The sequence below is a fragment of the Hypanus sabinus genome, chromosome 27 (assembly GCF_030144855.1).
Source record: "Hypanus sabinus isolate sHypSab1 chromosome 27, sHypSab1.hap1, whole genome shotgun sequence".
Classification (NCBI taxonomy): Eukaryota; Metazoa; Chordata; class Chondrichthyes; order Myliobatiformes; family Dasyatidae; genus Hypanus; species Hypanus sabinus.
In genome coordinates this window covers 4,618,744-4,907,101 of record NC_082732.1, presented here as the reverse complement: position 1 = coordinate 4,907,101, position 288,358 = coordinate 4,618,744, and the positions used below count along the sequence as shown (strand labels likewise).

Below are 288,358 nucleotides of genomic sequence, written 5' to 3'. Positions count from 1 at the left end.
AAGAGCATATCATAGACACAAGAAAGTCTGCAGATGCTGGAAATCTAATCAAAGCAGAGAAAATACTGGAGGAACTCAGCAGGTCAAGCAAAATCTATGGAAAGAAATGAACAGTCAATATTTCAAACCAAGACCCTTCCTCAGGACTGAAAAGGAAGGGGGAAGAAGCCAGAATAAAAAGGTGGTGGCAGAGTACAAGCAAGAAGGTAATAGGTGAGGCCTGTTGGGTGGGAAAGGACAAGGCCGAGAGAAGAAAAACCTAATAGAAGAGGAGAGTGTACCATAAGAGAAAGAGAAGGAGCGGACCCAGGGGAGGTGATAGACAGGAGGCCAGAGAGGGTAATAGAAGAGGGGAGAAGGTGGGAATTTTGTTTACTGGAAGGAGAAATCAATATTCATGCCATCAGGTTGGAGGCTAAGCTGAGAGAATATAAGGTATTGCTCCTCTGTCCTGAAGGTGGCACAAGAGAAGGCCAAGGACTGACATGTTGAAACAGGAATGAGAATGGGAACTAACATGTTTGGCTGTCAGGAATTTCCACTTCTGGCAGATGGAACAAAGGTGCTTGACGAAGCAGTGTCTCCCAATTAATGATGGGTCTCACCAATGTAGATGAGGTTGCATTGGGACTGCCAAACACAATAGATGACTCCCAGCAGATTCACAGGTGAGGTTTTGCCTCACCTAAAAGGACTGGTTGGGGCCCTGAATGGACCTCAGGGAGGAACCAAATGGGCAAGGGCAGCACTTGAGCCATTTGCAGGGGTAAGTGCCGGGAGAGAGATTCATGGGGAAGGATAAATGAATGAATGAGGGACATGGGGAAGGAGCAATCCCTGCAGGAAGCAGAGAGAGAGGGAGGAAGTAAAGATACACTTGGTGGTAAAATCCCTTTGGAGCTGGCAGAAGTTACAGAGGATGATGTGTTGGATGCGAAGGCTCATGGCATGGTAGGTAAGGGTAAGAGAAACCCTATTACTGGGATAGGGTGACAGGAAACTGAGGTGAGCATGGATGTTCAGGAAATGGAGGGGATGCGGGTGAGGGCAACATCAATAGTGGAGAAAGGTAAACAAACTCCATTCTTTGAAGAAGGAGGACATCTCTGATGACCCAGGAAGGAAAGCCACATCTGGGAACAGATGTGGTGAAGGCGAAGGAACTGAGAAAATGGAATAGCATTTTTACAGGAGATGGGTGGAAAGACGCACAGTCAAGATAACTTGGGAATCAGTAGGTTAACAAAAGTTGTCATACTGAATTCAACAGCTTCAGGTAACCAGCTCTTTTTATCCTCTTCACAGATGTTGCTTGGTATTTCCATTTCAATTCATTCACTTCTATCTCTGGCTGATAATGTTTAAAGTGATGACTACATATGACTACCTTAAATTTTTTGATCTGCACCAGATTACAAACGTCCCCTCTAATGTCTCCACCACTCATCAAGCAGCTTGGAACATGTTTGCCTATAGATTTGGGAAACAAATAAAATTGCCGATACTGGAATCTGAAAACAAGAATGGAAATGCTGAAATGCTGACAGGCAACATCTGGAGAATGAAAAACCAGTTAATGTTTCAGGTCAGTTTCCTGATGATGGATCAGCAACCTGAAATACTGACTGGTGTCACTTGCCACAGCTGCTGCCTGATCTTCTAGTATTTCTGTTCCTGTCTGTTTTCATTTTCTCTACCTCTGCCTTTGTGCTGGATATATTATACATGATGCCCTCATCTAAATCATTGATGCAGATTCTGACCAGATGTGGCCCCAGCACTGATACCTCCAATAGTTCACTAGTTAAACCAAAACTGACCCAATCCTTTCCACATTCTGTTTTCTGTCCATTATTAAACTCTGTCCATGTCAGTATAATAACCCCAATCGCATGCACTCAAATAATCTTGATGTTTCACCTTATCAAAAGTCCTCTGAATGCCTAATGCATGATATCCGCTGCCACATCCTGATCTATCCTGCTAATTACAACCTCAAAAACCTCTCGTAGTTTTGCCAGGCTTAGTTTTCCTTTTATAAATCCCAATTGACTCAGTCCAATCCTTTTACTCATTTCAAAGTGACCTGAAACTACCTCCGTAATGAAGGATATTTGCATTTACCTCAGTGTTAACACATCAGGGTATCTGTCCTAGCACCAATATGTAAGCGTCATCACAAAGAAGGCATGACAGAACCTCTGCTTTCTTAGAAGTTTGCGTAAATTCATCAAAAACCTCTGCAAGCCTTTATAGATAGATGAACTAAGGAGAATATCCTAACTGGTTGTGTCGTAGCATGGAAACCCCTTTCCCTAGGAACTGAGAAAACTACAGAAAGTGGTGGATACAGACCAGTCCATCACAGACAAAGCCCTGTCCTCTTCACACTACTATCATCAGGCCGGACATACAGGAGCTTTAGATCCCACACCATCAGTTTCATGAACAGTTATTACCCTAAAACATCAGGCTCCTGGATCAACATGGATAACTTCAATCACCACTACTCTGTGAGCTACAGATTCACTTTCAAGGACTCTTTACAACTCATGTTCTCAGTATTACTCTTTTTATTTGTATAGGTTATCTTTTGCTCATTGGTTGTCAGTCTTTGTCTGTTTATGCATAGTTTTTCATAATTTCTATTCATTTTTCCTGTAATTTAAGACAAGAAAGGGTAGTATTTGGTGATGCATACATACTTTAATAATAATACATTTTCTACTTTTTCTTACTATTTTTGTGTTTGCTTCACAGCCGTGGGACTGTTCATAAATTACTGAAAGTCACACTGGACAATTCCTGGGTCTTCTGTTCAAGCCCAGAACCACACAAAAAGGACAATATTGGCAAACAGGAGGAAATCTGCAGATGCTGGAAATTCAAGCAACACACACAAAATGCTGGTGGAACTGTCGAAGTTTCGGGCCGAGACCCTTCGTCAGGACTAACTGAAAGGGAAGATAGTAAGAGATTTGAAAGTAGGAGGGGGAGGGGGAAATGCAAAATAATAGGGAAAGACCAGAGTGGGTGGGGTGATGCTAAGAGCTGGAAAGGTGATTGGCAAAAGGGATACAGAGCTGGAGAAGGGAAAGGATCATGGGACGGGAGGCCTAGGGAGAAAGAAAGGAGGAGGGGAGCACCAGGGGGAGATGGAGAACAGGCAGAGTGATGGGCAGAGAGAGAGAAAAAGGGGAGGGGGAAAAACTAAATATATCAGGGATGGGGTAAGAAGGGGAGAGGGGCATTAATGGAAGTTAGAGAAGTCAACATTGGCATATGCCCTTACCGGGAAGGAGGTCAGATAAAGAACAAAGTCACAAACAAAAATGAAAACCCCCTTTCTGTAGATGGCTCCTCATCTATATAGGATAGTCAACAGAAAAGCAACTGTGGGATATATGTGAATGTATAAGAATGCAGTGCCATAAAGCTGCAAGCTTACTCTAAATCATCTGACGGGAGCATAGGAAGGCTGACAAGTTAGTAAAACAATGTGCTGCAAATGCACAGGGCAGCTGCAGATTAGGGAAATTGGAAGGTGCAACATGTTAAGGTTATGGGTTTAACAGAGGAGAAAAAGAAAAACAAAGAATTACAATAACTGATAGAAAGAGCAAGGTCAGAAATAAACAAAGAGTATGAGGTGATTCATATTAAAGACTAGTGTTATGTGAAATTTGTGGTTCCGGAGGGGAAATGAAACCAAATCATCCAGTGGTACCATGATCTATGTGGATACCAGGGAACTGTAAGTGCCCTGAAAAGGTTAAAGGAAACAGCAACAACATTTAAAACCCAATATTTTCTTCAATCCAAGGGAATAATGTATCTTGTTTTAATATAATTAATTGTGATTGAGGTTGTGGTCACACTTGCTTGAAAACCATTACAGCTGACCAATGCACTAGCAGTGGTGTTGACACTTGAATACTCTGTGATCAAAACAACTTTTCTCCACCGATCCAGGTGATGGGGGCTAATGAAGGCGAGATAGAGGACTCAAATTTGTATTAAGACCATAAGACATAGGAGCAGAAGTAGGCCATTCAGCCCATCAAGTCTGCTCTACCATTCCATCATGGCTGATCCCAGTTCCCACTTAACCCCATACACCTGCCTTCTTGCCATAACTTCTGATGCCCTGACCAATCAAGAAATAATCAACTTCTTCCTTGAACATACCCACAGACTTGGCTTCCACCGCAATCTGTGGCAGGGCGTTCCACAGATTCACTACTATTTGGCTAATAAATTGCCTCCTTACCTCTGTTCTGAAGGGTCACTCCTCAATTTTGAAGCTGTTCCCTTTAGTTCTGAATACCACGACCATAGGAAACATCCTCTTCACATCCACCCTGTCTAGTCCTTTTAAAATTTGGTAGGTTTCAATGAGATTCCTTTACATTCTTCTAAATAACTGTGAATACAGGCCCAAAGCTGCCAAGTGGGCCTCATTTTTTTTAACCCTTTCATTCCTGGAATCATCTCCAGTATTGTGTCAGAGTGGATGGTTTGACATGCATGGTCAAATCCTTGTATCCTTGGATACCCCAGAGGGTACAAGGTAGAGTTGTATGCAATGAAATTCTAAATGTAACATTATCAAGTATTCCAGAGGGAATGATCATTAGTCAACTTTTTTTAGCCCCATTATTGAGCAGCATCAGGTAGTAATTGCTACATTAACATTACCGCTTTGTGAGATCACACTTGTGAATATTGAGTGGAGCAGTGACTCCTACAAGATATATATATAATGGTGAGGTTACAACCAAGCATTTTTTTGAAGATTGCTTCATCATTATTACTTATGTATACAGGAGGACATAATACAGGGGCCAAGTAGAGTGAAAGGAGCATTGAAGGACATGAGCAAGAGTTTCTATCAGGGCCCAGGACTTTTCAAAATGTTCAAAACTATAGAAAACTTACTAATTTACTTACTTTCTGATTGAAACATATAAGATTATTAAGGGATTGGACAAGCTAGAGGCAGGAAACATGTTCCCGATGTTGGGGGAGTCCAGAATCAGAGACCACAGTTTAAGAATAAGGGGTAGGCCATTTAGAAGAGAGTTGAGGAAAAAGTTTTTCACCCAGACAGTTGTGGATCTATGGAATGCTCTGCCTCAGAAGGCAGTGGAGGCCAATTCTCTGGATGCTCTCAAGAAAGAGTTAGAGCTCTTAAAGATAGTGGAATCAAGGGTTATGGGGAGAAGGCAGGAACGGGTTGCTGATTGTGGATGATCAGCCATGATCACATTGAATGGCGGTGCTTGCTTGAAGGGCCAAATGGCCTACTCCTGCACCTATTGTCTATTGTCTAACCCACACCATCAGATACACCAGGGTCTAAGTGTAGTAGGACTCAGCACAATACAAGGGGGTTGGAATTAGTGTTAGAATTTATCACATTGATCCCAGGTTATCAGCATGTGCAGTTACTGTAGTTTTTAATCTAAATGAAATACTGGTGCTCACCTAGAGTGGAAGACTTATTCACTCATTTTCTTGGGAGACAACTAAGTAGGAGTGAGCTTACACCAGGTAAAAATAGAAGGAAAAGAAAACTATTGTAATTAATGGGAGCAGTTTATGCATCGGGGGTAGCAATGGCAATGGTATAGCTGAATTAGAACAAGAGGGAGTCACTGGGCTCGCCCAAAGAAAATAACAAGATAGAAATTTACAAATTGTGGTTTAAGTACATTGTTCATTGTTTAGTTTGCCTGTGAATAAGCAGCATTCTTGCAAATGCACTGTTGTGAAGACATGTTATTCAGCAGCAGTCATAGATTATACCAAGAGATGGAAACAGTGTCCTTTGGAAGGTCACAAAGTAGCCAAGAAGTCACAATTGAATCAAGAGGAATGTCTGGCCAGGGTAGATACCTTTTCCTGGGGATTAGTTTTTCCATTCTTTGACTGTTCATGGAGGTCAGGTGCACTCATGTTTTATAAACTCACATGGCTTGTTTACTAAAATATTTATCTCTGATCTCTCTGATCATTATTATTGAGGATTGATACCTGTAACAAAAAGAATTTAAAAGCCAGGAAAGGTCGCAAGAAGCTTTGGCAAGCAGGACTAAAGCGAATCCCAATGCATTCCATGCATATATTAAGAGGATAACTAGGGTGCAAGTAGGACCACTCAAGGAGAAAGGAGGGAATATTTGCTTGGAGATGGAGGATGTGGGCGGGTCCTAAATGAATACTTCGCATCAGCATTTACAAAGTAGAAGGAGGTGGTAGATAGGCAGATCAATGTGGATCGTGTTCATTCATTAGGCTATTTCAAGATAAAAAAGGCGGTAATCTCTTAAAGAACATTAAATTAGATAAGTCTCTAGAGCTTGTTTGGATATACTCCAGATTACTGAAAGAGGCAAGAGAAGAAATTGCTGGGGCTTTGCCCAATAACTTTGAGTCCTCTAGCCACAGGTGAAATCTCTGAGGACTGGCAAGTACCTAATGCTGTTCGATTATTGAAGAAACGAATGAGTGATGATCCTGGATACTATGGACCAGTGATTCTCACATCAGTGAGAAGTTACTAGAGAGGATGCTTAGTGACAGCATTTATGAACATTTGGAAAAGTATAGCCTAATTATGAACAGACAGCATGGCTTTGTATGGGACAGGTCATGTCTTACTAACTTGATATGGTGTTTTTCAAGCAGGGGTCATAACTGATTCATAAAGGTAGACCTGTGTTGTCTACATGGATTTTAGTAAGGTGCTGATGACATTCCTCATGGGAGGCTCATCCAGAAAATTAAGATGCATGGGATCCATGGTGAATTTTCGATTCAGAATTGGCTTATTCATAGAATACAGTGTTATGGTTGATGGGAAGTATCCTAATAGAAGGTATGTGATTAGTGGGGTTACACAGGTATCCATACTGGGGCACGTGCTCTGAGTGATATGTTTATATAGTAAATGCAGATCAGTGTGTTAAGGAGCTTGCAGTTGGCACAGATATTGGTGGTGATGTGGATAGCATAAAAGACTGCCAAAAGATACATCAGGATATAGATCAGTTGCAGATATGGGTGGAGAAATGGCAGATGCAGTTTAACCCAGCTTAAAGTGAAGTGTTGTACTTTGGAAGATCCAAGTGTAAAGATGCAATACACTGTTTAATGGCAAGACCATTGATGCACAGAAGTACTTTGTCGTCCAAGTCCATAGCTCCCTGAAAGTGGCTATGCAAGTGATAGGGTGATAAAGAAAGCATACGGCATGCTTGTCTTTATTAGTCAAAGAACTGAGATCAAGAGCTAGGAAGTTATGTTACAGCTTTATAAGACACTAGTTAGGCTGCATTTGGAGTGTTGCATTCAATTCTAGCTGCCCATCAGGAATGATGTGGAGGCTTTGGAAAGGGTGCAGAAGGGGTTTCCCTGGATGATTCAAGATTCAAGTTTATGTTTCATGTGTACGTTGAAATGCATCGCCACACATACAAAATGCTAGAGGAACTCAGCAGACTAGGCAGCATCTGATGAAGGGTCTCAGCCTGAAACGTCGACTGTTTACTCTTTTCCATTGATGCTGTCTGGCCTGCTGAGTTCCTTCAGCATTTCCAGTGTATTGCTACGGATTTCCAGCATCTGCAGATTTTCTCATTTTAGTGAAATGCGCTGTTTGCGTTAACAAACAACACACCTGAGGGTATGCTGGGGGCAACCCGCAGGTGTCAAACATTCCAATATCAACATTGCATGCCCACAATGTTTGGCAGAGAAACACAGAGTGCAAAAAGCAACAACAGCAAAAACAAGCCCCGTTCCACTCTCCCACCCACAAACCTACAGTAGAGTAGGGCTGCAGACACCAGGTTTTGACCTCCCTAGCAAACTCACTGAGATTCGCAGATTTGGCTTCAGCCAATGGGTCGTAAGTTCCAAACATCTATTCAACCCTTGAGCTTCGATCCTCAGCATCGATCCCAGGGACACCGATCACTGGACATCAGGCCTCCCGCTCCAGACTCACCGATGACAGGACTTAAACACTTGGTTTTGAAGTCCATTCTCACCAACTCGTGACCACAGGGGCCACCAGAGCCCATCTGTCCTGCCTGGAGAAAAGTCAGAATCCAGAATCAGCTAACAACTCGCTGACTGGGGGGAACCTCCTCCACTCCCTTGTTTAACAAAATTAAACAATTATAAATCCGAGCTGCGAATCAACAGAGGTTCACAGCTCAGCGCCATTTGCATTGCATTAGAGGGTATGTACTATAAAGAGAGGCTGGACAGACTTGGGTTGATTTCTTTGGAGCAGTGGAGGCTGAGGAGAGATCTGATAGAGCTGAGAGACTATGAGAGGCATGGACAGGGTAGACAGACGATATCTGGAAATAGTCCAGAAAATATGCAGCTTGGGAGGTCGATGGTTGGCTTGAGTTGATTCGTTCTCTCTTCGGGAACCGGATACTGCATAAATGACAAAGAACAAAGAGACCTTGCGGAGCATGTACATAAATCACTTAATTCCTGCACAGGATTACAAAAGGATATTACGTGACTGAGGATCCGCTGGAGACTGAGGGAATTTCCACTTAATTGTGGTGAGAAGTAAGCCACTCCCGCCCGGAAGTGACACAGATTGCAACATCCTTCCAGAATGGTGCTCTGGACACGATATAGAATTAAACCACATCTCTTGTGCCTGCACAGGATCTATATTCCGCCATCCCCTGTATACTCATGTGTCTATCTGATATCCTCCTAAACGTAACTATTGTATCTGCTTCCACCACTAGCCCATTCCAGCCACCCGACACTCACTGTGTAAAAATAAAATTGCCCCACACATCTCCTTTAAACTTTCCCTTTCTTATCTTAAATGCATGTCCTCTAATATTTGACATTTCTGTCCTGAGTAAACTATTTTCTATCTACCCTGTCTATGGCTTTCATGCTTATGCACCTCTCTCAGGTCTCTCCTCATCCTTCGCTATACCAGAAAGAACAACAGATGTGTGTCCAGCCCACACTCATAGCACATGCCCTCTAATCCTGACAGCATCTTGGTAAGCCTCTTCTGCACCAACTCTAAAGCCTCCGCACATTTCCTGTTATGGGGGTGACAAGAATTCCGCAAAATGGATGGAGGCAAATGGGTTAAGGTAAGTAGATTTTAAAATGCTTTGATGAATACTACTGTTTTAATTAACTAAATGAAGTTAATAATGTTAGATTCTTTTAAAAAAAAGTATTATTTTTTATAATTTAACTGTTTTAAGCAAGACTGATCATCTGAGACATTTAGAAACAGGTGAAAAGGGTTTTCAATGCAGTCTTATATTACGCCTTCTGAGGCTTCGTCCTGACTGTGGGAGGCAGGCGTTCTGCTATAACAAAGGCTGCAGAAGGTGAATGTACCTGTGGGAATCAAGGAAGGGTGAAGACTATAAGAACTTTTCTCCAATGTCCATCAATGACTCAGTTCACAAACTCAGCACCGTCTGCTTCAACCTGCCATGGTTTCAGCTTGCTCTCTGAGCCAAGAGAATGCTGGGATTGTTTTATAAGTCAGTCTGATGAAAGTCCAGGCCGGTGACACGGAATTGTTCTTCAGCCCAAATTACAGATACACATGGTGCATGGTGTCAGTTTCAGATTGATGTAATTTAGTCTCAGGTAAGAAACTACCAAACCAGTGAATGGAGGAGGTGATCAGTAGGATGTCAGGTGAGCATGCTTTGTGTGTAACTATAGAAACAGAAGGAAGGTTCGATCCTCTGTCTGCTGCCTGGCTGTAGTCCCCCTCCTTCAGTCTCCCTGCACCACCCCATCCCCAAAGCCCTTTCATCTCCCATCCTACCATCCTCCTCCCTACCCCTCACTCCACTCCTCACTCGACTTCTCCTCCACCTCTCCCCTTGACTCCCATTCTCTCCTACAATCATCTCCTCCCTGCTCTCAATATCATCCCCCCTTCTCCACTCCCAGTCTTCCCTTTCTAAGCAAAGCTCCATTCCCAATCTCTCACACTCTCCACACTTTCATTTCCTTTAAATCAGCTTTACACTCCTGTTCTTATCTTCCCTTCTCTTTCACTGTAACCTCTGACCATCAACCCCATCCCCAGCTCCCCCTTCCACCTGACCTCCTCCAACTTCCCAATATCCCCTTCAGTTATAGTCAAATAGCCCAGCTGCAGGCCTCTCTGCCCATCTGGTCCGTGCTGACCAAAATGTCCAGCTTAGCCAGTGCCATTTGTCACCCTATCCTACTAAACTTTCCTGTGCATGTACTGGTCGATTTTACTGAACTCCACTGCCAGTTCATTTCATGAAAAGGACAGGACAGATTGGGGAGGGGTTAGGGGTGCACGAGGGGATATGGTGGCATTGTGATTAATTTATTAGCTCAATATAGGACTCTGTGGTGATGATTCAGGAATGTGGTTTTAACTCCCAGCAAAGCCGCAGAGAAAAAATAAATTTGCTTGTTTAACCAATTTCAAAGGGGTATGAAACCTTTGGATTAATATATAAAAAAAAGAGCTGGAGAATGAAAACAACAGAAAACAATTCAAATCTTAGCTCCATGATCGACTTCAGATGCAGTCAAAGATCAGATTGGATCAGTGCCCATGAGAGAAACCTGGAAAGCCCTGTTACTACATATGCAGACAGAAAGAGACACACATCAAGAGAAACACAGACAATCTCACACACACACTCAGTAGTGTGGGAAGTGCAGACCATTCCACAAAGGGAACTGGGAGATTGCTTGTGAGGTACAATGCTCCATACAGAGCTTCTCTTTTCACCTGACACATGGATTCAAAGTTTTCAATACTGTCCTAATGCTTCCTCTCTTTTAATAGCACCCATGGACCAGAGCTCCGCAGGAGCCCGTGGAGCTGTGGTTCTTCTTCAAAGAAGCCCAGAGAACATCCTTCAATCTTTTATTCTGTCTGCCAGGTGATCTCTCACAAGAGATCCTGGGAGAGAGGAACTGCTTCCGGAGTTGGGTATCAGCTATGTGAAAGACATTGCCTGATCAAAGTAGCTAACAGAGTGGAACTAGGTGCTCGTGTCAACCTGGGACACAATGCTGACATTAGCTTGCTTATCCTCCCAATGCATCTGGAGGAATTTCATCTTTCCGGTATACACACACACACACACACACACACACACACACACACGTTTACACACACACACACACACACACACACACACACACACGTTTACAGGAGCACACATGTACATATGGACATAGGCACACTTACCCATGTACATATTTACACACTCCCTTACACATACACCTACACTAAGGCCATCCAAAGACAACAATTCAAATCAGTAAGAGATACTGAGATAGCAACAGAGAGTTGAGGTGGTTGAGTTATGATCCTAATTTTCATTTCAATAGTGAGTGGTTATGGCCCTTGGTTCGTGTCTGTTGAAATGCAGGAAAACAGTTCTAGCTGCCTTGCCATCTGATGAGGTAAGCTGACTTCTCTGTGAACAAATGCAGTTCAGAGCTTCCACTGGGAGCTGGTTCTATGAAGGGTTAAACCCTACTCTCCTGTAAAATAAACGGAAGTCAGCAGGTTAACCAGCATGAGGAAACCTTGTTAATTTATATCCATTCGTATTGCTCTGTTGACCCTTCACACTTGCACCGTAACCTATTTGCAGAATGACTGGAAGAATTACTGAAGCTGATGAAATAAGAGAGTAAATGAGGTTGCATGGTCAATTGAAAATATCAAAGCACTCTAGAATAATTTAGAGATTTTACACCCATTTTTCACTTTGTCAAGGTCAGAATTGTTCTGGAATATTTCCTCAGAGGGACTTGTGAAAATCTTATGCAACAATGATTCCAATTCTTGCTGCACCTGATCACTGTTTAGTAAAACATCGGTGATGTTATTTCTTCATTCACCCTCCATCCATCTGAATAGAATAAAAATAAAGAAGAAAACTAGTAAAATCATTCTGACCACACTGAGTATCTATCTTATAACTTCCTTATATTGCCAACAGTTCACAGTCATGAAATAAAACTAACAGTTACAATGTGGGAATCTAATCAAAAGTAACATCAGTGTTGAAAATCTGTCCACCAGTGTTTCTCTCCATAACTTCCTCAGATAAGATCAAGAGTGTGGTCAAGATGGAATGCTCCTCCTATCAGCCGTGGGATGTGACTACATCGGCTGGAAGTAGACCCAAATTCAGCATCTGACTGACCGGGTCAAGGAACTGGAACTGGGGTTGGATGTACTCAGGAGGCTGAAGATATTACAGATGAGACTTTTGAAGAGGTTGGTCACACCTAGAGTACTGGCTTCAGACTGTAGGTGGGTGACCATCAAGAGAGGTAAGGGGATTAAGAAGTCTATTCAGAGTTCCTCTGTGGTCATTCACTTCAACAACAAGTTGGATACTGCTGGGAGGGATGACCCATCAGCTCACGGCAGCAGCTGCCAGGCTGGTAGCACTGTGGTCAGCTCTGAGGGTCAACAGAGAAGGGTAAAGTTAGGGAGTGTGGTAGTTATATGGGACTGAATAGTTAAGGGGATAAAAAGGAGATCTTCCGGTCACAACAGAGTCACCAGGATTGTGTGTTGCTTCCCGGGTGCTAGGGTCCATGACATTTCAGAGCGGCTGCAGGATATTTTCAAGGGGGAGGGAGGACAGCCAGAGGTCGTGTTGCATATTGCCACCAATGACATAAGCAAAAAAAGAGAAGAGGTCCTATACTTTGAGTATATAGAGTTAGTTAAGAAGCTGAAGAGAAGGACCTTCAAGGTTGTAATCTCCGGATCACTCCTGTGCAGGTAGGAACAGGGGAACAGCATGGAAGAGTGAGTGGTTGCAGAGATGGTGCAGGGGACAGGGTTTCAAGTTCTTGGATCATTGAGACAGTTTCTGGGGACAGAGTGAGCTACACAAGAGGGATAGGTTGCACCTGAACTGGAGGGGAACCACCACAAAATTCTGGAGGAACTCAGCAGGCCAGGCAGCATTTATGGAAAATAAAGCAGTCAACATTTTGGGCTGAGACCAGAGGGCGTGCCTTGAAGGTGAGAGGAAGTGGGTTCAAGGAGGATGTGTGGGGTAAGTTTTATACCATGAGTTGTGAATTTCCTGGAATGTGCTGCCTGGTATGGTGGTAGAGACAAATACATTAGAGACTTTTAAGGGACATTTGTATAGGCACAAGGATGTAAGGATGGTGGAGGGATATGGACATGGTTTATGGAGGAGGGATTCGTGTTTGGGCGTTTTTGATTTACTTTTTAGCTGGTTTGACACAACATTGTGAGACAAATGTCCTGTTCCTGTCCTGTACTCTTCTATGTTCTATGCATGCTGAACTTCCAAGTGGGGTGTCCACAAGATCTCTTACATCTGTAACAACATATACCGGAATTTATTTTTGTGAACTTCACTATAATCTCTGAAATCTCCCCCTGCAATTTCTGAAAGTTCTCTCATGGAGAAATCCGTTGAATCTAAAGCATAGACCAATGTTACAAAATCAGATGTTACAATTGAACTTGCATTCACCACTTCCACAGGCAACTCATTCCACACTCACACCATCCTCTGAGTGAAGAAGTTTTACCCTTCGCCCTAAATCTATTATCTCTAGTTCTAGTATACCCAACCTGAGGTGAAAAAACACTGCATGCATTCATTCTATGTGTACCCCTCCAGATTTTATATATACCTGCTTTGTTATATGGTTCCAAATGCATTGCATTGCTGGAAATGCGTCTGAATTGCACCTCACTCTTCTCTCACCCTGCAAGATTTGGCTGAAGTAAGTTCAATTTATAAAAAGCAAGAAGTTTGTTGAGCACTTTATTTAGTAAATACCATAAGACATAGAAGCCGATATAGTTCATTTGCCCCATGGAATCCGCTGCACCATTCTATTGTGCTGATTTATTATCCCTCTCAAACCTATTCTCCTGCTTTCTCCCCAAAGCCTTTACACCCTTACTAATCAAGAACCTATAAATCTCTGCCTTAAATATGCCCTGTTACTTGGGCTCCACAGACACTTGTGGCAATGAATTCCTCAGAATCACCACTATCTGACTAAAGAAATTCCTCCTCATCCCTGTTTGAAAGGGATGCCCTCGCATTTTGAAGCTGTGCCTTCTTGTCCTAGACGAGGCCACTTATGGAAACATCCTGTCAGCTTCCACTCTGTCTAAGCCTTTCAAAATGTGATAAGTTTCAGTCAGATCCTATTACTCTTCGAAGCTACAGTAAGTACAGGCCCAGAGCCATCAAACACTCCTCAATCTTTTATTCCCAGGATTGTTCTTGTGAACCGCCTCAGAACCTCTCCAATGGCAGAACATCCCTTCTTAGAAAAGGGGCCCAGCAATGCTCGCTATACTCCAAATGTTAAACTTAAACATCCTTAAAATCTGTGTTTCAGTGCTTCTTCAACATCTCTCACTGATCTTTCAGCTGAAGAAGGGTCGTGGTCCGAAACATCGAATGTTTATCAATTTCCATAGATGCTGCCTGATCTGCTCAGTACCTCCAGGAGCTTGTGTGCATTGCTTTGGATTTCCAGCATCTGCAGAATTTCTCATGTTTATGACATGTAAATCTATTACCATGAGGTCAATGCCAAGACCCGTGCTATTCAGATTCCACATCAGTGATCTCAACCAGAGGACCACATGTCAGGCAGGGTGTCATGTGGAGTTTGAGAAGAAGACAGGGAAAATGTTCAGAATAATAGGTAGAAGCAAAGGAAAGTCTGACGAATAGTAATATGAAAAAGTGTGATGTCACCCATTTGGTAGGAGATTATAAAATCATTGGAGAGTGTCAGTGTTCAATGTCCTTGTACATGATTCACTGGAAGCTTTTGTACAGATATAGCAAGTAATTGTGGTGGCAAAGAGCACGCTGTCAACTGCAAGAGGATTGGACTGCACGAATAAAGATATCTGAATGGAGCTATGCAGGTCCTGATGAGACCATAATGGGATATTGTGTAATGGTCTGGTGTCTCTACCCGAGAATTGGTATTCTTCTGGTAGAGGGATGCAACATAGATTCAGCAGATTGATTACAGGAATGGTGAGCTTGCCGTGTAAAAAGAAATAAATTAGATTGAATTATATTCCTCTGTTTAGAGGAATGAGAGCAAATCTTATACAAAACTCAGATGAATTTTGAAGGGCTTGATCAACATGTGTAGGGAGAATGTTTCCCTGTCTGACTCTTGGTGGAACTGCACAACTGTGCCAGCTGGCAGTGGTGAACCTTTGGAATTCTCTGCTCCGGATGACAATAGAAGCTCAGTTATTGTATTCATGTAACACGATGACTGAGCCTGGGTGTTAAGGGAATCGTTAAAGCTCAAGAAAACAGCACCAATGTGGAAGGTTAATGAGGATTGTAACGAATAATGGGCACAGGCTTGAAGGGTTACAGAGCCTATATTGGTCCCACTCTTCTGTTCTTATAAACAGAATTAACAGTTTGGGTTGATGACCTGTGACCTGAGTGAATAACAGTGAGAGAGAACAGGGATGTTGCTGGGACTTGAGGACCTGAGTTATAGGAAAAAGTTGAATTAGTTAGAAGTTTGTTCCATGGAGTGTAGAAGAATGAGGGGAGGTTTGACAGGAGTATAGAAAACTAAGGGGTTATCTATAGGGTAAATGTAAACAGGTTTTTTTCCACTGAGGTTGAATGAAATCAGAACTAGAGGTCATATGTAGGTTAAGGGTGAAAGGTGAAATATTTAAGGGGAACTTGAATGGGTACTTTTTCATTCAAAGGATGGCGCAAGTGTGGAATGAGCTGCCAGCGAGTGTAGTGGATATGGGTTTGATTACACCATTGAAGACAAGTTTCAGATATGTGCATGGATGGGAGGAGATTGGAGGGCTACGGTCAAGGTGCAGGTTGATGGGATAGGCAGAATAACACTTCCACGTGGACTAGATGGGTTGAGGGTCCTGCTTTTCTGCTGTAGCGCTCTATGATTCTATGACTCTGTAACCTGAACAGGTTTGCTCTGCTTCTCTCTCCCAAGACACTGCCTGATCTGCGGAGTGTTTCTAGCTCCTGAGGTTCTTGCTTTTCAGTTAGAAGAACAGAGATCTTGTGTTCCTCATTAACCAGATGCTGATTAGTCACCGTGTTCCTTGCTGTCAAGATGTTCCCTTGTAATCAGCATATGACTGAGTGTTGACAGGCATTTTGTCCTATCCCCACTCTAACCACAACAGTTCCCACTGCAAGATTTTATACTCCAACGTTGCTATTTCTTCTGTGCAGATAATCACACCATTGTTTCGTTCAGCACTGTGGACTCAAACCAATCCTTGTGCAGGGTCAAAGCTAAAACTAATGGCCATGGGCTCCCCGAATCTTTAATTGACCTTTTCATTCATGCTCATCAATCAGTTTGAACCCTTTCTTTTGGTTTTATTGATCACTTGGGCGTTGCAGGCCTGTGTTGTATCTGATTAAGAGTATGTGAAGAAGCACATGGAGATGTGGAGAGTTGCAAGATTCCAGACCCAAACACACCTGGTATGTTTGCATACTTCTGGTACATAGCCTCCTCACACATGTGCACACACAGCACTCCTCAGTGGGATCCTTTGCCACTGTAAGATTGCACCAACTTTGTCTTTGCCGGTAAAGTGTGTCTCTCAGAAAGATGAAAAGTCCATGAATGGGGCTCTTGTGTTGACCAAAGGAACTCCTGAAAACTCAAACCCACTCCGGCCCTCTGCAGGGGGCGGAATGGGGTAACTCGATATTTCCCCACTCTCAATAGGGCAGTTACTGTTTTTGGATATTGTTATAGTGTATTAGTGCGCTGGTATGTAGTGCAATAACAATACTTTTATTGTTGCTCCTCATCCATAAAGGATGCTAACATTACATGGAGAGACAAAAATAAATAAACATGCACTAAAATTGTAATTATCCAGAATCCTTGAGACTTTGTTAGTGATGGAAGAGGAGATGTTTTTGGACTATTGGAGGCTATTCCTGTTAGCAGCAGCACATGTTTACGTAAAATATAGAATCAGGCCTTCATAATCAATTTAACTCTTCCTTCCTTCACAGGGCATAACCCACCATTTTTCTTACATCTACATGCCTATCCAAGAATTTTTTAATTGCCTCTATTGGACCAGCCTCTAACATTACACCCACTGCGTGTCCCAGGCCCTTACCACTCTCTGTGCAAAAAACCTACCTCTGTCATCTCACATAAACTTTCCTCTACTCACCTTAAATGGATGTCCTCTGGTACATTTAACCCACCTGTTCTTCAACATTAGACAGAATAATAAACTTTCCAGTGAACCCAGTGGGTTTAAAAGGAATGCAGGAGTGAGACTGGGACCCAAAAATCCAGACGCCAAACATCAGGATTCCCAAATAATGAGAAGTCAGATCATTGAGTCAGATTGTACTCTGTAAAAAGTAAATAGAGTTTTTTAAAAGAATTTCGGCTTCCCTTTTGCCTCCTAATCCACATGATGATGATCCCTGTGGACATTAAGAGGGTTGCAGATACTAATTTTTAATACAATTTTTTGAAATTTGAAGCCTGTATTTATTGCTTCAGGCAGAAAAATGTTAGTGTAAGCCCTGTGTCCGTGTCCATTTAACTGGATACCTCGGTTGCCTCCTGCTTCAGACCCCTAATAATCAACATCAACACAAAGCCTCCATCCCCTTCTGGAAGGCTGATCATTTCAAAACTGCCCTCAAGTCTTTCTGTGAAGATTGCGCTTCTGTGCCATTTGCACATCAGATTTAAATTTCCTTACAAAAATGCAGCTCATTCAAATTCAGAAGTGTGAAGACATATATTATTTTTTTATCATAGTTATATTGTGTTATAATTATTTCAATCATACCTTATAAATCCTGAAAATGAAGCACATCAAAGTGATGGAACATTACAACGTGACCTCACCTGAAGGGAAATTTTGCTCTAAATTTTCCAGCTGTTTTAAAAGTCATCTGTGTCACAATACTGCCACCTACTGATAAGAACAAATCCTTGAATCCACCTTGAATCCTCACATCCAACGGTCTGAATTATCTCAACAGAATTCTTCCCTTCTCAGGCAGGCATTGGGGATACAGGGTGATGTGCTTGACACCACAGTGTGGGGCAAAGGTGGACAATGAGGCCAATGTGAGAGCACTTATGCACCACACGGTTGCACCCATAGCTGCTGACTCTGCTCCCTGTACGTTCATGACTGTGTGGTCAGACTCTCAAACTCAAACTCCATCTACAAGTTTGCAAATGATACTGTCCAGGAGCCACATCTCAAATGATGTTCATTTGAAGTATATGAAGGAGAAAGAGAGCTTAGTAATGGGTGTCATGACAACAACCTTTCCCTCAATGTAAACAAAACAAGAGAACACAGGACCACAAGACCCCATAAGAGAATCAAGTCATTTGGCCCATCAATTCTGCTCCACCATTCCATCATGGCTGATTTATTATCTCTCTCAAGCCTATTCTCCTATCTTTTCTCCTCAACCTTTGATGTCCTTACTAATTAATAACAATAACCTCCGTATTGAATATCATCAGTGGTCTGTGGCAATGAGTTCCACAGATTTGCCACCCTTTGGCTAAAGTAATTCCTCCTCATCTCTGTTCCAAAGAGATATCTTTCTATTCTGAGTCTCCTAGACACTTCAATGTAGGAAATATCATCCCCATGTCCACTTTATCTAGGCCTTCCAATATTCCAAAGGATTCAAAGAGATACCCCCAATCCTTCTAAAGTCCAATGAACACAGCCCCAGGATTATTTTCGTAAGTTCACCTGGACCCTCTCCAATTCCAGCACATCTTTTCTGAGATAGCGTTCCTAAAAATTGCTCACAATACTCCAAGTGCAGTCTGTTGAATGTCTTATAAAGCCTCAGCATTACATGCTTGCTTTTATAGAGGTGTAGAAACATAGAAAACCTACAGCACACTACAGGCCCTTCGGCCCTCAAAGTTGTGCCGAATGCATCCCTACCTTTGAAATTACTAGACTCCCCCATAGCCCTCTATTTTTCTAAGCTCCATGTACCTATCTAAAAGTTTCTTAAAAGACCCTGGTCTTCTTGGTCCTCTTGAAATGAATTCTAACATTGCATTTGCATTCCTTATCCTGCAAGTTAACCTTTAGAGAATCCTGCAGGAAGACTCTCAAGCCCCTTTGCATCTCTGATTTCAGGATTTTCTCTCCATTTAGAATATAGACTACGCTTTTAGTTCTTCTACCAAAATGCATAACCATACACTTCCCAACACTGTATTCCACTGTACTCTGTATTCCAAGAATGGCCACTTCCTTGCCCATTCTCCAAACCTGTCTAAATCTTTCTGCAGACTCCCTGTTTCCTTAAAACTACCTGCCCTTCCACCTATCTTTGTACTGTCCACAAACCTGGCCACAAAACCATCAATTCCATCATCTAAATTATTGACATATAACGTGAAAAGAAGTGGTCCCAACAGGAACTCCTCCGAAACTCCACAAGTTACCAACAGCCAACCAGAAAAGGGCCCTTTTATCCCCAATCTTTGTCTCCTGCCAGTCAGCCAATCTTCTATTCATTCTCGTATCCATGGGTTCTAATGTTGCCTCGTATGCAGCACCTTGTCATCCAAGTAAACTTCATCCACTGACTAGATAAACAACCTACCATACACAATTAAAAACACCCACCTGCTCAGCCTTCTTGGTTAGATTGTCATTTTATGGGTATACCATCAGCTAAGCTCAATGTTGTGGTTGAAGAGCCACTCAGCATCTGGAGTCATGGGTGTGAAAGGACTTCATTCAATCAAGTACAAGTACAAGTTGTGATGGTATTGGGTGTGCTGACTGCGAAGTTCTAAATTCAAAACAAGAATTTAAGCCCTATTGGATATAAATAGCCATAAATACTAAAGGAAGATTATACTGTGACTACCCAATCTTCAAAAGCTAGTTCTGCCTGTTTATTCTCCATGGCAAGTTTAACTGGCATACCCACTATTTGAGAGGTGGGTCGCCTCTCCCCTCCAAGGAGAAGATACTTTCAGCTGATAAAATAGTTTAATACACAGTTAATTTATTTTTAGTTGAACATGCTTAACTCCAAAACAACACTCTTAAAACACATTTAAAACACACAGATGATTTCTATCTTAAACAGTTCCAAATTACAACTATTTCTAAAACAAACTATTTCCTAAACATAAATCACAAAGGTACAAAACACGGATACAATTCCTATAAACTAAAAAGACATACGAAAATGCAGAAGAGCAAGTTATCCATCGCAGAAACCAATGGATTCTGGTTATCTTCTTGTTTCTTCTTGATATTCTCCGGGCACAGAGGCAGTCCTTTCACTCTCTGGCAGTCCAAGAGGGCAAATCCAACCTGTGATTGGTGAATAGGAGTTGGCGTTGTGAGTACACTGGACACAGTAGCTTTTGAAGATCTGAGCTCTGGCTTGTGCACATTTGACAGTCTTAATTATGATGGGCCCTTTCATTTTTTTTGTTCCTTCTCTAATAACGGTTAAGTTAACATTTATAAATATATTTTCTTTATAAGTGTATGCTGTGTACAATCTGTTATTTCTTGCCAACGGGCAACTGTATGGGTGCAGTAGTTACACAGTATTCACACAGATCAGGGTTTGGATGGGAGAGACATCCCAACCTCCCAGTTTTGGTGGGACCCAAGTCATATTGATCTTAGACATTTGAAGTCTGATGAAAGGTAGTTTTCTCACCACTGTCCAGTGGCTGTTAGCAAGGGGCAAATGAGCTGCATCTAAAGAAGGGGTTTCATATAGAACAATTTAATAAGCCTGTAGTGCCCATAAAACATTTTATTCTAGAAATCTTTTGAAGCATCTTTAAGAGCCAACCATTCAGAAATCACTTATCTAAAAATCCAAATTGAATTTTCCCTCATTTCTGTGGCATAAAATAGCCACATCTTAACCTTAGCTTTCCCTCCACCTAGTAAACCTCTGTCACTGTCTGTCCATCTTTCATCTTTTCTATCATATCTTAATTTAAACGATCATAAAGCAACAGGTTTTGTGTCTCTTTCTTGACTTCTAAATGAACCCTGGATTAAAACATCAGAGTTCAACACGGAGTCTGCCTCTACCACATCCTCTGGCAGCTCATCCACTTTTTGAAAAACCTCCCTCTCTGATCTCCTTTAAATCATTCCCCTTTCCCCTCCAGTTCCAGTCTCCCGTTCCTTGGGAAAAGACACTGACTCACTGTGCTATCTATCCCCTCTTAATTTTGTAAACTTCTCTAAGATCACCTTACATTCCAGAGAATGAACCCACCCTCTCTAATCTCTCCTTATAACTACAGCTCTCCGTTCTAGGCCACTGCCTCCTGAATCTTTTTTTGCAGTCTCTCACCCTCCTGTAGCATGGCATTAGAACTGTGCGCAATACTCCAAGAAACATGATGCCTCAACTTTTATACCCGATACCCCTGGCCTATGAAGGCAAACATTCCAAATACCTTCTTCACTATGCCCTCCAACTGTGTTGCCACTCTCAGGGAGCTTGCATTCCAGGATCCCTGTGCATCAAAACTCCTAGGGTTTCTGAAATATACTCCATATGTCCTACTAGAGTGGACTTTCTAAGACACTTCTCTGGCTTAAATTCCAACTGCCACTGCTCTATTATGTTTCCAGCTGATCTATATCCTGATGTATCCTCAGCCCAGTTCCTTCACTGTCTACAACTCCATGAGGTTTTGTGTTGTCTGTTCTGAGATTCTATTAAAACACATTCTGGACTGACACTCCCATGTGGTGGCAAATGCTTTTTGAATTATAATAAATCCTAAACTGTCTTCTTGAGTAGATGTGAAAGATACCCTGGTGGTACTTACAGATAGAAATTCTCCATGAATGCTGGCCAGCAATAATCTCCTGATTAAAACCACTGAAACAGATGATACATTTATTATCTCATTAGTCCCCCACACCCCCCACCATTGCATCCTGCTTTGTTCAAATAAGCTGCTGAGCTATGCAGTGTTAGCTGAATGTCAAAAGATTTGTGGATGTGGATGTGAAAGGTGCTACATTAGCGCAAACTTTTTCAGGGACTGATCAAGGTACATCACTACGGATTATGTTGTTAACTGGAAGAGCACACTGTATATAACCTCAATAACACATTCCTGAGACAGTAAGACATAGATAAGCACTTCATAAAAAATGAAATTGATGAATTAGAGCAAACTTCATTAAAAATATCACTGTAAAACTAATTTTAAAATATCCATCTCTCTGTGTTGCCCTGAACATTATGTACGACTTCAATTATTCTAATGTGAATGGATAAGTTCATAAATATTAGGATCATGGGTGACAAAGGAACCACATAATTCAAAGGGAAGGAATTCACTCTGATCTGAATGGATTGAGGATTAGATGGGTTTGATGCTATTGTCACCTGTATGTTGATGAAAATAGCTCAAGCCATTGCAATACATTGTATACTGTAAGAGACTGTGCAGTTTACTAGTTTGAGGCATTAAAATAAAAGCAGTTTAATTCACTCTGACCATTATGTCCATTCAATCAATGTTAACATTTCCGATTGGTGCAGTTACTGCACTGTGAAGTGAATGAGGTGAGAATGAAGATGAGAAGAGGCAGCATATCAATGCAAGTCTTACTTTCCTTGTTTCAAACCTCTTTCATCAACCTGCATTTAGAATAGCTGGTTGGTTAAGACTAGTTAGCTTAACATTTGTCATAGGAAATCTACTGGAACCTTGTATTAATGAAGTCAGAACAGGGCACTTAACAGTAGAAAACTTAAAGTAATCAGGCAAGTCAACCTGGTTTAGAAAATCGTTTTTGGTAAAATCATTCTCTTGATAATAGGAGAGAGAGAGTAAGTGTGATGGTGATGTTTTTGTGATTGCAAGGCTATGACCAGCAGTGTTCCACCGGGATCCATGGTGGAATGCTCTCTGTGTGTCATACAGTACCTGTAAAAAGTATTCAACCCCCTTGGAAGTTTTCATGTTTTATAGTTTTACAACATTGAATCATAGTGGATTTAATTTAGGTCTTTTTGACACTGATCAACAGAAAAAGACTCTTCCCTGTCAAACTGAAAACATCTTTACTAAGTGATCTAAACCAATTACAAATATAAAACACAAAATAATTGATTGCATAAGTATTCACACTCTTTAATATGACACACCAAATCACCACTTGGGTAGTCAACTGGTTTTAGAAGTCCAATAATTAGTTAAAAGGGGATCTGTTTTTGGAGACCTGTGTGCAGTCAAAGTGTTTCAATTGGTAGTAGTAAAAATACAGGAATATCTGGAAGGTCCAACTGCAGGCAAGTCAGTACCAGAATCAGAATCAGGTTTATTATCACCGGCATGTGACATGAAATTTGTTAACTTAGCAGCAGCAGTTCAATGCAATACGTAACCTAGTAGAGAGAAAAAATAATAATCATAAAATAAAACATAATAATAAATAAACAAGTAAATCAATTACGTCTATGGAATAGATTTTTTTTTAAACGTATGAAAAACAGAAATACTGTATATTTAAAGAAAAATGGGGTAGTATCCAAAGCCTCAATATCCATTTAGGAACCAGATGGCGGAGGGGAAGAAGCTGTTCCTGAATCACTGAGTGTGTGCCTCCATCATGACCTTTAGCCTTGCGAGGGTTCACTCTCTTTAAAGACAGTCTAACATCGGCCTCTAAGATCACAAGGTCATCAGGTGCAGCAGGGATCTTCACAGCTGTAGTTGTGTTCTCCCTTTCAAAGTGGGCATAGAAGACGTTGAGTTCATCTGGTAGTGAAGCATCGCTCCATTCACACTATTGGGTTTCGCTTTGTAGGAAGTAGTGTTTTGCAGTCCCTGCCAGAGTTGCCGTGCACCTGATATCACCTCCAACCTTGTTCAAAGTTGTCTCTTCACCCTTGGAATAGCCCTCAGCAAATCATACCTGGTTTTCTAGTTCAGACTGGGTTGCCAGACTTAAATGCCACAGATCCAGCCTTCAGCAGACGATGTACCTCCTGGTTCATCAATGTTTTGGGAATGTACTGTAAGTACACTCTCATCCACACAGGTTTTAATGAAGTAGGTAACAACTGTAGCATACTCATCCAGGTTCGAAGATGAATCCCCGAATACAGTCCAGTCCACCGATTCAAAGCAGTCCTGTAGGTGCTCCTGTGCTTCCCTTGTCCGTACCTTCTTGGTCCTCACTGCTGGTGCTGCAGTCTTCAGTCTCTGCCTATACTCAAGGAGTAGAAGTACAGCCAGGTGATCAGACTTCCCAAAGTGAGGGTGTGGAATAGTATGGTAGGCATTCTTGATGGTGGTGTAGCAATGGTCCAGTGTGTTGTTTCCTCTGGTATTGCAAGTGATCTGTTGATGGTAAGTGCTTAGTGATTTTTTTCAGACTGGCTTTGTTAAAATCTCCCAAAACGATGGTGAAGGTGTTAGGATGCGCTGTTTTGTGCATGTTGCTCCCACTGCCCGGATCAACTAAAGCCTAATTGACATTGCCCTGAGGTGGACTGTAAACTGCTACCAGAATGATCCCAGATAACTCCCATGGTAAGTAAAATGGACGACACTTTACTGCTAGATATTCCAGGTCTGGTGAGCAGAATTGGGAGGCACTGATATATTTGTGCACCAAGAGGAGTCGATCATGAGGCATACTCCTCCACATCTGCTTCTGAGAAACTCTATTGATCTCTCCTGATGGTGTATAGTAAAACTGTCGATCTGAATTGATACATCAGATACAGAAGGGGTTGAGCAGGATTCCATGAAACAAAGGACACATGTGGTCCTAATGTCCCTCTGATTCAGCACATAGGCTCTGAGGTTTTATTCGCCAGAGACTGCATGTTCGCCAGCAAGATCGTCGGTATAGGGAGTTTAAAACCCTGTTTCCTTAAACACACTTGTAATCCTGATCTTCGCCCACACTTCCTCCGAAGTTCTCTCCATGGGCACTTCCGACCACAGACTGTGTTGTTTCCGTCGGGTTTAAGCAGTGATAGTTTATTTAAATGCATTGAGACATCTTTGTTGACTGTACTGACCTTGGAAACAGTTGTGCTTTCTCGCTGTAACAGGCTGAAACAGGAATATTTAATCGTATCCATTGAGAGTACTGCTGCTACTTGAGTCTATCAAAAACTACACCATGGAGACAAAAGAACACTCCAAGCAACTCCACAAAAAGGTTATTGAAAAGCATGAGTCTGGAGATGAATACAAGAAAATTTCCAAGTCACTGAATATCCATTGGAGAACAGTTAAGTCAATCACCAAGAAATAGAAAAAATATGGCACAGATGTAAATCTGCCTAGAGCAGGCTGTCTTCAAAATCTGAGTGACCGGGCAAGAAGAGGATTAGTGAGGAAGGGAAGCCACCAAGAGACTTATGACAACTCTGGAGGAGTTACAAGCTTCAGTGGCTGAGATGGGAGAGACTGTGTGTACTACAACTGTTTCCCAGGCGCTTCACCAGTCTCAGCTTTATGGAAGAGAGGCAAAGAAAAAGCAACTGTTGAAAATATCTCACATGAAATCATACTAGAGCTTGCCAGAAGGCATGTGGGAGACTCTGAAGTCATCTGGAAAAAGGCTCTATGGTCTGATGAAACCAAAATTGAGCTTTTTTGCCATCAGACTAAACACTATGTTTGGCATAAATCCAGCATAGCACATCACCAAAAACACACCATTCCTACAATGAAATACGGTGGTGGCTGTCGGGATGCTTCACTGCAGCAGGCCCTGGAAGGCTTGTGAAGGTAGAGGGTAAAATGAATGCAGCAAAATGCAGAGAAATCCTGGAGGAAAACCTGACACAGTCTGCAAGCGAACTGTGACTTGGCAGATTTGTTTTCCATCAAAACAATGACCGCAAGCATAAAGTCAAAGCTGTCCAGGAAAGGCTTAAAAACAACAAAGTTAATGTTCTGGAGTGACCAAATCAGAGTCCAGACCTCAATTCAATTGAGAATCTGTGGCTGGGCTTGAATAGGGCTGTTCACTCATGATCCCCATACTTGAGTTTGAGCAGTTTTGTAAAGAAGAATGGGGAAAAATTATAGTGTTCAGATGAGCAAAGCTGATAGAGACCTATCCACACAGACTCAAGGCTGTAATTGCTGCCGAACGTGTATCTACTAAATACTGACTTGAAGGGGGTGTGTAATTATGTAACCAATTATTTTGTGTTATAATATTTTGTGCTTGAAATAAATTTAGACCAGTTTGTAGAAATTTGTTTTCACTTTGACATGAAGGAGTCTTTTCTGTTGTTAATTGTCAAAAAAACCAAATTAAAACCATTGTGATTCAATGCTGTAAAATAATAAAACATGAAAACTTCCTGGGGTAGGGTGAATACTTTTTATAGCCACGGTATACATGAACAATACAGTAATTGGTAATTGGTCCATCATTGTCTCATGTACGAGGTACAGTGAAAAGCTTTGTCTGCATGCCATCCGGATAAGTCATTCCATGCATTAGTATTTTGAGGTAATACAAAAGAAAAAAAAAGCAACAGAATGCAGAAGATAGACCTACACCTATAGAGAAAGTGCAGTTCAGGTAGGCAAATAAAGTGTAAGGGCCATGATGGGATAGATTAAGAGCTCAACAGTTCATCTTGACCATATAAGGATCAGCAGGAAGTGTAGACAGAGCCAAAGGAGGGTAGACTGGTTTTTGCGACAGACTGTGCTACATTCACAACTCTGCAATTCCATGTGGTCTAGATGTGAATGTTGAAGGTATAAGCTATGAAAATTGGTGGGGTGTTTGATAACAGGGAAGATGGCTTTTGGCTCCAGAATGATATTGATCAGCTGGTAAGTAAGGCAGGGAAATTTTGGGAAGGCTAATAAGAGTAGGACATATACTATGAATGGTAGGGCCCTAGAAAATACAGAGGAACAACAAATCCAAAGATTCCCAAAAGTGGTAGAAGGTGGAGTACGGTTGCTGGCCTTCATTAGCCAGGGCACAGAGTACAAGAGCATGCAGATCTCGATACAGATTAATAAACATCAGTTAGATCACAGGTAAAGTACTGTATGCATTTCTAGTCACCATGCAACAGAAGTGGGGTGATTGCACTGGAGAGGCTGCAGAGGAGTTTCACCAGGGTGTTGCCTGAGATGGAACGTTTCATTGAGACTGGACAGACTGGGTTTGTTTTGCTTGGGACAAAGAAGGCTGAGGGAGGACTTCATTGAGGAATACAAAGTTATGACAGTGAGAGGTAGGGTAAGGTGGATGGTTAGAAACTTTCCCCATGCCCAAGATGCCCAAGACCAAATGCCACTGATGTTCAAAGTTCAAAGTACATATATGTTACCAAATACAGCCCTGAGATTAATTTTCTTGTGGGCATAATGATCAAGTTCTCTGCACTCTTTCAACTTTATTAATATCCTTTCTGTAATTCGGTGACCAAAACTGCACACAATACTCCAAATTCGGCCTCACAACCTTATACAACTTCACCATAACATTCCAACTCTTATACTCAATACTTTGATTAATAAAGGCCAATGTACCAAAAGCTCTCTCTATGAGCCTATCTACCTGTGACGCCACTTTTAGATAATTTTGTATCTGTATTCCTAGATCCCTCTGTTCTACTGCACTCTTCGGTGCCCTACCACTTACCTTGTATGTTCTACCTTGGTTTTTCCTTCCAAAGTGTAATACCTCACACTTGTCTCTATTAAACTCCATCTGCCATTTTTCAGCCCATTTTTCCAGCTGGTCCAGATCCCTCTGCAAGCATTGAAAACCTTCCTCACTGTCCACTACACCTCCAATCTTTGTATTATCAGCAAATTTGCTGATCCAATTTACCACATTATCATCCAGATATAGATGATATTGATATTGATATTGATGACAAGATATTGATATAGATGACAAATAACAATGGACCCAGCACTGATCCCTGTGGCACACCACTAGTCACAGGCCTCCACTCAGAGAAGCAATCCTCCACTACCACTCTTAGGCTTCTCCCATTGAGCCACTGCCTAATCCAATTTACTACCTCACCATGTATACCTAGCAACTGAATCTTCCTAACTAACCTCCCATGCAGGACCTTGTCAAAGGCCTTACTTATCCACTGCCTTCCCTTCATCCACTTTCCTTGGAACCTCCTCAAAGAACTCTAATAGATTTGTTAAACATGACCAACCACACACATGTAGTATTGATGTGACTCAGACACTGCTGTAGATTGAACAACCACGTTTATTCAACAGACTTCCATTTTTCCTACCTACGTCCTGACATCATACGCACTCTGACCTATGAATACTCAGACAATACATTACATCCCCCTTCTCAAGATTTTTTTACAACATTGTGAATTACCAAAGCAATGCCTCTAGTTATGCCTTTCTTACATTGCAACAGCCTTAACTTCTTATGCTGTATTCTACATTGTATCTTACAATACTAATAGCAGTGTATTTTCTTTTACTAACATAGAAAAATAAATCTTTTAATTCACATCTTGGAACTTATAACATGTGTGAATTTGCATCAAACTGTGTGAGACTGTAGGTAGATCTAGTCTCTATCTAGCTGGAAGTTTGACTTGTCTCCAGACCGTGTGTAACACAACTGTGACTGTACTTGTCCTTCATCAGTGTCAGTCTCTCGAGTGACCTCTGTGTCTTTGCAGTCTGCATCACACTTGTCGTTTGTTTCCATGTCTGTATCTGTGGAAATGTCCTGTGTATCTGTACGTGGAAACTCCCTCTCGCCTGTCTTCAGCAGATGCTTCCTGTTCCTCCTGTAGACTCTTCCATCCGGCGTGCGAACTATGAAGGATCTTGGTTGCTGATGTCTGTTCACAACCACAGCCGGCTGCCAAGAGTCTCCTCTCTGTATTCTGACATATTCACCTGTATGCAATCTGGTAACTGTCATGAATGTCTGTCATAGTAGCTCTTTTGCTTTATTTGCTTGTACTTTTGCTTGTCATGTACTTGAGCATTACCTTCAGGAGTCAGTAGAGTTGTGGATGTTGGCAGTTTGGACTTCAGACGACATCCCATCAACAGCTGTGCAGGAGAGAACCCCACACCCTCAATCGGTGTGTTGTGGTATTCAAGCAGAGCAATGTCAGGGTCACCATTGCTGCTGTGTGCTTTCTTGAGCATGTTCTGGACAGTTTGTACAGTTCTCTCTGCTTGTCCATTAGACTGAGCGTGCCCTGGACTGGAAGTAATATGTTGAAATTCCCAGCTTTCTGCAAACCCTCTGAACTCACCACCGGCATATTGTGGACCATTGTCACTGACGACAGTATCTGGAATACCATGTCTTGCGAATATTGACCTCATTGTGGTAATGACACCTTGACTGGGCGTGTCACTTTACTTGGTGATCTCCGGATATTTTGAATAGTAGTCCACACAAAGCAGATATTCTGCACCATTGTAGTGAAAGAGACCTGTGCCAATCTTCTCCCATGGTCTTCCTGGCAGTGAATGGGGAAGCAGAGACTCTCTTGGATTGTTGTTTTTGTTTTCATTACAGACAGCACACCAAGACACAATGTCCTCTATCTGAGTTGACATGCCTAGCCAATAGAGAATGTCCCTTGCTCATTCTTTACGTTTCACTATCCCCAGGTGTGACTCATGAATTCTGTTGAGCATTTCCTGTTTTATTTGGTTTGGTACGATGAGTTTCACCATTTTGAACATTAGTCCTGATGCATAGCTGATTTGCTCTTTAAATGTCCTGCATTTCCTTTGACATTTTCTTTCTGTTGGTCATCCATTCATTGTATTGTCTCTTAGCACTTGCATTTCAGGATCATCTGCAGTCGCTTTCCTGAACATGTTCAACTTCTCCTCAGAGATGGGTAGCTGAGGTGTAACCCAGTTGACCTCCAGCTCTCTTCCTAGCAACTCTTCCTTTTGCTCTTTGAGGTAAGCACGGCTCAAAGCATCAGTGATGTGCAGTTCTTTTCCTGGCTTATAGGTGACTGTGAGAGTGTACCTCTGTAGCCCGAGAAGCATCCTTTGCAGCCTCATAGGAGCTTGATGAAGTGGCTTTTTGAAGATGCTCTCAAGCGGTTTGTGATCATTCTCAACCTGGATTTCTTTGCCATATACATACTGGTGGAACTTCTCACACCCATAAACTATGGCAAGTAATTCCTTCTCGATTTGAGCATATCGGCATTGACAGTCTGTAAGTGCTCGTGATCCATACACCACAGGCCTCCCATCCTGCAGTATAACAGCTCCTATTCCCTCCGAACTGGCATCCACAGACATTGTCACCGGTTTATTGACATCATAGAACTTGAGTGCTGGTGCATTGGTAACTAACTGCTTCAATGTGTCAAAACTTTTCTTCTGCTCATCTTCCCAATGCCATTCAGTGTTGCTCTCTACTAGTTTTTGAAGTGGAGCACTGACGTCCGATAAGTTGGGAATGAACTTGGCAAGATACTGTGTCATGCCCATGAACCTCAAAAGTCCTTGCTTGTCTTCAGGTGGTGGTAGTTGTACCACAGCCCTGACCTTTTCATTATCTGGTTTTAGCCCATCAGTGCTGAGTACATGACCTATGTATTTGATCTCTGTAGTTCTGATCTTACATTTGCTTTTGTTCAGTTTTAGATTGTACTCACGTGCTCTCTCCAGGAGCTTCCTCGGTCTCTGATCATGTTCCTCAATTGTGTCACCCCATACCAGTAAATCATCAATGACGTTGACCACCCCATCCAGGCCTTCAATCATTTGTGCCACTGACCTCTGGAATAACTCTGATGCAAAAGAAATCCCAAAGGGTAGACGCAGGAAACGATATCTCCCTATGGGCGTGTTGAAAGTGCATAATTTGGAACTTTACTCATCCAGCTTGATCTGCCAGAAATCTTGATTTGCATCTAAAACTGAAAAGTGTTTCATATTAGGCATGCGGGAGATAATCTCTTCAACCGTGAGCAGCGGATAGTGCTCTCTTTTGATGGCTCGGTTGAGATCTTGTGGATCTATGCAAATCCTTATCTTTTTTCTGTGACCACTGTCACCATACTTTTCACCCAGTCGGTCAGTTCTATTTGTCTCATTATGACTCCCATCTGTTCCATTCTGTGTAGCTCCTCCACTACTCGATCCCTGAGAGCTACTGGAATCTTTCTCGGGGCATGCACGACTGGTGCAATAGTTGGATCAATCTGGATATGGTGTTTCCCTGGTAAACATCCTCATCCAGAAAACAAGTCAGCAAAGTCTTTGAGAATGTCATTTTCTTTCTCAACACCATAGATTCGCTTCAATAGGCCTAGCTTTGTGCATGCTGCTTTGCCCAGTATTGCTGGAACATATTGCTGTACTATCTCAAACTCTATCTTGTGCTTTTGTCCTTTGTGCACACGAGTGTTTTCTTTCCCAATGGCGTCATCTTGTGGCCGAAATATGCAACAAGCTTGCAGGTGGATTTTCTCAGTCTTCCTCTGATGTCCAGTGAGTTGAATGTTTCTGCTGACATTACATTGCACTTTGCCCCAGCGTCAAGCTTAAATGTCACATTCCTCTTGTTTATTATCAGATCTTGAGTCCAATCATCTTCATCCTCCATCTCTACATTGTCAATATTGTTGATGCATACTTCCTGTTCCAATTCAACTGTGCCAATGAACATGTCACTGTTGACCTCATTCTGTTCCACAGCATGCATTTTCCTTGCATGCTCCTGCGATTTGCACACCTTTGCAAAGTGATTCTTTTTTCTGCATAACTTGCATGTCTGACCAAAGGCTGGACATATTCTGTATCCCTGTTTATAACCACATCTGTTGCAGTTATCTTTCTTTTGATCATCCTGTGGAGCTGGCTTTGTCCTACTCTTGTCAGTTTTCACAGTTTTTATTTTGTGCACTTCAATCTCTTCATTGAGCACTTTAACCTGACTTGACGTGATCTCGCTGGCATGGCAAACATCAATCACCTTTTCTAATGTAAGATCCGCCTCTCTCAATAGCCTCCCTCTCACTTTATCATCTCGTATGCCGCATACAATCCTGTCACGTATTAAAGAATCATGCAGTTGTCCGAACTCACAGTCTTTTGCCTTGTTCTTCAAATCTGTTACATAGGCATCTATGGTCTTTGTTGGTCCTTGAGCCCTCATGAAAAATATGTGTCAGATGTACGGTAGGTTTTTCTTGGTTTGCAGTAATCTTGAAACTTTTTCTTCAACACTTCAATTTTATCTTGCTCATCATCTTGGAAGACAAACGTGTTACAAACCTTTATTGCCTCTTCCCCCGCCACATGCAGAAACATAGCACATTGCACTTGCTCTGTCTTTTCAGCTATGCCGCTAGCGGTGCAAAACAGCTCAAACTGCTGGATCCATATTTTCCAGTTCTCAGCAAGATTACCTCGTAGGCTTAAACTTGATGGTAGCTGTAACTGTGACATCTTTTACATGTCTTCTCTTCCTTTTTTTTGCGATTTCTTCTGACGCCATGTAGTATTGATGTGACTCGGGTAGATTGAACAGCCACGTTTATTTAACAGACTTCCATTTTTCCTACCTATGTCCTGACATCATACACACTCTGACCTAGGAATACTCACACAATACATTACAGCACAAAGCCGTGTTGACTCTCCCTAATAAGTCCCTGTTTATCTAAATACTTGTAGATCCTATCTCTTAGTACTCCTTCCAATAATTTACTTACTACCGACATCAAATTTACCAGCCTATAATTTCCTGGATTACTTTTAGAGCCTTTTTTAAACAACGGAACAACATGAGCTATCCTCCAATCCTCTGGCACCTCACCAGTAGGTACCAACATTTGAAATATATCTGGTTGAGATGGTATCTGCTGTAGACCTGCTGCTCCGGTAGGCAAAATGAAGTAGATCTAAGATACTTCTCAGCCAGGCATATATATGTTTTGTCCCCAATATCTCAAAACACTTTATCGCTGTGAAATTGTAGATGCAAATGCTACTGGGCGATAGTATTTGAAGCAGATTACACCACTCTTCCAGGACACCTGTATAACTGAAGCCTCCTTGAATCAGGTGAGGACCACACACTGCTGAAGCAAGTGTTAAAGATGTCAGTGAACACACTTGCCAGTTGATCAGCACAGGTCTTTAGTACTTGGCCAGATACCCCATCAAGGCCAGAAGCTTTTTGTTGGTTTACCTTCCTGAAGGCTGCTCATACATTGGCTTCAAAGACTGAAATCATCGAGGGATGTGAGAGTTCATGATGGTTCATCCATGCTTCGATGGTCAAAGCAAGCATACAAGGCATTGAGCTCATTTGGAAACAAAGCCCTGCTGTCTCCCGTATCAATTGATTAAACTTTTTAACTATTGAAGTCCTGCCACAACTGTCCAGCATCCTTTGTTGATTCAAGTTTGGTCCAGAACTGCCATTTCTCCCATGAAATGACTTTCTGGAGTTCGTACCTAGACCTCTTGAATCTTTCTTGGTCAGTAGACTTGAATGCCTCTGATCTGGCTCTGAGCAGATTTCAGATCTCATGATTTATCCAGGGCTTCTGGTTGGGGAAGACTCTGAATGATTTTGTAGGGACACACTTGTCTATAACTGTCTTAATAAAGTTTGTTACAACTATGGTGTATCCATTCAGATTCATAGATGAGTCCTTGAACACATCCTGGTTGACTGACTCAAAGCAATCCTCAAGTGGCTTTGTCCTCCCACAGCCATCTCACTATTGGTCTAATCTCCGGAGCTTTGCTCTTCAGCCTCTGTCTGTATGCAGGCAGGAGAAGGACAGCCAGGTGTTCAGAGTTCCCGAAATGTGGTCTGGGCAATGGGAGGCAATTCTCATCTTAGTATAACAGTGGCCGAATATGTTAACACCTCTGGTGCTACAGGTTATATGCTGATGGTAATTGGGCAGGGTTTTCTTCAAACAAGCCTGGCTGAAGTCTCAGACTATAATTTGTCTGTTTCTTGTTTGGAGACAGCTTTGTGGAGTATTGCAAGCACTTGATTGTAGTTGGCCACTGGTGGTACGTAAACTGCGGTCAGGATCATGGGTGAGAACTCCCTGGGTAATAGAATGGATGGCATTTGATCATTAGCTGTTTGAGGTCAAGGGAACACAAGTTCAATAAAACCATCACATTGGAGCACCACTGAGATTCTATCCTAAGATCATAAGGTATAGGAGCAGAAGTAGGCCATTCAGCCCATCGATTCTGCTCCACCATTCAATCAAGGGCTGATCTAATTCTTCCAGTAACTCCCACTCTCCCCATACTCTTTGATGCTCTAGGTAATCAAGAACCTATCTATCTCTGCCTTAAATGCACCCAGTGACTTGGCCTCCACAGCTGCTCATGGCAACAGATTCCACAGATTTACCACCCTCTGACTGAAGTAATTTCTCTGCATCTCTGTTCTAAATGGACGTCCTTCAATCCTGAAGTCATGCCTTCTTGTCCTAGACTCCCTTACCATGGGAAATAACTTTGCCATATCTAATCTGTTCAGGCCTTTTAACATTTGGAATGTTTCTATGAGATCCCCCATCATTCTCCTGAACTCCAGAGAATACCGCCCAAGAGCTGCCAGACATTTCTCATACGGTAACCTTTTCATTCATGAAACATGCACCTCCACCTTTTGCCTTCTGCGAATCAGCAGTCTGGTTCATTCGGTAAATCAAGAAGCTTTCGGGTCTGATCATTATGTCTGGCATACTGGGGGACAGCCATATTTAAGTTCAAGCTTTAAATAGAACAGGCTCTCATTTCTCTCCAAATCAGCAATCTTGCCCTCAGGTCCTCAATTTTGTTCTCCAGGGTCTGCACATTTGCCAACAAGTTCAGCACAGACCTGAAGGTCCAAGTTGGCCTATTTCTGTGTTGTAATTGTTATATGGTTATAAGATACTGGGTAGGGGAGGCCTCATCCCTCAGCATTTCAGCCTGGCTTGTAGTCCCCACTTTTCTGCCTCGTGTTAGGCCATGTCGATGAACCTCCATCCTCTTAAAGGTGCCACACCGGCTGGTCCGCCAAATCCTTCAGATGGTCGCGAGATCTGAAGAGCATTAGGCTCACTTAAAAATCCATTGCTAGAGGGAAGTTACATGCTGCAGATTACAGTGAGAGCAATTCGAGAAAGGTATACTTTAGAGTATTTGGAACTATTGAATGCTGCTGATGATCACTGGTGCCAGCTTGTATGTAATACAAGTGGAGGAGTAAAAGCTCGAAGGAAAATTTGCTTCACCCAGTTGAGGGTTGAAATCCAGAATACACTGTCTTAGAGAGTGGTGGAGGCAAAACTTTCACAATATGTAAGAACCATCCGAACCAGCAGTTGAATTGACAAGGCAGAGTAGGCTACAGTTCAAGTAGTAAATGGGATTAGTATTGGCAGGTTGGCATGGACATCGTGGTGTAAACTGTTTGCTTCGGTCTGATTTGACTCCATGAAGAAGTTATATTAGACAATAGACAATAGACAATAGGTGCAGAAGTAGACCATTCGGCCCCTCGAGTCTGCACCGCCATTCTGAGATCATGGCTGGGTAAAGGGGAACAGGTGGATGTTTAGATTCTCAGAAGGTATTTGGTAAGGTTGTTATGGAAAATAAAAGTTCATTTTGTAAGAGATAACATCTTGGTGTGGATCGAGGACTGAAGAGCAGAGTGTGGGCATAAATGGTTCTTTTCCTGGTGTGCCACCAGGGGTCAGTATTACCACCCAGCATCCAGGCCGTGCTCTCTTCCTGCTGCCACCACAAGGAAAGAGCTTGAGGAGCCTCAAGTCCCACACCACCAGGTTTAACACAGCACAGCTATTATCCCTCAACCATCAGGCTCCTGAACCAGAGGAGACAAATTCACTCACCCCAACACTGTGCTAATTGCACAACCTATGTCAGCCTCAGTGACTCCACAGCTTTAAACCACTACTATGAAGTTGGGGGAAGCTTAAAACAGAGCATCAAATGACAGGAAACTGCAAAGATGAAAAGGCAGCTGGACAGGAGAATTGAACTAGCACATATGCAAAACAGCAGTCCCAGCATCTCTGGATAATCCGGTGAAAAAACGCATCTTGAAGAATTGCTTGTTATCAGGTGACCTGTTTCTCAAGAAGCCAGAAAGCTAAGCAGTCTATCACCCACCTATAGAACCATAGAACATTACAGCACAAAAACAAACCTCTTAGCCCTTCTTGGCTGTGCCGAACCATTTTTCTGCCTAGTCCCACTGACCTGGCCCATATCCCTCCGTACACCTCTCATCCATGTACCTGTCCAAGTTTTTCTTAAATGTTAAAAGTGAGCCCACATTTACCACTTCATCTGGCAGCTCATTCCACACTCCCACCACTCTCTGTGTGAAGAAGCCCACCTCTTAATGTTCCTTTTAAACTTTTCCCCCTTCACCCTTAACCCATGTCCTCTGGTTTCTTTTTCCCCTAGCCTCAGTGGAAAAAGCCTGATTGCATTCACTCTACCTATACCCATCATAATTTTATATACCTCTAACAGGTCTCCCCTCATTCTTCTAAGCTCATGAACTTACATAACACACAGATCATCCAGGCTTTTCCTGGGAAGGGTGAGGCAGGCTCTCAGCCCCAGTGTGAATGCATTGACAGAACCAGATCTGCCAATCAAGCAGGTATGCACATTAACTAGAAACCAAGTAATGTATTTTACTGAAATAACACAGCTGCCTTTCACAAAAGAAACTCATCAAAATGTGTATTTTACAGAGAGCAATTACTCCATTCTGTACAACAGGTGCTTATTGGCTTCACTTAGGGCAGGTGATCTGACAACTTCCACAGCAGAAGCAGCAGGAACACCGAGATAATTCATCAGCACTTGAGACAAGCTCCCAATTATAGTATTACAGCATTAACATGATTAGCCACTGCAGTGCAACATCAGTTGTCATACACAAGGAAGAGGAGCAACTTGCCACTAAAGGTCCTATTGATCAACATAATAGAGAAAAATGTTATTAATCACTTGATGATAATTGCTGTAGTCACTTCACACCCAATGAGTATTGCTGAAAGAGATTGACTGGCAATCTCAGAGCACTTTGAAAGAGCCAGTGTTTTATCAATGCAATTAGGGGTTGGCTGTGACTTCAGACATTAATGTGGTGAAATATGTGACTAGCATGGTGTAATTTACACGAGACATAAGGTTCACTAGTGATGTTTCATAAATAGAATTATAAAATGAAACTGCAAACTGCAAAGGCTGCAATTACCCTAATGACCTACCCATTGGCTCCCTCTGGTTCCCGTCTTCCTTCCCTTTATTCCATGCCTACTGCTGTCTCCTGTTAGATTCCTTCTTCTTCAGCCCTTTACCTCTTCCACCCATCCCTCCTCAGCTTCCTAAATCATCAACCACCCCCACCCACTCACCTTCTCCCTCACCCATCACCTGTCAATTTAGTGTCAATTTGTACTCCTTCCCCTGCCCTTCCAAACATTTTCATTCTGATTTCTGCCTCATTAATTTCCCATCCTGATGAGTGGTCCTGGCACAAAATGTCCACTGTTTATTGCCCTCCACAGATGCTATCTGACTTACTGAGTTCCTTCAGAATTTTGTGCGTGTGACAATTGCACAGGCATTGGATTTGATCTGCCAACTCCCCCACAGCAAACACACATTCTGGTCCCTATGAAACATCTACCGACAGCCAAAAGCTGTTTGAGGTACAATGAAGGTGGTTCACACTTTTGCTGACTCCAATGTCCACAGCTTCCAGTGGTCTGCTTTAGACCAATCACAGTAAGGCACCATCATTTAAAGGGATATTCCCAGAAAGACAGCAACAACACACACAAAACAGCGGCCATACAGCACTGTGTATGGAAAGCTCCATACTTAATTCAGATAGTTACAGAGGTCTTATTATACATGCCAGGGAGGAGCTCCTGTGCCCAAGGCAAGGAGATGAACACTGCCAGGCTGCTGGTCTGACTCCTGGAAGAGTCTTCTATTAAATCTACAGTACAGGAAGCAACTGCAGTAGTTTCTACCAGGTGTCAGAAACTGCTTACAATGGAGCAATGTCCTCTTTTATACTAACACTTACACACTATTTCCACAGTCCCTTAAGTGACATGTTTCCACTTGGGTTCTGTGGATCCTGGGCTGACTGATGAGGCTAATGTAAGAAGCATAGACAGCCAAAGGTGAGGCAGGAAGTGCCGGATGGTGGGTCGATGATGAAGCGATCTGCTCCTTCTGCCATTGATGTGGGGCTTTTCGCACCTTTCAGCATATAGACTCGAGATTCCCAATTATGGATGCCACAGTGATTAGCTACAGAGCAGTAGGTACAATTCTGACCTCAGGTGCTATTCATGTAGAGTTTAAATGGTGTCTCTGTGACTGTGTGGGCTTTCTCCAAGTGTTCCCGTTTCCTCCTTCATTCCAACGATGCATAAATTGGTAGGTTAACTAGTTACAGTCAATTACCTCAGATTTTTAACAAGGGCAGAAAGGATAGGCGTGGAAATTATAGATCGATCAGCCTCATATCTGTGGTAAGTAGGTAGCTGGAAAGCATTCTGATACATTTACACCTGCAAAGACAGGGATTAATTAGGAGTCGCCTAGCTTGGGAGATCCTGTCTTATGAATTTTATTAAGTTTTTGGCAAAATGATGAAGAAGGGTGATGAGAGGTGGATGGTAGATAGAGTATATATGGATTTCAAGTAAGGCTTTTGATAAGGATCTGCATGGTAGGCTGCTCTGGAAGGCTTCATTGCATGGCATCAAGGGAGAGCTAACAAACCAGACACAACATTTTCTGGATGGTTGGAAATAGCGGTGATGATGAACGGATGTTTCCCAGACTCCAGGTCTGTGACGAATGATGCGCCCCAGACGTCAGTGCTGCACCCACTGATACTTGTTATCTATATTAACCATTTGAATAAGAATGTAAAAGGAATATCTTGTAAGTCTGCAGGTGATGTCACTGACAGTGGAGTACTGAGAATTGCAGTGGGTTGTTGATCAACTGCATAGGTGGGCTGAGGAAAGGAATAGAAGTTAATTCAGATAAGTGTGAACAGTATTTCAGAAGGACAAATCAAGGTAGGACGATGACTGGAAGGACCCTATGTACAGTTGTAGAACAGAGATCGTGGAGTGTATAATTCCCTTAAAATGAATCACAAGTAGAAAGGGCAGTGAAGAAGGGTTTTGGCCTCATCAGTCATGGCATTGGATATAAAGCTGGAAGGTTTTGTTGGAATTGTGCACAACATTGGTGAGGCCACACTTCGATCTGTTCAGTTTCAGGATGTGATTAAATTGGAAAGAGCACAAGTATGTTGCCAGGCCTCAAGGGCTTGAGTTCTAGGGAGAGATTTGACAGGCTGCCCTGGAGCTATGAATATCGAGGGGTGATTGCATACAAGTATACAAATCCCGAGGATGATTTCACCTAGGTTGGGGAATCTGGGATGTTTTAGGGTTAGAGAGAGATCACCTCCCAGCTTCTCACTTCACCCCCGCCCCTACCTACCTTCCCACTCGCGTGGCTTCACCTATCACCTTCTAGCTTGTCTCAGCCCGAAAAGTCGACTCTTTATTCCTTTCCATAGATGATGCCTGACCTACTGAGTTCCACCAGTATTTTGTGTGTGTTAGTCTGGATTTCAGCAACTGCTGAATCCCTTCTGTTTAACAAAAATACTGTACGTTTTGATAAATAGAAGAGGAATAATGTTCTTTGGCTATTCATAAATCTGATGGATGTGTAGAAGAAGCTAGTTGTAAACATTGGCTGGGTGTCTACAGGCCTCCCTGATGGCGGCAATGAGAAAAGGGCATACTGTACTCCAGATGGTTGGGGTCCTTAAATATGGAGCATCAGAGCATCTAAAACTCCATAAGGCTGCAAATTAGGAAAGGCACACTTAATCAAATTCAGACCAAAAGTGATTTTCTAATTCTCTATCATCTGAACACACTAGCACTGCTGCCTACAACAAATCATATCCCTGAGTAGAGAAGAGTAATGCCCGTACTGATAGAGTACTGGTGTCAGCAGTTACATTTTGGAGGAACACTACCTGCAAACTACAGCCTGTTTTGTAGACTTTGGAGGACTTCCAAACATTCTGCAGTGACTCTTCTATGGACTAGGAAACAGGAACTGTATTGGTAATAAAGAAATGACAGAAAAGCACAATATTTTCAATCTGTCTTCACAGAAAACACAAAAAAACCTCCTGGAAATTGTGGAGAACAGATCTGGAGAGAGCGAGAGGCTGAAAGCAAGTAGCAATAGCAAAAGATATGGAGACCTAATGTTCTGCATCCCAGTGTTCTGAGGAAACTTGCAATGGAAATCATGGGCACACTGATTGCCATCTTCCAAATTTCCAAACTCTAAAACAGCTTTCACAGATTCGAAAGCAGAAAGTATGATCCACTTATTGTAGGAAGGTGGGAAAGACGGAATGAAGAACTACAGGCCAGTTAGCCACATTAAAATTGACAAGATTTCTGTTTTGCACCTGTACCTTGCAAAATGGAGAAGGGGAACCAATGGAATGAGTGCACCTGGACTTTAAGAAGGCATGCAACAGGTGCCAGACAAGTTATTAGACCAAAACTGTGGAGTTAGGGAGCGGGTATAGTATTGGCATGGATTGAATATCAGTTAATAATCAGAAAACAAAGATCAAGAACCAATCAGGTCAGGTTAGATGGTTGTGATTAATGGTTGGTGCCAGAATTGATGTCGGGCTACAGCTATTCAATGATTTGAGTGAGGAGACCAAATGTAACATGTCTAAGTTTGTTAATGATACTGCATAATGAGAGGGACATTTCCTTGATGAAGTTCCACTTGTTGGAATGTCCAGAACCATGGGTTATAATCTCCCCTTAAGAGGCTATACATTAAGGACTGAAATAAGAAAATATTACTGCATCCAGATATCTTTGAGTCTTTGGAATTCTGTTCTAAAAGAGCTGTACAGGATTGGTCAATGGGTACATTCAAGGAAGAGATTGATAGATCTCTAGATATTAAGGGAATGTAGGGATAGAATCAGAATCAGGTTTATTATCACCAACATGTGACATGAAATTGGTTAACTTAGCAGCAGTAGTTAATACAATACATAATCTGGCACAGAGAGAAAAAAATAATCAATAAATAAAATAAAACATAATAATTAATAAACAAATAACTCAATTCTGTATATTGAATAGATTTTTTAAAATGTGCGAAAACAGAAATACTGTGGATTAAAAAAAAGTGAAGTAGTGTCCAAAACTTCAATGTCCATTTAAGAATTGGATGACAGAGGGGAAGAAGCTGTTCCTGAATCACTGAGTGTGTGCCTTCAGGATTCTGTACCTCCCATCTGATGGTAACAGTGAGAAAAGGACATGCCCTGGGTGCTGGAGGTCCTTAATAATGGACGCTGCTTTTCTGAGACAACACTCCCTAAAGATGTCCTGGGTACTTTGTAGACTAGTACCCAAGATGAAGCTGACTAGACTTACAACCTTCTGCAGCTTCTTTCGGTCCTGTGCAGTAGCCCCTCCATACCAGACAGTGATGCAACCTGTCAGAATGCCCTGCATGGAACAACTATAGAAGTTTTTGAGTGTATTTGTTGACATACCAAATCTCTTCAAACTCCTAATAAAGTATAGCTGCTGTCTTGCCTTCTTTATGACTATACCAATATGTGGGACCAGGTTAGATCCTCAGAGATCTTGACACCCAGGAACTTGAAGCTGCTCACTCTCTCCACTTCTAATCCCTCTAAAGGATTGGTATGTGTTCCTTCATCTTACCCTGCCTGAAGTGCACAATCAGCTCTTTCATCTTACTGACGTTGAGCGCCAGGTTGTTGCTGCAACACCACTCCACTAGTTGGCATATCTCACTCCTGTACGCCCTCTCGTCACCACCTGAGATTCTACCAACAATGATTGTATCATCAGCAAATTTATAAATGGTATTTGAGCCATGCCTAGCCACACAGTCATCTGTATACAGAGAGTAGAGCAGTGGGCTAAGCACACACCCCTGAGGTGCACCAGTGTTGATCACCAGCGAGGAGGATATGTTATCACCAATCCGCACAGATTGTGGTCTTCCAGATAGGAAGCTAAGGATCCAGTTGCAGAGGGAGGTACAGAGGCTCAGGTTCTGCAACTTCTCAATCAGGATTGTGGGAATGATGGTATTAAGTGCTGAGCTATAATCGACGAACATCATCCTGACGTAGGTGTTTGTGTTGTCTGAGTGGTCTAAAGCCATGTGGAGAGCCATTGAGATTGCGTCTACTGTTGACCTATTGTGGCAATAGGCAAATTGCAATGGGTCCAGGTCCTTGCCGAGGCAGGAATTCAGTCTAGTCATGACCAACCTCTCAAAGCATTTCATCACTGTCGATGTAAGTGCTACTGGGTGATAGTCATTAAGGCAGCTCACATTATTCTTCTTTGGCACTGGTATAACTGTTGCCTTTTTGAAGCAAGTGGGAACTTCTGCCTGTAGCAGTGAGAGGTTGAAAATATCCTTGAGTAGTCCCGCTAGTTGGTTGGCAAAGGTCTTAAGAGCTTAACCAGGAATTCCACCAGGACCTTCTGCCTTGCAAGGGTTCACTCTCTTCAAAGACAGTCTAACATTGGCCTCTGAGATGGAGATCACAGGGTCACCAGGTGCAGCAAGGATCTTCACAGCAGTAGTTGTGTTCTCCCTTTCAAAGTGTGCACAGAAGATGTTGAGTTCATCTGGTAGTGAAGCATCGCTCCATTCACACTATTGGGTTTCGCTTTATAGGAAGTAATGCCTCGCAGACCCTGCCAGAGTTGTCATGCATTTGATATTGTCTCCAATCTTGTTTGAAATTGTCTCTTATCCTTGAAATAGCCCTTAGCAAATCATACCTGGTTTTCTGGTACAGGCCTGGGTTGCCAGACTTGAATGCCACAGATCTAGCCTTCAGCAGATGACGTACCTCCTGATTTATCCAGGGCTTTTGGTTTGGGGATGTACAGTAAGTCTTTGTAGGCACACACTCATCCACACAGGTTTTAATGAAGTCAGTAACAACTGCAGCATACTCATCCAGATTCAAAGATGAATCCCTGAATACAGTCCAGTCCACCGAATCAAAGCAGTCCTGTAGGTGCTCCTGTGCTTCCCTTGTCCAAACCCTCTTGGTCCTCACTGCTGGTGCTGCAGTCTTTAGTCTCTGCCTGTACTCAGGGAGTAGAAGTACAGCCAGGTGATCAGACTTCCTGAAGTGAGGGTGTGGAATAGCACGGTAGGGCATACTTGATGGCGGTGTAGCAATGGTCCAGTATGTTGTTTCCTCTGGTATTGCAACTGATCTGTTGATGGTAATTGTTCAGTGATTTTTTTCAGTCTGGCCTGGTTAAAATCTCCCAAAACAATGGTGAAGGCTTTAGGGTGCGCTCTTTCATGCATTTTGATCCCATTGCTCAGATCATCTAAACCCTGCTTGACATTGACCTGAGGTGGAATGTAAACTCCTAACAGAATAACCCCAGAGAACTCCCGTGGTAGGTAAAATGGACGACACTTTACTGCTAGATATTCCAGGTCTGGTGAGCAGAATTGGGACTGGACTGATATATTGGTGCACCAAGAAAAATTGATCATGAGGCATACTCCTCCACCTCTGCTTTTGAAAGATTCTATAGATCTCTCCTGATGGTGTATAGTAAACCTGTCGATCCAAATCGCTGTACTGTCAAAGCAATTTGACATTGAGGTAGAAAGACAGCTGTAATCTCATTAAATGGCAGAGCAAGTGTGAAGGGATGAATGGTTCCTCCCACTTCCTCTGTCATTTAATGCTTCCTACTTGGGACCTTAGTGCAAAACTGAAAAGCATGCATCTTTATTGTTGACATTGGCTTCTGGATAAAATTTTATATTATGTTGCTAGCTCTGGCAGATGGACAAGATGGTGTCATTGTCAGGAAGCAGGACATTTCCTTCATTGAGATTGAGAGGGGATCTGATTGAAACGTTTAAGATAATTAAAGGATTTGATAGGATTGAGGCAGGAAATATGTTCCAGATGTTGGGAGAGTCCAGTACCAGAGGGCATGGATTGAGAATAAGAGGTCAGTTACTTAAAACAGAGTTGAGGAAAAACTTCTTCTCCCAGAGAGTTGTGGAGGTGTGGAATGCACTGCCTCGGAAGACGGTGGAGGCCAATTCTCTGGATGCTTTCAAGAAGGAGCTAGATAGATATCTGATGGATAGGGATATGGGGACAAGGCAGGGACTGGGATAGTGAATGATCAGCCATGATCTCAGAATGGCGGTGCAGACTCGAGGGGCCGAATGGTCTACTTCTGCACCTATTGTCTATTGTCTATTGTCTATAACACTAGAACATTTTTTTCCTCAAATAATTACACTGAAAGCAAATTCTCTGGTCTGCGTCAGAGAATTCACGTCACATGCATGGGAACTTGCTGTGCACACACTGGCTGTTTCAGTTCTCATTTAAAGGGAACTTGTTGGCTTCAGAGCACTTTGAGGTAAATGTAAATTATATTTTTCTTGAACAAAGAAGTGAAGATGTTGCAAAGTTATAGTGCTGGAAAACACCAGTGCCACCAAAACAAAGACAACATATACTGGATTACTCACAATCTTTACACATTTTTTTTACTAACCACTTACTCTCACTACCTCTCTCTGTCATGCAAGGATCTTTGTGTGTAGACCTCAGAAGATATTACAAGACAGGCTGGGGAATATGTTTCAAGACATAATGTGGTGGACAGGAAATTTACATATGCTTCTGCAGTGCCAAAAGAGGTGTCAATCAAGAAGATACACAGAATCCCAACAAAAGGTACTTGAATTTTAACAGCTTGATGCTACTGCCAGACACCTAGCCGAACTCCTCGTCAGTATTTTAGGGCAAATGCATAAGAAGCATGACATTTTCTGTGAGGAAATGTGTTCTCTAATCCTATATGTCAAGTAGCAGAAAAGAGAGAGACAATTCCACATTACATTGGGGGAACACTCTGAATGTGATGCCTGACAAGTTTTGCTATTGTGAAATTCATCTATTTATTTCACTGGAATTAATTCAGGTGGATTCTACAACAGTAAAGTGATTCACTCTGCTGGATGAAATCTGCTTGACTACAGCCACAACGTTTATTGAAGTTTTATTTATGCTTAAGATTGGGTAACAAAAATGCCCAAGGAGTAAAAAGGCTTTATAAATACCATTAGGAATTATCTAGATCAATATTGTGTAACTAATCACAAACAAGAGAAAAATTGTGAATACTGGAAAGCCAAGCAACACACTCAAAATGCTGGAGAGACTCAGGAGGCAAGGCAGCATCTATGGAGAAAAGTACAGTTGACATTTTGGCCCAACACCTTCTGGCAGGACTGGAGAAAAAAAATGAGGAATAGATTTAAAAGGTAGGGAAGGGGAGAGAGAAAAACAGGGTGATAGGTGAAACTGGGAGGGGAAGGAATGAAGTAAAGAACTGGGAAGTTGATTGGTGAAAGAGATACAGACCTGGAGAAGGGGAGTCCGATAGGAGAGAACAGAAGGCCATGGAAGAAAGAAAAGGGGGAAGGAGCACCAGAGGGAGGTGATGAGCAAGCAAAGAGATAAGGTGAGAGGGAAAAGGGGATGGGGAACAATGAAGGAGAGGGGAGGAGGAGCATTACCAGAAGTTCAAGAAATCGATGATCATGCTATCAGGTTGGAGGCTTGTGTAAGGAATAGTAGATTTTTCTGATCTTCACTCATTTTATGTCCTATGTTTTTTAGGTTGTAGGGGAGGCAAACAGTCAGAACTGTACACAGAGGGGCAGACACACTGGCCCACTCTGCCTATCTGTACTAATCAGTGACAAAGTCATAAAGCCAAATGACATCAATACAAAACAACATAAAAGGAACCAAATGCAAAATAGTTTAAAATGTTTTAGGCAGATAATTGTACCTCTGGATTGAGATAAATAACGTCAACATGACTTATTTTTCAATGATGTCACAACTGTAATTTTCATCAATTGATTTTTGCGCCTTTTAATTGAGCAAGGTCATTTTATTTGAAGGCCGCAGCTTCTAAAAACTCTGTTAATTCTGATTGAATTTAGACATTGTATATGGATCTGCAACATTCCCAGCAATTAATACATATTCCATTTGAACTGTTACACCGATAATATCTTTTTCTCAAATTTTCAATTACAACATTTTAAATCATTTAATTTTGAAAAAAGTAGTGAGTCAATTTCAAAGCTTTATTCTAGTGCGTTGGGGTTGGGTGAGAAGAGAGGTAGATGAAGGACAAGAGTGTTATCTCACTCAACTATTAATTAAATCACATCAAAAGGCACAAACAAAACTGCAGATGGCATAAATCTGTAACAGATACAGAAATTGACCAGGGCAGGCAGCATCTGTGGATCATGTTTTGCTAAAACTGGGAATAGTTAGGAAACTGCCATTTTTTGTGTTGTGGGAGAGAGACAAACATTCAGATCTGTACATGCAGAAGCAGACACTCTGGTCCACTATGCCTATCTGTGCTAATCAGAATAAGGTTTAATATCACTGGCATACAGTAGGTCATTAAATTTGTTGTTTTGCAGCTGTAGTATATTGCAATACATAATAATAAAAACTGTAAATTTTATTAAGTATATACGGAGCCCTCTGTTGGGTGGGTCAACCATGGATGCTGCATCCCAGCTGTCTACATGATATGTAAGCAACCAAGGGCAGTATGATATGGAGCGGAAGCTGTTGTTCATGTAGAAAGGTCCCCCTCTCTAGGAAGCTGATGAATCAGAATGAACTCAGAGACCGATACAGTTTGGCAGCAGCAATCATGAGAGTTGCCTATCTATATTGAACTCAGTGTAGGACTGCATAGGGACCTGAACTCCTAATGTTTCCTTTGGGTCTACACCCGAAGCCCTCCCAGTAAGTGGATATAGCCACAAGGCAGCGGAGGCTTGAGATTAGAGTTTTCCTTCTCCTAGAGAAGCTGCCAACCACAACTGCCTGAAGCCTATCTGCCTGAAGCTTTTAAAGTGCCAGTAACCTGCTTTTGCCCCTTCTCCTGTCAGTAGAAACAGTTCCACCAGGCTTAGCCACATGTGAAGGCTAGGAGCTGGACTTTGTTGTCAGAAAGCATCTGAGAGGCATGAAATTGGAAACATTTAATACGTAGTGGGAACTTACCCCACTTCCACCACCAGCTATAACAACCTCAAAACTAAAATAAATAAGTACGTATTGCAAAAAGGGTGGAAAATATACTGAAGTGGTGTTCACGGGTTCATTGTCCATTCAGAAATCTGATGGCAGAGGGGAAGATGCTGTTCCTGAAAAATAAAGAGTGCATCTTCAAGCTCCTGTGTCTCCTTCTTAATGGCAGCAATGAAAAGAGGGTATGACCTGAGTGATGGGAGTCCTTAATGATGGATGCCTCCTTTTGAGGCATCTTTTTTTGAAGGTGTTCTCGGTGCTGGGGAGGCTCATGCCCATGATGGAGCTGACTGAGTTTACAACTTTCTGCAGCTCTTGCCAGTCGTTTGCAGTGGCCCCTCCATATGCAGTCAATGAGAATGCTCCCCACTGTCCATCTAGAAATTTGTGAAACAGTACAGCACAGTGACAGGCCACAACGTTGTCCTGAACCAGCTACAAAGTAAATCAAAAGAATCTCAGAAACAAATCCCGCCTACCTATACAATGTCCATATCCCTCCTCAAATTCATGTGCCTATCTAAATGTCTCTACCACAATAGGCAGTGCATCCACCACTCTGAGTAAAGAACTTATCCCCCCCACCCCCACATACCCTTTGAACCTACCTCCTCTCACTTTCAATGCATGCCCACTGGTATTAGACATTCCTACTCAGAAAAAAATACACCCTGTCTATCTTTGCCTCTATCTTATAAACTTCCATGAGATATCCCATCAGCCTCTGCCACTCCAAAAAAAAGCATTTCAAATTTGCCCAGCCTCTTACATGCCCTCTAAACCAGACAGCATCCTGGTAAGCCTCTACTAATGATTTCTACAACATCCACAACTCCACCAACCTTTGTATCATCTGCAAGATTACAAACCCACCCATCTACATTTTCATCCAGGTCATTTATAAACATCACGGACAGCTGAGGCCTCAGCACAGATCACTAATTACAGACCTCCTACTCGGATAAGATCCCTGATTACAGACCTCCCTTTGACTACTACCCTCTGTCTTGTGCACAAGCCAGTCCTGAGTCCAAACAGCCGATTTGTCACATTATGCATCATAGTCATCTGGAGTGGCCTCCAATGAGGAACATTGTCAAATGCCTCACTAAAATACACATAGAATGCTCTGCCTTCACCAATCTTTCTCATTATCATCAAAAAACTCAGTCAAGTTAGTAAGGCATGACCTGCCATGCACAAAGCAATGCTGGCATTCCCTAATTAGGCCATCTGTTTTCAAATGCACATATGTAAATATTCCTAAGAATTTTCTCCAGTAGTTTCTATGAGACTCGTCAGTCTATAGTTTCCATGATTTTCCCTTGTTTTCTTCTTACAATATTAGGCACTTACCTGTCTTCCAGGGCCTCAGCTTTGCCTAGAGAGGACACAGAGATACTGATCAAGGCTCCCAGCTTGTCTCTTGCCTCTCTCAGTAACCCGAGGTAAACCCTTGGGACTTATCCTCCTTATTACTCATGAAGAGACACAGCACTTCCTTCATTAAATGCCCTAACATATTTATGCACTCAGCACAGTTCTCATGTCCGTTTCCTTAGTAAATACTGAAGCAAAGTACTTATTAAAGACTTCACGCACATTCTCTGCATCCAAGCAAATGCTCCCCTCTTTATCTTGAGTGATCCTACCCCTCCCTAGTTATCCTCTTTCTCTTGATGTATATATAGAGTGCCTTGGGATTCACCTTAACCCTACCTGCCAAGGACTTTTCATGGCGCCTCCTGGTTTTTCTAATTCTCTTCTTTAGTTCTTTCCTGGCTTCTTTATAATTCTCATGTGGTCCATTTGATCGTAACTTCTGAAGCTTTACATACTTCTCCTTTTTCTTCTTGACTAAACTCATTACCACTCTGGACATCCAAGGTCCATCTGCTAAGTGTATCTGGGAGGGTTTATTAAATTAATATGTAGACAGATCAATGAGAAGAGAGATTCTTCTGGACCTAGTGTTGGGTAATGTGCCTGGACATCTTACTGACCTTTCAGTGGGTGAGTGGTTAGGGAGGAGTGACCACAACGCCTTAAGTTATAGATAAGGATAATAACCAGTCAAGGGTAAAAATACCCTGATGGGAGTAATATTTCAATGGGAAATAGAAAGGGCATGCAATCAGGGCAATGCTCTAATCATCATGGGGAATTTCAATATGCAGGTAGATCGGAAAAATCAGGTTGGTGCTAATTTTGGATTCCAAGAGAAAGAATTTGCGGAGTGCCCACCAGATGGCATTTTAGAACAGCTTGTGGTTGACCCCACAACAGGAAATGCTATCCTGGATTAGGGGTTGTGAAACAAACCAGGTTTGATTAGTGAGCTTGTGGTAAAAGAATCCTTGGGAGACAGTGATCACAATATGATAGAATTCACCTTGCAGCAGGGGGAAGATAAAGTCAGATATATCAGTATTACAGTGGATTAAAGGGAATTACAAAAGCATGAGAAAGGAGCTGGCCAAAGTTGATTGGAAGGTGACACTAGCAGGGATGATGGCAAAACAGCAGGACAGGAACGGCTGAAGTTCCTGGGAGCAATTTGGAAGCAACAGGATAGATACATCCCAAAGATGAAGAAGGGAGTAAGAGGCAACTGTGGCTGACAAGGGGAGTCAAAGATAGAATAAAAGCAAGAGAGAACATATAAAATAGGAAAAATTAGTGGGAAGTTAGATTGGGAAGCTTTTAAAAACCAATGAAATGCAATTAAATAAAACATAAGGAGAGAAAAGGTAAAATATGCAGATAAGCTAGCCAATAGTATCAAGGAAATAAGTTTTTCCAGATATACAAAGAGTAAAGAAGAGAGAGTGAATATTGGACTGCTGGAAAATGACACTGGAGAGGTAGGGCAAAGAAATGGTGGACAAACCATTTTGTGTTTGTATTTTGTATTTTGTGTTTGTTTTCACTGTGGGAAAACACTCGCAGTATACCAGAAATTAAGGAGTGTTTAGGGCAGAAGGGAGCTTAGTTGCTGTTACTAATGAAAAGATGCTTGGGAAGCTGAAAGGTCTGAAGGTAGATGCATAGAAATACAGAGACGTAGAAAACCTACAGCATAACACAGGTCCTTCGGCCCATAAAGTTGTGCCAAACATATCCCTACCTTAGAAATTACTAGGCTTACCTATAGCCCTCTATTTAACTAAGCTCCATGTACCTATCTAAAAGTCTCTTAAAAGACCCTATCGTATCCGCCTCCACCACCATTGCCTGTAGCCCATTCCACACACTCACCACTCTCTGAGTAAAAAACTTACTCCTGACATCTCCTCTGTACCTACTCCCCAGCACCTTAAACCTGCATCCTCTTATGGCAACCATTTCAGCCCTGGGAAAAAGCCTCTGACTATCCACACGATCAATGCCTCTCATTATCTTATACACCTCTATCAGGTCACCTCTCATCCTACGTTGCTCAAAGGAGAAAAGGCCGAGTTTACTCAACCTATTCTCATAAGGCATGCTCCCCAATCCAGGCAACATCACCTTCTCTTTAAGGGGAAACCTTCTCTGACAAATCTGTTGGAATTCTTTGAAGAAATAACAGGCAGGATAGACAAAGGAGAGTCAGTGGATATTGTTTACTTGGATTTTCAGAAGGCCTTTGACAAGGTGCTGCACATGAGGCTGCTGAACAGGAAAGATGGCTGGAAGATTAGCTGAATAGCAGGAGGCAAAGAATGGAAATAAGAGTGGCCTATTCTTGTTGGTTGCAGATGACTAGTGGTGTTGCCCAGGAGTCGGTATTGGGACACTTCTTTTCACATTGTGTGTCAGATTCAGATTACAGAATTGATGGCTTTATGGCCCAGTTTGCAGACAATACAAAGATAGGTGGAGGGGCAGGTAGTGTTGAGGAAGCAGAGAGTCTGCACAAGTACTTTGATTGTAAGAATTATAAAATAGAATATAGTGCAGGGAATTATGTTGTCATACACTTTGTTAGAAGGAATAAAAGTTCAGACTATCTTCTAAACATCACATCTGCAAAGGGACTTGGGAATTCTTGTGCAGGTTTCCCTAAAGGTTAATTTGTAGGTTGAGACGATGGTGAGAGGACTAGAATATAAGTGCAAGGGTGTGATGCTGACTCTTTATAAGGCATTGGTCAGAATGCACTTGGAGTATTGTGAGCAATTTTGGGCCCCTTATCTAAGGAAAGATGTGCTGGCATTGGACAGGGTCCAGAGGAATTCACAAGAATGATTCCAGGAAGGTAAATTTTAACATCTGAGGAGCATTTGATGTCTGTGGGCTGGAGTTTAGAAGAATGAAGAGGTATCTCATTGAAACCCATCAAATATTGAATGGCCTAGAGAGAATAGGTAAGGATAGGATGGGCGAGTCTACGACTAGGGCTCCGTACATCTCTCTCTGGATGCCACCTCATCTGTTGACGGCTTCCCAAAATTTTAGTTATAGTTTAGATTTCTAATAACTGCAGTTTCTTTTACTGCTCATATTCTGGTTAGTTCTGGTGTATCCTAGTTGTTCTCTCTCCACAGATACTGCATGGCCTCCTCACCTATCTCAACTCTTCCCTTTATCTCATTTCCAATGCATGCAGTGCTCTGCACCTCAGAGACCTAGCAGATGATTTTCGCTGTTTCTTGCCTGTCTTCTCCAGGCAGATTACACGTACCCATCTCCTCTTAGTTTTCACCAACATGTGCCATTCGGTTTCACTTGCATCTCCAGACTTCCACACTCGCTCCCTTTGTTCCCCCCCCCCCCCCCATCCAACCACCCTATGAAACTTAAAAGCATGGCTGCTTTGCAAATGTTCTCAGTATTTACAAAAAGACACCAACCTGCACGAGGCATCAGAGTGGAACAGCTGACAGAGCTGCTCCCGCAAACTCCAGCGACCAGGGTCCAATCCTGGCCGTAGATGCCCTCTGTGTCGAGTTTGTGTGTAAGCACATCAGTTTTCCCTTGATGAATATAAAAGCTCAAGACGAGGCTTAAGAGGGAAGTCCAGGAGGGCAAAAAGAGGGCATGACATGGATTTGGCAAGCAGGATTAAAAATAATCCCAAGCGTTTCTTCTACTATATTAATGACAAAAGTGTGACTCAGGAATCTTTTAAAGATTAGCAGAGCAAGCTATGTATGGACCTGCAAGAGATGGTCGAGATTTTTGATGTCTATTTCTCTTCATGTTTATTAAGGAGAATATCACGGATGCCAAAGAAATGAGAGTAATAAGTAATGAGATCATGGATCATGCACAAATTATGAGGAAGGGGGTATTTGCGGTGTTAAATTGGGCAGATCCTGAGGGCCAACTGCACCCCTGGACCTTATGGAAGGCCAGAGAGGAAACCACAGAGACCCTTGTACAGATATTTGCTTAGTGTTAGCCACTGGCTACGTCCCAGAAGACTGGAGGGTGGCTTGTGTTGTTCCATTTTCCAGAAGGTTGCTAAGTAGACCAGGGAACTACAGGTACCGAAGGGAAGGCTGAGGGACAAGATCTATCATCACTTGGATAGTCAAGGCTGGATCAGCAATAGTCAGCATGGTTATCTGCATGGGAGGTCATGGTTGGCAAATCATTTGGAGTATTTTGAAGAGGTAACTAAGGGAATAGATAAAGGTAGTGCAGTGGATGTTGACAATGTGGATTTCTGAAAGACTTTTTCACAAGGTTTCGCAAGGCAGGCTGATCTGGAAGGTTAAGTCAGATGGAATTTGGAGAGCTAATGATGTGGATTCAGAGTTGGCTCAATATTAAACAGCAGATGGTGATGTTTGAAAGTTGATTCACCAACTAAAAACCTGTGACCTTCAGGGTGCCATGGGGTCAGAGTTTGGACCTCTGGAAATCGGATGCATACTTAAGTATAGATCGTTGGAAGAATGAAATTTCCAGCTGTATTCCACTTGAAAAAATTACTTATAATTTAAGAGATAAATATGAAACATTTTTGAAAATTTGGTGCCCTTATTTACAAAAGACAGGATTAAATATATAGGTGCTCCAAAGATAAACTAATTGGTTATTTGGGGAAAGAAATAAATATATATACTAAAGTTATTACGAACTCCATGGAGCATGTGGGGATCTTACAATATCCAGGCACTCTTTCTTTTTTTCTTTCTTTCTTTCTTTCTTTAGGGATATTAGGGGGGAGGGGCTAAGGGGAGGGGGAAGGGGGAAGGGTATATTTTTTTTACATATTTTCTTTTTCTTTCTGTAATCATTTGAAAACTCAATAAAAAAAGTTTAAAAAAGTGTTGGGACCTCTGTTATTCAATATTTATGTAAATAACTTGAACATGAATGTGCAGGGTATGATTATCAAGTTTGCTGATTACACTAAATGAAAGGGTCTTGTTGATAGTGAACCAGTTTACAATAAACTGCAGAGATCTTGATCAGATAGGGAGACAAGCTGAGGAATGGCAAAGGGATTTCAACTTAGGTAAGTGTGAAGTGATACATTTTTGAAAGTCAGCTCAGGATAGGATCTATATGCTGGCAGGGCACTGATGAGAGTTGGGGAACAAAGGGACCTGAGAGTACAAGTGACAGTTTGCTGAAAGCAGCCACCCAAGTGGGGATTTTAGCAGGCTGACTTTTATCAGTCAGGGCATCGAGCTTAGCAGTTAAATGTTCCAGTTTAAATCGCAGGTGAGGCCTCACTTGAAGTATTGTGCACGCAATTTTGGTCAACCTTCTTGCATCATCAGGAAGGAGGTACAGAAGCCTGAAGGCACACACACAACGATTTAGGGACAGCTTCTTACCCTCTGAATGGACATTGAACCCATGAACACCTTTCATAAATCATATATGTTTAGGATTGGTATGATTTAGAGTTCAGTCAAACAAGAACATCATGATATTCCAATTAAAGAAACCAGGATTTGAGTGAATGCTGTATAAATACTGCCAATACACAACTGTCGGTCAGCAAGAAATAACAGATCTTGTTCTGCATAACATTATAAAAAAGTATATTTACAAATTTCAGCTTTATCTAACAGTTAGTAGGAAAGGAAAAAGAAAAAAATAAACAAAAGGGCCCATTACAGTTAAACCAGTCCAAATGGGCCCATAAACATTGGAGCTTATCCTTAAGTTGTCATTTTTCTCATGCAGTGGAGCCACGTGAAAGCACACACCACACTCCGAACTCTGCTCGAAATCCATCTCAAACAAACAGGCTCTCTCTTAGTGGTATTGGCCCTTCCTCCTTGCAGCCATTTATCTGCACAAAGCACTTTGTGCAAGGCAGATGCTCTTTCCAATGCCATTCTCAGCCATCTTCCCTTCCATTCTCTCCACAGCTGTCACCCACAAACAACATTGTCTGCCACCAACACTCTTTCTGCCCTGCTCTTTCGGGAAGATTCCCTCAATTCCACCATCCTGATTGGCTGACACAGCATTCCTAAGCGGAACAGCAGGGCTCTTTTCGTTGGCTGAAACCAAACCATTCTACCAGCATGACGCACTGCTTTTGCAGAAAAATGCAGAAATTAAATACCTGCAGCATAGCAATATAAGTCTTAATCAGGGCATTACAACTCTGCCCCCTCCTCTCCCCACCAAAAATAGTCATATCATATCCTCATGACTTTGTAACTTATTACTAACACAGTATTCGAATTAATTTCATGACTTCAGGAGTCCCAATCCATCTGTAAATGGAAGTAGGTCATCTCACCATGAGAATGAACAGGTGCATTCTCCGCCTGCCCAGCTAGCGGTTTCCTGACACTCTGAGACCATATCTCATCTTCAGCTTCTCCAGCTTCAAGCACCTTCCCCCTGTACGTTCTGGTGGCTCAGGCTGAACTTGGCTTTCTTCAGTTTTAGCAGGTGCTGTCGAACATCTTTAACCTGTGCTGCTGCTAATTGGCAAGACCTCTCTCCAAAAGGGTGGCCTCAGTTACTCTAATAATGTGGCAGCTACACTTGGAACAACCAATGTCAGACTCATCAGTAGAAAAGAAATCTTTGGGTTCAAACATCTCCATTTCCATTTCTCGGGTATCAGTGAGTCACTAAAGTTGTCTGATTTCAATGTCGACATCCTCAATCCAGGAGACTGTTTTCCTTCCATTTCCTCTGGAAAACCAGACACTACCTCACAGGAAAAAGAGAGGCAATTGGCAATCCATGTCATCTCTTCCTGAGATGTTCCAGCTAACCACAGTCATCCTGTTTGTGTAGACAGCCAAAGATTACGGCAGTTCAGGTCTCACCAGTGCTCCTACAGGTAAGTGTTATTTTTCTTCCTGATCATCAGGAGCATCCACCTGGCTGGCTGGGATGTTGGGCATTCCAGCAAATTTGAGGGTTCCCATCACTCTGGCTTCTCCTCCAGGATGTAACATGACAGGTTTAGACTGGGTGCACCACATAGTTCCTTGTTTCTGCCCATCATCCTGGTTAGGAGAAACTTGCATCTTCTCAAAAGCAACTCTGAACACAGGGTGAATGGACAAGGTTTTCAAAAAGTTCTCTCCATTCCTCTCCTTGCATGCTCCCGCAAACCTTCTCACAATGGCAGTATTCATTCCCACTGTAATGGAAGCTCCACCCTTTGTGACTGGATCTGGGCAGAGCAAACCTGGTGTGTCAGTAGTCTCAGGTACTCCAACATCAGCTTCCAAAAACTCCAGTTTTGATGACAAGTAACCATTGTTATGGGTATACATCAGTACTAAGGCCCTAAATCTCAAGGGAACTAAGTTGGTCAACTATCAGTGGCAAAAGGATCTGCAGAGTAAAGTAACTTGAGAGTCTGTGTCAATTAGGGCTCTAGCAAATATACCTTCAATCCATATGGATACATCAGAGCTTAGTTCCACTAAACCTTCAGGAATAGTGTTCTGCACTTTAGCATTTGCCTTGATACTTATTGGAATGTGTCGTCTCCAAGACACCAGCTAGTCCCTTTAATGGGTCCCTCTGTAGTTTTGCCTCTTGGATAAACTACTGATATACTCTTCGAACATTTTCCTGACCCTCAGTCTCTCTTGAAACGTCCATCTTCTCCACAGTTGTAATAAAAAATACCGGTCACTTCTCCAGAAAAGAGACCCTGTTCAGCAGCAATCTGCTGTGTTGCAAGTCCTCCAGGTGGGTTAGATTTCCCAATGGACATATCACGTCCATTGAATCAGATCAGCTTGGAGGTTTTCCACTCATTCTTTAAAAACTCAGTCTGTAGCAACCGGGGTCTCTTTAGCAACAGAGGCTACCACTGAAGACACTATACGGCTTTTGGAAATGTCCCACTTCTCAGTCATGTTTTCCTCCTTTCTAACTTCTCTGAATAACTCGGTAAAAGATGGAGGAGGGTGCATTTTGTGGGTCATATGAATACGCAGAGCAATCACATCGTGTGACAGCACGCCCTTCGCAATTTGACCCTATAAGTTCTGTACCAGCCTTTTTTATCCATATTATCTGAGCACTGCCATTCATCCAAGTAACTGAAATGTCTGCTCAGCCCAGGCTTCATATTTTTCTTCCCTGTTGGGTGTGGGCTAGAATCCATGAGAAGACTCCCAGCCTATGATAACATTGGCTTTCTGTAGGTACACTTTATCATTTATCAGCCAATGCTGTAATAGCCAAAACCGGCTCAGAATTTTAAAGAATTTTAAGAATTTTCAAGGTCTCCCAACCTATTGGGCAGCGTAACTTCAGACACGTCACTGCTAATCTGGATTAACACGACATCCTTACCAGCTGATTGGTCAAAATGTCATTCAATCACCATCACTCTCCCCAAAGCTTTACAGAACTCGGCACTCTGAGTAACCCTTCATGGGGAATTCAGACATCCACCCCGCTCAAAACACAAGCATTATTAATCTCTTTGACTTGTATCAGACCTTAATCCCTGCAGCGTCCATAATAAAATACCTTAATCACATCCCCCTCGTCACTAGTTTAAACACAGACTGCTTAATCAACTCTAAAACAGCAGTTACACAGCATCCAAGAATCCCTGGATGATATAAACCCCATAGTGGGCTGATATGCAAGCTTGGCTTGTTAGCCAGCTCACTAACATTCACGGAGCTCAGAGGTGAGAAGGCCACCTTTCATAAACAATCTGTTTCTAGAGTTGGCATGATTTGGGATTCAACCAAATAGAAACAGCATGCTATTCCGATAATAGAAACCTCGATTTGAGTGAATCCTGTGTAAATACTGCCCATACACAATTGTCAGTCGGAAAGAAATAACAAATCTTACACCACACAAAATTATATTAAAAAAGTATATTTACAGATTTCAACTGTACCTAACAGTTAGTGGGAAAGAGAAAAGAAGAGAAAATTAAAAGGGCCCATTACAGTTAAAATTATGACATAAAGTTGGAGCTCATCCTGGAGTTGTCTTTACTCACATGCTGAACCCACAGTCTGCGTGGAAGTACACACCACATTCTAAACTTCAAACGCAATCCATCTCGAACAAACGGGCTCTCTCTGAGTGATACTGGCCCTTCCTCCTTGGAGCCAGTCATCTGCACAAAACACTTTGTGCAAAGGGGACGTTCCTTCCCAGGGCACTCTTCCCTCCTGCCCTCTCTGCAGCTCCCACCAAAAAAACGACCCATGAACTACACTGTCCATCACCAAAACTACCTCCGCCCTGCTCTCTCAAGCACTTTCTCCTGGTACCTCCTGATCGGCTGACACAAAATTCCTAAGCGGAACAGCAGGGCTCTTATCTCTAGCCGAAAGCAAAACATTCCACCAACAGGACGCACTGCCTGTGCAGAAAACTGCTGAGTTGAAATATCTGCAATATAAACTTTAGCCAGGGCATTACATAATTTAGAAATACTTACTGTAATTCAGTTTTATACTATGTATTGTATTGTACTGCTGCTGCAAAAACAACAGTTTACATGACATTCCAGAATGAGTTGCAACTTAAAAGGCGGACAAAATCGAAAAGGGTGAGTACGGGACTGAAGGTGTTATATTCAAATGCACGCGGCTTAGGGAAAAAGGTAGATGATCTTGTAGCACATTTACAGATAAGCATGTATGATGTTGTAGGCATCTTTGAATGATGGCTGAAAGAAGATGATAGCTGCGAGCTTAATGTCCAAGGATACACATTGCATCGAAAGGGCAGGCAGGAAGGCAGAAAGGGTGACGTTCTTTTGGTAGAAAATGAAATCAAATCATTGGAAAGCAGTGACATAGGGTCATAAGGTGTTGAATCATTGTGAATAGAGCTAAGGAACTGCAAGGGCAAAAAATACCCATGTGGGAGTTATTTACAGACCCCCAAACCATGACAAAGGAAGTGGTCTGCAAATTACAAAGAAAATGCATGCCAAGGGGGGCAATGTTACATTAGTAATAGGGGATTTCAATATGCAGGTAGATTGGGAAAATCAGGTTGGTGCTTAATTCCAAGAGGGGGAATTTCTAGGATGTCCACAGGATAGGCTTTTAGAGCTGCTCGTGGTGGAACCCACCAAAGGATCAACTTTTCTGCAGTGGGTGCTGTACAATGATGAAGAATTGATTAGAGCTTGAGGTAAAAGAACCCTTAGAGGCAAGTGATCATAATATGACTGAATTCAACCTGAATTTTGAGAAGAGAGGAGTTTGCCAGAATTGATTGGAAAAGAACACTAGCAAGGACTACAACAGAACAATAATAGCTGGAATTTCTGGGAGCAATTCAGTAGGCAGAGGATATATTCATCCCAAAGAGGAAGAAGTATTCTAAAGGCAAGATGACACAACCGTGGCTAACAAGAGAAGTCAAAGCCAACATAAAACCCAAAGAGAGGGCATATATTAGAAAAAAAAATAGTGGGATTGGGAAGATTTCAAATACCATTAGAAGGCAACTAAAAAGTCATGCAGAAGGTAAAGAAGGAAAGTAAGCTTGCCAATAATGTTTAAATAGGATGCCAAAGGTTTCTTCAGATACATACAGTGTGAAGGAGAGACAAGAACTGATATTAGACTGCTGGAAAACAATGTTTTTCAGATTGTTTTTCAGGAAGAGATTGTAATGGGGGAAAAAGGAAATAATGGGCAAACTGAATACATATTTTGCATCAGTCTTCACTGTTGAAGACTGATGTAAATGGACTTGAAGTGTGTGAAGTTGCCATCACTAGAGAGAAGGCTCTTGGGAAACTGAAAGGTGTGATGGTAGATAAATCACGTGGACCAGATGGTGTACCCACCACGGTTCGGAATGAGGTGGCTGAAGAGATTGTGGAGTAATCTTTCAAGGATCAATTGATTCTGGAATGGTTCTGGAAGACTGGAAAATTGAAAATGACACTCCACTCTTCAATCAAATTGACTTTATTACTTATATCCTTCATATACATGAGGAGTAAGAAATCTTTACGTTACGTTACCATCTAAATGCGCAATTTATAGTAATTTTTAATACATAGTGTGTACAACAGGACAGTCAATATAGCTTAGAAATACAATTGTATCAGCATGAATTTATCAGTCTGATGGTCTGGTGGAAAATCTTGTCCCAGAACCTGTTCGTCCTGGCTTTTTTGCTGTGGTACCGTTTCCCAGATGGTGGTAGCTGGAACAGTTTGTGGTTGGGGTGACTTGGGTCCCCAATGATCCTTTGTGCCATTTTACACACCTGTCTGTAAATGCCCCGAATAGTGCGAAGTTCACATCTACAGATGCGCTGGGCTATCCACACCATTCTCTGCAGAGTCCTGTGATTAAGGGAGGTACAGCTCCCATACCAGGCAGTGATGCAGCTAGTTAGGCTGCTCTGCTCTCAATTGTGCCTCTGTAGAAAGTCCTTCAGATTTGGTGGCCCATTCTTCAACCGTCTGAGGAGAAAAAGGCGCTGTTGTGCTTTTCTCAACTCACAGCCGGTATGCACAAACCACGTGAGATCCTTGGTGATGCGCATGCTGAGGAACTTACAGCTGTTCACCCTCGCAACCCCAGATCCATTGATGTCAATAGGGGTTAGCCAGTCTCCATTCTTCCTGTAATCCACAACCAGCTCCTTTATTTTTGCAACATTGAGGGACAGTTTGTTTTCTTGACTCCACTGTGTCAGAGAGACGACTTCTTCTCTGTAGGCTGCCTTGTTATTTGAGGTTAGGCCAATCAATGTAGTATAGTCATTGAATTTAATTAGCAGATTGGAGCTGTGGGCGGCAACACAGTGATGGGAACACAGAGAGTAAAGAAGTGGGCTTAGGACACAGTCCTGAGGGAAAGAGGCAGTAGAAAGGAAATTATAGACCAGTTAGTCTCACCTTAGTGGTTGGGAAGAAGTTAGAGTCAATTGTTATAGTTGTGGTTTCAGGATAGTTGGAGGCACATAGTAAAATAGGCCATGATCAGCATAGTTTCCTCAAGTGCCTGCCAAATCTGTTGGAATTCTTTGAAGGACTAACAAGCCGGACAGACAAAGGAGAATTGGTTGATGTTGTGTATTTGGATTTTTAGAAGGTCTTTGACAAGGTGCCACACATGAGGCTGCTTAACAAGTTAGGAGCCCATAACATTACAGGGGAGTCTCTAGCTTGCATAAAACACTGGCTGACTTGCCAGGAGATAAAGAGTGGAAGTAAAGGAAGCCTTGTCTGGTTGGCTGCCAGTGGCTAGCGGTGTTCCATAGTGGTCTGTGTTGGAACCAATTCTTTTTATGTTTTGGATGATAAAATTGATGGTTTTGTTAAAAAGTTTGCAGACAATACAAAGATAGGTGGAGGGGCAAAAATAGAAAGGTTACATGCAGATAGATTAGGAGAATGAGCAAAGAGGTGGCAGATGGAATACAGTGTTGGGTAGTGTATGGTCATGCACTTAGGTAGAAGAAAATAAAGGGTTGACTCTAGAAGGAGAGAAAATACAAAAAACTGAGGTGCACGGGGACTAGGGAGTCCTTGTGCAGGAATCGCTAAAGGGAAGTTTGCAGGTTGAGTTTGCGATGAGTAAAACAAATGTGATCACTGAAAAGCAAGGATGTATTGTGAGCAGTTTATGACCCTTATTTTAGAAAGGATGTGCTGAAACTGGAGAGAGCTCAAAGGAGGTGCATGACAGTGGTTCCAGTTTGAATGGCTTGTCATATGAAGAGTGTTTGATGGCTCTGTGCCTGTATTCACTAGAATTGAGAAGAATGGGGCTGGTGACCTAATTAAAACCTAGCAAATCATGAAAGGCCTCGATAAGTGGATTTGGAGAGGATTCCTATGGTGGGAGGACACAGCCTCAGAGTAGAGGGCATCCTTTTAGAATGGAGATGAGGAGGAATTGCTTTAGCTAGAGGGTGGTGAATCTGTTGAACTCGTTGCCACAGGCAGCTGTGGAGGCGAAGTCTGTATGTATATTTAAGGCAGAGGTTGATAGATTTTTGGTTGGTCAGGGCATGAAGGGATATGGGAAGAAGGAAAGAGATTGGGGCTGAGAGGAAAATTGGATCAGCCATGATGGAATAGCAACGGAGACTCATTGGGCCAAACAGCCTAATTCTTCTACTCCTACATCTTAGTGCTTATTTCTTCAGTGTTCATGTTCATGTTTCTTCATGTTCCGGGGCATGGCTGTGCAGGCGAGTGGACATCAGCCTGTGAGAACAGCGAAAAGAGCTTAAAAGGAGACAATCTTATAGAGTGGGCGTAGGAGGAGCAGGCGACGGTGTAGAGGCAGACAAAGTACGAAAGGCTTTGGCTCAATGGGGCCTAAACGTTAACAGGTTGAGGCAAGGTAGGTTGCCTAAGTAGAATAGACAGAAAGTATATATGTGAGGCTGGTTTTCTGTGCTTGGTGTCTGATGTGTGAGGTCTTGGAGACACCCAGCTTCCCGGACAGCCACATCTGCAGCAGATCCATCGAACTGCAGCTCCTTAAGCAGCGGTTTCGAGAACTGGAGATGCAGCTCAATGATCATTGTTTGGTCAGGGGAAGTAAGGAGGTGATAGAAAGGAGCTAAAGGCAAATAGTCACACTGGAGCCCAGGGAGACAGATAAGTGGGTAACAGTCAGGAGAGGGAAGGGCAGGAGTCAGAGGCTAGAGAACACCCCTCTGGTTGTACCCCTTGACAATAAGTATTCTTGCTTGAGTACTGTTGGGAGGGAAGGGCCTATCTGGGGGAAACAATAGTGGCTGAACCTCTGGCACAGAGACTGGCCCTGTGGATCAGAAGGGTAGGGAAAGGAAGAGGATGGCAGCAGTGATAGGGAAGTCTATAGTAGGGAGGTCAGACAGGCGATTCTGTGGACACAGGAAAGAAGTGTGGATGGTAGTTTGCCTCCCTGGTGCCAGGGTCTGGGATGTTTCTGATTGTGTCCAAGATATCGTCAAGTGGGAAGGAGAACAGCCAGAGGTTGTGGTACATATTGGTACCAACAATGTAGGCAGGAAAAGGGATGTCCTGAAAGCAGCCTACAAAGAGTTAGGAAGTAAGTTGAGAAGCAGGAGCACAGAAGTAGTCATCTTGGGATTACTGTCTGTGCCACACGACAGTGAGAATAGGAATAGAGTGAGGTGGAGGATAAATGCGTGTGTAACGCGGTTTCTTCTTTTACTTTGTTACTGCCTATGTTGATCAAAATGGCTTCTTTGTTTTGTTAAAAGTAGGAATGCTTCTTTGTTGCGAGAGAGTGCTGGAAGCTTGTTTGGGTTGAAATTTACTGATAACGAGAATTGTATTCCTTTGTAAACCAATTGGGATTAATGTTCTTTCTTCTGAGTCTGTAAGCTATTGTTGGGGGGCTTTTGGGGAGATCGGCGTGAGGGGGTGAGAGAGAGAGGACGGGATGTTGTAAACTGGGTGAGGAACGGACCCCAAGTGGGGGTCCGAGGCCAGGAGGTACCCTGAGGAGAGGTGACAAAGAGGAGACAAGTGCTTGGTTGACCACTTCGGCGGGTCCTGAGCTGCAAGTCGAGGAGTTCGGAGGGGATCGAATGGTGGCCAGAAGACGTCAGTAATGGCGCTCCAACGGTTGTGCACGAAGTGGTTTGGACTTTGATAAGTTTGGCGCCTTTTCTTTATTTTTTTCCCCTTCATATATACTGTACCATTATTAATCACTTAGTTATAGTAACCTTTGTAAATTGTACTCATTTAATCGCATATGGTGTACTGTCTGTTTTTGGGCGAGGCGGGGACATCCCACAGCATTCACACCAGCTGATTACCCAGTTTGGCGGGGCCGAAGGCTGCTCCCCCTAGACGAGAACGAGCTGAGCGAGCCTGAGGCAACCCGGGGGTTACATTGTGAGGTGCTCGTCCGGATTGATTTCTGGCAAAGCTGTGCGATCGCCCTCTTTAAATTATGTCTGCGGCGAAGAGCTGATGTGCCTTTGTGGGTGTGCGGTTGCTGGTTATCTCTGAATGTATGTTGGGTGGGGTGGCTGTTGGTGCCCCGGAGGGCGTTGTTCGAGTTCCGACTGGTGCTGATGAAATGGTGGTGGGGCCATGGGCTGTCCATGCTGTTATGAGAGAGATGAAGGACTAGTCTTCCAGCTATGGTGGGCTCCGCCCAGTTGTTGGGATAATGTCCAGCCCAAAAGGGGCGGAGGCATGGACCTCTCATTTGTTGGGTGAGTGGCAGTGCTTGGCTGAGGGAAAGCGACAGGGATGGGTTAAAAGTTTGAGTAGGCGGGCTGGTGGTGTTGTTCGAACTGTCGGGTACAATTACCTTGAAGTGACAGCTGCCAGTTCTGTGAAAGTGTGGGAAAATGCGTGTGGTTCAACTGGAAGTCAAATGCCGCAGCTGGGGGTGGGGGGGGCTTATCATATCCGTGGCAGGAGATTGGTGGAAAGTTTTTAGGGTATCCCTTTTGGCTAGGGGGGCAGATAAATTGCTTGCGATGCCAAGAGGATCTGTCAAGGGGATCAGCTCCTCCCTCAGTTGTTCAGTTGATCCGAGAGGTGTCGGGAAACTTAGAGGAGGCCCAGTGGGGGAACGGCTTGGGGTCTCTGGGGGAGCATGTTCCCAGCAATGTACCAAGGAACTCCCAAAAGGAACAGACCCTATTCCTGAAGGCTTAGAGGAACCACACACTCAGGTGTTGTTACGGATGGATGGAAGTCAAGTTAAAGCCATCCTCGGCACCGGGGCACCAGTTAAGTTGCTGTACAGTTTGTTTTATAACCGTTATTGGAAGCATTTACCCTTGACAACATTGAGGACACTGGAGATTTGGGGTAGCAGTGCTGGTGATTATCCAGGCGACAGTTGTTGGTCAGTGAAGATGGAGTTCTTAGAGACAAATGTGGGGGTGACTGAGGATCGTGAATCGTTAATGCTTATGTGTCCTGTTGAAATGGGCAGCATTTCTGTTCTGGAGAGAACCAATATCCTGCTGGTGGGCTTGGGGGCCTGCACGGAGGAGGTGGGTGAGAGCTGTTTGGAGGCATTATCGATGCACCCAGAGTTTCGAGCTGCTTGTGCAGACGTGTGTAACAGCATTGGGCCGATACCGAATTCAAACAAGAGCCGGTGGTGGTACGGCCTGGGGGAAGTATCTGAGGGTGAGACCCTCTTCGTGGATGCTGCAAAATACCACGAGGGAGGGGAGTTGACCGCTGAAGACACCTCGGAGAGAGAGGTTGCGGCAACTGGCCTGTGAAGCCGTGGAAGACATAGGCAGCGTGTGTGTGGATTATAGTGCGCTGAAGAGGCGCACTGTCAGTGACCAGAATATGGCCCTGAGGGCTGAAGAGGCGATGGCCTGTCTGAGTGGTGCGAAGTGGTTTAAGGTGCTGGATCTGAGGGCCGACAAGGAGAAGACGGCCGTTATAAGTTCCCTAGGATTCTTCCGGTCCAAAAAGATGCCACAGGGCATATCCGGAGCCCTTGCAACCTTCTCACGGGGCATGTGGAAGACCATGGGGGATGTGGAGGAGTTTGGAGTTTTGGCGTATGTGGATGATCCCTTGGTATTTGGATTTGCCTCAGGAAAATATGAAGTGAGGTTGTTGCAAGAACGGCTGAGAACTACAGAGTTAAAGTGTTTTCTAGACATGTGCCAGGGCTGGCGAAGGTCGCAGCTCATGAGTGACTGTCTCTACCGCATCAAGTTTGAAGTGGAGGACAGAGAGGCCAAATTCTCAGCAGAGACCGGAGAAAGTGATCCAGAGCCAGTTGGAAGACTTACAAGTTGGGGAAGACAAAGAAAGTTCTCTGACTAAGGGCAACAGAAATCTGAAAGCCCAGAAAGGGGAGTTTCAGGAGGTGAAGCAATTGCGGACAAATCTCGACAGAGGGAAGCAGAAGCTGGAAGGAAACCTGAAGATGACCGTCGACAGTCTAAATGAAGTGGAAAACCTGGAAGTTGACCTGGAGGCTGACCAATCTTTAACTGCTGCTTTTCAGGTCGGGGTGCAAGAAGCTGTTGGAGTAACTGTGTCCCAGATGGAGATGAACATAAAACGTGAGTCAGAACTGCTGAGCCTGTGGCAAGAGTTGGAGGGGTCAGAGCAGAAGCCGATCTCTCGATTGCAGGAGGTTGAAGAGACCGCAGGAGCAGTGCAGGCCACGTGTTTCCATTTGGAGAAGATCAAACAACAGCTACCGCTTGCAGAAATGAGAAAGAATACAGATTCGATGGATGATGTGCTGGATGTGTGGTACATGCTGCCTTTTGCTGACTTTCCCTCGATTGAGGAAGAGACCTTTGGCCCTTCTCCCACTGAGTCAGGTGTAGTGGGGAGGGTTAGCTGTGTGCAGTGGGGGGCATGAGTGAGAGGTTGAGAGAGGAGTTGGTAGCGGGCCCAAGGTATCCCCAGTTGTGTCCGAGCCTGAAAGGTTTAGGTGAGGGGGTATGGAGGTCTCAGAAGAGTTAGGGAACTCCCAGATAAGTTGGCCTATGTAGCGCTTGAGGAACAGGGCGTGAGGTTTACTGTGTGGGGAGGAGATGTCACTGCTTGTGCTTGGGTTAGGGTGTGTTGGCAGGAAAGGTGGCGAGTTATTTAATAGTCATGAGGACCTGGTCAGGTGTCAGATCTCTCAGTGGGAGAGCACTTTGGAGATAGTGATCACAATTCTAACTCCTTTACCATAGCACTGGAGAGTGATAGGAACAGACAAGTTAGGAAAGTGTGCACTTGGAGTAAGGGGGAAATATAAGGCTATCAGACAGGAACATGGAAGCATAAATTGGGAACAAATGTTCTCAGGGAAATGTACAGAACGGTGGCAAATGTTCAGGGGATATTTGCGTGAAGCTCTGCATAGGTATGTTCTAATGAGATGGAAAGAATGGTAGGGTACAGGAATCATGGTGTAGAAAGGCTGTTGTAAATCTAGTCAAGAAGAAGAGCTTACAAAAGGTTCTAAGAGCTAAGTAATGATAGAGAACTAGAAGATTATAAGGCTAGCAAGAAGGATCTCACGAAAGAAATTAGGAGCCAGAAGGTGCTATGAGAAGGCCTTGGCGGACAGGATTAAGGAAAACGCGAAGGGATTCTACAAGTATGTGAACAACAAGTGGATAAAATGTGAGAGAATAGGACCAATCAAGTGTGACAATGGAGAAGTGTGTATGGAACCGGGAGAGACAGCAGAGGTACTTAATGAATACCTTATTTTAGTATTCACTACGGAAAAGGATCTTGGCGATTGTAGGGATGATGTACAGTGGACTGAAAAGCTTGAGCATGTAGATATCAAGAAAGAGGATGTGCTTGAACTTTTAGAAAGCATCAAGTTGGGTAAGTCACCAGGACCTCACAAGATACACACCAGGCTACTGTGGGAGGTGAGGAAGGGAATTGCTGAGCCTCAGACAATGATCTTTGCATCATCAACAGGGATGGGAGAGGGTTCAGAGGACTAGAGGGTTATGGATGTTGTTCTATTTTTCAAGAAAGGGAGTAGAGCTAGCCCAGGAAATTATAGACCAGGGAGTCTTACTTTAGTGGTTGGTGAGTTGATGGAGAAGATCCTGAGAGGCAGGATTTATTAATATTTGGAGAGGCATAATAGGATTAGAAATAGTCAACAAGCCTTTGTGAAAGGCAGGTCATGCCTTATGAGCCTGACTGAACTTTTTGAGAATGCGATTGATGAAGGTAGAGCAGTAGATGTAGTGCATATGCATTTCAGCAAGGCATTTGACAAGGCACCCCATGCAAGGCTTACTGAGGAACTAAGGAGGTATGGGATCCAAGAGATCCAAGGGAAAATTGCTTTGTGGATCCAGAACTGGCTTGCTCACAGAAGGCAAAGAGTGGTTGTAAGCAAGTCATATTCTGCATGGAGGTTGGTCACCAGTGAGGGATCTGTTCTGGGACCTCTACTCTTGGTGATTTTTATAAATGACCTGGATGAGGAAGTAGAGGGATGGGCTAGCAAGTTTGCTGATGACACAAAGGTTGGAGGTGTTGTGGATAGTGTGGAGGGATGTCAGAGGTTAAAGCAAGGCATTGATAGGATTCAAAAATGGGCTGAGAAGCGGCAGATGGAGTTCAACCCAGATAAGTGTTAAGTGGTTCATTTTGCTTGGTCAAATATGATGACAGAATATATTATTAATGGTAAGACTCTTGGCAGTGTGGAAAACCAGAGGGATCCGAGTCAATAGACAATAGGTGCAGAAGTAGACCATTCGGCCCCTCGAGTCTGCACTGCCATTCTGAGATCATGGCTGATCATTCACTATCAATACCCAGTCCCTGCCTTGTCCCCATATCCCTTGATTCCCCTATCCATCAGATATCTATCCAGCTCCTTCTTGAAAGCATCCAGAGAATTGGCCTCCACCGTCTTCCGAGGCAGTGCATTCCACACCTCCACAACTCTCTGGGAGAAGAAGCTCTTCCTCAACTCTGTTTTAAATAACTGACCTCTTATTCTCAATCCATGCCCTCTGGTACTGGACTCTCCCAACATCTGGAACATATTTCCTGCCTCAATCCTATCAAATCCTTTAATTATCTTAAATGTTTCAATCAGATCCCCTCTCAATCTCCTCAATTCCAGCGTGTACAAGCCCAATCTCTCCAATCTCTCTGCATAAGACAGCCCTGCCATCCCAGGAATCAACCTAGTGAATCTACGCTGCACTTCCTCAATTGCCAGAATGTCCTTCCTTAAACCTGGAGACCAAAACTGTACACAATATTCCAGGTGTGGTCTCACCAGGGCCCTGTACAAATGCAAAAGAACATCCTTGCTCTTGTATTCAATTCCCCTTGTAACAAAGGCCGACATTCCATTTGCCCTCTTCACTGCCTGTTGCACTTGCTCATTCACCTTCATTGACTGGTGAACTAGGACTCCTAGGTCTCTTTGCATTTCTCCCTTACCTAACTCGACACCATTCAGACAATACTCTGTCCTTTTGTTCCTGCTTCCAAAGTGGATAACTTCACATTTATTCACATTGAATGACATCTGCCAAGTATCTGCCCACTCACTCAGCCTATCCAAGTCTCCCTGTATTCTCCTAACGTCCTCTTCGCATGTCACACTGCCACCCAGTTTAGTATCGTCAGCAAACTTGCTGATATAGTTTTCAATGCCCTCATCTAAATCGTTGACATAAATCATAAAGAGCTGTGGTCCCAATACAGAGCCCTGTGGTACCCCACTAGTCACCTCCAGCCAGTCTGAGAAACACCCATTCACTGCTACCCTTTGCTTTCTATCTGCCAACCAGTTTTCTATCCATGTTGAAACCCTGCCCCCAATGCCATGAGCTCTGATTTTACTCACCAATCTCCTATGTGGCACCTTATAGAATGCCTTCTGAAAATCTAGGTACACAACATCTACTGGCTTACCCTCATCTAACATCCTTGTTACACCCTCAAAAAACTCCAACAGATTAGTCAAGCATGATTTGCCCTTGGTAAATCCATGCTGGCTCGGCCTAATCCTATTTCTGCCATCTAGATGTGCCACTATTTCGTCCTTAATAATGGACTCAAGCATCTTCCCCACGACTGACGTTAGGCTAACAGGGCGATAGTTCTCCGTTTTCTCCTTCCCTCCCTTCTTGAAAAGTGGGACAACATTAGCCACTCTCCAATCTTCAGGAACTGATCCTGAATCTAAGGAACATTGGAAAATGATTACCAATGCATCCGCAATTTCCTGAGCCACCTCTTTTAGAATCCTCGGATGCAGACCATCTGGACCTGGGGATTTATTAGCCTTCAGTCCTACCAGTCTACTCATCACAGTTTCTTTCCTAATGTCAATCTGTCTCAATTCCTCTGATATCTTATGACCCTGGCCCATCCATACATAGGACACTCAAGACTGCTGTGCAGGTTGACTCTGTGGTCAAGAAAGCATATGGTGCATTGGCCTTCATCAATCGTGGGATTGAGTTTAGGAGCTGAGAGGCAATGTTGCAGCTATATAGAATCCTGGTCAGACTCCACTTGGAGTACTGTGCTCAGTTCTGGTTACCTCACTATAGGAAGGATGTGGAAACTATAGAAGGGGTGCAGAGGGGATTAACAAGGATGTTGTCTGGATTGGGGAGTATGCTTTTTGAGAATAGGTTGAGTGAACTTGGCCTTTTCTCCTTGGAGCGATGGAGGATGAGAGGTGACCTGATAGAGGTGTATAAGATGAGAGGCATTGATCGTGTGGATAGTCAGAGACTTTTTTCCCAGGGCTGAAATGGCTAGCACGAGGTGGCACAGTTTTAAGGTGCTTGGAAGTAAGTACAGAGCTCAAAAAAAATAGAGGGCTATGGGTAACCCTAGGTAATTTTTCAAGTATGGTCATATTCGGCACAGCTTTGTAGGCCGAAGGGTCTGTATTGTGCTGTAGGTTTTCGATGTTTCTTGTGGTCTTATATGCCAGTGATATTATATAACCATATAACAATTACAGCATGGAAACAGGCCATCTCAGCCCTTCTAGTCCATGCCAAATGCTTACTCTCACCTAGTCCCACTGACCCGCAATCAGCCCATAACCCTCCATTCCTTTCCTGCCCATATACCTATCGAATTTTACTTTAAATGACAATACCAAACCTGCCTCTACCACTTCTACTGGAAGCTCGTTCCACACAGCTACCACTCTCTGAGTAAAGAAATTCCCCCTAGTGTTACCCTTAAACTTTTGCCCCCTAACTCTCAACTCATGTCCTTCTGTTTGAATCTCCCCTACTCTCAATCAAACGTCAGCATGGAGTTGGTGGGCTAAGGACCTACTTCTGCACTGCATGACTCTGTACTGAAATGTTTTAAATGTACAAGCCCAATTTGTTTACCAAGTATTTCTGTATTTTTGTGTTTTAATATTATTTCTGCGTTGTAAAGCTTAGTTATTGACTGATTGACATACAGTGCAGAACAGGCCCTTCTGGCCCTATGAATCCCCAATTTAACTCTTCCCTAACCACAGCCCTATTTAACCTCCCAACAGAATATCTTTGGACTGTGGGAGGAAATTGGAGCACCCAGAGAAAACCCGTTTTTACAGGGAGAAGATATAAACTCCTTACAAACAGCGGTGGGAATTGAGTTGTGCAAACCACTATGCTAATAAGCTCCTCAAAAATTATAGCAAATGACATATTGCAGGACCAAGAAGCAAACCATGATGGCCAGGTGGGTCAAAGTATGCAAATAATTTGCTGGAACAGTTTATGTTTAACTCTTGCTGACTGTTCAGGTCAAGGTACAAATTTGGCAGTATAAGTTATAACAAAGTCACAAATAAATTTAAATATTTGATTTGTATCTTAGAAGTTAAACAGATCATGGAATGGCAGATCTCAAGCCTAAAAACTCACCCCTGTTACTCTCTCTTGTGATGCACCCAAATTGTTCAGTATTTTCAACAATTGCTGATATGGCTGTAAATTTTTTTGGTTCACTAAACTTGGTATCAGGAACTGAGGATGCTCAAATAGTTCAAAAGGATCATGAAGAAAAAGGCAATGTCTTAAAGCAGGGGTTCCCAATCTGGAGTCCATAGACTCCTTGGTTCATGGAAGGGGTCCATGTCATATATATATAAAAAAAAAGGTTGGGAGGCCCTGTTTCAGATGTTTTTCATGACCTGAGCACGTATCCATGAACCTGTTTAATTTTAATTATCATTTTCTTTGCAATTTAACAATCAATTATTTGCTTGTATTTTAAGTAGCCTTTATATACACAGCAGTTTAATATGCCTCTAGTGGACATATATAGTTCTAAAGCTTCTTTGGTCTTTCATTAACTGGCTAGTAGTTTCTCATTGGTTGATATTACCACAGTATTAAATAATTATTTTTAATTGATTATTTATGCAGTTTTCTTATCTTTTGGCTATAAAAAGTTGTTTTATACTAGGCACAATTTTAGTTCCTCTCTTTTCCAGTAGCATTGACCCCGTCATTGTTCTGTTCCTGTTCTTTGTTCTATCATCTCTTAATGAAATGATTACAAAGCAACAGATTTTATGCCTCATTCCTGACTTCTAAAATAATCGCAGACTTAAATTCAGAATCCAACAGTGGTATACAGTATACAGATAATTAATTGTTTTTTCATAAAAGTTACAGCAAACTCAACATAGCAGTTAATTTGGGTAAATTTTCCAAAGTGTATTAAAATATATCACTAGACAACTTGAAGAGATCTCAGTGTAGCTATGGGATAAATATAAAAGAACTCTCATAAATTCAATATAATATGCATAATAAATGCTCAGAAACCTGGACATGGTCTAGATCAGTTTTTATTCACACTGCAAACTTTAACTTGCATTCTGCATAGTTCTCACAGGGTATATTTTTAAAAGTGAACCAGTTTAAACTGTGCATTATTTTCTAGGGTTCACAACTCTAATGTTCATCTGGAACGCCTTCACTCTGCCCTCATTCCTTGTTTCCAGTTGTGCCCCCCCACTACCCCACCACTCATTAAGCTGAAATTGATGAACGGGGCTACAGTGAAAAATTCCATTTAAATCAAGTGATCACAATGACCAAACATGCTATAATAAAGGTAATTTTAAATGAACATTTAATACATATCAGCTATATTTACATTGTTCGCTGGAATATAAAAGAACAAAATTAGCAAGTAGATGTTGCCAGATTTCTTGGATGGTCCCTTCATTATGAAGGACATTTATTTCCTCTTTTTTTTTCAAAAAATAAAGCTGCATTTCAAACATTTTAAATTATTTCAAAGCTAAACTGGGAATATTTTTAGGTTATAATATAAATGGATTCTCATTGTCCATCTTCTGGGAATCCTTAATTTTATTCCATTGCAAAAATAAAATCAATTCTATCATGCTATAGAATAAAAAAATAACAAAATCTCAGTGGGTTTATGATTCAGGAGGCATTGGAGGGCATTATGAGGTGGTAAGGAGATTTTAATGGATCTGGCTATAAAAAGCAATCTCACTTCATAAGTTATATCAATATTCTTGCCTTTTACAAGGTTAATAGAGGAGACAGATGAAATTTCATTACTTTGTTCAATGTTAACACGTGGTTCAGGCAGTTAAAAGGCAACAAATTTACAACTCCAATCGCAATTGCCTGCCATAATTAAATATTGTTTCATGACATCATTAAAGACCTGTCTTTTTAATTATCTTTCTATTCTTCACATCCAGTAGCACTTACACCGTAGATGGTAAATTCAGCTAACTCAGTTATGCATATTAAAATCTTAAATAGATGGAATATACAGTTACATCCACATTTTCTACCAAGTTATTTAACTACTTGAGTATGAAACTGCATTAAGTTAGTAACTCAATTTAAAGCTGGTCAGAGTGTCAAACGACATTACATAGAAAATAGAACATTTTAAGGTTTTGTAAGCAAAATTGAATTGAGCATAAGTTAAGACAAGCTGTCAGTTGGTCAGCCAAGTGCCATCAAGGTTCAGTATTTCAATTTTTTTTCCCCATTCTTAGCAGGTGAACACTCTTATACTGAACCACTTCCACAATGTATATTCATTTAACACTTCTGAAAGACAGCTCAGACCTCAAAGCAGTGTCTGCTGAGAACTGAACTGAATTTTAAAAAATCTCAAACGTGGTTCCATTTCAATCTCACGGAGGACAAATCTACCTAAACTGTCAGACTCCAGGGAAGAAAATTCTTCACCACAGTTGATGTCAACATTCCTTAAAAGCTGACCTTCCTGTATTCCCTTTTTAGCTCTTGCTTTCTTAAATAAAGCTTATGTGGTAACTTGAGCAAATATGTCCAGCTACAGCTCACCTTCTCTATTCAGAAGTAAAACCTACTATTTGCCTTTTACAGTTTACTTGGCCACTGCCTGAGAACATTTAAACTCATTGACTGGTTATCCTGTGAGACTGAATCTGCAAAGTACGTTCATGCTACACTGTTCCCTCGAACATTCAGTATGGCTGTATTCCTGCATCTCTTTTTCTCCTGGTGATTTTACTTGGAGGCTTTCTCATCTGTTTCAGTTTTCAAAAAAGACTTATATATTGGAATGTATTTGCACCATTTGTTTTTATTTTCTAGTGCATGCTGTTATGTATGCACTATAATGTTGAACATTATGGCAAATATATTTAACTCACGCATTCTCTCCCCTATATAGAATATAAACCATGATCAATTAAAGTTATTTTCTTACGTTGTAATAGCCTTATCTGACCAACGGTTCTGTATCTCACTAGTAAATAAATAGATGCACTGGAATGACACAGAGTGTGTTAATAGACCACAATAGCAAAATGCCAACAATGCAGGAAACTAGAAATGAAACTTGCCAGAAACATGAAGCAGCTATGGAAAGAGATAAACAGATAATGTTTGGAGTGGAGGATCTTCAGTGGTCCTTGTTAAGGTTAACAATCTCAAGAATTAACTCTCCACGCAACTCTTTCACTGTTTACAGAACTTAGTTACTTTGTTTATAAAAATGTTTTTGGGAAAGTTCACATGCACAGTCACATAGGAGCAGAGAGAGGACACTGAGATATATGAAATGCTTAGTTTTATAGATAAAATATAGAGTAAACCATTAACATTGAACCACTGGGCATTAATTCATGTCCATGGAATATATATTTACATCTGATATGTTAAAAATGTGAGCAGGAATTAAATCATTTTTAAGAAATCTACCTGAACAATTACATACATTCAGCTTTGAAAGCAGATGGTCAATAACATAAATGAGACTTTTACACAATCAGGCATGGACAAATCAATATTCATTCTTTTCATTACCTAGCTGGATTTCACCCTACACTAGCTGGAATTGAAATTATTCAAAACGTTTAACTTTATTAGGAGTTCACTGACCCTTCTGGAGTGAATACTAACAAATTGAAAGTCTAATCACACTGGTAACCAAATTCTAACTGTTTTGTATCTGTACCTTCAAGATGAAACATTTTTAAGTGCTGGAATGCACTAGAAGATTACTGAAAAGTATACATCTGATTGGCTGAACATGTAAAATGATATTCTAAACCTGAAATGGAGTCACACTCTACCAAGTACGGGACTGAAACTCACATTCAATGGGAGTAAAACTTACCATGTATAAAAGGATTAGTTCTTATTTCAATTAGAATGTGATCAATAAATTCATTGAAGGGAAGATACCAACTAATACAAATATACAAAATTCAGATAAGCATCACACTGCAGAATTCATTGGGGGTGGTGGGCGGACAGATGATTCTTTAGGAATGCAGAGGGAAATTGATGAAGTGGATGTGAACAGAGTAGATGTTAATTATCTTGTTTTACTGTCGGAGGCTATGAGATTGCGAATAATAGTGATCAATCCAAAAACATGGTTGTTATTAATGTAGTTAGTGCCTGGATTTCTGATATGATTAAAATTGTGCATCTTTTGAGTAATGATATGGGCAACATTAGTGATATGAAGATTTGTCTTGAATATTTGCTTAATGATGCAGATAAAAGTGATGCCACTAGTAAGAGGTTGTGTTAATTGATAAAATTTCTAGTTCTGGAAAAGAAAGGTGAGTACGCTAGAACAACTGAGTGAGTTAGGGCAGGTAATGCTGATAAGAGTGGTTGAGACAAAAAGGAATCTGATGTCAAGAGAAGATACGAAGTGCAAAGGAGAGTAAGTGATGCTCCAAAAATTGCATGGAGATCATAGAGCCTTGGCCAGGCAGGTGACGGTGGGGTTCCACCAACAATGAATATTGCAGAAAGTAAAGCCTTCCCCGCCACTGAGCACATCTACACAAAGCATTGTGCAGGAAGGCACTATTCATCATGAGGGCCTCCACTCACCAGGTCATGCTGTCTTCTCTTTGCTGCCACCAGAAAGGTTGAGGAGCCTCAGGACTCGCACCACCAGGTTCAGGTACAGTTATTACCCTTTGAACCAGAGGGGATAACTTCACTCACCCCATCACTGAACTGTTACCACAACCTACGGACTCACTTTCAAGGACTGTTAGTCTCACGTGCTTGATATTTATTAATTATCTGGGGGGCGGGGCGGTGAGGTCTGATGTCCCACTCACCCAGAAAAAGTGCACACTCAATACATCGCCTCTCCTTTCCCAGTGTAGTGATCGCCTCGTGGTCACTGTCTAGCTTGCTAGGCAGGAGGTCACTGCAAATGGCCTCTCCTACACTACTGTGTCCATAGCAACATCTTCTCATTGGTGCCCCCGTTTCCACCGAGCTTGCTACGTCGTGGCGTGACCGTGTATCCGGCGGTATAACTGGATGGGTGGGCTGGGCTCGTTAGCCTTGGTTGGCAGCCAGCTGAAGAGAAGGACAACTCTGACTCCAAACCCGGGCAGGTGGAGATCGTTAGCCTCGTCAGGCCATCCACCTAAGTGAAGGTCAGTCCGATGTAACTCCTAGGACCCGAGGACATCGCTGTCACCGTCCCAGCTTGCTAGGCTACGGCAGATGAACCCCGGGTGTAAAGGGTGGGGCCAGTACTGCACACACTGCCCTCCACGTAAAAAAACCATTGCGCAGGCCGAAGGACACGCCCATGTCTATGACCATCCTCCCCCAACCATTCATCAAGCCCTGTAGTGATGGGAAAGGGGCAAAAATGGCAGGTAGATGACGACACTGGAAGCCGCAGTTCTGATCCTGCATGTAGGCAGTTCAGGTGTACTGATGTTGACCCCAGAGATGACGATATCATTCGGTAGCACCCTGAATGACCAAGCAGCCTTCTCCGGGGACAGCACAGCTTGCTCCACACAGAGAGGGGCCTAGAAAAGGTGGCCGAATCGAAGATCATTTCCATTTCCCCCAGTTGGCTAGCCACGGTCAATGGGCATCCTCAAATGTGGTCAAACAACAACAAAAAAGAAAAAGTACATCCTGCCTCACAAGGAGTGCAAGGACTAAAGCTTGCATGCTGGAACATCAGAACCATGCTCAATTCAGCAGGCAGTGGTCGCCCAGAACGATGCTCTGCTCTGGTTGTGCATGAACTTAAGACTGAAAGCTGACATCGTTGCTCTCAGTGAAGTCCGCTTCCCAGAGGAAGGCAGCCTTACACTGTTACACTGATCTGTGCAACCTCGTACAGAACGCCCCTGCAGACGACAAGGTCATCACCTTTGGCGACTTCAGTGCCAGAGTAAACCAAGATGCCGAAGCCTGGAAAGGAGTACTTGGCAAACATGGGTTTGGAAACTGCAATGACAACGGGCACTTTCTGTTAGAGTTTTGCACATCACCAACATCATTTTCCATCAGAAAGACAGTCTGAAGACAAACTTGGATGCATCCTCGGTCCAAGCATTTGCACCTCATAGACTACATGGTGCACCAGAGAGATCTTTGGGATGTCTTACTCACCCGAGTGATGCCCAGCGCAGAGTGACATATGGACCATCGTCTTGTCCGCTGCAAACTCAGTCTCTATTTCAAACCCAAGTGAAAGAGAGGAGGCACTCCAAGAGAGAAGTTTCAGGTTGGAAACTTGAAGTGAAAGCTGACTTCCAGGCGAATGTTCAGTCTAGATTTGACGATCCCAGTTTCCCCACAGACCCCTCTCCAGAAGTGCTTTGGGACACCTAAAAGCCACCATCCTGCAGACCTCTGAAGAAGTCCTAGGGCTTTCCAAAAAGAACAAGGACTGGTTCGATGAAAATAACCAGGAGATCCAAGAATTGCTGGCGAAGAAGAGATTCGCCCACCAGGCACACCTTGCTCAGCCGTCTTGTCCTGGTAAGAAAGCAGCCTTCCACCTCGTATGCAACAACCTCCAGCGCAAGTTTCGAGAGATTCAGAACGTGTGGTAGATCAACCTCGCAAAGAGAACTCAGCTTTGTGCAGACACCGGTGACTACAGAGGATTTTATGAAGCCCTGAAAGCAGTGCACGGCCCTTCGCACCAGGTCCAGAGTCCCTTGCACAGTGCAGATGGCCAGGTGCTCTTCACAGACAAGGTATTTATCCTGAACTGGTGATTGGAACACTTCCAGACTCTCCTTAGCGCCAACCGCATGGTCCAAGACTCAGCAATTCATCGCATCCCACAACAGCCAGAGAAAACAGAAATGGACCAGATTCCAGCCCTAAAAGAGACTGTCAAGGCCATAGAGCCACTGAAAAGTGGCAAGGCAGCAGGAGTTCATGGAATCCCACAAGAGTTTTGAAAGCATGGGGGCCCAGCGTTACACACTACACTCCACTTTGCTGCTGGGAATAAGGCAAACTACCACAGGACCGCCATGAAGCAGTTGTCATCGCCCTGTATAAGAACAAGGGGGAAAAGTCCAACTGCTCCAACTATCGGGGAATAACTCTGCTCTTCATTGCAGGAAAAATCCTTGCACAAGTACTCCTGATCAGACTGATGCCCATCATTGCAGAAGTACACCCCCCAGAGAGCCAGTGTGGCTTCAGAGCCAACAGGAGCACCACTGACATGGTATTTGTTCTCAGGGCAGTTCCAAAAATAAATGTAAGGAACAGAACAAGGGACAGTATGTGATGTACATTTGTCGACCTTACTAAAGCATTGGACACCGTGAGCAGGGAAGGTCTTGTGGCTAATCATGGAACAACTGGGGTGCCCCCAAATTTCCTCAGCATGGTCATTCAGCTACATGAAGATCAGAGTGGCCAAGTCAGACACAATGACCTCTCAGAGCCGTTCCCAATAGGCAAAGGTGTAAAGCAAGGCTACATCCTCGCACCGACTCTTTTCACCATCTTCTTCAGCATGATGTTCGAAAGAGCCACAGAAGACCTTGATGGTGAGGATGGTGTCTACATCTGATACCGCACCTGTTCAACCTGAGGCGACTACAGTCCCACACCAAGACATTGGAGCAAATCATCCGAGAGCTATTCTTCACCGACAACGTTGCCCTTACTGCCTGCACGGAGACAGCCCTGCAGCGTATAACATCTTGCTTTGCAGAGGCTGCCAAGCTCTTCGGACTGGAAGTCAGCTTGAAGAAGACTGAAGTTCTCCATCAGCCCGCACCTCAGGAAGATTACCACCCTCCCTGCATCACCATCGGCGAGGCAGAGCTGAAGACAGTCCACCAGTTCAGCTAACAGGGATGCACCATCTCGTCAGGTGCCAAGATTGACTAAGAGATTGACAACAGACTGGCAAAGGCAAACAGTGCATTTGGCAGGCTGTGCAAGAGAGTCTGGAACAACAAGCATCTGAAGAAAGGCACAAAGACAGCATGTACAGAGCCGTTGTACTGACCACCCTCCTGTACACTCTGAGTCGTGGGTCCCTACTGTCACCACCTACGACTCCTTCAGTGCTGCCTCTGCACCATCCTTAACATCCATTGGAGTGACTTCATCATCAACATTGAAGTCCTTGAACAGGTGGAGGTCACCAGCATCGAGGCTATGCTGTTGAAGACACAGCTGTGCTGGGCAGGGCACGTCTCCAGGATGGAGGATCATCACCTGCCCAAGATTGTGCTGTATGGCGAACTCTCCACTGGCCACCATGACACGGAGACACTGAAGAAGAGGTACAAGGACTCTCTGAAGAACTCCCTTGGTGCCTGTCACATTGCCCATCGCCAGTGGTCTACTCTAGCCTCCGATCGTGAAGTCTATCTCCTCCTTCGAGAGCACACGCAGGGCTGGCCTTGAGGACAAAAGGAGAATGAGGAATAACCATGACACAGAAAAGATTTTCCCTTGCAGTCGCTGCGGCCGGGTCTGCCTGTCCCGCATTGGCCTTGTCAGCCACCAGCGAGCCTGTAGCAGATGTGGGCAGCTCCCTTCCTAAATCTTCATTCGTGAAGCCAAGCCATGAAAGTTAATTATATTATTTCACTTTTTTCATTTGTATTTGCACAGTTTGTTGTCTTTTGCACACTGGTTGTCCGCCCTGTTGGGTGCTGTCTTCCATTGATTCTACTGTAGCTATTAGATTTACTGAGTGTGCCTGCAAGAAAACAAATCTCAGGGTTGTATATGGTGACATACATGTACTTTGAACTTTGAAGCCCGTGTTAGGGATAGGTTTGCTGTAAGCAATAATAAGGCCATCATTGATAAATTTATTGTGCTAATGCATCTTGCTAATACTTTTTTAAAGTTATTGAGAGTTCTGTAGAGGTGACTGCAGACACACTAGAAAACCTTTGGATACTAAGGCAAGCCCCAGTGGAATTTGTGACAACAGATAGGAATTTAATAAAGAGCATGTTTTCATTATGCACAAGGTGTAGAAAGATCTCAGGAAATCTTAATGCTAACAATTTGGTGAAATTAAAGAAGACAAAATAGGTGATCTATTATAATCAGATCAATTATGAGAATTTTAACCAAAATTCTGGTCAAGAGATTAATAGTATTTTCATCAAAGACTATAAGGTATGCCAAAAATAAACTCTTTATTCTTTAACAGGATTAAACATTGGAATGTTATTGTTAGATTTAGCATCTGTTGACTAGGTCAAATTTAAGCTGCCCAAAATTTTGAGCTGTTGATAATATGTCAATTTTGTTATTCCTTAATCTTAAACAAAGTGTTCCATTATTTAATAAGGGAAACAGGGATAACCCTGGTTACTATACACCAGCAATTCTCACATCAGTGTTAATGGAGAGAACTCTAAAGGATAGGATTTATAAGCATTTGGAAAACTGTGGCCTAATTAGGGACAGCTAGCACAGCTTTCTGTGGGTCAAGCCATGTCTTTCTTTCTTGACTGAATTTTTTGAAATGATGAGGGTGATTGATAAAGGTAGACCTCTTTATGATGTCAAGATGGATTTTAATAAGGTGTTTAACCTTTGTGGGAGGCTCATCCAGAAGATTTAGATGCATGGGATCCATGGTGAATTGGACATTTGGATACAGAACAGGCTTGAAGACAGAGGAAGGTGGTCGAAGGCTGGAGGACTGCAATTTGTAGTGTTCCACAGGGATCTGTACTGGGACCTCTGCTTTTTGTGATCTATATAAATGATCTGGATGGATGGGTTAGTAAGCTTGCAGATGATACGAAGATTCGTAGTGTTGTAGATAATATAGAAGATTGGAAAAAAATACAGCAAGATTCAGATCACTTGTAGACATGGGCAAGACCCTTAACAGTGCTGATGAGCAGAGGGATCTTGAATCCAAATTCATAGCTTCCAAGTTGATAGGGTGGTTAAGAATGCATGTGTGAACGCTTGTCTTTATTAGTCATGGCACTGAGTTCAAGAGTCAGAATATCGCAACTTCATGGAATTATGATATTGTAGCCAAAGGTGAGACTTGGCTGTGGGAAGGCCAAGATTGGCTCAATATTTCAGGTTCCAATGTTTCAGATGCGACAGGGCAAGAGGGAGTAAAGGGAGAAGAGAGGCGTTACAAATTAAGGGAAATGTCATGGCAATGCTCAGTCAGGACAGACTGGAGAACTCGTCTACTGAGGCTTAATGTGTGGAACTGAGAAATAAGAAAGGTACAACCATGTTAATTGGGCTAACAGTTAACTGTTAGAGACTGTTACAAGAAACATAAGGTTTGTATAGTTGATTTAACTTTCCATATATTGACTGGGACCAGATGTGACAGAATTTGTAAAATGTGTCCAGGAAAGTTTCCTTAATCAATGCACAGAAGTCCAAAGAGAGAATGTGCATTATCTGATCTATTAGGCAATGAGATAGTGCAGGAGACAGAAGTTTGCGTAGGGGAACACTTTGCATCTAGTGATCAGAATACCATTATTTTCAAAGTAAAAATGGGAAAAGGATAATCTGGTCCACGGATTAAGATTCTAAATTGGAGAAAGACCAATTTTGATGGTATCAGAAAGGATCTGGCAAATGCGGATTGGGACAGGCTGTTTTCAGGTAATGGCACTTTTGGTAGGTGGGAGGTCTTCAAAAGTGAAATTTTGAGAGTACAAACTTTATACGTGCCTATCAAGATAGGAGGTAAAGATAACAGGTTTCAGGAACCTTGGTTTTCAAGAGATACTGAAGCCCTGGTTAAGAGGAAAAAAAGAGGTACATTGCAGATATCAGCAGGTAGGAACAAATGAGGTACTTATGGAGAATGGGAGATGCAAGAGGACCATTTAAGAAAGAAATCAGGAGGGCTAAAAGAAGGCATGAGGTTGCCCTAGCAGACAAGGCGAAGGAGAATCCTAACAGCTTCTACAGAGATATTAAGAGCAAAAGTTTAAAAGCAATAAAATTGGTCCTCTGGGAAATCAGAATGGTAATCTATGCCTGGAGCCAAAAGAGATGGAGGGAGATCTTAAATGGATTTTTTGCATTTGCATTTACTCAGGGGACAGACACAGAGTTTATAGAAGTGAAGTAAATCAACAGCAAGGTCATGAACCCTATATAGATTTCACAGGAGATGTTTGATGCCTTTAGGCAAATTAAGGAGGATAAATTCCCAGGGCTTGTCAAGGTATACTCATGGGCCCTAAGGGAAGCAATTGCAGAAATTATAGGGGCCCTAGCAGAGATATTTAAGTCATCCTTTGCCACAGACGAGGTACTGGAAGATTGGAGGATAGCTAATAGATTGCTTAAGAAAGGATTTAAAATTAAACCAGGAAATTATATCTCAATGAGCTTGATATTAGTAAAGAGTAAGTTACTGGAAGGTATTCTAAGAGGCCAGATATATGAGTATTCAGATAGACAGGGACTGATTAGGGATTGACAGCATGGCTTTGTGCAGGGTAGATCATGTCTAACCAACCTCTGAGTTTTGAGGAAGTTACCAGGAAAGCTGATGAAGACGAGATAGTGGATGTTGTCTACATGGACCTTAGCAAGGTACTTGACAAGGTCCTGAATGGGAGAGTGGTCAGGATGGTTCAGTCGCACAGCATTCAAGATGAGGTAGTAAATTAGATTAGACATTGGCTTTGTGGGAGAAGACATGGTTGTGGATGTTGCCTCTCTGACTAGAGACCCGAGACCTGTGACTAATGGGTACACTGCAGGAATTATGTTGGGTCCATTGTTGTTTGCCATCTATAATCACCAATCTGCATGACAATGTGGTTAACTTGATCTGCAAATTTGCAACTGACGCCAAGATTTCAGGTGTAGTGGACAGTGAGGAAGACTATCAGAGCTTGCAGCAGAATCAAGACCATCTGGAAAAATGGGCTGAAAATGGCAGAGAGAATTTAACGCAAATTGTGAGGTGTTTCACTTTGGGAAGACCAACCAGGGTAGGCCTTGTACGTTAAATGGTAAGACACTTAGATGTGTGGTAGAAGAAAGTAATCTGGGAATACAGGTCCCTAATTCATTGAAAGTGCCAGCACAGGGAAACAGGGTTGTAAAGAAAGCTTGTGGCACACTGACCAAAATATTGAGTACAGGAAATGGGATGCTAAGTTGAAGATTGAGGGGGATTTGATAGCGGTATACTAAATTATGAGGGGTATAGAGGGGGTAAATGCGCAGGCTTTTTCCACTGAGTACAATGGGTGGGAGTACAACTAGAGGTCATGGGTTAAGGACGAAAATGAAATACTTAAGCAGAACACGAGGGGAAATTTCTTCAGACAGTCATGACAGTGTGGAACAAGCTCCTAGTACAACTGGTACATGCAAGCTCGATTTCAATGTTTAAGAGGAGTTTAGATAAATACATAGATGGGAGGGGTATCAGGTCTATTTAATGGCTTGGCACAGACTAAATGGGCTGAGGGTCTGTTTCTGTGCTGTACTTTTCTATGACTTTACAAAACTCCAGCTGGGCTGTATCTGGAGTACTGCATACTGTTCTGGTTGCACCACTAAAGCAGGATTTGGAGAGGATGCAGAAGAGGTTTACCAGGATGCTGCCTGGATTAGATGGCATGTGCTACAGAAACTTAGAAATCTACAGCACATTACAGGCCCTTTGCCCCACAATGTAACCTACTCTAGAAACTGCCTAGACTACTGCATAGTTGCAGTAGGGAACCATCTTCAATGAAAAGAACAAGGATTTCTGCAACAGGCCTCCACAGAGCCCTGATTTTCATATCATCAAGGCTGTCTGGGATTACCTGCAGAGATAGCAATGAGACAGCCAGCCAAAGTCAGCAGAAAAAAACGTGACAAGTTCTCAAAGAAGCTTGGAACAACCAACCAGCTGATTTTGTTATAAAACTGCACTAGTGTACCCAAGATAATTGATGCAGTTTTAAAGACAAAGGGTAGTTACACCAAATGCTGATTTAGGTTTTTTTTACTGCTCTTTATGGTAAAATGTTTTGATATTTAGAAACTTTTCATTTCATGATTTTTGGCAGTACCTTTTCTTCACAGAATATTTTTTTCTGAGGCCTAAGACTTTTCCACAGTACTCTAGAGGCACATAGAGATTTCTTAAGAGACCTTTAGATAGGCACATGAATGTGAGGGAAATGGAAGGATATGGACATTCTGTAGGCAGAAGGGATTTGTTCAGTTAGCTATTTGCTTATTCATTTCATAGATCTGGGACAACATTATGGGCTGAGGATCTATGGTCTATGTTCTATCAGAAAGATTGGTAGTGGTTATCGGAAAATGTACATGCAGTGAATTGACACAAGACAGGAAGTGTAATTGCATCCAGCATGAATCCAAATAGACTAGTATAGAAAGAATATTTTTAGAGAAAACAAAATGGTAGCCCAATTCCTCTTTACTTCAGTGCATCAAATGATGAAGACATCTATTCAGTCATTTTAAAGTTTTAAGAGCAGTCTATTAAAGTTGGTTTTGGAAAAAAAACCTGATCCATTTAGTGTGTAATTCATCAATAACATGGATAACTCTCTTTGTTTATTCAATGGACTAGTTGTAAATACCACCAACCTGAAACATTTTGCAAATTATGTTACACATGCTGGCCACCATAAACCAGAGTTGCAAGGCAGAAGCATTAATTCAAATGTGGTCCCTGCTGTGAACTAATTCCCTAAGTGTGAGTAATAACAGAAGCGACTGAATAATCCAGAGGTTTTTCTGTATTCAAATCTATCTTGTTAATCAGCAACACAAAGGCCCTCATTCTTTAATATATTTTAATTGTACCCAAGATAAATTACTCCTGAGACTACAGTCATCTTTTTTTTTAGATCAAAGAACATCCAGTGCTCAAGGACAGAGGTAGTCAGCCTATAAGCAGGGAAAAACTCTGGCCTTGCACCTCCCTATGTTGGAATGCCTGGAAAAATTCAGATATTCCCCTTCTTTGCTACACCACCTTAGGATGAACTTCTGATCACGTCTGGTCCAGGTGATTCATTCCTTATACTGTCAATATGAACTTCTTTTTTAAAACACCCTCCACTATTGCCCAAGATACTCTACTGTTTAAAGCGAACCAGGCTTTAGGAGATCACACAGTGCTATTGCTACTAGGCTCACTGTAGCTTCAGCCCAACAACCTTTCCTCTGTAGGATACTGTGTCTCTACAAACATTCAGGAGTTGCAAGACATTAGCGATAACAGGTTTCAAAACCTTAAAGTCATTGCAAAAAGCACTCTCTTGAGATCTACAAATTGAAATGATGTGTGATCCTAGGCAAGATGAAAAGACAATGCTCTGTTAACATTCCTGAAGTCTTCCAATTGTGCTTTGGACAATTATCTTTACACATTCTCATTGGGTCTCTCCACAGATGAGTGTCACAGTTCCATCTAATATATCGTCCACTTTCAGAGCCACAATTTCATGTTGTCCTGATGAACCATTGTGTGAATCGGGCAATGCCACATATACCTGTGATTCAACACCGGTCAGGTGAGTCTCCTCCACCGATATCACCTGCTGGGTAGTTGTCAACTGTTCAGATGTTTGGATAACCTACATTAAAAAAAAACAAAAATCAGTATGAAAAGTAAAATTTTTATGAATTTACAAAGACTCGGTGACTACTTTTATTAGGTACACTTGTTCATTAATGCAAAGATCCAATCAGCCAATTATGTGGCAGTAACTCAATGTATAAAAAGCATGTAGACACGGTCAAGAGACTCAGACTAAACAAGAGGATAGGGAAAAATGTGATCTAAGTGACTTTGACCATGGAATGATTGATGGTGCCAGACAGGGTGGTTTGAGTATCTCAGAAACTACTAATCTCTTGGGGTTTTCACACACAGTGGTTTCTACAGTTTACAGAGAACGGTGTGAAAAACAAAAAAAACATTCAGTGAGTGACAGTTCTGTGGGAGAGCACACCTTGTCAGAAGCGAATAGTCAGACTGGTTCACGCTGACAGGAAGGCAACAGTAGCTCAAATAACCAGTGTTGCAACAATAGTGTGCAGAAGAGCATCTCTGAATAAACAATATGTAGAACTTGAAGTGAATGAGCTACAGAGGCAGAAGACCACATCAGGTTCCACTCCTATACCTAATAAAGTGGCCACTAAGTGTATACTGGAAATACTCCGCAGTCTATGCTCACAGGAGTTAAGGTTTCTGGTCAAGGCCTTTCATCAGAACTGGAAGATGTCAAAATGAACAGAAGAAAGTTACGACAAAATCTAATTCAAAGAGGGAACAACAAACTTTAGCACAGGTGTTTCCTTGGCTACTTAGTTGTTCTTAATTTCAATATTTTATAAGACAATTTCAACTTAAGTACATAAAAATTTAAGATCGTTAGATGTACGGTCCAACTGCCTTTCCTTACACTGTTTCTCTCTCCAAATATTTGTGTTTAACTTCACAGAAAACACAATTTCTCGCATCTCTTGCATCTACACCCTCATCAAGTTAACATAAAACAAAGCACGGCAGTGGTTGGATATACTTCAGATGGAAAGGTGGACTGTGGTGGTGTTCCCCAAAGATCAGTTATGGCATCATCAGTTTATTTAGCTTCTAAAAAAGTCTATCCCAGTCTATGACAACAAGCATTTAAAAAGTCTATCATATAAAAGTTTAAACAAGATTATATAAAAGTTGGCAAAATGACAAATGGTGATGAGGATAATTATGAATTTAAGGATGCCAGATGGAGCGGAGTGTACAAAGACATGAAATGATGTTCTTTTGCTGCACTAATAAATTGTAACTAACAACATTTTGTAAATTTTGGGAGAACATAATAATCATTAGTTAATCGTTGGTCAGATCAGAAGCCACCAGAACCATACTGATTCATTGGATGGAGGGGTTGTAAAGATGTAAAGACTTAGAAAGAACTTAGCAGCGGTTTATCAGGAAATTATCAGTTGCAATGAGAGATTGGGAAAGTTAGGTCTTGACACAAATATAACACAAGAATTTCTCTTAATGATAGGAATCTTTTGATGGAGCAAAACAAATTCTCCTGGCAAATGTGTCAATAAAAGAGTTTATGCAATTGAATTAATGGCTAAATGACCTAACGAGAGGAATTACTAACTTCCCACCAACCCATTCTAATGTCATGTAAGAATCCAGAGCACGCTACATAATAATAAATTTACCTGCGACATGGACAGGCATCACAGATGGTGAACTTACGGGTTTTAGATAAAATGTACAAGCACTCTTTCAAGGAACAAGATTGGCTTTGCAAAACCACCATCTTAAGGCAGTAAATCTCATACATGGCTCCACACCCTGCAGCTGTGAATGAGATAGTGACTTATAGCATGTACTAGATCTGAGAGCTTATTTTCACCTCATTACTGAAAAGAAAGCATCTGCCAGCTTAAAATGAGTAAAGCTGTTCATGCTGCCTCCATTATAGCCAATGTTAATGGAAGTTATCCTGCCATCCTGTTGCTGCTTAGATTATTGTGGACTTATCCACGCCAACATAAACCTATTCCATTCTAACAAGGAAAAATAAAGCTTTTTACTTTATGTTCTGGCACTTAATCCTTGAGCATGCTCTTGAATATCCTGAATGCTGAATGCAATGGCAGCCATTGACAGTGATCCATTGTAGTTAGCACTACAAAAACTTCGCAATGTTCTACACACCAAGGTGTGAAATACGAAGGGAAAATAGAATCTGCTAAAAGAACTTACAGTTGAAGTCAGAAGTTCACATACACCTTAGCCAAATACATTTAAACTCAGTTTTTCACAATTCCTGACATTTAATCCTAGAAAACACTCCCTGCCTTAGGTCAGTTAGGATCACTACTTCATTTTAAGAATGTGAAATGTCAGAATAATAGTACAGAGAATGATTTATTTCAGCTCATCACATTCTCAGTGCGTTAGAAGTTTACATACACTTTGTTAGTATTTGGTAGAATTGCCTTTAAATTGTTTAACTTGGGTCAAACGTTCTGGGTAGCCTTCCACAAGCTTCTCACAATAAGTTGCTGGAATTTTGTTCCATTCCTCTAGACCAGGGGTCAGCAACCTTTACCACTGAAAGAGCCATTTGGACCTGTTTCCCACAGAAAAGAAAACACTGGGAGCCACAAAACCTGTTTGACATTTAAAATGGAATAACACTGCATACAACGTTTTTTTTGCCTTTATGCTATGTATAAACAAATTATAATGTGTTGCATTTACGAAATCGATGAACTCCTGCAGAGAAAACGAAATTACATTTCTGCACGCAACAAAAACATTTTGAACTCCGAAAAAAAATGTTGGGTTGAAGATTACTTTTAAGTAAAATACTCAATGTCTATTTGAGTCCTTCTTGTATTTATGAAAAACGCCAAACTTAAATTTTCCGCCAGCAGCAAACCAAAAATAACGTCAGCCAGCTGTCAACCTGAAAAATAAAAGGACTGAACAATGAAAAAATATGAATATACGTAAAATAATAGGCAATTAAAATATTTATCATACTTGGTTAATGGGATTTCTGCTCCTGGACCTCAGCGCACAGCGTCTGCACATTAGGGCTGTATGACGTCACCTTCATCTTTACACAGGATTGCAAGCTGTCATCTGTGAGGCATGCGCGATGTTTGTTTTTAATAAAGTTCATGTTGGAGAACACCTGCTCACATACGTATGTGGATCCAAAGATCGACAGGACTCCAAGCGCATACTTTTTAATGTTTACATAAATGTCGGGGATAGCATTCCCTGTTTCGAATACAAGTTTGTCCGGTTTTAGGAGGTTTTCAATATCACTCCACTTGTGATTCTGAGCAAGAACAGCCTTCTGACGGGCAACATCTTCAAGGTCTGCTGTCAAGCGTCTAAACTTGGACACCCATATGTCTTTGTTGGCTATGTTGGCCAGTTCCATCTCAAGATCAGGTTGACTCACACCTGCCAATGCAGTCGTATTCAGTAGAGATGGATCGATGCTTAGGGGAGTGACCGGGAAGGATAATGTGTTTTTTTTCCTCTCTGAACTCACAGAAGCATTTCCCAAACGATGTCTGCATTGCGATAATTGCAGAATGTAAATACGCCAAATTTATGTCGTGACCTTGTTTGAACTCTCTCAAATTGGGGAAGTGAGACAAAATGCCTTTCTGTATATCTCTGGCAAGCACTGTCAACTTGCGCTCGAATGCCAAAACATCCTCCAACATGTGTAGGGCTGTATGTCCTTTCCCCTGAAGAGCTGTGTTCAGCGTGTTCAGGTGCGCTGTCATGTCTACCATGAAGTGTAGCTTTTCCAGCCACTCTGGCTGTTCCAGCTCAGGAAAGGTGAGCCCTTTGCTGCCCAGGAAAGTTTTCACTTCTTTCAGACACGCAACAAAGCATTTCAGCACCTCCCCTCTTGACAGCCACCAAACTTTGTTGTGCAGCAGGAGATCAGAATATGCGCTTTCCAGCTCGTCCAGTATCAAACGGAATTGACGGTGATTTAAACTTTTTGCCATTATTTTATTGACAATCTGAATGACAACATCCATTACTTCTGTGCATTCTGGAGGAAATGTTTGAGCGCACAGTGCCTCTTGGTGCAAGATGCAGTGAAAAGTCAGCAGCTTTCTGTCCAGCGACTTCTGCAGTAAAGCCACAAATCCCTTGTGCACTCCTGTCATACTTGGTGCCCCAACAGTAGCTACTGACACCAGGTGGGTGGTCTTTATTCCTTTGGCACTTAAACAATTTAGGACAGCTTCACAGATGTCCTCCCCCCGTGTTTGGTCTTTTAGAGGTATCAACTCAATCAGTTCTTCCTGTGGCCCGGCATAGTCTACATACCGGCAGAACAGCACTATTTGTTCAATATCACCTTTGTCTTTAGAATCGTCACAGGCAATTGAGTAGGCCACAGCTGAATTGATGTCTTTAATTTGCTGTCTTGTGATGTCTTCTGCCATTTTTATGGTTCTGTCTTTGACAGTCTTTGCAGAGAGGGGCATATCCCTGATTTTCTGCACAAATTCACTCGTTTTTAAAGTCCGTGAATAGATGTTCTGAAATCTTAATGAAAGATTCTTTTATATATTCACCATCTGTAAACTGCTTCCCGTGCCTGACTATTTCCTGAGTGGCAATATAACTAGCGTGTGTAGTTGATTTTCCAGACTTCATCCATTTCTTGAAATGATTTTTGCTCAGATCAACCTTCCGCATCAGTTCCGAAACGGCTTTTTTTCTGTCATCTCCATCCGGATATTTTTGAGCAAAGGCTGCGTGTTTATTCTGGAAATGCCTTGCGACATTTGACTTTTTGTTGTTTGCTAGTTTCTCATTGCATATTAAGCATACCGGTAAACCAGTCTCGTCAACAGTGAAAGCAAATGAATCTGTCCACGTATCATTAAACGTTCTGTTTTCTTCAGTCACCTTTCTTTTTTTAGAATTCTCCATAGTTAGCCTACCTTGGATCGAAAAAATTAAAGAAATCGCGCACTGATGGGTGTCAGGTATTGGCAGTGGTGACGTATATTACTAGCGATAAAAACACGCTGTAGCGGTGTGCTCACGCAGTCAGTAAACTGCAGTCGAATAACTTTATTCGAACTAAACAGCCTTGCTTTTAAGCCTCCCTCAACCCGGCCCTCATGGGCGCGGATGCTCCAAAAGACACCGTAGGCTATCTCCCTTAGCCCGAACGCTGGCTAATTGTGAGCCGGTTCCAATGTGCCAGGAAATGGGTCGCCACAACGTCTTATTTAGATTGTACAAGATCATCATAATCTTCAAATTTAGAATTACATTTCAAAAACTAACAAACTAACATAAAATACATTTTAATTAAATACTCATCATTTATTTTCCAAAGCCACAGCACAGAGATGAAAGAGCTGCATGCGGCTCGGGAGCCGCGGAACTGGTGTAACTGAGCCAGGTTTGTAGGCCTCCTTGCTCACACATGCTTTTTCAGTTTTGCCCACAAATTTTCTATCGGATTGAGGTCAGGGCTTTGTGAAGGCCACTCCAATACCTTGACTTTGTTGTCCTTAAGCAATTTTGCCACAACTTTGGAGGTATGCTTGGGGTCATTGTCCATTTTATTAGACCAATTTGCAACTGAGCTTTAACTTCCTGGCTGGTGTCTTGAGATGTTGCTTCAATATATCCACATAATTTTCCTTCCTCATGATGCCATCTATTTTATGAAGTGCATTAGTCCCTCCTGCAGCAAAGCACCCCCACAACATGATGCTGCTACCCCCATGCTTCACAGTTGGGATGGTGTTCTTCTGCTTGCAAGCCTCACCTTTTTTCCTCCAAACATAACAATGGTCATTATGGCCAAACTGTTCAAATTTTGTTTCATCAGACCAGGGGACATTTCTCCAAAAAGTAAGATCTTTGTCCCCATGTGCACTTGCAAACTGTAGTCTGGCTTTTTTATGGTGGTTTTGGAGCAGTGGCTTCTTCCTTGCTGAGCAGCCTTTCAGGTTATGTCGATATAGGACTCATTTTACTGTGGATATAGATACTTGCCTACCTGTTTCCTCCAGAATCTTCATAAGGTGCTTTGCTGTTGTTCTGGGATTGAATTGCACTTTTTGCGCCAAAGTACAATCATCTCTAGGAGACAGAATGCGTCTCCTTCCTGAGCGGTATGACGGCTGTGTGGTCCCATGGTTTATACTTGCGTACTATTGTTTGTAAACATGAACATGGTACCTCAGGTGTTTGGAAATTGCTCCCAAGGATGAACCAGACTTCTGGAGGTTCACAACTTTTTTTTTCTGAGGTTTTGGCTGATTTCTTTTGATTTTGTTTGTAAACTTCTGACCCACTGGAATTGTGATATAGTCAATTAAAAGTGAAATAATCTGTCTGTAAACAACTGTTGGAAAAATTACTAAGCACTAAGTAGATGTCCTCAATGTCTTGCCAAAACTATAGTTTGCTAATATGAAATCTGTGGAGTGGTTAAACAATGAGTTTTAATAACTTCAACCTAAGTGTATGTAAACTTCTGACTTCAACTGTATTTGGTGGAGTATAGCCAAATTGCCTCTAGTATGCGCTCGACTACAGCAATCCATGGGGAATGGTGTGTGTGTGTGTGTGGGGGGGGGGGGCTACATAAGAACTGCTCAAAACAAAACATTACTGTACATCACACACATGTTCTATGCATAGACTTTTGAATTACTGAACTGTATGTCATTTGCTTTCACCTTGAAATAGCAATCTTTTACACTAATTCAAGTATTTATGTCTAAACATCAGCAAACATCAAACTACTGCACTCACCACCACATGAAATGACAAGTCTTCAAAGAGTATTTTGCTGCTACAATTGCACTGCCCTACTGAATGGATGGAAGTAAACTAACAGAGTCTCAGGCTTATTTTACATAACATTTGAAATACAATTCATAGTTTATTGAACATAGAACCTTACAGCACAATACAGGCAGGTGTATAAGGTTAAGTGGGATCTGGCATCAGCCATGATAGAATAGTGGAGCAGATTCAACCAGATGAATGGCCTAATTCTGCTCCGGTCTTATGGTCTTATTTCTGAATGTAATTACAGCTGTAGTGTAGGGAAGTTAACAGTCAATTTGATCACAGCAAGCTCTCAAAAAAGCAAAATGATAGATCTCCAGATAACCAATTGTAGTGAAAATAGTTGAGAGAAAGCCAAGGACAAGGTGCACATTCAACAGTCAAGAACAAGAACTAGTCAACAGCAAGAACTTAGTTTTCGTGCATATTTACCATTTGAGTTGCCTCCTGAACATTAGCAACCAATATTTTGGCATGCTTGCTCCTTTGATATTCGTCCAAGTCCAGCTGAGAACTGAACAATTGGGCACAATCCCCCAAAAGAGAAGTGCTACTTTGCTGAGTTGGATGTTCTGTGCTCAAATGATGCTGCAGCGCTCCAGGAAATCTGAATGTTGACGGGCAGTATGAACATTTAAATGGGTGAATCCCTAATAAGAAAATTCCACAAGTCTGATGAGTTGAACAAAAACAATGGAAATAAATTAAATGCTCTATTTTACAGAAAAGTCCAATAGAAAAAGTTAACACACAATACCACATTATTTTAATGAGCATTACCAACATTTTCTATTTGTTTAACCATTTTGTAAATTTTAAGAAATAGTGTATTCCAACATATTCCTTTTACCAAAGAATTCATGCCACAATATTTAGTATATTGAAGTATTCACTGTCAAAGACTTGTTCTTCAACATTTCTTACCCTCTTGGTTAATACCTTGGTGGCAGCACAAAGCTGTAACAAAAACTACAAACCAACCAAATGAACATCGAAGTTTTCAGTGTTTGACAGTTCTTCACACCAGTGATTTTTTTTTTAATGGACTGAAAGACTCAATTGCAAAGTAATTGCAATTTACAGGCTTGCTGCAGAGAAGGAGACAATTTTGTCCACTGTGTTCATGCAACTGTAAAGCAGAAATCTAGCCAGTTTCTTTATAGGAACTTGGGAGCTGATCAAACTGACTCCAAAGTACTCCAGAATTATTGCACGAGAAGTTAAATAGACTGTCCTGTACTATCTCAAGTCTAACAGAATGAGAAGTGATCCCCCATGATCACTTCTTAAACTTGGGTCTGCTGGACATAGCAATGATCCTTCCCTTGATAGAAGGGCCAAGAACCATGGGGTCTCAAAATAAGGTGTCAATCACTGACGGTTGAGATGAGAAAAGAACTCCTTCTCTGAGGATGTTATGAATATTATCATTTACTCCAGTGGTGTAGAGGCTCAGTTGCTCAAGACATTTAAAACACCAATTGATATATGCTTTTTAGCTTTTTGAGAAAACCAAGTAAGATCCGGTGACGATAAGGTAAATATTTTGAACAATGAAGCTGGCAAAGGGTCAAATAGCTTACTCCCACTTTTTCAATTTTTCGTTTCTGGTTCCACTTCTATTTATCATGTAATCAATAGGTGCTATGTGGTAGCATTTTAGCTTTAAAAATCAAAATTATACTTTTGAGAGAAAACATGAGGTGATTAATATTCCATATAACAATTACAGCATGGAAACAGCCATCTCGGCCCTTCTAGTCCGTGCCGAACGCTCTCACCAGGTCCCACCGACCTTCACTCAGCCCATAACCCTCCGATCCTTTCCTGTCCATATACCTATCCAATTTTTTTTTTAATGACAAAATTGAACCTGCCTCTACCACTTCCACCAGAAGCTTGTTCCACACAGCTACCACTCTTTGAGTAAAGAAGATCCCCCTCATGTTACCCCTAAACTTTTGCCCCCTAACTCTCAACTCATGTCCTCTTATTTGAATCTCACCTACTCTCAATGGAAAAAGCCTATCCATGTCAACTCTATCTATCCCCCCTCATAATTTTAAATACCTCCATCAAGTCCCCCCTTAACCTTCTATGCTCCAAAGAATAGAGACCTAACTTGTTCAACCTTTCTCTGTAACTTAGGTGCTGAAACCCAGCTAACATTCTAGTAAATCTCCTCTGTACTCTATTTTGTTGACATCTTTCCTATAATTCAGTGACCCGAAATGTACACAATACTCCAAATTTGGCCTCGCCAATGCCTTGTACAATTTTAACATTACATCTCAACTCTTATACTCAACGCTCTGATTTGTAAAGGCCAGCATACCAAAAGCTTTCTTCACCACCCTACCCACATGAGATTCCACCTTCAGGGAACTATGCACCATATTCCTAGATCACTCTGTTCCACTGCATTCCTCAATGCCCTACCATTTACCATGTATGTCAATTTCCCTAGAAATTGTGCACAGAAACAACACCCATTCTGATGGTGAATTTGCCTGCATTAGGCCTATAAGGCACAACTGCTTTACAATGTACCCAGATGCATATAAATAGGTTTTAAATGTGCCTCTACCACTTCCACTCGCAGTTTGTTCCACATAATCAGCATCCTGTGTGAAAAGCTTGCCCTTCAGATCTCCTTTAAATTTCTCCCCTCTCATTTTAAGCCTATGCCCCCTCGTTCTAGATTTCCTTGCCCTGGGAAAATGATACTATCGATCTTATCTATACCTCTCATTAGGCCACCTTTTACCCTCCTACATTTCAGTGAGAATAAACCCAGTCTATCCTACCTCTCCTTATAACTACAAACACCCATTCCAGACAACATCATGGTGAATCTCTTCTGAATTCCCTCTATTGCTACTCGTGTCTTCCTGTAGATTAATCCACAAAGTTTAAGAACACAGAAGGATCAACTAGATTCAAATTTGGGGTGAATAGCAGAGGAGGAATGTTGCAGAACAGAATGACAACAATGCTGATTTCCCAAGGGCAATGCCTAATTATGAAATACAAACAGCGACTCAAAAATGCAAGAGCACAGATCTGAGATGTGCTGACACAACTTATAATACCCTTCTGGTTAACCTGGTCAATTTTAGATTCAATTTCTTTTTATTTCATGGGCAGTTATTTTTTGACCAGTCTGCCATGCCTCTCTCATTATCTTCCTGGAAAAATTAATGAAGCTAGCCAGGCATGACCTTCCCTTAAGAAACCAATGATGATTGGTCTTGATTAATTGGTGTATTTTTAAATGATGGCTTAATACGCACCTGACCCAGAAATAATTTGCCCATAATACAACCTGTGCATTCCTAAGTATTAGTCTAGTAATCTTTCATTTACTTTTTATCCTTTCTTCTCTTCTTAAACAAATAAATCCTATAAGCAAGGACTGAAAAATGATTCTCAGAACCTCTGCACTTTCCTTCCTTCTTTTAATAGCCTGGGATATACTTCATCCAGTCCCAGCGATTCCTCCCCTTTTAAAGTTGCTGAGGTCCTCACTTTGCATTTTTAATTTCCCTTCTAATTTAGCCCAATATTTTCCATTGCACAAAACTAACATAAGCTTCTGGATTTTTTTGAATAAGCGAACCCTGTATTCATCACCCCATCCTGGGAGCTCAAAATTTTGAAGACTCTCATTTTGACTTTCTGGGAATGCCTTTATCCTAATTCCCTTTATTTTCCTTCTTGAATTCCCATCCATTGTCCTCAGACTAATTTGAGGGCCTTACAGATTTTTCTTCCAATTCAACATACAGCCAAGTTCTTACTAATGGTAGTCATATAACATTGGTGTTAGATCTTCATAGATCATGACCACATTCCACTGAATCAGTTTGCTTTAAAACCCCTCTTACAGACACTTTTTAATATCTACCTAGAAATGTCAGCCTTCTTTAGAAAAACCTCAAATGGAGTAGAGTTTCTGTCACTCATTGGGTGCCTGTAATTATTATCTGGCATAATTACATCTGTATTTCAAAATTTAAAGGAATTTGAAATAATCAATATTGCACCTCTATGTATGTCAATTTTAAGGCACAAGTGTTACTCACTCTCACACACCCCTCATGCAGCACCTTTTACACTGTGCAATTAGATGGCATCTTCAAAGACAATAATAGCCTAGTCTGTATTTGCCCATCTTGCTCAATTATGATAAACTTCCAGTCAAGTAAAGATATGTTGCAAACGTGGTAAGGGACAGTTCATCAAAATACCTAGAGAGCTGAATTAAAATGGCTGATATGCAATTGCAGCATTTGGATGCAAAGACAAAGCAGCTACTGCAGTATAATACTAAGTGAGACAGTGGAAGTGTCAACAATACAGTGATTCTGCTGCTCTGGTCTTTCTTGGTGGTCGTCATTGTTTGGTTACTGATGTCAAGAAGTACACAGCAAGCTGTAGCACATTTCCTAGGTAATACTAAATGCAACCATTGTGGTGGAGAGATTGTGTCCAGGGTGGTGTTCAAATGCTTGAATGTTGCTGGAAGTGCTCTCCTCCAGTAAAGTGAGAAGTATTCCATTATTCTCCCACCCACTAGATGGTGGAATTGGAGAAGTCATTCATCATACGGGCAGGATCTCTCTAGTGGGGCTGTATTTATATGCTCTCCCCATCCTGTTTCCCATCCAACTTCACCTCCTCAATTGTCAGCAGGAACTTGAGGAGCAGTTGCACAGTGAAACTGCTCATAGTGTAAGAATAATGAGAGTTAGAGATTTTACTCTTACTAAAACAACCCAGGTATTAATGGGCCATGGGAGTGTTTAGAGCCTGGAAGGAGTGGAATTTGTGAAATGTATCCAGAAAAGTTTTCTGAATCAATACCCAGAGGGTGCAATACTGGACCTCCGCTTAGAGGACGAGGCAAGGCAAGTAACTGAGGTGGCAGTCAGAGAGCACTTTGGCTTTAGTCCCCACAATTCTATCAGTTTTAAGAAGTCAGGTCCACAAGTTAGGATCCTCAATTGGAGTAGGGCTGATTTTTGGGGAAATTAGACAGGATCTTAAACAGGCTCAACTGGGTGAGTCTGTTTGATGGGAAAGAAATAAATGGCAGGTGTGAGATTTAAAGACAAAGTACTTATGTGGTAGATCTTCTGGACATCAGTGACACAACATGTTGATTAAAGGACATAAAAGATTACATTTCTTCTCGTTAGAGATGACGACTGCATGTAACTTAGACATAAATGTTGCTTGTTACTTAAATGGCAAGAAACACTATTTGGAAATAATCATTCTGTGATAATTGTGTGGTGGGAATGATAAAATGATAAAAAAAACTGAATAAGATTGCATGAATGTTCAATGATATATTAGAAAAAATTATTATTTTGTCTGTTGGCAAGAACTTATTTTCTGATAGCTTGTATTAAAATTTAGCCAGAAATTTCTAAGTTCTTTTACTATAAGTAACATGAACAGAAGTACAGATAGTTTAAGTCAATCACATATCGAACATTCTGCTGGATTATGGTTAGGGTCATCCAGATGGACAGACTGTTTCCAGGAGCAGATTTACATACCTGAATGCTTGGACTTTGTATGTACGTGCAACAATGCTTGTGAAGCAAAGGTCTCTTTGCATTCTTCACACTCCAACATCCTAATATCTAAGAAATTAATGTGTAATATTACAATATCAGAAAAGAAGAACAGCATTAGACCATAATCAAAGGAGAAGTCGGCCATTCGGCCCATCGAGCTGCCCCACCATTTCATCATAAGCTGATCCAATCTCCCTTTTCGTCCCATTCCCCCGCCTTCTCATCATAACCTTTCATGCCCAGACTATTCAGATACTTATCAATCTCTGCCTTAAATACACCCAATGACTTGGCCTCCACTGCTGCCCGTGGCAACAAATTCCATAGAATCATCACCCTCTGGCTAAAAAAAAATTTCGCATTTCTGTTCCGAATGGGCTCCCTGCAATCCTCAAGTCATGTCCTCTCATACTAGACTCCCCCACCATGGGAAACAACTTTGCCACATCCACTCTGTCCATGCCTTTTAACATTCAAGATGTTTCTGAGGTCCCCCCTCATTCTTCTAAACTCCAAGGAGTACAGTCCAAGAGCAGTCAAATGTTCCTCATACGTTAACCCTCTCAATTATTATTCTTAGAAGTGATAATAGTCAACTTCGATGAATTCTGCATTAAACCCAATTTAATGCTGCAAATATGGGCTAGCAAATGGAAATTATGACCCACTATGCACCACTTCTCAATGAGAAATACAGTACAGTATGAAGAATACAGGAAATAGACTGGAAGTTATGCTGCATCTGTGGAGAAAGAAACAGAGTTAACATTTCATCTGGGACCTGAGATCTTTATCAGAACTAGGAAATGCGAGAAATCAAACATATGTCAAGAGGCAGAGAATAACGAGGAGTGAAACATTGAAAATAGGTGCAGGAGTAGGCTATTCGGTCCATCGAGTCTGCACAGCCATTCAGTATGATCATGGCTGATCATCCAACTCAGAACCCTGTACCTGCTTTCTCTCCATACCCCCGACCCCTTTAGCCACAAGGGCCATATCTAACTTCCTCTTAAATATAGCCAATGAACCGGCCTCAACTGTTTCCTGTGGCAGAGAATTCCACAGATTCACCACTCTCTGTGTGAAGAAGTTTTTCCTCATCTCGGTCCTAAAAGGCTTCCCCTTTATCCTTAACTGTGACCCCTCGTTCTGGACTTCCCCAACATCAGAAACAATCTTCCTGCATCTAGCCTGTCCAATCCCTTTAGAATTTTATACGTTTCAATAAGATCCCCCCCAATCTCCTAAATTCCAGCGAGTATAAGCCTAGTCAATCCAGTCTTTCTTCATATGAAAGTCCTGCCATCCCAGGAATCAATCTGGTGAACCTTCTTTATACTCTCTCTATGGCAAGAATATCTTTCCTCAGATTAGGGGATCAAAACTGCACACAATACTCTAGGTGTGGTCTCACCAAGGCCTTGTACAACTGCAATAGAACCTCCCTGTTCCTGTACTCAAATCCTTTTGCTATGAATGCCAAAATACCATTTCCCTTTTTCACCATCTGCTGTACTGGCATGCCCACCTTCAATGACTGGTGTACAATGACACCCAGGTCTCGTTGCACCTCTCCTTTTCCTAATCGGCCACCGTTCAGATAATAATCTGCTTTCCTGTTCTTGCAACCAAAGTGGATAACCTCACATTTATCCACATTAAATTGCATCTGCCATGAATTTGCCCATTCACCTAACCTATCCAAGTCACTCTGCATCTGCTTAGCATCCTCCTCACAGCTAACACCGCCGCCCAGCTTCGTGTCATCTGCAAACTTGGAGATGCTGCATTTAATTCCCTCGTCTAAATCATTAATATATAAAACAAAGGGGAATTTCTGTAACGGGTGCAGACCAAGAGAGACTGATTAAACTAAGTGGTCGTGGAGCCGCCAGCTGACTTATTAATCACAGCTGATACCATATGTCTGGAGGAGATGCAAATACAAAATGATGAAAAAAAGAAAATCAATGAAATATAAAACACTATAGATACTGGAAACTACAACAAAAGTTTGCTGGAACTGTTTGGGAGGGATTAACCTAATTTGATATGAGATTAGGAACCGGAGTGATAGGGCTGAAGATAGGGGAGTTGGTATACAAATAGATGCCGTGATGCAAAATTGTGAGGAAAGAAAAACAGAAGGCAAAATTGCATTCAGTGGGATGAGTTAAAAAGTAACATGGGGGGTGCAAAATTGAAAAGGGTGACAAATAGAGGGCTGAAGGTCTTATATTTGACTGATGCAATATGCAGAATAGGGTAGATCTTGTAGCGCAGTAAGATGAAAAGTAACAGGTGGACATCGTTGAGTTGTGGCTGAAAGATCATAGTTGGGAACTTAATATCCAAGGAAACACATTGTATCGAAAGGACAGGCAGGTAGCTCTATTGGTAAAAATGAAATCAAATCCTTGAAAAGAGGTGTCATAGAATCAGAATGATGTAGAATCTTTGTGAGTAGAGTTAAGAAAATAAGGGCAAATAGGAGTTATATACAGGTAGACAGGATGTGGGATGCAAACTATAACAGAAGATAGAAAAGTCATGTTAAAAGGGCAATGTTCTGATAGTCATGGGGGATTTCAATATGCAGCAAAAGTTGGAAAATCAGGTTGGTGCTGGATTCCAAATGAGGGAACCTGTAGAATGCCTACAAGGTGGCTTTTCAGAGCAGCTTTGGTTCAGCTTATATGGGGAAATGACAATTCTGGATTGGTTGTTCTGTAATAAACAAGATTTGATTAAGGAGCCTAAGGTAAAGGAACCTTTAGGAGATAGTGATAATCATATGATAAATTTCATCATGCAGTTCAAGAGAGAGAAGCTAAAGTCAGATGTATAGTAAACAGAATTACAAAAACATGAGAAAGGAGCAGGCCAAAGCTGATTGGAAGAGGACACTAACAGGGATGATGGAAGAACAACACTGGCTGGATTTTCTGGGGGCAATTCTGAAGGTGCAAAATAGATACATCTCAAAGATCAAGATGTATTCTAAAGGGAAGATGATGCAATCGTGGCTGACAAGCATAAAAGGAAAAGAGAGGGCATATAATATAGCAATATTACAATATCAGAAAAGGAAAACAGCATTAGAATAGTCAACTTTGATGAATTCTGCATTAAACCCAATTTAATGATACAAATATGGGCTAGCAAATGGAAATTATGACCCACTATGCACCACTTCTCAATGAGAAATACAGTACAGTATGAAGAATGCAGGAAATAGTCAGGAAGCTATGCTGCATCTGTGGAGAAAGAGCAGAGTTAACATTTCGTCTGGGAGCTGAGATCTTTATCAGAACTATGAAAAGCGAGAAATCAAACATATGTCAAGTGGCAGAGAACAACGAGGAGTGAAAACAAAGGGAACTTCTGTAACGGGTGGAGACCAAGAGAGACTAAGAAGTTAGAGGATTGTGAATTGTTTAAAAACCAATAGAAGGCAACTAAAAAAGCTATAAAGAGAAAATAAGAAAGCTAGCTAACAATACCAAAGAGGATACCAAACGTTTCTTTAGAGTTAAAGACAGAGCAGATATCAGACTGCTGGAAAAAGACACTCAAGAGGTAGTAATCGGGGACAAAGAAATGGCAGACAAACTTAATATGTATTTTGCTTCAGCCTTCACTGTGCAATGACACTAGCAGTATGTCAGAAATTCAAAAGTGCCAGGGGAAGAAGTGAGAGTAGTTGCTATTGTAAGGAGTTTCTTTTATATAATGTTACTGTGTATGGTAATCAAAATGGCTTCTTTGTTAAAAGTAAAAATGCTCCTTTGTTATGCTAACTGGTGAGAGAGTGCTTTCTCTCGTAGCTTGTTTGGGTTATAATTACTGGTAATGGAATTATATTCGTTTGTTAACCAATTGGGATAGAGGTTATTCTTTCTTGTGGGTCTGTAAGCAAGCATTGCACAGGGCTTTGGAGGAGACGGCGCGAGGGGTTTAGAGGGAGAAGACGCGATGTTGTAAGCTGGGCAACGGAACAGCCCCCAAGTGGGGGTCCGAGGCCCAGGGTTTTTGGTGAGGAAAGGACACGAGGACAGATTCGTGTGGAGCGTCTGGGTCGACCACCATTGTTGATCCCAGGCGGTGGGTCGAGGAGGTCGGAGGGGATCGAATGGTGGCAAGAAGACTTTGTTAATTGAGCTCCAACAGTTGTGCACGAAGTGGTTGAACTTTGATAAGTTTTGCGCCTTTTACTTTTCCTTTTATATTGTATCTCTATTAAGTACATAGTTCCAGTAAGATTTATAAAGTGTAATCATTTAATCGCATATGGTGTACTGTTATTGAGCTTGGTGCGGACATCACACAGCATCTACACAAGCTGATTACCCAGTTTGGTGGGGCCGAAGGCTGCTCCCCCTAGACGGAAGCGAGCCTGAGGCTTACCGAGGGCTACACTATTACTAGACAGAATCTGCTTGGGAAGCTGAAAGGTCTAAAGGTAGGTAAGTCACCTGGACCAGATGGGTTACATCCCAGAAGTGTGAAGGAGGTAGCTGAAGAGATTGTGGAGGCAATAGTAATGATCCTTGAAGAATCTCTAGATTCTGGAATGGATCCGGAGGACCTGAAAATTACAAATATCACTCCACTCTTCATGAAGGGAGAGAGGCAGAAGAAAGGAAATTATCAGCCAGCTAGTCTTGACTTCAATGGTTCAGAAGATGCTGGAGTCCGTTATATGCAGGATGAGGTTTCAGGGTACTTGGAGGCACATGATAAAACAAGACAAAGTCAGCAATGTTTCCTTAAGGAAGCCTTGCCTGACAAATTGTTGGAATTCTTTGAAAAAGTATCAAGTACGATAGACAAAGGAGAGTCAGTGGATGTTGTTTACTTGGATTTTCAGAAGGCCTTTAACAAGGTGCCGCACATGAGGCTGCTGCTTAACAAGATTAAGAATCCCTGGTATTTTTGGCAGGAGGTGGAATGGTGGTGAAGGGGGCCTTTTCTGATTGGCTGCCAGTGACTAGTGGTGTTGGGACCATTTCTTTTCATGTTATAAGTCAATGATTTGGCTGACAGAATTGATGGCTCTATGGCTAAGTCTGCAGATAATATGAAGATAGGTGGAGGGGCAGGTAGTGTTGAGGAAACAGAGTTTGCAGATGAACTCAGAGGTGCAAAAAGACTTGGGAGCACTCAAGTAAAATTCCCTAATGGTTAACTTGCAGGTTGAGTCAGTGGTAAAGAAGGCAAATGCAATATTAGCATTCATTTCAAGAGAACTGGAATATAAAAGCGAGGATGTGATGCTGAGGCTTTATACGGTATTTCTCAAGAGTATGTTTCCTATAGTGGGGGAGAGGATGTTTCCTATAGCAGGGGAGTCTAGGAACAGAGGTTGCAGCCTCAGAACAGAGGGACCTCCATTTAGAACAGAGATGAAGAGGAAATTCTTTAGTCACAGACAGTTGTGGAGGTCAAGTCATTGGACATCTTTAAAGCAGAGGTTGATGCGCTCTTGATAGTCAGGGTGTCAAGGGTTATGGGAAGAAGGCAGGAGGATAGGGTTGAGAGGGATAATAAGTTAGCCATGATGGAATAGTGGAGCAGACTATGATGGAATAGTGGGTCATATGTCCTTAATTCTGCTTCAATGTCTTAAAATATCTCTTAAAACAAAACTAATGATCTTTACAAATAACTAGATAATTTTTGGAAAGGCCAAAAATCTAAAACTTGTTTAATTCGATGTTCAGTCCCAAAAGCTGCTTAATGCAGAGGTGCAAGTCGTGATGCTATGTATACAGTACCAGAACAATATAAAAGGCAAAGAGAGGTTATAGTAGGAGGAAAATGAAGAATTAAAGCAACAGGAGAAGACCCTATTGTGAGCACTGAATACAGGAAGTACAGGTGCATTGCTTCTTCACCTGGAAGGAGTGGCTGGGTCTGTGGATATTGAAAAGGGAAAAATTGAAGATTACTTGCTGCATTTCAAAGATTCACCATTAGCTAAGTGAAAACATTTCTTCTCATTTCTTCCCTGAATCTTTTTACATTTACACTTGGTTGTTAGTTGATGAGATCATCACTCATTTTTCTGTACACAAGAGCCCAGGTCCATTGTGTTTAATCGTCCTTCATGCAACAAAGTGCCATCCTATGAACCTTTATTGCAATTACATCATTCCCTGGAAAGGGAGACCAGACCTGTGCATAATATTCCAGAATGGTGAAAATCAAAATACTGGAGAAGTTGGAAATCTGAAATACAACCAAAAGTGTTGGAAACAGTGCATACTGGATGTGCAAAAGACAAAGAGTTAACATTCGAGGTCACAGACAACCAAGTGTGCATCCACCAGGACCCTGTTTAATTGTATCAAGACATCTCAAATTTTATGAGGTGGGGGGAATCCATATACAACTGTGTTTCAACAAAAATCATGAATGATTTTGCTGCATCTTAATCTGGTGTGTTCTGATCTGTTTATGAGACATTATTCCCAAGTCATCACTAAACTAAGATCAAACATTCTTTCCCATTGTTTCACTCCATGCCATAACTCTATTTTATGAATTATATCTAGAGCCCTTCAGCAACCAGCAGAAGTTACCTGAATGGTCAGACTTCATATGTTTGTTCAGAGCTGTTATACTGGCAAAAGATTTCTCACATGCAGAGCAAGTCAGAGTGGCAAACTTTGGAGAGCGGTGGTTTTGTGCTGCGAAGACATCCGGGTGGCGAGTTCGATTGTGATACCACAGTCCAGACAATTGCTAGATGAAAAATCATAGGAAGCACTTATTATATGTAAGCCAAAGATTAGCATGGGCATGCCATCTTAAATTCTGCACAATCAGCCGCTCTTCCAACTTCAATTTAAACAAAGCCCTGGTTTTAATTCTAACTGTCTTGTTTCTTTATCCCAAGTATTTCAATTACATGAACTTCTGAAAACCGGCTATTTTGTACGGATATTATATAACCATATAACAATTATTTTATTATTTACTGCACTTCCAGTCTGCTTGTTCACCTTCCACTGAGAGCAAATGAGAGCTGACGCAAAGCACATCTGTGTTACCTCAGCTGCAAGACCTTCCTTCATTTTCGAAGCACACAAGTCATCAGTAGTCATGGAAACAGGAAGACCAAAATGGAAACTAATTTGATTTTTGCCCTTTCATCAAAGCAAACCACCAATCAAATAATAATGAACAATTCAATGTAAAAACCATAACTGATGCCTTGCTAACTCAAATAGCTTAAGTTTTATTAAAAAATAAATTATAAGATTATCAAGCATTCATTTTCACACATTATATTTCTTCAAAATTATGCTTTTAAAGAACTGACAGATCAGATCTCCAATTGTACATTTTGGTTTTATATACAGTGGCATGCAAAAGTTTGGGCACCCCGGTCAAAATTTCTATTACTGTGAATAGCTAAGCGAGTCAAAGATGACCTGCTTTCTAAAAGGTATAAAGTTAAAGATGACACTTTTCAGTAATATTTTAAGCAAGGTTACTTTTTTATTTCTATCTTTTAAAGTTTCAAAATAACAAAAAGGGCCCGAAGCAAAAGTTTGGGCACCCTGCATGGTCAGTACTTAGTAACACCCACTTTTGGCAAGTATCACAGCTTGTAAACACTTTCTATAGCCAGCTAAGAGTCTTTCAATTCTTGTTTGGGGGATTTTCACCCATTCTTCCTTGCAAAAGGCTTCTAGTTCTGTGAGATTCTTGGGCCGCCTTGCATGCACAGCTCTTCTGAGGTCCATCCACAGATTTTGGATGATGTTTAGGTTGGGGGACTGTGGGGGCCATGGCAAAACCTTCAGCTTGCACATCTTGAGGTAGTCCTTTGTGGATTTTGAGGTGTGTTTAGGATCATTATCCTGTTGTAGAAGCCATCCAGCTTCTGTACAGATGGTGTGATATTTGTTTCCAGAATTTCCTGGTATTTAATTGAATTCATTTTTCCCTCCACCAGTGAAATATTCCCCGTGCCACTGGCTGAAACTCAAGCCCAAAGCATGATCGATCCATTCACGTGCTTAACAGTTGGAGAGGTGTTCTTTTCATGAAATTTTGCACCCTTTTTTCTCCAAACATACCTTTGCTCATTGCAGCCAAAAAGTTCTATTTTAACTTCATCAATGTATCAGGCTTGTTTAGATGTTCCTTTGCAAACTTCTGATGCTGAATTTTGTGGTGAGGATGCAGGAAAGGTTTTCTTCTGATGACTCTGCCATGAAGGTCATATTTGTGCAGGTGTCACTGCACAGTAGAACAGTGCACCACCACTCCAGGGTCTGCTAAATCGTCCTGAAGGTCTTTTGCAGTCAAATGGGGGTATTGATTTGCCTTTTTAGCAATCCTATGAGTAATTCTCTCGGAAAGTTTTCTTGGTCTTCCAGACTTCAACTTGACTTGCTCCGTTCCTGTTAACTGCCATTTCTTTATTACATTATGAACTGAGGAAAAGGCTACCTGAAAACGCTTTGCTATCTTCTTATAGCCTTCTCCTGGTTTGTGGACATTTTAATTTTCAGACTGCTAAGCAGCTGCTTAGAGGAGCCCATGGCTGCTGATTGTTGGGACAAGGTTTGAGGAGTCAGGGTATTTATAAAGCTTTGAAATTTACAACACCCGGCCTTTCCTAATGATGACTGAACAAGCTATAGCCCTAACAAGCTAATTAAGGTCTGAGACTTTGGTAAAAGTTATCTGAGAGCCCAAATCTCTTGGGGTGCCCAAACTTTGCATGGTGTTCCTTTCCTTCCCCCCCCCCCACTTTACGACAGCTATTTTAATATCTTAATCTGAGGGCAATTGATGAACGCAATTTGGACTAAGTAAGAGAAACAGGAACAAAGCAATTTTATATTGTCAAACATAACCCAATTCATTTTAAATATATATTATCTATAGTAACTTCACAGCCACTGTTGTAAAACAATATACAAGTACATTAGTTTGAAACACAGCTCAATGTCTGGTTTTGAGAACTTGCATCCAACACTCTTACCTGATAAGCCTTGTCACAAATTTCACAGTTATATGGTTTTCCACCTACATGTGTGACCATGTGTCTTTCCAGAAGCGATGGTGCACTAAAATTCTTGCCACAAACATCGCAGGGATTGTACTCAGGAGGATGGATTTTCTGGATGTGGTTCTTGTGGTCTTCTAGAGATGGAAAACTCATCCGGCATTTTTGACAGTCATATGGGTCTTCAATATCTGCAGAGATAAGTAAATATACCTCAGCTGCAGAAGTTAGCTGTCCACATGAAGAAAGTAGCACCTTCTCATTTTAGAAATAACCTGCACACTCTGTGTTAAAGAAGTTGCTTAAAAGACACTAAGTTGAAGAGACAGCATCTCAATTTGACATTATTGTAGATTAATAGTTGAACAGTTAAATCAGTCTTACAGCATAGTTTTTAGCTCTTCTGCAAGTTGCTTCAACATTATTGATTTTACTTGTCAGCGTACAATCTCCATGTAATTACAATAATAAAGCACACATTTTTAAAAGGAAAGCCTTGCTTTGCTGATGGATTCACACAAAATCCGTAAAATACATAATACTCAAAACGACTGAAACAAGAGATCATCTGTCTAATCTGATATAGATGTTTCCAATAGCAATAATGCAAATCTGAAGGAAGACTGGGGAAAAATACATTGTGCTTCTACCCTTTTAATGTCATGCTTCATCAGACAATTTCCACATACTTAGTATTTCATCAAAAGCATGTGCTTACTCATAAGCTGTCTCTATTCTATCACCATGACCTCCAGAAATGAATTCTGTAAAGTTTTTTTTTAAAAAAGCAAAATTGAAACAGATCTTTATGACTGTCTACTTTTGGCCATGACTACTGAGGCACCACTTGAAACCAAATCTGTATTTATTTCATCACCAGATAGACTTTACACAGGGGTTTCCTAAGGTGAAAGAATAATGAAGCGTTAATGCTGGACTGTTAAAACAACTGAATTTTTCCTAATTTCCTGAATTTCAAATCCAGATGGGAAAAGTAGTCAAAGTCAAAAATTAGGTAATCAACTGTCACCTTTTAAATTGATGATGTACAGCTCACTTAGTGGCATCACTGGATGACAGAGAAGATGTAACTAACTCTAATTCACTTTCACTTCTTACTTGTCTTATTTATTGTCAGATGGACAAAAACATTCTGCAATGAAACAGACTAAAGCCACCACTGTCCACAGTTCTCAGCAGCTAATATCTTCATGGTTATCAACAGATCTGAGCCTAGAGACATCTAGTCAGAGCCTTACAGTTTATATAAAATGACTTGAACAAACCAAAAGACTGACTGGTAAGTTTACTAATAATGCAAAGATAGGTAAAGAAATAAGTGCCGAAGGCTACAAAGAGATAGAGATAGGTTATGCAAGTAGATAGGGATCTGGCAAATGGAGTATAATGCAGAGAAAAGTGAAATTGTACACTTAGTCAGAAACAAACATTTAAAGGGGAAATGAAGAGCGTCCTGGGAATCCTACCGAGGAAGACTTATGCGAGTGCAGTAAGTAATTAGGAAAGCTAAAAAAAGTTACCATTTATTAAAAAGGGGCAATTGAATGCAAACTGAAGAGTTGAAGAAGCCACATCTCTTAAGTATATTAAAAAATTATCTAAAGATTGTAATGTAGCAGTATTTTTACAAATCAAATATTGTTTAGTGAAGAACGGATGAACAGCTTAGACATATCTGCAATATTTCAGAGTAGAAGCCGATTTGATTGAAATATATATTGCCCTGAGAAATCTTGACAGGGTGGAAATACAGAGAGAATTTAGAACCAGAGGTCACTGTTGAAAAATAAGGGTTCACTCATTTAAGTTTGTGATGATGCTATTTTTTTTAACTCTAAAATAATTGAGTTTTTGAAGCTCTCAAATATCTGCAGAAGCTATGCCTTTAAATATTTTTACAGCAAGAAGTTGAAAGCTACTTGATAAATAAGAGGTGAAAGTTTACCATACAGAGACAGGAATGCAAAATTAAGATTACAATCACACCGTCTCAATAAATGGTGCAGCAGGATTCAGGGCTTGAGCAGTCTGCTCTCCTGCTATTACAGATTGACTACTTCTGTAATAAAGCCTTTCCTGCTTTTGAAAGCCCCAGCCACATCATACAGCAGAGAAATGGGCTCTCCATCCAATTTGCCTGTATATATTATCATGAAATTACTATTCAAATGCTTGCTTGGTTAGCCTCAGCTTACATCCTCTTAATCCCTGACTTTGTTTTCAGTATCTTAACTCTCAGTTAGGTCCCATTCACCTTTATTGAATTGAATTGACTTTATTTCTTATATCTTTCACATACATGAGTAAAAATCTTCATGTTACATCTCCACCTAAATGTGCAATGAGCCATCATAGTAATTTATAATAATAGAAATACACTCAAATCAGTGTGAGTTAATCAGTCTGATGGCCTTGTGGAAGAAGCTGTCCCGGAGCCCGTTGGTCCTGGCTTTTATGCTGCGGTACCGTTTCCCAGATGGTAGCAGCTAGAATAGATTGTGGTTGGGGTAACTCGGGTCCCCAATGATCTTCAGGCCCTTTTCTCACACCTTTCTTTGTAAATGTCCTGAATCATGGGGAGTTCACAACTATACATGCACTGGGCTGTCTGCATCACTCTATGTAGAATCCTGCCATTGGGGGAGGTACAGATCCCATGCCAGGCAGTGTTGCAGCCAGTCAGGATGCACTCAGTTGTGCCCCTGTAGAAAGTTCTTAGGATTTGGGGGCCCATACCAAACTTCCTCAACCGTCTGAGGTAACAGAGGCACTGTTGTGCCTTTTTCACCACACAGCTGGTGTGTACAGACCACGTGAAGTCCTCGATAATGTGGATGCTGAGGAACCTGAAGCTATTTACCCTCTCAACCCCAGATCCATTGAAGTCAATAGGGTTAGTCTGTCACCATTCCTACTGTAATCCACAACCAGCTCCTTTGTTTTAGCGACATTGAGGGAAAGCTTGTTTTCTTGACACCACTGTGTCAGAGTGATGACTTCTTCCCTGTAGGCTACTTCGTTATTATTTGAGATTAGGCCAATCAATGTAGTGTCATCGGCAAATTTAATTAGCAGATTAAAGCTGTGGGTGGTGACACAGTCATGGGTATACGGGGAGTAAAGGAGGGGCTTAAGACACAGCCCTGAGGGGCTCCTGTGTGAGAGTAAGAGGGCAGGAGGTGAGGGAGCCCACTCTTATCACCTGCCGGCAATCTGACAGGAAGTCCAGGATCCAGCTGCACAAGGCAGGGTCAAGGACGAGGGCTCTTGAGTTTCTTGTCAGGCCTGGATGAATACCTTTACCTTGTGCTTTCTAATATACATTGACTCCCTCTCCAGAAATACACTGACTTTACCATCCTGTTATTATATTCAAAATTTATTCTTGTTCTTGGCCTTTCTGACTTTTGTAACCTCTTACAACCTTCCAAGATTATTATACCAAGTGTTTATCACTCCAGTCTTTTCACATATCCAAGTACTAAACTCTACTATCCCTTCTCAACAATTCTTTCCTCTCTTCCTCTTTAAAATGTACAGACATACTTTTGTGCATCAGTCCAAACATCCAGATAGCATATTTCCCCTCAGCACCAGATTCTGCAGCCCCAGCACTTTTCAACTCATCCAGTCCTTCATTTTTTAAGTTTGTAACAAATTTAGTCAATTGCTGCCAGCAAATAACGATACATTGCTTGATTAACCCCTTCAATCAAGTTTCTTTCTGTCTGATAATATCTTGTAGATTTTGAGAAATCCAATGTCATTTTGATTTATTGTTAAATTGCTTAACACTGCAGATGAGAAATCAGAAAGCGAATCAATGTGCATTAGTCTTCAAACACTAGTTAATGTAGAATACGTCTTGAAAGTTTTGTCCTTGTTACATTGATACTCACTGTGAAAGGAGCGCAGGTGCATTGACAACCCGTTGGCCTGGCTGAACCCTTTGCCGCATTCCCGGCAGACATATGGCTTGTCTCCAGTATGTGTCCGTACATGGCGTGTCAATTCAATTGACTGTGCAAACACTGCATCACAGTACTGACATGCGTACATTTTTCCTATTGAAACACAGGAATCCATGAGATTTAATGCTAAATAACGATAAAAAAACTCCAAGTACACTTGTTCCTGCCATTATGTTAGCCTAGTGCTTTCTCAATATTAAGCTGGGGACAACTTTTATTACATTCAAAAGAAGATGATGAGAGAAACCACAAGATTTGGGTGATTTGTCAAAGCAGCCATTATCAGTTGCGTCGATGCCCATCTTGTGCCAGCAAGGATGAACATCTGGGCCTACACCCCAGCCCTGAGAGACCACCTCACTCATTCTAGACGTCCAAAGCAGACTTTTTACAAGAAGACCTGTGTCGTTGTGTGAGTGAGGTCAACGGACAGAAGAAATGGTAGATATGAAGCTGTCACTTTATTTGACAAAATATCACAAATAAGCTGACAGACACGCTTTTGGAGCAAAGGTCTGCTTGACCCAGCACCACACATTTTAAGTGCTAAAGGAAAATCCAAAACAACTTAAACAAATCCATATTTACAATGCTTCCTTTGAACCACTTGTAACAGCTTCAAATGCCTGGATCTTCCAACCATCACACCCAAAATAAGTGTTAATTACTATTGGGAACCAGGAAATAGGACGTAGATTGGAGTTGTGTATAAGCGGGCAATTAGTTAAGTGCCTGTTTCTTGGTCTGCCTAGTCTGCATTTTACTGTTCTGAACTGCATTTTAAATTTAATTTTCAATGAATATTCAAATCTGAAGGCTAGTGGCCAAAGTCAGTTAACATTAAATGTTACATGCGCTAACCCCAAAATTTGTTTTAAAAACCTGCCATGATTCATTGCTGCAGGAGTGCTAGCAGAGTTCCTGGCATAGCAACAGAGATACAGTCATTCAGGATGACATCATCAGAAATGCATTCCATATTTGATGCTACAATGTAATGACCTCTTTCTGTTGATTCCATTTGCACACTCATTCCATGGAAGGCATCCAAAGAACTAGTCAAGGGAAGAGTGTCCTCTTCTGAAGGTCTCCATCCCTTTTCAGTTCTGTTGATTTTGTGTACTTGGATTTTCAGATGGCCTTTGACAAGGTGCTACACATAACGCTGCTTACAAGCTACGAGCCATGTTATTACAGGAAGAATTCTAACATGTATAAAGCAATGGCTGATTGGCAGGAGAAAGAGTGGAAATAAAGGGAGCCTTTTCTGGGTGGATGACAGTGACTAGTGGTGTTCCACAGAGGTCTGTGGTGGGACCAGTCTTTCTGTGTTATATGTCAATGATTTGGATGATGGAATTGATGACTGTGTTACAAAGTTTGCAGACAATACAAAGGTAGGTGGAGGGACAGTAATTTTGAGGAAGTAGAGAAGGACTTAGATTAAGAGAATGGGAAAAGAAGTGGCAGATGAAATACAGTGTTGGGCAGTGTGTGGTCATGCACTTTGGTATAAGAAATGAAAGGGTTGACTATTTCCTAAGTGTAGAGAAATTTCAAAAAACTGAGGCCAAAAGGACTTTGGAGTCCTTGTGCAGGTTTCCTGAAAAGCTAATTCACAGGTTTTGTTCATTGTAAGGATAGCAAATGTGATGCTAGCATTCATTTTAAGAGGACTAGGATATAAAAACAAGGATGTAATGTTAAGACTTTATAAAGGACTGGTGAGACATCACTTGGAGTATTGCGAGCAGTTTTAGCCTGTTTATGTGCTGAAACTGGAGAGAGTTCATAGGAGGTTCACAAAAATAATTCCAGGATTGAATGGCTTAATATATGAAGAGCGTTTAATGGCTCTGGGCCTGCATTCACTAGAATTCCTAAGAATGAGGGGTGACCACATTGAAACCTATCGAATGGTTAAAGGCCTTGATAGAGCCTGTGTAGAGAGGAATAGAGGGGTGCCCTTTTAGGATGGAGATGAGGAGGAATTTCTTTAGCCAGAGAGTGGTGAATCTGTGGAATTCTTTGCCACACATAGCTGTGTAGGCCAAGGTTGATCGGGCATGAAGGGATACAGGGAGAAGGCAGAAGATTGGGGCTGGGAGGAAAATTGGATCAGCCATGATAAAATAGTGTGGCAGACTCGATGGGCCAAATGGCCTAATCTATTCCCATACCTTATGGTCTTTTAATACCATGGGATATACGCTGCAACTTTAAGATCCATCTTGTCATGTCATACATCCTCTTATGTATTAATCTAAAAGGTTAATGACAGCCTTTCCTCTTTAGGGACATTTGGATGACTTGTCTTCTACCAAATATTTTCACTAATCCCTCCCATTGTTCATTAAGACTTGGTTGCATTGATCACTGCATTTAGCCTGTCAAAATCAGTTTTCCTATCAACCACTCAGAAACCAGTAAGAATTTTGAGTCTTGATCCAGAATAAGATCCTGTATACTTTACTCCAAAATGGCACAGAAACCCTTTAAGTAAAGGGTTAGAGACAAGTTCTGTCAATCTCATACCTTCTGAATGTTTTTTCTTCATGTGATAGGCCAAAGCTGCAGCCTGCATAAATGTCATATCACAATGTTTGCAGAAGAATGGCTTCTCTCCAGTGTGGAGTCTCATGTGATTCTTCAGTGTGGAATTTGCTGCAAATTTTGCCCCACAGTCATTACAAGAGAAAGGCTTCTCATCGAAGTGATCAGAGCGCTTATGATATTGCATTCCTGTAGAAGATAATGAAACATGAAAAACAAAGCTTAAAATATTTAATATATGAGATAAAGCAAGCTGGGGGCAATCATAAACGAGAGAGAATCTGCAGATGCTGGAAATGCAAGCAACACACACAAAATGCGGGAGGAACTCAGCAGGCCGACCAGCATCTATGAAAAAAAAGCACAGTCGACATTTTGGGCCGAGACCCTTTGACAATAGACAATAGGTGCAGAAGTAGACCATTCGGCCCCTCGAGTCCGCACCGCCATTCTGAGATCATGGCTGATCATTCACTATCAATACCCAGTCCCTGCCTTGTCCCCATATCCCTTGATTCCCCTATCCATCAGATATCTATCCAGCTCCTTCTTGAAAGCATCCAGAGAATTGGCCTCCACCGTCTTCCGAGGCAGTGCATTCCACACCTCCACAACTCTCTGGGAGAAGTAGTTCTTCCTCAACTCTGTTTTAAATAATTGACCTCTTATTCTCAATCCATGTCCTCCTGGTACTGGACTCGCCCAACATCTGGCACATATTTCCTGCCTCAATCCTATCAAATCCTTTAATTATCTTAAACGTTTCAATCAGATCCCCTCTCAATCTCCTCAATTCCAGTGTGTACATGCCCAATCTCTCTGCGTAAGACAGCCCTGCCATCCCAGGAATCAACCTAGTGAATCTACGCTGCACTTCCTCAATCGCCAGAATGTCCTTCCTTAAACCTGGAGACCAAAACTGTACACAATATTCCAGGCGTGGTCTCACCAGGGCCCTGTACAAATACAAAAGGACATCCTTGCTCTTGTACTCAATTCCCCTTGTAATAAAGGCCAACATTCCATTTGCCCTCTTCATTGCCTGTTGCACTTGCTCATTCACCTTCATTAACTGATGAACTAGGACTCCTAGGTCTCTTTGCATTTCTCCCTTACCTAACTCTTTGCATTTCTCCCTTACCTACTCTAACTCTACGTTCAGACAATACTATGCCCTCTTGTTCCTGCTTCCAAAGTGGATAACTTCACATTTATTCACATTGAATGACATCTGCCAAGTATCTGCCCACTCACCCAGCCTATCCAAGTCTCCCTGTATTCTCCTAACGTCCTCTTCGCATGTCACACTGCCACCCAGTTTAGTATCATCAGCAAACTTGATGATATAGTTTTCAATGCCCTCATCTAAATCGTTGACATAAATCGTAAAGAGCTGTGGTCCCAATACAGAGCCCTGTGGTACCCCACTAGTCACCTCCAGCCAGTCCGAGAAACACCCATTCACTGCTACCCTTTGCTTTCTATCTGCCAACCAGTTTTCTATCCATGTTGAAACACTTTCTTTCTTTTTCAATCTTTTTATTGAATTTCATATATAAAAAAAACATATCGTAATATTGAATAGGTTATGAGTACATTAGACTTAAAGTTGAATTAGTAATAAAATAACAATATCTTATTAAAATATCAGCAAAAAAATAGTACATTAATCAATCTAACCTATATTAATTATACATGAAAAAGATTAAGAATAATCATCAAAAGAAGAAAGAAAAAAAATTTTAAAAAATACAAGAAAAAAGAATATATATTGAAAACAAATTAAACCTAAACGAAACATGGGCAATAATAACAGTTTATATGTATATGATAGTGTCAAAAACTCCGGAACTCCATACCAGAACAAGAATAAAAAGAGAAAAGGTCTGGAAGAGACCAAATTAATTCATATGAAAATGTCGAATGAACGGTCCCCAAGTTTCTTCAAATTTAATTGATGAGTCAAAAATAGTGCTTCTAATTTTTTCTAAGCTCAAATAAGAAATAGTTTGAGAGAACCACTGAAACGTGGTAGGAGGATTTACTTCTTTCCAATTTTGTAATATAGACCTTCTGGCCATTAATGTTACAAAGGCGAGCATTTGTCTAATTGAAGGGGAAAACCGGTTACCATCCTCATTTGGTATACCAAAAATTGCAGTAATAAAATGAGGTTGTAAATCAATATTCCAAATTGAGGAAATAATAGCAAATATGTCCTTCCAATAGTCATGTAAAGTGGGACATGACCAAAACATGTCGGTCAATGAGGCCACATCTAAATGACATCTGTCACATTGAGGGTTAATATGAGAATAGAATCGAGCAAGTTTATCTTTAGACATATGGGCTCTATGTACAACCTTAAATTGTATTAAAGCATGTTTAGCATATATAGAAGAAGAATTAACCATTTGTAGAATTTTTTCCCATTTTTCTGTTGATATATTATATTGAAGTTCTTTTTCCCATTCTTGTTTAATTCTACCTGATATTTCTGGTTGTATCTTCATAATCATATTATAAATAAGAGCCACTAATCCCTTCTGACAAGGATTCAAGGTAAAAATCATATCTGAAAAATCTATCAAAGTTGAATTGGGGAAGGATGGTAGAACTTTATGTAAAAAATTTCTGATTTGTAAGTATCTAAAAAAATTAGATTTAGGTAACTTAAATTTGTTGGAAAGTTGGTCAAAAGACATCAAACTACCTTCAAAAAAAAGATCTCGAAAACATATTATACCTTTCCTTTTCCATATGCTAAAAGTTTGATCTGTCAAAGAAGGTTTAAAAAAGTTAAGTCAGATAGGGCTTTCTAGAACAAAGTTTTTCGGAGTAAAAAACTTACGAAATTGAAACCAAATTCGTAATGTGTGCTTGACAATAGGGTTGGATAACTGTTTATTGAATTTAACTAAATCAGTAGGAAGAGAAGAACCAAGAACAGAGAATAGAGAATATCCTTGTGCATCATTGCATTCTAAATTTACCCACTGTGGGCACAATGGTGAATCCAAATCTAATTTCCAATATATTAAGTTTCGAATATTATTCGCCCAATAGTAAAATCTAAAGTTAGGTAAAGCTAAACCACCATCTTTTTTAGATTTTTGTAACTGCCTTTTACTTAACCTGGGGTTTTTATTTTGCCACACAAATGAGGAAATTTTTGAATCAATGTTATCAAAAAAAGATTTAGGAATAAAAATTGGTAAGGCTTGAAATAAATATAAAAATTTCAGTAAAATCATCATTTTAATAGCATTAATCCAGCCAACTAATGATAAGGATAAAGGAGACCATCTTGTAGTAAGTTGTTGAATCTGATGAAGCATAGGTAAAAAATTCAATCTGAATAAATCTTTATATTCCTTGGTAATTTTTATACCTAAATAAATAAAGTTATCAGTAACAACTTTAAATGGTGTCCTGTCATTCAATAAAGTTTGCGCATATAAAGGGAATAATTCACTCTTATCCAAGTTTAGTTTATAACCAGAAAAACTACCAAATTGAACCAACAAAGATAAAATAGCGGGAATAGACCTGTCAGGATCAGAAATATATAACAACAAGCCATCAGCATAAAGTGATAACCTGTATAACTTCTCATTACGGGTAATACCAAAAATATTAGGGGATTCACGAATAGCAATGGCTAAAGGTTCTAATGCAATATTAAATAATAAAGGACTTAAGGGACAACCTTGTCTCGTACCACGAGATAATTGAAAAAAAGGGGATCTGTAATTATTTGTAAGAACAGAAGCAACAGGTTTATAATATATTAATTTGATCCATGATATAAAATTAGGACTAAAATTAAAATTTCTCAAAGCATTAAATAAGTATGTCCATTCAACTCTATCAAAAGCTTTTTCAGCATGTAATGAAATAACACATTCTGAGGTTGTGGGTGAAGAAGTGTAAATTATATTAATCAATTTTCTAACATTAAAAAAAGAATACCGGTTCCTAATAAAACCAGTTTGGTCTTCTGAAATAATTTGTGATAGTAACTTTTCTAATCTAATAGCTAAAATTTTTGTAAGAGTCTTAGAGTCTACATTTAATAGCGATATAGGGCAATAAGATGCACATAGAGTAGGATCCTTATCTTTTTTAAGAATTAGAGAGATAGTAGCTTAATAAAAAGACTGGGGTAGTCTCTTCTTAGTAAATGCATCATTAAAGATTTCACATAACCAAGGGGAAAGCAAAGAAGAAAAAGTTTTAAAAAATTCTATGATATAACCATCAGGACCAGGAGCTTTCCCTGAATTCATTGATGAGATAGCCTCTCCTATTTCAGCCACAGAAATAGGAGCATCGAACAAGCTCCGATCTTCATCTGTCAGTTTAGGAATATTCAAATTGTTAAAAAAATTATCCATCATGGATAGATCACCATCAAATTCTGATTGATATAAAGATTTATAAAAATCTTGGAAAGTATTATTAATTTCTTTATGATCAGTAGTCAGATTACCGTCTTGTTTACGAATTTTAATAATTTGTCGCTTAGTCGAAATAGCTTTTAATTGGTTAGCTAACAATTTACCAGTTCGATCACTATGAATATAAAATTGAGCCCTAGTCTTAATTAATTGATTATCAATTGAAGAAGATAATAGTAAACTATGTTCCATTTGAAGCTCAACTCTCTTCTTATAGAGTTCTTTGGTAGGATTCACGGAATAAATCTTACAAATTTCTTTAATTTTATCCACTAATAAAGCAATATCTAAATATCTTTGTTTTCTTTTACCGACGGAATATGAGATAATTTGTCCACGGATAAAAGCCTTAAAAGAGTCCCAAAGTATTCCTCTGTCAATCTCTTCGGTATAGTTTGTTGAAAAAAACAAGTCAATTTGCTGTTTTATGAAGGTTATAAATTCTGGATCTTGAAGCAAAGTAGCGTTCAGTCTCCAAGATCTAGTATTATTGAAAGAGTCCGAAATCTTGATAGATAACTTCAAAGGTGCATGATCCGAAATGGCAATAGAGTCATATTTACAATCAGTAACATCTGTTAATAAACGATGATCAATAAGGAAATAATCAATTCTAGAATAACTGTGATAAACATGTGAAAAAAATGAAAATTCTTTATCTTTAGGGTTCAAAAACCGCCATATTTCAGTAATTCCCTAATCAACCATAAAGGAATTAATAAGTAAGGCTGATCTATTCGGAAGAATTCGAATAGGTTTAGATCTATCCATCAAAGGATTCAGACAACAGTTGAAATCTCCACCCATTATCAGCATATATTCATTTAGATTAGGGAGGGAAGTAAATAAACGTTTAAAAAATTCAGGGCAGTCAAAGTTTGGAGCATAAATATTAACTAGAGCCACTTTTCGATTAAAAAGTGATCCAGTTATCAACAAAAATCTGCCCTGTGGATCAGAAATAATTTCATGATGTGTAAACGAAATTGAGGGGTCTATAAAAATAGACACAACCCTAATTTTGGCGGTACAATTCGAGTGAAATTGTTCACCCTTCCAGAACCGAAAAAAGCATTGATTATCCTCCCTCCCAATATGGGTCTCCTGTACAAAAATAATATTAGCATTTAGACTATGAAATACTTTAAATATTTTTTTACGTTTAATCGGATGATTTAAACCATTAGTATTCCAAGAGATAAAATCAATAGACTTATCCATCATGCCAATACTAATTGTATATATCATAAAAGGTTAAAAAAATACATAACCCATAATTCAGGAAGAAGGAAAAATGATTCAGGAGCAACTGGAGAACATGACACTTCAACAATATTAATAATCTAAAGTTGGCCCATAAACTAAAAGCAAAAGAATAAAAAGCAAAAGCGTGAAAAAAGATCCCTATCCCCTCCCCCAACCACACGAAAAAAAGCCAAGCGGCAGGCGCACAAACTAATACTAATATTACCCCCATTTTCAAGATGGCAACTTCATGAAAAGAAAGAAAAAAGACTATCTAACAACCAGATATAAATACAGGGCTGTAAAAAGAAAGAATATATCAATCAAAATGAAAAAATAATATAATAAAGCAAAAGAACATTAGTAAAAAAGGATAAACATTAAAGTTTAAAATAGTGTAATATGCCTTTAAAAAAAGATTCCATATTCAGATACAAGAAAATGATGTTTCAAAAACAGAGACTTATGGGAAGAAGAAACGACATTTTGAAAAAACCATATTACAGAATATAAGTGTAAATTCACCAATTAAAAAAAGGTCATCAAAAAAGGATTAAAAAAGGTTTCAATAATCACTACAATATATAAAAAAAAGGTCCAAAAATCCAAAACATTCGTCCCATTTTCAAGTAGAAGCAAATAAATGGTTACGGAAAGCAAAGTCTTATGGGAAGAAGAAACGACATCTTAAAAAATAAATCATTATTACAGAGTATTAACATGTATATCCAATTCAGAAGAAAAAAATTAAGAAAAAAAACATTATAGTAAAATTAGAAGAGCTTCTATAAACCATGATAATAAAAAAAGACCAGGTCTGCAGACCAAAGTAAAAAGCTATACCGCAGCTTCACAAGTTAAAGCCCAAAACGAAATGGTATCTTTTCTCCAAAAATTCTTCAACATAACACATAGTTCAACTTATACTAGAAGACCGATATTCTTCGACGAATTTCTTCGCTTCTTCCGGAGTATTAAAGAAGCGCTGACTGTTGTCACTCAACGTAATTCTGAGATTCGCTGGGTATCTTAAAGCTTGTTTAAGTCCAATCGAATGAATCTCTGCCATCACTGGTTTAAAAGCGATTCTCGCCTTCATCACATCAAATGAACAATCTTCAACAATTCGAAACTTGTTGTTTCTGTGAGAAATCATACCTTTCTGACGAGCTAATCGGATTAAAAGCTTTCTCCCGAGGATAATGGAGGCGAACAATCACAGCTCGTGGCTTATCTCTCGAGATCGAAAATCTCGAAACTCTGTGAGCACGATCGATAGTAGGTTTAGCCCGCAAAGCGTCCTCACCGAAAATTTCCCACAATAAGTTAGAGAAATATTCAGTTAAGTCACCAGACTCAACATTTTCGGGAAATCCGATAATACGCAAGTTTTGTCTGCGAGATCGGTTTTCAAGATCGGAGATTTTAAACTTAATTCGCTCCACTATTTTAGCGGTCGACCATAACTTCTCCTCCAATGTTTCAATAGTACGTATTTTTTCACAAATTAACTTGTCAAGAGCCGCAAAATTTTCTTCATGCCGTTCAATATCTGCTGCCTGCGATTGAAGCTTGGTATCAAACGATCTAACGACTTCTTCAAGCTCAGACATTTTCGCAGTAAGCTTATTTTCCAGACTTGCAAATTTAGTATCCAGAAGACTGGAGATTGCCTCAAGAGATGGAGGGTCTTTAGACAATTTCTTAGATACAGACATTTTAAGTTTGAAAAGATTAAATCAAGTATTATTTTAAAAAAGTAAATCGTGAGTATCAACCCATGCAATTAAGTACGAAAAGATTTGATTAAAGGGTGATTATAGTTTAAAAAATGAAGAGCGCCTGAAGGCAGATGTCTACGTCGCCATCTTGAAACTCCGCCCCCCAAGGTTCCATGTTGAAACCCTGCCCCCAATGCCATGAGCTCTGATTTTACTCACCAATCTCCCATGTGGCACCTTATCGAATGCCTTCTGAAAATCTAGGTACACAACATCCACTGACTTACCCTCATCTAACATCCCTGTTACACCCTCAAAAAACTCCAACAGATTAGTCAAGCATGATTTGCCCTTGGTAAATCCATGCTGGCTCAGCCTAATTCTATTACTGCCATCAAGATGTGCCACTATTTCGTCCTTAATAATGGACTCAAGCATCTTCCCCACGACTGACGTTAGGCTAACAGGGCAATAGTTCTCTGTTTTCTCCTTCCCTCCCTTCTTGAAAAGTGGGAGCCACTCTCCAATCCTCAGGAACTGATCCTGAATCTATGGAACATTGGAAAATGATTACCAATGCATCCGCAATTTCCTGAGCCACCTCTTTTAGAACCCTCGGATGCAGACCATCTGGACCCGGGGATTTATTAGCCTTCAGTCCTACCAGTCTACTCATCACAGTTTCTTTCCTAATGTCAATCTGTCTCAATTCCTCTGATATCTTATGACCCTGGCCCATCCATACATCTGGGAGATTGCTTGTGTCCTCCCTGGTGAAGACAGATCTAAAGTACGCATTAAATTCTTTTGCCATTTCCCTGTTTCCCATAACAATTTCTCCCAATTCATTCTTCAAGGGGCCAACATTGTTCTTAACTATCTTCTTTCTCTTCACATAGCTAAAAAAGCTTTTTCTATCCCCTTTTATATTCCTGGCTAGACTGAGCTCATACCTGATTTTTTCTCTCCGTATTGCTTTTTTAGTCAAGATCTGCTGTTCCCTAAAACTTTCCCAATCATCTGTATTCCCACTCATCTTAGCCCTGTCATACTTCTTTTTCTTTAATGCTATGCAATCTCTGACTTCCTTTGTCAACCACTGTGGCCCCTTCCCCCACTTTGAATCCTTCCTTCTCATTGGAATGAGCTGCTTTTGCATCTTTTGTATTATCCCCAAGAATATCTGCCACTGCTGCACTGTCTTTCCTGCCAGGGCATCCGCCCATTTAACTTTGGCCAGCTCTTCCCTCATGGCTCCGTAGTCTCCTTTATTTAATTGCAACACTGACACCTCTGATCTGCCCTTATCCCTCTCAAATTGTAGATAAAAACTTATCATGTTATGATCACTACTTCCTAATGGCTCCTTTACTTCAAGATCACTTATCAATTCCTGTTCATGACACATCACCAAATCCAAAATAGCCTCGTTCCTGGTTGGCTCAAGCACAAGTTGTTCCAAAAATACATCCCTTAGACACTCCACAAACTCCCTATCCTGGGGTCCAGCACCTACCTGATTCTCCCAGTTCACCTGCATGTTGAAATCTCCCATAACGACTGCATTACCTTTAGCACATGCCAATGTTAACTCCCTAATCAACTTGTACCCAATATCCACGCTACTGTTTGGGGGCCTGTACACAACACCCATTAGGGTCTTTTTACCCTTACTGTTCCTCAGCTCAATCCACACAGACTCTACTTCCCCTGTTCCCAAGTCACCTCTTGCTAAGGACTGAATCTCATTCCTCAGCAACAGGGCCACCCCACTCCCTCTTCCCATATTTCTGTCTCTACGATAGCATGTATACCCTGGTACACTCAATTCCCAGGCCTGATCCCCTTTGGCAGGACTCCGAAATGTCGGCCCAGAACCTTTTTCCCTAAGGATGCTGCCCAGCCTGCTAAGTTCCTCCAGCGTTTTGTGTGTGTTGGGAACAATCAAGTTGTCTATGAGACAACAAATGAGTGCACAGAATGTAACTGGATTTGGAAATGCCTGAAAGCAGCTCTTCAAGGTTTGGTAGCCTAGTAATTATTGTAATGGTCATCAGGAGTTAAAATTCTGCAACAAAATGTGAAACTATTTTAAAAAACTGGCAAACTTATCAGGCTGGCATCTGGGTATAATAAGGAAAGCTGAGATAGGCTCGAAAATGTTTTGTTGATGAAGAGAAGTTGTAGCACCGCTGATCCAGTCAGTAATACATCACACTGTTAATTCTTCATTGATTGTTAAAGTAGGATGGTAAAAAGTTCCCAATTACTATCACCATAGGGAATACAGATTAACTGTACTATTCTCATGGGTTATTTAGTATTATCTTACACTACTTCTCCCTCAGATTGCCAACAGAATACTTTTGCCTTCAGTAGCCCACTGAACCACCCCTTCCTTTTCTTCCCTGTATTGAGCTAATCACTCTATTGTGCATGGACAAAAGCAGCAAACAGGTAGCATTTGGGTGCTCTGTTAGTCAAGGTCGACCATGGACGTTGCAACCCAAATGTTTATGCGATATGTAAGACAATATGATGTGGAGAGCAAGCTGTTGCCCATGTAGCAGGCTCCCCCTTTCCACGCAGCTGATGAATCCAAAAGAACAGCATAGACCAAGAACAGTTTTACACGACCAGCATCATAGGAGTCGCCAGTCAGCATTGAACTCAACGTAGGACTGCCTTAGTGATTCCAGCTCTTGATTTTTCCTCAGAGTTTACTTTCAAGGATATCCCCATGAGTGTGCATCACCGTAAGGCAGTGGAAGTTTGAGATCAGAGTTCCCTTCTCCAAGATGAGCTGCCAACCACTGTTGATGAGTCCCCTCTGCCCAAAGCTTCTGGTTTTAAGCTACCAGTAACCCACCTTTGCACCTTCTCCTGTCAGTATAAATGGTTCTGCTGGGCTTAGTAGCTAAGCCACACATGAAGACCAGGAGCTGGACTTGGTCATCAGAGGCCATTTGAGTTGCATGTTATTGGGAGCATTTAATAGATAATGGGAACTTATGTTAATTACCAACCCAGCTATAATATCATTAAGGAACAGGCGATATTATTAGAGAGATAAATAATGATTGTCCAATAGTTACTAATGCTGGTAAAAGGCATTACTAAGTGTAACATTTACATCAAAAGCAGTATGACTGCACTTCAAAGATATATCACTGGCTATGATCAACATAAACATCCTGGATCTGAAAGATACAATATTAATAGAAGTTCTTTATGAATAGGTCTTACAAAGTTCTTTTAAAAATCTAGGTGTAACTGTGAGCAAGGAAAAGAATTTAGAGAAGAAGACCAGAACTCTACTGGAACTGATATTAATAAAGAACAAAATCAATTACATTTCAAAGAAATTGCTTAGAATGGAATTGAAAAGGAATTAAGCATCAGAAGTAGCGGTCTGTCATGCTGACCATGACCTGTTCTTACTCATTTACATCCTTTAACTACTTTTCCATCCACACTAATAAACTCTTCCAACACATATGGCAATATGGGACTTTCCACATCATACAGCAGGCAAACAATTGGTTTAGTAATCATTACAGAAGGTCTCTCTGGTGCTTCCTGCTCCTTCCCCTTTCTGCCAACTGTGATTCTCCTCTGTTTGCCCCTTTCCCACTCTCCCATTGCATCATTAGTACAGTGCAAAACATAACATTATAATGCTGTGCTAAAAGTCTTTGGCACCCTAGCTATAGACTTTTGCACAGTACTATACTTTCCCTTCTATTTGACCTCCTAAAGTGCAACACTCCACACTTGCCCAAATTAAACTCCACCTACAATCTTTCTGTCCAAATCTCCAAGGTGTACAAGTTGCACCATTCACAATTCCATCACCTTTTATGTTATGAATCAGCTAACCTACATTTTCACCAACATCCAAGGTCTCAGCACTGATCCTCAGAAACAATCTTGGTCACAGATCTCCAGTCACAATAATTTTCCTCCACCCCTATGTCTTCTACAATGGTCAAGCCAATTTTGAATCCAATGAACACAATGAATGCTTATTTGGGGCCAGCACGGTAGCATCGTGGTTAGCACAAAGTCTTGTAGTACCAGCGACCCAGATTCAATTCCATTGCTGTCTGTAAGGAGTTTGCGTGTTCTCCCAGTGATCGTGTGTACTTCCTCTGGTTTCCTCCCACAGTCCAAAGACCTGCCGGTTGATAAGTTGATTGGTCATTGTAAATTGTCCCATATTAGGATAGGGTTAAATCGAGGTTGCTGGGCAGAGTGGTTCAAAGGACTGAAAGGGCTGATTCCGTGCTGTATTCCAATAAATAAATGCTTCACCTATTTCCTAATTGCTGTAATTTCTTCTACCTCATTCATTTATAGGACTTGTGATCACCCTTGTAGCTTTTTTTTTTGCATATTTTTAAGAGGATCCGATAAGCTGTTATATTTATTTCCTGCTTATACTCCTAAACTGATGTTTTTTTTATTCTCTAGGAAAGTCCCTCTTTTAGTTAAATACTACCCTTAATCCCCATTTAGCCTTGGCTAGATCTGTTTCCAATGGAGATTTTATTTCTCAATGCATAGCAGATATTCCAAGAATAATTCAGTATTTATTTTCATGTACACCATTGATGATCCACCAGCATGCCCTTAATCAAAGTTTCCAATCCACTTAAATCAAACACATCCAGCCCCAAAACTTACATAATCAGACTTACAGGAAGTCAGACTGGAGTTTCAGCCTTAAATATATTACTCTCAAATCTAAGGCTCCATAATATTAAATATCTTGCTTAAAAGGATCTTCGGGTACAAGATTACTTTCATCCTAATTATTAAAATCTAACAGTACAAACAGGCCTAATCTTATGATAGCTAATCAAAACATACCTTCACACCTTCGACAACTATTGATTCACCCAATCTAAATAAACAATGAATTCTCCCACCATTATTGTATTAGCATTTCAAATATACAATGGCATGGGGTCTGGTAACACACCCCAACAATTAAACACCATATAATATTTGTTTAAAAATCCCCCATTGTAGATTTGACATTTCAGTTATTGGAGTTACATACACTGACTCTGTTCAAGTACCTCTCTCAAAATCAATACTAACGTGTATATAATATTTCAGTAATATGTGAATAACATTGTAAATATGAGAGTAAAAACGAGCTAGCTTGTCTTTAGACATGTGGGCCCTATGCACCACCTTAAATTGTATCAACACATGTTTAGCACACATAGAGGAGTTGTTAACTAATTGGAGAATTTTCTCCCATTTCTCTGTAGGTAAGGAAAATTGAAGTTCCTTTCCCCATTCATTCTTAATTTTATCTGACATACCTGGCTGTATTTTCATAATCATATCATAAATAGTTGCTATTAAACTCTTCTGATAAGGGTTTAAACCTAAAAAAATTTCTGTGATATCAGTTGGATATGAATTCGGAAAAGTACGTAACATATTTTTCAAAAAGTTTCTAATTTGTAACTATCTAAAAAAATGGTCCTGGGCAGATTATCTATTAGACAACTGCTCAAAAGACATGAAACAGTTATCCAAGAGTAAGTCACAAAAACATGTTATACCCTGCGTTTTCCATACCAAAAAAGCTTGATCCATAACAGAGGGTTGAAAAAAGAAATTAGATATAATAGGGCTTGATAGAATAAATTTATTCAAGCCAAAAAATTTACAAAATTGAAACCATATTCATAGGGTATATTTAATTATTGGATTAACAATTTGTTTATTCAATTTAAAAAGAAAAAAAGGAAAACAAGATCTCTAAAATAGAAACCAATGAAAACCCTTGTACAGATTTACATTCAAGGTTTACCCATTGTGGACTTTGAATTACATCCAAATCCTGTGTTCAAAATATTAAATATCGGATATTAATTGCCCAGTAATAAAATCTTAAATTCGGCAATGCCAAACCACCGTCCTTTTTAAGACTTCTGTAAATATTTAGATGGCATTCTGAGGTAGCTTCTTTGACTCAAATGTTCTGGTTTTGCCCACTTTTGGAGAAATATTGGAAAGACATTTTTGATATTATTTCAACAGTTTTGAGTATAGATTTACATCCTCATCCTATTACTGCAATTTTTGGCTTACCAATGGTGGAACATAGTTATTTATCCTCTTCAGCTTGTCGGATGATTACATTTGATACCTTAATGGCTAGAAGATCCATTTTATTGAATTGGAAAGAGATTAATCCCCCTACTACATTCCAATGGTTTTCTCAGACTACATCTTGTTTAAATTTAGAAAAAAATCAGGTGTCACTTTTGACCCTTCGGTAAGAATTTGAAGAAACTTGGAGACCATTTATTCAACACTTTCATATGATGTAACTTGACCTTTTCTGAATCCCTTTTATTAACCTTGAATATTTGGATAGAGGAACGGAGTTATTGACATTATTGATTGTACCCAATGTAACAGCCAAACTTTGTTTAGTTTAGTTTTTTTTAAAGTTTGGTTTAGTTTTTTTTTATTTATAATTTGGTTTTTTTTTGACATATTTTCATTTTTTTTTCTACCATGTTTAATTACATTAAGAGTTTGGGATGCTTAGTACATTAGCGTTATTTATAGCTTTTACTCGTACTGTTTACCAACAATGTAACCCCAATCTCTCTGTACTACTGTTATTATGCAAATGTATTTGAAAATTAATAAAAAGATTAAAAAAAAAGAATAACTTTGTAAATATATTTTGATTAAGCATTCCTTGTTTCCAAATTTCATTATGGGTTATAAGTAGTATGAGAATGACATACATTATGCCACCACATCATATGTAAGCACGTTACCAAAAAAAGGACAGAAAAATATTACATAAATATCCTGGCCCCTGCATTTTTCTTTCAATTAGTTTCTGGAATTATAAAACATAACAGTGGCAACAAGGAAGTTTTAAAACAAACCCAGACGATTACTGGGTGATAATGATAATAAATTTTTTAAAAAGACAGACTTGTTTGATTGTACAATAGATAACTGGGTGATGTATATTGAATTAATTTAGCGGTAGTTTGAAGCAAATTAAATTGCCGATCAAGAACAATTGCCAGTATTGCTGACTGCGATGTGTTTGCTTAGAAGTTTAGCAGCTCAAACCAACCAGCCGAAATGTGCTTTGCTGATATCGTAAACATAATGAATGAACATTTAAACCCGAAACCACTGTTGATTGCAGAATGTTTTAGTTTGATTAGCAGAATCAAAAGGAAGGAGAGTCCATTTCAGCTTACATGACTCAACTGAAGAAATTGTCATAGCATTGTCAGTTCAGTAACTGGCTTAATGATGCACAGAGTTCATTTAGTTTGTGGCATCTTATAAGAAAGCATTCAAAAATGGCTACTAACTGAAGCACAACGTACACTTAAAAGAGCAGTTGAAATCACTGTAATAATGGAAACAGCTGAAGACACAAGTTCCAGTCAGGAATGAAAATGAACGTGAACAGAATTACAATGTCTGAACAGAAAAGTAACCAGCCAAACAAATTATATTATCGTTGGGGGCTCACATACACCACACCAATGCAGGGTTAAAGGCAAAACTTGAAGAAAATGCAACAAAGTTGCATACATATAAAGCACATGTGGGTGGGCAAAAATAAATAGACTGCAAATGCAAGAAAAAAAGTCTCAATTTCAAAAAGAGCACTAACCTGCAAGCTGTTGATGAAAAATCTAACAACAATGAGAGTAAAACCAGACTGGGTAGCCTTGAGATTTACAATGTGAAAACCAACAAGGGACAAGCAAAATAGCTTACCCCAGAAGTGAACGATAAATTAATTAAAATGGAATTAGCTACTGGTTTGGCTGATTGTCATATCACAAAATCAGTTTGAACAGTATTTCAAGATATGGAAGTGTAGCCTGCTAAGAACCTATACTGGAGAAAAGATAACTCCTGTGGGAATGACATTTGTAACAGTGAAATACAACAACCAGCAAGTCACTTTGGGTTTGCGCATGGTAAAAACAGGAGGGCCAGCATTGCGGGGCCAAGCTTGACTGAGACAACAACAACTTGATTGGAGATCCATTCCCATTTATATGTCACAACTCCTGCAAAACTGAAAGCAAAATAAGAAAGGTACTGGATGATGCCACAGCAATGTTCAAGGATGACATTAGAAAACTCAAACACATCTTAAGGGTAAAACAGTGTTAATGAAAATGCCACACCCAAAACCTGTCTTGTTCCTCATACCACGCTGATAAAGTAGCCAGTAAGCTAGAACGCATGGAGGCTGAGGGAATTCTTTCCACGGTTGAGTGAAGCCCAGGAGTGTAGCCAAGAAGAATGGGTCTGTCCAGGACCTATGGCAATTTGCAAGTCACTATCAACCAAGTACTGAAAGTAGATTACTACCTTCTGCTCAGGTTTGAGGATATCTTTGCAAAACCATCTGGAGGGAAATACTTCAGCAAAGTGCACTTCGCTGAAGCATAGTTAACAGATGGAAATGGAAGAGGAGACAAAGTGTTTTGCTCCATAAACACTCACAAAAGGCTTTATCGCTATAATAGGCTTTTTCTTGGAGTAGTATCTGCACCTGCGCCCTGCCAGAAAGCTATGGACCAGGTGCTGCAAGGCTGCCCAGGCACTCAGTGTTACTGGTGAGGATGACAAGCAGCATCTCCAAAACCTCAAGACAGTGATAAAAAGGTTAAAAGTTTGTGAAGCTTGCCTGTGACAGCTCCCCTTATGGTATAGATGCATTCCTCTCACATGTCGAGCGATTAAAGTGAATGCCCATTGCCTTTCCATCATGTTCCACTGCAAAGAAATATTACACACCGATTGAATGAGAGGCCTCAAGTCTGGTTTGGGGTGTAAAATGTTTCAACTAGCACTTGTATGGGATGGTAGCCCTCATTACTACCATCAGCATCCAGTTTCAATCCACAGAAAGGTGTTCCACTAGCAACAGCAGGGGAACTGCAGAGATGGGCTGTTTCTTGGAGGACATAATTACAAGGTCGAATTCAAGAGGACAACTAATCATGGAAATACTGATAGATTGTCCTATTTACACTTGGAAAAGGAGACATCAGAAAAAAATTACAAAAGACATTCTTCCTGACATAATCTTCCTAATGCAAATCTAAAGTAATTTCAAGCAGAGGCAATCCACCAGTAAAATGAACACCAGTAAAAAAACCCACTGGCCACCCAAGATGGCTGGAATGTGCAGCAGAATCCCAATTCCCCCATTTTTACCAGCACTGGGATGATCTTGCCCTTGACTGGGGTTGTTTTATGCAGTGACTGAGACTTGCTTTACCATCCAAAATGAGAGCTAAAGTGTTAGAGGCGCTACATTCCAATCATCTAGGTTTGGTCAAAATGAAGTGCTGGCTCAAAGCTTTGTCTGATGGCCTAGGATTGATCAGCTGATCAAGCAGCTTGCCATGCACTGTCCGGGATGCCAACGTGTCCAGAACATGCCAAGAGCAGCACCTCTCCATCTCTGGGAATGGTCTGGCAGAGGAATCATGTGGATTTTTCCAGACCATTCATGGGCACAAATATCTTGGTAGTAATGGATACAGTTACAAAGTGTCCAGAAGTGTTCCCATTAGTCTCCACAGTTTGTTGTGGAACAGTTTCAGTCATATCTGAAAATGAATGGAACAAGGCATATTATATCTGCACCACACCACCCAGCTACAAATGGTTTGTCAAGAGTCTAAAGAATACACTGTAAGCAATGTCAACAGAACACACTACACTGACACTGAGTCAGAAGCATGCCAATTTCCTCTTTGCATTATTGCAATACAGTACACTCCACAACCAACAACTCTCCAGCTATGCCATTCCTGGTTCATCCCTGGCACTCATGCTTGGATCTTCTCAAACCCAATCTCAGAAGAAGTATGCAGGACAAACTGAGGGCTCCCCAAAAAAGGAGGTTCACTTTTTCAGTATTGGACAAATAGTACCAGTGACAGACTGCAGAGATGATCAAAAGTGAGTACTTGGAAAGAATAAGGACAGAATTGGACCACACTCTTACACAGTAGAGGTGAGTTCTGTTATCATCTGGAGGTGACATATTGATAGTTGAGGACATGTCAGAACCACGTCCAGCAGTCCCAGAGTCATCATCTTCAAACACCACGGAGGAGGCCCCAGACCATGAGATTGTTTCACAGCTACAAGTGTCAGCTGCCAAGCAGAGTGACCTCCTCATCAGGAAATATATTTCATTAAATATATATATAATAAAAATATCATATATATCATGACTAGTGAACAAATTACATTTTTGAGCTGAGATGCATTTTATAGCTAAGTAGGGAGGAATGTATTGTATTTAATATTTCAGTACTATTTAGGTAATACTGTAAAGATATTGTTTGATCAAGCATTCTTTGTTTACATAATTCATTATGGGTTATATGTGAGCACCTCACTGAAAGAAAAGGAAAGAAAAACTATGTACATAAATATCCCGGCTCCTGGGTTTTTCTTTTCAATAGTTTCTGGATTTACAAAAGATAACAGATACATTCATTTAGTTCCTGTGCTGCAGATCCTCATACATGGCAGCGACTTCTTCAGTGCATGAACCATTATTACACCCATCTCCTTTAGCACCGTTGCTATAGGGTAGCTAGCCTAGTCTCAAATTACCTAGTTTTCTAAAATAATAAATACTATTACCACACTGGCATGGAAAGCTTCTTCAGCTGTCAGTAACTGACAGAATTTGCATAGTGGTAAAATTTAGGTAGAGTCTTCAGGAAAACATTGATTCACTGTTTCAGCAATATCTCCAGAGTTTAATATGTTGAGATTCACCTTAAAAAACTGAGTCAATGACTAGTGTTTGAAATAACTGTGTAAATTACTAGAGCTTCCTAACCTGATTGATGAGCAAAGGATTTCCCACAGATGTCACAAGATACTGGTAACCTCCTCTTCTTTCCTTTTGGCGCATCATGGGCATCTTCTCTGTCCTTTTCTAAATCCTTTTGGGAAGTCCCAGTTTCTCCACATTCCTGACAGTTACCAGCTTTAACCAAACCAATTTTGCGACAGCGGGTGAGGTGTAGGTCAAGACGACATTTAAACATGAAAGTCTTGCCACATGCAGTGCAACATAAATCCTGCTTTCCTCGGGGTTTACACTTTTGTTTCATCTCATCTGCTGGATCACTGCTTCCTGCCTTAACATGTTCAGTGTTGGCAGGGTGCTCCCCAAGTTCTTCACCTCCTTCTTCCTGATCCATTGGGTATTCTTTCTGATCCTCCTCCACATCACACATTGCTTCTTTGAATAGTCCTGATAGATAAAAAAATATTTTACTCATACTTTTATAATATCACTCTCAGTGACAATTCTTTAGGTTGATAAACATGAACATGACAAGCTATATTTTAAAACTATTTTCAAAAATTTGTAAATTTAATTTACTGCTTTTTCTCTTTATAAAGTCAACTGAAAGTTTAAACTTCCTTGTACAATTTTGCTAAACATTTATTTTTAAAATGTTGTTGTGAGTTAAGAACTAGAGATAAGTACCCTCAGATCTGAATTTCGGACATCTAATTTCGTGAAAAAATTCCTGTTTTTCATGGAAGTAATGAATTTAGACAGCATTAATGCAGTTAAAACATAGAAAGATATTTTGACTTTGGAGCTAAATTGGAGGATCCATTAAAAAGAGGGGGAGGGGGGAGAGAGAGGGGGGAGAGAGAGGGGGGGAGAGAGGGGGGGAGAGAGGGGGGAGAGGGGGGGGAGAGGGGGGGGAGAGGGGGGGGAGAGGGGGGGGAGAGGGGGGGGAGAGGGGGGGAGAGGGGGGGAGAGGGGGGGAGGGGGAGAGGGGGGGAGAGGGGGAGAGAGGGGGAGAGAGGGGGAGAGAGGGGGAGAGAGGGGGGAGAGAGGGGGGAGAGAGGGGGGAGAGAGGGGGGAGGGAGGGGGGAGGGAGGGGGGAGGAGGGGGAGGGAGGGGGAGGGAGGGGGAGGGAGGGGGAGGGAGGGGGAGGGAGGGGGAGGGAGGGGGAGAGAGGGGGAGAGAGGGGGAAGAGAGGGGGAAGAGAGGGGGAAGAGAGGGGGAAGAGAGGGGGGGAGAGAGGGGGGAGAGAGGGGGGAGAGAGGGGGGAGAGAGGGGGGAGAGAGGGAGGAGAGAGAATATAGAGAGAGTGAGTAAGTATGTATATAGAGAGGGAGATGAACTGTACTTCTATAAATTAGGGCACTTTGCATTCTGATAAATTACATCCACCAAATAGTTACTGGATTTTATAGAAAACCGTCACTTCCAAAACCAAGGGAACTTATATGAAATTTGACACAAATTCTAACTACATTCCAGAATTAGATAGTATTCTATAAATGTTATTTCACCATACTAAATGAGCATATCCTGAGCAGTTCACATTGTCACACTGTTATCTAAGAAAGGATGTGCTGACATTGTAGAAGGTCCAAAGCAGTTTCACAAGAATGATCCCAGGAATGAAAGGGTTAATCAACAGAGTGTTTGATGGCTCTAGACATGTACTCACTGGAGTTTTGAACAATGAGCGGGGTGGGGCGATCTCTTTGAACCTTATTGAACATTGGAAGGCCTACATAGAGTGGATGTGGGAAGGATCTTTCCAACAGTGAACAAGTTTCAGATCAGAGAACACAACTTCAGAAAACAAGGACGTCCCTTTAGTACAGAGATGAGGAAGAATTTCTGTAGCCAGAGAGTGGTGAATCTGTGGAATTCATTGCCGCAAACAGATGTAAAGGTCAAGTCATTAGATACATTAAAAGCAAAGATTGATAGTTGCTTGATTAATAAGTGTGTCAAAGATTACAGGAGAAGACAGGATGAGGTTGAGGATTAATTACTAACCATGAAGGAATGATGAAGACAACTCAATAGTCCAAATGACCAAATTCTACTCCAAAGTCATATGGGAATTACTAATTAGCTCCTGAGACCCAGGTTTGAATTTAGAAAAAGATATTACTATTTCATTTCTCTAACAGCTGTTTGAGCTGGAAGGCTGAATAAGCAGAGGGAAAGGCTATTTTCTTCTTCATGGTAGCCATCAACCTGTAATATTGTTCACTTCTCTCCCCCATATACTACAACAGTTCTCTCGTATGCATTAAACCATTGCAAATTCATCCATGACAGGCTGAAAATTTGTCGTGGTTATAGTCCAAGACTCAGGAAAAATTAAGTATAAGCAGGTGATTCTGAAATACATTAAAGTTAAAGCAATAGCACCAATTAGTTCTCCAATTTTTGTAAGAATATAAAAAACTTTCTCCTAATTATGACTTAGCTTTAGAATCTAAGTGAAATTGTGTATTTAATGTATCTGTAAAAGTTTAAACAAGTAAATGTAGTGCAAAACGGCATTGTAAGATACATATATAACACACACACACACACAATCTTTGTAGTTACCTGCATTTTCCATGGTCTTCATTACCAATTCAAGGGACGGATAGGACTCACTGATCATATGCAAGAGTTTACAAAATACCAAAGCAGGAATGAGTCGCTCATCTAGAATTTTGCCCAGAATACTTTCTGATGACTGACCAGCAGTATCCTTGAAACAACAACTCTTCAAAATCTGACAGTGAGAAGAAATATAAACATGCAAATAATTCAAGAGAATTTATAAAATAAAGCTTTAGTTGTGCACATTTAAAATCAATCTAGTATACATCTTTAACTTGCCACAAGCTCTGAATATTTGGAGATCGATATAAACCATGACTACTCAGTTCCCTGAATTAGGTTCGCCAGTACCTTTGTGTAAATCATGGTGGAGACCTCCTTTTTTACCCCATTTTATTGCACTGTGAGCTGGAATTGAGAGTTGACTTATGCTGTGGATATTGTAACCACATGCATACAATACACTAACTACTTCAGACTTTTATATTTGAAAGAGGTGGAAATGCATCACTGTTCATCATTTGTTTTCATTGCTGCACTGTGCCCTAGTTCTGTCCAACTTTTCCACATGCTGCCACCCAGATGACAGACTTGAATTTAAGTCGTCGAAAGTGAACGAAAGTGATAGAACAGCCAGAATCTCTCACTAACAATGGTGTGGTGCATGGGCATAAAACAGAAAATGCAGGAAATGCCGTGTCATTAGGGCTACCAGTTTTTGTATGATGCAGGAACTTTTACTTAATGTAACCTATTACAGTGGTAGAGTAAGAGCCCCAAACAAGTATAAAACAAAACATTCATCTGCTTTTACTAATAGGCAAAGTACAGAAATTAAAAAAATGTTTGACATTATACACAATTAATAAACATACAATAATATACGTATAATTTTATTTTTCCACAGATGCTCTTCTAATGGTGCTGGCACCTTTACTTACACCAATCAATACCCATGATAGAACAGTACAAAACAAGGACAGGCTGTTTGACCTACACAAACACAATGCCGAAATTTATTAAATCTCTTTTGCCTGAACATAATCCATATCAAGGCAGGATACACCACTAAAGTACTTAATTCTTGTGACAGTATAGAAAACTTCACGTATACCTACTCAATTTCTGCAAAGACAAAGGGACACTCATTTTAAAAGCTCATTAATATTGAGGTTGTAGAGACATTCATCTAAAGTATTAAGCAAATATGCAATTTAACACAAAATTTTGTACAATCCTAATTTCACTTATACAATGATAGAGATCTCATCATAAATCGTGATGCTTCCACTAACAATCTTGGCCAATAACACTTGATAAGTCACTTATGATGATCCTGTTTTCCCTTTGATTCAAACTAAATCTAGCAAAAACACTTATTTAAATGAATAGGCAAATTTGATTGCCATGACAAAAAAACCTTTTTTATTGAACTAAACTTAAATATTTTAACTGTCATTTGGTGTGTTTTTTTTTTAAATGAAAATCATTCTAATTAATATTGCTTCCCCAGCACCCCACCCCATGATTCTCAAGTGCTTCTGAATGCTTGTATCAGCCTTCCTGTGAGTAAAATCAGCTACTGGCACAAGAGAGCACAACACTTCATGGAAGTGTTGGAAGACTGCTTCCGAACAAAACACTGTATTCAAGTCCAAATATCCAATAGTCAGTCACTGCTAATCTTGGGGCAATGGAAGATCTGCCCACTTCTCTTACAAAACAACATGCAAGGTTCAGGCTTGTTCTCAATTTTCTCTCCACAAAGGTGCCTGCATATGAAGTAGCAGTAGTGAGTCCTGATAAAGAAAGCTTTTCACAAAAAAGGAAAATTTCAATCAAAAGGAACAAAGTTTGTGCAGAAATGAACTGAATGAAACACTACAAATTTCATCTCATCTTCATTGGTATGTAACAAGGGATAACAATTACCAAATATCAACTTGGGAGGATCTGCACATATCGGTTTACATTACAAAACCTTTTGAGAATTATTTACTACATTTCTTTTTAAATCAGTTTTTCTCACTCTGGTCTGCTGTGTTCATGCTGAATAAACAAACTGTTTATGTAAAGTTGTTTTACAAGTTACACCTCATTGCTAGTGATACCCTGTATGCTTTAGCTTTGCACTTACTAACCTACTTCAGCTAGCCCTACTTCTTAAACTGTTGCTTTTGTTATTTAACTAAGAAAATAATTTAAAAACACTGTATCAAAAATGTTCACTACAAACCGTATCATTCCTGGTTCATCAAATTTCATCTGAAATTAGAGAGGGGCATAAATCCTCTTATGCAATTCCAAAAAAGTGATAAATTTGAGCTAGTCAGTGGTTCAACGTTTAAGGCAAGGAAAAGGCTTGCATCAATATAGTGAAAGTGTCAAAATAAACTACCTCAATTGTCTCAGTGGAAAGATTTTCTACACCAGGTACCAAACAATCCAGCAGAGGACTGATATCTTCAATCGTATTGATGATCAACTGTCTATGACTTTTTAAAATATTGAAGGCTTTACTTTCCTCATCACTCACTGAGGGAGAAAAAGAACATAAAGAAACATTACTCCACAACCAAACTAAATACTCAAAAATTTTAACAAACCACGTAAGAGCTAATTTTTAGATTGTTAGCTTTCTACAGACCATTTCTAATTATTGCTTTTGGAGATACAGTAACACAAAGAAGAAATGTTCAATTAAAAGCCTGAGGGTTACATTTGTCAATGTCCTCAATTTTAACTGGCACATGCAGAGAACCTCCAACTGCCCAAACTCCTGCTACCCTTACAAATATGTAGCAGTTATTATAACCTGATTAGCACAATGATATCCACATACGACTGTATTAAGCTGCTATAACAACTTGTCTATCTACAGCAAAATAGCTTCTTAGGCATTCACAAATAGATTTAAAACGCAATCTCAAAGTGATTCATAATGTTTGCTTAAACTCCCAAAGTAAAACTAATATAAAGTGGAAGGGTGCAACAGTAACTGCATGGTTACAACTCAATCAACTGAAAAGATAGAATATTATTCCTCATCCATTTACAAAAACACAACCAAGTCTTTGACTGTCTTGTCTTATTATTTTCTTTTACGTTGATGAATAATTTTGAAATGATTACGGAAACAGTACTGGTATACAGGTTCTACTATGCAAACTTCCAAAAAAAAAAATTTCAGATGCTTTTATCACTAACAAAGAATTCCCATTATAACACCGACATAATCATGATATTTTTAACATTCCAGTCAACAATTGTAACACTAATTACATCAATCTCAAGGCATCAGCTCCTCAGATAACAGAATAATGAAGCTCTCAGAGCTGCCAATTCTAACATCAAATCTGCTACTTATTTTAAAAATATATGCTAATTCTAGTACTGCTACATGAAAGCCTCACCTGATAAAATGAGTTGGAGACCATCTGGTTCTTTCTGGAGTTCATCCAGCAGAGTGCTAAGCTTTGGCACATCCTCTTTCATTCGGATGAGCACTTTCCAAAGAGTGAGTGCTGTAAGTGTTCGTTTTTCTAATACTGCTTCCATCAAATTACTTATGCAATCCACCACATCTTTCTCTTTAATAAGATCTTGAATTCTCTGTCAAAGGAAAAAATATTGAAGGTTAAATTATTTTAATTTATGCAAGGTACATTATCAACATGCACTTTTAACAGTGAAGTTGCAGTACTTAGAAGGAAGCATGTTGCATTTTGATTGGCTGCTTTGTATCATACCATAGCAACCAAAGCAACAAAAAAATTGGCACTGCACAGAAGGATTTACTTGCCTAGCATTTAATGATTAGGAAAAAAAAACTGTCAATTTTACTGCTGCAGCTCACCAGCTGTATTTCACTCCTAGGGACTTTGAAAATTATCCATTAATAACAATAGAAGTGAAACAGCGTGTTTGTGTCAAAATTGAACTAACGGTAATATATAACAGTAATATATAACGGTAATATATAATTTAAAAAAAATAACTACTTCGATTGAAAACATGAAACAATAAAAAAGTTCACCAGATTGTTTGCTGGAATGGCAATTTGTCCCATAGGGGAGTTAAAGCAGAATGGCTCTTATTCTCATGGATGAGAGGTGATTGCATTGAAATAAACAACATTCTAAAAGGGTTTGATAGGGCAGATCAAGGGTGAAGTTTCACTTGCTAGCCTGTCTGTCTAGAACAAGAGGTCAGTCCGTCTGAAAATGAGGTCAGCCATTCAAGATAGAGATGAAAAGAAATGTCCTCACTCCCTTTATGTCTTGGGAATCCTCCACTCAAAGGGTTCATGGAAAATAGTCCCTGATATATTACAAACAAATATTGATAGATTTTGGATGGTGAGAAAATGATGGGTTATGGGGTTAGTACAGCAATGTTTGCACTGAGATAAAATTCAACTAAAATCTGACAAGGCAGAACAGGTATTTCTAATTGTTTCTCTTATATTCTCATAAAATCTTGTTCAGGCACTTGAAAAGAACATTTGAAAATGTTGAGTTGACAGTAGATCTGATAATCAAAAACATACAAAAGACCATCCTATATTTACAACTAAATTACTTTAAAAATACACATACACAGTAATAGCAGAAGCACCTGATACAAACAGTGATCAGTCTCAATGTCTGCATGAACACTGACATAGTTGATCAATACTGGAACAAAGCAAACAGGACATGACAATAGGAGATAAGTCAAATGTAAAGGGAACATAACAAGCCATATCAGGAAAACTAAATACATTCCAATCAATCCTTTGACAAGACATTGAAAATCCAAGCCAAAATAGACTCATAGAGTCATAGAAAAGTACAGCACAAAAACAGGCTCTTCAGCCCATCTGGTCCATACCAAACCATTTAGACTGCCTGCTTCCATCGACATTGAATTGAATTGACTGTATTTCTTACATCCTTCACATACATGAGTAAAAATCTTACATTTCCAGCAGAATGTATAATATGTAAATTATAATATTTTGTAATAAATAATATGTACAGTAAGATATACAATAAAACAGTCATGCGAATCACAGGCCTCTGTACCCCTACCATCCAAACCTCTCTTAAACATTGAAATCGAGCGTGCATGCACCATTTATACTGGCAGCTCAATCCACACTCTCACGACCCTCAGGGTGAAGAAGTTTCCCCTTATGTTCCATTTCAACATTTCACCTTTCACTCTTAACCTATGACCTCTAGTTGTAGACCCACTGAATCTGGAAAAAGCTTGCTTGCATTTACCTTCTCTACACCCCTCATAGTTTTATATACTTCTATCAAATCTCCCTTCAATCTTCTACATTCAAAGGAATAAAGTCCTAAACCTATTCAATCTTCCCTTATGACTCAGGTCCTCCAGTCCCTGCAACATCCTTGTAAATTTTACTTTTACAACCCTATGGAAACCTCTCACTGTAGGCTCATTATGAGTTAGATATTGCTGTAAATACGAAATAACAGCAACATAACTCTATAATGCATGGGAATAATGATGTAAAGGCCTTTACCAGTAAATAAACGTGTCTAGGATGGATAAGTTTCAGGTAAATTGAATGTTTCCTCTAAAGGAAAATTAAGATTATTACTGGTATGAATACTGACATACCTATGCAAATTCACCAAGAAGCAATAATTTAACTCAGAACAGTTTAAACTTAGATTAAAATTGTATTGACAAAATATCTTAAACGACAACAAAATAAAGAAAAGGCCTATCACATATATATCAATCTATAGCATGCACGCAATCGTTGGAGCTTATTTCCACATAATACACCCAGTTCGCTTCACTTTGTTTATTCACAAAACCAAAACACTGAAGAGCCAGTCCAAGGGGGAAAAAAACCAAAAAAAAACCCACACAACATCCAAAGAAAAAAGGGACAAACTTTCTCCAATGTTGTGTGCTAACTAGCTGAGTTATCTGCACATTCTCCGCACATGAGGATTTTCATGCATCTGCATCTGCCCTGCTGAATTTGGCTCTGTCAGCGTTTTACCATGTTCTTCTGCTATATTTCTTGTCTGTTTCCTTTCATTATTCTCTCTCATTCTTTCTCAAAACTTCTTCCATTCCATGTTCTCTGCAAAAAAAATACTTATTCTTTTCCCAGATAGCTTATTTTTAAACAGCAAAATATGGAATACTTTATTGTGTAGTGTCATTAAAGGAACACGTTTTTTTTAAAACAGAGATTTGCATTTTAAGGAGATCTGCAAAAAATAAAATGCCAAACAGTATAACTGTATTAATAAAATAAGTCTTAAATCAGGATATTACTTACTTACATCTTTTCTATAGGTAGGTGATCAAAACTGCACATAATACTCCAATTATGACTCAGCAACATCTTATACAACTTCAACAAAACATCCATCTCCTGTACTAAATATTTTGATTTGAGGCCAAGTGCCAAAAGCTTTCTTTACGACCCTATCTACCTGTGCAACCACTTTCAATTAATTACAATCTGTATTTCCTCATGCCTTTGTTCTATCACACTCCTCAGTGCCCTAGTAGATCCTACCAAAGGGCAACACCTCACTCCGTCTGCATTAAATTCCATCTGCCATGTTACATCCTATTTTTCCAGCAGGTCTGGATCCAGCTGCATGTTCCGATAGTCTTCCGCACTGTCCACTACATCTCCAATCTTGATGTCATCCACAAATCTGCTCATCGAGTTAACCAGATTATTATCCAGGTCGATGATATAGATGACAATTAACAAGGGACCTAGCACCATTCCTGCGGTGCTCCACTAGTCACAGGTCTCCACTCAGAGAGGCAACCATCCACTACCACTCTCTGGCTTCTCCCACAAAACCAATGTCCAGTGCAATTTACTACTTTATCTTAAATACTGAGGGACAGAACCTTCTTGACCAACCTCTCCTGTTGGACCTTGTCAAATGCATTGCTAAAGTCCATGTAGATAACATCCACTGCCTTGCCTTCATCAACTTTCCAGGTAACTTCCTTGAAAAACACAACCTACCATGCACAAAGTCCAACTAACTATCCCAAATCAATCCATGTGTATGCAAATATCCACATATCAGGTCCCTTAGAATACCTTCCGATCAATTTTCCACTACAAATGTTAGGCTCCTGGTTTCTGTTTAGAGCCTTTCTTAAAGGGTCGAATAATAATAGCTATCCTACATTCCTCACCTGTTGTTAAGGTTTAATGAAATATCTCTACTACGACCCCTGCAATTTCTGCACCTGCCTCCCACAGGGTGCGAGGGAACACTGTCAGGTGCTTGGGATTCATCCATCCTAATCTGTCTCAAGACAGCAAACATCTCCTGCTCTGTAACCAGTATAGGGACCATGACATCGCTGCTGCTTTGCCTCATTACTATAGACTTTGTATGTAATGCTTATGCAACAAGCTGGTATATGTCTAGGAGAAAAATTCTAGCCACTCACTAACCCCGCCTCCCGTATACGCACGTGCTGTGGAAAATAAGTTAATGCAGCATCGTACACACAATATCAAGCACACACCAGATACAGTTATAGAATATACTTCAAAGATTTTACTAGAACTAATGATTACTAACAATACAGTATATATGAAGGAAAAGAAAATAAAGTAAAAGGCACCAAAACTTATCAGAGTTCAGTCAATTTAGTGCACATTGTTGGAGCTCAACCATCGAACCATTCAACCACTCTTCGCTCTCCTCCGACCTCCACGACCTTGCACCTGGGACCACCCAAAGTGATCAACCGAGCAGTGCAGCACATGCCCACATTTTTCAGCGCCTTCTTCCCCGCTCCCCAAAAGGCCGCAAAATACCAGCTCCCAGACCCACAAGGAAAAAATGACATCCAACACTATTGGTTAACAAATGAATACAATCCCCATTATCAGCAATTCTAAACCTAAACAGACTGCGAGAAGCTTCGAGAATGCTCTGCAAGACTCTCTCTCACCAGTTAGTGTAACAAAGAAGCAGTTTTACTTCTAACAAAGAAGCCATTTTGAATAACATACGCAGTACATTCTCCCCCCCACCAACATAAATCATGCCCTCATGACATTACCAGAGTTCACCAATGCTTCTCGCAAAACCCAAAACCCAACCCAGGTTCAGAAAGCAGTGACATAACTGCCCAGGGTGGTAGAGATCAGTCTGTTCTCCTGGCACTGCATATGTCAACCGCTCCGGGGGAGGGGGTGCCTACTTCTCTGAAATCTCCGTACCTCTTCTGCCAACCCTTCCACCTCAGACACCATGGGGGACACTCCTGTCGGACCCCACCCTCTCCCTCACTGGGCTCCCTCTTCATCTGAGAACCCTCTGCCTCGGACACCCCAGGTCTACCAGTCAGACCCTCACCCCCCCTCACCTTAGAACCCTCTGGCTCGCGCTCGGGTTCCAGCCTCTCTCTCCCCAATGCCGGTGGCCTCTCAGTCTGCCCATCAGCACCCTCCCTCCTCTTACCTAACTCAGTCGGGGAAGGGCCAGAAGCCTCCTCTTCTGGTACTGGGGAATTAGCAAATGGAAACGGGCCACACATCTGAATTGTCGTCTTCCGAATCAATATCCCTTCCCAGGGTAAGGACCCGTCCCGTCTCTTCCGCAGTAGGCTCGTCCCTCGCTCTGCGCCCTCGCAGAGTCTTCACTCTGGCTCTTTTATCCATCTGCAGGGGCAGCAGGTGATTCCAATGGAGTACCTTGACAGGCCCCTTCCCATCCTCGGATTTCACCCGGTAAAACGGTAGATTCAGCATCTGGCTCTCTAGCACACAGATAGCTGCCCATCGATCTTCCAACTTGTGCTTACCAGGGAGTCCCAAATTCCGCAGAAGGACCCAGTAGCTCGGCAGTAATTGAACAAACTTCACTTTCTGATCATATCTGCTTTTACTCCTCTGATTCTGTTTGGTAGCCACCGCCTCGGCCAACTCGTACGCCCTTTTCAACTCTCTCCTCATATCAGACACATACTTTAGGTCGGGCTTCCCTGGTAATTCACCTGCTTCAGCCCCAAAACACAAGTCAATTGGCAACCTCACTTCCTGCCTGAACATCAGATAATAAGGCGAGTACCCTGTAGCGTCATTGCGAGTACAATTGTAACTGTGAACCAATTGCCCAATATGTCGACTCCACTTATTTTTCTGTCCAATCTTCAGCGTCCCGAGCATATCCAACAGGGTCCTGTTAAACCTCTCTGGCTGAGGATCACCTTGCGGGATTTCTCAACCCCAAGCACAGTCAGTAATTCATGGATAAGCCGGCTCTCAAATTCCCGCCCCTGATCACTTTGGATCCGCCTGGTATGGCCATAATGAACAAAATACTCCTCCCATAACACCTTCGCCACTGTTGTTGCCTTCTGATCTTTAGTGGGAAACGCCTGAGCATATCGAGTGTGGTGATCCATGATAACTAAGACATCCGCGGTGTTGCTGGTGTCAGGCTCAATCGACAGAAAATCTATACACACCAGGTCCAGGGGTCCCGCACTCTGCAAGTGTGACAGTGGAGCCGCCGACGCTGGCAGGGTCTTCCTCCGGATGCAACGACTGCATTTCCTACAGTATTCTTCGACCTCCCTCCTCATCTGGGGCCAGTAGAACTGGTCCTTGAGTAATCCATAGGTCTTTTCCACCTCCAAGTGTCCGGAACCATCATGCAAGGCCTAGAGTACAGTCTGCCGATACTTCTCCGGCATGACCAGCTGCCAATGCTGGGGTTGGTCCGGAGGCGCTGTGACCCGGTACAAGACTTGGCTCTTCAACTTTAACCAAGGCCATTCCTTCAATTACAGAGGCACGGACCCATGTTTCGCCTTCTCTGCCCTCACCACATCCCCCTTCTCTACCGCCCTCCACACAGTGCCAAGACCCGGGTCATTGGGCTGCGCAGCTGCCGCTTCCTTCGGACTTAGTTCCGGCAACTGTTTAGTCTGCAGTGTGGTCAGGTCACAGTAAGCTTGGGGTAGAGCATCATCAAAAGCCCCCAAAGGGTCCATGGCTCACTCCAGACTTCCCCTTCCCTCGGCCTTCATGATGATAGCAAACTGACACGTGGCTTTCACTCCCGGGGCAGAGATGCTCTCCCACTCCTCATCCTTCTCCTGTTCCCCAGGCTCCTGATGTGACAAAGCATTCACGACATTCTTGCTTCCCGGATGGTACTTCAGGCGGAAATCATACACCAACAAGGCCACCAACCACTGATGTCCTGTAGCATCCAGTTTCGTCAAAGTCAGGATATGAGTGAGAGGATTGTTTTCCGTTCTCACCTCAAACTTGGCTCCGTACAGGTAATCGCTCAACTTGTCCACCACCGCCCACTTCAGCACCAGGAACTCCAACTTATGAGTGGGATAGTTTCTCTCAGATGGCGACAAACTTTGGCTGACAAATGCTACCAGTCTCAATGCTTTGCCCTGCTCCTGGTACAGGACAGCCCCTGGACCCACTCGGCTGGCATCAGTGTGCAGCACATATGGCTTCTGGGAATCAGCAAAAGCCAACACTGGGGCCTGGATCAGTGCCCTTTTCAAAGATCGGAATGCCTCTTCACATCTATCATCCCATCTCGAGCCAAAAGGTTCCGCCGGGTTCCAGTATCCTCCAGCGTCTTGCCTCCGGTCCCCCTTCCTCTTCTTTCCCACCGGAGGATAACCACACAACAACTGAGTCAACAGGTGACATGAATGAGCAGTAATACCCACAGTACCCCAAAAATGAGCATAGAGCGCTCACCTTCTGGGGTCTCGGCCAGGTGGTCACTGCCTCTATCTTAGTCGGATCAGTAGCCACTCCCTCTCGCGAAATGATGTGGCCAACGTAGCTGACTGACGACTTGCAGAACTGGTATTTGTCCAGGGAAAGTTTCAGGCCTTCCTCCATAAGCCAGCTTAACACCTTTAACAGCCTCTCCTCATGTTCCTCCAAAGTCAATCCAAACACTATCAAATCGTCCAGGTACACCAGCACCTCCAGCAGATTCATATCCCACACAGCTCTCTCCATGAGCCTCTGGAAGGTGGCTGAGGCCTCCGATATGCCTGGGGGCATTTGTTTGAACTGAAAGAACCCCAGCGGGCAGATAAAGGCCGTCTTCTCTTTATCGCCCTCACTCATCGGGATCTGGTAATACCCACTTCCTAAGTCCAGCACACTGAACCACTTCGCACCGCTCAGGCAGGCCAGCGCATCCTCGACCCTTGGGACCGTATACTGATCAGGGACAGTTCGCCAATTCAAAGTCCTATAGTCAACGCACATATGCACCCTCCCATTCTTCTTCCGTGCCACCACTATTGGGGACACACAGGGGCTTCGGGACTCAGCTATGATTCCAGATTCTTTCAACCCACAGAAGTGCTGCCGCACGTCTTCCACATCTGCAGAGGCCAGTCACTGTGACCTCTCTCTGAATGGGGTAGCCTCCATCACCCAGATGGTGTGGCAGGTGTTTTTGGAGCAGCCCACATCAAACTCGCCCCGAGAAAAGATGGCTCCCAACTTCACCATCTTCTCCACTAGCCTGCATTTCCACTCCGGCGACAAAGGAGAATCCCCGAAGTTAAAAGCCTCAGCGGTCAGCTCCCCTCGGTGTTCCAATCCTTCCCCGTTAGTGGCCCTCACTGGTGCACCAGACATTAACATCACCGGGAACAGATGAGCCAGCAGCATTCCGCTCTTAAGGGTGATTTCTCTTGCCGTAGTGTTCCTGACACTTACGGCCATCTCCCTCACATGTACCACCGCTGGCCTCTGCACTTCAGGCCTCACCAGCGCCCCCGCCGGAAATCGTGTCTCCCCCTCAAGATCATCCAGGGCGTTTACTAACAGTTTGCCCACCAGCACTCCGGAGAATCTGGGGGTCCCCATCATGAGTGCTACCTCCCCCAGTTGGATCACCTTAGGCCTCACCTGCGTACACCACACTGTCCCTCATTTACACTCCGGGTCCAGCCCTTGGTGGGGGGGGGGGGGGGGGCACCCCCTTCTTCGAATACCACTCAAAACACTGGATGCACCAAGAGGATCTCCAGAAAGTTTCCCCCCCTTCTCTTTACAAGCTCCCAGGAGCCATCACACAACAGGGGAGTTAGCCCCCACCAGGAGGGCAGCACCACCGGTTTCCACCGGGTCCAGACAAACCAACACCAACTTGTCAATAGCTTCAGACACTCCCACAGCACCCTCCGAGAACTCCAATCTCACTGCCAAGTACCCATCGTACGGATAATCACCCTCACTCACGCCCCAAATCTGCAGGGTGTCAAATGGGGTTACGGGCAAGTGCTTTAGATATTTGATGTAGAACAACCGGTACAATAACTGCGATCCCGTATCGAGGCTTTTGCGTAACCTCCCTCATCCTTAGGCACACACTGGCACGGGGTCCTACCAGCCCATCCGGAATAAAGGCTTGGGCTCCTGGTGGTCCCCTAGATGATTTCTGTGAAAGTGTTCCTCCAGAGGCTCCAGTCCGTTCCCTCACTGAGCCCCTCCTAAGCTTCCCGTCATCTCTCCCTTCTTAGTCGGCGGGGTTCTTGCCCTCTATGGGACATCTTGTCTCTCACTATCCCACCAAAAGCGTCCCCCCTCACCACAGCTATAGCACACCCTTGGCCGCTCACAGTCCTGCCGGAAATGCCCCTCTTTCCCACAGTTAAAGCACATGCTGCCCGCCGCCCCTCCTCTCCCGGGACGGTTGCCACTCCCAGCCCACTGCACAAGCTGCCCCTGGGAGTGGGTACTTTCCCTGTCCTTCCCCTCCAGCGGGGGTTCCCTACACCCTTGGGACCCCTTGGATTTCTCCGTCCTCCACCCGGTCATCACTTCCTGTATCGCTGAGGATCGCTCCCGGTGGCCCGAGCCCCTTTTCCGCCCCACCGCTCTCTCTTCCTCCCGCACCACTCTAATCAGTTGCCCAAATGATGGAGGGGGGCCCTTTCTATAAGCCTGCCAGTTACTCCACGCCTTGTCCTCCTCCAGAGAGCCACTGAACATCCGACTCATCCTCACTCTAGCTATGTCAGGTGCCTTCACTACCCCCTGGCACAACAACCCCATAAGCATTCCCTCCATCCGAAATATGTACTTGGAGAGTTTTTCCCCTCTCCATTGTTCCATGTAGAAACATAGAAACATAGAAAGTAGGTGCAGGAGTAGGCCATTCGGCCCTTTGAGCCTGCACCGCCATTCAGTATGATCATGGCTGATCATCCAACTCAGAACCCTGTACCTGCTTTCTCTCCTTACCCCCTGATCCCTTTAAACACAAGGGCCATATCTAACTTCCTCTTAAATATAGCCAATGAACCGGCCTCAACTGTTTCCTGTGGCAGAGAATTCCACAGATTCACCACTCTCTGTGTGAAGAAGTTTTTCCTCATCTCGGTCCTAAAAGGCTTCCCCTTTATCCTTAAACTGTGACCCTTCGTTCTGGACTTCCCCAACATTGGAAGCAATCTTCCTGCATCTAGCCTGTCCAATCCCTTTAGAATTTTATACATTTCAATAAGATCCCCCCTTCAATCTTCTAAATTCCAGTGAGTATAAGCCTAGTCGATCCAGTCTTTCTTCATATGAAAGTCCTGCCATCCCAGGAATCAATCTGGTGAACCTTCTCTGTACTCCCTCTATGGCAAGAATGTCTTTCCTCAGATTAGGGGACTAAAACTGCACACAATATTCTAGGTGTGGTCTCACCAAGGCCTTGTACAACTCCAGTAGAACCTCCTTGCTCCTGTACTCAAATCCTTTTGCTATTAATGCCAGCATACGATTTGCCTTTTTCACCGCCTGCTGTACCTGCGTGCCCACCTTCAATGACTGGTGTACAATGACATCCAGGTCTCTTGCATCTCCCTTTTCCCTAATCGGCCATCGTTCAGATAATTATCTGATTTCCTGTTCTTGCAACCAAAGTGGATAACCTCACATTTATCCACATTAAACTGCATCTGCCATGAATTTGCCCACTCACCTAACCTATCCAACTCACCCTGCATCCTCTTAGCATCCTCCTCACAGCTAACACCGCCGCCCAGCTTCGTGTCATCCGCAAACTTGGAGATGCTGCATTTAATTCCCTCGTCTAAATCAATATATATTGTAAACAACTGGGGTCCCAACACTGAGCCTTGCAGATCCCCACTAGTCACTGCCTGCCATTCTGAAAAAGTCCCATTTACTCCCACTCTTTGCTTCCTGTCTGCCAACCAATTCTCTATCCACATCAAGACCATGCCCCCAACACCGCGTGCTTTAAGTTTGCACACTAATCTCCTGTGTGGGACCTTGTCAAAAGCCTTTTGAAAATCTAAATATACCACATCCACTGGCTCTCCGCTATCCACTCTACTAGTTACATCTTCAAAAAATTCTATAAGATTCGTCAGACATGATTTTCCTTTCACAAATCCATGCTGACTTTGGCCAATGATTTCACCTCTTTCCAAATGTGCTGTTATCATATCTTTGATAATCGACTCTAGCATTTTCCCCACCACCAATGTCAGACTAACCGGTCTACAATTCCCCGGTTTCTTTCTCCCTCCTTTTTAAAAAAGTGGGGTTACATTAGCCACCCTCCAATCCTCAGGAACTAATCCAGAATCTAAGGAGTTTTGAAAAATTATTACTAATGCATCCACAATTTCTTGGGCTACTTCCTACTTCCTCTGGGATGCAGACCATCTGGCCCTGGGGATTTATCTGCCTTTGATCCCTTCAATTTACCTAACACCACTTCCCTACTAACATGTATTTCTCTCAGTTCCTCCATCTCATTAGACCCTCGATCCCTTACTATTTCCTGAAGATTATTTAAGTCCTCCATAGTGAAGACAGAACCAAAGTAGTTATTCAATTGGTCTACCATGTCTTTCTTCCCTATGATCAATTCACCTGTTTCTGACTGTAAAGGACCTACATTTGTCTTAACCAATCTTTTTCTTTTCACGTATCTATAAAAGCTTTTATAGTCAGTTTTTATGTTCCCTGCCAGCTTTCTCTCATAATCTTTTTTCCCTTTCCTAATTAAGCCCTTTGTCCTCCTCTGCTGGGCTCTGAATTTCTCCCAGTCCTCAGGTGTGCCGCTCTTTTTTTTGCTAATTTATATGTTTCTTCTTTGGACTTGATACTATCCCTAATTTCCCTTGTCAGCCACGGGTGCATTAGCTTCCCTGGTTTATTCTTTTGCCAAGCTGGGATGAAGAATTGTTATAGTTCATCCATGCAATCTTTAAATGCTTGCCAATTCATATCCATCATCAACCCTTTAAGTATCATTTGCCAGTCTATCTTAGCTAATTCACGTCTCATACCTTCAAAGTTACCCTTCTTTAAGTTCAGAACATTTGTTTCTGAATTAACTATGTCACGCTCCTTAATGAAGAATTCCACCATATTATGGTCACTCTTACCCAAGGGGCCTTGCACGACAAGATTGCTAAATAACCCTTCCTCATTGCTCAATACCCAATCTAGAATGGCCTGCTCTTTAATTGGTTCCTCGACATGTTGGTTCAGAAGACCATTCCGCATACATTCCAAGAAATCCTCTTCCTCTGCCCCCTTACTAATTTGGTTCACCCAATCTATATGTAGATTGAATTCACTCATTATAACTACTGTTCCTTTATTGCACGCATTTCTAATTTCCTGTTTAATGCCATGCCCAACCTCACTCCTACTGTTAGGTGGCCTGTGCACAACTCCCACCAGCGTTTTCTGCCCCTTAGTGTTACGCAGCTCTACCCATATCGATTCCACATCCTCCAGGCTAATGTCCTTTCTTTCTATTGTGTTAATCTCCTCTCTAACCAGCAATGCTACCCCACCTCCTTTTCTTTCCTGTCTATCCCTCCTGAATATTGAATATCCCTGGATGTTGAGATCCCATCCTTGGTCACCTTGGAGCCATGTCTCTGCGATACCAATTATATCATATTCATTAATAACTATCTGCACATTCAATTCATCCACCTTGTTACGAATGCTCCTCACATTGACACACAAAGCCTTCAGGCTTGTTTTTACAACACTCTTAGCCCTTATACAATTATGTTGAAAAGTGGCCCTTTTTGCTTTTTGCCCTGGATTTGCCTGCCTGCCACTTTTACTTTTCACCTTACTACTTTTTGCTTTTACCCTCATTTTACACCCCTTTGTCTCTCTGCACTTGTTCCCATCCCCCGCCACATTAGTTTAAAGCCTCCTGAACAGCAGTAGCAAACACTCCCCCTAGGACATTGGTTCCAGACAAGCCCAGGTGCAGACCATCCTGTTTGTATCGGTCCCACCTCCCCAAGAACTGATTCCAATGCCCCAGAAATTTGAATCCCTCCCCCTTGCACCATTTTTCAAGCCTCGTATTCATCTGAAATATCCTCCTATTTCTACTCTGATTAGCACGTGGCACTGGTAGTAATCCAGAGATAATTACCTTTGTGCTCCTACTTTTTAGTTTATCTCCTAACTCCCTAAATTTACCTTGTAGGACCTCATCCCATTTTTTACCTATATCGTTGGTATCTATGTGCACCACGACCACTGGCTGTTCACCCTCCCATTCCAGAATGTCCTGCAGCCGCTCAGAGACATCCTTGACCCTTGCACCAGGAAGGCAACATACCATCTTGGAGTCTCGTTTGCTGCCGCAGAAACGCCTATCTATTCCCCTTACAATCGAATCACCTATCACTATAGCTCTCCCACTCCTTTTCCTTCCCTCCTGTGCCACAGAGCCACCCATGGTGCAATGAACTCGGCTGCTGCTGCCTTCCCCTGATGAGACATCTCCCCCAACGGTATCCAAAACAGTACATCTGTTTAGGAGGGAGATGACCTCAGGGGACTCCTGCACTACCTGCCTACTGCTACGCTGTCTAGTGGCCACCCCTTCCCTTTTTGCCTGTGTAGCCTTTACCTGCGGTGTAGCCAACTCACTGAATGTGCTATTCACGACTTTCTCAGCATCGTGGATGCTCCAGAATGAATCCAATCACAGCTCCAGATGCACAAAGTGGTCTGCCAGAAGCTGCAGTTGGACACACTTCCTGCACACACAGTCGTCAGGGACACTGGAAGTATCCCTGATTTCCCACATGCTGCAGGATGAACAAACCACGGGGCCGAACTCAGCTGCCATGACCTACCCAATACTTGCCTCAACTTTTGAAACTTTCTCCTTTGAAAGGAACTTACCCGGCCTTACCTCACTTCGAGTGAAGCTCGTCCTCCGCATCTTCTCTTCCAAGCGTCTCGAGTCAAAGCCTCAAATCTCCACTCCTTCACTGGCCCACTCACTCACTGGCTGCTTGTGTTGAAACTCTGTTAAAAGCAGCCAGGGATCCCAAATGCTCCCTCCAAAACTTCTATACACTTCTCCACTGAAGCCCCAGGCTTTTCAACTTTCAACTCCCAGACTGCTTTGGCCGCTGTACCCCTCAAACTTCCCACCAATCGTTGCCTCTTCTCCTCATCCAAGCCTGGCATCAGAGACCGTATGCTCGATCCAGGTCTCATAGTCCACCTCCCCGTCTGGAGTAGGCTTGGCTCCTGAGAACACCCCTAGCTTCAGCCATGGCTTCTTGGCCACTCCCACTAGGGAGTTAAGTGCGGCTGCCAGCTCGGAGGCCACCACCCTACCTGGGGGGGGGGGGGGGGGGCCCAGCCACGCCTTCCCCCTCCGACCTCCCTTTACTAGTGATGGGCACCTCCCCGGGGGTCGACTCTAGCTCCTCCTCTGGTGTCTCATCACCCTCATCCTCCCAGAGGGTGTGGTGTCCCCACGGCCCTACCTCCTCCGGAACGCTGACCGTCGCTGGCAACTCCAATGTCATGACATTAGCACTCGTACAAACCAACACCCATCTGGACTCCACCTCTTTACCACACCTCTGTGCTACCAGTTCTACCTTTGACCAAACTCAACCCACGCACTAACGCATCCCCCGAAACCCGAAAATCCACCCCGCTCACCACACATGCATAATGCACGGGTACATCCTCTAAATCGCACCAGCTTACAAATTTAACTCTGTCCATCTCCACTCTACTGGCCTGCGCGATTCCACAGCCACTGAAAATCCAATCCCGGACACAAGCACCCCACAAATGTAATGCTTACACGACAGACTGGTACATGTCTAGGGGAAATTCTAGCCACTCACCAACCCCACCTCCCGTATACGCAGGTGCTGTGGAAAACAGCATCATCACACACACAAATCAAGCTCACACCAGATACAGCTATAGAATATACTTTAAGGATTTTAGTAGAACTAAAATGATTACTAACAATACAGTATATATGAAGGAAAAGAAAATAAAGTAAAAGACACCAAAACTTACCAGGGTTCAGTCAATTTAGTGCACATCGTTGGAGCTCAACCATCGAACCATTCAACCACCCTTTGCACCTCCACAACCTTGCACCTGGGACCACCCGAAGTGATCGACCGAGCAGTGCGGCACACGTCCACCTTCTTTGGCGTCTTCTTTCCCGCTCCCCAAAAGACTGCGAAATCCCAGCTCCCAGACCCACAAGAAAAAAATGACATCCAACCCCATTGGTTAACAAATGAATACAATCCCCATTATCAGCAATTCTAAACCTAAACAGACTGCGAGAAGCTTCAAGAATGCTCTGCAAGACACTCTCTCTCCAGTTAGCATAACAAAGAAGCAGAAGCAAAGAAACTTTTAACAAACAAAGAAGCCATTTTGATTAACATACGCAGAACATGTACCCATGCCCTGAGTAAATATAGATGCAAACATTTTCATTTAAGATCTGCCCCATCTCTTTGACATAGATTACCATTCTTGTATTCCAGGCAACCAATTTTGTCTCATGCAATCCTTTTGATCTTAACATATCTGCATGATCTCTTAGGATTCGCCTTCACCATGTCTGCTATGGGAACATCATGTCTGCTTTTAGCCTCCTGATTTCTTTCTTAAGTGTTCACTTGCATTTCTTATACTTCATATGTACCTCATTTGTTTTTACCCATCTATTCCTGCAATGTATCTTTTTTTCCTTCAACCAGGTTCCCTAAACTTGTTATCTTTACCTTGTATTTTGTGAGGCACATGCAAGCTTTGTCCTCTGAAAATTTCACTTCAGAAGGCCTCCCACTTACCAAGTGGTACACCTTTGCCAAAAAAACAGCCAGTCCCAATCTACATTTGCCAGATCCTTTCTGATACCATCAAAATTGCCCTTTCCCCAATTTTGAATCTCAACACATCGGCCAGACCTATCTTCTTCTATATTTACTTTGAAACTAATGACAGTATGCTCACTTGACGCAAAGTACTCACCTACACAAACTTCTGTCACCTGCTGTTTCAGTCGCTAATAACAGATCAAGTATTGCACACTCTCTCCCTGGAACTTTTATTGATCAAGGAAACTTTCCAGAACACATTTGACAAACTATCCCATCTAGTCCTTTTACAGTACAGGAGTTGCAGTCAATATGTGGAAAGTTAAAAATCACCTACCTATAACAATGTTATGTTTCTTGCAATAGTCTGGTATCCTCTCAACAAATTTGTTCCTCTAAACCCCGTGGACAGTTGGTGGTCTATAATATAGCCCCATTAACGTGGTCATACCTTTCTTATTCCTCAGTTCCACCAATAAAGTTTTACTAGACGAGTTCTCCATTCTGTCCTGACCGAACAATCCTCCGACATATTCCCTGACTAATGTCACTCCTCCCCCTTTAATCCCTCCTGCTCTATCATGCCTAAAACAATGAAGATCTGAAATATTGATCTGCTAGTCCTGCCCCTCCTGCAACCAAGTCTCACTAATGGCTACAATATCATTATTCCATGTGCTGATCAATGCCCTGTGCTCAGACCCAAAAAGTGAAAATTTGCTGTTCATATAAAAAAGAGACAAACTAGTGCCTAAACATTGAAAATGAAAGGTTAAAATAGCTAAATGTTGTCTCATTTAGCTGCCTTGCTTGCTGGAGGGGACTGAGGACTCCAGAATATTGGATCATTGCCCCTTTTTACCTGATAAAATATCATATTGACAGTAACTTAATATATATTAAACTCTCTAACATGTATAAGTTGTCATCTCCCAGTGTTTGCTCCTGACACCCAATCACAATTCAAAGTATGACTTTGCCTTAAGAAATATTGTATAATCGTCTAAGAATCAATGATCCAAATCCAAAGTAATCATTTACTAACAGGTGAACAATCTCAAAGTCCTAGAAGGGAACAGAAGCAGGTTCTGTGTGCCGCTAAGTTGACATCCATATGAAGCACCTCATCAACTAACTTACCAACCAATACACTTCCAAGATAGCGGCGCGATGCAGCTTGCAGCAGCCACTCTGGAACTGATTATCTGTTATTTGTGAAGTGGGGTGCCATGCGCAATCATAATCGATTGAAAATGGACGTGGAAGCACAGAGAAACATCGGGAAATTCCAGGACGACCTTCTTCATTGCTGCTGCTGCTGCTGTGAGGTCCGGGACTCTCCTGGAAAGAACAAGCCCCCAGTCCTCGGGGTCGTGTTGCGTCTTAATACGCTCGGCAGAGGATGGTGCTCGGAGAAGCTGTGCCGGAGGGATGGGCGTCAGCTCGGAGGTTCAACGGACTCACAGGTCGCTTTTGGTGTGTGCTGCGTCTGCAAGGCTGAGTCAGGCGGCGCCTTGGAAGTTCAAAGCGGGGGTACTCCCTTCTGCCGCCGGCATGGGATGGTGAGTCTGTCAGGACCCTGGGGACTTGTGGAAACTGTGGTGATTTCTTTTGAACTGACAGTCCTTTAACATCTTGGAATATTTTTACTGTGTCCATATTCTGTTTTTTTTAATGAATTATGCTATTGTTTGCACTGTTGTAACTATATGTTGTAATTATGTGGTTTTGTGCAGTTCTTGTAGCTTTAGTTTTTGGTCTTGTTTTTGTCTGGTGGATTTGGAGCTCCTTTCCAGGGAACGTGCTAGACAGTAGCACGATATTAATACACAGCAGCCTCTCCGGACTCTGGACTGGGGATTGCCAAACGTTACGTGGATTTTCTGGTGTAGTCTGTTTTGTCATATGCTTTTGTGATATCACTCTGGGGGAACACTGTCTCATTTTTTTAACTGCATTGCATTTGTAGTTTCTAAATGACAATAAACTGAATCTGAAGTGGTCATAAAGAATGTGTGTAAACCACACATGGACAGCAGTAGAGGTCAAGACTGAACCGAGACACCTGAATTGTGCTCTCCTTAATCTTTCCTTAAATGCTATGTAAAAATTCAAAAGTTCACTTATTATCAAAGCACCTATCCACATACAACTCTGAAATTTGTCTTCCACAGATAGCCACGAAACAAGAAGATGAAAGTCGTTCAGAGAGAAACATCAAACCCACCCACCCCCACACAAAAAAAATTAACAGAACACAACAGAACATCAATTCCCAAACACCTTCCCCTCGCACAACAAAGAGGAAAAGGCGTGGGCAATAAAAAAACACAGAATATAAAAACCACAAGTCTGAAAAAAATCCACAGTTCATAAATGCAATAGTCCAATCCATAAATGCAGACATGATACCATTGTACAATACCAGCAACATTCATCAAAAGAGAGGGACACCACACGAGGCCGAGGCCTACTTGCCTGCCACAGGGAGCCATACAGTGATAGGCTGCTCTCGGATTCCTTCTCCAGCAGCGATCAAAAGGAAGGACGTTAGCGCTAAAGCTTTCACTCGCATTCTGCATTTGCCTCACTATCTCATCTTCCTCGACGGTGGCAACTGGCAATTAATGGACACTTTAGTTTCCTAACTAAATTGATATGATGAAAAGGCCGTCTATGAAATTAGATCGTCATCACTTTGAAAGGTGAAATAAGATCTAAGTGGTATATACAACTGAAGAAATTGATCAACAGTATTTATTTCACACAAGTTATTGGGCTAAACTGTGCTATTAGAACTGCCAACATTTACCTATGGCAGGTAAATAAATCCCAGATTGATAAGGTCCTGCCATAAATCCAAGATGAGCTGAGCAATAACAATCTATACAGGGCATTTACTATGAAAAGTCAAAATGCTCCAGAATATTCCTTAATGAGGATTTTCTACCTGAGGATTAGGAGGAAAAGGAGACATTTAAAAAAACAGCATTCAACTTTTATAAGAAAGAAGCACTATAGAGTACATCAGCTGAAGCATGGTCAGTACTGGACCCGCTGATGAGCCCAACATACGCAGACTAAGTGGGTAGGAAAGAGAACCAATATTAGGTCGGTTCACCCAAGTGTAACTGTATTGCAAAACTAAAAGTATATCTGGCAATACGTCAAGGAATGCAAAGCATTTCAGACATAGATTATACCTAAACATAGAAAAAAAATTACTTCATACCTGTTTATCACCATCAGATATATCCTCACAAATAGACAAGGTGTTGCGCAGGGTTTGTAGCTCAGTCACCGCATCAACAACGTTCTCTTGATAGCGTCTGAGCAAGCCAAATGCAAAATCTTCCAGGTTCTTCACTTCTGAGTGTTCAAATGAGGTGAACAATCAAAAACATTCTTCACTTCTTTTATCAATAACCCATTTAACAACTATTTAAGTAGGGCTAAAATAGCAATCTTTACTGATAGCTTTAAGATTTTAGTAAAATTATCACATGGTGTCTCATAGAAAGTGGAAGAAAATTTCTAGCCACACCTGGAAAGCATATAGAAGGGAGAGTGAAAATCCGACTGAGTAGTGACACAACTGCAGCCTCTTCCTCAATGTCAGCAAGACCAAAGAGCTGCTTATTGACTTCATGAGGAGGAAGCCAGAGGTCCACAAGTCAGACCTCTTCAAAAGATTTGAGGTAGAGAAGGTCAGCAACTTTAAATTCCTCTGTGTTATCATTTCAGAAGACCTGTCCTGTGCCCAGCACGCAAATACAATTCCTTGGGACATCTAAACCTTTGACAAACTTCTACAGAAGTATAACAGAGTATATTGTCTTGCTGCATCACAGCCTAGTATGAAAACACCAATAGTGACATCCACACCAGACTTTAAGGTGAGTGGTCCTGGGTAGCTCCTTGCATGTTTTCCATCCATGCTGGGTTGAGTGTCAAGCTAGCAACTCGACCTCGTAACATACACACACAAAAATGTTAAAGAAACAGCAAGTTGATGCCTGATTCCCCACAAGACTCAGAAAGGAACAACAATGTCCCTGAATGGAAGATGTTACAAAAAGTAGTAGATATGGTCGAGCCCATCACATGTTAAGCACATCAATATGGAGCACTGTCACAAGGAAGCAATATCCATCATCAGGGACCCCCACAACCCAGGTCATGTCCTCTTCTTAAACACAATATACTCTGCAGATGCTGGGGTCAAAGCAACAAGCACAAGAAACTCAGCAGATCCGGCAGCATCTGTGGAAACGAACAGTTGATTGTTCGTTTTCACGGATGCTGCCCAACCTGCTGAGTTCCTCCAGCATGTTGGGTGTGTTGCTATGTCCTCTTCTTGCTGCTGCCATCAGGAAAATAGTACAGGAAACTCAGGACTCAAACCACCAGGTTCAGGAACAGTTATTATCCCTCAACCATCAGGCTCTTGAAAAAAGGGCTCAACTTCTCTTTCTCATCATAAAACTTAAGAGTGAATGCGAGGTCACAAAATGGAAGAGAGGAAATCTCAAGAGACATTGTGTGGCAGCGACTTCAGGAGCAGGGAGCATAGAGACCCAGAAAATACTTTTTGCCAGAATGGGTCAATTAACAATTTCAGTTAGAATACAGGAGGTCTCTGTGCAAAATTCAAATGCAGCAGTTTATAGGCAGCAATTTATGGAGTAATTTAGAAATAATTATAAATTAAATTCAGAATTTGATGAAAAAGTAGTTGTAGTGACACAAACAAAAGAAAATCTTAGATGCTGGAAATCCAAAGCAAAACACACAAACTGGTGGAGGAAGTCAGCAGGTCAGAAACCATCAATGGAAACCAATGAACAGGCAACGTTTTGGGCCGAGACCCTTCATAAGGACTGGTTAAAAAAGATGAGAAGCCAGAACAAGATGGTGGGGAGAGGGGGAGTGACATAATATTTCATTTAAAGTACATTTTCTTTGAGTCCTCTTCATTCTTCATGAAAACCATATACCTTTGACTATACATGACTATACATGACTATACATGACATATACCTTTGACATGACTATACATGACTATACATGACATATACATAAAGGTACATAACATGACATAAAGGTACATAACATGACATATACATAAAGGTACATAAAGGTACATGACATATACCTTTGACATGACATATACCTTTGACTATACATGATTTTCTCTTTTTTGTAGCTGGCTGTTTATTTCCAATCCTTCTACAGTAGTCAGGCTTACTAACCTTTTGTGTCCAAGGTTATCTTTGCACTTCTTGCAGAAAACTAAGCTTGCCATTCTTCAATCATGAAGAACTATCATTAAATCCAGTGGCATCACATTATAGGCGATTTCATCATTTTTCTTAAAAACATCAATTCAGACTTAGTTTTTAGTGCCTTGAGTAATGTGCTCAGTTCTTTAACCATAATTCCCATCACCCTAATACCTTCATTTGAAAACTGCATGTCTATTTGGACAAAAATCTATGCCTCATGTTAGCATAGGTGAATAATTCCGCTTCATCCTCAATTTTTCTGCATATAGATCAACCCTTGCAGATCCTGTCACCTCTATCTGGACTTCAGTTTAGGTTTCCCCATTCTGCTTCCTGATTTCAGCAAACCTATTCCATACATATTCAGTGAGTGTGACTGCTTTATACCAAGAAATTTCTTCACTTCTTGCTCACTTCAGTTGTTTTCCGTGGATGCTTTACATTCCCAATCATGGGCTTAAAAGATTTTTGTTATATTCCTCCCTAGTTTCAAATGAGACATTAAAGGACACCCCCCCCAAGTCAACTAGATATGAACTATCTCAAGGTTTTATACAAAGAGCAGCAGCATTTTCCTGCCTCCCCATCCAACGTTACAAAAAAAAATTTGAAGGATCCAATATATGAAATACTGATTCCACTTCTCTCCACAATAATGTTGCTTGACCTGCCAAGAACTACCAGCATTTTCTAATTTTGTAGCATAAAAGGTAGTTTATCCATTCATTCCTTCACTTGTTCATGGAATCTATCTCCAAAATTTCAGAAGCAAATACTTCACTCACAGTAACAATACTGAATGTCAACAGTTGCCCATTGCTTGTAAAGTCATTTGGGACATTCTGAGTACAGTGTAAGTCAACATATCCTCTCCTTTTGTTTCTCTTTTTAATCAAAGTTGAAACTCTTTGCTCTACTTGCATTGTTTTGGCAGCAACCTTAAATCTAATCTTAAACATGCCATCTTTCCTTCAAGCACCAGGCCTGAAGCAGAGCTGTTCACTGACGACTGCACAATGTTCAGCAACATTTGCAACTCCTCAGATAAGAAAGCAATCCACATCCAAATGCAGCAGGACCCGAACAACGTCCACACTTGGGCTAACGGTTGCCACATAACAAGTTCCAGGCAATGATGATGGATCCAACAGGACAAAATCCAGCTGTTATGCCCTGACATACAATGACTTAGCACCAATGAATCCACCAGACTCAATATTTGGGGGGGTTATAATTGACTAGACAATGAATTAAAGTAGCCATATGCACAACGTGGCTACAAAAGCAGGCCAGGAATCCTATGGACATTAGCTAAGGTCTTCATTCCTTAAAGCAGCCCAGAACAACTCAGGATGGTGATGGAATAATCCCAATCTGCCTGAATGTACGTATCTTCAACATTCCCGAGACTCGATGTCATAAAGCATACAGCAGGCCATCCACAACCATTCTCAATTAACATACAGTAACATTACTATGCCAACTACAGGATACAATGCAGAAACTCACCAAGACTCTTTAGATAGCACCTTCCAAACCCATTACCTCTACCAGCTTGAAAGACAAGGGCAGCAAAGTCATGAGAACAGTACCACCTGGAAGTTGGCCTCCAATACACATATCATCCTGACTTAGAAATATATTGCCATTCCTTAAAATCTGAGAACCCCCTCCTATAGCATTGTGGATGCCCCTGTACTTCATGGACTGTAGCAGCTCACCACCATCTTCTCAAGTGCAGTCAGGGATGGACAAGTAAATTCTGGCTCAGCCCGAATCTAAACTGAACAACAAACTTTTGTGGCGACCCACTTCCCAGCGCACTCGAACTGGTTCACAAAGTGGCGCGCGCTGGCATTGAGGCCGGTCCCAAAAAGGGCGCCAAGCCTGTTTCACCAGCAAGGAGAAAAGCCCGCGCACGGGACAGGACTGTGAATATGCACCCCCTACAGCATTCCTGCCTGGGGAGAGCGGGAACAGGAAGGCTTTAAAGCGAGTCCGTGAAGTTTGAATAAACCTCTTTTGCAACTACAGCTCACCGACTGCGTCGTTATTTCAGCACTGCGTGTAGCACACAGCTATACTGTTATAATTATGATATCCTCTACTGTCCTTTGCTTATTCAAGGTCCTGTATCAGTCCCCACCCTGTAGCATTATATATGAATCAAGATTTAGTTTAATATCCCTTGTATTGACACATATTTTATTATTAATGTATTATTTCATCATTACTAATCAAATTAGTTCCTTGTCATATTAAATCGCTGTTTTACTTCGCATTTGGATGAATAAAAGGACTCCCTATCTTTCTCTCCAGCCCCACCCCAAAGTGACAGCATGTAACAGAAGAGAAAATAGCTAGTTTCTATCCTGGCTATCTACTTCAGAACCATATTCACTTCCTATACAAAGTCATGCCCCCTTAATTGCTTTATTTGTTGTTTTTCTGTGAACGTAACAGCAGTTGTAATTGGATGAGAAATTGGACTCAGTGCCGAGTTTATTTTAAACTAATGTGCTTCAACTATTGATTTGGCCAGGAATTAATTATATCTAGAGAATATAAAATAACGGAATTGTGTTTTTGTACAAAACACACTTTTAGCAACCAGGTACGTAAGTAATTAGGAAGACAGATGAGACGTTGGCCTCCACTGCATGAGGAATGGAGTACAAATGGAAGTGTTGCTTTTCTCCAAGGAGTTGTGAAACTTCACAATTCCATCTGAGATAATTATGTGGGCTACATTACCAAGGTTGAGATTGGCATTAGACTTTACAGGAATCAATGATAATTGGGATAAACTGAGAAAGTAAAAGTACTACCAAGATCAGATCAGCCATGGTGGTGGAGCATGTTCAAGAGGACACATGGCCTACATCTGTTCCCATTTCTTAACTGCTTATGTATAAACTCCACTTAGACATTGAAGTTGTGCAGTAATAAGATTGCAGAGTGAACTGATGATGGTGCTAAACAGCAACTCCTTTGCTTGCATCTTCGGAAACAGCTCTATTTCCACCTTTAATATCTCTATTTTTCTCTTTCAGGGTTCTTCTGAAGATCCTGACCTGCTGTTACATGCTGACTATGGTTCATTGCGGGAATGGGACCCGCTCTTAGGGTTCCACAACTGGCCGTTGTTCGGTACGCCAAGGGCTTGGACTAGGGAGTTCAGCTTGACTTTGGAGGCTTAGGATCTTGGGGCTCTGCAGACAGGTGGATCGAAGGTCGGTGTCACGGCAGGAGATCCTTGTGTGATTGGGGGAGTCAGACTACCTATGGCTGTGTGTCCAGAGACTTGAGATCTTTGGGCACAGAGCTTTGAAAAAAGCAATGCAACAGGGTTTTAACATCGTAACCAGAGAGTTGTTTGTTATGACTTCCTTCTCACTATGAAACGGGGACACCTCTTTCTCCCTTATTAGGGGTGGGGGAAGGGGGGGAGGGGGAGGGGGAGAGACAGAGAGACACACACACTGTGGTATGTTGAATACTGGGTGAATCGCTTTGGGGTAACAGCAAGTCTGTGTCTTTACTGTTGCTTTGCTCATGGTTGAGTACTTGGTAGTTGGTGCCAATGCTTTTTTTGCTGATGGGGGGAAGGGGGACTGTTGCTTGCTGCCGCTTACACGAGGGAGGGAGGGGAGTGGGGGGGGGCAACTTTGGGGGTTCTAACATTTAACTGTCACTCATTCTTTGGGGTACTCCTCTCTTTTCATGGATGGTTGTGAAGAAAAAGCATTTCAGGATGTATATTATATACATTTCTCTGACATTAAATGTACCTTTGAAACATTCTGCATAATTCCTGTACTAGTATCCATTCACATAACTGAGTAAGGCGATAAAGTGGAGACACAAGAGAGTACAGATGCGATTGGAAAGAATGAAGATGTAGCCAGTATAAAAAGGTGAGAAGGAAGGGGTGAAGCAAGAGCAAGTAGGTGATAGGTGGATCCAGGTGCAGGAAGGTGATTGATAAATAAGGCAGAGGGGAGAGTCAGAATAACGTACATGGGAGGTGACAGATGGAAGGTTTCCGAAGATCTACGGTTGGTGGTGGAAGTACAATGACACTTGCGAGCTGCCCTAATAAAATCCTCGCTGATTTGGTTTGACGCAAGCAACACATTTCACTGTATGTTTTGTTGTGCATGACAAATAAAGTCGATCTTTAATCTATATGATAGGACATCTGACAGGGCAGGACAGTGGACTATAGAATAAGGGAAGGAAGTGGGGAAGGAAACAAGTGGCAGGAATGTGTAGGGTAAACAGAGGGTGAGAGGTGCAAGAGATGGGGTAATGGAAGCCAGTGGGATCAGGAGAGAAAAAAGGAGGGGAAGGGAGAGAAGGGAGTGGTTACTGGAAGTTAGAGAATTTAAATGTTCATGCAGTCAGGTTGGAGATTACCAAAGTGATAAATGAGGTGCTGTTCCTCTGATCTACATCACCTTCAACTCATCAGTGAAATAGGTCACTGCCAGATACATTGATTTGGGGCCCTGGATGAGGATAAGAGTGGCTTTGCAGCACCAGGTGTAACACTTCATGTGACTGCAGGGATAAATGCCTGGGGGCAGATCTCTGGGGAGGGACAATGCACAAGGGAGTCAGAAAGACAGATATAGAGAAGGGGAGGGGGAGGGTGGAGGAAAAATGGGGAGAATGCACTAGGCTGTGAGACAATGAGATGAATGTGAATGAATGAGAAGTTGGATGCATAGGGTGGTATGAGATAGTCCAATAGGTCAATGCCTTTGGGTTTTTGTGTCCATGACCACTCTCATGGATGAGTTTAAACTACTGAATCAAAAAACGCTTTCATCTTACAGACTTGAATTGAGAACAACCTTTAGTTAACTAATAAAGTCAAAATGCTAAGAATAATCAACAGATCAAGCAGTATCTATGGAGAGAAAGCGAGTGAATATTAAAGGTAAACAATTTTTGAAATAAATTAGAATCTAAACATGTTTTAAGATGCAGAAAAGAAACAAACACAGGAAATGCCTGTGATAAGATGGAGACAATCTTACGCTATATGACAGAAAGCTCTCATAGCCATAGGCAAATGGCCAAAAAGATCAGCAAGGAATGATATACAAAATGCCTGTTGCTGTGATGTACAAAGTGGAAGTAGTGTCTGCAGAGAGAGGCAGATGCCTGTTAACAACAGAAGATCTATCTAGAAGACGTACAAAAAAGCTGGATGAACTCAGCAGGTCGGGCAGCATCCGCTGAAGGAAGCAGTCAACGTTTCGGGTCAGGACTAAAGGAGGAGGGGACAGGGGCCCTATAAAGAAGGTGGGGGGGGGAGGGTGGAAAACCAGTCAGAGGAAAGATCAAGGGGTGAGGGAGGGGAAGCAGGGAGGGGATAGGCAGGAGAGGTGAAGAAGGAATCTAAAGGGAAAGCACCATAGGTAGTAGCAGAAGGCAGAGTCATGAGAGGTGATAGGCAGCTAGAAGAGGAGATGGGAGGGAGGGAAGGGAGGGGGAGGGAATTACGGGAAGTTGGGGAATTCAATGTTCATACCAAGCAGATGGAGACTACCCAGATGGTATATGAGATGTTGTTCCTCTAACCAAAGTTTGGCCTCATCATGGCAGTAGAGGAGGCCATGTATGGACATATCAGAATGGGACTGAGAGGGAGAGTTGAAGTGAGTGGCAACCGGGAGATCCTGTCTGTTGTTGCTAGACGAAGCAATCCCCCAATCTGCGTTGGGTCTCACTGATGTAGAGGAGGCCGCACCTGGAGCACTGAATGCAACAGATGACCCCAACAGACTCACAAGTGAAGTGTTGCCTCACCTGGAAGGACTGTTTGGGGCCCTGAATGGTGGTAAGAGAGGAGGTGTAGGGACAGGTGTAGCACTTACGCTTGCAGGGATAAGGACCAGGTGGGAGATCTGTGGGGAGGGACGTGTGGACTAGGCAGTCGTGGAGGGAACGATCCCTGCGAAAAGCAGAGAGGGGTAGAGAGGGAAAAATGTCCTTAGTGGTGGGGTCCTTTTGAAGGTGGCGGAAGTTGCATTGGATAATATGCTGGATCCGGAGGCTGGTGGGGTGATAGGCGAGGACAAGGAGAACACGGTCCCTGTTGTGGTGATGGGAGGATGGGGTGAGGTCCGAAGTGTGGGAAATGGAGGAGACGAGGGTGAAGGCATCATTGATGACAGCAGAAGGGAAATCAACATTCTTAAAGAAAGAGGACATTTGGGATGTCCTGGAACGGAAAGCCTCATCCTTGGAGCAGATGCAGCGGAGACAGAGGAACTGGGAATAGGGAATAGAATTTTTGCGTTTGGCAGGGTGGGAAGAGGTATAATCAAGGTAGTTATGGGAGTCAGCGAGTTTATAGAAGATGTCAGTGGACAGTCTATCTCCGAGAGATCGAGAAAGGGAGAGAAGTGTCCGAGATGGACCAAGTGAATGAGAGGGCTGGGTGAAAGTTAGAGGCAAAGTCGATGAAATTGACGAGCTCAGCATGGGTGCAGGAAGCAGCACCAATGTAGTTGTCAATGTATCGAAGGAAAAGTTGGGGAGTAGTACCAGTATAGATTTAGAGCATAGACTGTTCCACATAACCCACGAAGAGGCAGGCATAGCTAGGGCCCATGCGTGTGCCCATAGCTACACCCTTGGTCTGGAGAAAGTGGGAAGAGCCGAAAGAGAAGTTATTAAGTGTGAGTACCAGTTCTGCTAACCTGAGGAGTGTGGTGGTGTTGGGGAACTGGTGAGGTCTATTGTCCAGAAAGTAGCGGAGGGCTTTGAGGCCTTCTTGATGGGGAATTGAAGTGTATAAGGATTGGACATCCATGGTGAAAATGAAGCGGTTGGGAGTGGGGAAATGGAAGTTATTGAAGAGGTGGAGGGCATGGGATATATCCCGGATGTAGGCTGGGAGGGACTGAACTATGGGTGACAAAATGGAGTCGAGATAGGCAGATACAAGTTCAGTGGGACAGGAGCAGGCTGAAACTATAGGCCTACCAGGACAGTCAGGCTTATGGATCTTGGGGAGGAGGTAAAAGCGAGCAGTGCAGAGTGTGGGAATTATGAGTTTTTTGGCTGAGGATGGAAGGTCTCCGGAGTTGCTAAGGGCAGTGATGGTATGGGAGACAATGGTTTGATGTTTTTTGGTTGGGTCCTGTTCCAGGGGTAAGTAAGAGGAGGTGTCAGAGAGCTGACGTTTGGCCTCACTGAGGTAGAGGTTGGTCCGCCAGACCACTACGGCACCACCTTTGTCTGCGGGTTTGATGGTGAAGATCTATCTGGAAGAGATATGAATAAATGGATATAACTGAAAATGGAGGAGAAAGAGGAAAAAAAAAATGCCAGGATCCTGAAGGTGCTGGAAAACAGAAATAAGAGAGAGGATGCTAGAAATACTCCTCAATCAGCAAACATCCATCAAGAGAAAAAAGACAAGTTTTCACCAAAACTGTTCCAATTCTGATACAAACATTCTCTGAAATTGTTGATTCTAAAAGACTACAACGTGCCTAGTCATAAAATGGGATGCTGTTCCTCAAGCTTGCATTGAGCTTCATCGAAGCATGGCTACAAAACAGAAGGATCAATGTTGAAGTGAGATGTGATGAAGAGTTGAAATAATAATGGGCAACTAGAAACCCAGGGTCATCAGTCAGGGTTACTGCTATTTCACATGGAGGTGTATGGGTCCCTGGATAATGGAAAGGAAAGAGGTAAAAGAGACAGGTGTTGCATATCCTGAGTTTGCATGGCAAAGGGAGTGAGAATCAGAGTCAAGGGGGGTACTTATACCACTAACCTGACTTTGTAGTTATTCCTGGTTCAGTTGTGTGAGTCCTCAGTAAAGACTGTAGAACAGGGTAAACCTCTTTCATCTTTCGAAGAAGATTTAGTGTGGTCTCAGCACTCAACTGCCCCTCTTCAATTACTTTCATCAATAGCTTAGCCACGACGTCTCTGGCCGTCTCTCCCTGACAACATTCAGCAATCACCTAAATATCAACATGTTAATGGTGACTAGATTTCTTTCCGGTGACAAGAAATTACAGTAAAAGGTAAAGGGCAAACAAATAATCTAGAGAAAATACCTTTTTATCCTCTTCACTGAAAACGGCTCCTTCAGCAGAATCAAGACAGGCCAATAAAGGGCTCAAGTCTGTCACACTTTCCAGGACTACTTCTTTGTGTAAGTAAAGGTTGAGCAAAAAATCTTCAGTATCTATACGCCCTAAACAGTGGAACCAGTCAAATTATAAAGAAATTTCATACTGAAATTAGATAAAATCAAAATGTATCCCAAGAGAAAATTACTACACATATTACGATATTAAATAAAAACAGAAAATAGAGATCCTTAACAGTTCAGATAGCATCTATGGATAAAGTAGCAGAACAGCCTTCAAAACTGAAAGGCGCTAAAATGATGACATTGTCTCACCATCCACAAATGGTATCTGACCTGTTGAGGATCCGCAATGCTTTCTGCTTTTATCACTACTAACAAATGCTTTGGTTACAAGATCAGGCTTTCACAATAATAAGAACATGAATTCCTTTACTCGCTCTTATTCTGTCATTTCCAAAGTTCAAAATAAATTCAACTTCTGCAGATGTTCTACAACAACCTTTCTTATACCGTGGACCGATTTAATATTGACAATATTCTTACAGACCGGCCGACTGTGGGGACGGTAGGTGTTAATCATGACCAGAATATAGGTGACAAGTCAACTATGAGTCACTTATAAGTGGCTAATACACTCAATTTCATTTCTAAAAGGGTTTATCTAACAAATTTAATATTAAACACAAAGTGCATATTTTCCTTGCATGTACATAGTGATAACTTAATTATAACTCACTTATAAGTCAATAGCATCATAACATTCTAAGTAACATTTGGATATTAAAACACACAGCGCATATTTTCTTCATATGAACATACAAAATCATTGCAACAGACCAGTGAGAGGATGAGGTAAGGGCCAGAGGTCCCCATACCGGGGTCGCGGCGGTCACAGTCCGGAGAGAGCCACCGACTGAGTGAGGAATGCGATAGGGTGCATGCCCGCTCCCCCTCCCCCGTGGGTAGGAAGGATCTATCGGGCAACAAAAGCTTGGCTCGAGGGATGACTTTCTGTAGATCACAGCGAGGTAGCTGCTCTGCTACTTATGAAACCCTGAGCCCGAGTTAGGTTGTCTGCGAATATTTTAGCACCAGGTTCCCCACGAACATTCGGTGCGCTAAACAGGTTTAGAGGCGGCGCCCATATGTCCGCGCTCCAGGCCAGTACCAACGGCACTTCTCTCCGGCCGCGCGAGGCTGCCGGTTACCCGAGGCCAACCAGTGATCCCTGGCGCGAGGGTATCACTGCGTTTAGGCGACTGATGACCTCCTGTGAGTAATGACTTCGCGTGCATAATGACCTCGCGTGCGTTCAAGTTCAACAGTGGGCATGACAGGGAATGAGGAAAGGTGCAGCTGATTCATATCGTTTCATATCACCATATCGTTTCCTCGCCACCCAGTAGCACATGCTTTGGGTTGGGGTTGGGGACCACTGATCTACGACTCAGTAGTGGCCAGCATTTTATTCAATGCTGTAATCTGCTGGAGCAGCAGGATGAGAGCAGCTGATGCCAAGAAGATGGACAAGCTCGTTGGGAAGGCTGGTTCTGTCCTGGGGGTGGAACTGGATTCCCCGGTGGTTGTGTCTAAGAGGAGGCTGCTGCAGAAGCTACGGTGAATTATGGACAATCCCTCTTACCCCCTCCATGACATACTGGACAAACAGAGGAGCACATTTAGTAACAGACTGATTCTACCAAGAGGCACCACAGGAGATCCTTTCTCCCTGGGGTTATGAAACTCTACAACTCAAGTACATAAGTATATGGTTTCATTTCACATCTGTATTTTGCTTTATTACTTTTAGTGCACATTGTTTTTTTTTAATATCTCAACCTTTACATTTTGTATTTTAAAGTGTACACAGGCAGTCCCCGGGTTACGTACAAGTTCTGTTCCTGAGTCCGTCTTTAAGTTGGAGTTGTACAAAAATCAGAAGAAGTACATCCGGTATTATTTAATGTCAGTTAGCCACACATTTGTCTTAGTATATAGTATAATATTTTACCTTTCTATGCATATAAAGCACTTAACATATGTATTCCAATAATTAAACCACTGCGTTGCTTAGTAATAATTGTAGCTTTCATCGGGGCAAGGCCTTTCACATGCTCCATTATTCTCACTTTATTCGTTATCCTTTAAAATTGTTCCAATCGTTGACCGACTGTATCCTAACTTTCCAATGACCAATGGCGTTTCACCTCTTCCCAAAAGCTTTATTATTTCCACTTTATTTTCAATCGCGATCGCTTCCCGTCAATGGAACAGAAACACTGTGGGCGGTGGGTCCCAAGCTCCGCCAGCTCCCAAGGTCCGCTGGGTCCTAAAGACCACCGCACTGAATTCTCTGGGTCCACAGTGAGACAGGTTAAATGGGACAAGTGGAGGCTGTGCTGGGTTTGGGTATTTGATCCTCCACAATATTCCACATGGGAATTTAAACTGGAGGTGGCAGTGTTTTTTTATGAGGTCGAGTTGCGAGCTCAACATCAACCCGGCATGGGAGCGGCCTGTCACTAGATCAAACTCGGGAACCACTGTTCTCCAGCCCGGTGTTGACCTCACTGTGCCACCAGCTGACCAGAACGGGGGGGTGGGGGGCCGGGGTCAGGGTGAATTTTACTAAGAAAAATTTAAGCCAAATACAAAGTTAAACACTCAACACAGTGTCAACTGCAACAACTTAAAGTGGCAGACTGTGTCGCGATCCGACTTAAAATGGCGGACACCGTTTTCCTTCCTCGGTTCGTAAGTACAAGTTGTCCGTAACTCGGATGTTCGTAATTCGGTGATCGCCTGTACTTCTGACTGAGCAATCTTGCAATAATAATTTCCTTACGGATAAGTAAAATTTTATCTTAAAATTATTTTAAAATTTATTATCAAAGCACACGTTACCATATATAATCCTGAGATTCATTTTCTTATGAGCAACCACAGTAAATACAAGAAACACAATAGAATCAATGAAAGACTGCATCCAACAGAACGTACAACAACCAGTGTGCCTGTGCGAAGACAACAAATTGTACAAATACAATAAAAAAGGAAATAATGAATAAATAATCAATAAATATTGAGAACCTGAAAAGTCCTTGAGAGTGAGTCAATATGTTGTGGGAACAGTTCAGTCATGGAGCAAGTGAATTTGAGTGAAGTTATCAATTACATTTCACGAGACTGATGGCTATACGGTAATACCTATTCCTGAACCTGGTGGCGTGGGTCCTGGCACTCCTATATCTTCTTCCTGGTGGCAGCAACAAAAAGACAGCATGGCATAGACGGTGCGGGTCCTTGATGTTGGATGCTGCTTTCCTGCGAAAGCATTCTGTATAGATGTGCTGAGTGGTGGGGAGAGCTTTATCTGTGATGGAATGGGCTGCATCCACTACTTTCTGTAGGGTTTTCCCAATTAAAAAAAGACCACCAAATACCCAACATTAGAGAGAAAAAGAACATATCACACCCATAAAAAAACCATTAAAAAAGACTAAACACCGAATGTGCAGAGAGAAAAACACATCACGCAAAACCACAAGCAAATAGCCATTCTGAACTGAAGTCCGCAAGAGAATCCCATTGTTCAGCTCAAAGCCAAGTCATGGAGTAGCGAGCTGAACTGGCCTGTCCTCAGTCTAGGCTTCAACACTGTGACATTTTCAATTTGGCCCAGTTCCTAAGTCGAAAGCCAAACCTTGGCTTGCATTGCCTCAATACTCTGAGGCCAGGACCCCATCACCTCAATTTGGCCTGTAGCTAACCTTTCCGATTCAACCCTGCACAAGTCTCTGTCCAAACATTAAGTTCAGTTGCCTCGATCAGCTCAGGGGCGTGGATACAGTCACCTTGATCTGGCCTGTATCCAACCTTTCCAAATTCAGCCCTGTGCACAAGTCTCCATACAAACATTGAGTTCAGTCGAATCCGTACGTTCTGGTGTCTGGACCTCAGCACCTTGGCTCAGCTTTCAGCGCCACGCTTAAAACGACCATACCTTGGCCCTTCCTCACTCTCAGCAGCCTTGCCTTGGTTCTGCCACATCGAATTCCTCCAAGTCAAAAGGGAAGTTATAGACTATTATTTATGTTGATCGTTTGCTAGAAAAAGCATGATTAACAAAGTATTCAGTTGTTTTCCTTGTTTCGAAAGCCACCAGCCAGAAGTCACTGAGATTCACCCGTTCCACCTTAAACCAGAAACATACAAGGGCATTGGGTATTTCCATGTCCGGTCTTGATGTCAATATACTCTGCACCACACATCTATAGAAGTTCATCAAAGTTTTATATGACATGATGAATCTTCACAAACTTCTAAGAAAGTACAGTAGTAAGTCTCCACAAATATTCATCTTAGCCATTAGAAAATAAAAATTTGGACCTGGTCTAAGAATGAGTCATTTTGAAATTACACTCCTTGTTCCTACCACCCTTTAAATAAGCACTACTTATAGACCTGGTAAAACCATTTGAATTTCATTGCCAATAATTTGTGAATGGAACAAAACATTATGCAGTCAGCTAGTGTCCACAATCAGTACTGTGAAGGCAACGTGTAACAGAGATAGCAAGAGGGATGATAGAAATAATTGCAAATGTTGAGTTTATAACCATATTGGGTGTGATCCTACGAATCGGAAAAAACAAGCTTGAGGAGCCAAGTGGCCTGACCCCACTCTGAGTGTACACATTCATTACATGCGTCTGAAAGTGAGGAATGCAAGACACTTATTATTGCCTTCTGTCAATTGGAGAGGGGGGTATACATATAGTTAGAGGTAACACCCTAGCCTTGGAGTTACACAGTTCTGGAACATCTTACTCCAGAGAATTTAACAGAAAATCTATGCTGACGCAGTAAAATTTATGAAGCAGAGGAGGCACTAGCTTTGAATAAGATACTAAGCAGAGGGCCAAGCTGTTCTCATGTGAAAGTAAAAGGTCCCATAATACTATTTGTCAAAGTGCAGGGGAGTTACCAACAAAGTCACAGCTAATATTTATTACTGATGTAACATTTTTAAAGAGACTAATTGATAATATTATAAAGATAATATTATCTTTCCATACATAAAATTGATGTCACATTTCCTACATTCCAATGATGGCTACACTTTAGAAATATTTTACAAGCTAGAAAATACTTTTGAGGTACCTTGTGGACAGACAAGCCAACTTAATTTCTCTTCATCTATTACACAAAAAGTCACTTCAAGCACATAGGAAATGTTCTTGCAAAGTACAGATTTAACATCTCTATATAACTATTGAGGCATAGCCAAATTTTGTAAAGAAAAGATGAACAGCTTAAAAAAGGGTACTGTTAGAACTATCTATACATTTATATGGAACCCTGTCACTGTGGCTCGTAGCAAATTAGGCTTGTTAGCCATCTCTGGCTTGCAGGCACGCAGCTCAGCAATGCATGGGTAATGGTGGTAAGCAACGCATGTCTACAGTTGGTACGATTCCAGTTCAATCAAAATAGGAAAGTTGAAATGTTCCATTGAGGGAACAAAAATTATGGTGAATGCTGTATAAATACGACCCATGTAAAAGGTATTGTTTGACAGGGAATAACACAAGATACATTGGCATAAACTTAAAAGTGGATGTATATTTACAAATATTCCAACTTTAGCAAACAGTCATCAGAAAAAAGGCCCATTACAGCTAAATGAGTCCTTAATGTGCACATACACATTGGAACTCATCAGACTACCAGGTAGTCTGGTGCTTCACTTTAATTACTCTTGCGTTGAACCCACATTCTGTGTGAAAGACACCAGCCACAACTCAAACTTCCCTCTAAGTCAGTTACGAACTATCTAGTTAACTCAGAAATACTGGCACTTCCCCATGGAACCATTTGCCTGCACAAAGAACTTTTTACAATGGCGTTTGTCCTCATGCAGGGTTCCAGAGCATCTTCCGTTGTCTCTTCTCTGTACCTCACTTCTTCCCCAACTCCTGCAAAAAGACCCACAAGCAACCCATGTTCTGCTAGAAATGTGGAGCCACCAATCTTTCTTGAATGTTCCACGGCATCCCACTGGACAAAAAGTTATCAAGATAAACCAATTGGCTGATACAACATTCCTAAACTGATCAAATGACTCCTTATCTTAATAGAAATAAAAAGACTCTGAAGTTTGATTAACGGAACACAGCATTTTACAGAAAAGCTACAAAAAAAATAACAAACAGCATAACTGAAGTAATACCATAAAACATGTTCTTAAATAGGGTATTACATACATTTTGTCATATAACACATATTAAAATGTAATGAAAATATAATAAATCCAACTTAATTCAAATAAATTTTTAAATCTTTTTATAAAATTTGTGTAATAGAGGAAATACTTTCCTACTTGAAATAAAACAGATTAAAAAAAAGACATTGAAGACAGTGAAACCTTTCCATCAGATTCCAAAATGTAAATGCATGTTCCTTCTAATAGTTAGTATTTCTCTGCCAATCCAACAGGCAAGTGGAGACAGTCTATCGCACTCCTGACTTGTGTCTAATGGTTTGGGATATTAGAATGTCACTGACTGTGGATCCCCAGGCTATTCACGGTAGGAATTCAGGAAGAAAATCCCACTGACTGTCCAGAGTAGATGATTAATCTGTACCTTGTGGGTCATAGTCACTGTTGAATTTCTTTAGCCTACACATGAATGTTGTTCACATCTTGCTACACGGATGGCATACACTGGATGCTTTATTTGTCCGTTCCAAATGGAACTGAACACCCTGCACCCATTTCCAACATTATAATGGAGGGAAAAGCCGACCAGTGGTGTCATGGCATTCACACCGGATTTCAAGGCAGCTGTGCCCAGGTTCAAATCCAGCTGGCTCCTTGCACGTTTTCCATCTGTGCTGGGTTGAGCATCAAGCTAGCAACTCAGCCTCATTAAAAAAAAGACAAAAATACTAAAGAAATGGCAAGGGTACTGTCCGATGCACCACCATGTGTGGAAAGGAACAACAACAAGAGGAAAAATTATTGATGAAGAGTTTAAGATGGTTGTGCTGAGGACAATGCAACTAAACTCCAACAGTGACACCTTGTGGCTAGATTGATTAAACTCTAATAACCACAAACACCACCTTCTATTCATGCAATGTATGACTTCAAACACTGGAGTGTTGGTTTTTCTTTGATGCTCCCTTAATTCAAAATTTGCCATTGCATTTTGGTGCAGAGGTCTCAGGACTCGCTATCTCTCTCAACTCGAGAATTGCACTCCTTGACCCATGTTTGAGGCCTAGCCATCACAAGTGACCAAAAAGCCAGGCAGTTTCCTACCGTCTGCCAACAAATCAGGGCATCGTACTTGCAGCATTCTACATTAACAATGTCCAACAGTCTTGTGAACACAAGAAATCGACTAAGTTAATCATTCACTGTTAGACTGCACATCACTTTCGCACACCGACTCTTCCAATGGCTTTCTGATATAGGAGGCAGCACGATCCACATTTAGTTTCCTGCTCCCTCTTCCTCCTTTTTTTGGAATAGTGGAATTATATTTGTAACAATCTGATTTGCAGGAATTATCCTACAACTATAGAATACTGGAAAATATCCAATACAGTCGACCCTCCTTATCTGTGGGGAGATTGGTTCTGGGACCCCCTGTGGATACCAAAAAACAGATGCTCAAGTCGGTGGACTTTAGGACCCGGAGAAGCTCGGAACCTGCCGCCCGCAGGGTTTCTGTTCTGGAAAACGATCATGATCGAAAATAAAGTAATCAGAAAGAGATGAAATGGAAAAGCGTTAGGCTATAGTTGGTCAACGATCAGAACAACTTTAATGGAGCATGTAAAAGGCCCTGCCCCGATGAAAGCTACAATTATCACTAAGCAACGCAGAGAGTTAATTACTGAAATATATACATTTCTTAAGTGTTTTATATGCATAGAAAGGTAAAATATATACTATATACTAAGACAAACGTTTGACTAATTGATGCTAAATAATACCAGATGTACCTGTTCTGACTTAAGAACTTCCTTTTTCTTTTCAATTCCCAATCCATGGTAACCTATGCACATCCTCCCATATACCTTAAATCATCCCTTGATTACTTATAATACCTAATACAATGTAAATGTTATGTAAATAGTCATTATATTGTTTTGTTAGGGAATGATGACAGGGAAAAAAAGTCTGTACATGCTCAAACAACAAGTGCTGGAGAGGGAACTTCCAGGTTTTCCCGATCTGCGGTTGGTTGAATCCGCGCGTGCGGAACCCGCAAATAAGGAGGGCCAACTGTACTTCAATGGCTTCCTCTGTTAATACTCTGGGTTACAACACATTAGGCCATAAGAATGTATTTGCTTTCAATGCCATTAATTACACCAGCACAATTTTTCACTAATATACATCTACATTAGCTCCTGTGCTTTTTCCATTTTTGCTTTGCTGGGTACATTTGTCTTCTGGAACTCATTCCTTAAAGGCTAGAAATCCTCGTCACAGTTAGAAAGTACTAAGATGTGCATGAGAAGGACATGGCCTACAAAGCCAGTGCAGGAAAGTTTAATTCTGCTAAGGAGCTCTTCTTCTACATGATGGACCAAATATCATCCTTCTGTCATTTACTTTCTATGATTCAGTGCTATCCCAAGCAAAATGTAGGGTTCAAATAATGAAACTAATTGCAAAGTGTTGCTGTTCCAAGAGTACTGATTAGAAATTCAGCACTTATGCCTTCCCTAAAGAAACCAGTTTTCTTGCCCAGTAAAGCCAAGACACACATTACCAAGATTCACATTACCAAATGAAAACATTTCTGATATCACAAGAACTATTACATTCCTCTTACAATCATTTAATTATATAGCAGATATATCAGCCAATGCTCTATAGCATCTGGATGCAATGTTACAAAATAAAGTTTGAGCAGTACAACCATCTACTGGTTAAAACAGGCAATTACATTTTCATGTAGACTTCACAGGTTATCCTAAAACTACAGATAACTGAGTTTTGAACACCTGCATAAACACCTATATTATAAAATTCAAAATCCTATGTTCATGTATTCATGCATTTTTTCACAGTCTACTTTTTGATAATTGTTCTTTCATTGCAATCTTATGTGCTTTAGATGACATTCATTTTGATACTGTGGTTACCACATTAAGTGATTTTTGTATACCTTCTGAATTATCGACAAAAATCAAACTATTGACGCCTGTAAAAACAGAACGTACCTCCAAATCCAAAGTCCTCTCAGTAATTAACCTTCAGAGCCACATTCAACATTGACTTGGAGAGAAGGACTAAATTCATGACAACTGCTTTGTGAATCAGAAGTGCTCATATTCACACAAATAAATGTTTGAACCATTAACTCAATGAAGCAAAGCTCCATTGCATCAGTTTGTATGAGGACAACATGAGGACATGCATATACCATAGATAGTAGCGTTAGCAATTCACTCTACTCACATCCTCAAAGTGCTGGTGGAACGCAGCAGGCCAGGCAGCAACTTTAGGAAGAAGGGTCTTGGCCCATAACGTTGACAGTGCTTCTCCCTATAGATGCTACCTGGCCTGCTGCGTTCCACCAGCATTTTGTGTGTTGCTTGAATTTCCAGCATCTGCAGATTTCCTCATGTATGCTACTCACATACTAACTGCTGAGAATAATTATAACATTACAAAATGCTCCAAAGTTTGTCACAGAAATAAAATTAGGGAAAAGGTAGCAATGTATTCTTAGCTTGGATGACCAAATGAGCGAGGTTTTATTGAATGTCTGAAAGGAGGGAGAAATAAGAGAGGTTTAAAGGCAACTCCAGAGTTCTGGATTGCAGAATGCACAAAGGCACATCTGATGCAGTTCTACTTGCTTTATTAGCCTGGGCACTTTTTATTCCAATTACATACAAATCTATAAGAATTGATAAAGCATCAAAAATTACTATGTCTTGAGAGTATGACAAATACAATAAATGTCCGGTTAAGATTAGTGCAATATAACTTTTTACATGAATTATATATTACACCACACAAAAAAAAATTAAACCCAAATTTATCTGATCAATGTTTCCGATGTAACCAAGAAATTGGTACTTTTTTACACTCCACTTGGTCTTGTTCTAAAATTCAACCGTTTTGGACAAATTTAAGAGTTTTATTGGAACAAATTATTGGAATACAACTTCCACATAATCCAATATTATTTTTACTAGGTGATATTGAAGGAATAAAACAGATACCCAAATTGAATAAATATCAGAAAGAATTTATAAAAATTGCATTGGCAGTAGCCAAAAAGGCTATTGCAGTTACTTGGAAATCGAATACATATTTAAGTATAGATCGTTGAAAGAAAGAAATTTATAGCTGTATTCCACTTGAAAAAATTACTTATAATTTAAGAGATAAATATGAAACATTTTTGAAAATTTGGCGCCTTTATTTACAAAAGACAAGATTAAATATATAGGTGCTCTGAAGATGAAATAATTGGTTATTTGGGGAAAGAAATAAATATATATACTAAAGTTATTACGAACTCCATGGAGCATGTGGGGATCTTCCAATATCCAGGCACTCTTTCTTTCTTTTTTTTCTTTCTCTCTCTTTTTCTTCTATAGGGATGCTAGGGGGGGGAGGGGTTAAGGGGAGGGGGGATGGGTAATATACATTTTTTTCCATACTTTATTTTGTAACTACTTGAAATACAATAAAAAAGTTTATAAAAAATTATGAAGAATTGTTAGCTTAACAAATGGAAGACAGTATAAGAGAAAAAGATTATAAAATAGTAGTAAATTTCAATTAAGACTATTGCAGGCAACATATTTTTGGAAGAATGTCAAAACCTTGAAGACTGCATTTATCAAAAGAGTATTATGGATTAAAGATTTAAATTATATAGAGACTACAGAACCTGTGATTATTTCCCTCAGAAATATGTCAAAGAAAGAAATAATAGAGCTAATCAAAATTAAGCAGCATTTAAGTAGTAGAAAACCAGTACAGCAGGACCAAAGATGAACAGGCAGATGTCACAGCAACCAGGCAAGTTCCTTTGCTTTGCAACTTACTGTGGAAAGCTTTGGCTGAAATAATGGGGGGGGGGGGGTGTGGAATAAGGTTCATTGATAGCTTTGAAAAGAGAATTGAATAGGAACAATTTACAGGGCTATCCAAAATGTAAAACTGACTGAACAGCTGTTTCAACAGAGCTGACACAAGTACTTTAAAGTTGTACCATTCAGTCAATGCCCATGAAAAGGAAACTATTGAAGCGACTATATTTCTGGATGGACATCAGAAAGCTCTAAGAAAACTTGAAAAATGCTGATGTGACAATGTTGACTTTCTCTCACATGGATCGATTCAAAAGGATCACTTTCTGCCCAGTTTAAGAAATATGCAAGCAGGTAAAGGCTTTGTATGTGAATACAGAATTTTATCAGGTCTCAATTTTTTTAAGCACAAAGATCGTGTTAGCATGGATCCACTGCCCACACACATCACCCTCAGATAATACATGCACAAAAATCAAATAGCTAATACTTATTAAATAAAATAAACTGAAATAATATTCCCGTACTCTCTTTTGAACAGCATTGTGTCAGGGTTCTGCACCAGTTTAACCTGGTTCAGGAAAATGAATGCTAAGTGCCCATTTATACTGGGGAATTTCAGCAAAATTCAACTCTTCCATTATACTTCAGATGAAGTCACATGGTCAAGCCTTTTGATAAATACAACATCCTGGTACTATCTTTAAGTTTGGGACTTTAGCAACAGACTGAGGATATGCCGTTTTTCCACACTTGTTTACAATTTTGTTCACCTGTTTGAAGTTGCAGTGTCTTAGAAGTATGTATACACTTGGGTGAAACAGCTTTAAAAATCCACATTACCATACTTAGTTCTGAAGTTCCACTTTTTTTTAAATCTCTTTTCTATACCAGCTAAGTCTCACCTAGACAGACATTTACTGGACTTTACAGTTCATGTTGATTTGTGGCATAGCGTATACCAGTATCATAGGAAACCCTAAAGGAATATAGTTTATGAACTGCTATCTAATACATGGCAATCAGACTAATCATAATGTAAAATACTCCTCTGGAAGCAGTTTAATTCCTGTGCACTACTAAATGATAATTTGCAGCAGTTAATCAATTAGCCATTTTTTGGGATGTGGAAGGAAACCAGAGCATAAGGGAAATCTGCCCAGTCAGAGGAAAAGCATACAAAGTCCAGACATACAGCAATGGAGGTCAGGGTTAAACCCAGGATAAATGAGCTTGTGGGATAGCAGCACTAACTCGTGCATCACTATGCCAACCCAGAAGACATTAATTCTCAATCCAATCATCCAAGGCATTTATAAATATTGTAAGCCAATTCACATCCCATAATAGACAGTGTTGCAAAGGATGATGTTTGTCTCCTGTTCCTTATAGTCAATCTGCCACTCAGCTAATTTCCTAGCCAGGTGAATACATTTCCAACAATTTTATGAGCTTCAATTCAATCTAGTCTTTTAAGGATCACTTTCAAATATCTTCAAAATGACAATTTACTTAAAATTCAAAGACATTGCTAAATGTCCTACTTCAATGAGTTTTATCAGGTTTGTCAGGCATAATCTACCCTTTACAAATCCAGGTTACCTCCTCTTAATCAGATGATTATAAACATTTAAAAGCATTCAGTCACTTTATAATTAATTACCCATCTAATAAATTTCTCACAACATATTAAGCTAATTAATCTACTGGTTCTTGCTTTTTACAAAAAGTAGAGTGATAACATTTACAATTTTCCAATCTAAAGAATTGTGGATAAGAAGCTTTAGAGGGGGTGCAGAGGAGATTTAATAGGATGCTGCCTAGTCTAGAGGGCGTGTCTTATGAAGAGCGATCTACGGCTTTTCTCTTCGGAGCAAAGGAGAATGAGGTGATTTGATACAAATCAGGATATACAGATTTTTCCCCACATTAGTTTTGAGGAGGAAAATATAGGGGGAACATCAGAGCTAAGTTCTTTACAGAGAGAGAGGTGGATGCATGGAAAACCCTGCCAGGAGTATTGGTAGAAGCAGATACATTAGAGGCATTTAAGAAGTTCATAATAGGCTCTTGGATGATGAAAAAAAAATGGGAAGGCTATGTTGAACAGAAGGGATGGAATTGATCTCAGTAGGTGCTGTAATGTTCTACGTTCTACATTTAAGAGAACTTTAGGTCATTAATCCAAAACTTTCTCCATAGTTTTGATTCACCAGAATTTTTCAGCACTTTATTTTAGAGGACTATACTGTATCTGAGAACATACTGTGCAAAGGTCTTTGGCAAAAATATATAAAGCTAGGGTGCCTAAGACTTTTTACACAGTACTCACTGTATGTTATGTCTTTCCAGTTACCAAATAACACAACGTTATTCAGCTAATACAAAGCTATGTTCTTATTTCTGTTTCCCAACCATCTTCCTATTTTAACTAATATACAGTACTATGCAAAAGACTTAGGCATATGTATCTACAGTGGCATGCAAAAGTTTGGGCACCCCTGGTCAAAATTTCTGTTACTGTGAATAGTTAAGTGAGTAGAAGATGAACTGATCACCAAAAGTCATAACATTAAAGACAAAACATCCTTTTCAACATTTTAAGCAAGATTAGTGTCTTATTTTTGTTTTGTACAATTTTAGAGTGGGAAAAAAAAACGAAAGGAGCACCATGCAAAAGTTTGGGCACTCCAACAGATTTGAGCTCTCAGATAACTTTTACCAAGGTCTCAGACCTTAATTAGCTTGTTAGGGTTATGGCTTGTTCACAGTCATCGTTAGGAAAGGCCAGGTGATGCAAATTTCAAAGCTTTATTAATACCCTGACTCCTCGAGCCTTGTCCCAACAATCAGCCGCTATGGGATCCTGTAAGCAGTTGCCTAGCACTCTGAAAATTAAAATAAATGATGTCCACAAAGCAGGAGAAGGCTATAAGAAGATAGAGGGTTTTCAGGTAGCCATTTCCTCTGTTCGTAATGTAATAAAGAAATGGCAGTTAACAGGAACGGTGGAGGTCAAGTTGAGGTCTGGAAGACCAAGAAAACTTTCTGAGAGAACTGCGCGTAGGATTGCTAGAAAGGCAAATCAATAACCCCATTAGCAGACTCTGGAGTGGTGGTGCATGGTTCTACTGTGCAGCGACACCTGCACAAATATGACCTTTGTGGAAGAGTCATCAGAAGAAAACCTTTCCTGCGTCTTCACCACTAAATTCAGCGTCAGAAGTTGGAAACAAGTCCTATGGACTGATGAAGTTAAAATAGAACTTTTTGGCCACAATGAGCAAAGGCATGTTTGGAGAAAAAAGGGTGCAGAATTTCAATAAAAGAACAGCTCTCCAAATGTTAAGCTTGGGGGCTCGATCGATCATCTTTGTGTTGCAGCCAGCGGCACAGGGAGCATTTCACTGGTAGAGGGAAGAATGAATTCAATTAAATACCAGCAAATTCTGGAAGCAAACATCACACCATCTGTAAAAAAGTTGAAGAGGAGAAGAGGATGGTTTCTACAACAGGATAATGATCCTAAACACACCTCACAAGCTGAAGGTTTTGCCATGGCCCTCACAGTCTCCCGACCTAAACATCATCCAAAATCTGTCAATAGACCGCAAAAGAGCAGTGCATGCAAGACAGCCCAAGAATCTCACAGAACTAGAAGCCTTTCGCAAGGAAGAATGGGCAAAAGCCCCGCAAACAAGAAATTGAAAGACTCTTAGCTGGCTACAGAAAGCGGTTACAAGCTGAGATACTTGCCAAAGGTGGTATTACAAAGCATTGACCATGCAGGGTGCCCAAACTTTCGCTTTGGGCCCTTTTCCTTTATTGTTACTTTGAAACTGTAAAAGATGGAAATAAAAAAAGTAATTTTGCTTAAAATATTAAAGAAATGCATCATCCTTAACTTTATGCCTTTAGGAAATCAGGTCATCTTTTATTTGCTTAGTTATTCACAGTAACAGAAATTTTGACCAGGGGTGCCTAAACTTTTGCATGCCACTGTCTATGTATGTATGTATGTATGTATGTGTGTGTGTATATATGTACATCTATCTCTAGGATGCCTAAGGCTTTTGCACAGTACTGTACATTTTTTTAAAAATGGAATGAGAACTTTCTGGAATGTCATCCTTAAATGCCATTATTCAATTCCTGACAATTTATTTCAGTTTTGAGGAGTCATTAGGTCATTTGGTAACAGGCAGTTTACCCACAGCATCTACACCAACCACCTAGTTTGCATTTAAACACAACTACACCGACCCCAATTACCTCGCTCCTCATTGCCATCAGCTCCTCTCAAATTCTGCAACTTGCCTTCAAACCCAGGGTAATTTAAAGTGGTCAACTGACTTACCTACCAGCATGTACTTGGACACCCAGAGAAACCACACAGGTTCACAGAGAGAATTTACAAATTCAATACCAGAGGTCAGGATTGAACCAAGGTCAATGGAACTGCACTGCTCCTTCCTGACTCAATATTAGTTTCCTTAGGATAGGAAGCACAGTGCCCCTCTACAAAAAATATAAAAACCAAATATTTATTTCATGTGTCCACTATGCCCTTTCATCCATTTGCAGTATTGCCACTCTAGCTCCTTTAGTTTCTTAAAATCTAACATAAAGTGCCAATACTATCAAGTGAATCAAAATCATCACATTCAGCATCACCTACATTGTACTGTCCATAAATCGGGGTAAGCAAGTACATGATTACACTTAACTGTCTGCAGATTTATACCTGTACCTTGATTATCCAATCCATTCAACTATATCAGTTCTCCTCCCTTTGCTACCACCAATGAGGCTGGAGGTTTTCTACGCCATTCCCAACTCTAAGAATACTCATCATTTATTCGGATACATGTCAGTGAAATTCAATAAAGATTACAGCTTTGGCCCTGTACTCACTGCAATTTACAAGAATGCAAAGGGATCGCATTGAAATCTACCAAATCTTGAAAAGACTAGATAAGGTGGATGTGGAGAGGATGTTTCCTCTGGTGTGGGTACCCAGAACTAGAGGGCACAGCCTCAAAATTGAGGGGCAACCTTTTAGAACAGAAGGAAGGAGGAACTTCACTGAGACAAAGCATAGTGAATCTGTGGAATGCTCTGCCACAGACTGCGGTGAAGGCTAAGTTCGTGGGTATACTCAAAGCCGAAGTAGACAGATTCCTGATTGGTCAGAGTATGTGGTGAGAGGGTAGATGTATGGGGTTGAATGGGATCTAAGATCAACCATGATGAAATGGCAGAGCAGACTTGATGGGTTGAAAGGCCAAATTCTGCTCAACCCCTAACCCCCAAGCCCCTCCCACACAAAAAAAACAAAGACAGACAATCACATCAAACCCCCAACTTTTCTGGCACACAAAAATCTAACAGGTCGCTCAAACAAAAAAAAACATGCTTAAACATCAGACCCCAAATTCCCAACCCCTCCCTCGCCCAAAACACCCACTCGTCAATCGATATCAAGAAAAAAAAACAGAAAAACTGAAAACCAATATAAACTATAGTCCACACCAATAATGTCTCAGAATTTCAAAAACATCCTCTGTCAGCAATGAGGTGAGCAACAGCTCAAACTCTGTCCTTCTGTATGATTTTCTTTTTACACATAGGTTGTTGTCCGTTCTGTTGGGTGAGGTCCTTAATTGATTCTTTTTTGTTTCTTGTACTTACTGTGATTGCCTGCATGAAAATTAATCTTAGGATGTATACAGTGACATATATGTACTTTGTTAATAAATTTACTTTGAATTTTGAGTTCACCCTCATCATGGCAGTAGAGTCTGCCATCATCAGATACGTCAGAATGGAAGATGAAGTTGAATTACAATGGGTAGCCACCGAGAAATCCTGACTTCTGCAGTCTCTCAATCTGCATCAATTTTACTTTAAATGACACTATCAAACCTGCCTCTACCACTTCTACTGGAAGCTTGTTCCACACAGCTACCACTCTCTAAGAAGTTCCCCCTCGTGTTACCCCTAAACTTTTGCCCCCTAACTCTCACTCATGTCCTCTTCGTTGAATCTCCCCTACACTCAATGGAAAAAGCCTATCCACGTCAACTCTATCTATCCCCCTCATAATTTTAAATACCTCTATCAAGTCCCCCCTCAACCTTCTACGCTCCAAAGAATAAAGACCTAACTTGTTCAACCTTTCCCTGTAACTTAGGTGCTGAAATCCAGGTAACATTCTACTAAATCTCCTCTTTACTCTCTCTGATTTGCTGACATCTTTCCTATAATTCGGACACCAGAACTGTACACAATACTCCAAATTTGACCGCACCAACGCCTTGTACAACTTTAACATTACATCCCAACTCCTATACTCAATGCTCTGATTTATAAAGGCTAGCATACCAAAAGGTTTTTCACCATCCTATCCACATAAGATTCCATCTTCAGGGAACTATGTACCATTATTCCAAGATCACTTTGTTCTACTGCATTCCTCAAAGCCCTACCATTTACCATGTATGTCCTACTTTGATTATTCCTACCAAAATGTAGCACCTCACCCTTATCAGCATTAAACTCCATCTGCCATCTTTCAGCCCACTCTTCTAACTGGCCTAAATCTCTCTGAAAGCTTTGAAAACCTACTTCATCATCCATAACACCACCTATCTTAGTATCATCTGCATACTTACTAAGCCAATTTACCACCCCATCAGATCATTAATGCACATGACAAACAACATTGGACCCAGTACAGATCCCTGAGGCACACAACTAGTCACCGGCCTCCAACATGACCAACAGTTATCCGCCACTACTCTGTGGCATCTCCCATCCTGTCACTGTTGAATCCATTTCACTACTTCAATATTAATATCCAACGATTGAACCTTCCTAACTAACTTTCCATGTGGAACCTTGTCAAAGGGCTAAGTCCATATAGATTACATCCACTGCCTTACCCTTGTCAACTTTCCTAGTAATCTCTTCAAAAAAATTCAATAAGATTTGTCAAACATGACCTTCCACACACAAATCCATGTTGACTGTTCCTAATCAGACCCTGTCTATCCAGATAATTATATATACTATCTCTAAGTATACTTTCTATTAATTTATCCACCACTGACATCAAAATTACAGGCTGATAATTGCTAGGTTTACTCTTAGAACCCTTTTTAAACAATGAAACCACAGGAGCAATACGTCAATCCTCCAGCAACATCCCCGTTTCTAATGACATTTGAAATATTTCTGTCAGAGCCCCTGCTTATTCCTACACTAACTTCCCTCAAGGTCCTGGGGAATGAGTCAGGACCCAGAGACTTATCCACTTTTATATTCTTTAAAATGTCAGTACTTCCTCTTCTTTAAATCATAGTTTCCATAACTACCCTACTTGTTTCCCTTACCTTACACAATTCAATATCCTTCTCCTGAGATAATACAGATGAAAAGAAATTGTTCAAAATCTCCCCCATCTCTTTTGGCTCCACACATAGCTGTTCACTCTGATTCTCCAAGGGACCAATTTTATCCCTCACTATCCTTTTGCTATTAATATAACTGTAGAAACCCTCTGGATTTATTTTCATCTTACTTGCCAAAGCAACCTCATATCTTCTTTTAGCTTTTCTAATTTCTTTCTTAAGATTCTTTTTACATTCTATATGTTCCTCGAGCACCTCATTTACTCCATGCTGCCTATATTTATAGTAGATATATCTCTTTTTCCGAACCAAGTTTCCAATATCCCTTGAAAACCATGGCTCTCTCAAACTTCTAACCTTTCCTTTCAACCTAAAAGGAACATCAAGATTCTGTACCTTCAAAATTTCACCTTTAAATTATCTCCATTTCTCTATTACATCCTTCCCAGAAAACAAATTGTCCCAATACACTCCTTCTAAATGCTTTTGCATCTCCTCAAGGTTAGCCTTTCTCCAATCAAAAATCTCAACCCTGGTTCCAGTCCTATCCTTCTCCATAATTATATTGAAACTAATGGTATTGTGATCACTGGGCCCGAAGTGCTCCCCAACACATACCTCCGTCACCTGACCTATCTCATTCCCAAGCAGGAGATCCAACACTGCCCCTTCTCTAGTTGGAACCTCTATGTATTGCTGCAAAAAACTATCCTGACACATTTTACAAACTCCAAAACATCCAGCCCTTTTACAAAGCAAACACCAGGAAATCTGCAGATGCTGGAAATTCAAACAACAACACACATAAAATGCTGGTGGAACACAGCAGGCCAGGCAGCATCTATAGGGAGAAGCACTGTCGACATTTCGGGCCGAGACCCTTCTGACCGTCCTGATGAAGGGTCTCGGCCCAAAACATCGACTGCTTCTCCCTATAGATGCTGCCTGGCCTGCTGTGTTCCACCAGCATTTTGTGTGTGTTGTTGTCAGCCCTTTTACAGAATGGGCTTCCCAGTCTATGTGTGGAAAATTAAAATTTCCCACAATCACAACCTGGTGCTCACTACAAATATCTGCTATCTCCTTACAAATTTGCTCCTCCAATTCTCGATCCCCATTAGGTGGTCTATAATATACACCTATAAGTGTTACATCTTTCCCATTCCTCAATTCCATCCAAATAGCCTCTCTAGATGAGCCCTCTAATCTATCCTTCCAAAGCACCGCTGTAATATTTTCTCAGACAAGCAATACAACACCTCCCACTCTTGCCCCTCCCATGTTATCACATCTGAAGCAATGAAATCCAGGAATATTTAGTTGCCAATCACACCCCTCCTGCAACCATGTTTCACTAGCAGCTACAACATCATACTTCCAGGTATCAATCTATGCTCTAAGCTCATCCACCTTTCTTACAATGCTTCTAGCATTAAAATAGATGCATTTAAGAAACTTTACACCTGTTCCTTTGTTTAATGGTGCAAGCAACTTTATTATCTTTTTCTTCCTTCTCCCCTACATCTTCAGTCTGAGTGCTCCCCTTCTCTATCACCTGCCTATCCTCCCTCACACACTGTCTACTAGCTTTCTCTATTTGTGAACTAACCTCCTCTCCCCTAGTCTCTTCAAATTGATACCCACCCCCCCCCCAACCATTCTAGTTTAAAGTCTCCCCAGTAACCTTTGCAAATCTCCCCGCCAGGATATTGGTCCCCCTAGGATTAAAGTGTTACCCGTTCTTTTTGTACAGGTCACACCTACCCGCAAGAGGTCCCAATGATCCAGAAACTTGAATCCCTGCCCCCTGCAATCCCTTAGTAACGCATTTATCCTCCACCTCATTCCATTCCTATTCTCACTGTCACATGGCACAGGCAGTAATCCCTTTGCGGTCCTTCTTCTCAACTTCCTTTGTAACTCCCTATATTCTCCTTTCAGGACCTCTTCCCTTTTCCTACCTATCTTTCTTTTGCCTTCCTCCCTTATTATAGTAGTGATATTTGTAATCCTCCAGTCTGCCAGCACCATGCCAGAATCAAGTGAGTCTTGAAAGATCATGACCAATGCATCTGTTATCTCTTCAGCAATTTCTGTCAGGACTCTGAGATGTAGTCCATCTGACTTCAGGCTTTCAGAAATGGCACTCACTCCTGCTCCCTGACATTCAAGGACCTCTGGCGCACTGCTAGTGTCTTCCACAGTGAAGACTGATGAAAAGTACCCATTAAATTCATCTGCCATTCCTTCGTGTCCTATTACTATCTCACCAGCATCATTTTTTTTAAAATCCACTCTCACCTGCCTTTTATTCTATATGACAGAAAAAACTTTTATTGTCCTACTTTATATAATTGGTTAGTCTGCTCTCATATTTAATCTTTTTCCTTCTTATAGATTTTTCAGTTGCCTTTTGTTGAATTTTAAAAGCTTTTGAAACATCCGTCTTCCCACCTACTTTTGCTATCTTATATGCCCTTTCCTTGGTTTTTATGCAGTCCTCAACTTCCCTGGCCACTCCAGTCAGTTGTTTGCACAGGTTTCAGTGCCCCAGGTACACCACTGGGCCCTGACACATTACAAGGATTCACACCATTTAAAAAGCCATTCTGAAATCAGCCTCTGAGACAGATATCCCATAGCAATCATCTTAATCTCTTTCAAAGCATGCATAAAAGTTGTTTTGCTCATCAGGGAGTGAAGTGTCACAGCCATTTATGTTGTTAGGTTTTGTCTTGTACGAAGTAAATGCCTGAAAATCATGTCATAGCTGACATGCATCTGATTCTGTCTTCTTTCGAAGGGAGCGCAGGAACTGGAACCCCATATAGTGGGAAGAGAGAGTAGCAAACACTACCTGCTTAGCCAAATGGCCCGATAAAAATTACTGCAGGTTGAATATTCTTTATTTCACAAACCAAGAACTTACTTTAAAAAAAAGATTTTGAGTTGACTCTTTTTCTGAACCGAATCTTAACAATGATTGGTCATCACTAGATTATACTGGAATCAACATTCCTCTAGATTTCAAAGTAACTTTAATGCTGATGAGGGAATACAAAGAGGCAGTAAGAAAATAAAGGAAGATTCTTCTGAGAATGCAGTGAACAAGCAAGGACATAGTAGATGGAATATAACCAACAAAGATCCAAAATTATCTGGCTGGTCAAAAAAAAGTCAGAATATCTTTTAAATGGCTATAGAGTGAAGTATTTTGTTGTTGAAAGTTTTTAGGTATCCTTGTACATAGAGGTCCAAGCCCTCTGCACAGATAAATCTGAGCATGTGCAGAATCACAGAACTTTAAACATGACAGTATTCTTAAAGGGGAAACTATAACAACATAGAGTTGTAATAGATCTTCGGGTACTACTCACACAGCAGAGATCTTCACCCAAGGTCTGGCCAACATTTATCCCTCTGAAAGCTAATTCAGAACCATTTTTCACTATTGCGTCTATAAGTGCTGAGCAGAAATTGGCTGCTACATTTCCAAATCATATCATTCAACAATGACAAAGTAAAACTAATTTCAGAAATGTTTCAGGTGAAATGTGTGAATCAATGGTCAAATCGTTAGTTGAGTACAAAAACAGAGAGCTCAAATTACACTTTAGAGATCTGAGTGTATACACTATGTTGACACCCTTATGCTGTATTAAGAATTTGCTTTGCTCTCACTCAGGTATAATTTTCAATTAAAAACAATTTTGTCTCCATGTTCAGGATGCAAAAAATTTCAAAGGTGCTATTGAGAAAAGAAACAGGATCTTTCTTCTTGTGTTCCTCCCATAACATACCCTCAACTAATAGACAGATCTGATACCTTACACTGTTTGGGGACTGGGATTTGCTCTGAGTATGTTTTAACATACTCTTCATACTGCATACACTTCAGAAATACTTAATTATCACTATACTCCTTTGGACCATTCTGAACACATGAAAAACAGTTCATCATTACACGGAGATCTTTTTAGGTTGATTGCTTTGATTTAAAAAAAATACACACTACAGTTCAAAGCTGTAGTGCTAACAAACCCTTACTTACAAAGCATGCACTCAAGTGTCATAGCCTCACTGAAACATCCTCTCAGAAAGTTACAAACGCTAGATTCAAATTACAGACCATCAAACTATTAATTAGAAAAACAATGTACAGAACCTGCACCATACTAACCAATTACTGATGAAGAACTTACCAGTTAGTATTAAATGTTCTATGGGCAGATTTTGGTTTAAGTTCTGAAGCACAGTTTTTAGTCTGGGGTAAGCTTCTTTACTTTGATCAAGCACAAATAGCAGAGTTTCTAGTTGCAAAGTCTTCTCTTCTGTAACTTTATCCAGTAATCTGCTGAAAACTTCACTACTTTCTGCTTCTTTACAGCAGTCTAAAAATACCTGAAGTAGAACATAAGTTTACACCAATTATATTTATCTTATCCAAGTGATTCCATGGGCCAGATCATGCTCACCCTATTACATCTAACCCCATCTAATCCTGGGAGCACAACTTGCTGTTCATCCATATTTTCACCTGCATGGATCCGATGCAGAAGGAATATCGTGCTGCACCACCACACTAAGACATCCCCCCCCCCCAACCCCGTACATAGTCTAGATAGTAACAGTATGTAAAGTAACACAAGGATGCCCCACCCCAAAATATCCCTGACAATCAGAAAGGCGGTGAGGTAGTGGGGGACTGGGCTGGATCAAATGTACTCATTGTCAGAGACATTTCAATTTTAAATTTTAAGTACATAGTTTTTGAATATTAAAATTTCATAACCAAAATGCATAAAAAATTATTCAATACCTTAACCTAAATAAAAAAAATCTAAATCACTTTCCCTTTTGCCTTTTAAATCTTTGCCCTATAACGTCCATTGAAAACAATCCAACCTTGAAAAATGTGCTGGTGACAAGTATTTACACCACAGGCACTCTTGATCCCCAAGCCTCATTTGCAAGAGAGGTGGGAGAGAATCAAATACATTTCGTCTGAATAAGATAATTAAAGTTAGGGAAGGGCTACATCAGATTTGTCTGCTGTGTGGGGGTGGTTGACAGGTATGCACGAAAGTGAGGGCAAATGCAGCAGGGCAGCAATTACAAATGAAAAACCAAAGTGTGTCAATACCTTTTTCTCTGGTAATGGGATGTCATCACATTTGGTTACAGAATCCACTAAAGCTTGCAGGTCCTGGACTGCTTCTGCAAGATCATGTTTATGCTGTAATAGGAATTCCTGTTCTGTGAGATTCCTAAATTCTTCTGTTCAGAGACACAAATCCATCATTACTTTTCTAGAGAATGAACATTATATAAGATCACATTAAGTTTGACAGACTCAGCTAATATTCTCTAAACCTGTCAACTTTTCCTTCGCAGATTCTGTAACTGAGAACCATTCATATTCCTCATAGTTCAGAAATCAGAAATGCAGTTTCCCAAAAATATACTTAAGAACACAGGCCAAGCAAAGGCAACATGTTGTTAAACCATATACTGCTGTGTACCAAGTTTTCCCACAACAGAAGATGCCTACAGATCTGCAGCTGGCAAACCCAACCAGCTAGTTCCCTAAACATGTGTTCATATCACAGAAGGTATGTACATAAATTAGGTGTTCAGAACCTGAGGAAAACAAACGTGGCATGTTTTATTCCTTCTCACCATACATTAATCATCCCAGCTAGAGGTAGTCAGAGAGGTGAGGCGCCACTTGCAACATATAAACGTGGCTGCATTACCGATAATAATCTAATTTTTTCCTTCGGCAGTTTGAACAGGACACAACTGCGCAAGCACATGAAAGTCCGCCCATGAGGCAGCGTGAGGAGAATTTAAAAAGCAAGCAGATTAATGGAGTGGGCAATGTAGTTATGGGTGACGGAGTAGAGGGAGACAGAGTAGGAAGGCTTTGGCTCGAAAGGCTTCGGCAAACAGAGGCTGAGGACGAGCTTGCTCCCAGTAAAGTAAGGCTGGGTAAGCTCCTTTAATAACTCTAATTAGATTAGGAGTAGGTAATGGAGGCAGCAGTTAGGGCAGTTGAGTGCTCCGTTTGCAGTATGTGGGAAGTCAGCGCAAGCACAGCTGTCCGATGAATACACCTGTAAAAGGTGCATCCAGCTGCAGCTCCTGACAAACCTTGTTAGGGAACTGGAGCTGGAGCTGCATGAACTCTGGAAAATTTCTGAGGCAGAGGCAGAAATAAACAGGGGTTACAGGGAGATAGTCGCCCCTAAGAGTCAGGAGGCAGGTAGCTGGGTGACTGTCAGGAGAGAGAAGGGGAATAGACAGAATGAACAGAGCACCTCTGTGGCCGTTCCATCAATAATAAGTATAGTGTTTTCGATACCATTGGTGGGGACAACCTACCAGGGACAAGTTGCAGTGGTTCCGTCTCTGGCACCGAGACTGAACCCTCAGCTCAGAAGGGAAGGAGGGAAAAGAGGAGAGCAGTAGTGATCGGGGATTTGATAGTTAGGGGGACAGATAGGAGGTTCTGTGGAAGAGATCGAGAATCCCGTATGGTCTGTTGCCTCCCTGGTGCCAGGGTCTGTGATATCTCGGATCAAGTTCTCAATATCCTCAAGCGGGAAAGTGAGCAGCCGGATGTCATGGTCCGTGTAGGGACCGGTAATGTGTGTAGGAAGAGTGAGGAGGTCCTGAAAGGCGAGTTTAGAGTGTTAGGTGCCAAGTCAAAGGACAGGACTATATATTGCTACCAGTACCACGTGTAGGTGGTTTTAGAAATAGTAAGATAGCACAGATCAACATGTGGCTGAAGACATGGTGCAGGAGGGAGGACTTCAGATTTATAGATAATCAGGCAGTTTTCCAGGGAAGGTGGGACCTGTTCCAGCGGGACGGTTTACATCTGAACTGGAGGGGGACAAATATTCTTGCAGGTAGGTTTGCTAGAGAGGCTCCAGTGCATTTAAACTAGATACAAGGCAGGAGGGGAACCGGAGCATAGGAACAGATGTATGGGAGAAGGAAAAAAAACAGTAAAGTTGTTTGCACCGTTAGTGATAAACAGAGAGGAAGAGGTGGAGAATTTCTTAAATGCATTTATTTTAATGCTAGGAGCATTGTAACAAAGGTGGATGAGCTCAGAGCATGGACTGATACCTGGAAATATGATGCTGTAGCTATTGGTGAAACATGGTTGCAAGAGGGGTGTGATTGGCAACTAAATATTCATGGATTTCATTGCTTCAGATGCGATAGAATCAGAGGGACAAGAGGGGGAGGTGTTGTGTTGCTTGTCAGAGAAAATATTACAGCGGTGTTTTGGCAGGATAGATTCGAGGGTTCGTCTAGGGCAGGGGTCAGCAACCTTTACCACTGAAAGAGCCACTTGGACCCGTTTCCCACAGAAAATAAAACACTGGGAGCCGCAAAACCCGTTTGACATTTAAAATGAAATAACACTGCATACAACGTTTTTTTTGCCTTTATGCTATGTATAAACAAACTATAATGTGTTGCATTTATGAAATTGATGAACTCCTGCAGAGAAAACGAAATTACATTTCTGCATGCAACAAAAACATTTTGAACTCCGAAAAAAAGACGTTGGGTTGAAGGTTACTTTTAAGTAAAATACTCAATGTCTATTTGAGTCCTTCTTGTATTTATGAAAAACGCCGAACTTAAATTTTCCGCCAGCAGCAAACCAAAAATAACGTCAGCCAGCTGTCAACCTGAAAAATAAAAGGACTATTTCAATGAACAACGAAAAAATATGAATATACGTAAAACAATAGGCAATTAAAATATTTATCATACTTGGTTAATTGGATTTCTGCTCCTGGACCTCAGCGCACAGCGTCTGCACATCAGGGCTGTATGACGTCACCTTCATCTTTACACAGGATCGCAAGCTGTCATCTGTGAGGCGTGCGCGAAGTTTATTTTTAATAAAGTTCATGTTGGAGAACACCTGCTCACATACATATGTGGATCCAAAGATCGACAGGACTCCAAGCGCATACTTTTTAATGTTTACATAAATGTCGGGGAAAGCATTCTATGTTTCGAACACAAGTTTGTCCAGTTGGAGGAGGTTTTCAATATCACTCCTTTTGTGATTCTGAGCAAGAACGGCCTTCTGACGGGCAACATCTTCAAGGTCTGCTGTCAAGCGTCTAAACTTGGACACCCATATGTCTTCGTCGGCTATGTCGGCCAGTTCCATCTCAAGATCAGGTTTACTCACACCTGCCAATGCAGTCGTATTCAGTAGAGATGAATCGATGCTTAGGGGAGTGACCGGGAAGGATAATGTGTTTTTTTTTCCTCTCTGAACTCACAGAAGTGTTTCCCAAACGATGTTTGCATTGCGATAATTGCAGAATGTAAATACTCCGAATTTATCATGTCGTGACCTTGTTTGAACTCTCTCAAATTGGGGAAGTGAGACAAAGTGCCTTTCTGTCAATCTCTGGAAAGCACTGTCAACTTGCGCTCGAATGCCAAAACATCCTCCATCATGTGCAGGGCTGTGCGTCCTTTCCCCTGAAGAGCTGTGTTCAGCGTGTTCAGGTGCGCTGTCATGTCTACCATGAAGTGTAGCTTTTCCAGCCACTCTGGCTGTTCCAGCTCAGGAAAGGTGAGCCCTTTGCTGCCCAGGAAAGTTTTCACTTCTTCCAGACACGCGACAAAGCGTTTCAGCACCTCCCCTTTGGACAGCCACCGGACTTTGTTGTGCAGCAGGAGATCAGAATATGCGCTTTCCAGCTCGTCCAGCAACAAACGGAATTGACGGTGATTTAAACTTTTTGCCATTATTTTATTGACAAACTGAATGACAACATCCATTACTTCTGTGCATTCCGGAGGAAATGTTTGAGCGCACAGTGCCTCTTGGTGCAAGATGCAGTGAAAAGTCAGCAGCTTTCTGTCCAGCGACTTCTGCAGTAAAGCCACAAATCCCTTGGTGCGTTCCCGTCATATTCGGTGCCCTGACACCAGTAGCTACTGACACCAGATGGGTGGTCTTTATTCCTTTGGCTCTTAAACAATTCAAGACAGCCTCACAGATGTACTCCCCCCCTGTGTTTGGCCTTTTAGAGGTATCAACTCAATCATTTCTTCCTGTGGCCCGGCAGTTTACATACTGGCAGAACAGCGCTATTTGTTCAATATCACCTTTGTCTTTAGACTCGTCACAGGCAATCGAGTAGGCCACAGCTGAATTGATGTCTTTAATTTGCTGTCTTGTGATGTCTTCTGCCATTTGTATGGTTCTGTCTTTGACAGTCTTTGCAGAGAGGGGCATATCCCTGATTTTCTGCACAATTTCACTCTTGTTTTTAAAGTCCGTGAATAGATGTTCTGAAATCTTAATGAAAGATTCTTTTATATATTCACCATCTGTAAACTGCTTCCCGTGCCTGACTATTTCCTGAGCGGCAATGTAACTAGCGTATGTCGTTGATTTTCCAGACTTCATCCATTTCTGGAAATGATTTTTGCTCAGATCAACCTTCCGTATCAGTTCCGAAATGGCTTTTTTTCTCTCATCTCCATCCGGATATTTTTGAGCAAAGGCTGCGTGTTTATTCTGGAAATGCCTTGCGACATTTGACTTTTTGTTGTTTGCTAGTTTCTCATTGCATATTAAGCAATCTCATATGTAAACCAGTCTCGTCAACAGTGAAAGCAAATGAATCTGTCCACGTATCATTAAACGTTCTGTTTTCTTCAGTCACTTTTCTGTTTTTAGAATTCTCCATAGTTGGCTTACCTTGGATCGAAAAATTAAAGAAATCGCGCACTGACGGGTGTCAGGTATTGGCAGTGGTGACGTGTATTAATAGCGATAAAAACACGTTGTAGCGGTGTGCTCACGCAGTCAGTAAACTGCAGTCGAATAACTTTATTCGAACTAAACAGCCTTGCTTTTAAGCCTCCCTCAACCCAGCCCCCATGGGCGCGGATGCTGCAAAAGACGCGTACTCACAAACCCCCGTAGGCTATCTCCCTTAGCCTGAACGCTGGCTAATTGCGAGCCGTTTCGGATGTGCCAGGAAATGTGTCGCCACACTTAGATTGTACAAGATCACCATAATCTTCAAATTTAGAATTACATTTCAAAAGCTAACAAACTAACATAAAATACATTTTAATTAAATACTGGCCAATTATTTCCCAAAGCCACAGGGAGCCGCAGCACAGAGGTGAAAGAGCCACAAGTGGCTCCGGAGCCGCGGGTTGCCGACCCCCGGTCTAGGGAGACTATTTGGATGGAATTGAGGAATGGGAAAGGTGTTGTAACACTTATAGGGATGTATTATAGACCACCTAATGGGGAGCAAAAATTGGAGGAGCAAATTTGTAAGGAGATAGCAGATACTTGTAGTTGTGATTGTGGGAGATTTTAATTTTCCACACATAGACTGGGAAGCCCATTCTGTAAAAGGGCTGGATGGTTTGGAGTTTGTAAAATGTGTGCAGGATAGTTTTTTGCAGCAATACATAGAGAAGGGGCAGTTTCAGATCTCCTGCTTGGGTATGAGATAGGTCAGGTGATGGAGGTATGTTTTGGGGAGCACTTCGGGTCCAATGATCACAATTCCATTAGTTTCAATATAATTATGGAGAAGGATAGGACTGGACCCAGGGTTGAGATTTTTGATTGGAGAAAGGCTAACCTTGAGGAGATGCAGAAGGATTTAGAAGGAGTAGATTGGGACAATTTGTTTTATGGAAAGGATATAATAGAGAAACGGAGGTCATTCAAAGGTGAAATTTTGAGGGAACAGAATCTTCATGTTCCTGTTAGGTTGAAAGGAAAGGTTAAAAGTTTGAGAGTTGAAAAAATTTTAGCTCTGAATCCTTGCCAGAAGGGTTTAGTAGCCACCATTTATAATATGATCGTGAAAATACAGCCAGAAGTATCAGAAAAAAATTAAGGAATGGGAAAAAGAACTTCATTGTCTTATACCCACTGAATAGTGGGAGAAAATTTTACAATTAGTCAATTCCTCTTCTATTTGTGCTGAACATGCCATAATACAATTTAAGGTTGTACATAGGGCTCACATGTCCAAGGATAAACTTGCACGATTTTACTCTCATGTTAACCCAACCTGTGACAGATGTCATTCTGAAGTAGCTTCATTGACCCACATGTTTTGTTTGCAAAATTATTGTAAAGATATTTTTGGTATTATTTCAACAGTTCTGAAGATCAAATTGCAACCGCATCCTATTACTGCAATTTTCGGTTTACCAGTGGTGGATAATATTTGTTTATCCCCCTCAGCTCGACAGATGATTGCATTTGTTACATTAATGGCTAGAACTGGGAAGAAATTATCCTATTGAACTGGAAAGAAATTAATCCTCCAACTATATTTCAGTGGTTTTCTCAAACTATCTCCTGTTTGAGCTTAGAAAAAAATTAGAAGTGTTGTCTTTGATTCTTCAGTTAAATTTGAAGAAACTTGGAGATCATTTATTCAACATTTTCATTTCAGCTAAACTGACGTTTCCTAAACCCTGCTTCTATTATCCTTAATTATTTGGATGGAGGTGCGGAGTTATTGATGCTACAATTATTTGACATAACGCAATGGCCCATGTTGGTTAGGTTTTTTTTTCTTCTTATTTACTCCCTTTTTTCGTAATTACTATGAGTTTGGGAGGTTATTATATATGGATTATTATCTATCTGAATGTATACCTAACCTATAAATTATGTACTTTCAAACTCTCTGTATTCATGTTTCATTTATTAAATTAATAAAAAGATTTTAAAAGAATAAAAGTTTGAGAGCACCATGGTTTTCAAGGGATATTGGAAACTTGGTTAGGAAAAAGAGAGAGATCTACAATAAATATAGGCAGTGTGCAGTAAATGAGGTGTGAGGAATACAAAGAATGTAAAAAGAATCTTAAGATAGAAATCAGAAAAGCTAAAAGATACGAGGTTGCTTTGGCAAGTAAGGTGAAAATAAATCCAAAGGGTTTCTACAGTAATATTAATGGCAAAAGGATAGTGAGGGATAAAATTGGTCCCTTAGAGAATCAGAGTGGACAGCTATGTGAGGAGCCAAAAGAGATGGGGGAGATTTTGAACTATTTCTTTTCTTCAGTATTCACTAAGGAGAAGGATATTGAATTGAGTAAGGGAGGAGAAACAAGTAGTAAGTTATGGAAACTATGATGATTCAAGAAGAGGAAGTACTGGTGCTTTTAAGGAATATAAAAGTGGATAAGTCTCTGGGTCCTGACAGGATATTCCCTAGGACCTTGAGGGAAGTTAGTGTAGAAATAGCAGGGGCTCTGACAGAAATAATTCAAATGCCATTAGAAACGGGGGCGGGGGGGGGGGGGTGGAGGGCTGGCATATTGCTCATGTTGTTCCATTGTTTAAAAAGGGTTCTAAGAGTAAACCCAGCAATTATCGGCCTGTAAGTTTGACATCAGTGGTGGGTAATTTAATGGAAAGTATACTTATTGATGGTATATATAATTATCTGGATAGACAGGGTCTGATTAGGAACAGTCAACATGGATTTGTGTGTGGAAGGTCATGTTTGACAAATCTTATTGAATTTTTTTGAAGAGGTTACTAGGAAAGTTGACGAGGGTAAAGCAGTGGATGTTGTCTATATGGACTTCAGTAAGGCCTTTGACAAGGTTCCACACGGAAAGTTAGTTAGGAAGGTTCAATCGTTGGATATTAATATTGAAGTAGTGAAACGGATTCAACAGTGGCTGGATGGGAGATGCCAGAGAGTAGTAGTGGATAACTGTTTGTCAGTTTGGAGGCCGGTGACTAGTGGTGTGCCTCAGGGATCAGTACTGAGTCCAATGCTGTTTGTCAGATACATTAATGATCTGGATGATTGGGTGATAAATTAGAGTAGTAAGTATGCAGATAATACTAAGATAGGTGGTGTTGTGGATGATAAAGTAGGTTTTCAAAGCTTTCAGAGAGATTTAGGCCAGTTAGAAGAGTGGGCTGAATGATGGCAGATGGAGTTTAATGCTGATAAGTGCGAGGTGCTACATTTTGGTAGGAATAATCCAAATAGGACATACATGGTAAATGGTAGGGCATTGACGAATGCAGAACAGAGTGATCTAGGAATAATGGTGCACAGTTCCCTGAAGGTGGAATCTTATGTGGATAGGGTGGTGAAGAAAGCTTTTGGTATGCCAGCCTTTATAAATCACAGCATTGAGTATAGGAGTTGGGATGTAATGTTAAAATTGTACAAGGCATCGGTAAGGCCCAATTTGGAGTATTGTGTACAGTTCTGGTAACTGAGTTACAGGAAAGATGTCAACAAAAGAGAGAGAGTACAGAGGAGATTTACTAGAACTTTACCTGTGTTTCAGCACCTAAATTACAGGGAAAAGTCGAACAAGTTAGGTCTTTATTCTTTGGAGCATAGAAGGCTGAGGGGGGACTTGATAGAGGTATTTAAAATTATGAGGGGGATAGATAAGAGTTGACATGGATAGGCTTTTTCCATTGAGCATAGGGGAGATTCAAACAAGAGGACATGAGTTAGGGGGCAAAAGTTTAGGGGTAACACGAGGGGGAACTTCTTTCCTCAGAGAGTGGTAGCTGTGTGGAATGAGCTTCCAGTAGAAGTGGTACAGGCAGGTTTGATATTGTCAATTAAAGTAAAATTGGATAGGTATATGGACAGGGAAGGAATGGAGGGTTAAGGGGTGAGTGCAGGTCGGTGGGACTAGGTGAGAGTAGGCGTTCGGCACGGACTAGAAGGGCCGAGATGGCCTGTTTCCATGCTGTAATTGTTATATGGTTAAATTCTTACTGCTGTGATGACTGTGCCAAGGCAAAAGGAGCATGGTTGTAGATGCCTTTAACCATGGGTATGCTATGTCCAGAATGAGCAGTGAAGCCTAGATAGCAATTACTGAATTGTAGCTGTTGGTCTTCGGATCAATTTCAACCATACAGGACTATTGGTCTGAGTTAGGTGAATGCCAAACCAATCAAGAGTAAAATATTTCCTTCCACAAAGGACATTGGTGATCCGTGATTTCAACAACAATCCAGTTGTTTACTGCAACCAGTTCTTTCTTAAGATTGCAGTTTTATCTAATTATTCTGGAGTACAGATTCAGAAATCTGACTGGTTTCTGTAACCTAACTAATATACTAGTGCACCAGTAAGTTATGTATAAACTTTGTTCACACAGAAAAATTAACACTGAAAAGCCAAGCTGTACCTGGGATCACAGGCTTCTCCTTCTTATTGGATCCTTCAGGAACCGTCTCTTCACTGATCATTCCAACACCATCCGAAGAACTACAGATGTCCTGGCTATCATCAGTACTTCCTTCTGGTAAATTTTGTTTGCATTCTGCATCTTGTTTTGGTTCAACATTATCAGCAAACATAACATTTTCTTCAAAGGGAAGTGTCGTCTCTACAAAGTCTACCGTGCCAGTGCAACGTAATCTTTTCATAGGAATGCTCTGGTCTGAAATCATTGAGACTTCGGCATTACCAGAATCAGATACTTCATTTTTCCCTGATTCTTGTGACAACCAATGCTTGTCTGTGCCAGCTGGTTTCTGTGCGATTATATGCTGCGTCACTTCATTTTCGGCAAGAGGAGAAACCTGCACCTCATTTGCTGCGGTGTGTTTCATGAGGTTTGCCACAATGTTCTTGCAGCTTACAGCAATATCAAACATTTGCAAGTTATCTGCAACAGAAACAACTTTTGTGAAGTTATGCTTTCCCGGAGGCACTTTTCCTGTATAGACCATCTCCAAAAGAACAGCAAACTCTTCTGGGCACACTACAGCTTGGTCAATGGAAATTGTGTCTGTGTTATCCAGGAGAGATTTAAATAGCAAACTGGAAGCAGCCAGCACAAGCTTGTGTGCTCTAAACTTGGTGTTTCCAATGAACAGGGTACAATCACAGAATTGCTCCTCTTTTCTCAAGGTGTACAGCTGCTGCATGAGCTGCCTGCTGTAGTTTGGCAATTCCATGGTATCAATCACCTTCAAATCCCTCAAGATAATACTCCCAGATGCTGCCTTGAAAAAGTAAAGAAAAATCTTGAATGAACCTCTGGGCATTTTAGAACACATGGTTCACATTCTTTTAAACTCAGTAACAAGGTAATATTATACACATACAAACAGAAAATGCTGGGAATACTTAATACATCAGGCAGTTTATATGGACTGGGAGACAGGTTAATGAAAATGTGAAAACAGGTCAGAACATAGTGGACAGAGAATCACTTAGGATATAGGAACAGTGTGCCTGCTCTGTCATTCCATCATAGCTAATTATTAACTCTCTCATCCCCATTATCTTGCCTTCTCCCTGTAACCTTTGAGGCCCTGACAAACCAAGAACCTATCAACCTCTGCTTTAAATATGCTCAACGATTTGGCCTCCATAACCGTCTGTACCAATGAATTCTGAATTCACCATCCTCTGGCTGAAGAAATTCCTTCTCATCTCTGTTCCAAATGGACTTTTCCCTATTCTGAGGCTGTGCCCCCTGGCTCCAGTCTCATTCCCTATAGGGAACATTCTCTGCACATCCACTCTATCTAGATTTCATTGACAGGCACATTCTTCTGAACTCCAGCGAGTACAGGTCCACAGCCAACAAATACTCTTCACAATGAACACTTTCATTCCTAGAATCATTCTCATGAACCATTTGCTTTCCTTACCACTGACTCAACCTGCATATTAACCTTCAGGGAGTCCTGCACAAGGAATTCCAAATCCCTTTGCACCTCTGATGTTTGAATTTTCTATTTAGAAAACCATGTCGGCTTTTATTCCTTCTACCAAAGTGCATGACTGTTACTTTCCTACCTTGTATACCATCTGCCACTTCTTTGCCCATTCTCTCAATCTGTCCAAAGAGTCCATCTACTGCAGACTCCCTGCCTCCCCAACATTACCTACCCCTCCACCTAGCTTTGTATGGTCACCAAACCTGGCCACAAAGCCATCAATTCTGTCAGCCATATCACTGACAGAATCGGAGCAAATACTGACGCCTAGCAGCCAGCCAGAATAGACCCATTATTTCCACTCTCTGCCTTCCGCTAATCAGCGGATCTTCTACCAACAAATTTCCTGTAATACCATGAGCTCTTATCTTAAGCGGTCTCATCTGTGGCACTTTATCAAAGGCCTTCTGAAAATCCAAGAAAACAACCTCCACTGACCCTCCTTTGTCTGTCCTGCCTGTTATTTCCTCGAAGAATTCCAACCGATTTGTCAGGCAAGATTTCCCCTCAAGGAAACCATGATAATTTTCTTACATGCCTCCAAGTACCCCAAAACTCATCCTTCATAATGGACTCCAACATCTTCCCAACCATTGAAATCAGGCTAACTGGTCAATAATTTCTTTTCATCTGCCTCCCTCCCTTTTTAAGGACAAGAGTGATATTTGCAATTTTCCAGTCTTCCTGTGATCCTTGAAAGATCACTAATGCCTCCACAATCTTTTCAATTACTTCCCTCAAAACCCTGGGGTGTGGTCCATCTGGTCCAGTTGACTTATCTACCTTCAGACCTTTCAGCTTCCCAAGCACCTTAGTAATATCAACTACACTCAACCTAGTTAACCTATCAGGTCAAAGAGCTCTCATGAGAAGGGCAAAAGTGAGAAAACAAGCTTCTCAAATTGTGAAGTGGAGTAGTGGAGAACAAAGAGCATGTCAGATGTCAAGAAGGAATCAAAGTTGTCTCCGTGGCATAAGTGCTACTGATGCTGTGGGAGTGAAGATGATGAATGCTTGTAGCTGATCTGTTTAGAAGAATTTAAGACAAAGATAAATGAGGATTGTAGTGTTTCAAAAAGAAATATTATTCAACTTTGAGATGCAAATCAAAGGAGCGGCTAAGTTAGATGCTGCCCTCTGTAATTCATTCAGTGGAAGACAAATTGGACTGTATTTGTCTGCAGCTGCACTAGCGCGTGATTGTTCTTGCAGAAACATGGCTCCTGTACGACATACCATACACCATCAATCTATAGGCTATGGCAGTCAGGTACTTGGGCTGCATTTTTTTGTCTGTTTTTCTGTTATTGTAATTGTACAGCCCTGTGCAAAAATCATAGATACATATATATAGCTAGGGTGTCAGACTTTTGCACATCCTGTATTAATTTTAGGTATTGCACTGTACTGCCATAAAAAGAAAAACAATTTTCATGACATATGTAAGTGACTGATTCTGATATGAGTCTCTATTGTGGACTGAGAGTGGGAAGGGCATGGTAGGGAAAAGGAGAAGGGAGGGAGTGAGAAGCACTAGGAAGACATTCTGTAACGATCAATAAATTGTTTGGAATGAAATGACCTTGCTTGTTGTCTCAGGACTGGGTGTATCTGCACGTGTGTCTCCTCTCACCCTGGCAACTCCTTCTTTGCCATGTGTCCCACACCCCTCCACCCTCACCATCCCCACCATCCTTTGCTCCCTCCAGATTTACAAACCCGTTCTCCACTCCACATTGACAAATATAGTACTGTGCAAAAGTCTTAGGCACTTTATCTATATATGTGTCTAAGACTTCTGCACAGTATGTCTTGTGTGTGACAGCTGGCCAGGGAGGAATGCTGCTTTGTTTTGTTGTATATGGTTGAATGAAAGTTAAACTTGACCTTGAATTTGATCGCTGTCACATACATCAAGGTACAACGAAAAACTTGTCTTGCATTTTGTCCATACAGATCAATTCATTTCATTACAATCACAGATTTAGATAGTAAAAGGTAAAACAGTAACAGAATGCAATCAAGTGTTACAGTACAGAAAAAATGCAGTAAGGTCTTAGGTCATAACAAGGCAAGTTGTGAGGTCAACAGTCCAAAATATAATACCAGGAGAGCATTCAATAACTTTAGCGTGTAGATGTTGTCCTTAATCCTGCTGCTTTCTTTCAAGCTCCTGTACCTTCTGCCCAAAAAAGACTGGAGGGCGGGGAAGAGGATGTCCGGAGTGATGGGGTCTTCGACTATGTTGCCTGGTTGGCTGGTTTCCATTACAGCCTGAGCTGTGTCCACAACGTCCTGCAGTTTCTTGTGGTCACAGGCAGAGCAGCTTTCATACTAAGCCGCGATGCATTTGGATATTCTGCATCGTTAAAAATTGCTGAGGCTCAAAGAGGACGTGCCAAATGTTTTTGGACTCCTGAGGCTAGTGTGCGCTTTCTTGGACGTGGCCAAGATTGCCCAGAGCGAGCAAAGAATGATTACATACTTAATAGATTAGCGAGCCCCAGGGCAGGAGATTTAAGTGCAAATGCATTTACTTCAGATTTAAAAGGGAAATTGGGCAGTACTTCCTGCTGTACGTACTGAAGGTTGCAAGGGTATATCCAGTTAAAAAGGATCTCGGTCTAGAGACCGAGTGATGGGGAAACAGGCCCAGCTGACTGTAACTGTGTTGGGGCCAGTCTATGGGCTGCCGACCAGCCTCGCGGATTAAATTACCGTGCTCTCGGCTAAGTGGTTGGCTCTACCTCGGGACATGCAGAAAGACAGGCCTACGGATGCCGCATTCTCTCAGATATGGCTGTCTCTGGTCACTGGCCGCGCCTGAAAGAAACCCTCGCAACAGCCAGTCAGCCCAACACCCTTTCCCGGGCCCACACTGACCTCGCCCGCCGGTTCTTCCATCCCACACCCGGACTCCGGAACCACGTGAGCGAGCGGCTTGACGCAGGCTGCTACCCGACCTACCGAGCGCTCTGCCAGTGCGCAGGCTCGTACCCGGCTGTCCGTGCTTTCTGAGCAGTGCGCAGGCTCGTACCCGGCTGTCCGTGCTTTCTGAGCGGTGCGCAGGCTCGTACCCGGCTGTCCGTGCTTTCTGAGCAGTGCGCAGGCTCGTACCCGGCTGTCCGTGCTTTCTGAGCGGTGCGCAGGCTCTTACCCGGCCGTTCTTGGTTTCTGAGTGATGCGCATGTCTGAGAACCCGGAAGTGCATTCATACTTGCCAACATCCCTCTAATGCGCAATATATTTTATAATGTCCAAGTGATTTCTGATTTTTGTGAGTATGCGGTTCACTGCACTGTGAAGCCTCTTTCAACAAGGTAGGAGGAAACTTCTATTGTTATGTAACAGTGCAGCCACATACCACAAGCAGTACTCTTGCAACTCAACTTCTGTGAAAGAGAGTGCCATAATTTCTATGCAGTGAAACTGTAACAATACTCTTCTCCCAATGTTTTGCTTATATATTTCCGATTTTCGGATAAAAGTGGACACTGCACTTCTTGCCTGAATTAAATTGAAATTCTCACCCTGCAGTTTCATGTTTAGAATGTTCCTTTTGCCATACAGATTGGCTAGGTATGCCACATTGCCATGTAGAAGCTCAATCTTGATTCCCAAGCTCTTTGACTTTGAGAAAAAGTTCAACTGTGGTGTCAAAAAGATCAAAGAAACATTTTAAGTAGCAACCTTTTACCATTCAACCTATTTCAGTGTAAAGAAGCAATCGTTTAAAGTCTTCATTGTTATCTTGGCATAACTGGCAAGACATTCTGCTGTTAATAGATAAGCTTTAATTTTGTTGATAGCAGATAGTAAAAGATTTGCTGGCTGAGATCTTTTGGAGCGAGATGTTGACAATGGATTGCCAATAGACTTGGAATTTCTGTTTTCATAAATGCTAGTAAACCAGCAGGGTGACCAACATGAGAGTGGAGGTTTCACTGCCTTCATACACAGAGATTACGCCATATGTATTTAATCATCATTAAGGGGGTTAAATTAAAATAAAATATAAACACAAACTGGGAATGCATGCAAAGGTACTACAAGGCAAAGATGAAGACGATCACAACAGCCAAAATTACAAAGACAAGGTTTCAAATTGGAATCTGAATGTTAGTCAGGATAGAGTATGTGTTTGGCAAGCTGCCTTTATACTATTCCAGTTACCACGATTGACCTATCATGTATGGTCTCATAATCATGAGAAATTCTTCAGAAGCTGGAAATCCAAAACATCACACACAAAATGCTGAAGGAACTCAGCAAGTCAGGCAGCATCTATGGAAATGAATAAACAGTTGACATTTCAAGCCGAGATGCATCATCAGAACTAGAAAGGAAAGGGGAAGATGCCAGAATAAAAAGAAGGGGGGACAGGAAGGAGGGTAGCTAGAAGGTGATAGGTGAAGGCACGTAGGTGGGAAAGATAAAGGGGCTGTAGAGGGAGGAATCTGAGAAGAGATGAGAGTGGACATAGGAGAAATGAAAGGAGGAGGGCACCCAGGGGAGGTGATAGGCAGGTGAGAAGAGGTAAGAGGCCACAGTAGGAAATAGAAGATGAGAGGAGGGGAAGGTAATTTTTTTTTACCAGAAGGGGGAATTGATATTCATATCTTCAAGTTGGGGGCTTCCAAGAGGGAATTTTTGTTTTCTTTAATTAGTTATTAACTTAGTGTGTTCTAACTGCAGATAATGTTCATAACTTTATGTGAAATTCCTATCAGACCCACACAATACCACACAATACCACACAATAAGTATGAAGGAAAAGGCTGGAGGAATTGACAAAATTAACTTAGTACACTGATGGAACATGAGACTATGACAAACTGCGGACCCAAAAGATTTGATTACAGAATAATGCCAAGTACACTGATTAAGCAACACATAGTATGTCCATGAACTGAAGCCAACACTTGGATAAAGAGCAGTAATCGGAGTTGGAGGCAAGGTTAAGATGCCATTAAATGGCGACTCCTTTGCTTGCATCTTCAGAAACAGCTCTATTTCCATCGTTAGTATCTTTATTTTCTCCTTTCAGGGTTCTTTTAAAGACCCTGACCCGGAGTTACGCACGTGCTTCAGTTCTTTGCAGGAATGGAACCCATTCACGGGGTTTCAGGACCGGCCATTGGTTGGCACGCCAAGGAGGGTTCAGCCTGGGAGGCGGCCTAGTCTTTGGAAGCTTAAGATCTTGGGGCTCTGGAGTTGGGCGGATTGAGGGTCACTTTCATGTCAGGAGGCTGTAAAATCTTAAGCTGCGGGCCTGAAGACCCGAGATCTTGGTGGTCTTTGGGCACAGAGCATGTAAAACGCAATGAAACTGACTTTTTAACATTGTAAGTCAGCAAGTTGTTGTTATATCTCCCGCTCACTTATTAGAGAGAAAGAGATCCTGTGGGTTGCTGAATGCCAGATGAAATGCAATATTCTTTGGGGTAACTGCAAGGTCTGTGTCTTTGCTATCACTTAGCTCACACTTGTACTCGGTAGCGGGTGCACTTTTTTTTGCTGGGGAGTGGGGATCGTTGCTCGCCGCCGCTTAAACGCAGGAGGAGGGAGCTAGGGGGGTACTTTGGGACTCTCATGTTTAACTGTTCTTCATTCTTTGGGGCACTTCTCTGTTTTCATGAATGCTTTGCACAGAAAAAGCATTTCAGGATGTGTATTGTATACATTTCTCTAACATTAAATTGAACCTTTAATTATGCTGCCCGTTTTTTTGAAGCTATCACCAGCTCTTGTGCTGTGATGGTCTTCCCTTGCAGCAAGTAAAATAAACGTGCTTATGATTGATCCACTCTGAGTTTGTTGTTGTTTATTATAAAACGTAGTGAAAAGTTGCTTGACAGAACTTGGAAGGTCCTGCTGAGATTGCACGTTTAAGTGCGTGAGCAGACCAAGGGGGATTCTGGTGACCCAGGGAAACTCCAGCGGAGGAGTGATCACCGAAAAGTAACTTTGCTTTTTGACCTGTATGGCATTTCCAAGCAAGTAACAAATACTGGGTTCTGCTCCCCCCCCCCCCTCCCGTTCTATACACTGTGATCTGAGCTAATGTCTATGGAGTGCATTTGCTCCTCCCTCCATGATTCCAATGCTTTCAGCATGATGACCAGAAATGTGGCTTTCAATGATTAAATTTGACTGGTAAGAGTGTCAGGGATATCTGTAGCATCAGGGATGCACCACATTTTAATGGTAAGAGTGTCAGAAACACCTGGCATCTTGGACCCCCCCCCCCCCCAAATCCATACAATAAAAGTGTAAGGGTCACTATGATCAGGCATCAGGGACACAACAGTACCAGTAAAAACAGTAAGAGTTGGATTTGCGGAAACTGAGCTCATAAGTTTAAACCCTACAGGAATCTGTCATGAACAAAAGAAAGAGAAAATACGGTAAGTAGGGTGAGGAAGAGAGACTAGAAAGTGCTAATAATGGGAGAAGTGGAGTCCTTCTCTGTCCTGGATAAGGAGACGCCAGCATGCTATCGGTTTAATATACCATGGGGCATGTAATATGGGAAGAATTGCAGATGGGGAACCAGGAGGTGTACATTGGTCTCATGGCGGGAGAACTACGGACCATTGTAGAAGAATCGCCTGACTCAGAGGCAAGTCGGGGAGAAGCTATTCAGAAATTAAAACTATTGTTTTGTGTCATGAACCTTAATGAGAGCATGGTTAGCCCCAAATTAAAATTATAAGAGGTTAACTTTCAGGGCTTTAGAGAAAGGGAGTTAGGAAGGAAGTTGACAAGCAGGAAACCTCAAAGGTAGTAATCTCGGGATTACGGCCTGTGCCACGCGACAGTGAGTATAGGAATGGGATGAAGTGGAGGATAAATGCGTGGCTGAGGGATTGGAGCAGAGCCAAGGATTCAGATTTCTGGATCATTGGGACCTCTTCTGGGGCAGGAGTGACCTGTACAAAAAGGAGGGACTGCACTTAAATCCCGGGGGACCAATATCCTGGCGGGGAGGTTTGCTTAGGCTACTGGGGAAAGTTTAAACTAGAATTGCTGGGGGGGTGGGAACCAAACTGGGGAGATGGAGGAAGATGTGGTTGGCTCACAAATAGAGAAAGCTTGTAGACTGTGAGAGGGAGGATAGGCAGGTGATAGAGAAGGGACACACTCAGATTGATGGTTTGAGATGTGTCTGTTTTAATGCAAAGAGTATTATGAACAAAGCGGATGAGCTTAGAGTGTGGATCAGTACTTGGAGCTTTGTTGTTGTGGTTATTGCAGAGACTTGGATGGTTCAGGGGCAGGAATGGTTACTTCGAGTGCCGGGCTTTAGATGTTTCAGAAAGGACAGTGAGGGAGGAAAAAGAGGTGTTGATCAGAGATAGGTCACAGCTGCAGAAAAAGAGGAAGACATGGAGGGGTTGTGGAGTCTCTGTGGGTGGAAGTTAGGAACAGGAAGGGGTCAATAACTCTCATCATTATCATCATCATCAGGTGCCATGGCCAGTCTGAGCTTTGACAGCCATGGCCCACACACTCTTGTTTCGGGTCAAGTGGATCAATTCATTGGTATTCATTTCCAGTTCTCTGGCTGCTGTCTCCATTATCATTTGTCTTTGCCTTCCACTTGCTTTCTTCCCTTCAATCTTTCCCGTAATTACCGTGCATTCCAACTCCTCTTTCCTAATCACATGTCCAATGAAGTTACGTTGCCTTTTCATGATCTCATACATTATTTCTCTTTTTGTGTTTGCTCTGTTCATGACATCCTCGTTAGATACTCGTTGCTGTGGATAGTGTGGAGGGCTGTCAGAGGTTACAACGGGACATTAAAAGGATGCAAAGCTGGGCTGAGAAGTAACAGATGGAGTTCAACCCAGATAAGTGCAGGTGGTTCATTTTGAGAGGTCAAATATGATGGCAGAATATAGCATTAATGGTAAGGCTCTTGGCAGTGTGGAGGATCAGAGTGATCTTGGGGTCCAAGTTCATAGGACACTCAAAACTTCTGCGCAGGTTGACTCTGTGGTTAAGAAGGCATACGGAGCATTGGCCTTCATCAATCATGGGATTGAGTTTAGGAGCTGAGAGGTAATGTTGCAGAATATAGGACCCTGGTCAGACCCCACTTGGAGTACTGTGCTCAGTTCTGGTCGCCTCACTACAGGAAGGATGTAGAAGCCATAGAAAGGGTGCAGAGCAGATTTACAAGGATGTTGCCTGGATTGGGGAGCATGCCTTATGAGAATAGGTTGAGTGGACTCGGCCTTTTCTCCTTGGAGTGACGGAGGATGAGAGATGACCTGATAGAGTTGTATAACATGATAAGAAGCATTGATCATGTGGATAGTCAGAGAATTTTTCCCAAAGCTGAGATGGCTAGTACGAGAGGGCACAGTTTTAAGGTGCTTGGAAGTACGTACAGAGGAGACGTCAAGGGTAAGTTTTTTAATGCAAAAAGTGGTGAGTGCTCCCCGGCCCGGCCAAACTTAAGAAATCTTGTTTGGGTGAATGCTGCGCGATGTGTCCCCTGTTACAAATCAGTACCCTGAAATGACAAACAGTACACAATATGTGATTCAGCGATTGAGTTTTATAATTCTTCATTTGACTGTATGGTTAGCAAAAAAAAAACAGAAAAAGAGAAAAGAAAAAGGGCCTATTCTCATGAAACAAGTCTAATGCACAATGTTGGAGCTCACTGATAAAGCTGTTCATCCACCATCGACCTCCTCTGATCGTCACTGACCTTCGGACCCTCACTCCAAGTCCACTCCGTCCAGCGGTCTACCAACTGTCTCTATTCGCATCTTCTCTCCTCATCTCTCCCTGGCAAAAGACCACGAATTCCCAGCTTCCAGACACACAAGAAAGAACAACATCCCACTCATTGGCTAACATTCCCCGTTATCTCTAGTCATAACCCAAACATTGCTGCTACAGAGAAACTATTACCTTAACAGTAGAACATTACAGAGAAGCCATTACATTTACAGTGAATCCTTACAGCGTGTTACACTCTCCTCCCACCAAATTTAGTCATGTCCAGGTGCAGAAGGGAGTGACATGGCTCGTCAAAATTGTAAGGGTCATACTCTGCTCCCCTGGTGCTTCTTAGGCCAGCCTATCGGAGACAGCTGCACCCCCTCATCCAACTCTTCAGGTTCAGACACTATTGGGGATACTTCCAGTTTACCTGCCGAGGCTCCCCTGGCCTATCACTCAGGCCACCTGCAACTCGGAGCCCTCTGTCCCATGTCCAGGCCCCACTTCCTCCCCTGCAGGGTCCCGCTGCAACCCAGGCTGCCTGCAGATAGTCCCTCCCAACTTCACCTGACTCAGCGGGAGAATGGCTGGGAGTCTCTTCCTCAATCAATGGGGGACCTAGCATAAGGTGGCATATACCACCAGGTTCTCATCCTCCAAATCAGTATCCCTCTCATGGGCGGGGCTCAGCCCAGCCTCTCTCACTGTGGGCCTTGCAGTCACCCCACATTTCCACAGAGTTCACTTACTAGGTGTAGGCTCCAAGTCGAGCTCTGTGTCCACCTGCACCTCTTCTCCCAGGGGCAGCAGGTGGTTCCAATGGAAAATCTTAACAGGCCCATTCCCCTCCTCTGGTTTCACCTGGAAAATTGGTATGTTTGGCATATGTCTCTCCACCACATTGACCCAGCGGTCAGCCAACTTGTGCTTTCCAGGTAGTCCCAAATTCCTTATGACTCAGTCTGTTGGCAGGAGTTGGGAGAACCTCACCTTTTGATCATATCTCCTCTTATTTCCTAGAATCTGCTTGGTAGCTGCAACCCCAGCCAATTCATGAACCCTTTTCAGCTCTCTTCTCATGTCAGACACATACTTAAGATAAATCTTCGGAGGTAAGTCACCCTTGTCAGTCCTAAAACAAAGGTCAATGGACAACCTTGCCTCTCACCCAAAAATCAAATAATATTGCGAGTACCCAGTAGCTTCATTGTGTGTATAGTTGTAACTATGAACCAGATGCCCAATATGTTGACTCCACCTGCTCTTCTCGTTGATCTCTAGTGTCCCAGGCATGTCCAGCAAGGTCCGATTAAACCTCTCTGGCTGGGGATCATCCTGTGGGTGATAGGGCGTGGTCCTTGGCTTCTCATTTGATTTTCATTTTTAGAATCTTTTTATTGGTACATAATCTTCTACAGCTATAAAAAGATACAAAAACTTCAACAGATTAATATGTATACAAGTAATAAAGCTGAAGAAAAAAAAAACCTGATCGTAAAATATAAAAATGGAAAAAAAATAATATATATAGGAAAAAGAAAGGACAAAAAAGAACCACATCTAACTAGGAAAAAAACCCACTAACTACAAAAAAAAGGAAAAAAAAACACATTAGGAATCAACCCCCTGGAGCAATACGTTTGACCACCATCTAAATATTAAAAAAAAGTCATCAACTGCCATTTCATATTAATAAAAAAAATAAAATTGGAAGGAAACCGTATAACTTAATTCAAATTAAATGATAATATTTGGCAAAAGAACCCCATCTTCTCTCAAAATCAAATCGAGGATCAAAAGTTCTACTAATTTTTTCCAAAATAAGACATAACGTTACTTGAGAAAACCATTCAATTAATGTAGCGGAAGAAATATCTTTCCATTTTAATAAAATAGCCCTTTTTGCCAGTAGTGTAACAAATGTAATTACATATTGATCTGAAGATGAGATACCCTGAATATGATGCAGAACTATTCCAAATAGAACAGTCAATCTATTAGGTTGTAAATTAATTTTCAGAGCTTTAGAAATTGCAGAAAATAAAGATTTCCAAAACGATTTTAATGAAGAACATGACCAGAACATATGTGACAAAGTAGCTACTTGAGTTTTACAACTATCACAGTAGTTGTCTATACTAGAAAATATTTTAGATATTCTCTCCTTTGTTAAATAATAACGGTGAACAATTTTAAATTGAATTAAATAATGGTTGGCACACAGGCATGTAGAGACCGCACAGAGTATTATGTTCAATTCTGGTCACCTCTTTATAGGAAGGATGTGGAAGCTATGGAGAGGGTGCGGAGGAGATTTACCAGGTTGTTGTCTGGTTTGGAGAACAAGTCATATGACGTAAGGTTAGCAGAGCTGGGACTTTTCTCTTTGGAGTGCAGAAGAATGAGAGGGGACTTGATAGAGATCTACAAGATTATGAGAGGCATAGATAGGGTGGATAGTCAGTACCTGTTTCCCAGGGCACCAATAGCAAACACCAGAGGGCATATGTATAAAATTAAGGGAGGGAAGTTTAGGGGAGACATCAGGGGTAAGTTTTTTACACAGAGGGTTGTGAGTGCCTGGAATGACTTGCCAGGGATGGTGGTAGAGGCTAAAATTTTAGGGGTATTTAAGAACCTCTTGGACAGGCAGATGGATGAAAGAAAAATGGAGGGTTATGGGGTAGTGTGGGTTTAGTACTTTTTTTTAAGGATTATATGGGTCAGCACAACATGGAGAGCTGAAGGGCCTGTACTGTGCTGTAGTGTTCTATGTTCCATACAGAAGAATTTACGTTTTTCCAAACTCGAAGCCAGTCTTCATTAACAAAGGTCATATTAAGTTCTCTCTCCCAATTTTGTTTAATCTTTAGTGATAGGTTCTCTTTTTGTAAGAAAAATAAATTATAAATTCTACTAATGGAACCTTTCACTAAGGGATTCAATTTCAAGATGGTATCCAACAAATCAGATTCTTGTAAATCTGGACACTTAGGTAAATATTGTTGTAAAAATGTCTAACCTGAAAATATTGCAAAAAATGTGTATGAGCGAGAGAAAATTTATTAATTAACTCTTCAAAAGTCATCAATCGACCATCACAAAATATATCTGTAAAAGAATGGATTCTTTTATTTTTCCATAGAAGAAAAATGGGGTCAGTTGTTGAACTAGACAACTTAAATTGTTTAAAATTTAAAAAATTACGAAACTGAACCCAAATCCGTAGGGGTTGTTTAATAACTGGATAGAGATTTAAATTTGGAATTTTAGGGAGCTGTAAAGGTAATGGAGCTCCGAAATTGAAGTTAAATGAAATTGTTTAACAGCTTTTAATTCCAAATCAACCCATAATGGTTTTTGGTTCTTATCAAGCCAATATAACCAAAAACATAATTGTCTGATATTCACAGCCCAATAATACAGTCTTAAATTAGGAAGTGCAAGTCCACCATCTTTTTTAGATTTTTGTAAATGATACTTATTAATTCTTGGTCTCTTATTGTTCCAAATAAAGGAAGAAATAGAGAGTCAATTTGATCAAAAAAAAATTTTAGTTAAGGAGATAAGTATATTTTGGAAAATATATAAAAATCTAGGTTAAATCATCATTTTCACAGCATGGATACGCCCTATTAAAGAAAAAGTAAGTGGATTCCATCTAAATTTCCATCTAGAAAATAGTTGTTTCATGGAGACCATTAAAGGAACTATATTCGCTTTATAGAGATCTTTATATTTTTTAGTAATTATAATACCTAAATATCTAAATGTATTAACAATTCTAAAAGAAATATCATTATATATACTAACAGGGACATTTAATGGAAACAATTCACTTTTATTCAAGTTAAGTTTATATCCTGAAAATTTACAAAAATCTTTAAATGTTTCCAAAAGATTAGGAATTGATTCCTTAAGATTTGAAATAAAAACCAAAAGATCATCTGCTTAAAGAGAAATATTATGTATGGTTCCATTTATAGAGATACCATGAATATTTTTAGCTTCACGTAGTGTTATAGCTAAAGGCTCCAATACAGGATGAAATATTAAAGGACTTAATGGACATTCCTGTCTAGTGCCACAAGAAAGTGAGAAAAAAGAAGACCTGACCTTCAGGCTGAAATCATAGGCAGGCAACGCCGCCAACCATCGATGACCTGTGGCATCCAGTTTCGCCCAGGTCAGGATATAAGTTAGGGGGTTGTTGTCCGTCCTCATCTCAAGTAGACAGCTTATCCACCACCCCCCATTTCAATGCCAGAAATTCCAACTTGTGCGTGGGATAGTTTTTCTTGGAGGGCAACAGACTCTGGCTGGCAAATGCAACGGGCCTCTACCCGGAGCCCTGATCCTAATACAGGGCACCCCCTAAATCCTCTCGGCTGGCATCCATGTGTAGTACATATGGCAATCGGGGGTCTACAAAAGACAACACCGGTGCCTGGGTCAGCAGCTCCTTCAGCGACTGAAAGGCCTCCTCACGTTTTGCATCCCACCTCGGTCCAAAGGGTTCTGATGGATTAAGATACTCTCCACCCTCCTGTCCTTTCTTCCCCCTCCCATTCTTCCTCAAGGGAGGATAACCGCACCATAACCAGATAACCAGATTCAAAGGGTGACTCATTTTGTGTAGCCTTTCACGAATTTCTGATAGTAACCACAGAACCCAAGGAATGAGCACAGAGCGCTCACAGTCTGGGGCCTTGGCCTCGATCTTAGCCGGGTCTGTAGCTACCCCAACCCATGAGACTATGTGCCCAACATAGCTAACAGACGTTTGGTAGAACTGGCACTTGTCCAGGGAAAGTTTTAACCCTTCAGCTTTCAGGCGGTTGAGCACCTTCAGCAGCCTCGCTTCATGTTCTTCCAAGGTGGATCCAAACACTATGAGGTCATCCAAATACACCAACACCTCAAGCAAGTTCATATCCCCCCCCCCCTCTTCTCCATGACCGGCTGGAAGGCTGCAAGTGCTTTCAATATGCCCTGGGGCATCCTTTAGACCTGGAAGAATCCCAGGGGACATATTAATGCCATTTTTCTTTGTCGGCCTTGCTCATGGGGCTCTGGTAATGTCCACTCCAAGTCCAGCACACTGAACCACTTCACACTACTCAAGCAGGCCAGCGCATCTTCAATCCTCGGGACAGTATACTGGTCAGGGACAGTGCGCCTGTTCAGAGTCCTATAGTCCACACACTCCCACATGAACTCCAGCTTCACTGATAAATAACCATCATATGGATAATCACTAGCACTGAGCCCCCAGGTCTCCAGTGCCCTGAATGGTGTCAATGGTAAGTGTTTCAGATACCAGTTATAAAACAAACGATACAACAATGTGACCTGCAACCCGGTGTCGAGTATGGCTTTAGCATAAATACCCTCTATTCGTAGCAACACACTGGAGCATGGACCCACTAAGCCTTTAGGAATAGGACCTTTTTGCTTTCAGGGATTCCTTGGTACATTGCTGGGAACGTGCTCCCCCGAAGACACCAGGCTGTTCCCTCACTGGGTCTCCTCTAGGTTTCCCAATGACTCTCCCTACTGAGGTACCCGGGGGCTCACTCTCCTTCTGGTGTGACAGCTGCTGCCACCAACCCTCCACATTGTCCGTCCCCTTGGGGAATCCACCCCACCCCTATCAGCTCCATCATGTGGGGGGGGTCACACCCACTGATAACAGCCAACATATCTCCGTTCTCAACTCTGCCACAATCTCCTCTACTGCTCCCCGGGGTAGGCTACTTGCGGTCACTTCACTGCAGGCGACTACTACCATGGATTGCACCGTGCTGACGGAGTCCTCCTGTGCCTCCACCATGCTTTCCTCTTCCCGTATCTCTCTAATCAGCTCAACAAAAGGTGGAGGGGCAGCACGTCTTACGAGACTGTCAGAGACCCCAAACAATCAGATCATGGGTCTGGGCACCCCTGGCTATCTGGTCCATTCTTAACTGATTCACCTCAGCCGTCCGAATGACGCCTCTGTGCTGCAAGCAATTTAGCTGCCTTTCTAGCCGTAAATTAAAAGCAGAAAGCTTCTCCCCCTTCTCCCGACGCATGTTCTGAAACACCACTATGAGCTCCATTGGGTTTCCAATTGGGCCAAACTTATTGTCCATTGCTTGCAGATAATCGACAGCTGTCACTATGGGAGGTTTCAACCCGATAGCTCTCACAACGTCAGTGGCCCGCCCATTCAAACTTTCAACCAATCTCTGTCACTTTTCATCATCAGAGCACTGCCATTCATCTAACAACTGAGAGGTCCACTCTGTCCAAGTCTCATGTTCCGCCTCCCATTTAGGGTTGGGCGTTATTCCAGAGAATAGGCGGAGCCTGCTATAGCCGGGACTTTGAACCTGATTTTTCCCTTTATTCACCAGAGAAGTAAGGGTGGTTACAAACTCAGAATTCTCACTCTTCACTGGGGGACGTGGACTGATTAGACATTCCAAATCCAATCACTCTTTCCCTCACTCCTCAGAAACGAGAGAACCCTGTCTTTGAAATCTCCACCCCCAGCTACTGCTACCTCAGCACTGGTAGCGTTAAAACTGCATTTTTACAGCTGCGCCCGCCATTTTATCAAACCTCCGCCCACAATCACAACTTTAACAGTACTTAACAGTGGAATTAACAATTCATCTGGAGTATGAGGATCTACCTCACTGGTTCATTGCTCAGGGTAATCACACAACATCGATGGATCAACCCCAGATGAGCCCCCACAATTGTAACTCTCACTTCAGTTAGTGGCTTAATACAGTGGATGGTAACACCCCCGGTCCGGCCAAACTTAAGAAATCTTGTTTGGGTGGATGCTGCGCAATATGTCCCCTGTTACAAATCAGTAGCACGACATAATAAACAGTACACAATATGTGATTAAACAACTGAGCTTTATAGTTCTTAATTTGACGATATGGTTAGTAAAGAAAACAAAAAAAGAAAAAGAGCCTATTCTCATGAAACAGTCTAATGCATAACATTGGAGCTCACTGATCGTCCACCATCAAACTCCTCCGATTGTCACTGACCTTCGGACCCTCACTCCAAGTCCACTCTGTCCGGCAGACTACCAACTCTCTCCATTCACGTCTTCTCTCCTGATCTCTCCCCGGCAAAAGACTGCGAATTCCCAGATCCCAGGCGCGCAAGAAAGAACAGCATCCCACTCATTGGTTAGCATGCCCCATTATCTCTAGACTTAACCCAAACATTGCTGCTACAGAGAAACCATTACCTGAGCAGTGAAACCTTACAGTGTGTTACATCTAGGTAATTTCTAAGGTAAGGACATGCTCAGCACAGCTTTGTGGACCAAAGGGCCTGTATTGTGCTGTAGGTTTTCTATGTTTCTAATACCGCAATGGTGCCAGTCCAGGATCTGCCATCATGCCAAATGAATATATTTATAGAAACATCTATGATACATTACATGCCTCCTTTCTTAAAAAGGCTAATTGGTCAAAGCCACAACAAGGTAGAAATGAATGTGTAGAAGAATATATACAGAAGATATTATAAAAAATGACACAATATTCAGGATGCTGAAAGAGCAGACTATGGGATATACAATTAGTATTACTGCAAATGGTCTTCAGCCCAAATGTACTTTTTGTACTTCAGGGAGTGCGAAGCGCAGAATCAAATATCGCTGTGATGATTGTACACTCTAGTATCAATTGTTTGGTGACAATAAAGTAAAGTAAATGGCATTTATTAATGTCCCAAAATCAGACCCAGTGGAGACCAGGATTTACATCATACCTTTCCATTTTCTCTGGATGGGCCTGTAAACTCATGTGGATGTGACTAATCTTGTAAAGTGTGAGCTACTATAACTGGCACTCCTGTGGGTTTTAATGTGCGTACACCAATGAGACATTGTGGATGTTACTATTTCAGTAACAGTCAACCTATTTTGTATAAGTGACAGTTACTCACTACACACTTATCAAGGAATTTGGGACAAGAGTGCCTTCAAAACCTGCAGAGATTTGTCCAAGTCACTTACAGACACCTACAACTCAGTAAGTAGCATTGTTATCTTCACTCTACAGCTTATTATGGCTCATCTGGAAATCTTTCCTGAGAGGCTGAAGAGGGGACTGATTGATCATATCGATTAAAACATGTTGGAACTAGTGAAGGTGGAAAGATTTCATGCACTGCCCTCCAATGGACTCTTTGGACATTTACAGACAGATTTTATAGAATTACCTCCGTGTGAAGGGTATAAATATGCTTGGATGATTATTAATATTTCTTCACAATGAATTTCTTGTAAAAAGAATGATGCAGCTACTGCCGTGAATTGTTTATTGAAGGAAATTAACTGAGGTTCGGGATCCCTTGGAAATTGTTTGATGACAACGGTGCCCATTTACTGGGAAAGTAATAAAAAAAGAATGTAAGGCCACACAGATTGACCAACATTTCCATTATAGCTACTACCCTCAGTCGGCAGGCTTAGCAGAAAGGATGAATGGAATGATTAAAAACAAGCTTAGTAAAACATGTGAGTGATTGAAAGTTAACGAGGTGAGTAAAGTCTTTCACTAATTGAAAGAAACGCCAAACTTGTGATAAACTACAAACTCAGCATGATAGAGACAGTGACCAGTCTAAAGAGTAAATCTTTGCTTTAACATAATGAGCAAAAGAACACAGAAGTTGAATCAATCTGCATTGTATGAAGTTTCAAAGCAAACTAAAAGAAAATATTAAAGCACAGACATGAGTTCAAGTGGGCATTCCTGCTACGCTACTAGTGACACCACTATTGGTCCTCTGCACTGGGAAATACCTGCTTCTGAATCTATACCCAAGGAATTACAGCTCACAATGAACAGTTTCTTTATACAGCGCCACCATCTGAACTCAGTAGAATTACAGGACTCCGTGAACAGCGACACCAACTGAACTCCGAGGAATTACAGGTTGGACATGACACGGACTCCACATCGGCCCCTAGTGACTCATGTGAGAATGACAGTGCTGTAACAAAAAGATTGACAGCTATGTCAGATAAAACTATTACTAAATGATACACTGCCAAACTAGTGGCAGATCAATCAACTTTTGCTCAACAATCTGCTAAAGGACAATAAGTGCTCAGGCAACCCTGTAACTCATAATGAAGAACAACTCAAAATGTTTTAAACTTTAAATGTGACATTGTGTACTGCACCTGTATTAAAAATCCCTGCTATAGCTAGACAATTCACCCTGTATGTCAACGAGAAGCACATGACAGCAGTCTTAATTCAAGAACATGTAGACTGACAGCATCCGTTGGTTAGTACTCTGCCAAAGATTTGATTCTGTACACTGTTGGCTCCTCAATGATTGAGAGAGGGATTCAAATGGTTGCTTCTGGAACCGAAGTTTCGGCATCAGGTCACATGTCTCTGCAACTGGAAGGTCAGGGGTTCCTATCAGAGGTAAATGTGTGAACTGACAGATTTCAGTCCTCCCTGTCTGCTAAACCCATACTGGGTATGTGGTTACCAGGCCAACCCCTGGCTGCTGGGCATGCTCCCTGCGTATGAGGAGAAATGGAGAGAGCCATGGCCCTGGAAGTGGTGCTTTTATCTTGCCAATGTTGTGCCCCACATGTGCACTTAGCATCACTACCTCACAGCCCTCTGGTCTGGCGGCACCAAAGATCCATAACCAAGGCTGAAAGATTCTGGATAATTACCTTTCTCGGATATGGGACTGTGAGATTGTCCTGGGAGCTGATTAATATGGCATCAGCTTTGGAGAAAATAGCAAATTAAACCACATTTGCCTTTGATCAAACCCAACAAGCATTAACCAAATTGTCGGCAGAACTGATGGCTGTTCGTACAGCAGCATTACAGAACAGAATGGCTTTGGATTTTATTCTATCAGAAAAAGTGTGGCATATGTGCTGCTATACCTACATATCTGACAAATCAGAAAATATAACTAACTTGGCAAAGGATGTCTGAGAGGCTACCAAAGAGATGAAGAGAGTAGGAGATCAGTACCACCACTTGGTGGGTGTGGATGGTGGCCATTTGGGGCACTGGGAGGACAATGGGTAACTTCTATATTACTGGAAGAGTGCCAAGTACTCTGATTAAGCAGAAATACAGCATGTTCCTAAACTGAAACTAACACTCGGGTATGAAGGAGTGATTGTGCTGTCTGTTTTTAGCCAAAGCTATCACTGGCTCTTGTGCAATGATGGTCTTCCCTTGCAGCAAGTAAAATAAATGCAATTATGATTGATCCACTCAGAGTTATTTGTTATTTGTTATAAAACATAATTAAAAGGTTAGCAAAACAACTTGAGTCTCAGTGTATGTATTGTAAAGGATTAATCTTTGTCACCACCCATGGCCTTGAGCATACGTGACTGGCTGTAGGAGCTGCGACTACAACTGTCAGAATGCAATACAGCTGTGGGAACACAACCATGAGAACATGAAAAGTCAGGTGAAGACAGTAGAAGGACTAGTGAAGAGTGACGACGTGATAAGAAGGAAGACATCACCCCTGCCCCCCCCCCCCCAATGTATGCAAAGAATACTAAGTATGCCATTAGGGACTGATAATTGTGCGGTTTGACAGCCTAGCCAATTTGCTGGCAAACTATAGACAAGCCTGGACAGTTGAGGGATAAAGATGGGACATCATCTCATGTCCATATTAAAGGGTTTATGGTTCCTGGACAATAGGAGGAATCAGAGAAGGGCTGACCACCATCATAAAACACCAACTGGAGCCAATCTCCCAGAAAGATGAGAAAGTAGGGTATCTTAAACACGAGGTGGAGGCATTGACTCAGCATGCTTGACCATGACAGAGGTTGCCCAGGCTAAGAAGATGGAGAAAAAGAGTACTGAGATTGCTTGCTGTCTGGCTAACATCCAGCAGCAGGAAGTGGCCCAGAAGGCTAACTGGCAACCACAACCAGTGAAGAGCCAGTCTCTTATTTCATGGGGTGATGACCCAGATATCCTGGATGAGGGCATTTAGTTTGAAAGTGAGGATTTGGAGGAGAAGCTGGATGGGAACCCAATAATGCCATTGGTTGATGATCGCCCTCCTCCCTATAGCCCCTCCAGTCCTTGAAAGCATGAGTAACTAAGGTTACAACATTTACCAACCAGTCTCCCTCTCCAAACACCCCTCAGTCCACAGGGTTACCCAGCACCCAAGGACAATCTGGCATGCTGGGACACTGTGTTATTCAGCTAGAGGAAGAACAGAAATGGAGATCTGAAACAGTGATTAAGGACCACTCCTCCAAGCAAGTGGTGGACCTGGGGGATCAGTACAGGCAGAAATTGGAGGAACCATTTGCAGCATGGTTGTTAAGGATATGGGATGTGCTATGTTTCATAACTCCAAAACATTAAACTTCCGGTAAGGTGGCTGCAAGTTTAATGGCAGACACTTCTACAGTGTCAACCAAAGGTGTTACTGGCTTTTTAAACATTTTTTATGATTGCAAGACCCAGCAGGACATTTAAAATACTGCAGGTCTACCCCATCAATGAGTTGGTTGAAGGCAGGGAAGCAGAAGGAGCTGGGCCTGGTGCAGAATATGCTGCTGCCTGCGTCAGAGAGGCGTCGAAGGAGTCGATGTGTGAAGACAGTGTGCAGTCTAATGGCGAGTGATTGTCTTTGTCACTTCTGTTGTGATCACAAGACACTTTTGAACATCGTTAAAATGGAATGCTGCGTCCGATTCACTGATTTATTGGTGGACATCAGGGGAGATGTGTAGCCTCAGTTGTAGCAAGGACTAGGCCCTAGGCCACGGTGTTGCCTGTTTACAGCCACCCAGGAAAGAGCTGTCAGGGTCAGTACGCTCCATCGGAGGCAGAGACCTACCCCCTCAGTGCTCGTTGTATTGTGTTCCGTTGCAGACTGCTGCAACATTCATGGACACAAGGTCTTGGACCATAGTTTTAGTGTGTCTGTATTTTACTGATATCATATATGTGCTGTATGTACCTTGTACTGTGTATGATTGTTTTGTACCTTGACTCCAGAGTAACGCTGTTTCATTCAGCTGTGTTCATCATTAGTTGAATGACAATCAAACTTGAACTTGGAACTAACTGAAAGGTAAAAATGTGACCATGAAATGTAAGTCTAACTTCATTTCACTTTAAGCAAGGTGCGTAGGTATGATGTGATGGTGTAATGACCAATATATTTACTATATTACTTTAATATTACTGAAATGTTAAATATAGTAATTTCTCTGCTTAGCTATAAACTACAGTTCAATGATGAATGCATCTCAATCACCTACACAGATACGATTACTATATAGACATCCATGGCATAGTAAATTTTAAATTGACCCATTTGGGCCTAAAGATCTAATTGCCGTGAAAGATTTCTTACTCTTGTGGGATATCATCTTTCTTGACGGGGGGAATCACTTCGCTTGGCAGGTGAAATTTGTGGCTGTGAAACAATCTCAGGTTCCGGGGCCTCCTCCATGGTGGTTGTAGGAGTTGACTCTGGGGCTGCTAGACGTGGTTCTGACAGCTCTGGACACCTTTCTTCTCTAATGATTGACTCTGCTCTCCTCAACTGATCGAAGTGTCACTTCCAGATGACGTCAGACACAATCTCCACTGTGTAGGAGAGTGGGCCAGTTCTGTCCTTAATCTTTCCAAGTACCCACTTTTTGATCACCTCGCTAGGACTGCTTGTCCAGGAGTGAAACATCGGATCTTGTTGTTTGAGGAGCCCTCAGATGTTTGTCCTGCATATCAGTTTTGAGATTAGGTTTGCAGATTACATTTGAGGAGACCCGAGTGTGAATGCCGAGGGGTGACCCGAGAATCACATGGGTGGTGAGTTGTTGGTTATGGAGTGTGCTGTGATGTGATATGCAAGGAGGAAGTTGGCGAGCTTCTGATTCAGTGTCAGTGTTGCGTGTTCTGCTGACACTGATTGCAGTGCGTTCTTTGTTCTGGACAAATCTTTTCACCAAGCCATTTGTAGCTGTGCAGATATACTGTGATGTGTCTTATTCCATTTATTTTTAGGGATGATTGAAACTGTTCTGCAACAAACTGTGGTCCATTGTCACTGACTAAGTGTTCTGGAACACCAGTCCTTGACAACACATCAACAGTGTTATTGGAAACACTTCTACCCACTTTGTAGTTGCTTCCATTACTACCTAGAAATTTGTGCCTATGAAAGGTCCAGCAAAATACACATGAATCCTCTGCCAGGGCAGAGGGTATTGATCTACCTTCAGGACTGGGTTGATGGTGACCCTGAAATCACCACAAATCCTGCAGATCCATTCTTCCTGGCTACTGGAACCACTGGCTTTACCCATGGGCTCCACTCAACCTTGGAAAGAATTCCTTCAGCCTCCATGAAATCTAGCTCACTGGCTACTTTATCCCGGATGGTATAGGAAACTGAAAAGGCTTTGCAGAATTTAGTTGTGGCATTTTCATTTGAAACTATTGTACCCTTGATATATGTTTCAGTTTACCATGTCATCCTTGAACACGGATGTGGCAAAATCCAGTCCCTTTCTTAATTTGCTTGGGTTGAATCTATTGTAGGGGATGTGGCATGCAAATGGTGGATGGATCTCTAATCAAGCTGTCTCAGCCAATCATGCTCCACAATGCTGGCCCTCCTGTTTTTACCACATACAAGCCCAATGTGACCTATTGGCTGTTGTATTTCACTGTTACGAATATCTACTGATGACTTAACGTACAAAGGTAGTCTTCCCTTGCAAGTAATAAACACAAAAATAATTTGGTATGTTGTAGTCTGTCACTGTCTATTTAAAAGACCCAGCTGAGTGGTACATTTCAGAATTTGAAGGCTCCACCAAGATTCGGTTGCCTAGGCTCAACAGCGACATGGGGAATTCCACGAATGGGGCTGCCTGGGGGGAAATCCTCAGGAGAAAGGTTCACTGAAAAGTGAGTTTCTATTTGCTGCTGCTGACATTCCCTCTTGGCAGTGAGACTTTGGGTTCCGTTTCGCCTTCACGCTATACACTGCAATCAACGCATTGGTCTTGAGTTGGTCGGTTTCTCTTGTCCTGATTCCAATGATAGATAGATAGATAGATACTTTATTCATCCCCAAGGGGAAATTCAACATTTTTCCAGTGTCCCATACACTTATTGTGGCAAAACTAATTACATACAGTATTTAACTCACTATAAATATGATATGCATCTAAAATCACCCTCCCAAAAAGCATTAATAAATAGCTTTTAAAAAGTTCTTAAATAGTTTACCAAAGTGCATTGAGTGGTAACTTAAGCTCAGTCCTAACCCCGGCACTTTAACATGTCTTGCCCCTGGTGGTTGAATTGTAGAGCCGAATGGCATTGGGGAGTAATGATCTCTTCATCCTGTCTGAGGAGCATTGCATTGACAGCAACCTGCCGCTGAAGCTGCTTCTCTGTCTCTGGATGGTGCTGTGCAGAGGATGTTCAGGGTTTTCCATGATTGACCGTAGCCTACTCAGCGCCCTCCACTCCGCCACCGATGTCATACTCTCCAGTTCTGTGCCCACGACAGAGCCCGCTTTCCTTACCAGCTTATTAAGACGTGAGGCGTCCCTCTTCTTAATGCTGCCTCCCCAGCACGCCACCACAAAGAAGAGGGCACTCTCCACAACTGACCGATAGAACATCTTCAGCATCTCACTACAAACATTGAATGACGCCAGCCTTCTGAGGAAGTACAGTCGACTCTGTGCTTTCCTGCACAGGGCATCTGTGTTGGCAGTCCAGTCTAGCTTCTCATCTAACTGCACTCCCAGATACTTGTAGGTCTTAACCTGCTCCACACATTCTCCATTAATGATCACTGGCTCCATATGAGGCCTAGATCTCCTAAAGTCCACCACCATCTCCTTGGTCTTGGTGATATTGAGACACAGGTAGTTTGAGTTGCACCATATCACAAAGTCCTGTATCAGTTTCCTATACTCTTCCTCCTGACCATTCCTGACACACCCCACTATGGCTGTGTCATCAGCGAACTTCTGCACATGGCAGGACTCCGAGTTATATTGGAAGTCTGATGTGTACAGGGTGAACAGGACCAGAGAGAGCACGGTCCCCTGCGGCGCTCCTGTGCTGCTGACCACCGTGTCAGACCTACAGTCTCCCAACCGCACATACTGAGGTCTGTCTGTCAAGTAGTCCATTATCCAAGCCACCATGTGTGAGTCTACTCCCATCTCCGTTAGTTTGTGCCTTAAGATCCTGGGCTGGATGATGTTAAAGGCACTAGAGAAGTCCAGGAATGTAATCCTCACAGCACCACTGACCCTGTCCAGGTGAGAGAGGGATTTGTGCAGCAAGTACATGGTAGCATCCTCCACTCCCACCTTCTCCTGATACGCAAACTGAAGAGGATCCCGGGTGTGCCTGGTTTGTGGCCTCAGATTCTGTATTATCAGCCGCTCCATGGTCTTCATCACGTGCGACGTCTAAACAACAGGTCTGAAGTCATTCATCTCCCTTGGTTGTGATTTCTTTGGTACCGGGACAATACAGGATGTTTTCCACTGTCTGGGTACCCTTCTCTGCTCCAGGCTCATGTTGAAGAAGCGCTGAAGGGGTTCTCCCAGCTCAGACGCACAGGCCCTCAGTAATCGTGGGGATACTCCATCCGGTCCAGCCGCCTTGCTGGTACAGATCTTCCTCAGTTGACCTTTCACCTGTGCAGCCGTAATCTTGGGCATGGGTAAGGTCTCCTGTGAGTGGCTATTTTCCTGAGAAGGAAGTGAGAGGGAGGACGAGTAGAGAGACAAGCCTGGTGTGGAGTTCTGCGGTGAGGATGAGATTGTGCTATCGAACCTATTGAAGAAGTTATTCAGCTGGTTCGCTTTCTCCACATCTCCACTTATGTTTGCCCCCCGCTTTGTACCGCAACCGGTGATGATCTTCATCCCGTCCCACACCTCCTTCATGCTTTTGTTCTGCAGCTTTTGTTCTAGCTTCCTCCTATACTGCTCCTTTGCCCCCCTGAGCTGTACTCTGAGTTCCTTCTGAACTCTTTCAAGCTCCAACTGATCGCCATCTTTAAAGGCCCTCTTCTTCTGGTTTAGGAGGCCTTTGATGTGGCTAGTGATCCAGGGCTTATTATTGCGATAGCAGCGAACAGTTCTAACAGGAACAACGGCGTCCACGCAAAAGTTAATATAGTCCGTTGTGCAGTCAGTGACCTCCTCAACGCCCCCACAGAGCCCCCCTTGCCGTACATCCCAGTTGGTAGTACCGAAGCAGTCTCTCAGGGCCTGTTCAGCTTCAGGAGTCCACTTCCTAAAAGAGTGTGTGGTAGTGGGATGCCTCATCACAATTGATTTATATCTGGGCTGTAACAAAACCAGGTTGTGATCTGCTTTCCCCAGTGCAGGCAGCGGGGAGGCACTGTATGCGTCCACTACGTTTGCATACAGCAGGTCAATAGTCCTATTTCCCTTGGTGTAACAGTCCACATACTGGGAGAAAGCAGGTAGTGTCGTGTCCAAAGCCACATGATTGAAGTCCCCTGTGATTAACACCAGTGCCTCAGGGTGCTGTGTCTGAAGCCTAGCAACAGCGGAGTTGATGACATCACACGCTTCCGTTGCGTCGGCAACCATTATGTTCAGTGTGATGACAGAAATCTTGAGCAATAAAAGGGGTGCACAAACAAATTCAGTGTCAGAACACTTTCGCAGTTCGTAGCACCTGGGATGAGTGGAATTTTACTGACGTAATAGAGACAGGAAATCAGTCCAATCATGACAGTGTTCCAGGGAAGCTGGGCACTGAAACATTTGTTAAAACAGGGCCTTCTCATCTTTTTAACACTGTTTTGAGGTTTGGGAGTTTTTCTGCCTGAGTGCAGGCTTAGATACTACTCCAAAAATAAGCCTATTGTAGTGATAAAGCACTTCATAAGCATTTATGGTGAGAAACACTTTGGACTCTTCCATCTCCATCTTCAAGTAGTCCTCAGCTAAGCCCACGAAGGGTAGCCCATGGGGGGAGTGTACTCTGTTGATTCTCCAACCAATGAGGGGTAGGATACTTCCTGATCTCTCACCCTTGAGGTATTGTGGAAAGCCCTTAGAAACCTTGAGCAGCATGATCCTGCAACCTCCAGCCTGTTCCCATAGAGGTACGGTCAGGTCTCCTGGCATATATGCTTAGCGACCCTTTCTCAGCCGGTGAGACCTGAAGCTTTACATACCCACTGGGGAAACTGAAGTGTCCAGTGATGGATTCTAGAGTCGAGCACACTGTTATCCTGGGTGACACAGACAAGTGGAGAAATCCCTGGGTTATGATAGAAGGACTAGGAGGGTCACTCATCCCGGCCCAGGTGGTTACATTAAGGGTGGTTCTCGACTCAACGAGCAACTAACCCCTATGTCAATGCTGGTTGTGGCACCTCCAGCTGCATTTTGGGTACAAATGTGCTGAAAAGCAGGCCAATAGGAACCATTTTACTTTTCGGGTGGCTTGAGTGATGGTACCAGTGGGACTGTTGAAAGGGAGCCCTTCATCATTCTTCCCTTGATTAAGGTGATAAACATCAGGCATTACCGCACCGTGTGACTGTAGTGTTCTTGTGCAGGTGTAGGAACTCTGAACTAAACACCGAGTTAAACCGTAGTCAACGAAGGCAAGATCACAGTAAGATTAACCGTTTACTGTTCACTCTTCCACATTAACATATGGTGAAAACTGTTGATAAAACAATACAAAATATATACAGTATCTGTTTCCTTCTTGGCATCACATTTACATCATAAATACTTGTAAAAATAAAACTACATCAAACTATAGTACAACATACAGTCAGAACCTACCTACGCCATCAACAACTTTAAATACACTTCAACACAAACTATCCAGCAACGCTTTCAATAGCACAAGAAAATAAACTTTATCAACCGTCATTACTTTTAACAGAATCAGTGTTAACATTTTTACTCCAACATATCGATTATCTTATGAACTTACAGCATTGCTTCTATGATGTTTCTTAGTGCATAGAATGGAACTTTTCTCACTCTGAACCTGCACACTCAAGCCCCCGCCTTCCCGTTTCTCCAAACCGGTATTTACCCACAAGATGCGGCAAAACTGGGTGTGACGTCATCGCATGCCCCGATACATCACAGACAACAAATTTACTTCCGACAACTGCAACGTAGTTATCAATCTTAACTTTAACCAGAAAATAGTTACAAACAAATTACTAAAGTGAAAATGTAATAAAGCTAAACAACTGCCTTAAGGGCAACACAGTGACAGAAATAGAGATTAGAGGATCTGTTGAAGGAGGCTGGCAACATCCCCCAACAGTCTAGCGTAGCCAGTGCAGAAGGGTGTTGGAAAATGGTGATTGACGATGAACTTTAGGCAATTAAATAAGCATAGACTGCCCCTCAGCAGCTGTCCTGGATGTAATGACCATTGTAGAGGGGTGGGAAGGGGAAGCATTGGAGTGCTGTAGTGGATTTGGCCAACATTTTCCTTTCCATTCCCATTCCCCTGAGCCCCAAGTCCCAAGACTAGTTTGCCTTTACGTGGAAGGTAGACATATCCCAGGGACACGTTCACAGCCCAACCTTGTGCCATGGGAAAGTAGTCCAAGACTTTCAGGGGATCTCGCTCAACCCAACCATTTCGGTAAGCCATGACACAGATGATATCCAGTTGCAGAGCCCCTCAGCAGAGACAGCAGAGGGAGTTGCTAGACATGACGGTCACTTCCCTAAGCAAGAAGGATGGTCTATTAATCCCAACAAGATCCAAGGCCTGAACCAGAATGTGTTGTTCCTGGAAATACAAAGGCATTCTGGATATCAGAAGATACCAGACAAGGCCAAACAAAATATTTTGGGCAGTAGTCTAAAGAGGAGGCCTAACATTTTGTGGGGCAACTCAGGTATTGATGACTATTCCTCACCTATTATCGACTAGCTACAGGACTGATCAATGGGCTGCTGAAACCACAGGTTAAACTATTTGCAGAAATATTGCAGCAGGCAGTGGACAACTTGAATTCCAGATCTGCAGGTCAAGGAGGTTCCTCGTTGTTTCTTCCCCCCCGCCACCCCCCAAAAATAGAGGAGAGCTGGAAAACGAGTTGGGAAAGTACAGGTACAACAAACAACGTGGTTGTAGGGCACTGTGGTGCGGGGGCCAGGCAATACACAGTGGGGGACGTACCTGGGAGAAGATATCTGAACACCCAATGACTAACTAGAAATGAGTGGTTTGTGTCAATTATATTGCGGCATTTGAGGAAAAGGTGTGGACACATGGACTCTATCCCTGCACTTTGTAGCAGCAGCTAATATCATACCAATATGTTTATCGTCCGAACATTGTTTGGTGTGCTGTCGAATTCTGATTTACTCAGGCATAGGATCATTGATCCCTGTCCCCCTGAATGACACCGGATACCAGACATTGTCCCTTTGGAATGTGTGAGAAACCAGATCATCCAGAGGAAACACACATGGTTACAAACTCCTCACCGGCAGTGTGGGAATCCAACCCTGGTCACCTGTACTGTGAAGTATTGTGTTAACCACTACACTACCGAGCCGTCCCCATGAATCCATCATTTACCTGTCAACTAAGACTGGTGATGTAACTAAATAGGTGTCAGTTTAAGGCATATGATCAAAAAGTGACCAATGTTGAATGTAATGCCATGATCCAGGAATTAATTATTGTCATTGCCATCATGACCTTTCATATAGCTTGCACACCTCTATGCAGCTTACTGGTACAGAGCAGTGGGGCTCTACTACAATGGGAATGCAGTGTACTGTTTGTCTCCCAACTGGGTGTGCAGATCTCATGTCTATCTTTGCCAGGCTGGCCTGGCTGCTACTGGCTGGGGTGTGTTGTTCCGTACGTGTCTCACATTCACCTGACTGACCACATGACTCGCAGGTCAAAACATCAGAAAATGGGCATCATGGAGGTCTATCAGTTTGGGATGATAGCTTTTCCTTGTATAGTAATTTCCGGTTATCAAGGGAGGTTATCCTGATGTCCAATGAGACTGCACAGGCTTGGGAACAAACAAGGCAGGTGCTGATGTGGCTTTTGGTTGAGAAGGTAGCTGTGAGGACAGAACAGAACTACATTGGATTATATCCTGGCAAAGGTAGAAGGAGCCTGTGCCATTGTAGGCTGGAAGTGCTGTACACACATTCCTGATAAGTCAGAAAATACAACAGATTTGGCTGATCATATCCATGGTTGGTAGATAAGATGCACAAGGTAGGAGATCTGTTCCATAAGTATTATACTCTGGGAGGGGGCTGGAGTCTCTGTGGAGTGCTAGGAGGCTAGCGGGCTGCCATAGTGCACTGGGATGTTGCTATAGCCATTATGCTTTGCTGCTTAGTAGTTTTGCTTGTAATGTGGTGATGCGCACATGGGGTTATATTGAAGCCTGCAGGCCAGATGTAACAAGGTTGCGACATTCATGTATTAGAATGTATTGTAAAGACCCAATTTTGTGTGTGTTGAATGTTTTCACTATCTAGGCCTCGATTGTATGGGACTGCAGGAGTTTTGATTACGACCGTGAGAATACAATACGACTGTAGGAATACAGCTGTGTGAATATGGAAGTCAGGTGAATAGAGGGCTGGAGTTTGTGAAGTATGGTGACAAGTGTTGATTGGCATGGTGGTTTGAGCTGGAGCTAATGTATTGGTCCACTTACTGCAGCATTCTACATCAGTGGAAAGGGTATAAGAGTTTATTAGTTGGGGACTTGGTAGTCTTCAAGGCCTCACAGAAGGGATGGTCATGAATGGCACTGCAGATCGACTGGGAGGTGTTTTGCAGTGAGGGGACCCATGCACACCTAGATAAGTATTTTAATGCTTGCTATTCTTTCTTAATAAACCAAGTTTAAAAATTCTAAGTAGATAATTGTCTTTCAGTCGTACTGAGCAAAATCTGCAACCCCTTTTGGTGTAACATAACAACATGGACAAGACCAAAGAGATGATCAAAGGTCTTTCCCATATTCCCATTCTGACATGTCAGTCCATGGCCTCCCCTACTGCCGTGATGAGGCCACACTCAGGTTGGAGGAGCAACACCTCATAGTCCATCTAGGTAGCTTCCAACCTGATGGCATGAAAATTAATTTCTTGAACTTCTGGTAATTGCCCCCTTTCACCATTCCCCTTTCTCAGTTCCCTTTCCACCTCATCTCCTTACCTACCCATTACCTCCCTCTAGTGCTCCTCCCCCTTCCCTTTCTTTCATGGCTTTCTGTCATATCCTATCAGATTCTCCCTTCTCTGGCCATTCATCTCTTTCACCAAGTGACTTTCCAGTTCTTTACTTCATCCTTCCCCCTCTCCTGGTTTCACCTATCACCTACTACATTCCTCCCCCCCCACCTTCTTTCACAGACTTCTCGTGTCTTTTACCGGTCCTGATGAAGGGTTCCAGCCTGATATGTGGACTGTTTACTCTTTTCAATAGATGCTGCCTGGTTTTCTGAGTTCCTCCAGCATTTTGTGTGTATTACCAAAGAGATGATTACAATTTTAGGAATGTGCGGACTGTCCATTCCTCACTGGCTCTTTCTCAAGATGTTAGAAAACAGATACACATGCCTCGAGTTGCTGCTAGATTCTATTGAAGATCAATGTACACAAACCTGTTCTGCAAGGGAGAGCGAGGTACATAAGTAAGCCCTGCACAACCTGTTTGTTATTAATGAAGTCAGTATGAGGAAAGAGAGAGTGAGCGAGCATATAGTTTCCAGCAATATAAATTGTGTAAAAGTGGGTCCGGGCACAAAAAAAAATAAGGTATGAATACAACGTCATAGAGAGCCACAGCACAGAAACCAACAGGCCCCTTGTGAAACCTGGTCCATGCCAAGCTATTATTCTGCGAAGTTGCATACCTTTCCTATCCATGTACGCTAAGTATTCACCCCTCACCCCATCCTGCCAGTTTTCATGCTTTATTGCTTTACAACATTGAATCACAATGTATTTAATTTGGCTTTTTTGACATTGATCAACAGAAAAGACTACTTTGTGTCAAAGTAAAAAACGCATTTCTACCAATTAGTCTAAATTCATTACAGTTATTGAACACAAAATATTTGATTGCATAATTACTTACCATCTTCAAGTCAGTATTTAGTAGTGTTACGAAGGAAGAACAGCTCTGATGGGCAGAAGGGTGCAGGGTTTCCCATGTCCCCCTCCCCTGGGAGAATTACAAACCGTTACTGTTGCCAGGCTGCTAATGAGAGAGAAGGAGATGGAACTAAAACATACTTGGACTGGAACGTTTGCTTCAGAGAAGGGAGAGATAACACAGGGAGGAAGAGATTTGTTGTTCCACCATATTATGACTCCTGTAAGACTCACAGCTCTGGAGAGGGCTGTTTACTTGGTACTATTCTGTTCATTAAAAGTCCTCAGTGAACAGCCGGAGTGGGCTGGTTTGATGGGCTAAGCCATTCAAAACTGATTGACACTTGAGACCCTGTGAGTCGCGATAAAAGTGAGGTCTGGGGAGACACCCCGCAGACACACCAAGAGACACACTAGTGAGCACTGCTTAAGGATTGGAACCCACGAGAAAAGTGTGGGGCATCGGAGACCAAACGAAGGATCGGTCAATTTTAACTCACAGTGTTTATAGCGAGGCCAGTGGGGGCTTGTATGTGTGTCCACCCTTGCCTGTTTGATGAGTCCACCATAGAAGAACCGTCTAGCTAAAGGACAGAGGGGTCATACCTGAATGCCCACAACAACACATCGAACGATCAAGATCATAAAGGAAGGTTTGACTGACTAGCTGTCACTGTTTGCTCTCTCTCTCTCTCTCTCTCTCTTTCTCTCTCGCTCTCGCTCTCTCTCTCTCCAACAATTACAACACATCGACCAACAACTACCTCAGCCTGCATGAACTGAACTGAACTTAATATTTCCATGTGACAGTTCATTATCCCCTAGGCAACGATAGAGCTTGTTTATTATTGACTATTATTATACCCACACTTTTAGGTTTAGTATTGCTAACGTGTATTTTCTGTATATTTGCATTGATATTAATTTGTATATTTTTACTAATAAACACTGTTGAAAATAGTACCACCAGACTCCAACGGATACTTCTATCTTTGCTGGTAAGACACCCAGTTACGGGGTACGTAACAGTAGAAGCGCCTTTGGCAGCAATTACAGCCTTGAGCCTGTGCGGATTTGTCTCTATCTGCTTTGCACATCTGGACACAGCAATTTTTCCCCATTCTTCTTTCTGAATTCTGCTCAAGCTCTGTCAGACTGCATGGAGATCTTGAGTGAACAGCCCTTTGAGGTCTGGACTCTGCCCTGGCCACTCCAGGACATAAACTTCACTGTTATTAAGCAGTCTGCATCAGGATTTCCTCCCGGATTGCCATGTTTTGCTGCATTCATTTTACCCTCCACCACACAAATCTTCCAGGGCCTGCTGCAGTGAAGCATCCCCACAGCATGATGCAGCCACCACCGTATTTCATGGTAGGGATGCTGTGTTTCTGATGATATGCGGTGTTTGGCTTACAACAAACATTGCATTTTGTCTGAAAGCCAAAGGTTTCATCAGACCACAGAATCTTCTCCCAACTGACTTCAGACAGACAGACATACTTTATTGATCTGGAGGAAAACTGGGTTTCATTACAGCCGCACCAAGGATAGTGAAGAAATAAAGCAATATAAAACCATAAATAATTAAATAATAATAAGTTAATTATGCCAAGTGGAAATAAGTCCAGGACCAGCCTATTGGCTCAGGGTGTCTGACACTCTGAGGGAGGAGTTGTAAAGTTTGATGGCCTATGACACTCAGTGTTGCATCTTGGTGGTATGAGTCTCTGGCTGAATGAACTCCTGTGCCTAACCAGTACATTATGGAGCGGATGGGAGTCATTGTCCAAGATGGCATGCAACTTGGACAGCATCCTCTTTTCAGACACCACTGTCAGAGAGTCCAGTTCCACCCCCACAACATTACTGGCCTTACGAATGAGTTTGTTGATTCTGTTGGTGTCTGCTACCCTCAGCCTGCTGCCCCAACACACAACAGCAAACATGATAGCACTGGCCACCACAGACTCGTTGGACATCCTCAGCATCGTCCGGCAGATGTTAAGGGACCTCAGTCTGCTCGGGAATTAGAGATGGCAAACAGAGTCTCCCACATGCCTTTTGGCAAACTCTAGCTGAAACTTCATGTGAGTTTTTCTCAGAGTTGGCTTTCTCTTTGCCACTCTCCCATAAAGCTGAGACTGGTGAAGCACCCGGGCAACAGTTGTTGTATACACAGTCTCTTCCAGCTCAGCCACTGAAGCTTGTACCTCCTCTAGAGTTGTCATAGGTCACTTGGTGGCTTCCCTCACTAGTCCGGCCTGCGCTGGGTAGATCTACAGCTGTGCCATATTCTTTCGATTTTTTTTTTGATGATTGACTGAACTGTAAGTGACTTGGAAATGTTCCTGTATCATCTCCTGACTTGTGCTTTACAATAACCTTTTTGCAAAGTTGCTTGGAGTGTTCTTTTGTCTTCATGGTGTAGTTTTTGCCAGGATACTGACTCAGCAACAGTTGGACCTTCCAGATACAGGTGTATTTTTACTACAATCCATTGAAACACCGAGACTGTACATAGGTGATCTCCATTTAACTGATTATGTGACTTCTGAAACCAGTTGACTACACCAGTGTTGATTTGATGTGTCACATTAAAGGGGGTGAATACTTGTGCAATCAATTATTTTGTGTTTTATATTTGTAATTAATTCAGATCCCTTTGTAGAGATCTGTTTCACTTTTACATGAAAGAGTCTTCTTTTTTGATAATCAGTGTCAAAAAAAGGCAAATTAAATCCACTGTGATTCAAAGTTACAAAACAAAAAAACATGAAAACTTCCAGGGGGGAGGTATGAATACCTTTTATAGGGACTGTACTTATCCAACTTTCCTTTAAATATTGAAATCGAACCCATATCAACAATTTTGGCTGGTAGCTCGTTCCACAATCTCACTGACCTCTGAGTGAAAGCATTTCCCTTAAATATTTGACCTTTCACTCTCAGCCCATGACTTCTCGTTCTAGCCTCACACAACCCCAACCTCAGTGGTTGCAAGCCTGCTTGCTTTTATCTTATTTATACCCTCATAATTTTGTATACTGCGATCAAATATTCCTTCATTCTCCTACACCCCTAACCTATTCACTCTTCCCCAATAACTCAGATCCTCAAGTCCTGAGGACATCCATGCAAACTGTGTCTGCACTCTTTCGAACTTATTGATATCCTCCCTGCAGGAAGATGACCAGAACTGCATACAATATGCCAAATTAGGTCTCACCAACATCTTACACAACTAACAACGTAACATCATAACTCTTGTACTTAATACTTTAATTTATGAAGGCCAATATTGCACAATCTCTCTTTATGACCCTATCTACCTGTGGCACCACTTTCAAGGAATTATGGATCTGTATTCCCAGTTTCCTTCTGTTCTACCGTACTCCTCAGTGCCCCCACATTCACTGTGTAAGTTCGACCTTAGTTTGTCCTCCCAAAGTGCAATACCTCACAGTGTCTGCATTAAGTTGCATCTGATATTTTTCAGCTCATTTTTCCAGCTAGTGCAGATGCCACTGCAAGCCTACTAGCCTTCCTCCCTGCCAACTCTGCCCCAATTCTGGTGTCACCTGCAAATTTTGCTGATGCAGTGTACCAAGATTAAAGATTCAAGATACGGCTTTATTTAAGATGGCACAACTGAACGCATGAGACAGCTCACCGGTAGTTAAAAAGGTAAGAAATCCCACTAAAAATCACTAAAAACACATTTTCTGACGTAAAATTATCACCCCAAGCAGCGGGGTGAGCGAACATAGAACATAAAAGATAGAAAACCTACAGCACAATACAGGCCCTTTGGCCCACAAAGTTGTGCCACACATTCCAGTGCCAACGTAGCATGCTCATAATGCTCAGAAGGACAGCACAGAACAAGGCAAGCAACAAACAACAGCAATAACATTCCCCTTTTATCCTTCCACCCACTCACATACATTGTCCTTTAACCCCCGGACAGGGCTCCTGTCTCCAGCCTCCAGTAGAAGTGAACTCGGGCCTGCAGACACCAGGCTTCAACCTCCCCAGCAGACTCACAGTGATTCTCAAACCCAGTTCCAGCTAACGTGCCTTGATTGCTGGACCACTGATTCAACCCTTGAGGTTTGATCATCAGCATTGATTCCAGCCAGTGAACGCTAGGTGTTGAACTCTGGACTTGTCAATAATGGGATTCCAATCACCAGGCCTCAAACACCATTCTTCCCCTTTCACGAACCAAAGGGGTCAATGGATCACATTTGTCCTGCCAGCATGGAGCTCCAGCTTCAGAACCTGCCAACAACTCAAGCCCTAGGCAGTTATCATCCACTCTCTCCCAGTCCGTCATCTGATATCCAGATGTTTGACATCCTGGGTGCTGATCTTCAAAAATGGAGTGGAGACTTAGACTCTAGTCTGACCTCTAATTGCTCAGCATCCCTGCTCCTAAAGCCTAACTTGACCCTGAACACCCCTCCCTGTCCCCAAAAACATTCTTACAAACCTAAAAAATAAAAAAAACGAAACAGTTAAAATAAACAACTAAATTTTATCTGTGACTCAATAGAGGCCGCAGGTCAGTGCCATCTTGGACCACATTATCATCCATATAATTGATATAGATGTCAAGCATCTATGGACCTAGAATCTGTCTCTGTGGCACCCAGACTTCCAGTCAGAGAGGCAACAATCTATCACCACTTTCTGTCTTCACTCACAAAGCCAATGTCATATCCGACTAAGTACCTCATCCTGAGTGCCAAGTGACTGAAATTTCCTGACGAGCCTCCCGTGCAGGAACTTGTCAAAGACCTTCCTTAAAGTCCATAGAGGCAACATCTAATGCATTTCCTTTATCAACTTTCCTGATGACATCCTTGAAAACCTCTTTCATATTAATTAGACACAACCTACCATCACAAAGCCACATTGACTATTGTCAATCAGGGTCTGTCTATCCAAATACTTTATATCTAGACCCATAGAATACCTTCCAATAATTTACCCACTAATGATATCAGGTTCATCAGCCTATAATTCCACATCTTATTCTTAGAGCCTTTCTTAAACTACAAAACAATATTAGTTATCTTCCAATCCTCTGGCACCTCACCTGTGGTGAAGGACATTTTAGATAGCTCTGACAGGGCCCTCTGCAATTCCTGCCCAAGATTATAGTGGAATGTGAAACAAGATGAGTGATCAAGGTGAGCAGCTGGTAGTGTTGTTAGTGGGTTATGACATCTGATTATGCATTCATTGGCCTTAGGACTTGTGTAGATTCAGAAAACCTAGAAGCAGGAGTGCACCCTTCAGCCATTGCACCAGCTCCATGGCCGGTCTGATTACAACTCAACATTCTCAACCTTTTTCCTTATTGTTTAGTGATTATTTATGTACCTCTGCCTTAAACTTGGTAAGACTGCTCCCTTCCTTGTGTTGAAGACAATTCCAGAAGAAGATAAAACTAACCTAGATTTAAGGGAATGGGGTAAAAGATTTAGAGGGGATTTGAGGGGACCCTTTCACACGGAGAGAGATGAGTATCTGGAATGTACTTGCTGAGAAAGTGGTGGGAGCAGGGTCATTGACAGAATTTAAAAAGTGCCTGTGGACCAAGGATTGGAACTTGGGATTAATACAGATGTGATTACTACTGGTTGGTGTAGATATCCATGACTTGTGATCATCTGAAAGAAAAATGTTTGCCTCATTTCTATTTTGAATGGGTGACCCTGATTGTTACCCTTAGCTGCACTGACATCATATCCCTGCATTGCCTTAACATTCAAATATCCATCAAGCAGCATGAAAACAGGGCGTTTAGTTCAAAGGTTCAAAGTAAATTTATTATGGAAGTGCCTATACGTCATCATATACTACCGACAGTCATTTCCTTGCGTACACCTTAGAGAGTACATTGCTCCTGAATCACATTAGATACAAAGAAATAGAGTAGAACCAGTGGGAAAACTACACACAAAGATAGAAAGCAACCAATGTGGAAAAGTGCAATTGTGCAAATACAAAAAGAAAATAAACAAAATGATAGATAGATAGATAGATAGATAGTTCGATAGATAGATAGATAGATAAATAAATAAATAAATAAATAGATAGATAGATAAATAAATAGACATTGAGAACAAAATTTGTAGAGTCTTTGAAAGTGAGTGCACAGGTTCGGTATTGATGAATGAAGTTACCTACTCTGGTTCAGGAGCAATGTTCTCTCTAGGTCTACGCATGCGTTTGCTACACTTTGTGTCCAACTAGGAATTTAAATTGCACTTAAAAAGTTCTGACCCTCTACCTCTTCGGCATATAAGAATATTTCATGATTGTACACAGTCACATTTCCTTTTCTGTTTTCTGTTGTGGTCGGTATTGACAATGTGGTGTTTGCAAAGATTTGTCTGCAGATTTTAGAACTGGTTTATTTATACTGTTTTTATTGAAGAAGTTGTTGATTTAAAGAAGAAAAGGGTGTGAAGCGTAAAAGAACTCCTAACTCAGTTAAAGCAGAATGGCTTATTGAAACAGTAGAAGCGGCTACATCATAAGCTCACGAGAGCAGGAACATGCAGCTATGAGAAATATTTATTTACAATACAGAAACTAGTATTGCCTACGTATGTTGGCGTGATGCAAAATTTGCTGGAGAAGTTCCAAATGGGAAGGAGTGGTGTGGTATTTGGGAACTTGACTTTTTAAAATGTCATTTAGCAGGCACATCAGAATCAGAATCAGGTTTATTATCACCGGCATGTGACATGAAGTTTGTTAACTTAGCAGCAGCAGTTCAATTCAATACATAATCTAGCAGAGAGAGAGAGAAAAAATAATAGTAATAAATAAAATAAAACATAATAATAAATAAACAAGTAAGTCAATTATGTATATTGAATAGATTTTAAAATACCTGTGAAAACAGAAATACTGTATATTAAAGAAGTGAGGTAGTGTCCAAAGCTTCAAAGTCCATTTAGGAATCTGATGGCAGAGGGGAAGTAGCTGTTTCTGAATCGCTGAGTGTGTGCCTTCAGGCTTCTGTATCTCCTACCTGATGGTAACAGTGAGAAAAGGGCGTGCCCTGGGTGCTGGAGGTCCTTAATAATGGACGCTGCCTTTCTGAGACATCACTCGCTAAAGATGTCCTGGGTACTTTGCAGGCTAGTGCTCAAGATGGAGCTGACTAGGTTTACAATCTTATGCAACTTCTTTCAGTCCTGTGCAGTAGCCCCTCCATACCAGACAGTGGTGCAGCCTGTCAGAATGCTCTGCATGGTACAACAATAGAAGTTTTTGAGTGTACTTGTTGACATACCAAATCTCCTCAAGCTCCTAATAAAATACAGCCACTTTCTTGCCTTCTTTATGACTACATCGATATGTTGGGACCAGGTTAGATCCTTAGAGATCTTGACACCGAGGAAATTGAAGCTGCTCACTCTCTCCACTTCTGACCCCTCGATAAGAATTGGGATGTGTTCCTTTGTCTTACCCTTCCTGAATTCCACAATCAGCTCTTTTGTCTTACTGATGTTGAGTGCCAGGTTGGTGCTGCGGTACCACTCCACTAGTTGACATATCTCACTCCTGTACACCCTCTCGTCACCGCCTGAGATTCTACCAACAATGGTTGTATCATCAGAAAGCTTATAGATGGTACTTGAGCTCTGCCTAGCCACACAGTCATGTGTATACAGCGAGTAGAGCAGTGGGCTAAACACATACCACTGAGGTGCGCCAGTGTTAATCATCAGCAAAGAGGATACATTATCACCAATCCACACAGACTGTGGTCTTCCGGTTAGGAAGTTGAGGATCCAATTGCAGAGGGAGGTACAGAGGCCCAGGTTCTACAACTGGAATCAGGATTGTGGAACTGATGGTGTTAAATGCTGAGCTATAGTCGATGAACAGCATCCTGGCATAGGTGTTTGTGTTGTCTAGGTGGTCTAAAGCCATGTGGAGAGCTATTGAGATTGTACCTATCATTGACCTTGTTACGTATCCCATAACTGGATCACTTACCAGCAAAGATAGAGAGGTCCATTGAAGTCTGATGGCACTATTTTCAAACGTTTTTATTTATAAAGGGGCACAAAAGTAAGGTTAATACAAACATTCAGATAATATACGTCGTCAATACTCAATCTAAAGCGTGGGTATAGTAATAATCATCATTAAGAAATAAGCTCTACTGTTGTCTAGGGGATAATATATTGTCCGTTGGAAATATAAAAGTCACTCAGAAGTCTGCAGGCTTCAGCCTTTTGGGAATCGCTGGGTTTCACGTGTTGGACAGAGAGAGGGAGATTGGTGAGAAAAGGAAAACTTGCCGGGTCTTTATGAAGCAAATCCGTTGAATCGGGAGCGGGCTCCCCCTGATGTTAGTTAAAAGTGGTTTTCCGTGATTCCAGCCACAGATTCCAGGCCCGGAATCTAACGCACGTGGCTTCCTTCAAAATGGCTTCCCGCTACGACGGGATCGCTATCGTGTCTTCTTGGTGCGTCTGAAGGGGCTGTCCCCCCCAGACCCTCCTTTATACTTCCTCACGGGGTCGCAGGTGTCAATCAGGTTGAGATGATGCAATCTCTCTCTCAACCAGCCCACTTTGCCCGAGGGCTTTTCACGTGGTCTCCATGAGACAATAGTCAATGTCGCCTTATTTTGCATCGCGGTAGAACGCGGTATTCGGCACGTCTCTCTCTCTCCCACTTCCTGGGTCTACTGACCCCCCCCCCCTCAACTAGTGCTCTTGCGATTCTCACAAAGGAGGGGGCTGGGATCATAACACCTCCCCTCTTAAAAAAAACGTTTTTACCAGCAGTTAAAACAGAGTGGTACACAGTCTTACAGGATTTTTGAATCTAACACAACACACAAGCTTTTCTTTTCACAGAGTACTACCGTTATGCATTCGTCAGTATCTAAACAGTTAACGATTACAGTGTCCCTTTCTTTAATATCTGAACATCGCGTACCGTACTAAAGTCTTGTAGCATCAGACTTCAATTCAATAACCACCTATTTTTTTTCCCTTCCTTCAGCAACAAAACTAAGGAGGTGTGATCTTAGCTTAGGTGCATCTACAAAAGTTTATGCAAATACTAATCGTTTCAGTCGTTTTACTTAACCGGCAGGTCTCCAAAGGGGCTGTCTTTATTATTCACAGGCTTTGGCGCAAACCCATTCAACCTGCTTTGCTCTTTAAAAATGGCAACCCATTAACCATTGCCTCTTTTCCAGCGAGTCCCCCCGTGGGGAACTTGAGTAATTTGGCGTGGTGAACTCCCGCCCGCCTCGTTCATCGGGGTTATTTTATCAACACCATGCCCCAAACTTGGACCCTTTTCACCCAATTCTTTAATTTTACCCAGGTGGCTAGCCCTTTTGTCAGTACCCTTCAGGCTATTGGTTTTTAATTTGAACTCTTCATTCAAGTAGCATTTCGAATGCGGCCTCTTCACACCCCATCCTGGCATAACAATAGAGTGGGGGGCCCCTGCTGTCTCCCGGCTCACTCTGTGAGTGATCTGCCAGGTTTAAGATTTCTTCCTTCGATTTGGGAACTACAGACTTTCCGTTTCCTTCAATAATAATCCTCATCCTCCCATTCTTAAATTCTGCATTAACTTTGAACCCACCTTCAAGTACAAACACCGGGGAACTCACACTTCCCACGGTTACCAAGGTTAACCCTTTTTCCACTGAACCAAGTCTATCTGACTCACAAGGACGGCCACCCCGTTCCACTGAATCAGATACCTCTGACTTCTTCTGAGCTCCGTTACTAGGTTCAGCACATCGTGCATCCCCATCTCGGACACACTCAAACGGGACATTGGCCTCTTCCAGGCTTTCAACACCCGTACCTTTTTCAAATTCTAACCTCCCCCGATCCTCCCAGTTTTTTCTCTGGGCGGCTCCCACCCGGGGAAGGTGCAACCCTGCGAGCTGAAACAACCTCCTCGGCCTTTTCAGCAGACTCCTTCGAGGAAAGGGTATCCTTTCCATCTAGGACTGCCCTCCTCTCGTTATCGGTAACACCTTTAGAACTCTCAAGTTCTTCAAACAATTCTGCCAAACCAGACAGATCATCCATGTCCAACAGCTTTATCTGTTTCTCATCTTTATCTCCTACCTTTAGGACCTTTCTCTTCGCTAAAGGCAGATCTATCTCCTCTCCCTTACCCCCTTTCACTTTACTACTCTTCGTCTTACCACCCTCGGAACCCTCGTGGCACAAGGTCGGCAAAGACGTCTCGGCCAAATCAAAACTGGCCAGATTTAAACTGCTCTCGTTCTCAGCTGCCTCTCTCGACAGGCTGCAAGTGACCGCGCCTGCGAGATAGCCCTTGGACACTAGGAGTGGGGCCTCAACACGCACCGGTCGGCGGGTCATCGTCATGGCTGACCAAACCTTACCCCCTGCTAAATCGTTCCCAAGAAGGATGTCCACGTCAGTTCTCGGGAATTCTGATGGCACCCCTATTTCAACTGATCCATACACCAGCTCACAATCCAGAATGACCTTATATAAGGACTCCATTTCTATCCTTTTATTTATTCCCTGCACCGTGACCATTCCCCTTTTCCGACCAAAATCTAGTACCTTTCTGCTGATCAACGATAGCTCTGCCCCGTGTCTCTCCAGATTGGCACGGGAATTGGGGGGTCTCCCTCCTTCACGGACACGGTTCCGTGGGACAGACAAGTCTCCGATCCTTCTCGTACTCTGTCTACCCGGGGCTCTCTTGTCGATTTTCTGATTATCACTGCACACCCAATAGGGATTGCTGCTTTCCCTTTTTCTGGCTCCTTTCTCGGAGCAAAGCACCGAGACGCAACATGCCCGCTCTTCCCACAATTAAAACAGGTCAAGCCCGGAAATCTCTGGCCGCCTGGCCTTTCCCCCTCTCCCTTACCACTAGCTCCCGGTGGGACCTCTGCCTCACTCGGCGGACTTTCTCGATCGTTCCCACAGTTTCTCGGGTAACTTTTTGTTGAGGAAAACTTTGCCTTCTGGGTTAGGGCATATTCATCTGCGAACCTAGCAAATTCTGAGATGGACTTATTCGGCCTCTCATTCAACTACATCCGGATCTCTTCCGGAACACAACCTTTAAATTCCTCAATCAAAAGTAATTCCCTGAGATTTCCATAATCCTCATCCACCCTTTCCATGGTGCACCAACGGTCCAAGAGCACCTCCTTCTCATGGGCCAGCTCGGTATACGTTTGATTCCACCCTTTCCTTAAATTTCTAAACTTTTGTCTATACGCCTCAGGTACCAATTTGTAAGTCCAGAGAATGGCCTCCTTTACTTCAGCATAATTCTCAGTTTCTCCCTCCTCCAGGGACAACGCCGCATATGCTCGTTGGGCCTTCCCCTTTAACACACTTTGTAACAACCCCACCCACTGCTCTTTTGGCCACTTCTGATTTACTGCCACCTTTTCAAAAAGCAAGAAATAACTATCAACGTCTGTCTCCTCGAACAGAGGTACCAATCTCAACTCCCTACTAACATTAAACTGCTCTGCTCAGTCTAACCCTTGATCTCTTCGCTCGTTCCTTATCTTCTCCATCTCCAAGTCATGTTTCCTCTGTTTCTCTTTCTCCTCATACTCTCTTTGCTTCTCGGCCCGTTCCTTCTCTTTCTCGGCTGCTTCTAGCTCTTTTAGCTGAATTTCATGCTGTCTTTGCCTCTCAGCTTAGTCCTGCTCCTTTTTCACCTCTAACCCCTTTAGTTGGAGCTCATGGTCCCGTTTCACCTCTAGCTCCTTTAGGTGGAACGCCTGCTCCCTTTCTCTGTCTGCCCTTTCTTTCTCTCTCTCAGCTGCTTCCAGCTCCTTTAACTTAATTTCATGTTCCAACCTTAATTTCTCCACCTCTAACTGAACCGTCCCACTTGATGGTACCTTTTCAGGGATATCTTCCAATACCTCATCTTCAAACACATTCTTCCCAATGTAATACTGAGTTATGGCCCTTCACACCTCCCGCTTTTTCATGGATGACCTCACTTCTGTGAGGTTCAACCCCTTCACCAAATTTAACAAGTCTGATTTGGTGGCCGCCTCTAGCGCCCCCACAGTCGGGTTTTTCATAAATTCACCCACGTCCATCTTTGCTGGTTTCCCATCTGGCTACCCGGGTAACCAGATTCAAGTTTGGACTTACAAGCCCGATTCACTGGCCTCCCAATTTGTTGTCAAATCCCGAGATGAGAAACCCCAAGTTGTTACGTATCCCGTAACTGGATCACTTACCAGCAAAGATAGAGAGGTCTGTTGAAGTTTGTTGTCACTATTTTCAAACGTTTTTATTTATAAAGGGGCATAAAAGTAAGGTTAATACAAACATTCAGATAATATACATTGTCAATACTCAATCTAAAGCGTGGGTATAGTAATAATCATCATTAAGAAATAAGCTGTACTGTTGTCTAGGGGATAATATATTGTCCGTTGGAAATATAAAAGTCACTCAGAAGTCTGCAGGCTTCAGCCTTTTGGGAATCACTGGGTTTCACGTGTTGGACAGAGGGAGAGAGATTGGTGAGAAAAGGAAAACTTGCTGGGTCTTTATGAAGCAAATCCGTTGAATCGGGAGCGGGCTCCCCCTGATGTTAGTTAAAAGTGGTTTTCCGTGATTCCAGCCACAGATTCCAGGCCCAGAATCTAACGCACGTGGCTTCCTTCAAAATGGCTTCCCGCTACGACGGGATCGCTATCGTGTCTTCTTGGTGCGTCTGAAGGGGTTGTCCCCCCCAGACCCTCCTTTATACTTCCTCACGGGGTCGCAGGTGTCAATCAGGTTGAGATGATGCAATCTCTCTCTCAACCAGCCCACTTTGCCCGAGGGCTTTTCACGTGGTCTCCATGAGACAATAGTCAATGTCGCCTTATTTTGCATCGCGGTAGAACGCGGTATTCGGCACGTCTCTCTCTCTCCCACTTCCTGGGTCTACTGACCCCCCCTCAACTAGTGCTCTTGCGATTCTCACAAAGGAGGGGGCTGGGATCATAGCAACCTATTGTGACGATAGGGAAATTGCAATGGGTCCAGGTCTTTGCTGAGGCAGGAGTTCAGTCTAGTCATGACCAACCTCTCAGAAGCATTTCATCACTGTCAATGTGAGTGCTACCGGGAGATAGTCATTAAGGCAGCCTATGTTCTTCTTTGGTACTGGTATAATTGTTGCCTTTTCGAAGCAAGTGGGAACTTCTGCCTGTAGCAGTGAGAGGTTGAAAATACATCACATATGGATGTTGTGTGAGAAATCCTTTCATTACCTGCGACAGGCCTGCTATGTATGTTTTGTGAGAATACAGATGAACAAGAGTGAAAATGAACGAACCCAGAGGAGATCAAAGTTCTTATTGACAGTGTTTTGCTAGCTGTTAAAATGAATACCGTTATATAAAATTCAGTGCACACATGTTGTTGTCACTGGGCAAGAAATTGCACAGTACATGATTTTCATGCACCCTGGTCATTACAAATTAGAGGCAACATTGTTCAGGAGCCTGATGGTTGAGAGCTAATAACTGATCCTGAGCTGTTGGTGTGCTCCTGTACTTCCTTCCTACTGGCAGCAGAGAGAAGAGCGCATGGCCTGGATAGTGGGTTTCCTTGATAATTGGTGCCGTGTTGTTGCACCCTTCCTATTATTGAGTTCTATCCATTAGAATCAGTCTATAAGCCTTCCATTGGGTCCCCTCTGAGTGCAGTTGCAATATTAGCAGATTAGTACAACAACTATCCCCACTTTACCTCCCTCTTTTCTGAAATATCAGAACCCTGGAACATTCCTGTCCTTGTCTCAACCAAGTCTGTAAATCATGTTTCCATGTATTGATCCATGCTTGAGGTTCATCATCTTTACCCATAATTCTCCTAGCATTAAATTACACACTCTTGGCACGATCTGTGCCATAGTTTCTATTACTTTGCTCCTGCCTGTTTTTACTGGTCCTGGCATCTACACCTCTCCACTTAGTGCTGTGGTTCTCATCCTCCTGCCTAACCCTCCTGGCCAGGATGTTGGTTACCCTCCAGTTTATGTGCAATCTGTTCCCCTTGTACGGGTCACCCATGCCCCAGAAGAAGTTCCAATTATCCAAGAACCTGAAATCCTGTCCCTACACCAGCTCCTCAGCCACTCATTCGTTTGCACTGTTATCCTATTCCTGCCCTGACCATGGCACAGGGCACATGGAGAAATTACTGCCTTAGAGGACATGCTCTTCAGCCTCTTCCCTAACTCCCTCTACTGATTTTGCAGGACCTATTCTCACTTCCTCCCTACGTCATTCCTGCCAACGTGCACCAAGACTTCTGGCCCTTGAGAACATTGTGCAGCCACTCTGAGACATCCTGGAGCCAAGCACCCGGAAGGCAACACATCATCCTGGCATCTGTTTTGCGTCCACAGGATCTCCTATTTATTCCCCTAACTATCGAGTCGCCTAATGCTACCTGTCCGTCTGACTTTACTTTTCCCTGCTGAGTCGCAGAGCTGGTCACAGATCCACTCACCTGACCTGATGGGTCATCCTCCCAGCAGCATCCAAAGGGATGTACGATGCTGAGAGGAATGGCGTCAGGGCAACTCTGCAATGATTGCTTGAATATCCAGTTTACTCACAACAGATTCTTGGCAAATCTCTCAGTAATTTTTTCCTTCTTATCTTTGTTCTAAATGGTGGATTCTTTATTTGAAACTGTCTCTGCTTCTTGTTACACCAATCATCCCTGTAAAATACCAAGGGATTTTGTTCACTTCAATGAGACAGTTTTCCTATTTCAGGGAACGTGTGCATAGTCTGCCAGCTCAGGAGTCAGTCTGATGAACACTTTCTATGCTTCTTCCATTGTTTGTGTACCTTTGAGAGAGACCAGATTCAGATTAGTTTATTTGGTGTAAAGAAATAGTGAAATTCTTTGCTTGTTTGAAGCTTGCAGAATAACCAAGAGGTTGAATTAAAAGTGTGAGAATGTAGGAACACTATCAGGAAGGGTGTGTGAAGGAGGTGATTAACTCAGAGGTCTGATAACAGTGTGGAAGAAGCTGTTTACATGCCTGGACATTTGGGCTTTCACGCTTTTGTATTTTCTCCTAAAGGAGAGAAAAGGGAATGCCCAGAGTGGCAGGTATCCCTGACAATATTGTTGGCCTTCCTGATGCAACACACCATGTAGACGGGGTGGATGGGTGAAGTGACGGGCATGTGAAGGAATGGGCAGTGTATGCAGATTGTGTCAATTCAGAGCACAGCAAGTGCCATGCCAGCATGAGATAGCACCTGACACGTTGTACCAAATAACCTACCATATCAGCTGGTATCTCAGCCTGGTATGGCAACTGTTGGAATATTTATGGACATATTCAACTTCTCATTTCTGCATAACAAGGTTCCCACCTGCTTAAAAATGCATCAACTGTTCTTCCTGTTAGCTCCCAGTGGAGCATAGGCCATTGATGACCTTCCGTCTCCATCATCCAAAGTCAATGGTATGGTTGGAATTCATCAAAGTTTCTGTAATCCATTGTATCCATGGTACAGGGGATTGGCCTATACATCTTCACCAGTGACCTGTTGGCTGGCCTTGCCTGTTTCCACCACTTGATGGGTACATAGGGTAGGACTGTGAGAGGCACATCTATTGTACTAGTGTCCAAGAAGAGCATGGTAACCTGCTTCAATGACTACCATGGTAATGCTTACAGCAACTGTAATGAAGTTCTGTGGGAGGTTAACCCTAAACACAAATGTAAGATACAGGAGCAAAATTAGGCCATTCAGCCCATTGAGTCTGCTCCGCCATTGCATCATGGCTGATTTATTTGTCCTCTCAACCTTACTCTCCTGCCTTCTTTCCATAACCTTTGATGCCCTGACCAATCAAGAGCTTATCAAACCCCACTTTAAATATACTGTACTCAATGATTTCAGTTCCATAATCGTCCATGACAATGAATTCCACAAATTCAGCATCTCTGGTTAAAGAAATTCCTCCTCATCTGTTCTAAAGGGACATCCCTCTTTTCTGAGGCTGTGCCTTCTAGGCGCAGGCTCACCCCAGCAGGAAACAACCACTCCACATCCACTATGTCTAGGCGTTTCAATGTTCAATAGGTTTCAGTGCAATCCACCCCCATTCTTCTAAACTTCAGTGAGTACAGGCCCAGAGCCATCAGATGCTCTGCAGACTTTAACTGTTTCATTCTTGGAATCTCCTTTGGACCTTCTCCAATGCCAGCACATTTTTTCTTTGATAAGAGGCCCAGAAATATTCACAATACTCCAAGTGTGGTCTGACCATTGCCTTATGAAGCAGTAGTATTACATCCTGTTTTTACATTCTGGTCCTCTAAAAATGAATGCTAACATTGCATTTGTCTTCCTTACCACTGGCTTTCCCTTTAGGGAATCTGGCACAAGGACTCCCAAATCCAACTCATTCACAGATATCTTGAAAAGAAATGCTCCCAATACTGCAGGACACCACTAGCTACTGGCAGCTAACTAGAATAAGCTCTCTTTATTCCCACTCTTTGCCTCCTTCCAGTCAGCCAATCTCTTATCCATGCTTGTATCTTTTCTGTAATACCATAGGTTCTTAGCTTGTCAAGCAGCCTCAGGTGCAACACCTTGTCAAAGGCTTTCTGAAAATCCAAGTACACCATATCCACTGACTCACCTTTGTCTATCCTGTCTGTTATTTCCTCAAGTAATTCTATCAGAATTGTTAGGCAAGATTTCCCACTAAGGAGACTATGCTGACTTTGGCCTACTTTATTATGTGTCTCCAAGTGTGCCAAAACCTCAATCTTAATAAGACACTCCACTATTTTCCCAGCCACTGAAGTCAGACTAACGTGCCTATAATTTCCTTTCTTTTGTCTCCCTCCCTTTGTAAAGAGTGGAGTAACATATACAATTTTCTAGTCCTCTGAAACCATACCAGAATCTGGTGATTCTTGAAAGATCATTACTAATGCCTCCATAATCTCTTCAGCCACCTCTTTCAGAAAGTTTTGGTGTAGTTCATCAGGGCCAGGTGACTTATCTATCTTCAGACCTTTCAGCTTGCTAACACCTTTTTAGTTATAGCAACTACACTCAATTCTGCCCTCTGCCACACTCAAATTTCTGGCACACTGCTGGTGTCATTCACAGTGAAGATTGATGCAGAATACTTAAGTTCATCCACCATTTCTTTGCCCCCCATTATTACCTCTCTGGTGTAATTTTCTAGCCATCCAATATTCACTCTTGCCTTTCTTTTACTCTTCATATGTCTGAAAAAAACTTCTGGCATCCTTTTTGATATTATTGGCTAGCTTAAGTATGAAAAGGTATTTTCATCTTTTCTCTCCTTATGGTATTTTTAGTTGCCTTCTGTTTGTTTTTAAAAACTTCCCAATCCTCTAACTTCACACTAACTTTTGCTCTATTATATGCCCTCTGTTTTGCTTTTATGCTGTTTTTGACTTCCCTTGTCAGCCACAGTTGCCTCATCTTCTCTCTAGAATACTTCTTCAGCTTTGGGATGTATCTATAGTCCACCTTTCGAATTGCCCCCTGAAACTCCAGCCATTGATGTTCTGCCATCATGCCTAATAATGTCGCACTCCAATCAACTTTTGCCAGCACCTCTCTTGTGCCCCTGTAATTCTCTTTGCTCCACGGTAAGATCTGACTTTATCTTCTCCCTCTCATACTGCAGGATGATTGCTATTATATTATGATCACTGTCTCCCAAGGGCTCCTTTACCTTAAGCTCCATAATCACATCTGTTACATTACACAACACTCAATCTGAAATAGCCTTTCCCCAGCGGGCTCAACCACAAGCTACTGTAGAAACTCCCTCTCTTGACATCCAGCACCAAACTGATTTCCCCAATCTACCTGCATATTGAAGTCCCCATAACTATCATAATGTTGCCCTGAATACATGTCTTTTCTAATATGATTAGGAATAGTTTATACTTTAACCTCTAACTTTATTTTTATATCATTCTTTACTCTTATAATTGTTGAATCTGTTTTTTTTTGTTGCATGTGATGCCAACACACCACAACAAATTCCTAATACATGTATATGTTGAATAAAGGTAATCTTTGATCCCTTTGTTGGAGAAAACGCAGTTGCTGATGAGTCAGTTTAACCGATAGGACACCTGGTTAAGTGGTGCTGCCACAGTGACCTCATGCTCAACGTCAGTATAAATAAAGAGTTAATTGTTGACTTGAGTGGGAAGGAGGGTGAACATATATCAAACTAAATTGGGAGAATGCCATTAGAGTCAGCAGCTTTAAATTTCTGGTAGTTAACATATCAGATAACCTGTCCTGGGGTCAATATAGATGCACTCATAAGGAAAGCATACCTTCTTAAAGAGATTAACGAGGTCCAGTTTGTCACCAAGCATGATCACAAACTTCTATCCTGACTGGTTACACTATGGTCTGGTATAGCATCTCAAGTGTGCAGGAAAATAAGAAACTGCATGGTAGTGGACTCTGTTCAATACATCATAAGCATGTCCCTCCACATTGTTGTTAGTTTCTGCAGAAGGCAATGTTTGCAATCGAAGATCCCCACCTTTCAGGCCCATGCTATCTTCTCACTGCTACCATTGAACAGGAAGAACAGAGGCTTTATGGCCCTCACCACCAAGTTCAAGAATAGCTATTTCCCTTCAATCATTCAGTTCTCAAACTAACCAGCAAAACCTTAATCACTACTATAGTTTAGCAAAACCATGACCACTCTGATAATTTTGCACTAAAACGGACCCTATTATTGTTCTAATCGTGTTTTTATTGTAAAATTTGTGTATATTTTTGTTTAGTTTATGTTTTTCTTGTGAATTATGTTTCCATAATGCTATGTGCCTGTAACGCTGTTGCAAGATAAGTTTTTCTTTACACCCATGCATACATGAACTTGTGCATATGACAATAAACTTGTCTCAATGAGAGATCAAGCAAAGACAGGGTAAAGTAATGTGAGGAAGGAGAATGCAATGATCAGAGTAGGGTAAGGGGGGAAGGGGTGGTTGTTGAGGTGAAGGTGAAGAGAGGATGAATGGAAATCATCTATAGGAGATTTGAACTTTGATATTGCTAGACAGCTTTAAAATGGCTCTCCAGTTTACTGAGTTGGACAAATTTGGGTATCAAATCAAAAACAACTGAACAAATTATACCTTGGCACACCTTTTATACATGGACAATTTGAAATTATATGCTCCTTCATCAGTAAAGCTAAAGCAATTAATTCAAATAGTAGAACTATTTTCCAAAGATATAAATATGAATTTTGGACTAGTTTAAATACAGAAGATAAAACAGAGCAGCAGGATACAACACAAACAATAGATGAATATGAAACATGTATGTATCTGGGATATCAAGCAAAGAAAATAGATTGTAGTGCAATAAAGGGAAAACTTTCAACAGAATTTTCTTCAAGGCTTAAGAAAATCTGCCAAATATAGCATTGTAGTCGCGCACAACGCGCTACTAAAGAAACACAGAAAGGCAGAGAGAGCTGAACTCAGAATGCCTTTACTGATTCAAAATCGCATGCTTATATCTCCCCTCCCATGGGCCCCTGCAACCCACGGGGCGGATGTGACATCAGACTGTCCCTGGAAGGTCCACCCTGAGCGGGTAGTTCCAAACACGCTAACACGTGTCTGCCCGTGGCTCCCGATGGCGGTTCGAGTCCTGCGTGTGCAAGCCACCACACCACAATGGTAAAAATATAACAAAGGCAATTAGCACCTTCACTATACCCAAATTCACTTATTCTTTTGGCATAACATCTAGTTCTGAAACTGATTGGAAAATTTACAAAGAAAAACAAATTTTGGAACACACTTAGATTAGGACAGAAGGAGGAATTTTACACAACAGTCAGATAAAACTTCTAAGGGTATATTTTCATCTACAAAAACAGAATTCAGCATTCCATGCTGGCATATGCAGAGTACACACCACTGAACTTAAATGAAAGAACAACCCAGAAAAATGAAGAAATTATCACTGTGGAAGAAAAAGTCAACCAATTGAAGAGCAAACCCTCCATGGAAGACATTCCCATGATCTGAGCAGAACAGATGTCGAGAAGAAAGTGACAACCGCCTGGCTCAGAGTTGGAGTTGGAGACCTCTTTCCAGAAACAGAAGGTTTCCTTGTAGCAACACAGGGCCAGGTGGTTAATTTAAAAAAATATCAAAAATGCATAATAAAAGACCAACAAATCCAAGATGATAAATGCAGAAAACGCCAAGAAAAACTTGAAACAATCCAATTCATTACAGGATCCTACAGCAGTTTAACTCAATCTGATTACTTACAAAGGCCTAATTGTGGCAAATATCATTCACCAAAATCTTGCTTTAATACACAAACTCATGAAAGACACCATACCTCACCATAATACAATCCCGATCCAATTTTAGAGTCAGGATCCTATGATTGATCTATTATCACAAATAGGACAATCCATAATAACTGTCCAGATATAATATTACAGGATAAACAATCAGAAACAACTTAGATAATAAATATAGCCATTCCAACGCACACAACATACAGAAATATGCAGAATTAAAAGACTATGGAATATGAACAGGGTATACATTTTCCTAATAATAGTATCTACAACTGGTATCATCCCAAAGTCACTATGTAATAGCATTAAACAATTAGGGCTACACTGCAATATTTATATAAATCTTCAGAAAGCCACAATACTGAGCACCACTAGAATAGTCTGACAGTTCCTTTCAATTGAGAAATGAGCATACTTGGCTCTCCCTGTGCCTCAGGTTTTACCTGCTTGAGCTGAGAAATAAATCAAAATAACAACAATAAATGAGCAATAAAAATTGAGAACATATGATGAAGAGTCCTTGAAAGTAAGTCCATATATTGTGGGATCAGTTCAATAATGGGGCAAGTGAAGCTGAGTGGTTATCCCTTCAGGGTCAAGAACCCTTAACAATAGGCTAATGACAGAAACATTAATGCATTGTTTGCCCTGTGTTGTTTCCATGATACACAAACAGAATGTGGCACATTGAATGATTGGTTTCACTTGCCACATAGTATCAGGCTACATCCGCACTAGACCGGATAATTTTGAAAACGCTGGTTTCAAGTAAAAACAATAGGCATCCACACTATGCATTTTTAAAACTATCTCTATCCACATTGAAACAGAGATTTTGTCGAATCTCCTCCTACTGTGCATGCGCAGGACACATCTACCGAAAACAAGCGACATGTTTGGTGTTGAATCTCGCTGTGAAAGACGGTGCGTGTTTGTTCAGTTACAGACTAGAAAAACTTAAACGACGGGCAGCTGTTGACTCTCGCGCAGGAAGATTTAAAAGTAAAAAAAAACAAATACTGAAGCATATGGAGGCAACCAACGGGGAGTTCATGGACCATATGACCTGGCTGACGACGAACATTGAAAAACTGACTAACTCTGTTCCATTAATAAAGCACCTTGTTAAATGTGTAAAACATGTCTGCATCAGTGTTATCTTGTACTTCCATTCAATGTTACATTAGGCTGTTACACATCTATTGTCAGAGAAGTACTTGCGTAAATAGGTAAACCACTTTCATACGAGCAAGGACAGAAAACGGCAAAGTGAGTATACTTATTTATTCAGTAAGTTATGAGTCAAAGTATTTGGTGAGTACATTTTTAACTCTTCTGGCTTCAGTCTCATTGCTGTCTGTTCTGAAATTGTTAGGTTGTGTTCAAGAAAACAATGAAATGGCGTGCTGCCGTCTGACAGTGTTTTCAAAAGTCTCCGGTTACCCTGTCCACACTGATCTGCCCGAGCAGCGTTTTCAGAAGTACCCACCCTGGAAAGCGTTTCTGAAAAGCTCCGGTTTCGGGGGACGAAAACGCCGTTTTAGTGTGAACAGAGGGTAAAAACGAAGAGAAAAAGCTTTGGTTACGGATTTATCCGGTGCAATGTGGACGTAGCCTCAGTTAGAAGTTAACTTTGTGTACAGGTTTTATTTCCTGAAGACTAGTTCTGCTTTTTATGGAATTATTCACATAATTCCATAACTCTTGAATAAACCATAACAGAGGTGTCAGTTCTAAGTTAGCACATTTCAAGATGTGTAGAAATTTAATGAAGAGCATGACCTCAGCAGCCAACATCATAATTAATCATTACCCTAACCAGGGTCAACTTTCCATTGGCAGACTGCTGTGGTAACAGTCAATTCTGGTAGGAACTCCAGACTGAAGCACTCAGATCAACCATATTTAGTCAAGAGGACACCAAAAATTTGGGCTCTTTATTTGGATTAACATAAACCCAATCAGGATGCATTGACTAATATATTGGCACAATACAACACAATATGTGAACATTCATCAACCATTACGTTTCAGGAAATAAAAAAATCACTGAAATGATTATTCTGCAGGCCGAGCAGCATCTATGGAAAGAAGTACAGTCAACGTTTTGGGCCTAGACCCTTTGGTGGGACTGGAAAAAATACATGAGTAGATTTAAAATGTGGAAGAGAAGAGCGAAAAATGCAGGGTGATAGGTGAAACTGGGAGGAGAGGGATGAAGTAAAGAGAAAACAAATCTGGAAGCCATGTGGTACAAGCTGGTGGCAAAAACGTTCCCAGGAGAGATACATGGCTGTAGTAGCGGGTTTGGGTAAGCATGTGGTCAAAGTCAGAAAGCAGCAGAGATCACAGAGGGGAAGCAGTGAGGGAGTGTTTCACGGAACTCCTGTTGAAGGGAAGATTTAAACTTCTTCAGGGTAGGCACCCCTGAGACTTCACAGTGTAGTAATCAAGAATAGGCAGTGAACAAAGGGATATGGATTATGTGCAGGCAGAAGGAATTAGGTGACCTAACTGAATTAGATTGTCACAATTTTGTGGACTGAAGGGCTGTTCTTATGTTGTACTGTTCTAAGTTCTATGTTCTGTGTCTGCTGTCAATGAATCTAAGTTCAGAATCGGATCCTTTTGGAGCTCTACTGATAACAACTGTCTGGTTACAAAAGTAGCCATTAGCCACGGTCTCTAAATAAATTCTTGCCACTTTTGCTTGGAATTACAAATAAATTTTAACTAAATATTCATAAAGATCTCATGAAGTAACATTACATTGGTTGAAAGGTAGAGTAATTAATTATATCTCCAGTCAACAGCAAATAAAATCCTCCAAACATTATTTTATACTTCAGTTTATTACTTTAGTTTGTATTTGGATCACATGATTTGAAGTAAATAGGAAGCAAAAGAAATATGTAAGTATCCTGATGTTTTACATGTGCAAGAAACTGTTTCCGGATGTCACTAAGCAATTTGATCTACTTGCTGTAATAGCTCAACCCACAGACCAGACTTACCTTTTTCCATCTTCCTTTGAAACTTTGGCATTATGATCATCAGATGTAAAGTGTTCCTCCCTACTGACTTCAGTCGCCTTCCCTGTCTCATTCTCTAATAGCAGATCAAATATCGCACTCTCTCATAGGGACTTCTATGTACTGATTAAGGAAACTTCCCTGAACACATTTGATAAACTCCATCCCATCTATTCCCTTAACTGTATGGGGGTCCCAGTCAATATGTGGAATGTTAAAATCAGTGACTACAACAGCCTTATGTTTCTTGCAACACACACAAAATGCTGAAGGAACTCAGCAGGCCAGGCTTTCCAGGATCTGCAGATTTTCTCTTCCTTATGTTCCTTGCAACAGTTTGCGATCTCTCTACAAATTTGTTCCTCTAAATCCTCTGGACCATTGGCTGGTCTTGTAATATAGTCCCATTAACCTTTCTTATTCCTCAGGCTTCACTCCAGTCTGTCCTGACTGAGCACTGCTGTGACATTTTCCCTGACTAGTAACACCACTCTTCACCCTTTAATCCCTCCCTCTGTCACGTCTAAAACAACGGACCTCAGAATACTGAGCTGCCAGTCCTGCTTCTGTTGATTAATGTGTTGATCCATGCTCTGATTTCACCTGCCTTTCCTACAATACTTCTTGCATTGGAATATACACAGCTCAGAACATGTATCACACCATGCCCAACATATTGAATTCTGTTATTCCTTCCTGCACACAGTAAAGGGAGTGCCACTTAATCCTTTGAACCAAAAGGGAAGAGAAAACATAAGGTAACTGAAATATGACTGCCAGCCAATTGACAGATTATTCTATGGTTATCATTGCAAGTGTTCACTCCCAATGTAATTAATTCCACCCTGGGTTCTCAACTTTTTTAACAAAAGCTTTATTCAAAGATTTGAAGTATAGTTATTATCAAAGAATGTCTGAACTATACAACCGTGACATTTGTTTGCTCACAGGTGGTTGCAATGCAAGAAATCCGAAAGAACCCAACTATCAAAATGCTAATAAAGACCAACCCCAATGTGCACAGAGGAGAAAAAGCACAAATGATGCAACCCACAGAAGTGAGTGACAACAACAGCATTCCAAACCAGATTGGATCCTTAGAAGCAAATCTGTGGAGCATCCCAGAATTGACCCATAGCCTCGGTATTCAGTTCATTTTATTCATGGAGTAAATTGGCACAGAGTTTGCAGACACGAAGCACAGCAGCCAGGGGCAGTCATCAGTATCGTGACGAGAGAAGGTCGCAATCTATCTGAGCTGGTGTTTAAATCATTTAAATTGTTCAAACAATGGATCGTACCTTGCATTAGGACTCTGCTGTGGCAAATCACTCAGGGCCTAGAACACGCCATCTAGTGATTCACTTCTGGCCCAGATTTCACTGCTGCAGAAGCCATTCTCGACCTCTCCAAATTGGCTCGACACACAGTGATCCAACCTTGCCTGACTCTTGACACCTTGCCTTGCCAGTCTATCTAGGCCGCCATTTAAATTGTCCAAACAGAGGATTGTGCCTTGCATTAGGACCTGGGCTCAGCAATGAATGGCAACTGTCAAACTGTCAAAGTTAAACTTTAAATTATTATATGTACTGTACAAGTCCAGATGCACAAGAAATGTTGGGCATGCCCACATTAATTACTCTAGTATGTCAAATTAATTTTTTCACTCAGAAGAATTTTATCACGGTGTGGGTAGTACTGTGTCACCAGGAGGTCCTCATACTGGACAACAGAACTTCTGCTTCTTGCCTCTGTTATTTCACTAGAGGTTACCTGTTCCTGTCTAATCTCCTGTCTCAAGGGTGAATAGGGTTATTGGTTAGACATTGCCAATATCTGTCAAATCTTTAGGCAGCATAAATAAGGGTGTCTCATGTTTCTAGTACTTTGTTCTTTTGGTCTTTTAATTACTGGTTAATCCCTCAAAATTGTGGTAGAACATTTATTCAAATTCTCCATCATTTTTGATTGGACTTATGTTAATTTTCTTGCCTTCTTGCGATATATAGACACTGAACCAATGTTATCAGGCTGCTATATTCTTATCTTAATCCAATCATTTTTGTCAGCCTACTTGAGCGTTGGAGTGTACCAGAACTTCCAGATGATTTTATACTTAAAATTGTGTTCCTAATTTCACAATTTGACATTTACTGTAGAAGCACAGAACTGTTCAGGACAAAAGCAGGCCTTTTGGTCCACCCTGTCTCTGCTGACCATGAAGTCTATCTATGCGAGTACCAGCTGCATCACATATTACCAGCCGAAAAGTCTAACAGGCACAGCAGGAACAGAGAGTTGGTTCCCTAGCATAAATGCTTGACCAGTGGAGAAGTGGGCAAACAACTTCAGCATCCCAAATCACTCAGTAGATCCAAGACTTTGAGGTTATGATGGACTGCCATTTTTCCATATTTCCTCATACTAGAGGAGGCTACTTAGCCAGTCAAGTTTATGCAAGCTCACGAGGCCCCCCATTTCCCTTTTAATTTTCCCTGTAACCTACTCTCCCCACATTTCCATCAACACCACCCTGCAGATTCCAACTCTCACCTTCATATCAGTTGCAATTAACAGCGACTGATTGACATGCCAAACCTCATGTCTTTGGAACATGGAAGGAAATACAGTTACAGGGGAAGATGCAGTTTCTAAGCAGATAGCACTAGAGTCAGGGTATAGTCTAGTTCTCCAGAGATGTGAAGTAGAACCTCTACTTGCTGCACCACCTAGCCATTGATAATTGCCCCAATCATCAGATATCAGACGGAGGAGCTGAGATGAATCAAAAAACCCTTCAATGACCTACTTCCCAGCTCTTTATTCTGAGTAGGCACCTCATTTAAGAAACACAGATCACCACATAAAAAGGATGTTTCTGTTAGCACCTTCACTCTATATGTAAAAACAGTGTGTGGATTTGTGGAATGAAATTTTGTTCTGGGTTACACCCTCAGGCAGTGATTACCACTGCTGGAGACCATTTTAGGCAGTTCCTCAGACCATGCTTATGATGGACAGGGCAGGTCTCCTGGCTCCCCATCTCTCCTGGAATGTAATTTATTGCCTGGGACTTCCAAATCCCTTTGAGTGAATAAAGGGACAATCCCTCTCCCCATTCATTTTCAGCTCTGCCTTAGCACCTGTATTATGTGTTATCTCTGTATGGAAGCTTTAAGGCTATTATTTTTCTTTGAATGTGCCACAAGTTATGCTCAAGTGAGGAAGGTCCCTTTGAGATTTGTACACGTTCTCTTAGTCTCTGCCTGCCTGATCCCATCCGCCTGCACCCAAACCTTTCTCATGCATGTTTCTATCCAAAATTCCCCCAAATGTTACAATTGAACCTGCATCTACCACTTCTACCTGCAACTTGTTTGGATAAAAAAATTAGCTTAAATTTGGATAAAAAATTGGCTTAAAGGAAGAAAGCAGAGGGTAGTTGTGGAAGGAAAGTATCTTGCCTAGAGGTCAGTGACTAGTCCTGGGACCCTTGCTATTTGTGATTTTCATAAATGACCTGGATGTAGAGGAGGAAGGATGGGTGAGTAAGTTTGTGGATGACACGAAGATTGGAGGAGTTGTGGATGGAGCTGCAGGTTGGGCAGGAAAGTGGCAGATGGAGTTCAATCCGGATAAGTGTGAGGTGATGCATTTTGGAAGAACAAACCAGAAGACTGAGTATAGAATTAATGGTCAGTTACTTGAGAGTGTGGATGAACAAAGGAACCTTGGGGTTCAAATCCATACATCCCTCAAGGTCGCTGCGCATGTTGAAAGGGAAGTTAAGAAGGCCTGTGGGATGCTAGGCTTCATTAACGGGGGATTGAGTTCAAGAGTAGAGAAGTCATGTTGCAACTCTACAAATCTCTGGTGAGACCGCTCTTAGAGTATTGTGTTCAATTCTGGTCACCTCATTATAGGAAGGATGTGGAAGCTATGGAGAGGGTGCAGAGGAGATTTACTAGGTTGTTGTCTGGTTTGGAGAACAAGTCATATGATGTAAGGTTGGCAGAGCTGGGACTTTTCTCTTTGGAGTGTAGAAGAATGAGAGGGGACTTGATAGAGGTCTACAAGATTATGAGAGCCATAGATAGGGTGGATAGTCAGTACCTGTTTCCCAGGGCACCAATAGCAAACAACTGAGGGCAGATGTACAAAATTAAGGGAGGAAAGTTTAGGGGAGACATCAGGGGTAGGTTTTTTACACAGAGGGTTGTGAGTGCCTGGAATGACTTGTCAGAGACGGTGGTGGAGGCTAAAACATTAGGGGTTATTTAACAGCTTCTTGGACAGGCACATGGATGAAAGAAAAATAGAGGGTTATGGGGGAGAGTGGGTTTAGTACTTTTTTTTAAAGGTTTATATGGGTCGGCATAACATGGAGGGCTGAAGGGCCTGTACTGTGCTGTAACGTTCTATGGTTCTATATACAGCAACCTCAGTGTGAAGAAGTTTCCTCTCAGGTTAACCTTAAATATTTCAACTTTCACCCTAAACCTAGAACCTCAAGTTCGAGTCTCACCAACTTGGGGGGAAATGAGCTGCATTAACGTTAATCCTCAGAGCAAGTCCCACTTACTTCTCTGGAACTATTTTCTCCTAGTTGCCCATTAACTCCAAGTTCTCCAACCTGATGGCATGAACATTGACTTCTCTAACTTCCGTTAATGCCTCTCCTCCCCTTCTTACACCATCCCTGACATATTTAGTTGTTTGCCTGTTCTCCATCTCCCTCTGGTGGTTCCCACCCCTCCTTTCTTTCTTCTGAGGCCTCCCGTCCCATGATCCTTTCCCTTCTCCAGGTCTGTATCACTTCCGCCAATCACCTTTCCAGCTCTTAGCTTCATCCCACCCCCTCCGGTCTTCTCCTATCATTTCGCATTTCCCCCTCCCCCCACTACTTTCAAATCTCTTACAATCTTTCCTTTCAGTTAGTCCTGATGAAGGGTCTCAGCCCGAAACGTCGACAGCGCTTCTCCTCATAGATGCTGCCTGGCCTGCTGTGTTCCACCAGCATTTTGTGTGTGTTGTTGTTTGAATTTCCAGCATCTGCAGATTTCCTCGTGTTAGCTCGTCCAGCGCAGCGTTATGGGTGTAACTGAGAAATAAGGAAGTTATGACCTCATTTATCAGGCTTTATTACGGACCACCTAGTAGTCCAAGGGATTTAGAGGAACAAATTTGTAGAGATCACAGATTGTTGCAAAAAACATAAGGTTGATAAAAAAATGATTGTAACTTTACACATATTGACTAGGATTCCTATACTGTAAAAGGACTAGATGGGATAGAGATTGTCAAATATCTTCAGGAAATTTTCTTAATCAATGAGATACTTGATCTGCTATTAGGGAATGTGTCAGGGTAGGTGTCAGAAGTTTGTGTAGGGGAATACTTTGCACATATTGATTACTTGTCCTTAGTTTCAAAGTAAATATGCAAAAGGATAGGTCTGGTCCCCTGGCTGAAATTCTCAATTGGTGAAAGGCCAGTTTTGATGATAGCAAAAAGGATCTGTCAAGTGTAGATTGTGACAGACTGTTTTCTGGCAAAGGTAATTGTGAAGTGCATTTGTACAGGGCCCTGGTGAGACCACACCTTGAGTATTGTGTACAGTTTTGGTCTCCAGGGTTAAGGAAGGACATCCTGGCTGTAGAGGAAGTGCAGCGTAGATTCACGAGGTTAATTCCTGGGATGCCTGGACTGTCTTACGCAGAGAGGTTAGAGAGTCTGGGCTTGTACACACTGGAATTAAGGAGATTGAGAGGGGATCTGATTGAAACATATAAGATTATTAAGGGTTTGGACAAGATAGAGGCAGGAAATATGTTCCAGATGCTGGGAGAGTCCAGTACCAGAGGGCATGGTTTGAGAATAAGGGGTAGGTCATTTAGGACAGAGTTAAGGAAAAACTTCTTCTCCCAGAGAGTTGTGGGGGTCTGGAATGCACTGCCTCAGAAGGTAGTGGAGGCCAATTCTCTGGATGCTTTCAAGAAGGAGCTAGATAGTATCTTATGGATAGGGGTATCAAGGGATATGGGGACAAGGCAGGAACCGGGTATTGATAGTAGATGATCAGCCATGATATCAAAATGGTGGTGCAGGCTCAAAGGGCCGAATGGTCTACTTCTGCACCTATTGTCTATATCCTTTCTGAGATATGGTTCCCAAAACTGGAAAATTTCAAATGTCACTCCACTCTATAAGAAAGGAGGAAGGCAGCAAAAAGGAAATTATACACCAGTTAACCTGACCTCAGTGGCTGGGAAGATGCTGGAGTCAATTGTTAAGGATGAGGTTGTGGAGTACTTGGTGACACAGGATAACATGAGACAAAGGGCCGAATGGTCTACTTCTGCACCTATTGTCTATTGTCTAATATTTTGCATTTGCATTTACTCAGGATATGGACAGTGTCTACAGGAGCGAGGCAGACCAGCAACAACTTCATAGACCCCATACAGATTACAGAGGAAGAGGAGTTTGCTGTCTTGAGATAAGTTAGGGTGGATAAATGGCAAGAGCTTGACAAGGTGTTCCCTCAGACCCCGTGAGAGGCAAGTGCAGAGAGGGCCAAGGCCCTTGCAGACATATTTAAATCATCTTTTGCAACAGGTAATGTATCAGAGGATTGGAGCATAGCTAATGTTGTTCCACTGTTTCAGAAAGGCTCTAAGAATAAACCAGAAAATTACAGGCTGGTTCTATAAATTATAGATTATAATTTATAGACAATTGGAGCAAACAACAGGTTAACAGTAATACTAGAGGTCTGCCATCCAGAACTAACTCCAGCCAAACTCTTCCAACACTGTCATTTCCCTAGCATGGTGAAAATTGTTCACAAAAATAAATAAATGCACTCTTGCTAATTACAACCCAACCAGTCTTATCAAAAGTTAAGACCATAATACATAAGATCATAAGCCCGTAAGACAAAGGAGCAGAATTAGGACATCTGGCCCGTCGAGTCTGCTCCACCATTCAATCATGGCTAATCATTTTTTTCCCCTCCTCAACCGCAGTTCCCGGCCTTCTCCCCATAACTTTTGATGCCATGAACAATCAAGAATCTCTGCCTTAAGTGCACACAACGACCTGGCCTCCACAGCTGCATGTGGCAAACATATTCTACAAATTCACCAACCTTTGGCTAAACAAATTTCTCTGCATTTCTGTTTTGAAAGGGTGCCCCTCTATCCTGAGGCTGTGCCCTCTTGTCCTACATTCTCCCACCTTGGAAACCATCCTTTCCACATCTACTCTGTCTAGGCCTTTCAACATTTGAAAGGTTTCAATAAGATACCCCTCATTCTTCTGAATTCCAGCAAGTACAGACTCAGAGCCATCAAACGTTCCCTTTCATTCCTGGAATCATCCTTGTGAACCTCCTCTGGACCCCCTCCAATGTGAGCACATCTTTTCTAAGATGAGGGGCCCAAAATTGTTCACAATTCTCAAAGTGAGGCCACACCAGTGCCTTATAAAGCCTCAGCATCACATCCTTGTGCTTATATTCTAGATCTCTTGAAATGAATATTACCATAGCATTTACCATCCTCACCACTGACTTAACTTGCAAGTTAATCTTCAGGTCTTCTGAACAAGGACTTCCAAGTCCCTCTGCATCTCAGATTCCTGGATTTTCTCCCTGTTTAGAAAATAGTCCACGTATTTATTTCTACAACCAAAGTGCATGACCATACATTTTCCAACATTTTATTTAATTTTCCACTTCCCTGCCCATTCTCCCATTCTTCTAAGTCCCTCTGCATCCTACCTATTTCCTCAATACTACCTGCCTCTTCACAACCTTTGTATCATCTGCAACTTGACAACAAAGCCATCTATTCCATCATCTAAATCATTGATTTACAGCATAAAAACAAGTGGTCCCAACACTGACCCCTGCGGAACAACACTAGACACTGGCAGCCAACCAGAAAAAGATCTTTTTATTCCCACTTGTTGCCTCCTACCAATCAGCCAAGGCTCTAACCTTGTTTGTAACTTTCCTGTAATACCATGGGTTCTTAACTTGGTAAGCAGCTTTATGTGTGGTACCTTGTCAAAGGCCTTCTGAAAGTCCAAATACACAACATCCAAAACATCCCCTTTATCTATCCTACTTGTAATCTTCTGAAAGAATTCCAACAGGTGTGTCAGGCAGGATTTTCCCTGAAGGAACCCATGTTGACTTTGTACTATCTTGTCCTGTGTCACCAAGTAATCCATCACCTCATCCTTAACAATTGACTCTACTATCGTCCCAGCCACTGAGGTCAGGCTACCTGATCTATAATTTCCTTTCTGCTGCCTTCCTCCTTTCTTAAAGGGTGCAGTGACATTTGCAATTTTCCAGTCTTCTGGCACTATGCTAGAATCCAATGATTTCTGAAAGACCATTTCAAATGTCACCAGAATCTCTAATGCTACCTCTTTCAGAACCCTAGGATATAGTTCATCTGGTCTGGGTGACTTATGTACCTTCCTCATTTTCCCCAGAAACACATGCCATTGCTGCTCCCTGCTGACATCCCGGTCAGCAACTCCTCCCAATTTATTTTGGTCAACTCCTCTCTCATACCACTGTAATTTCCCCTACTCCACTGAAATACTGCTATGTCAGATGTTACTTTCTCCCTATCAAATTTCAAGTTGAACACAATCATATTGTGATCACTAGTTCCAAAGGGTTCTTTTACCTTAAGCTCCCTAATCACCTCTGGTTCATTACATAATGCCCAATCCAGTATAGCTGATCCCCGAGTAGGCTCAATGAGAAACTGCTCTAAAAAGCTATCTCTTAGGCATTCAACAAACTCACTCTCTTGAGATCCATTACCTTTCTTTTTAAATCTTTTTATTAGTTTTAAACAAACATAAATGAAACATGAATACAAAATGTTTGAGAGTACATAATTAAGTTCAAATAGACATTCAGATATGTAATAATAAAAATATATAACCTCTCAAACCCAGAACATTAATGAACAAAGAAGTAAAATGAGAAAAAAAAAGAAAAACCCCAAAAAAAGAAGAGAGAAAAAAAAAGCAAAAAAAAACACTAACCAACATGGGCCATTGAATAATATTAAGTACATATACAGTAGTGCCAATAACTCCGAACCTCCATCCAATTGATTAAGGATAATATAAGTAAGGTTTAGGAAAAGACAATTCAACTCATGTGAAAATGCTGAATAAAAGGTCTCCAAGTTTCTTCAAATTTAACTGAAGGATCAAAAACCACACTTCTAATTTTTTCTAAATTCAAACAAGAAATAGTTTGAGAAAACCACTGAAATACAGTTGGAGGACTAATTTCTTTCCAATTCAATAAAATAGATCTTCTAGCCATTAATGTAACAAATGCAATCATTCGTTGAGCTGAAGCAGATAAACGATTATTATCCGTCATTGGTAAACTGAAAATTGCAGTAAGAGGATGCGGTTGAAAATTAATATTTAAGACTTTTGAAATAATACTGAAAATATCTTTCCAATAATTTTGTAAACAAGGACAAGACCAGAACATATGAATCAATGAAGCAACATCAGAATGACATCTATCGCAGATTGAGTTAAGATGAGAATAAAATCGAGCCAGTTTATCCTTAGACTTATGAGCTCTATGTACAACCTTAAATTGTATTAGGGCATGTTTAGCACAAATAGAGGACGAATTTACCAATAATAAAAATTTTTCCCATTGCTCAGTAGATATAGGACAATGCAACTCTTCTTGCCATTCCTTCTTAATTTTTTCTGATACATCTAACTGTAAATTCATGATCATCTTATAAATGATGGTTACGAAATCCTTTTGATAAGGATTAAGGGCTAAAAGTCTATCTCTGATGTCCAATGGACATTCTTTTGAAAAATAGCAAGTTGCTTAATTTGATCAATTAAAGGTAAAAAGTTAACCTTAAATAAATCTTTATGTTTTTTTAGTAATTTTAATACCTAGGTAAGTAAAATAATCTGTAACAATTTTATATGGTAAATGTTTATAAATTGGAACTTGCATATTTAATGGAAATAGTTCACTCTTGTTAAAATTCAATTTATAACCAGAAAAATTACTAAATTGAGCAAGCAAAGACGAAATAGCAGGGATAGATTTTTCAGGGTCAGATATATATAATAACAAATCATCAGCGTACAATGATAATTTATATGTCCTCTCCCCACGGGTAATACCCAGAATATTAGGTGATTCACGAACAGCTATAGCCAACGGTTCTAAAGCAATGTCAAATTGTAAAGGACTTAAAGGACAACCTTGCCTTGTACCACGAAATAGCTGAAAAAAAGGGGATCTTTGATTATTGGTAAAAACCGAAGCTAAAGGTTTATGGTATATTAATTTAATCCATGATATAAATTTTGAGCTAAAATTAAATTGTTGCCTTGTAGTAAATAAATATGGCCATTCAACTCTGTCAAATGCTTTTTCAGCATCTAAAAAAATAACACATTCTGGTATTTTAAATGAAGAAGTATAAATAATATTAATTAATTTTCTAATGTTAAAAGATGAATAATGATTTTTAATAAATCCAGTCTGATCTTCAGAAATATTTCAAGGTAATATATTTTCTAATCTAATAGCCAAAATTTTACTGAAAATCTTAAAATCCGTATTTAATAAGGATATAGGTCGATAGGATGCACATTCAGTAGGGTCTTTATCTTTTTTAAGAATTAAAGAAATAGAAGCTTCATAAAAAGATTGTGGTAATTTGCCTACAATTAATACATCTTCAAAAATTTTACAAAGCCAAGGAAAAAGTATAGGAGAAAAAGATTTTAAAAATTCTACAGGAAAACCATCTGGACCAGAAGCTTTACCAGAATTCATTAAAAAAATAGCCTTTTCTATTTCAGACTCCGTAATAGGTGTACCTAAAATTACATTATCCTCAACAGTTGCTTTTGGAATATTCAATTTCCTTAAAAAATCATTTATTATAGAAGAGTCCTTAGTGAATTCTGATTGATATAAGGAGTTATAAAAATCTTGAAAGGCTCTATTTATCTCTTTGTGGTCGATCGTCAGAGTACCATCTTGTTTACGAATTCTAGTAATCTGTCATTTATCCGAAACAATTTTCAATTGGTTAGCCAATAATTTACCAGACTTATCTCCATGCATATAGAATTGAGTTTTTGATTTAATTAACTGACTTTCAATCGAAGAGGATCATAATAAACTATGTTCCATTTGAAGTTCCACTTTATAAAGTTCTTTACTAGGGGTCATTGAATAAATTTTATCAATTGCTTTGATTTTATCAACTAATGTTAATATTTTAGAATTAGTTCGTTTCCTAACTCCAGCAGAGTATGAAATAATCTGTCCACGAATATATGCTTTAAAAGTATCCCACAAAATTCCACTAGAAATCTCTACTGTAGACTTTGTTGCAAAAAACAAATCAATTTGCTGTTTAATAAAGTTAACAAAGTCTAAATCCTGCAATAAAATAGGATTAAACCTCCAAAATTTAGCATTGATATATGAATCCATTATTTTAATAGATAACTTCAGAGGTGCATGATCAGATATGGTAATACAGTCATATTTACAATCAGTAACGTCTGTGAGTAAATGGTGATCAATGAAAAAGTAATCAATTCTTGAGTAATTATGATAAACATGGGAAAAGTATGAAAACTCTTTGTCATTAGGGTGTAGAAAACGCTAAATTTCACAAATAGCTGAATCAATCATAAAAGAGTTAATAAGAGAAGCCGATTTATTCGGAAGAGTTTGGGTAGGCTTGGATCTATCCATCACAGGGTTTAAACAACAGTTAAAATCCCCACCCATTATCAGTTTATATTGATTCAGATTAGGAAAGGATGTAAATAATCATTTAAAGAATTCAGGACAATCAGTATTTGGAGCATAAACGTTAACTAAAACAACTTTTTGATTAAAAAGTAGACCAGTAATAAGCAAAAATCTACCTTGTGGATCTGAAATTGTTTCATGATGTATAAAAGAAGTTGATGAGTCTATAAAAATAGAAACACCTCTTACTTTGGCTTGCAAATTTGCGTGATACTGTTGACCCTTCCAAAACCTAAAAAAATTGACTATCCACCTTCCTTACATGAGTCTCCTGCACAAAAGTAACATTAGCATTCATTCTATGGAATACTTTGAATATTTTTTTCTGTTTTATCGGATGATTTAAATCATTAGTATTCCAAGAAACAAAATTAATAATCCTATCCATATTGACAATATTTATTACAGTTAACACATAAGTTTAAAAAAAAAGTGAACTCATGAACCCAGAAGAAGGAAGTGAGTTCAAGGAGAAACCGGAAGTCATGGCACTGCAACCATTTTTGTAGTTTCATATAGGCCCATGAAATAAAACTATGCAAAAAGCAAGCAAAAAGAAAAAAAAAGAAGAAAAATCCCCCTCCCTCCACCCTCGAAACCCCAGGAAAAAAGCCAAAAAGAGGCAAGCAGGCAATCTAATACTAAAATTACCCCCGTGTCTCAAGACGGCAACTCAGACAAAAAAAAAAATTGAAAAAAATACAAACAACCCATATTATAAGAAAGGTTAATATAACAAAAGTTAAAATATAAAATTAGTATTATATATATAAAACAAAAGGGTTAAAAAATTAAATTGATAAAACACATAAATAAATACTACTAAATTAGTCTTTTAAATGAGAGTTTAAAACTTTCAAACTCATCAAAACGGATATGACGTTCCAAGCACTAGAGTCTGTTGGGAAGAAGAAACGCCATTTTATTTTTTTTAAAGCTTAATATTTAAATGTTAAAAATATAAAAAAAAGCTTATACAAACTTAAAAAAAGGAACCCTAATCAGTTATTTTCAAGGTTAATAGATTAATAAAAATATAAAAAAATAATAAAATCAGAATAAACCAAAAAAAAGAGAACTTTTACAATATATAAAAAATACATGTCAGCCATACCTAAAAATAAACCATCATTCTGTAAGAGATTGAAATTTATAGACTAATTATTACATTAGTCAATCCGATAGAGTGTCATTGTTCCAAAAAACTTTGAGCATTCGCTGGAGATTTAAACAGCCGAACAGTTCCTTCTTCAGAAGTAACTCTCAGATATGCTGGAAATAACAGCGCTTGCTTGTAGCCTTCCTGGTGAAATTTAGACATAACTGGTCTAAAAGCCATTGTTGCCCTTAAAACGTCAGGGCTATAATCTTCCAAAATACAAAATTTGAATTTTTGAAAGTTAATCATATCCTTTTTCTGAGCCGCTCGAATCAGTCGCTCTTTGATATGAGGGTAATGGATCCGGAGAATTACATGCCGTGGTTTGTCTGAATCAGAATGATAGCGAGAGACACGGTGAGCACGATCGATTATTGGAGGAGAGTCCAGAACTTCTGAACCGAAGACATCCATTAGAAGTTTAGAAAAGACAACAGTAAGATCACCGCTCTCAAATTTTTCCGGAATCCCAATTAGCCGAAGATTTTGGCTTCGAGAGCGATTTTCAAGATCAATAATTTTAGATTTATAACGATCCATCTGTTGAGAAGTCAAAGCTTGCTCTTGTTGCAAAGTTTCAATAATGTGTTCTTTCTTACGAGCGGCTTCTTCAAGTACCAAAATATTTGCTTGTTGTTTTTATAGTTCCAGTGAAAGTGTTTTAAGTTCTCCTTCGAATGATTTTAAATGCTCATCAAACACAAAAAGCTGTTCGGTAATTTTTCTCTCCAGACCCACAAATTTATCTTCTATAAGCTTTACAATAGTTTCTAAAGTTATCGGTTCTTTCGTCTGTTTCGATTCTTTTACTTTAGACATTTCAGCGAGTTGAAAATAGATCGAATAGTTAAAAAGAAAAATTCTATATGTTTAAACCCCTTTAGAATAAGTAAAAAATGATCATTAAAGGGGTGTTTGTAGGTTAAAAAGACGTAAAAGGTTTGGAGCAAAGCCAAAAGCGGTTTATTCCAAAAGCGCCATCTTGAGACCTTGAGATCCATTACCAACCTGATTTTCCCAATCAATCTGTTGCCAAAATCTCCCTTGACTACCATAACATTGCCTTTTGACCTAACTTTTCTATTTCTTGTTGTAGCCTGTGGTCCACCGCCCAGCCACTGTTGTGAGGCCTGTATGTAACTGCCATCAATGTCCTTTTACCCTTGTAGTTCCTTAACTTAACCCACAAGGATTTAACATCTTCTGATCCTATGTCACATCTTTCTACTGATTTGATGCCATTCTTTACCAGGAGAGCCACATGATGCACCATCAATAACTCTCGGAGATGGGAGGCAAAAGATAGGCTTTTATTTTAAACGTGACCACAACATCTTGGAGACTGAGGTATGGAGCAGTGCCTCCAATCGCCTTTATAGAGGGGTCTGTGGGAGGAGCCACAGGAGCAGTCAGCAGAGGGACGTGTCCAGACAGGTATACACACCACACCACCCCCTCTGCCTACTTTCCTATATAATGTGTAACCTTGGACATTCAGCTCCCAATTACAATCATCCTTCAGCCACAATTTGGAGATGGCCACAACATGATACCTGGCAATCGGTAATATTGCAAAAGATCATGTACCTTATTTCTTATACTATGTGCACTTAGGTAAAAACACCTTGAGTACTGTATTTGCTATCCTTTCTGATTCAGCATCCCTAATGATTTGATAATCAGCCTGCCTGTTGGCTGCAACTAAAGGCTGATTTATACTTGTGCAACGCATCTATACCGTAGGTACTGCACCACCCCCAAAAAAAGTAACTCATGCATCAAATCTATCTGCCGACATGCGAAAATGTTTGAAATGCATTTCCTCGTCCATGTCCCTCATGAAGAAACTCAACACAGTGGCATAGAAGCCCCACCACCAACTAGCATTTTAGCGCACACCAACGCATGTTCGCTACGGCGTAAAGCCTTCACAGGAGTGAAAATGAGGGCTACGGCATTGGCCATATGGACAAGTGTAAATTAGCCGTAAGTCCCATCACCTGCCTGCCCTTCCTGACAGTCTGACTGCACGCCATCTTTAGTTTTTTTTTTAACCACCTGTCCTATCCTGAGTTGAGTTTGATCGAGGAACGACTGCGCAGGTGTGGACGTCAACGAGTTGGACCAGTGGGAAATGCTTAAAAAGAAGACAGCTTTATAGAGCGGGTGTTAGAGGAGTGGGCGATGGAGTACAGAGTAGGAGGGTTTTAGCTTAACGGGGTTTTGGTGATAACAGGTCAAGACGAACTAAGTTACTTGTGAAGGATAGAAATAGGAAGTATGTCTGTGAGGCCAATCTGTACTGGGTGTCGGATGTGGGATGTCCAGGAGACTCCCAGCCATATCTGCACCAGATGCACGGAGCTGCAGCTCCTTAGAGACCAGATTAGGGAACTGGAGATGCAGCTCGATGACCTTCATCTGGTCAGGGAGAGTGAGGAGGTGATAGAGAGGAGCTATAGGCAGGAGGTCACACCGAGGTCACGGGAGACAGATAAGTGGGTAACAGTCAAGAGAGGGAAGGGGAAGAGTGAGGTACTAGAGAGTACCCCAGTGGCTGTACCCCTTGACAATAAGTACTCCTATTGGGTACTGTTGGGGGGTTGACCTACCTAGGGGAAACAAGTGGCCACTCCTCTGGCACAGAGTCTGGCTCTGTGGCTCAGAAGTGTAGGGAAAGGAAGAGGATAGGGGACTCTACAGTTAGGGGGGTCAGACAGATAATTCTGTGGATGCAGGAAAGAAACAGAGATGGTTGTTTGCCTCCCAGCTGCTAGGGTCTGGGATGTTTCTGATCACGCCCACAATATCTTGAAGGGGACATTGCTTTGTGGATCCTGAATTGGCTTGCCCACAGAAGGCAAAGAGTGGTTGTAGATAGGTCATATTCTGCATAGAGGTCGGTGACCAGTGGTGTGCCTTAGGGATCTGTTCTGGGACCCTCTACTCTTTGTGATTTTTATAAGTGACCTGGATGAGGAAGTGGAGGGATGGGTTAGTAAGTTTGCTGATGACACAAAGGTTGGGGGTGTTGTGGAGAGTGTGGAGGGCTGACAGAGGTTACAGCGGGACATTGATAAGATGCAAAACTAGGCTGAGAGGTGGCAAATGGAGTTTAACCCAGATAAGTGTGAGGTGGCTCATTTTGGTAGGTCAAATATGATGGCAGAATATAGTATTAATGGTAAGCCGCTTGGCAGTGTGGAAGATCAGAGGGATCTTGGGGTCTGAATTCTTAAAGCTGCTACGCAGATTGACTCTGTGGTTAAGAAGGCATACAGAGCGTTGGCCTTCATCAATCGTGGGATTGAGTTCAAGAGCCGAGAGGTAATGGTACAGCTGTATAGGACTCTGGTCAGACCCCACTTGGAGTACTGTGCTCAGTTTTGGTCAACTCACTACAGGAAGAATGTGGAAACTATAGAAAGGGTGCAGAGGAGATTTACAAAGATGTTGGCTGGATTGGGGAGCATGCCTTACAAGAATAGGTTGAGTGAACATGGCCTTTTCTCCTTAGAGTGACAGAGGATGAGAGATGACCCGATAGAGCTGTATAAGATGATGAGAGGCATTGATCATGTGGATAGTTAGAGGCTTTTTCCCAGGGCTGAAATGACTAACAGAGAGGGCACAGTTTTAAGGTGCTTGGAAGAAGGTACAGAGGAGATATCGGGGTAAGTTTTTTACACAGAGAGTGGTGAATGTGTGGAATGGGCTGCCAGTGACTGGTGACTGTTGTGGAGGCAGATACAATAGGGTCTTCTAAGAGACTCCTAGATAGGTGCATGGAGCTTTGAAAAATAGAGGGTTATTGTTAACCCTAGGTAATTTCTAAAGTAAGCACATGTTTGGCACAGCTTTGTGGGCCAAAGGGCCTGTATTGTGCTGTATGTTTTCTATGCTTCTGTGTTTCTATAAGTCCCTTCACTTTGATTCCCACCCCCGTGCCAAATTAGTTTAAACCCTCCCCAAAAGCTCTAACAAACCTGTCTGCAAGAATATTAGTCCCCCTCTGGTTCAGGGGTAACCTGCCACTTTTGAACAGGTCATACCTTCCCCAGAAGAAATCCCCATTATCCAAGAACATGAAGCCCTGCCCCCTGCAACACCTTCGCAGCCATACATTTATCTGCCAAATCATCCCAGTTCTACCATCACTGGCACGTGGCACAGACAGCAATCCAGAAATTACTGCCCTGGTGGTCCTGCTTCTCAGTCTTCTACCGAGCTCTCTAGATTCTCTTTTCAAGACCTCTTTTCTTTTCCTTCCTATGTCATTGGTACCAATATGTACCAAGACATCTGGGTGCTCCCCCTCCCTCTCCAAAATCTAATATCAAGTGGCACTTTCTCAGCAATATCATTATCAATGGCCAGCAGTGGACAGTCACTGCCTGTGGGTAACCTTTAAGTAGTTTCCTCATTAACTAAAAAAAACTGAAAGCACTTTGAGGTTATCCTAGGCACTTTGTCAAGCTCACCATTTTCCAGTAATTTTTGGAGTTGCCTTGTGAAATCTCATGTTGTTATGATAACAGTCTTTCAAGTGGCATTTAACTAGAGAATACTGCAAGCTGTGTACCTTTTGTTTCTGTTACTGCAAAACAAGGCATTTATTGGCATCTTGGAACTCCAAGTTGTTTTTGCTATAACAGGAAATGCCAGCCAAGTCAAGTCAAATTTACTGTTATTAAATTATATACAAGTATACTGTCTAATCGAATGTTTCTCTAAACCAGGGTGTAAGCACAGTAGTACACGTAACACACAATGACGTATGGAGGTAAGGATAAAATCTTCAGATCAATCATACATAATTAACAAACTGAAGTGCATAAGTAAAATATTGTAAAGTATGGAACAGATTAACAAGTGACACTTCAAATGTGATACAGCAGTGAGTTCAGAAGCCGAATGGCCTGAGAGAAGGAACTGTTCTCCATAATGACTGTTTTTATCTTTATATGTCAGAGTCCCCTGCCTGACGGTAAATATCAAAGCAGATGCTGGATGGATATGTGGGACCCTTGATAACTCTAAGGGCCCTGTGTACGCAGTGCTCCTGATCAATGTCCCTATGATTCCCGCATTCCTTTGTAAAGACTTCCGGTCCAATGCTCCCATAAGAGATGGAGATGCAGCTTGTCAGTCAAGTTAGAGCCTCACTTGCCTCAATCTCCTCAAGAAGTGGAACAGCTGCTGTGCCTTCATATTCAAGGTGATATTCGTGGACCAGCTGAGATCATCCATGGATGTGAACTCCCAGGAACTTAGTGCACTTAACCTTCTCTACAGAGGATCCGTGTATTCACAGAGGGGTATGGTTCATTGGCACCTTCCTCAAGTCCACAATGATTTCCTCAGTCTTCTCCACATTCAGACTTGGATTATTCTTCTCAAACCCACCAGCCACTCCATTTCATCAGATCATTATCGATGAGACTAAACACTGCTGTGTCATCTGCAAGTTTGATGACATGCTTTGAACAGAATCTTGCAACACAGTCGTGCGTTAGCAGTGTGAGCAGCAGTGGGCTGAGCACACAGCCCTGGGGAATCAGCATAATGGGGCTACAGACTTTGCTGCCCACTGACTGTTTGCAAATTTTTCTAGAAATGATTGCAGATGCAGTTTGAGCTGGGTAAAATCTATTATCAGTCGCACAGTACTAAAAGTTCTAGCACAGTGAGATCTAATTTCTTGCCATTTTGTCCTTGTTTGAGACTGGATTTCGTAACTCTTGTGAAATCCAAACTGAGACTTAGTTGTCACCTTGCTAACGAGTGTTGGTCGATACCATTCATCAGTCCTGATGGCTGAGGGTGCACGAGTGAGGCAATAATTGGCTGGATTGTATTGTACTTCCTTGAGTAGGGCAAATTACCACACTTGAAGATGAAACGCTTTTCTAGAACTTTCATTTGGATTCTTTTTGTTGAGTATTGAGTGCTGCATTGTGTTGTGTTCTCAGGTATTTCCTTGCATCGTAATGCTTGAGTATCATGCACAAAATGCTGAATCAACTCTGCAAATCAGACATCACAGAAATAGTCAACGTTTTGAGTTGAGACCATCTATTAGGAGTCACAAGACACTAACCCTAACCATAATCCGTATGTTTCTGAAATGTGTGAGGAAACTAGAACACCAGGAAAAGCCCCACATACTCAGGGAGAACATACAAACTACTTACAGACAACAGTGGGATTCGAACCCTGATCACTGGCACTGCAAAGCATTACACTAACTGATCTGCTGCGGGGGCTGCATAGCATTTCATTAGGTAGGACTTGCCCTTTTAGATGACAGTGATAAATAAAATTTGGAATGACCTTTCCAACAGTCACATGGCAAGCATATAATTATTGAGTTCTGAAATTTTGTGGGTGGAAAAATCTTAAATATATAGTGCCCTTTAGTTTACAGTTGCAGTGTTTGCCCTTTAGCAAGCTGTATTAAATGGCAGAACTGCATCATTGTAAATATTTATAGATTATTGCATCCAGAATGAAGTTATGCATGGGAAAAGAGAGAAGCAGAGCTAAAATCAGTTAATTAGTCAAGTAGCAAAAACATTTCTTTTCTTTTCTATTATAGATTTGGTCTTCCTTGTGGTGATATGTAGAACGTGATTGCAGAGAGTACTGAGCATGCGCAGAAATGATAGAAAGATCTGGAAGCATGGTGCTGTAAGACGTGTGGTTGTTGCCGTCAAATTGAAGTTCTATTCTGCCAGAATATGGTTCTTTATTAGAAACCTACGGTATGTATTAATATAAAGAACACAACATGGTGTCCGAAATTGGTCTGGAAGAATAATACGTTACCTTACATGGGAGAATCAAAGATAATCAGAAAGAGTTTGAACTGTTTTGGTGTGCTAAAAGTTTTACAAATGGAAGGGCTGCAACCTCCACCGACACTTTAATTGTCTGGGAACGTAGCTGAGAACTGGAGAAATTTTAAACAATGTTTTGAAATTTATTTATTGGCAATCAGAGCAGATAAAAACTTGAAAAAAACAAAAACTGTGCTTCTACTCCATGTAATAGGTGGAGACGCATTTGAGGTATATAACCATTTTACTTTTGAAAATGGAGATAATTTAAATACAAAATGGATAATGGACAAATTTGAAGCATTTTGTTATACCGAAGCACAATGTGATGTATGAGCGATATATACTTTTTACATGTAAGCAGAGATCTGGTGAAACTATTGATCAATATGTTACTAATTTGAGACACAGGAGTAAAACATAAAAGGTTGGAGAAATGACAGACCCTCTCATTATAGACAGAATTGTTAGTGGAATTCTGGATAAGGGTCTGAGAGAAAGACTGTTAAGGGAATAAGATCTAGACTTGGAAAAAGCTTTGGTTCTCAGCAAAGCTTCGGAAACCGTGACGTCGCAGGCTACAGAACGTTTTATTGAGAACTGCAAGGTAGATGCTATGAGAAAGCATGAACATATTAGAAAAATAATAAAACAACAACAAAACCCACAGAGAGCAAGACGTCATCCGAGAGAAAAAAACTATGTGATCACTGTGGGTGGCAGCATCAACCAAAACAATGTCCAGCGTATCAGAAAATATGCAACAACTGTGGTAAGAATAATTACTTTTCACGCTGTTGCAGAAGTAGAAAGAAAATAAAACAAGTAAATGCAGTGCTTGAAAATGAACCTGAGGAGTGTTATATAGATGTGCTTTGTGAAAACAAACAAAGTAAGAATGACTGAATGACTGAACTATTCCATTGCAAGTGAACCAAAACATTATTCTGTTTAAATTGGATACTGGAGCACAAGTAAATGTTCTTGAAGAATCTGAGTTTAATGCATTAAAGCCAAGCCCAAAGTTATACAAGACAAATATAAAAGTGACTGGGTATTCATGTGCAGACATTCCAGTTAAAGGAACGTGTGGCAAAAGTATCACACAAAAATATTGTGCACACGCTGTCATTTGTGGTGGTGCCAAGGAATGTCCAGTCAATACTGGGTTTATCTGCCTGTGAGAGACTGAATTTGGTGAAAAAGGTATTAGTCCTGGACAGTAACACAGAGTCAGAATACAGTAACTTGATGAAAGAGTATGAGGACTTGTTCAAAGGGCTTGGTTGTCTTCCAGGAGAACACAATACCTCCCGTGGTACATCCATGTAGAAAAGTACCTTTTGCATCACGTCATCGACTGAAAGCAGAGCTTGACAGAACGGAATGGCTAGAAGTCATACAGAAAGCTCCCAGACCAATCTCCAAACAGAAGAAGGAGCAGTGTTAAGAAGAAATTGCAAAGACCTCAAGAAAGAGCCAACTTCAGAGTTTCAGTTAACTGATGCAGACCAGACAAAACATAGAAATAACAATGAAACTCAAGAACTGTGTGAACCACTTAGAAGGTCCACCCATGTTCGTAAACCCCAGAGAGACTGATAGAGACATGTTAAATTATGCATTTGCTCTGGTCAATGTTGCTAATTGTTTTTCTTTTTAAGGAAATGAAGATGTGGTGATATGACGTGTAAGAACATGATTAGGGAGAGTTCTGAGTATGCACAGAAATGATAGAAAGATCTGGAAGCATGTAAGACACATGTGGTTGTTGCTGTTAAATAAAATTTCTATTCTTCCAGAATATGGTTCTTTATTAGAAACCCATGGTACGTATTAATATAAAGAACTCAACATGGTGTCAGAAGTTGGTCTGGAAGAGTAATACATTACTTAACATGGGAGAATTGAAGATAATCGAAAAGTGTTCGAACTGTTTTGGTGTGCTTTGTGTGGTTGGATTTAGCCAATGCCTATGGTACAGTGCCACACAAAATCATTGAGACAGCACTGAAACATTACCATATCCCAGAGAAGGTCACCAAGATCCTGGCAGGCTATTTCGAGGGGATTCACCTAAGGTTCCGTGTGCAGGACTACATAACATCATGGCAGCAAGTAGAGAAGGACATTGTGACTGGCTGTACTATACCCATAGATCTCTTCATCATGGCCATGATCTACTTATAGAGGCTGGGAAAAGAGAGACCAGAGGACCAAAGTCAAGCACGAATATCAGACAGCCACCAAGCAGAGGATTTGTGGATGACCTTACAATTACAACCACAACATTTATCCAAGCCGGATAGGTTCTCCAGGCAATGGACGAGACAGGGCAAAAATGAAATTTGAACCTGCCAAATCAAGGTGTTTGGTGATAAAGAAAGGCCCAATTACCCAGAAGTTCACCTTGAAGATCCAGGATGAAGAAATCTCATCTATCATAGGAAACCCCATCAGGTGTCTAGGGAAATTGTATGATGACAGTCTGAAGGATGTCAACAACAGCAGATGCCTAGAACAACAAACAACAGAAAGGCTGGTAAAGATTGACAAATCAGGCTTACCAGGAAGGTTCAAGGCATGGATCTTCCGACATGAGCTCCTACCCAGACTAATGTGGCCAGTGATGCTGTATGACATCGCCCTGTCAATGATCGAGGGTCTGGAGAGGAGGATTAACCGGTATCTGAGAAGGTGGTTAGGTGTACAGCAGTGCTTCTCTTCAACAGTGCTCTACAGCAAGTCAGCCAAACTCCAGTTGCCCCTCTCTTTAGTTGTAGAGAAATTTAAGGTAGGGAATGCATGCCTCATCATAACCCTCAAAGACTCCAAGGGTGACAAGGTTAGTGAAGCAGGAGTCAAGATACAGACAGGGAGAAAATGGAAATATGATGTTGTAGCTATTAGTGAAACATACTTGCAGGAGGGGTGTGATTGGCAACTACATATTCTTGGATTTTGTTGCCTCAGGTGTGATAGAATCGGAGGGGCAAGAGGGGGAGCTGTTGCATTGCTTGCCAGAGAAAATATTACAGCAATGCTCTGGCAGGATAGATTAGGGGGCTCATCTAAGGAGACTATTTGGGTGGAATTGAGAAATAGGAAAGGTGTAATATCACTTATAGGTGTGTATTATAGACCACCTAATGGGGAGCGAGAATTGGAGGAGCAAATTTGTAAGGAGATAGCAGATATTTGTATTAAGCACAAGGTTGTGATTATGGGAGATTTTAATTTTCCACACATAGACTGGGAAGCCCATCTGTAAAAGGGCTGGATGGTTTGGAGTTTGTAAAATGTGTGCAGGATAGTTTTTTGAAGCAATACATAGAGGTACCAACTAGAGAAGGGGCAGTGTTGGATCTCCTGTTAGGGAATGAGATAGGTCAGGCGACGGAGGTGTGTGTTGGGGAGCACTTCGGGTCCAGTGATCACAATGCCATTAGTTTCAATATAATTATGGAGAAGGATAGGACTGGACCCAGGGTTGAGATTTTTGATTGGAGAAAGGTTAACTTTGAAGAGATGTGAAAGGATTTAGAAGGAGAATTGGGACAATATGTGTTATGGGAAGGATGTAATAGAGACATGTGGTCATTTAAAGGTGAAATTTTGAGGGTACAGCATCTTTATGTTCCTGTTAGGTTGAAAGGAAAGGTTAAAAGTTTGAGAGAGCCATGGTTTTCACGAGATATTGGAAACTTGGTTCAGAAAAAGAGAGATATCTGCAATAAATATAGGCAGCATGGAGTAAATGAGGTGCTTGAGGAATATAAAGAATGTAAGAAGAATCTTAAGAAAGAAAAGCTAAAAGGAAATACAAGGTTGCTTTGGCAAGTAAGGTGAAAATAAACCCGAAGGGTTTCTACAGTTAAATTAGTCCCTTAGAGAATCAGAGTGGACAGCTATGTGTGGAGCTGAAAGAGATGGGGGAAATTTTGAACAATTTCTTTTCTTCAGTATTCCCTAAGGAGAAGGATATTGAACTGAAGGGAATCAAGTAGGGAAGTTACGAAAACTATGAGGATTAAAGAGGAGGAAGTACTGGCGCTTTTAAGGAATATAAAAGTGGATAAATCTCCAGATCCCGGCAGGATATTCCCTAGGACCTTGAAGGAGGTTAGTGTAGAAATAGCAGGGGCTCTGACAGATGGGATGGTAAATTGGATTATTAAGTATGCAGATGATACTAAGGTAGGTGATGTTGTGGATAATGGAGTAGGCTTTCAAAGTTTGCAGAGCTACTTAGGCCAGTTAGAAGAATGGGCTGAACGATGGCAGATGGAGCTTAATGCTGATAAGTGTGAGGTGCTACATTTTGGTAGGAATAATCCAATTAGGACATACATGGTAAATGGTAGGGCATTGAAGAATGCAGTAGAACAGAGTGATCTAGGAATAATGGTGCATAGTTCCCAGATGGTGGAATCTCATGTAGATAGAGTGGTGAAGAAAGCTTTTGGTATGTTGGCCTTTATAAATCACAGCATTGAATATAGGAGTTAGTATGTAATGTTAAAATTGTACAAGGCATTGGTAAGGTCAAATTTGGAGTATTGTGTACAGTTCTGGTCACCGAATTATAGGAAAGATGTCAACAAAACAGAGAGAGTACAGAGAAGATTTACTAGAATGTTACCTGGGTTTCAGCACCTAAGTTACAGTGAAAGATTGAACAAGTTAGGTCTTTATTCTTTGGAGCATAGGAGGTTGGGGGGGGGACTTGATTGAGGTATTTAAAATTATGAGGGGGATAGATAGAATTGATGTGGATAGGCTTTTTCCATTGAGAGTAGGGGAGATTCAAACAAGAGGACATGAGTTGAGAGTTAGGGGGCAAAAGTTTAGGGGTAACATGAGGGGGAATTTCTTTACTCAGAGAGTGATAGCTGTGTGGAACGAGCTTCCTGAAGAAGTGGTAGAGGCAGGTTCAATATTGTCATTTGAAGTAAAATTGGATAGGTATACGGACAGGTAGATGTAAGGACAGGGCTTAGAGGGATTTGGCCTGAACCCAGGAAATTGGGACTAGCAGGGTGAGCACTGTGGTTAGCATGGACTGGTTGGGCTGAAGGGCTAAATCTGTGCAGTATTAGTCTATGGATCAGTAAGTGCCTGGATTAAATTTGAACTCACAGACTTTAGACATGGAGATAGGTTTATTCCTATTAAGCCATGGCTGACACCTAGCTTGTTATGCTTCTTACTTACTCTGACCTAATTATCATATCTCCGATGGTTCATTATTTTCAGTTTGGTTGCCAAGCTATTTCATCCATTTGGAGGCTGTCCAATTTTTCAGTCAAACTGTTTCTTTTGATGTGGTGATGATATGAATGTTTAACAGATATTTGCTATAAACCTATTTTTTATCAGGAAAGACTAAATCTATGATGGAAAAGAAAATAAATGTTATTGATACTAAACTAATTTTATCTCGGTTCCTCTCTCATTTCCTCTTGCACTTCCTCAGCAGAATCCACTGATTCATAAACACTAACAATGATGTAGCTCTGCCATTTAATGCAGCTTGCTAAAAGTCAAACATTGTAGCTCTAAAGTATACTATTGAAAAGATCATTACAAATTTTGTTTGGAATGGTAGGCAGCCCAGCAAGACATGAGTTCACGTAAAGCTTTACAGAGCCGGCAATCAGTGATCAGGGTTCAATTCCCACTGATGTCTGTATGTAGTTTGTATGTTCTCCCTATGAAATGTAGGTTTTCTCCTAGTACTCTACCATCCTTTCACATTTTAGAGATATATTTGTTAGGGTTGGGGGTTAGTAAGTAGTCAGTCCTGATGAATGGTTTCAACTGTGAACGTTGATTATTTCTGTCCAGTGATACTGCCTGATTGGCAGAGTTGATTCAGCATTTTGTGCATGATTCTCAAGCATTACAATGGAAGGAAATACCTGAGAACACAACACAATGCAGCACTCAACACTGGACAAAAAGAATCCAAATAGAAGTTCTAAAAAAGCATTTCATCTTCAAGTGTGGCAATTTGCCCAACTGCGCACTACTCAAGAAAGCACAATACAATCCAGCCAATTATTGCCTCACTCACGCAGTCTTGGCCATCAGGACTGATGATAGGTATTGACCAACACTCGTTAGCAAGGTGACAACTAAGGCTCAGTTTGAATTTCACAAGTATGATTGAAATCATGAATTTACAGTTCAGGCTCAAACAAAGACAAAATGGCAAGAAATTAGACCTCACTGTGCAAGAACTTTTAGTACTGTGCAACTGATAATAGATCTTACCCAGATCAAATTGCATCTACAATCATTTCTAGAAAAAAAATTCAAAATTGGATGTTCCGGTTGGTAAATCTGGTATTTTACATGCAAATCTAATTACTGATGTTCCTGGATGTAAAAAGAATGCCTTGTTTTACAATGCAAGAGATACAGCTCACAGTATTCTCCAGTTAAATGCCACTAGAACGTCTGTTCTCCTGACAACATGAGATTTCACAAGGCAACTCCAAAACTTACTGGAAAATGGTTAGCTTTCCAAAATGCCCAGGGTGTACTCAGTGCTGGTTGTTTATTTAGTTAATGAGGAAGCTGTTTAATGGTTTCCCATAGGCAGTGAATTTTCAATATGGGGCATTGATAATGTTATTGGTGCCACTTGATTTGTTTGGCTGTTCCAGTACTCTGCAGTCTCCGAGAGGATTCTGGGAGGGAGCGTGCACGCACCTCGTAGTGGGCAGGCTGCAAGATGGTGTGCAAGCCAATGTTTGGCTCCATTTCTCTGATTAAAACTCACATCGTTTGCTGATGAAAGCAATGATGGAGATTGAAGCATCAAAGTAAGTGCAGCGGATGAGATGGATCAGCTGTCCACATCCTGGTGGATCATGGTGGCAAATGTTTTAGCAGAACCAGAATCAGATTTATTATCACTGACATATGTTGTGAAACTTGTTACCTTGTGGCAACAGTACAGCGTAAGACACAAAATAAATTCTATATGCTCTAAAATCAATAAATAAATAGTGCTAAAGAGGAACAGCAAAGTAGTGTTCACGGACCATTCCAAAATCTGATGGCAGAGAGGAAGAAACTGTTCATGATACGTTCATGTCAGGTTCCTGTATCTCCTCCCAGGTGATAATAATGAGAAGAGGGTATATGATAAAACCTAGCATTATTCAGGAAGGGAATGCTTTAGGAACCACCTCCTCCTGTCGGCTGTTTATTTGTCCTTCTCTGATGTAGACTGTGTGTTGCGTACAGGGCAGTAGTGGAAGGCCTTGTGAGAGGGAGACAAGTAATGCTGCAGTTCCCAGGAGATAAGTTAGATAATGGCACCCCATTTCTTCCCTGGATGACTGCAGGAGTGTCCTGCCCTAGCAGGAGGCTATGCCAAGAAGGGAGGTCATCCCAAATCTCTCCCCCTGGCATCAACACCCAAGTCAATAATGCTCTTGTTCGAGAGGTGTCTCAGTAAGTGAGCTTGCTTCTGCTTCTGCAGGCTAAAAGCTTCCACCTCTGTTTTACTGCTTCACTGCGAAGTCTCTTTGAGGTATGCCTGTCCATCTTATCTTCATTGGAAGTTCTGTGTGAACTTCTCTCATTGCTTCCCCTCAGTGATCTTTGCTGCTCTCTGATTCTTTGACCACACGTTCACCCAGTCAAGCCGTGTCTCCTTCCTGGGCCAATTGGCTTTCAACTGCATTTGCAGACCTCCCAGCGAGGATCCCAGGTTCCTTCATTTGAATGACTTTCTCTCGCCAATGTCCTCTCTGGATTCTATGCGCCATCTTCACCACCATGCGACGATATCTGCAAACACTGTCCCATTCTCTACCACAGCTCCGAGCCAAACTTTCACTGCCTGCCGTAGACCCTTTCGACACTTCAACCTCCACTGAATCCATGCCTTCAACCGCCAATTCTTCTTCTTCCTCGTGTGTGCGCCTCCAGACCCAGCAACCGATGATCCCTGCTGCCTCCAACTCGTAACTCGACCTTGGCCTCCCATAGGCTGCTGACTCCGCTGCCTTCAGCTGAGACTCAGATCCAGTCATCAACCGCCTCCAGACCATGGACATCGATGCCTCCAAGTCCGGTTCCAAACTTAGCCCTACACAACCATGAACCTTGCTGCCACCAACCCTCTCTTCAACTCTGTAGCTCTGTCTACAACTGGATCCTCGACTTCCCAACTAAAAGACCACAATCTGTATAGATTGGAAATAACATCTCCAACACTGACAATTAACACTGGCCCATCTCAAGGATGTGTGACTGTGTGCCTGAGCATAGCCCAAACAGCGTCTATAAATTTGCTGACCATACATCCATTGTTGGCAGAATTTCAGATGGTGACAAAAAGGCATACCACGTAGCTGAATGCGTTGCAGCAACAACCTTGCACTCAACGTCAGCAAGACCAAAGAGCTGATGATGGACTTCAGGAATGGCAAGATGAGGGAGCACAAACCCATCCTCATAGAGGGATCGGAGGTGGAGAGAGTGAGAAATTTCAAGTTCCTGGGTGCCATTTATCTCTGAGGACTTAAGCTGGATGCATCATTTTGATGCAGCTATAAAGAAAGTGAGATAGTGGCTATATTTCATTAGGAGTTTGAGGAGATTTGGTTTGTCAACAAAAACACTCAAACACTTCTACAAATGTACTGTGGACAGCATTCTGACTGGCTGCATCATCATGGTATTGGGGGGAGGGGGTTGTTGGTGGTTTCTGAACAAGACTGAAATTAGTTGCAAAAACTTGTAGAATTAGTCAGCTCCATCATGGTTACCAAGATATCTTGAAGAAGCAGTGTCTTAGGAAGGCGGTGCCCATCATTAAGGATTCCCATCATCCAGGGTGTGTCCTTTTCTCATTGTTACCATCAGGAAGGAGGTACAGGAGCCTGAAGGCACACACTCAGTGATTCAGGAACAGCCTCTTCCCCTCCATCATCCAATTTCTAAATGGATATTGAACCCAAGAATACTACCTCACTACTGTTTTTAGTTGTTATTTCGCACTACTTATTTTAACTTAGTTACTTAATAGACGTTGATATACTTAATGTAACTCAGTTTTTTCCTCTATATTTATTTACCATGTATTTTATTGTACTGTTACCGTAATGTTAACAATTCCCATTCAGATTTCACCTTTCACCCTTAACCTATGACCTTTAGTTTTAATTTCACCCAACATCAGTGAAAAAAGCCTGCTTGCAATAATTCTATCTAACCTCCTCATAATTATGTATACCTCTTTCTCCTATAATCCAGAGAATAAAGTCCTAAATTATTCCACTTTTTCCCTACAATTCAATTCCTTAAGTCCTGACAACATCCTTGTAAATTTTTGCTGTACTCTTTTAAATTTATTAATATATTTCCTGTAGATCAGTGACTAGAATTGCACACAATACTCCAAATTCGGCCTCAGCAACATCTTGTACAACTTCAATGAAACATACAACTTCTGTACTCAGTGACCTATTCTTGAAGGCCATTGTCCTAAAATTCTCATTACTACTCTACCTGTTTTGCCATTTTCAAGAAATATTTGATCTGTATTGCCAGGTGCCTTTGTTCTCGTAGCCCGATCTTTCACAGTGCAGGTCTTACCCTGGTTTGTCCTGTAATGTGCAACACTTCACACTTGCCTGCATTAAATTCCATCTGCCATTTTTTCATCCCCTTTTAACCAGCTGATCCAGATCATGCTGTACGCTTTGGTCATCTTCCTTACTGTGCACTATGCCTCCAGACTTGGTGACATCTACAAATTCATTTCGGCTCTAGGTGGCTCTGGATAGAGGTGGTACCTTTGATGTCTGGCATGCTGCTCCCTACCAGACAGGGTGGGCAGGCATCACTGGTCCTCATCCATCTCCTAAATCTCTCACGTGTTGGCTCCAAGTGCTATACCCCAGTAAACTGTTTCAGCTGGCGGGCTAAACCACATAAGGGGCTGATGTTAACACAGCACCACTGGGCAAATGACTTCCATGATGAAGTCACCGGCTGGGGAGAAAAGGCTCTTAGATGAACTATAACGGCGACGTTTTCACGACCAAGGCGAGCCACCTAGTTGGAGAAAATCGGCTGTGGTCAAACCTGGAGAGGGATGGGCAATGCCAGATTTCAGATGCCCAAGACACGCTGCATGATGAGCACACCAAAAAGCAACTTCACACCAGATCGGTTGCAGCCCGTGTTACCAATGACCGCGCTATCCGTCTCACACCAGAGCAGACATGATGATTCAATACAGAAGCTCTGTGGTAGAGAGAACATCCATGGCAGAGGGAACATCACAGTCGCCACCTGGAATGTAAGAACGTTGAACCAAGCAGGGAGAATTAAGGAACTCATGCATGAGATGGAAAGATACAACTGGCGCCTTCTTGGGCTCTATGAAGCCAGATGGAAGAATGCTGGAGAAGAGTATACTGAGGAAGGACATGTACTCTGTTATAGCAGAGAAGAGAATGGACAGGAAAATGGGGTAGGGTTCCTAGTCAACAAATCCATCAAGAACACTGTCCTCGGATGCCAATTAGTGTCAAGCAGGCTCATGACCATCCGCCTGCGAGTAAAGCCATTCAACATCACAGTGGAACAACAACAGACTCTGACAATGAACGCATTGAAGAATTCTATAAGAAACTACAAGATGTCATTGACAAGGTGAACAAAAAAGATATTTTGATCGTTCAGGGTGACCAGAATGCCAAGGTGGGCAGAGATGCACAGGATGATTGGGGGGACTTCATCGGCCTCTCATGCAATGACACCTCCAAAGAGAAGGGACTACTTCTGCTGGAATTTGCCAGTTATAACAACATGGTGCTGTTGAACACACTTGGAGAGCACAAAGCATCCCGAAAATGGACCTGGCATACCCTCAGTGGTCAACATCACCAGATTGACTACATCCTGGTGCAACGACGGCACAAATCCGGTGTGAACAGACCAAAGACCAGAACATTCCCAGGAGCAGATGTGGGCAGTGACCATGACCTTGTCATGATGAACATCAGAGTGGGCTTGAGGAGAATCAACAAGCCAAAAAACAGCCAGCTGAGATTTGACCTTGAAAAACTGAAAGAATCTGCCATCTCTGAAGAATTTCAGGCAGCAATTGAGGGAAGTTTGCACCAATACTCCTCCTTGATGAAGACCTGGAGACCACCACAAATAGCTTTAACACAGTGATGACGGAAACAACAAGCAAGGTTCTGGGGAAAAGCCGTCGCAAGTCTAAACCATGCGTCACTAACAAGATAATGGACATGTGTGACACAAGAAGGAAGTTAAAGAAAGATAAAAAAACACAGCAGAGGGAAGAACAGAATACAGGGAAATCAACAAGGAAATCAGGAGGGAAATAAAAGAAGCAAAGCAAGGATGGATAGCTGAACAATGTGCAGACATTGAAGACAGCCTCTCCAACAACAACACAAAGAAGGCATTCCGACTGGTGAAAGACCTTACCAAAGAAAAACAAGCCAAAGTGAACACCATCCAAGACAAAAATGGCAAAAGTCTCACAGAAGAAAAGGAAATAATGGAAAGGTGGACAGAATACTGTTCAGAACTATACAACTACCAGAGCAAAGGGGATCCAAGCATGCTGAACGTACAGGAATCTTCCAATGAGGATGACTATCCAATCATGCGTGAAGCAGTTGAAGCCACAATACGATCACTGAAGTGCGGGAAGTCAGCAGGAATTGACAATGTCCCTGCTGAACTGCTGAAGCATGGAGGAGGGACCATGATGGACATGCTTACCACCATCTGCCATAAGATCTGACAGACAGGTGAATGGCCGACACCTTGGTCTCAGTCACTGATCAATCTGCTTCCCAAGAAAGGCGATCTCCAACGTCGCCAGAATTACCATACCATCAGTCTGATCAGCAAGGTAATGCTCAGAATCATCCTGAACAGACTGAGACCTCAGGCAGAAGACATCATTGTCGAGGAACAAGCCGGCTTCCTTAAGGCCAGAAGCACCACTGAGCAGATTTTCACCCTCCACACCCTCTGTGAGAAACACCTTCAGCACCAGGGAGAGTTCTACCACGTCTTCATAGACTTCAAGAAGGTGCTTGACAGAGTCTGGCATGATGCCTTATGGGACACTATGAAGAAATTCAACATGGGGCAGAAGCTGATTCATACAATCCATCAGCTTTACACCAAGGCAACCAGTGCAGTACTTGCTCAGGTCATCATTGGGGAGTGGTTCCATACCTCTGTAGGAGACCGTCAGGGCTGCCTCCTCTACCCCACTCTCTTCAACGTTTTCCTGGAATGGATCATGAGTGATGCCCTTAAAGATCACATGGACACAGTCAGCATTGGAGGGAGGAACATCACAAACCTAAGATTTGCTGACGACATTGATGGTCTTGCAGGAAAAGAGGATGAACTGGCCAACCTGGTCAACAATTTTGACAGACCCTCCACAAAGTTTGGAATGGAAGTAAGTGCCGAGAAAACCAAGCTCATGGCAAATGCCAACAGTGCCATCACAACAGACATATCAGTTCATGGTCAGAAACTTGAGACAATGCAGCAGTTCAAATACGTGGGGGCAATCATCAGTGATGAAAGATCAATACCAGAAGTCCTGGCAAGAACCACACAGACAATGACTGCACTATCCAAACTCAAGACAATATGGAGGGCAGCAACATCACCATGAAGTACAAGATCAGACTACTGCGTGCATTGGTATTCTCCATCTTCCTGTACG

General features: G+C 41.7%; 2 protein-coding genes across 12 annotated transcripts; one reads left to right on the top strand and one right to left on the bottom strand.

Annotated features, from left to right (window-relative positions):
* Positions 1-74,429: 74,429 nt before the first annotated feature.
* Positions 74,430-204,259, bottom strand: zbtb40 (zinc finger and BTB domain containing 40). Of its 5 annotated transcripts, none has more exons than XM_059951699.1 (18): positions 204,208-204,259; positions 199,779-200,601; positions 190,693-190,826; positions 189,752-189,950; positions 167,024-167,163; positions 166,735-166,927; positions 156,878-157,014; positions 137,865-138,063; positions 136,850-136,986; positions 134,452-134,623; positions 131,905-132,324; positions 113,561-113,767; positions 110,954-111,118; positions 107,010-107,224; positions 104,590-104,752; positions 97,982-98,068; positions 92,847-93,064; positions 74,430-85,641 (listed from the first exon to the last, which is right to left on the bottom strand). In XM_059951699.1, exons 1-18 carry the CDS (start codon positions 204,226-204,228, stop codon positions 85,438-85,440), a joined length of 3,834 nt encoding a protein of 1,277 aa, XP_059807682.1. In that variant the 5' UTR covers positions 204,229-204,259; the 3' UTR covers positions 74,430-85,437. The 5 variants fall into 5 exon arrangements, with proteins under 5 accessions (XP_059807682.1, XP_059807681.1, XP_059807683.1 ...); XM_059951698.1 differs by having other exon boundaries at positions 203,431-204,232; XM_059951700.1 differs by having other exon boundaries at positions 204,072-204,232.
* Positions 204,260-204,515: 256 nt separating this feature from the next.
* LOC132381975 (uncharacterized) lies at positions 204,516-281,025 on the top strand. 7 transcript variants are annotated; one of them, XM_059951692.1, is made up of 6 exons: positions 235,833-235,963; positions 254,075-254,255; positions 256,682-257,378; positions 262,141-262,352; positions 273,499-273,542; positions 275,358-281,025. In XM_059951692.1, exon 6 carries the CDS (start codon positions 277,940-277,942, stop codon positions 278,867-278,869), a length of 930 nt encoding a protein of 309 aa, XP_059807675.1. In that variant the 5' UTR covers positions 235,833-235,963; positions 254,075-254,255; positions 256,682-257,378; positions 262,141-262,352; positions 273,499-273,542; positions 275,358-277,939; the 3' UTR covers positions 278,870-281,025. The 7 variants fall into 7 exon arrangements, with proteins under 7 accessions (XP_059807673.1, XP_059807675.1, XP_059807679.1 ...); XM_059951690.1 differs by lacking the exons at positions 235,833-235,963; positions 254,075-254,255 and adding an exon at positions 204,516-204,644; XM_059951696.1 differs by lacking the exons at positions 235,833-235,963; positions 254,075-254,255; positions 256,682-257,378; positions 262,141-262,352 and adding an exon at positions 266,259-270,193.
* Positions 281,026-288,358: the final 7,333 nt, after the last annotated feature.

What these genes read in the sequence shown, in the direction of transcription:
- zbtb40 (XM_059951698.1), bottom strand. Translation starts at nt 203,592, where the DNA reads ATGGAAACCAGCCAACCAGGCAACATAGTCGAAGACCCCATCACTCCG. An exon ending in GGAGAAGCCTGTGATCCCAG is followed by an intron (nt 190,827 to 199,778) that starts GTACAGCTTGGC and finishes GTCTCTGAACAG; the next exon opens with AAGAATTTAGGAATCTCACA. An exon ending in AGAACATTTAATACTAACTG is followed by an intron (nt 167,164 to 189,751) that starts GTAAGTTCTTCA and finishes TCCACTGTTTAG; the next exon opens with GGCGTATAGATACTGAAGAT.
- LOC132381975 (XM_059951690.1), top strand. Translation starts at nt 277,940, where the DNA reads ATGAAATTTGAACCTGCCAAATCAAGGTGTTTGGTGATAAAGAAAGGC.